We start from the raw sequence: 273,897 nt of genomic DNA, 5'->3' as shown, positions 1-273,897 counted from the left end.
GGTGCGCGAGTCTGAGTGCGCTCCGGCCAGGATTCAAGGACGGATTGTCGGGGACAGCAGTCGTCCCGGCGGAGCTCGGGTTCTAGGCGGCCATCCTTGTTGGCGCCTGTCCACGCCCCCTAGGTTGGATTTATTAAAGCTTAGTTCCAGGTTACGTTTATTAGAAGAAGATAGGAAGATGGAAATTAGACCCCACCAGGAGCAGCCTCCCTGCCACTCAGCCTGCCTCACTCCACAAACAAGCCAGGCACTCAATCATTCCATGAGGTCATCCAACATTCTAACACTCATACTAACTGAGCAGCAGGGAAGACACATCTAGAGAAATGAAAGACACAAGTCAATTATAACAGTGTCACACCCCAAACACCTAATCAGAGCTGGGCCCTTGCATGCAAATGCATAGTGGAACATTGACAGTGGATTCAGGTTGAAACACCGATTTTTATACTGCTTTAAAAATTACAAATATCCTCCTAGAAAATACAAAGTTTTGGGGACTCACTAACAACGGGTCACCAATCGCTGATTGTGTAATTTTGAGCCCTAAATCAAATGTTCCTTACACTTGAAACAATCTTAAGAATCTCGGGGTTTAGTACAACAACCACGAAGCATAAAACTCCATATGCCTAAAATGAGCACCTCTAATTCATAACTAAAATGGAGTATTTCTTGTCACGTTTTAAGCAAACGTTTGCTCCAATATCTCTATCCCATTTTTAGGTCGAGCCTAGACAACGCTTGCGCTGTCAGGTGATCTGTTGTAGGTACTTTGGGGATCTGACTCCTCCCCCACTTTGGATTGGCTTTTGTATGTGAGTCTGCGAATGCTCTGCAGTGAGAAGAGATCCGGGGAGCGAAGGTGGGAACAAAGACTAGAAATACAAGGAATATGTAAACTGTTCATTGAAAAAACATCCCGAAATTACTGCTATACAATGGAAAACCTGCCATAGAACATCAATGGACTCGTATTTTTCCATTCACCTGGAAAGCATGAGAATTTACAGTGAAGTTTCCATTTTCTAGATCACTTAACTGCACTTCCTGAGCTGCTTATGGCCTTTCGAGGGTGGTGTGACACCACCGGGCTTGAACATTTGCTAGAAACATTATAAATGACAAACCCCAGAAGGAGGGGCAATGCTTTCCATTTTTTGGTTCTTGAGAGACAACATGCAATTTGAATGATTCTTTTTCGAAACACACTTTAATCTATTTGTCTTTTGATGCTGACTGATTCTCTGAGGATTTGCAAATAATTTCTTTTTGGGCTTATGGCTCTGTGCTACATTCAATAGCAGATGGACTGAGCTTTACCTTGTCGAACCAGAACTGAACTTTTCGATTATCTCTCTTTAGCTGATGGACAATGCCCTTAGAGACTTCTTTCCCATCTCTGGATTAGAGTAGTTTGTTTCTGTTAGATTCTAAGAATTATCCATCTAAACCTCTGTCTTCTGAAGCTTGACTTTCTTGCATAAATGCTAAAGGCCTTAAATAAAACAATTGTTTTCTTGACTGAAATACTGAAAAGATTATTAAATATTATGAGTCTTGGATCTCTAATAAAATAACTTGAACTAAGTTTGGTCTGTGACTTTTTTATTTGTTTGAATGTTACTTCATTGAACTGTGCAAATATCGGGAGACTGGAAAGGGTCTGAAAGAGAAGATGTTGACATGACTTGAAAGCTTCTAGGGAGTCACCCCTCTTACTCTCCATAAAAGGATTGTTATTAAGACTAGTAGATGCAGTGTAGTTCACTCTAATCGTAGGAGGGACCAGTGCGGTTGGAGTAATGAGAATAAGATGTATTTCCTAGTATGTGTCTGTACTAAAGGCCTGATTTACAAAAGTCATCTGAGACAAAATCATAACTTTACGACTTTCGGTATTCACAAAGGGCATTTAGCAGTAGTAAAGTTAGGATTTTTGGTTTTGGTTTTAAGACAAAATCCTAAGACAAAATCCTAACTTTACTTCTCCTAAAATGCCTTTTGTGAATGCCGAAAGTCGTAATGTAAGGATTTTGTCTCAGATTACTTTTGTGAATCAGGCCCAATATGATAATATAGGGAGTGGAAGAAAGATGAGAATATAAAACGCTTCAGAAAATCCAAAATTACCACTCACTAGGGAATTACAGAGGTGCTAAAGGGCTTGCCAAATGGGGATCAATTGACCAGATATCTTGTTTGGAGAAAGAGCCCTGGCACTTGGGACCTGGTTAGCAGGAACCCAGTGCAGTTCAGTCAAGGTTGCATCAAACACCGGGCAAAAAGAAATTGGACTACTGCAACAAAACCCCAGTTTCCTACAGTTGTTAACATAGAAATTTGAATTGTTCTATATATTCCCTAGTCTGATTTTGGCTATGAGTTACCTCCACCTGATAAATCTGTTTATGATATTGTAGAAAGACTGCTCAAAATTGATACTCAATATTAATTTAATATTACGAGTCAAAATTGCAGTTTTTTTTATTTTGATTAATCTTGAATTTAACTGCTAAGGTAAATCATTTGCCTATCTACAAACTATGTGTAGAAAAGTGTGTCTATTGGTTTGTTGTTTATTGATTGTTCTCCTAAATAAGATTTCTTTAATAGTTGTTTTGTTTTTAAACCCTTAATTTTCATCTCAGATGAAACACTAGTTAATATTAGCAAATGGTCTGCTCAATGTCTCTTTACATTTCATCAATTTTAGCATGTCTAATACTTTTCTTTGTTGCAAAATAATTGATAATGTGATCCCTCATAGCATCTTTAAACATGTCTTAAATAAAAGCGGGCCTTGGTGTACGACTATTTATCTAAAAAAACCTTAATAAAATGAATAATTTTCTGTTTGCGTAGTTCATCCTCCAATATTATTTTGCTGAAATTGCATCCAGAGATATGCAAATGTGGCAGCTTTATTCTACTTCTATATAGGTAGCAGAATGATCAGAGAAACCATTGGCTATAATTTGAATTGTTTTGCATTTTACAGTTTGCAAGACTGAGGAAAAAACTAAGCATCTTTTAGGGAAACCCAAAAATTGCTTCAGTGTAGGAATAGCAAAACACACAAGGTGATGGTCCGAATGTTGCACATTAGCAAAACATTCACCCCCAGTCACAGACCTGGGTTTAATCCATCGTTATTTTGCTCACCACACCACCCCAGTTCAGACAAGGCTAGACGCAAATCAGTCTTGACCCTGTGCCTCATTGGAACAGTCCAGCCCGAACTGAAGCCATGTGTTCCCTGGACCGGAATCAAGCATCCTAGGACCCACACATCAACTCAGTGTCCTCTTTCTTTGCTCACAATCCAGAAACAGTTAAGACAATTCAAGCCATACAACTCTGTAGAATCCTTTGGATATGAGTCCTGCTGAGGTATGACAACCTCCTCTTATGATCCATAACAAGACCCAACAGGGGTCAAACTCAAAAGCTCCAAGCAACCGGATGCCAGAAATCCCTCAACGATACCTTCACCGTCTACTGTAGACCCGCACCTCACCAAAGCAAGCTTGTATAGATCAATACTATCCACTCCATAGATACTTCACTTGTCTTCTGGACCTGGGAAGAAAAAAAGAGATACTGTATGTGAGAAAGTGCCTTCTTACTTGCATGGTATGCCCCCACTTATTGCTGATGTTCTTTGACTGAGTGTGCCCTGGGCTCCTGCTAATCAGGTTCCCAGGGCCTATGTTCCTTCCCTAAAACTACATTGAAGGCTAAACATTAATTTGCATTTCTGGCCACATGTAAGCCCCTGGTAAATGATACCACAGGTACCCAGGGCACTATGGCCAGAGAAGGCTTCTAAGGGATGCAGCACTTATTGTGCCACCCTTGGAGGCTCTGTACCCTGACACACACACACTGCCTTTGCAGGCCTCATGTCTTGGTGCTGAACAAAGTCAAGAGTCGACATAGCACACATGTGCCATGCCCACAAACCACTGCCCTGGCAAACATCAGTCACCCCTCTATCTGGGTGCCCTTTGCCTGTGGTGAGGATACAGGTGCATGAGCCCTGTACCCCTACAGTGCCCAAGTCCATTCCTGGGCACTGTAAGTACAGTGCTGCCATTAAAAGTATATGGTGCTGGAAGTTTGTCATTACGAACTTCACAACACCATATTGGCTACACTGAAGACGGGGAAGTTTGGTATCAAACTTCTCAGCACATTAAACCCACACTGATGCCAGTGTGGTATTTAATGTAAAATGCACAACAGAGGGCATCTTAAAAATGCCCCCTGAAACTCGACTAACTTCTAGTGACCTGACTGAGTGGCTGCCACCACCAGACATGTTTCTGGACCCCTGGGTCGAGAGCTGCTGCTCTCGTGGGCCTGAAACAACACACATCCCTGGACGGGGTGTCAAGCCTCCTCCCACCGGATGGGCAGGGTTCATGAAGGAGAAGCTTCAAGGGTATGCTGCCTTTGTGAGCCTCTCCAGACCATTTGCTGCTTTCAGCAACTGGTCCCCACTGGTTCTAGTCCCCACTTAGGGCGGGAGAACCGGTGGAAAAAACAAGTGAGGAAGAGTGGTGTGCCCACCTCTACCAACTCCACCCCTCAGATGGGGGAGGCGAGGTGAAGCACAACCTTGAGTTTCTGCCATTTTGAGGATGAGGGGACCCAGCCAACCATGGACAGGCTCCTGCCCCCCTCCCACTGGAGAGTGGCAGAATAGGGGATGTACCCACCCAGGAGAAGGGACCAATTGGTCCCTGCCCTTTATCTACCTGTAACACCCCTAAATGTAGTATTTAGGGGGCACCCTGAACATTCCTTCCTCAGATCCAGCAACAACAAGAAAAGAAGATAGGAAGAAGGACAAAGAGCCGTGCAGAGCTAGCAAGAGGACAACGCCCACTGACTTGGCCCCAGCCCTACAGGCCTGTCTCCCCTTCAACCTGCTCCTGCAAAATCCCGGTGTGTCCTGCAGCCAGCAACCTCAAAAACCCCAGTGGACCTGCCTGCCTTCACCTCAAAGACTGAATCTCCCGTTAACACCAGACTTGTTTGAACTGCAGCTTCCGGTGCCAGCGAATCCAGCCGCTCTGTATCCACCGAACCAGGCCTGAGCTCGAGTGATCCCCCGCGATCCTGACCCGAGATCCGGTGACCCCTGCCCTGCCTCAAGCCTCCAGACAATGCCTGCAGCCTCAATCCAAAGGACCGCCCCCTACCGTGACCAGAGCGGGTATGAAAATCCGACATCCCAAGGCACCCCTGCACCCGATGCCCCACGGCCTTGTTTGCCCATACCAACTGTGCCTAACCAACCCAAGACATCCCAAATTACCCCTCAAAGTGCTGTCACACCTGGAAGATCCTCATCCCGAGCCTGCAGTGTTTCTTTGTCCCGGAGGTTCTCCATTGGAGACAACAGGGCACCCGACCTCAAAACAGCACCCTGCACCCGGCAGCCCTGGCACCGCTGGGGGTGCACCTTTGGTGCTACTTTGGTCCCCAACTTGCCCTGAGCTAAACCCAACAGCTTGGCTACCACAACCTTTTGGCCTGCTTGCCAGCAGCCACCAATCGGAGACAACCTATCATCCTTTGGATAAAATTGGGCCTCAACACTCTGCACCCGGCCGCCCTAGTGCCGCTGAGGGTACAACAACAGTACATCACTGACCTTGGGAGACCTCTCAGTCTATACCCAGAACCTTAACTCCCACAGTTGTTTACTTACCTGCAAACCGATAACCTGTTGTTCCTCCATAGGAAAACATTGACAATTTTCCCCCCAAAAACGCCTGTGTGGAGTTTTGAAAATTAAAGATATTCTTAAAAAATCGTACAAATAACCAAAACATGTTTTCTCACCTGTTTGCAGGACATGTCCCAGTGCTGAATCTAGGCATCCAGTACTGAGTTAGAAAAAGTAATGTAAAAATAACTTACCTGCACTTTGTCGAAGAAGCCTTTTCATTTCAATGTACAGCTCAAAAAAGTTTCTAAATGTGGAGTTTTAAAATTTGAAAATATTCTTTAAAAATCGCTTCAATAACAAAAATGCACTTACTCACCTGTTTCCAGGATATGTCCCAGTGCTGAATCTAGGAATCCAGCACTGAGTTAGAAAAAGTAACGTAAAAGTAACTTACCTGCGATTTATTGAAAAAGCCTATTCATTCCAATGTACTGCATTTGTTAAGTGTTGCATACTACTGCTCCCCTGTAAATCAAACAAAGTACAATTTCGATTGCATTTTCAAACTGTTCTATATCCAGTAACTTATTACTGAAAAGTATTTAATGCTTAACTGTGCCAGGCTTGCTTGGTTCTAAAAATAAACAACAGTATATATTTATACAAAAACAATTGGCCTAGAGTTCAGTTCTTGAGTGTGTGAATTAATTTGCTGAGTGAGTGTGTACATCAAATGCTTAACACTGTCCTCTGATACTGCCTTACTGCTCGACAAAGCTACCACTATTAGAGAGTAAGGTTATATCTAACTTTAACCTCTGCCTACCTCTGGGGACACTTGGACTCTACACAAACTATACCTCATTTTGGTGTAGTATACATAGAGCTAGTTTCTTACACGGCAACACTGATCTCGTCACCCGTGTCAGAAATAAGTACTATTACCTACAAAAGGGTGGGAAAACAATAAGAAATTGATTTATTACATCAATAAATTGCTAAACATTTTAATGTGGATGGAATAATCCTCGCCTCCGTGTCCTTAACAGAATTGAAAATTCTTGTCAAAAATGTTTGCACATTTTTAATTCTATGTCAGGACCGGAGGCTCCGAATATGCTTGTTTAAAGCTTAGCCACCACAACAGAAGCCACATCAACAATAGGTTTACAATAGAATGTTTTGAACGTAGACTCTGTCACCCAGTCTGTTGATTTCATGTTGTCAGTAAGAGTGGTGCCCAAAGCAAAAGACAGAGAAACTATGAGTCCCCAAGCCGAATGGGCCCCAAATTTGGAGCTATCAATGCTCTGTAAGTTTTTTTTAAATGTTTTTATCCTTTATTAGTGTGCCTCTGTGTGGTTTGAGAGACCAAACACCAAGAGAAGCAGGAATGTATATTGCCTACTGTCTCTAGTTCATCATCTGTGGAGGCTATAAAAGACAAAACTGTAAACATCAGAGAAATCCTGGGGGCTGGTAAAAGAAATCGAAGGACAACCTAACGAATCAATTACTGAAAGAAGCACATTAAAACTGGCTAATTGGTGAGTGAGGCTGACCATAATCCCCTTACCCTATGTGTATGTTCTGTATTGTGTAGGAAGTGGGGTGTGTAGTGGTGGCAATAGTTCTTTCCATAAGATTTGTTATTTTTTTTGCTTGATTGTGTCTCCCAGGTTTTTGCTCACACCTTTTGTAATTAACTCATTTTTAATTGCCTGCAGTCTTTGTCTCCATCTTACCCATTGCTCCACTTTCCTCAGACCTGAGCACTTCTCAATGGGCACCGAGGCAGCCACATGACCATAAAACAAAGGACATGGGTTGAAGGCTCACTACTTACTAAATAGTCCATCTGGGACCTGCAGTGTAAGTCATAGCAGCTGACTAATGTAAACTGTTTGCACTCTATCTCTGACTCATCTTTCCTCTATCAGGCTGTTAAGCACTGAGCACCAAGATAAGAGTACCACTGAAGTCACTCACACACAACACCAAAATGCTTCCAATAAATACCTTATTGTAGGTACAACGCCCTTCCAATCACAACCCCCATAGTGTAGCATGCTATCCGTCTGTCTGATAATCTGATGGCTAGGGCGGTCGACCTCGAATCTGGGGAACCTGGTTTGAGTCTTGGCATTGACGCTGAACATCCTGGGATTCTGGGCGAATCACTTAATCTCCCTGTGACTAACAAAAATGATTGTGTCCTCATGTAACACAACTGGTGCTATGTAAGGCACCCTGATACCAGATACCATGTCATGTTTACGCTACATAAAACTCCGTTAAAAAAAACAATCCACTTCAGCCCTCCTGCTCTGGAACTGAGGTATGAAACTCTATAAATACAATTACAAACTAATGTTTAACAAAAAGTTTAATAATTATTGGCTTCATCTCATGGAAATGTACCAAGTCCTAAAAAGTGAACATGCTTTTGACAAGGGAAAAGCACGAATGATCATGCAATTTTGACAAGTCTTTTGACAAGGCTTTTGACAAGTCCACAACACAAGATGCATCATATGCCTTCTTTGTAGGCTTTCATGTCCTACAATAGGGATCTTCAGGTTTTTCTAGAGCTGTGCAAAATTATAACTAGGAGTCATTTACCACACCTAAATGGGTGGTGTAAAATATCTCACTCCAACATCACTGGTGACATTTTGTACGTAAAATTAGCAAACACGTCATTTCCTTCACGTGACTTCGGGTTCAGAATACCAAGCTGCCTTCGAAGTCCAAGTGAGGGGTAATTTTGAGCTTCAAGCCCAAAGTGCCGAGGGCAGGTTCCCGCAGGCTTCCCGAAGACCTGTCCTGCCTGCTTGAGTGAAGAAGTTCTGGCCGGGCCCTGGGTCAGAGCTCCAGCGGGCCTGGGGTGGAAAACCATGGCCCTGGGCTCCCTTACTCGGCCTCTCCTGGCACTTCGAGCCCACGATGTAGTCCCATAGGTTTAGGAAGGGCATCCTTTGTTGGTTGTGAGAAAAACCTCTGACCAGGGCCCTAGTCCTAGTTCCGTGAGGCCTCCTCGCAGTCCTATGCCTGAGGTCCAGCCTGGACCTGTGGCTAATCCAAGGTCAATGGAAACTGATTCTTAAAACATGGTCTGACGACATCGCCATCCTTCAAGCCCAGCCATTTGCTCGCTCATGCCAGCAGAATGAATGGTGTGCTCAGATTGCCCGGCTGTCTTAGAAGTCCCAATGAGACTGGGCTCCAGGCGGTCAGTCATATTTTCCTCTGTCATTCAGTGTGCATGATTAGGTTTCCTTTGCATTATTAGGGGTAAGGTTCTAGGGACCCCCTCGTCATTCGGGGGTTCTCCCCCAGTGGTACAAGGGCCCAAGCCAGACTAACCAGAGTAGATGGGGTCCAGTGGTGGTAGTCCAGGATGCCACCTGGTGGTCTGGGCACCTGTCAGTTACACTTCTCCACCCAGAACATTTGCACAACAGATAGGAGCGACCGCTCCATGGGGTGTCCTGGTTGCCCAGGGTAGCATCCCATGTCCCGCTCAAACAGCGCCTTGGCCCATCTCTCCTCTCTGCTATTGTAGAGCAGGTTGGGCATTCTGGTGCCCATGACCGCCCTGCCCCCCACTAGGCCCCATTAGGCAAGCATCCGCTCCCACAGGAGGCTCCCGAGGCATGAGAAGGTAGTTCCATGATGGGTATTCAGCTCATCCCATCTAACAGGCATGGCTAGCTGGTTGACCTTGTCAGTAGCTTATGCTTGTCTCAAAGATTTAGCCCTGCACATGAAAGAGCAGACAGCCAGTACAGAAATGGCTGCTTTGATTGTTTAATCTGTTACTTAGATAACTGTGGTAATTCTGTAGCCAATGCATGTCGACAAGCACTGACCTCCTGGTATGCATGCATTTATCTGACCAATACCAATTTGAGTTGTGTTGGTGACTCTAGATGACCTTGAGATGATCGCACGACCCCATGATGGTGATGATACATCTGGATTTACACCCTATCAACTTTAGATGTCACTGTATGTGCCTACCATGGTGCCCACAAGCAACAGGGAATCCAGGGTTGATTCCAGAGAAGGAGACTGAAAAATGGCTACTACATCCAAGAATGGCATAAGGCACGCAAATTACAATTTTTCGGTGGTGGTGACTAAAAATAACAATACAGGACGGTTTCGAAACATTGCATTTGGTATTTTGGTATTTGGAGGGGTATTTGTAAAGCGCGGCGTTCGCTCCGGAAGGAGCATCATGGCGCTGTGAATCCTTGAGCCCAAATCGCAGAGTGGTGGGAGGGGGGAGCTAGATGGCGGATTTAGTCCAGTCGTCAGGGAGATTAAAAATCCAAGTTTTGAGGAGCTTCCTAAAGGGTTTCTCAAGAGTCTGAAGTCTGAGATGTCTTGGCATGCTATTCCAGGCTTTGATGGCCAGGGTGCTAAGGGTTTTACCTCCTTTAGACTTCAGATTGAATTTGGTGGAGGTCATAAGGTTTTCTTGTGAGGATCGAAGGGAGCGACTAGGATTAAAGTGAGGGAACCGTCTGGTAAGGTAAGCAGGACCTGTATTGTTGAAGGCTCGAAAAGCAACAATGAGGATTTTAAAGAGTATTCTCTTGTGCAAAGGGAGCCAATGCAGGGTCTTGAGGGCTGTGGAGATTGATGATTTGCGTGGGAGTTTTAGAACAAGGCGAGCCGCAGTGTGTAAAACACTTTGAAGTTTCGAGATAGTTGACTTTTTAGTCCCTGCCAGAAGACCGTTACAGTAGTCCACTCGGGAGAGTATGAGGGCCACTGTGACTGCCTTTCTAGAATCAAGGGGGAGGACATCAAAGAACTTTCTCAAAGATTTTATTATGCCGAAGCATTTGCCTGCTACGGACGTGACATGATGATCGAAAGAGAGGTCAGAATCAAAAATGACCCCGAGATTTCTAGCAGAGGTGACTGTCTGAGGGGGGGCTACAGAGTTGTCGGGCCACCATAGGGCAGGGCAGAACGAGGTGTTCTTTCCAATGGGGAGGATCTCAGTTTTATTTGAGTTGCAGCGAAGATGGTTAGCATCCATCCATTGGAATACTGCCGTTAGACAGTGTTTGAGATTGAGCTCTGTTTTATTAGAGTTATTGTCTAGGGGGATGATCAACTGAGTATCATCAGCATAGGAAGTTACGGTTATGCCGAATGATTCTATCAAAGTAAGAAGTGGAATGAGATAAATGTTGAAGAGGAGGGGGCTTAGGATGGAACCTTGAGGGACTCCAGAAGACACCTTTTTCTCATTGGATTGGAAGGAGCCGAGGGTGACAGTTTGGGACCTATCGCTGAGGAAGGATCTGATCCATGATAAGGCTGTGCTAGTGATGCCGATATCAATAAGTCTGTTGATGAGGATGGAGTGGGATATGGTATCGAAGGCTGCCGTGAGGTCGAGAAGGATTAAAATAGCCTTCTTCCTTTGATCCTGTATGGATTTGATGGTGTCGGTCAGTTCGATTAGAGCGGTTTCAGTTGAATGATTGGACCGGAACCCAGATTGCTGGGGATGGAGTAAATTGTGGGAATCAAGAAAAGTCTTAAGTTCTTTGTGTACTAGCTGTTCTGTTATTTTACCCAAAGCAGGTAGAAGGGTGATGGGACGAAGGTTGGTCAAGTCTGTTGGGGATTTGTTAGCCTTTTTCATAAGTGGCTTAACCATGCCCTTTTTCCATACAGAAGGAACAGAACCGGAGCTGAGGGACAGGTTGATTAATTCGTTTATGATAGGGTTGACCTCGTTAATGATGAGGTGGAGAATCTTTGGGTGGCAGAGGTCAGAGGGAGAGCCAGATTTGCACGCAAGAATGGCTTCCCTGGTCTGAGTCAGTGTTACTGGAGTAAAGTTTTTGAGACTATTAGTAGTCAGGCACGGTTGGTCTGCGTAGGGGATTATGTGTGTTGGAGGGGGGGGGGAAGTCTTTTTGAATGGAAGTAATTTTATCCTCAAAGTAATCAGAAATCCTGTCACATAGCTCCTGGGATGGGGGGATTTCAGGCTGTAGAGCTTTGGGGTTGGTAAAGGTTTTTACAATTGTGAACAGGGTTTTTTGCTTTTGGCTGGCTTTGTTTATGGCGTTTACATAGTAGGTCTTTTTTGCCAATTTGATGGAAGAGAGATAGCTTTTCCTCTGCGAGATGTAAGTGCTACGGTCATCATTATTGTAGGTTCCGCGCCATTTGCGTTCCGCTTTCCTGCAAAGAAGATGTGCGGAGGCTAAATCAGGCGTGTACCAGGGAGCTTTAATTTTGTTTTTCTTCAATGTGCTACCCTGTTGATTGAGTGGGCATCGTTTAGTGATTTCTTCTGAGAGCCAGTTATGAAGACGAACTGCATCTCTATCGATGTTACCGGATAGAGAGGGGGTACTGGTTGGGGAAAAGGGATGAAGGATTAGGTTGTTCTGGACCGTTTTCCAATTTGTAGAGTGAGCATTGCCGGAAGTGCGTTTTTTGCTAGTAGGAGGGTGGCCGGTAGAAATGTGGAAGGGGATGAGGCAGTGATCTGTCCAAATCTGGGGGAGGGGGAACAGGGTGGTGATAAACGGGAAATTTGAACAGACACCATCCAGGGTGTGACCAAGCGAGTGGGTAGGCAACTTGACGCTTTGTTGTAAGTTAAAGATTTCGAGTGTCCGCAGGAAGTTGCTGGTCTGAGCGTCAGCAGAGGTCTCGAGATGCAAGTTAAAATCTCCTAGGAGGGTGAAGTGTGGGTAACGAAGTAGAAAGTGTCCTAGTGCATCGTTTAAAGAGTCAAGAAACTTGGCAGCATTTCCAGGAGGGCGGTAGATCAGGCCACCGGAGAGGGAGAGGGAGTGGCTGAGCTTAATGGAAAAGCCAAGTCCTTCTGTGTCGGTGAGGGGGTCAAGGCAGAAGGTGTGGCAGTTAAAGGTATTCCTCAGTATGATGGCAACACCTCCTCCTCTACCCTTCTGTCTGTCCTGTCGATGGATGGAGTAACCCTGAGGGAGGGCTATGGTTATGTCGGGGTTACAGTCTTCTGTGAGCCAGGTTTCAGTAATCATGAGACAATCGAGGTCATGGTCAGCAATGAGATCGTGAATGTCCTGACTATGTTTACACATCGATCGGGCATTTATCAGGCCACCTGTGAAGAAGGGACGTTGTTGTTTGGGGGGGGTAGGTGACTCAAAGTCGAATTTGAGAGACCAGCAGCATTTAATGCAGCTGAAGGAGCTGACTGCTGTAGACAGATCGATTTTGCAGGGGCAGCCAGGCCTACCTCGAAGTTGGCGAAGATCATTGGGAGCATACCTGGTACGAAGGGGAATCTGGGCAGGGATTCCCGCGCTGTGCGCGGTCTTAGCGCGGACGGGCGCAGACGGGCTTGCCTTAGGCGCGCCTTTGGCGCGCAAACGGCGCTCCTGCTGCGCTCGTCCGCTGCGCTTCCTGTGCATGCACATTGGTAAGGAGAGGGGGCGTGGCCAGCGCGCACGCCTGTGCTAATGGCGGCAGCTGGTAGAGGAAAGAGCGCGAGCAGCGATCAATTCGGCTGGGCGCTTAAGATTTTGCAAAAGGATGCGCGTGGGGACACAGGTAGGATAACAGTGACACCACACAGTTTTAAAAGCAGTAATATTTAAAAACAAGCAAATTTTGTAATATCAAAAGTGCAGGCAATGCTTTCAAAGTACCTCCAGCTCCCGGCTACTTTGCCTCAGGACTGGGAACAGATTCTGACGGGCGCTTGACAGTGAAGCTTTTTCTAGTCCAGGCGGGGGGCGTGGCCTAAGGGGGCGTGGCCAGCGCGCACGCCTGTGCTAATGGCGGCGGCTGGTAGAGGAAAGAGCGCGAGCAGCGATCAATTCGGCTGGGCGCTTAAGATTTTGCAAAAGGATGCGCGTGGGGACACAGGTAGGATAACAGTGACACCACACAGTTTTAAAAGCAGTAATATTTAAAAACAAGCAAATTTTGTAATATCAAAAGTGCAGGCAATGCTTTCAAAGTACCTCCAGCTCCCGGCTACTTTGCCTCAGGACTGGGAACAGATTCTGACGGGCGCTTGACAGTGAAGCTTTTTCTAGTCCAGGCGGGGGGCGTGGCCTAAGGGGGCGTGGCCAGCGCGCACGCCTGTGCTAATGGCGGCGGCTGGTAGAGGAAAGAGCGCGAGCAGCGATCAATTCGGCTGGGCGCTTAAGATTTTGCAAAAGGATGCGCTTGGGGACACAGGTAGGATAACAGTGACACCACACAGCTTTAAAAGCAGTAATATTTAAAAACAAGCACATTTTGTAATATCAAAAGTGCAGGCAATGCTTTCAAAGTACCTCCAGCTCCCGGCTACTTTGCCTCAGGACTGGGAACAGATTCTGACGGGCGCTTGACAGTGAAGCTTTTTCTAGTCCAGGCGGGGGGCGTGGCCTAAGGGGGCGTGGCCAGCGCGCACGCCTGTGCTAATGGCGGCGGCTGGTAGAGGAAAGAGCGCGAGCAGCGTTCAATTCGGCTGGGCGCTTAAGATTTTGCAAAAGGATGCGCGTGGGGACACAGGTAGGATAACAGTGACACCACACAGTTTTAAAAGCAGTAATATTTAAAAACAAGCAAATTTTGTAATATCAAAAGTGCAGGCAATGCTTTCAAAGTACCTCCAGCTCCCGGCTACTTTGCCTCAGGACTGGGAACAGATTCGGAATGAGTGAACTTCAAATTCTTTAACGAGGATCCAATCCTGGTGCACCCGCAATAATTCCAGATCCAGAAGAGTACATTGAAGATGCTCCAGTTAAAAAGCTTGTAGTTGGATCTTGAGATCGAACTGGCGAGCTTCCACCTGTCAAGCCCCTGACTCTCGATACCTCATGGATGCTCTTGACTAAGTGTCCAGGGGGCCCAAAGCATTTCAAGTAAGTCTGTCACCAGAATATTTCAGCTAGGAATAATGGAACAGGACTTTTGCTTTGTTTTGTTGTTTTTCAGAACTGCGGCTAAATATTAAGGTGGCAGGCCAAGGACATTCAAATTGCGCCACTAGGGATGAAATTCTCGGAGCAGCGCAACACAAACCAAGGCACGCATTAGGCTACAATGTTTACAGTTAATCAAGAATGGAAGCCGGGTGTTCAAAGACGATCAGATATTGTCATAGTTACAAACATAAACAATGTCAACTCGCGATCCAGCAGCTGCTCACCAAAGCTGGGGACTCTCAATGTGCAGGGGTCGAACCCTGGCTCTAGTGGATGGCAGATGGCTGATGTGCAGGTGGGTCAACCCTTTCTTATCACCAGGTACCTGGTGGACTGATCCTATGTGGCAAAGTTGGGATTTCAAGACTCAAGTTATATTAAGCAAGGGCTTTACAATGTCTCAGATGGACTTATTGAACATATGACCAATTTAGCCTTTGCAGACCACATAGTGGTGCTCATGTATACATGTGAAGACATCAGTACTAACTTGAAGTTCACTGAAAAATTTAGCCAAACAGCAGGCCTAAAACCTTATTTCAAAAAGACACATGCGTTGTTCATAACTCATCACAAAGACACAATCTAGTTGAGTGTCACAGATACCCCACGTTGAAATTTGATTCCCACACGGGTCATACCATACTAAAAACAGCTCAATAAATGAAGTTCTAAAAGATTAGGCAAAAAAAAACAGTCAGTCTACCACTCAACTCCACACAAAAGGTTGACATACTATGTCAACACCTGGTTTCTAAGCTATCATTCAAACTGGAAGTGGCAGGTACAGAAGCAAAGACTCTCATTGAACTAGACCAGACAATAAATAAATCTGTCTTATGCCCAGAACTATATTTCACATGTGAAGATCTGTTGTACGCAAAAAGATCAAATGGTGGCTGAGATATACAAACCTGTATACATCTATTGGAATCAACAAAGTGAAGAATAAGTTGTATCTCAGAGAAACACATAGCTCCCTCTTACATGTATGCAGGAGATATAATAAACAATAAAATAGATCACATTACCAAACTCACAATCTAAAACTATCAGACAGCAGATTCCTAGACTACTCTTTGCAATTATTAGCATCTTATAACTGGTGAAAAGAAGAATTTGAAAAATGGAGAAAATCCCCGTACAAGGAGATGGTATAAATATATCCAACCTCAAACTATTGGATTGCCAACCGCTTGAAACTGAAGGAAAACCCATATAGAGCTCCACTTATGCAGAGAGCAAATGTCATGTATGTCCTTAACCAAAGGAAATAAGAATTAGAATACACAAGATTCTGGAGCTACTCATTGATTGAGATAACACATAGAACTGATTAACATATAGCGAACCTCATTTAAAAGAATAGTTAAGGTGAACTAAGAAAACGTGATGCAGTGTTCACCAAAGATTGTACTGATCTGATGATTGATGTTTCAATCTGTTATGCAAATGTACAGAATTCCCTTGAACAAGCAGGTGAAAGTGAAGTCAATTATTACATTAGTACGTCTGTTAAGTGTAAGAAACTGGGTTTTTGTTGCAGTAGTCCTTCCACATTTTGCCTGGTACTTGATGCAACTTTGATTGAAGCGCACTGCGTTCCTGCTAACCAGGTCCCCAGTGCCAGTGTTGGTCCCCCAACTCAATACAACTGGTCTCTTGATCCCCAAGTGACCAGACCTTTAGCACCTCCGTAAGACCCTAGGACCAGATGTATCAAGGTTTTTTGCATTTGCAAATGGGCCGATTCACAGAATCGGCCTGTTTGCGAATGCAAAAAGGCATTTTGCAATTTATGTACTTTTTTGCATTCGCAATACAGGTAATCATAATGTTTTGCAATTACCTAAATTTTGAATGCATTTAAGGAATCACAATTTGCAATTCCCTAAATGCAATGCATTTAGCATTCACTAAATTCGAGTTTTCATTTAGGAATCGCAAATTACCATCAACTTTCTAACAACATTTGGTGCTTGCTGGTCATCTTAGCACTTGGCAGCTCTTTGTGCGCTTAGCGTGACAGTCCGGGAAGCGAGCGCTTCATTTTTAAACATTCCTGTTTGTTCTCTCATTATTTTACAGCCTCATTTCTTAGCCCCTGTTTTTAAATTATTAGCGCTTACCTGCACTGTAATTGTATTTACACCGCCGTTTGAGCGGGTCCTTAGTTGCTGCATTCCGCCGATTTCGCAGCCATCTTGGGGGAGGCTGGGACACTCCACGGGCGCCATTTTGGTTAGCGCTTCAGTGTCCCAGGCAGACTCACGAACCGCTACATAAGGCGGTCTTTTAGAGGTGAGTCGGCCTCTAACAACATTTGGCGCTTGCTGGTCATCTTAGCACTTGGCAGCTCTTCGTGCTCTTAGCGTGACACTCCGGGAAGCGAGCGCTTGATTTTTAAACATTCCTGTTTGTTCTCTCATTATTTTACAGCCTCATTTCTTAGCCCCTGTTTTTAAATTATTAGCGCTTACCTGCACTGTAATTGTATTTACACCGCTGTTTGAGCGGGTCCTTAGTTGCTGCATTCCGCCGATTTCGCAGCCATCTTGGGGGAGGCTGGGACACTCCACGGGCGCCATTTTGGTTAGCGCTTCAGTGTCCCAGGCAGACTCACGAACCGCTACATAAGGCGGTCTTTTAGAGGTGAGTCGGCCTCTAACAACATTTGGTGCTTGCTGGTCATCTTAGCACTTGGCAGCTCTTTGTGCGCTTAGCGTGACACTCCGGGAAGCGAGCGCTTCATTTTTAAACATTCCTGTTTGTTCTCTCATTATTTTACAGCCTCATTTCTTAGCCCCTGTTTTTAAATTATTAGCGCTTACCTGCACTGTAATTGTATTTACACCGCTGTTTGAGCGGGTCCTTAGTTGCTGCATTCCGCCGATTTCGCAGCCATCTTGGGGAGGCTGGGACACTCCACGGGCGCCATTTTGGTTAGCGCTTCAGTGTCCCGGGCTGACTCACGAACCGCTACATAAACCTGCAATGGAAACGCGCAGCGCTGACGCGCAGCGGGTGCGCCGGAATGGCGCCGGAGTCGCGCCAGAGTCCAGCCCGTCTGTGCCCGTCCGGGCCCAGGCGGGCTCAGGGCCAGGACCTATGTCAAATTCATCAGGGCCCAATATCATCTACACCCGCGATTATCTTTTGGCCATACGTCCTTCAAAAAAGACGACATGTAACTATACTTATAGGGGAGTAAAACCTTTCACCCACTGTGAGGTTTGCCGCTCGCCCCAGCCATCCATAGGAAAGAGCTCCCTGCAAATGGCTTTGCTGAATTGCAGATCTCTCCCGAGGCATTCTTTAGAGATTAATTTCCTCATACAGGATCATAATTTAGACATCCTGTTTTTAACTGAAACGTGGCTCACTTCGAGCTCAGGGGTGGACATTGTTCGAGCCCTTCCCCCTGGCTTTCTAATATACTCCCAGAACAGGCCAGTAGGTCGAGGAGGTGGCATCGCCATATTATATAGGGATTCATTTGTATGTAGGGCACAGAATAGCGGGGTGCGGGATTGAGAGAGCTGTCAGTTCTCTTTGCAGATTTCACCCACGGTCTCGGTGTCAGGTCTACTGGTGTATCGCCCACCAGGATGCACTGGAAATTTTATCAGCTCCCTTATGGAAACCGTCACGGTTTTGTCATCTACTAATACCAACTTTATGATGCTGGGAGACTTTAATCTCCACTTTAATGATCCAACGGACGTCTTAGCGACAGACTTACAATGTGATCTTAAGGCCTATGAAGTAGGCCTGATCAATTCTGGAGCAACACATAATAAGGGCCATTTGCTTGACCCGATTTTCTCTAATGTGCCCCTTTGTAAGGCCATGCCTCCCCACCCTCTCCCGTGGTCAGACCATTTCTTCGTTCCTTTTACTTGGCAAATGGAGGCCATGACTAGACCCCCTCCTCCTAGTGTTCGCACTCTGGAAAGAGCTTGGTCCAGATTCTCGGTCGAGAATTGGGTCCTTAAACTAGAATGCTCGCGCCCCTCTCTAGCCCCTGACCCGGTACTGGAAGATGCAAATTTCAGCAACTGGCTGACCAGCTCACTTGATTCTATCCTCCCTAAAAAAACAGCTCTAAAAAGGGAGAAGAGAATAGGCTCCGCTCCTTGGTACACGCCCGAGTTGAGAATCCTTTGGAAGGGCTGCAAGAAGCTGGAGCGCACATGGAGGAAGGAGTGGGGTGAATCTAATAGAATTGGATATCGCTCTGCGATAAGGGCATACAAATGCGCTCTAAGTCGTACTAAAGCACAATTCTTTGAGGAAAGAATAAAAAACTCCTCGAATTCCTCTAGGGAAACTTTCTTAGTGGTTAAGGAACTATTGAAAGTTCCCGAGCCCTCCGCAGCCCATGACAACCCAGGAGAGAAATGTAAAGACCTGGCAAACTATTTTTATACTAAAATAGAGAACATTCTAAGTGCCCTGCCCCAGATTGACCAGATAACAGAGGCTAGCAGAGAACCAGTCGGAGCCCTCGCACATCTGGAAGCCTTTAGACCAACAAAAGTGGAAGAGGTCCTTAAAGTGTTGGTCACTATTAAGAGCGGCTCTCCCAGTGATCCGGTCCCTATGAGGATCCTGAAACAGGTAGGAGCTACTATTGCCAAATCTGTCACCGACTTAATCAATGCTTCCTGTGCTTGTGGTCTGGTGCCACCGAGCTGGAAGGGAGCAGTTGTGAAAGCCCTCTTGAAAAAGCCTCACCTAGATCCATTGGATCTAGCGAATTATAGGCCTATTTCTCTGCTGCCTGGACTGAGCAAAATCGCGGAAAGGTTGGTGAATCTTCATCTATCACACTTTCTTGAGTCCAATGGCCTGCTGAGGAATTCGCAAACAGGCTTTCGGCCGGGTCAGGGCACCGACACCGCCCTTCTGGCAGTCGTTGAGGAAGCTAGAAGCATTCTGGATTCGGGAGGATCAGTGGCAGTGATCCTCCTGGATCTCAGTGCGGCTTTCGACACTGTCAACCATCAAGTGTTAATTCAACGGCTGTCAGATGTAGGGGTAACAGGAATGGCTCTGAAATGGCTTAAGTCATTTCTTAACGACCGGACTTACCAAGTATGGGAAGGCGGCGCGCGATCAGCGTCAATCCCCCTCCATTGTGGTGTGCCACAAAGCTCATCCCTAAGCCCCACATTGTTCAATGTGTATATGGCCCCCTTGGAGGATGTGGTAAATGTAAATGTAAATGTCATGGTACTTATAGAGCGCACTGTCACCAGACGGTCACCTTGCGGTGTCGCCTATTCGGCTTCCTGGCGCTGATACTCATACCGCTGTGGAACCCCTCCTGGCTTTCCCTATGAAATGTCCACTCCTGGGCACCCCCAGGGTGAAGCCAGGCATCCTTAGCGCTGTTGGGGCCGCTGTTGAGGCTAAGCAAGCTATTGCCCAGAGTTGCAGCGTGGAGCCCGTGATTAGAATAGGCACCGAGGCGAGAATTAACAGGTCCGAAGAAATTGAGCCCGAGACCCCGCCGAGGCGGGAATCGAACCCTGGTCCCTGGCCAGAACTCTGCATCAGGGTGTGCCGCTCTAACCATTGAGCCACACTCCTCCACTAATGGAGTTGGCCCATTTGGTATCAAAATCGTGAGCTACGCTGATGATACTCAGTTGGTGGTTGCCCTTTCCCAGATGGTGCAAAGTCCAGACACGCTGCACTCCTGCATGTCCCAAGTCTATACCTGGATGTGTCAATCGGCTTTGAAGCTAAATGGCTCAAAGACCGAAATAATGCTCTTAGGGCTCAAAGGAGCCTCACTTCCTCCGACTAGCTGGCCCAGCTGTTTGGGCGAGCTCCCGAATCCAAAGAAGGAGATCAAGAGTCTTGGAGTCTGGCTGGAGCAAGATCTCTCTTTTAGGACCCAGGCGAAAAAAAACGGCGGGAGTATGTTTCGGTCTTCTCTGCGCAGCTCTGAAAGTTCTGCCCCTCCTCCCACCGCAATCTAGAAAGCTGCTCATTCAGGGGTTGATCGTATCAAGATTAGATTATAACAATGCTATCTTTCTTGGTGCGCCTGAAGCAACGCTTAATAAACTCCAGCAGATTCAAAATGCTGCCGCCCGGCTTCTCAAAAGCACCCCAATGATGCGGTCAGCTAAACCTGCATTGAAGGCGCTGCATTGGCTCCCAGTGAGCGAAAGGGTCAAATTTAAGTCCCTCTGTATTGTGCATAAAAGTCTACAGGATAAGGGACCTCCCATCCTGAGGAATTTAGTCGTACCCTACAAAGCAAACAGAGCCTTACGCTCAGATCAAAAACATCTGCTTAGAACTCCCAAAGTCAAAAAGGCTCGAACGGGTGGGAGAAGATTCTCAGTGAATATAGCGATTCTCTGGAACTCACTCCCCCTGAGTCTACGCTCGGAGACTTGTCTTCTCCGGTTTCGTAAACCCCTTAAAACGCACCTTTTTCCCAACTAATGCCTTTGTTCACGCTTAACTGCCTCCTTTTCTTTGTTGCTCTGGAATAAGCGCCGGGATGCTTAAGGGTAACTAGCCGCTATATAAAACTCGAAATAAATAAAATTAAAATAAATAAACTTTCAGTTGATGGTAATTTGCGAATCCTTTGAAAAATGCACAAAAATGCATGTGGCGCACATGCATGCCCTTAGGACATGTGTGTGTTTGCCACATGCGCACACTTACTTTTTTGGGGAGTGCATCAGGGGGCCTTAGGCCCCCTAGCACCCTTGGATTTGCATCCGCAAATTGCGATTACCAATTTGGTAATAGCAAATTGCAAATGCATTCTTATTCATTCCTGTGAGCCTATAGGCCCATAGGAATGAATGGGAATTCATCCTCTAAGAGCGAATCGCAATTTGTGATTCACTATTAGGGAATGCTAAGGAGTCGCAAAATATTTTGTGATTCCAACATACATTGCATTTTGCATTTCCAAAAAAGTGAATCAGTAAAATTCGCTATTTCAGAATCGCAAAATGCTTTCTTGATACATCTGGCTCCATGAAAGTTGTACCTGTGGTCGGGGATAGGTACTAAAGAGGATGCCTAAAGGCTGCAGCATATCTTGTGCCACTCTAAGGGACCCAGCACCAAACTCATACAGACCACCACTGCACATTGAGTGACAAGATGCACAAAAAAATGAAAACATAACATGGCAAACACTTGTGTGCCATGTCCCCTAACACTGCATGTAATATTTGTAAATCAATGCTACATCAGGCCTTAACAGCCCTAAAGCAGGGTGCATTATATTAGATGTGAGGATATATCTGCATGAGCAGATATGCCCCTATGCTGGCCAGTTTAATTACTGACAATACAAGTGGACAGGGAATCCGTCTTAAGATATGGACTGGGCACTGGTGAAAATGAGTTTCCCAGCTACATAATAGCTTCACTTAAACCTATGGTGTGTGGTATTAAGCACTTTGTATTAATAAATGCATACTGATTCCAGTGATGGATTTATTAATATATTCACTCAAAGGGCACCTTACAGGTGCCCCCTGAACTCTACTAGCCTTGTAGTGAGCTGGCTGACTGGTCCAGTTCAGCCTGCCAGCACAGATGAGTTTCTGACCCCATAGGAGGTGAGAGCTCTGCTCTTAGAGGACAAAAAAATACCGGCTCTGGGGAGAGGTGTTACCTTCTCCTCCCCAGGAAGGCTAGTAAATCAACATATCAAGACAGGAGGCTTCAAAGGCCTCCTCAGCCTCTGATATGAGACCCAAGGTGTAGGAACCTGGCTTAGTACATGGTGCACACTTATTCAAGTGGTGCACCTTGCACCAATCCAAGCAACCATTATGGTGATTTTAGTGGTCTTTGATAACCATAGAAAGCTCTTAAAGTGGTAACTGTGGAGAGCAGCATTCGGTCTTATATTGAAGGAGTGTTCAGCAGCTTGTTTTACCAGTTAAATGTGTAGTGTAGTTTAGATGAAAATAAACCACACAGTGTTTAACACAAATACACAATATCACTATCACATTGGTATATCTCCTACATGGAGATATCAACACAATACACAAAAATACCTAAAAAGCAATCGGGTAAGTAGCACCAAATACAGGGGTCTGCAGGGGGAGACAAACCATACACTAAAAAAATGGAATGCAAACTGCAAAGGAGAACGGGACTTGGACCAGAAGACCCAGAGGAGCCAGGGATACAAGGACCCACCCAAGGCAAGTACCAAGGAACACCACGGAGGCTGTGTACAGAGTGGAAACACAGCAGAGTTCCCAATGGAAGCCAATGGAGAAGTCATAGTCTTGAAGAAGTAGGACCCTTCCTAGAGGACCCTGAAAAGATCCTTTAGAAGAAAGAAGGTTGGAGAGCCACCACACCTGTGGATGCCCAGGGAACCAGGTTACCTACACCAGGGAAGCCGGGTGCATAGGGGTGAAGTGACATCAGAACATGTCGCAGACAACAATGGAAGACTTCGAAAAAGATGCCTCTCAAGAAGATGGTGAAGGACTCCAGTGGAATCTGAGAGTGGATTCTAAAAGTGAAGAACCTGCAAGCAGAGTAGACGGAGTCTATGTCACTTGGAGGTGACCAAGAGGCACAGAGATGTAATGCCCACCGATGTCAGGAGGTACTGAAGAGTCAACAATGACATTGTCGCTCCAGCTGTGAGGACCAGGTGACAATGAGGAAGACCTGGAGCCATGCACGAGCTGTCCCATGTCTCATGTCTGTGACTAGGTAGTCGGTGCCTGGCGGGACCGCCAACTAGCCTTGGTAGCTGCAGCTGGCGTGGAAGAAGAAAAAGGAGCAATGTTGGGACCAGCAAGGTCCAAGGGACCAACAGGAGAAGAGTCAGAGGAGGCCCTGAGAAATCAGAAGGGCCCACTAAAGCAGTAGAAGACCCTCAGGAGGACCCACAGGCTAAAGAGGACCTTGAGCAGCTCACCAAAGATGAGGTACCACGGTGCAGAGGATGTGGTGAGGATGCTGATCTTGGAGGGAAGAGATGCTGGAGGCTGGGGCTTCGTGTTGCCTGCAGATCTCTTTAGTGCAGAGCCAACAAGCCTTAACAATGTCAAGTCAATGTAGTGTACAGGTGTTTGGTCCCAGCTGTTCTGACAAGTGATGGGAAACAGCGTCTACAACACTGTCTCCACAACGTGGTACCCTTACAACACGGTTGTTACAACAACTGCGTTGTTACCACATGTACCATTACATCGCAAGTCGTTTCAACGACTTGCTGTAGGGGGCGCGCTGTTGTTGGATTTGCAATCCAACACCTTCCCTGCTATTGCTCAAACTGGAGTAGGAATAGTAAACAATGCTATTCCTAAGTTCAGTGCGCCCCCTTCAGCAAGTTGTTGTGATGACTTGCGATGTACTGTTTTGCGCTGTAACACCGCCGCCGTTGTAACGACTGCATTGTTATGTATGTGATGTAATGTAATGTATGTGTCTTGTAAAGCGCACTGCTGCCCTGAGGCGTCATGGCGCTGTAGACCGCTGCGGAACCCGTCCTGGCTATCCCTGTGAGATGGTCCCTACTGGGTATCTCCAAGGTGAAACCAGGCATCCCCGGCGAATGTGGGGGGCCGTTGTAGAGATGAGGCAAGCTAATGCCCAGAGTTGCCGAGTGTGATCCCTGGTTAGAGTAGGCACCGAGGTGAGAATTATCGAGTCCGCTGACCCTGTTCCACGACCCTGCCGCATCGGGAATTGAACCCTGGTCCCGGGCCGTTCTCTGCTTCCGGGTCTGCCGCCTCTAACCAGTGAGCCACACCACTCCACTTATGGCACGCAATTTATTCGCATGCGTTGTAAGGAGACATATTCACAAGGGATTCTGGCCTCAAAATTGCAGAGAGGACAGTTCAGGCCTCGAGGGAGTTGCAGAACTACCAACTGTGTTACTGAGCCTCTGGAAGTACGGAGGACAACAGGAGCAGCAGACTGGTCAGGATTGTTGTGTTGCCTGCAGATGCAGAGGAGTGATTCCTTCACTCCAAGGGAACTTTATTTGGGTGTCCTTGATGCCCAGAGGCCTGTTGAAGAACCTGACAGAAGCACAGACACAGACAATGAAGAAGACTTGAATAACTGCGAGACCAGGAGCAGCAAGAGTCTTGCTTGGTGCAGTCTTGGATCCATTCGAAGTCCAACAAAGACCAAGGGTCCAGATGGTTGAAGAGCAATGTAGTTTCAGGGTTGATTACTGTACCATGACAAATCCAAGGACCCACCCATAGGTATGCCCTTAAGTACCCTGAGGAAAGGGTTAGAATAACTCGGGGGTCCCTCCCAGAGAAGGGGCTGGACAGAGGGAAAGATACTCTCAGGTCCTTTGTCCAGTTTCTTACCAGAGCAGGAGCCAAGGGCTCCCTGAACTGGCTCAAACTGGAGTATTCAAGGAGGGCACCAAATGTGCCCTTCAAAGCAGTCTGGTGGTGCTGGAAAGCGCTCCCACCCCAGCCCAATACACGAAGTCCTGTCTGGGAGAAGGTCATACCTCGCTCTGACTTAAAGCCTAGTGTTCTACCTTCCCCTGCTTGAGCTCAGCTCAGAAGCAGGAGATAAGAATCATGTCTGTGGTCAGCAGCAGCACTAGCTTGATTGCAGACCCTGGAAGGTTGTTACCGGGAGTAGAGGGTTATCCCTAAGGAGCAGCCCAGTACATGGGATCATACTTCCAACAATATTAGGTGTTGGGATATGATTCCATCATGCTTGATACCAAACCTGACCTGGTTCGGTGAAGCCACTATATAGTTAGACATCTCGTTATGACTGATGACCACTATATGTATTAAAATGGCTGACCACACTTACAAAGCCTGGAGAATTGACTCTGGGTTTTGTAAGCATGACCCGCTCATGCAGGGGCACTCTCACACTCATAACCATGCACCTTGCCCTCAGGACTAAAGAATCTGCCATAGGGGTGGCTTATAGGTTTTAAGAGCAGTGACCTCACACAGACTGCAATCGCAGGCCTGGAGTCACAGTTTAAGTGGACCCACATGGGTGGCATAATACATGCAGCAGCCCATGGGAGCATGCTGGTACACCTAGGCCCTGGTACTTGAGTACCATATACTGGGACTTATAAGGGTACACCATTAGCCAATTATGGAGGTACCAAATTACTTACTGTGTCAATGTAGGGGAGAGTTTTCATTTTCTAAGTGGGAATATCTTGAGAGTCCATCTGCATTTGCATGGCTACTCTCAGGTCTATATTCCATAGAAAAGTCCATCCCCTGTAGGAAAACGGACCACCTCAAAAGTTTGGGTTTTTTGTCATTCATTTGTTTAAGCCATAAGAGGGGCTTATGGTCTGTCTGAACAATGAAGTGAGTGTCAAACAGTTATGGCCTCAACTTCTTCAAGGCCCAGATCACAGCAAAGTCCTCCCTCTCAATATGTGACCAACCCTGGGGGTCAACCTTCTGCTTATAAAAACTTCTGGTGGACCTGGCTATGTGCATCAAGTGGTGACAATACTGCACCTACCACTATCTCGGAAGCATCTGCCTCGACAGTGAAGGTTTTGGAGTAATCCGGGCTTTGAAGAATTGGAGCATATCACATGGCTTGATTAAGGTCATCAACTACCTTCTGACGGCTAACTGTCCACAGAACCTTCTTAGGCATTTTTTGGGAGATGAGATCCTTAAGGAGTGTCCCTATGGATGCATAGCCCTTAATGAACCTCCTGTAGTACCCAGTCAGGCACAAGAAAGCTCTGACCTGAGTCTGGATAGTGGGAGCAATCCAGTCCATGATGGTCTGAATGTTGCTCTCCGGTGGGTGAACCTGGCCTCCACCCACAAGGTGGCCCAAGTACACAACTTTACTGTGCCCTATCTGGTACTTTGTGGCCTTTATAGTGAGACTTGCCTTCTGCAGGTCCTCGAGTACATTTCTGAGGTGGACTTGGTGATCTTCCAAGGTGGGGCTAATGGTAGCAATATCATCTAGATATGCAGCACTATCGGCTGCCAGACCTGTCAAGACTTTGTTCACCAGCCTCTTAAATGTGGCAGATGCATTCTTCAAGCCAAATAGCATCGCCATAAATTGATAATGCCCACTGGGGAGTAAAAATGCTGTTTTTCGCTTGGCATCCTGAGAGAGTCTGATTTGCCAGTAACCAACTGTCAGGTCAAATGTACTAAGAGACTTGGGAGGGGTCAGAGCATCAATCTGTTCATCTGCCTTGTGAATTGGAGCGGCATCAGTCCTAATGATTGCATTGAGGCCTCTATGATCTACATAAAACCTCATCTTTCTCTTACCATCCAGGGTGCGAGTTTTTGGCACAAGGACTACACGATAAGCCAGAGGGCTATCCGAAAGCTAATGGACACTTAATTCCAGCATCTTTTGGAACTCTGTCCTAATACAATCTCTGACATGGTCAGTCTGTTTGTAGAAGTTACTCTTCACAGGCAGACTGTCACCTGTGTCCACTTCATGGGTACAACAAGTTGATTTAACTGGGAGTCAGAGAAAGGAGATTAGGAAACTGATTAAGAACCTGCCTACAATCAACTTGCTTCTGGTCAGTGAGTCTGCCTGCCAAGGCTACGTCTTCAACTAATCAATCAACAGGGTCTTGTGAGAGGAGATCAGGGAGAGTGTCACTCTCTTCTGTCACTTTCTTCCCCCTGTCCCTCATCAGTGGCCATGAGCAAGCTCATGTCAACTCTGTCAATAAAAAGCTTTACAAGGTTCACATGAAGTCGCCCGTGGGGACTTCTTGGAGCACCTAGGTCAACCAAGTAAGTAACCTCACCTTTTTTCTAAAGTATAGTGTGGGGGCAACTCCACTTGTCCTGGAGAGCTACTGGGGCCACAGGCTCCAATTCTCACACTTTTTTGTATTGGCTGGTAAACAGTTAGTACAGCCTTTTGGTCAAGCCAAGGTTTCTGAAGCTCCTGGCTGGCATCAATGTTTTGCTGTCCTTTTTCAAATAGTCAGCCATACGAGAACGCAGGCCAAGTACATAGTCAACTATCTCCTGTTTAGGATGATTAAGAGGCTGCTCTCATCCCTCCTTAACCAGACACAATGACCCCTAACTGGATGTCCAAATAGAAGTTCAAATGGGCTGTACCCCTCCCCCTTCTGAGGAACCTCTCTGTAGGCAAAGTGAAGGAAGGTAAGTAAGAAATCTGATTTTTGCCTCTTCTTATCTGGGAGACCCATGATCATGCTCTTTAGGGTCTTGTTGAACCTTCCAACAGGCCCATTGCCCTGTGGATGATAGGGTGTGGTAAACTAATAGTTTACACCACACTCCTTCCACATAGTAGTGATGAAGCTAGACATGAAGTTGGTAGCTCGGTCTGGCAGGACCTTCTTAGGAAATCCTGCTCTGGAAAAAATTCCCAGGAGGACCCTAGCCACCACAGGAGCTGTAGTGGTTCTAAGGGGAATAGCTTCTGAATGCCTAGTGGCATGGTCTACCACCACTAGTATGTAACTATGTCCAGAGGCTGTTTTAGGCTTTAAGGGCCTCACAATGTATATCCCTACCCTCTCAAAGGGAACTCCAAACACTGGAAGTGGGATTAAGGGGGCCTTTGTAGTGCCACCTGACTTACTACTAGCTTGGGAGGAGACACAGTAGCAACACAACTCCTTGGTGTCTTCAGACTACAGTGGTGCAAGTGAAATTGAGGGAGTACTCTTTCCTAAGTCTTGATTTGACTAAGATGTCCTGCAAGAGGAATGTCATGTGCCAGGGTCAAAAGTAACCCCCTGAATTTCTGAGGTATGACCAACCTCCTGGTGGCACCAGGCCTGGGGTCTTCACTCTCAGGAAATAAGAGCCCATCTTCCCAATAAGTCCTATGGAACCCATTGACATTCCCTGCCTCCTCCACAGCTTGCAATCTGAGTTGTTCAAGAGAGGAGCAGGTTTTCTACTGCCTTCTCAAGTCTTCCCTGGAAGGTTCCCCTACCCCCGATAACTCTGCCGTGTCAGAGCAAAGTTCCTCTGGGACAGGTCTTTCATATAGGCTGAGGTCATCTCCCTAAGGAGACTGATCCTTACTGGGAGTCTGGGAGGAAGATAAATCCTTACCATTCTTGTTCCTTCTCTTGGGAGTTGGTTGGTCCATTCTTTCAGGATCCAGGGCTCCCTCTGTGCCTAGTCTCTTGGCTTAGCTGAGATTAACAACTGACAAGGATTGATCTGTCTTGACATTGCTGGCATTGGTCACTTGGTACACTTGTCCAAGGGGGACCTGTTCAGGGCACCCAATTTTCTCTGTCACCATAATTACACTGGCCCCTGTGTCCCGGTAAGCTACAGCTTCCCGACCGTTGATGAAAGGCTGCTGTCAGTACTTGTCCAATTTAGTAGGACTTACAAGTAAGGTGGGTCAATCCATGCCACCATCATAAACCAAAATATCCTGAGTGGGTGTCCTGACTAGGCCAGAACCCACTTCTGTACGTATGGTTAACCCTACTAATCCCTTGGGGACACTACTACCAATTGTGCTAGTGCTAGGGGCACTAGGTGCTCTAGGAGCACTAGTAGGATCCTTGGTGCCATACATAGAGCAATTGGCATGTTTTGCCCTATGGCTTTTTTCTTTACAGAGGTTTCTTGTTTAAAAGGAAGAGAGCACCAAGGTTTCTTGTTTGAAAGGAAGAGGTTTGGGACCCACCCACAGAGGAAGTCGTTTGGGGGCCTTGTGAAGACTCTTGCCTTTACCTTTCTCTCTACGCTTTTTCTTGGGCCTTAGAAGAATCTTGCTTCTTCTGGTCACCACCAACATGAGATGTCTGCTTCGCCCTGGTACAGACCTTCTTGTCTGTCCTCTTTCCCTATTAGTGGGGAGAGGTCAGATCCAAGTCCACCAGATACTGGTGAAGTTGCTGATTTTGACATTTATTGGGGATGCTTTTCCCCATCTATAAATTGTACAATCCTGCATAGTCATGTACATTAATTTCATGAAGCCAGCCTTCCAGGGCCTTGATAGCACTGTCCACAAAATCTACCCAGTTTTGAATGTACAATTGGGGGGGGGGGGTCGCACACCACTCACACACCAGTGGGATCGCCCCTAAGAACTGTGGTAAATGTAGTTTGTGTTCCGCGATGCATCATATTATTTCGATTCTCTGCTATCTTCGCTATCTTCGCCATCCCTGGACACATGTTTCGGGTATTTACCCCTCATCAGCAGGGATTAGGCCGTGTTCTGGGGTTGCCGGTGGCTGCCAAATATTACCAGGTTTAGTACCACTCAGGCGCGCAGGTGCGGGCTCCCAGGCCCGTCAGTCAACTGCTCGAGGGAGCTTTAACATTACAATTGGGGGTGGGGTCGCACACCACTCACACACCAGCAGGATCACCCCTAAGGACTGTGGTAAATGTAGTTCGTGTTCCGCGATGCATCTTCTTTCGATTCTCTGCTATCTTCGCTATCTTCGCCATCCCTGGACACGTGTTTCGGGGTATTTACCCCTCATCAGCAGGGATTAGGCCGTGTTCTGGGGTTGCCGGTGGCTGCCAAATATTACCAGGTTTAGTACCACTCAGGCGCGCAGGTGCGGGCTCCCAGGCTCGTCAGCCAACTGCTCGAGGGAGCTTTAACATTACAATTGGGGGTGGGGTCGCACACCACTCACACACCAGCGGGATCGCCCCTAAGGACTATGGTAAATGTAGGTCGTGTTCCGCAATGCATCTTCTTTCGATTCTCTGCTATCTTCGCTATCTTCGCCATCCCTGGACACGTGTTTCTGGGTATTTACCCCTCATCAGCAGGGATTAGACCGTGTTCTGGGGTTGCCATTTTGAATGTATGTATTCTGTGTGTCCCTAAACTTAACACTGTATTGCTCAGTGCCAACAAAGCGATACAAAAGGGGATGATGGACGGAGCATTTGAGCAAATCAAACACTCACCCCCAGTCAACTGATCTGGGTTTAATCCATCACCATTCTTTAGCTCACTCAGCCACCAAAGTTCAGACATGGCTGTATGCAAATCAGTCTGACCCTGAGCCTCATGGGAACAGTCCAGCCCGAACTGCCAAGCCATGTCTTCCCTGGACCGGAAACAAGCATCCTGGGACTGGTTTCGGATTCATAATCCTCATCAGCCAGGCTATCTTGAATCCATTGGCCAAGTGAGCAAGGGACTCACGTCTGAGCATACCCTGTCAACTTAGGGCGAACAAAGCGATACAAAAGGGGATGATGGACGGAGCATTTGAGCAAATCAAACACTCACCCCCAGTCAACTGATCTGGGTTTAATCCATCACCATTCTTTAGCTCACTAAGCCACCCCAGTTCAGACATGGCCATATGCAAATCAGTCTGACCCTGTGCCTCATGGGAACAGTCCAGCCCGAACTGCCAAGCCATGTCTTCCCTGGACCGGAAACAAGCATCCTGGGACCGGTTTCGGAATCATAATCCTCATCAGCCAGGCTATCTTGAATCCAGTGGCCAAGTGAGCAAGGGACTCACGTCTGAGCATACCCTGCGAACTTAGGGCGAACAAAGCGATACAAAAGGGGATGATGGAAGGAGCATTTGAGCAAATCAAACACTCACCCCCAGTCAACTGATCTGGGTGTAATCCATCACCATTCTTTAGTTCACTCAGCCACCCCAGTTCAGACATGGCCATCAGTGTCAACACCATACCCATCTATGAGAGCATTCTTCAACACTGTGTAAATATCTGCATCTCCCTCCCTAACAGTGAGAAGATTGTCTCTATTTTTGTTAGCAAAGGAGAGCCACAGGATAGCACTGCCCTTGAGGGGCTTTCTGTATCTTACAGGCCCTCTCTAAAGCAGTGATTCATTTATGGATGTCATCCCCCTTCTGGTAAGGAGGGACTATCCTGCTCAGGTTCCAAGTCTAAAAGGAGGGCTCCCTGACCCTAGGTTCACTAGTCCTGCCACCATTGGATCCTAATCCAAAATACTTCCTCTCCTTCTGCACTTTCAGGGTCTCCTAATCTAGGGTCAACTGTTCCTTCTTGACTCTCCCAAGCTCGAGCAGATGGTAGTCCCTCTCTAAGGAGTCCTCCCTTCTGTTTGAGATGGAGGTCCCTATGTAGTTTGAGAAGAGGTTGAATTCACAGAGGAGGGCCTGGACCTCCCATGAACTCTTTGTACCCTCCCAGCAGGAATAAAGGGGGATCTACCTCTAGGGCCTTTCTCTGTACCTTCTGTGCTATTCCCTGGGGGATTAGAGTTTACCAGTGAGGGGTCTTCAGACTCCTCCTGGTCAGGCTCAGAATTGGGTCTTTGGGGTGATACAGCCCTGACTCTTTTTCTGGAGCCCCACCACCCATACACACATGTCCTGCCTTTCTGACCTATCAGGATACTGAAGGTCATCCTGCAGGAGCAACTCTAAGAGCTGCAAATGCCCACCGTGATGTCAGACAGCCAGGGGCCGTCGATGCACCAAAAGGGTTAAAGACATGGTACTAGGTGTAGTGTAGTGTTGCAGCTACCTAACCTAGTGAAAACTAAACTCTCAAAGATTAGAGAAAGGGTTGTGCTAAGACCATTGACAACCAATCCAAAACGTTCACTAAAACTTACTGATAACAAAAAGTATTATATGTGCCTAGCTAGTGATGGTTTTCCAGGTAACCTTCACCTAGATTAAATGGTAAAACAGTGCAGGCTTGAATCCCACTGCTGGCACCAATGTAGGAGGCTGCCTCAATATATGATGCAGACTTATTCAAGTGGTGCACCTTGCACTAATCCAGGCAATACTTATGGTGGTTTTAGTGGTCTTTGATATCCGTAGAAAGCTCTCAAAGTGGTATCTGGGGAGAGAAGCCTTAAGGCTTATTTTGAGGGAGTGTTAAGCAGCTTGTTTTACCAGTTTAATCTGTAGTGTAGATTAGATGAATAGAAACTACACAGTGTTTAGCAAAAATAAGTCTATCTATTACAACACAATATCACTATCACACTGGTATATCTCCTACCCGGAAATATCAGCACAATACACAAAAAATACTTAACTTGTACCACGACAAATCAGAGGGCCCACCCACAGGTAAGCCCTTAAGTACCCTAGTGAAAAGGGTGCCTGCCCCCGACCCTGCATATCCAACTTTACTACGAAGGAGGCCTGGTCGAGGGTGAGTACCTTATCGATGGTTGCAGCTGCTAAGGGAGCCAGGACTAGGCGGGCGGCCGGGCCATCGAGGTCCAACTTTTATAGCATAGACATTGCTGGATCCTAGAGAGGAGCCCTGTTAAGACTCCCTTCCCGGTGAGAGCACTCTGCCAGTAACTGACATCGCCTACCTTGGGAGTCAACGCCAGCTGAGATGCTGACTGCCAAGTACAACTGTCGGAGGAGACCCAGGAGGGAATGGTGTGAGGGGGGCCTCCATGCTCTGTGAACCACTACAGAAGCCATGAAGTGAGAGATGTTGCCCGGTAGATATGACAAGAGGGTCACGTCCGTTAAGGACCTGCTTGCTAAGGCATGCAGTGAAGCAGGTAGATGGCATGAAGGACTCTGAACTCCATAAAGGAGGATTCTCAGATGAAGCCCGCACGGGATGAATCCCTGTGACTCGAGGTTTCATGGAAATCCTCTTCCTCACATTACGGGAAGATAAAGTGACCCTGAAACAGGAAGTAGCTAGCAACATTAAGGACATTAATGGAGAGGTGGGGCAACTAGGTCAACAAATTGATACGCTGGAGCAAGGAAATTACACTACAGAAGAGAAACTAGAAGCTTGGAGTCACCAAATCCTTGAAATTCAGGATCAAAATTCACACCTCAATTACCATCTAAAAGACTTGGGGAACAGGTTTAGAAGATCCAACATTCAAATAAAGGGGGTCCTTTTACAGACAGATGCTCTCCACCTGGAGGGATATGTCACCCGCCTCTTCTGCCGCATAGTCCCAGAATTGGCAGACAAACATCTTATTTAGGATTGCACCCACAGGGCTGGCCATCCCTCCGGGATGCCCAGGACCCCACATGATATCCCTACATGCCTGCATAACTATCATCAAAAAGAAATGATAATGGCTGCAGTGAGATACTAGCATGCAATTACTTTTGAAGGCGTACAACTATGGCTCTATAAAGAACTGTTGCATATCACACTTGGAGCAGGACCCTGAAACCAGTGACCAAAGTACTCCAGGAGAAGGGGATTCGCTATAGGTGGGGCCACCAATTTCACCTTATTTTAGTGTTGAATGGAGAAATACATGCAGTCCGTACACTTGGCGAGGTCTCTTCGATTTTTGGGTTGGAACAGGAGAAATCTGATCTTTAGTCAAAGCAGCATCAGCAGTCCCACTCTCGGCCACCTCATGCCACAAGAAGTTCCTGACACCGAGTCTGGAAGAAGGTCGGCAAACCGTCAGCTGCTGAGAGTCCAAGAGAGCACTCGGCCCTGCTACAGCACCTTACACAGAGGGAGCTCCGCCACAGATTGAGAAGGTATCCCGTCGCCTTTGAGGGAATACTACCTTTACAGACGTAAAACTAAAGCATTCCCTAGGTGGCATATCTACCAAAAAAACAACCAAACAAATGAACAAGGTATACTATAATCCATAAATCGTCACCTCCTACAATCAGAGATAATCATATGTCAAACACAATATGACCCCGAGTGCAAACGAGAACTTTGATGTAAATATCATGCCAATTATGTAAGTCATACAGCATAGCCACCAACGGGTTTGCTGGTTGTCAATAAACGTTCCGCATCCAGCAGACATTTACGTCTCAACACCTGGTGAGCTGAACAATGGGCTCTAAGAACCAAATTGCCTCGGAGATCTTAATTGGTCCAAAGGAAAATTGGTCCATAAAATTCCCTGACCGTGGTAGACCTTCAAGATAAATTCACAGTCTCCGTGAATATAAATCAGGACCAAATGAAAAACATTTGAACTATTCATTAAAGCAGGCTAGCTGACTAGCAGTAGCCCCACCCTCCAACAATCCTGTTTAGATGCGTACGGTTGGAGCACGGTGTCAGAACCCAAGACGCCCCTCAAACTACTGAACATGAGTGTACCAGATCCCACACACATTCCTAAACATAATTGAATACACCTTCTGTGCTATAGTGTCGGAGCCGAAATGCTTCTCAAGCCATGGGGGCATGAGTGTTTGAGACACCCCATGATTTATTATTCATAAATAAATTCATTTGCCCATATTGACGGACAAATGTACCTTTGGTATCACCGTATATGAAAAGTAGTGATGCCGCGCAAAGCTTACCAAAATGTACTTCACCGTTACAATGAATTGTGGATCAATACGCCCATTTCTTTATAGTATCTTCCTAGTCTCCATTGACTTGATCGATAACCAGTTAGTACAAACCATGGTCCTCCAATGGATCTTTTTGTTGAGCTACCAGGGACTAGAATACTTGGAAACGTGAACAATTATTCTATGATGACCGGGAATAAAATATTTGTTACCTCAAAATCAATTCAAGCCTTTCTCAACTACTTGTATAAATGCCTTAAAATAAGAAATATGACTAAAAGAACAAGATAAAATAAAGAAAGATAATTCATGGAATGTATTCATTTAATGCCTCGTATTGCATAGACAGGTCAAGATAATGCATTTCAATTTGGATTCAATAACACATTTCTATTACAGATAGCCTCACAAAACAAGCTACAGGTTATTATTAGTCAGCTGAAAAATGTTCTGTACAGAGAAACAAGATTATTCTAGAGGTTCAATTATTAATCATACAAACCAAAGCAAGGCTGATCGCTTCAAGTTTGTCCCAGGTAGATCTGGTCAATTCTGGTCTGCAACGTGTCACAATAGAAGTTAGATAACCTCTCTGTGAAAAGGCTATTTTCCTGAACAACTTAACCAGCTGGCAGAGTACAGGATTCGAGGTTGTAGTTTGATATAGTTCAGTTCATTAAAGTCTATACCACCTAGTGTAGGTGATATGGAGCATAGAAAAGTCAATCGAGATCAAAAGTCTGTCCGACAGCATGCCAGGCAGGAAAAGATAATGGCAGCCAGCTCCGTACTCCTCCTCCGATGGGGCAAATATTCCTCAAAATGTTCCTGGTCTACACCCCTTAACATACCAATTCCATCAGTCCATGGGGTTCTGATTGCTCTTTCACAGTGGGCTGTTGTGGGGTGATCAATGAATCACACAAATTCAGAGGAATTAAGTAATCCTTTTTGCATATTCCGTTAAGTTCAAGTGTATTACCATTTCGTCACTTTCACGGAAATGGGTGGTACCTTACTTTGCTCACAGTCAGTTTATTCTCAGGTGCCTTTCCCTGGGTTTTCAACAATATTGTTACATTTCTATCAAATATGCTTCTTAGCGAGAAGTGGGCCCGCTGTTAATCCATACAGAAAAGAAACTTCAAAGAAACTTCTCATAGAGCTTAGATGACTGTCACACATGATTTCATGTTAACGTAGGGAAATGAAAAGCATTTGAGGACTACATAAAAAACGAGCCGAATCACTACCGTTCAATATTACCACTTATCACACATTTACGAATACATTTTGACTTTCTTTATTATTTAAATTATAGTGTATCCTCTTCAGGAAGCATACATCAATATTAGGTACTACTAAAAGAAAATTTCTATAGGCATTATTTGTACTTTACCATTGTCAAGTATTTTTATTAACTATTCACTCTCAAATACATGTGTTACTTTATTAACGTTAGAGAACTTCAGGTTTGCACTATGTCACCTTTTCTCTAAATCAAGCAATTTTGCATTTCAAGAACTTCAATAGCTGGGGGGCATTGCCAAGCACTGGCAGAGGACGGCTGCTTAGTCCGCGAGCTCCGTCACCCATTTCAGCCCTCGACCATCTTGATCCACTATTCGTGGCACCCGAACGCAGCCCCTGATGCCCGATCGACAGCGGAGCCCATCCCGCTTGCTCCGGTGAGTGGTGTGTGCGAAATAAAGAAGTGCTCGCCATCCAAAGCCTGCGGCCTGCACAGGGTCCCAAGGCCGGGACCCACAGTGGCCGAACCTACCAAGTAAGGGATCAGGTCAACCCATTCTCGTCCGGCGGGGGCGCCGCAGATTGGGCTGCCGATGTAGTTTCTTGCCACTGGCGTCTCCCGAAAAAGCACTGAAGACCGCGGAAAGGATAAAAGCAGTGCAGGCACAGTGGCGCACTGGCGGGAGTGAAAGGCGTTTAGACTGCTGCAAGAAATGGAGCACCGGCCGCGGGACACAGGATGGCGGCGGCGTGACCCACATAGTTAGCCTCTCGCTCCATCTGCCCCAACCTTGCCGTCCCAGCACACCTGCACCCAGCTGCGGCCCGGAGCGCGACCTCAATCCGAGGCGGACGGCAGCTTGCATATTTGTGCCCCTGCAGCGGCACCGCATACAGGGGCGTTGCTGTGATCCAGATTCGTCAGTGGCACTGTGAGGGGCTCTCTCTGCAAGGACCACCGCGGGTGCTCACAGCCCCACAATCAAGGCACTGTTTAATCCAAGGACGCAACCTTTGGGCAGCAGTGCGCGCCAGTCGCAGAGCAGTTGGTAGTGACGTAGCGCCCCTGATTGTGGCAACCTCCCCTCCCCCTGCTTTGTCAACAGCAGACTCCTCCCTGCTCTTGTCCATTGAGGCCCGTAAAGAAGCCTGAACCGAGACCCACGGCAACAGATCTCCCAACAGGCAGCCCAGGTGTCCTGCTGCTCCACTGCGGGGGCGCTGAGATTGCACGACACTGCTGCGCTCCACACATAATGGAATTGCCTGAATGGCCGAATCGCAAAAACAACGTCAAAAGCAGCGATTGTGACCTCGTCGAGGTACACTAGCGGCATAACTTTGCACACTAATTTGAGGCCAATCGAAGTGTGCTAACTACGAATGGCTGATAGTGTCGACTCTGCCCCACTGGTGAGCTCTTTTTTTCCATCCTTACAGTCGTTTCCCCACTGACCCCTCCTCAACGGGGCTCGGGTGGTCCCCTACGCCTTTTCTTCTCGCTGGTGAGATCAAGAGTGGTTCAGTTTGCAACGGATGGGGCCAGGGTCCAGTGAGGCTCACCCTACGGGGTGTGAAGACGCCCCTTGGCTGGAACCCCTTTGTTTTCCTTACCAGCTGTGGCTTTAACCTTGCGGTGAATGATAAAGGGTGCAATCCTCATAGTTTCAATCTCGATAAGCCTATCCTTGTGCAGAACACTACCTCGCCCAGCCACCCCCGGTAACCTGGGTTCACTTGTGACACCTCGGCTACTATATTGTAGTGCACTAAGGGGTTGGGGGAGTACACTAAGGGGTCTGGGACCAGGGGACAGAAGCCAGTCCAAACCAACAAGCTGGATTGGTACACGGTGTCCAAAGACTTGCCGCGGGGCCGTCCATCTGAGGAAACTGCATAGGGAAGCCCTGGCGAGGAGAAGCATGGAGGCCATCACAGGTGTCAAGACCTCCCTGGACTCAGTGGCCATCGACATCAACCTTATCAGGGCCGACATGGGGAAACTTCATGAAAAGGTGAAGCAGGTGGAAATTACAACCACTAGCCTAGTGGGTGACGTCACACAGCTGCAAAGGGAGGTCCAGGAACTACAAGACTCCTGAAATCTCATGAACCTCAAGCTGGAAGACTACGAAGGCCGACTTTGCAGCAACAATCTCCGCATCATAGGAGTTCTGGAGAAATCAGAGGGGCAATCTCCAGACCTGTTCATTGAGGACCTTATCCTTAAACACCTGCAACCTTTTGGTAGAGCAAGCTTACAGGGTCCCGGGCCGCCGACCAAAGCCGGGCGCTCCCCCGCGGCCCATGCTGGCTCGTGTTCTAAACTACAGAGACAGAGATGTGATCCTCCAAAACTCCAGGGCCAGTGCTCCCCTCCGGTAGGAAAATGCCGATATATCCTTTTTTCCTGACTTCACGCAGAGGGTGCAGAAGCAGAGGACATCATTCCTGTCTGTTAAATGTGACCTGAGAGAGAGGGGCCTGAAATGCTCAATGCTGTTCCCAGCTCGCCTCCGAGTCAAGGCAAAGGGAAGAACGTTGTTTTTTGGTCGTCCTGGGGAGGTTGCAGACAGGATTTACTATCAAGGGACTAAAAACCCGATGGAACAAGGAACGGGGGCTAGGCGGACAGTGGACTGGCTTGAGGTGGAGTTTCGGACAATGGTCTCCTTTCTGAGAAGTAACGGGAACATTTGGTGCGCAACAGGTCGGGAAGAGGGGATAACTGTATTTTACTTAAAGGGGACTGCTGACATTTTTATAGTCTTACGTTAAATGTTCACCAAGGGTGTGAAAGTGATGTAGCATAGGGCAGGGCACGGAGCCCACTGCTTTCCTCCCCCTGTTTTTTCTTCCTTTGGATTTTTAGGGCGACAGGCACTCAGCAAGTTTTTTGATGGGCAGTTTTGAGCCCAGAGGGCAGGGCTGCGGGGTGTGGGGGTAGTTGGGTTGGGGTACTTTATTTAGTTGTTCTGTGGTTTTTTGGTTATTATTCACGCCATTATTTCAATAGTGCAGTCGGGGTCTGTAGCAGAGGCCGCTGCGGTGCTCAACACGCGGGTCAATGGGCGTACAGCGCAACAAGGAAGTTAAAATCTTACGCTGGAATGTTAACGGGTTGAGGGACAAAATCAGAGTATAGTATTGGAACAAATCAAGAGATTGACTCCGGACATAGTATTACTTCAGGAAATTCACTTCATTGGTAACACTTGTAAAGCGATGCATAGATGGGGCTACTCGATGGTTGCGCATGCAGGCTTTGCGTCCAATTCCAGAGGGGTGGGCATCATGCAAAAGAAGTCATTCCCCCTGGCACCTACGTCCGCCCATATGGATGCCCGTGGCAGATACATTGTTGTCACGGGCACTTGGGAGGGTCAAACCATAACTTTCATATCAGTATATGCACCTCCTGGGTTACAAGCCGCGACTTTTGCGGAACTGAGCACAGTGCTGCTAGCGCTACCGGAAGGGCACCTCGTGCTTCGCGGTGACTTCAACTCAATAATATCGGGCTCACTGGACAGACATCACCCTCGCCCAATCCCTCACTCAGCACACTCCTTCTCTAGCTTCTTGGAAGTGATGGGGCTGGTGGACGGTTGGAGGACGCACCACCCGACAAGATCCAGCACACATTCCACTCAGGTGCCCATAACAGCCTTTCTCGTTTGGACTATATAGTCGTCCCTGCCCCAGAGGTTACAGATAATTATGTTCCGAGTAAGTGGCAGAGTCAGGCTTTCACTTATGCCTGCGAGTGCAGAAGAGCCAGAGCCAGAGTTCTGTATTGAGAAATTAGACAAGATGGCAATGCTTGCCTACAGGATCATCCAGGTGGGATTGCAATTAGTGCATTCTGAACCGCTGCTGACATCCATGAAGGAAGAAGGAGGAGGGGTGGGTGACCTATCACCCACCCCCAGTGCAGCACAGCAGAGAAACCGGGCTCAGGAATGAGGGGATGAAGAGGTCATAGACAGGGCCGGACTGGGAACCAAAACCAGCCCTGGCAAAGTGCTCAGCCGGTCCCCCCTTCCCACCCCCAGGGGGGTTTTGGGTGCTGCCGAGCTCTTTCCCAGGGCCGGTTTTCGGACGATTTTGTTTCAGGGTCAATTTTGCAGCTATGCTGCAAAAACGGCCCTGTAACAAAAACAGCCCCCAGGGGCCCCAAACCGGCCCCCCACCCGTGCGGTGCACCAGGGATTCCCCGGTGCCCGCTACGGCCAGTCCGGCCTTGGTCATAGGTTAGAGCATTGAAGCCAGAATGAGCCATTTAGAGGTAAATTAAAGCAATCTCTACTAACACCAATTAGAAAACCAGAGTTTTGCAGAAAAGCATCTGCTTTCCCTGGCATTTCTTTTGTGGATATCTCGGGGCCTGAGGATGTTTTAGAGACAATCACAAATACCAACCCAGGGGTTGATTGCACACTGGGACTTGGTTAACACCACAAGCATGGACCAACAGAGAGGTGTGTGGCTGCGAACGCATTTGAGTGAGGTTATCAATTGTACAACTGGGAGTAATCTGGAGCCAACTGCCCCACTACAGCCCTTGAACAGGTGACTTGAAGGGGGCAGTTCTGCCATTGTTTCTCTTGGCCTGTGTATTACCAGGCTGTTAATAGATTGCCGCTCATAAAAGTTCCATCAAAATGCAAAGAAACTCTAACTTATTCAAACTCCAAACCACATGGCAAAATAAATTATAAATTAAATATATGAATTACAAATTAAATATAATAAAAACTGCATGGATGTTCTGGACAAGGTTGGTAACCATATGCATGACACAAAGGAAACCATACTTAAAACCAACGGAACAGCTTGAAGTATCACCTACGCAATATTTTAATATTCTATTTTAATTGTCAGGTCTTTCAAATAAATATTTTTCTTTTGTATTTTTTAATGTAGTATTTTTAAATGAAAAATAAAACATCAATCTTTTTCAAGGTTTTATGATTGAATTGACATAATTTGCTTTCTCTTTTAAATGTTCTCTAGTATTGAGCTTGGGTTTTAGCAGGATAATGAAACATTTAGGAAAGAAAATGCAGCCGAGAAGCCCGGCGCTCGAGGACTGGATGGTAAACACCACCACAGCCACCATGTACTTGCCTCGGGTGCTTGTGTATGCTGGGATAAAGGACAACCACACACTGACAGACACCAACAGGCTAAAAGTAATTAGCTTTGTCTCATTGAAACTGGCAGGCAAAGTTCTTGCTAGAAAGGCCACAATAAAGCTAACCATGGCAAGAAGTGCCATGTATCCCATCATGGAGTAGAAGAAAAAGGAGTGCCCTTCGTTGCACTGGAAGATGGTCTTGCCCTCATTAGCTTCTGTGTTCATTTCTGGGAATGGAGCGGACTTCAGTATCCAAACTGTACATATGATGACCTGGAGCATTGAGCAGAGACAGACAACTCCATTGGCTGTGTTGGGCCCCATCCACCTTCTCCAAGGGCTGTGGTGGCTGGTGGCATTGAAGGCCATGATCACCAGAATGGTTTTGGCTAGGACAGATGAGATACTGACAGAGAACACAACTCCAAAGAGGGTTTGTCTGACCATGCAGCTGAGGCTGGTGGGCTGACCGACAAACACCAAGGAGCAGAGAAAGCAGAGCATGAGTGCGTGGAGTAGGAGGAAGCTTGCCCGCGGTTGTTAGCTCTGAAGATGGGCGTCTCGCGGTACCAGAGCAAGGTGCACAAAATAGCAGTAGTGAGGAGTGTGAGGATAGTGGCTGTAGTGGCCAGCACCAGGCCCAGCGGCTCTTCGTACGAGAGGAATTCGATTACTCTGGGGGGACACATATCCCTCCTTTCATTGGGTCATTGATCTTCCGGGCATCGCTGACACTTGGCTGCATCTAAACAAGCGAAAGACATAATATCCTTAGGAAGCATGAAATGGTGACTTCTATAGTATGTGATGGAAAGATAACATATTGCTAGTACATTGCTCAGATGCATGTTCTTTTATAAACCATTGTCTAATTCCTGTTAAGAATTTTTACACTTGGATGTAGTGTTCTATGCAACTTTTTACAAGTGTCCAAAGGAAGCATCACAGGGTTATTAAGACAGTAAATCCTCTTAACATCACTGTTTTGAGGGCAACGGGTGTAATCATCAGAGTGGGTAGAGGGAGAAATGGTTTCCCACAAAACAGGACCTTGTACTTTAGAATAAGACTGTGCCACATAACGTGTACTTTGAGTTGGTCAACCACATTGCCTCTGACTGCTAGGGTACTAATGCACCTAGTGCTGTTACTTGAGAGTGTGAAGACTTACCTATGTTTTCCCTGTTTACCATATAAACCTCTTTCATGCTACTGGTGGGATCATTCAAATAAATTGCTTATGGGAATAATGTCCTACATGTTTGGGGTTTTGTTAAGCTTTTTTTTCTTCTTCAGTGACTGTTATTGTCACATGCATGTTATACATTGGAATCTTCACTGTGGTCAGTTATGCTCTAAAATAATGCATTTATTCAGTGGTTTTATCTAGTGCTCTTTCCACAATGTTGATATTAAGGGACATTCTAGTGAACAATGAGAGATACCTATATAAGCATAAAAAAGCAACAGATCATATGTCACCTTACCGGGCGATATGCAGAAAAACATATTGGAGAATAGTGACATGACTGTTGTATAATGAGGGAAAGGGAAAGATGAGAGAGGTCATACTCATTCATTCCCTTGAGCCTCCTGAGATTAGGAAGCTCGTACTCTTTCATTCATTTGGGCCTCCTGAGACGAGAGATCTTCTACTCCATCATAAATTGGGCCTCCTGAGATGAGAGAGCTTGTACTCCTTCATTCCCTTGGGCCTCCTGACATGAGAGAGATCATACTCCTTCATCATCTTGTACCTCCTGAGATAAGGGAGCTTGTGCACCTTCATTCTCTTGCACCTCCTCAGATGATGAGCTCACTTGTACTCCTTCATTCTCTTGCGCCTCCTGAGATGATGAGAGCTCGTATTCCTTAATTCTCTTTCGTCTCCAGAGGCGAGAGAGCTCATACTCCTTCATTCAATTGGGCCTCCTAAGATGAGAGAGCTCGTATTCCTTCATTCTCTTTCGTCTCCAGAGGCGAGAGAGATCCTACTCCTTCATTCTTTTGCACCTCCTGAGATGGAATAGCTCATACACCTTCATTCTCTTGCACCTCCTGAGATGGAATAGCTCATACACCTTCATTCTCTTGCACCTCCTGAGATGATGAGTGGGCTTGTACTCCTTCATTCTCTTGGGCCTCCTAAGATGAGAGAGGTTATACTCATACATTCCCTTGAGCCTCCTGAGATGAGAGAGCTTATACTCCTTCATTCCCTTGGGCTTCCTGAGATGAGAGAGCTTGTATGTCTTCATTCGCTTGCACCTCCTGAGATGAGAGAGCACGTACGCCATCATTCCCTTGGTCCTCCTGAGATGAGGGAGCTCATACTCCTTTATTCCCTTGGGATCCCTGAGATGAGAGATTTTGTACTCCTTCATTGTCTGAGATGAGAGGTCTCATACTCCTTCTTTCCCTTTGTCCTCCATAGCTGAGAGAGATCATACTCCTTCATTCCCTTGGGCCTCCTGACATGAGAGAGATCATACTCCTTCATTCTCTTGCACTTCCTGAGATAAGGGAGCTTGTGCACCTTCATTCTCTTGCACCTCCTCAGATGATGAGCTCACTTGCATTCCCTTGAGTCTCCTGAAATGAGAGACATTGTACTCCTTCATTATCTTGCGCCTCCTGAGATGATGAGCGAGCTTGTATTCCTTCATTTTCTTGCACCTCCTGAGACAAGAGAGCTCATACTCCTTCATTCAATTGGGCCTCCAGAGACGAGAGAGCTCATATTCCTTCATTCTCTTTTACCTCCAGAAACAAGAGAGCTTGTATTCCTTCATTCCCTTGGGACTCCTGAGATGAGAGATCTCATACTCTTTCATTCTCTTGGGCCTCCTGAGATGAGAGAGCTAATACGCCTTCATTCACTTGGGATTCCTGAGATGAAAGATTTTGTACTCCTTCATTGTCTGAGCTGAGAGGTCTCATACTCCTTCTTTCCCTTGAGCCTCCAGAACTGAGAGATCATACTACTTCATTCCCTTGAGCCTTTTGAGATGAGGAAGCTTGTACTCTTTTATTCACTTGGGACTACTGAGACGAGAGATTTTCTACTCCATCATTGAATTGGGCCTCCTGAGATGAGAGAGCTCATACTCCTTTATTAACTTGGGCCTCCTGAAATGAGTGAGCTCCTAGTCCTTCATTCTCCTGCACCTCCTCAGATGATGAGCTCACTCGTACTCCTTCATTCCGTTGAGTCTCCTGAAATGAGAGACCTTGTACTCCTTCATTCTCTTGCACCTCCTGAGACAAGAGACCTCATACTCCTTCATTCAATTGGGCCTCCTGAGATGCGAGAGTTTGTATTCCTTCATTCTCTTGGGCCTCCAGAGACGAGAGAGTTTGTACGCCTTCTTTCCCTTGGGCCTCCTCAGATGAGAGAGCTTATACTCCTTCATTTCCTTGGGACTCCTTAGATGACAAAGCTCGTACTCCTTCATTCTCTTGCACCTCCTGAGATAAAAGAGTTCATACACCCTCATTCTCTTCCGGCTCCCGAGATGATGAACGGGCTCGTATTCCTTCATTCTCTTGGACCTCCTGAGATGAGAGAGCTTATACTCTTTCATTCCCTTGGCATCCTGAGAAGAGAGAGCTAGTACTTCTTCATTCCCTAGGAACTCCTGGGATGAGTGAGCTTGTAGTCCTTTATTCTCTAGATGAAAGATCATACTCCTTCATTCCCTTGAGCCTCCTGAGATGAGGGCGCTTGTACTCTTTCCTTCACTTGGGCCGCCTGGCACAAGAGATCTTCTACTCCATCATTCTCTTGGGCCTCCTGGGATGAGAGAGCTCGTACTCCATCAATCTCTTGCACCAACTGAGACAAGAGAGCTTATACTCCTGCATTCTCTTGCACCACCTGAGACAAGAGAGCTCATGCTCCTTCATTCAAATGTGCCTCCTGAGATGAGAGAGCTTGTATTCCTTTATTCTCTTGCGCCTCCTGAGACGAGAGAGCTTGTGCTCCTACATTCCCTTGGGCCTCCTGAGATGACAAAGCTTATACTCTCTCATTCCCTTGACATTCTGAGATGAGAGAGCTGGTATTCTTTCATTCTCCTGAGAAGAGAGAGCTAGTACTTCTTCATTCCCTTGGAACTCCTGAGATGCGAGAGCTTGTAGTCCTTCATTCTCTGAGATTAGAGAGCTCGTTTTCCTTCATTCTCTTGGGCCTCCTGAGATGAGAGAGATCATACTCCTTCATTCTCTGGGCCTCCTGAGACGAGAGAGCTCAAACTCCTTCATTCTCTTGGGCCTCCTGAGATGAGAGAGATCATACTCCTTCATTCTCTTGGGCCTCCTGAGATGGGAGAGCTCATACTCCATTCTCTTGCGCCTCCTGAGAAAAGAGAGCTCATACTCCTTTATTACCTTGGGCCTCATGAGATGAGAGAGCTCGTACTCCTTCATTCCCTTGGGACTCGTGAGATGACAGAGCTCATACTCCTTCATTCCCTTGGGACTCCTGAGATGACATAGCTCGTACACCTTGATTCTGGTGCGCCTCCTGAGTTGATGAGCAGGCTCGTACTCCTTCATTGCCTTGGGCCTCCAGAGATGAGAGAGATCATACTCCTTGATTCTCTTGCGCCCCTGGGGATGATAGGACTCATTCTCCTTCATTCCCTCGGGCCTCCTAAGGTGGGAGAGCTCATACACCTTCATTCCCTTGGGCCTCCTGAGATGAGAGATCTTGTACTCCTTCATTCTCTTGAACCTCCTGGGATGAGAGAGCTCATACTCCTTCATTCCCTTGGGCCTCCTGAGATGAGAGATTCTTACTCCTGCATTCACTTAGGCTTTTAGGTCCTCCTGAGATGAGAGAGCTGTACTCCTTTTCTCTTACTCCTCCTGAGGAGAGAGAGCTCATGCTCCTGTATTCCCTCAGGCCCCCAAGATGAGAGAGTTCGTACTCCTTTATTCTCTTGCACCTCCTGAGATGAGGGAAAACCTGGTCTTGAACAGGTGAAATGAGGAGAAATGCTTTATTTCTCCTCACATTTGCTGATTCCATGTGTGCGGTGTTGTGTAGCACACATAGAAACAGCAAATTGCCTTTGATTGTTTATGTGCAGGAAGGTGATCCTTCATGCACATACCAATAAAAAAATAACTTTTTGCAGCTTCCATGTGTGCTGCATTTGGCAGCACACATAAAAGTTACACAACATCATTTAAAGATTGAAGGGACACCTTCCTTCACGTGTGTTTCCACTGTTATGTATCAAGCCGGAGTGCACATTGGTGCCAGCATGGACCACTGATCCTCTTTGATTGGCACTGATGATAATTAAAAGATGGAGATCATTTTTCATTCTCATTCATTTTCCATGGGAAGGAGTGACTGCCTATTTCGGGCATTCTATCTAACCATATAAAAGTATTCAAGCTAATCACTCTTGTTTCTGTAAAAGTAGAAAGCAGACAGACAGAATATAATTAATATCCCCTTTACACAGTTTAGAGACCACTTCTATTTGTTGTATACTCTGAATGTTGGTGTGATGTCATGATTGGTCTACTGGTATTAAGTCAAAATCCTTCTTCTTCCCAGTCTTCCTGCTTTGTCAAATGTCAGTTCATTTCCGGATTCGTGCTTTTATTCTCTTGCAGGTGAGTCTAAGGTGGAGACACATATTCCTGCATACACAGGCGGTGTTAAACTCACTGCATAAGGGAGTGTCTAGCACTTAACAGTGCTAAAGCACTGTAAATATTTGATTGAAATGGAACAGATCTCTTTTATACACTGTATAGAAAACTTTGGGAAGGAAAGCACATGGCTCCTACTGAGGTCAGTCTCCATCGGCTCAGCAGTGACCGTGAATATGATGTCACACGGTTAGAAATGGGGGTCTTTAGTTTCAGTGGCTTACACCCTGTCCAAGTAGGGACCCTCCCTTCTAGTCAGGGTACGGGAGTTACACACCCAAGATAACCCATGCTCACCCCATTGGTAGCTTGGCATAGGCAGTCAGGCCTATAGCAGAGGCCATGTGTAAACATTTGTACCTAAAACATACAGCAACTCAATGAAAACACTCAAAATGGAGACCACACCAGTTTAGAAAAATAACTAATCTTTATCTAATCCAAACAAGATCAAAACGAGAAAAATCCAACATACATAAGTATTAATATCACTTTTAAAGGTTTAAGCAAGTTTGTCCATAGAACTGAATGGATGCGTTGATTTTAGCACAAAGTACCTTTGATTTGTCAAAATCCAAGAAAAAAAACAGGCGCAGATGAGGGAAGCACCAAAAAACAAAAGTGATGCGTCGATTCTTAAGTCCCAGGGTAATAGAAGCATCAGTTTTACTGCACTTAAGAGAAGTGTTGCGTTGATTTCTTACTGCGAGGAGAAACGATAAGTCAAATTCCAAATTTGGCTCCTTACTGCGGGGCGATGTGCTGGAAACTTGGCTACCAGGCGCGATGCTTTGAAAAGGCAGATGTGCTGGGGTTGATACAGTGGTGGTGAAACAGAAGCTGCATTGATTCTTACAGCCTCTGTCAGGTGATGTGTCTTTTCCTTTAGCCGCACAGCAGAGCCTGCGTCGGAGTCAGAGCGGAGGTCTCGCATGTCAGAGACATGGTGCTCTCGACTTCGGCTGTGGTGATTTTTGAGCAGCTAACGGGTGATGCATTGATTTTTCAGCCACAGCGATGCGTTGGTTATTCAATCGCAAGGCAAGTTTGCGGTTGGAAAAACAGCGCTGAAAGGCGTGTGGATTTTCAGTCCTTGAAGCAGCAAAACGACTTCCAGGGGCCCAGAACTGGTATTGACACCAATTTGGCAGGTCACTTAGAACTCCCAGCAGAGGAGTTCACTGGAGCTGCAAGAGGCAAAGATTCACAAGCCCCTGGAGAATATTGAAAAGCAGGATTCCAGAAAGCAAAGTCCAGTTCTTTCACTGCTTACAGACAGAAACAGCAACTGCAAACCAACCCAGCAAAACAACACAGCATAGGGGCAGTACTCCGCCTGACAGCTGTTCAGCTCTTCTTCTGGTCAGAGTCCTCGGTCCAGAAGTGTTAAAAAAATGTTGTGTTACAGGTCCAATACTCATACCCCTTTCCACCTTTGAAGTAGTCATACTTCCAAGGCCTTCTTTGTAGTACAAAGACCCTGCATTGCCCTGTCCTGGCTCCAGACACACTACAGGGGGCAGACACAGCATTGTGTGAGGGCAGGCACAGCCCTCTTCATTTGTCAGTGTTAACTCCTGACACTACTCTAGTTCAGGAAGGCCCATCAGCCTGGTGATGGGCAATCAGGATATGCAGGGCACGCCTCAGCTACCTTTGTGTGATTGTCTAGAGTGAATGCACAAACAGCCCATCTGTCAGTCTAAACCAGACGGCAAAGGCGCAGAATGGTAAAACAAGAAAATGCCAACTTTCTAAAAGTACAGTGGTTCTGTCGGGTATGACCACAATATTGCTTCTCATTACAATTAAATTTACAAAGAACAGATTATATCAATCTACAGTTAAATGATCAAAGGAAAATTATTAGAACGGGACACATGGGAAAACAAAGATAAACAAACCACAAATGGATGTATGACGTTACAACGCATACATTTACATCGCGGTTTTTACAACGCAAGTCATTACATCGACTTGCGTTGGAGGGCGCTGGACTTAGGAGTAGTATAATTTACTATACCAACTCCTGTCTATGTACAGTAGGGAAGGTGTTGGATAGTAAATTATTACTATTCCTTGTCCTAGAGAGCCATCTAGCACAAGTCGTTGTCTCGACTTGCGTTGTGAAAACCGCAATGTAATAGCATTGCGATGTAATCTCCGCATTGTAAACAATGTTTCCCCCACAAGTGAATCTAGTTTGTTGGGTGGCAAGATATTTTAAAATAAATTTCATCATTTATAGTTTCACCCATATACATGTAATTCTTTGCAGAAAAAGAGGCTGCCAACACTGTGAAAGTTTTAAAGTGAATTGTGGAGAAGTGACATAGTGAAGTAAGTGACACAATCAGTGCATAGTATATACAAAGTCATTGAAAAGATTTGTACTCTACTGTCCTCACTCTACCGTCCTCACTCTACCACTCTACCGCCCTCACACCCTCACTCTACCGCCCTCACTCTACCACTCTACTACTCTACCGCCCACATTCTACCACTCTACCGCCCTTACTCTACAACCCTCACTCTACCACTCTACCGCCCTCACTCTACCATTCTACCGCCCTCACTCCACCGCTCTACCGACTGCTGGAATACCGAATCGGAACAATTGGGTATTTACCGATTCGGTAAATACCGAATCGGTAATGCCCATTCATTCCTATGGGTTTTGAAGCCCATAGGAATGAATGGGCATTACCGATTCGGTATTTACCGAATCGGTAAATACCGATTTTCACAAGGGTGCAGGGGGTGTCACTTGGACACCCTCTGGCCCCCCCAAAACAGGCTCGGGTGCCATGTGGCAGGCATACATGCCCTAAGGGCAGGTCTGCCTGTCATAGGGCATAGGTGTGCATGCACACATGTGCATGCACACCGGAATCGGTATTTTACCATCAAATTGGATTTGATGGTAAAATACCGATTCGGTAAGGCTTTTGGGACTCAGAAGAGTCCCACCTACATCTCAGATTTAACAAATCGGTAAAAATACCGATTCGGTATTTTACAGAATCGGTAAATTTACCGATTCTGTAAAAATAAGCCCCTACATACCATTTCTTCAATACCGGTCGGTAACGGCCGAAAATACTGATTTTCGGCCGTTACCGACCGATCTACATCTGGCCCTAAGTGATTTGCCCAGAATCACAGGGGGTTTTTGGCGTCGTTACAGAGACTCGAACCCAGATCCCCAGGTCCGAGGTCGAGCGCCTTAGCCATTAGGCCAACCCCTCTCCCAACTCTCACTCCCAACTCCCACTCCACCACTCTACCGCCCTCACGCCCTCACTCTACCACCCTCAATACTTCTAAGTCACGTAAATACAACACATATTGCATTACAAATGCTATAGGTGTCACATTTGCGAAAGTTAAAACTATTGGAATTGCAAATGACAGAGCTATTAATTTAGCTATTTTCAAAACCAACACATAAATACAAAATTTGTCATTTACAAGACCAATAGCTCAAACTTTCCTAATGCGAGACCTATTGCATTGCAAATGCTTGTTTTAAAAAAAATGGCACACGTTCTTTGCAGAAGGCATATTAACCCTCTGTGCTACAGTAGATAAGTCACACCTGCCACTGGACAAAACTCATCTCTCTCCAGCAGGTACATTAATCAATGGTGTTATCTTGAAACTTTTATTGTTGCTCGAAAACTGCTGATCCTACAAGGAGCTTTGCTGTGCTTTTAAAACTGCTGCCTGCGGACCCCCTGGGAATGTGTCACGGACCCCAGTTTGGGAAACACTGTGCTGGATGAATGGGAGCAGTGGGGCCTGAACCTGTTTCATGCATGGCATCTCCTTCAAGTTCGCCCAGGCAGGATATGCCCACCACATCTGTCTCTTTAAAAAAAGCCCTACTTTAATTGTCTGAGGCTGAACCAATAAACATCTGGGACTGTCACTGCTCCTTTAGAAAACAGTTGATGTCTTCAGCCGGGCAGTTTGTATTAAGAAGGCCCTGTAAGCATGTTCTGCTTGAAGGGCTCGGAAATAAAATATATTGTGTGTCTCAGGGAAGACATTAAACAGCCAGAACAATCTTCTGTTTGCATCAGAACAGTGCCAGTCAGCAGGCACATGTGTGCCCCTCAGGCTTCTAAAGAACAAGTGTTAAACAAAGCGACCAAGAAGAGACTGCGAGGGGAAAGAGAAACATAAAGAAACAGGGGAGACACACAGCGAGAGAAGAGAAATAAAGAGAGAAACTGAAGGGAAAGAGGAGAGACAGTGGAAAGGGATAGAACACAAAGCAAGCGAGAGAGAAGGCATTATTAAGGAGTCTCAAATAACTGCTTACTTCATGCAGAAGAAATGCACTTCATTTACCAACATCGTGTCAAGTTTTATTGAGATATGTAGCAGGGTTATCTAAACAAAATGTGCTGAGAATGACCTCATACAACCATGTATTTTGGTGCCCCCTACTGTTTTTTATTGTACCTCAGTGGTTCTTTGGGCCAGATGTAGATAATCAGCATTTACCGATTCTAAAATACCGAATTTTACCGATTCGGTATTTTAGTATCGGTAAATGCTAAGTAGGTATCCTTTCGTTAAATTTTACCGAATAAGGGTCATAGGAATGAATGGGAATTACCGAATCGATAAATACCGATTCGGTAAAAGGGGGAAAACATTGAAGGGTGGCAGGGTGTCACTTTGACACCCTGTTGCACCCCTCAATTGTGTATGGGTGCACATGTGGCACACATACATGCCCTAAGGGCATCTATGTCTGCCACATGACACTGAAATAATGTGCATGAATTTGATTTTTTGTTTTTTATCGTTATTTACCACCAACTTGTAGTTGGTGTTAAATAACGAATCCTAACATGGGATAAGCACTCATTTAAGTGCTCCCTACATTAAGAATTCGGTAATTTACCGAATTTACCGAATCGGTATTTAAGAATTCTGTAATTTACCAATTCCTTAAATTACCGATTCGGTAAATTACCGAATCCTTACATTAGGCCCCTACATCAAAAAAGCCTAATACCGGTCGGTAATGCCCGAAATTCGGTAATTTTGGCCGTTACCGACCGGTATTAGGCTTCCTAATTCTGGCCCTTTATCTTTTGACTTCAGTGGACCCCGCTGAATCACTGCTCAACTCTAGAAACAAGAACACGACAAATAAATACATAGATTATAGAATATGTTCTTTCGTTTACAAACAACAATTGGAATTTGAATTTTAATGGGAGGTTTTTGGGGGGGGGTTATTTTTAAAAGACAAAGATATATGCTATGTTCCACCATATTAGTTTGTAGTTTTTGCCAATAGTGCATCCTCTCTGTTTGTCAGAGCATGCTAGAGCTTCAATTGAGCCCACTGTTCATCCATACTACTTTCTGAAGAACCTTTGCTGTTTGTGCCAGTCAAGCCATAGAAACCAACTTAATTTTTAAACTCCAGTTTAACATTTTTCCACATTTACAGAGAATTTAAAAATGTTCAATTTTCAAATCAGCTTTCAGTCCAGGGAAGGCAATCTTTGTTGACACTCCCATAATGCCCTTCTTTTTAATGGATTTCATCAATAACAACCACCAACAGTGCCCCTCATCTCTTCGTAGCCACCCTCTCACATTTATTGAAATGTTTTATAACTCTACTCCTCCTAATATAGGGTGTCTGAGCACTTTACATCATACACACAAATTATATAGAGACAATCTTTCATACAAGTGTTTAAATCAGTGTATAAGAAATGAGGGCTACAAAGTGTTCGAGTCACATATCACCATGCTGGGGCCCTATTACAGAAGTGACCCGCTGCCACAGCAGGTGTTTGTGCACGCTTTGTGTGTCACCGGTGCACTTTGGTATTACAGAAGATGCTGCGGATGCCTGTGCGTACCCTTCTGTAATACAGATAGCGCTGACGCACATGTAGCACCAGTGCTATGTAAAGAGGGCGTGCCCTCAATTACAAGGGGGTGTGGCCCAATGAGGGAATCTCTTTGCCACTGTGCCCGCACCGTATTATGGACGCCGGTGCAGAGGCAAATCCCTGTAGGAGGTGCATAGAATGTGCACCACAAAAGGTGGCACACTTTCAGTGTGCCTCTGAAAGGGAGTCCTCACAAGGTATAATAGGGGGTCCCATAGACCCCCCACATATCCCCTAGCAGGCTGGTGTAGTCACTCACTGCATCCATCTGAAAGGGGATCTCAAATCCCTCTTTAATGTACAGGCAAGCTGCCACCTGCAGAGAGAAACACAGATTTGCTTTTAAAAAGCTGCTCTGTATTTCTCTTGAATGCACTGCCTGGGTGCAGCACAAGTCTGCAGCTGCCCCTAGGCAGCGCATTCTACATGACACGGCGCACTTTTCCTGTTTACACCCGGCACACCTGCTTAAAGGTGCACCCCGGGACAAACAGGAAAAGTGCTCCTTATCTAAAATAGGGCCCCTGGTAGGCATTGAATGTTTATTGTGCTTGGTCTGGAGTAACACAGAGTCAGAATATACAGAGTAACTCAGCTGTCTGAACTAATTAAACATTATTACTACACAAAGACACCTTTTTGTTTGAGGGATGGAAAATAACCAATGGGCCTCTGAAGTGTTGGCTTCCCAGCTTATTCACTGCTGTCATCATTTGGAATGGTATTATTAATGATGACACATTAGAATGTTGGGATCTGAGCTCTAGTCATTTGGGAGCCTGGGACTGAGCTGGAAGGTGACAGCTCCTGGTGGGATTTTACTTTACCTATTATCTTAATATTTATGAATTACCACCTTGTACCATCTTGCTCAATGAATACCATATTATTACAAGAACCTACGTGGATCTGATCATCATTTACATTACTACAGCCTCATTAAAAGTGTCCCTAGGTGCGACAAAACAGCGATGAGACAGTTTTCACCTCGCTCTCCTTGTGACATGATGGATGTGCTGTATGGAATGTACGGCGCTCCTTGTTGTAAGGAAAGACAGATACGTCCAGCAATGTGCGGGGGAGGCCTATCCTTAATGCACTGCGCCAACCTCATGACTGCCATGAGGCAGGCGTAAGGTTTTGACACAATGGCGTCCTAAAAGTGGCGCAGTGAAATCTTATAGATTTCAATGCACCAATTCTACAGGGCTTTTATGCAGGGGAACACCCACCCTGCATACATTATACCTGGTGCAGGTATAATGTGGCACAGGGGTTTACAAAGTGACGCATCTGCCTAGATGCCTCACTTTGTATATAGGGTGCAAAGGGGTGCATTCTTTACGCTGCCAAAAAGTGACACACCTTTGGCGTAAAAGTGTTGCAAGTGCTCCTAAATAATCCCCAATGTGTGTTCTAAGCCAATGCATTGAAGTTCGGGATGAAGTGTTTGATGCTGGTTACTGTGGTATATTAGAAGGATTGTATTTTATGCAAATATTAAAATGATGTATATTACAAATTCATTAACCCACTGGGTTATCTACATGAAATACAAATCTGTGATCTACATGTTAAATATTGTTTTTTGCAGCTGGCAAATGTACCATCTTTTTGTGGTAAATCACATCTTCCAAGAGTCAAAACTCAAACCTATCCAGCAATACAACAGTTTAATTTAAATTTGTATTATCACCTGATAATTGCAGGTCACGTGAAGCACTCTGCGGGGTGTGGCTGCACCACTGTATGGTATTACAAAGAGAACTGCTCCTGATCTTGGGGCCCAGCGTGACAGTACAACCCTAAAGCCGGCACTACTGATTACTTTTCTGAACAGTTGCAGACCACTTGGAAAGAAAGTCACAAAGCCCCAGGGGTCCGTTGACCACAGTTTAAGAATCTCTGTTCTATATCCTTGACCTCCCTCCTAGCTATTACAGAATCAGGAAATTACCTCCAGTAATTACCTCTAAATGTCCATTTGTATGCGGATAATGTTCTGATCTTAACCACACATAATATTAGGTTACAAAGGGGTCTTGATTACCTGTACGTCTATTCTCAACAACATTTTCTGAAAATAAATGAAACTAAAAGTAAATGTATGGAACATTTTTGATGGTTTTTAAGACAAAAGCCCACTGAGAAAGTAAATATAAACTATTAGGAAATGTTTTTTACTTATAATGTGTCCTGTCACCAACACATCCTATGTGTAGAAAGGAAAGTAAAGTCTCCTGGTGCAGGTTTAAGGGGAATGTATAAGGTAAGGGCCAGGAAACATTTGAGGGACGTCCTAAAAGAATACAAATATACCTAGGCTCATATATGGGACCATAAATGAATTACTATTAAAAAGCAATCCTTCTTTAATCACTCACCCATTCTTTTTCAGGACTTAGCCACCATTATGCTCCAGGAACACAAGACCTTTTGCCCTATTACGGAGGCCCTACGCTAGCGCAATATCTCCTACTCCTGGGGGCACCCCTTCCGCCTCATCTTCCAGCATGAAGGCAGGCTGTACCAACTTCATTCACTGTCAGAAGGAAGCAGATTGCTGGGGATTGATATCCAAGATGACACTGATGATGGTGCACACTCCGACCACGGATCCGGTGATGGTCGACCACAATGGAGACAACAAAGGCGAATATGTTGCACTACTCGGCCAGACCCCGTGGCAGTCAAGAGATAACAACAAGCCGCTCTTGAGGCCCTGCCAGAAACATTGGTCAAGACATCGACCATGTGATCGCGTTTGGTGAAAGCCGTGGACTCTTTCACTGTTGCCTTAGGTGGTTGGGGGATGGTGGGGCGGGGGTCTACAATAGTCACACAACAACCCAGTGGACTTTAATTCTGCTCATCTCTGTATGATGGACTGATGCCTCTCTCAAATGTTTGGTAGGTGCTTATTGTGCCTTTTTTTCTTTTTTCTTTTACATGGGCTTTCTATTCCTTCTTCCTCATTGCTTCTTACTGTCTCTCTTCTGTTTCTTCGGGTGGGGCCCTCGGTTCAAAGGGAGATTAGCCATTTATACGCTAGCGATGCTAGCATCAAAAGTGTGCCATCGCCGGCCCTCTGCTGGGCTCATGGCTTTCAGGCCCCCAGGTTCCATGGCATGTTTACGTCCACGACTTAGATGTCACTGTCCTCAATTAAATTATTATACATAATGTGAGAGGGCTTAATAACCCCATCAAATGCAGGTCAATCCTTTCCTATCTGGAGAGCACAGGCGGACATCTGCCTTTTACAAGAGACGCACCTTCTCCTTAAAGACTGTCACCGGCTTTCGGTCTCCTGCCTTTCTGACATAATTTTTCTCTTCTAGACTTACTAAGACAGCAGGGGTGGCTATCTTGGTTTCACGGGCCATTCAGTGGAAGGTGGTGCAAAAAGAGGCCGAGATAAAAGGCAGACTGCTTACTTACCAATTTACTATAGGGGGATACACACTGATTGTAGGATCTATGGTATACAACCTTTACAACGCAACTTTTACAACGCACTACCATTACAACGAAACTTTTACAACGCAACATCCATTACAACGCATGCATTTACAATGCAGTCATTACAACGCATGACACTACAACGCACACCACTACAATGCATACCGTTACAACGCAGTCATTACAACGCATACCATTACAACGCATAGCATTACAACACATTATACCCTTACACTATCCAACACTTACCCTACTATTGCACCCCCTGGAGTTAGAATAGTAATTTGTACCCCTACACTATCCAACACTTACCCTACTGTTGCACCCCCTGGAGTTAGAATAGTAATTTGTACCCCTACGCTATCCAACACTTACCCTACTGTTGCACCCCCTGGAGTTAGAATAGTAATTTGTACCCCTACACTATCCAACACTTACCCTACTGTTGCACCCCCTGGAGTTAGAATAGTAATTTGTACCCCTACGCTATCCAACACTTACCCTACTATTGCACCCCCTGGAGTTAGAATAGTAATTTGTACCCCTACACTATCCAACACTTACCCTACTATTGCACCCCCTGGAGTTAGAATAGTAATTTGTACCCCTACGCTATCCAACACTTACCCTACTGTTGCACCCCCTGGAGTTAGAATAGTAATTTTTACCCCTACACTATCCAACACTTACCCTACTGTTGCACCCCCTGGAGTTAGAATAGTAATTTTTACCCCTACACTATCCAACACTTACCTTACATGCAATGCAATGTAATGCGTTGTAATGGTATGCGTTGTAAATGTAGTATGCGTTGTAGTGGAATGCGTTGTAAAGGTAGTTTCAAAGAATTCGTTGTAATGGCATGCGTTGTAATGGTGTGCGTTGTTATGGATGTTGCGGTGTAAAAAATGCGTTGTAAAGGTAGGCGTTGTAAAAGTATACATTGTAACGTCATACATCCAGATCTATGTATGCACCTAATGAGGGTCAGGAACTCTTTTTACACAAGGCCCTCACTGAGGCTATGGCGACTCAGGAGCGACACATATTGATTGGGGGTGACCTGACCTTGGTGTTTGATAACAAACTAGACAGATTAGCGCAGTGCACAGCTCAGGTGAGTGCTCTCTCACGCTCGGGGCTCTCTTGGCTGAATGATCTCGGTCTGGTGGAAATGTGGAGACATCATCATCCGATGTTAAGAGAGTTCTCCGTTTATTCCAATGCCCATAAAACATACACCCAGTTAGATTATCTTTTAGGGTCAGTGGCACTCCGGGACATTACACTTTCCGCAGACATTTTAGTTGTGGCCTTCCCACCGACTCAGCGACCTGCTAGAAATCGGCCGGACACTGTTGCTCAGATACAGCACACACTTGTAGCCTACTTGTTACACATGACAATCCTGACACAACCCTGTCCGCTAGATGGAAAGCCCTCAAAATGGTTGTTAGAGGTAAAATAATTGCTATCTCAGCCATGGATAATGCAGAGCGTAAAAGGGAGGAGCTGACACAAAAAGTGTGGGAATGGGAGCAAATGCATCAGCGCACAGGGCCCCACACTTTTGGTGACAGTTGGCTGCAGCTTGGGTGCAATTAGCAGCCATCGACAGCGATAAAGCTAAATATGCTGCACTGCGTCTGCGTCATTCCTTCTACGTCGGGGGGTACAAATGTGGTTGACTACTAGCTCATAAGCTCAGGGAAGCTAGACAGCGAGAAGGAATTCAGGCGATTAAAGACCCCACGGGAGCTCTACGGTCGGACGACGCGACTATAGCCGAGACCTTCTGCACCTTTGATGTGCACCTCTATGATGAGCAGCCCCTGGAGAGGGCAGATATGAACACCTACCTGGCACAGGCTCACCTCCCTGCCCTGACCCCTGAGCAGGCAGCCCACATAGAGAGGGAGATACGACCGGAGGAAGTCACAGCGGTCATCGCCCATCTGAAGCTTGGCAAATCACTGGGCCGAACAGCTATACAGCAGCCTTCTACAAGCAATTTTGTCCCACTCTTGTCCCCCTAATCACTCTGCTTTTTAATTCCTTCGTGGAGCCTGGGGCGATCCCTCCTTCCATGTTGGAGGCAGCGATAAATGTCATCCGCAAACCAAGAAAGGACAAGATGAGCTGAGGGGCCTATCTCACTCTTAAATGTTGAACTAAAGATGTGCACCGGAATATTAGCAGCGCGGCTAGCACTTTATATGCCAGGCCTTATAGACCCGGATCAGGCTGGATTAATCCCCCAGAGACAAATGAGTGATGACACGAAGAGGGTTATGCACCTCATAGAAAAAGCCTCCCGCATACCAAGGGATTACATGCTCCTCACTATAGATGCGGAAAAGGCCTTCGATCAGGTCCACTGGCCCTACCCAGAACAAGCAATGACTTATTGGCATAGGGGAAAGGATACGGACACGCATTCTCAACTGCTACCGATCCCCCACGGCCACAGAGCGGGTCAATGGACATAAGTTCACCCCATTCTCCATCAATAGGGGCATGAGGCAGGGATGCCCCTTGTCGCCTCTACTATTTGCCCTTTTCATGGAACCAATGGCACAGAAAGCCAGAGACCATCCACAAATCACAGGCATCCGTTTTGGAGGGGACACGCACACTATAAGTCTTTACGCAAATGACATCCTGGTCACCCTGGCAGATCCTGTGACTGCTCTAGCAGCCTTCCTGGATGAATTGGACTCTTTTGCGAAGCCTCCTGGTTCAAGGTCAATCTCATGAAATCTACGGCAATGAACCTTTCACTGGTGCCTCAAGTACGAGAAGTTCTTCAGACTCGACATCCCCTGCAGTGATCTGACAAAGTCGTTCCTTAATTGGGCATCCAGCTGGCCCCGACCCTGCAGACCACGAGGATGATCAACTACTCCCAGCTCAACTCGCAAATACGCACTGATCTGCAGAGATGGAAGCACCATCCAATTTCGTGGTTAGGGCGTATTGCGGCTGTTAAGATGACGATCCTCCCCAAAATACTGTATCTTTTCCAGACGCTTCCCTTGCAGCCCCCTATGGGCTGGCTTACCTGGGTACAGTCGGAGCTATCCCTTTTCATCTGGCAGGGGCGTAAACCGAGGTTGAAGACGATGGTCAGCTATCTCCCACCTAAAGAAGGAGGTCTTGGGATCCCGGATCTCATGCTCTATTACAAAGCAACCCAGCTTCGACACCTGGTCGAATAGGGCAGGGCTGAGTCAGAGAAACACTGGCTCTTTCAGGACCGGGTGGTAACCGGTACATCTCTTATGAAAGTCCGCTTTCTCCGGAGATCTCAATGCCCACCTAACCTGTACGCCTCACATGCGACCCGCATCACTTTAGTGGTCTGGGATCAGACCAGTGAACGCCATAACCTGATGAATTTTCCATCCCCGCTCACATCTATTTTCAATAACCCGGACTTCAGCCCTGGAATGGGCTTGACGTCTCTCCGGCGGTAGAGAGAGGCTGGGTGTCGAGCCTTAGGGCTCCTATTTGACAAAGTAGATATAATTCCCTTCTCGCAGTTCTGAGCCGACAATGGCCTCCCAGAATCCGAACGGCTACATTACTTACAGGTGCGGCCCTGGGCTTCGCATCCTTATGACCGTGCACAGGCGAGCAGGCCACTCACCACTTACGAACAATGGCTCATCACACGCCCTTCTGAGAAGAAATTGACCTCAGACCTGTACAAGATGCTCTTGCCTCATTACACTCACACCTATCAGGCAGGCCGCGCATGTTGGGAGAGGGGCCTGGCACTGGGCTCTGCATCCTGATAACCGCGCGCAGGCAAGCAGGCCACTCACCACTTACAAACGATGGCTCATCACACGCCCTTCTGATAAGAAATTGACCTCGGACCTGTACAAGATGCTCTTGTCTCATTATGCTGACACCTATCATGCAGGCCACACACGTTGGGAGAGGGGCCTGGGCCGCAGTCTCAGTACAAGGGAGTGGGAGGGTGCATGCTTTAGGACACGCCACACAGCGAGTCATGTAGGCCTTATTGAAGCATTTACCAAGCTTGCAGTCTATTGGTACTCTATCCCGGAGAGGCTCCACCAAGCTGACCCTATGCAGAGTCCTGATTGTTGGAGGGAATGTAGGAAGAGGGGCACTCTGGTCCATCTCCAATGGGACTGTGAACACTTGCAGACTTAGTGGGTGCAAATCCTTGCCTCCCTGCATATGTTCTTCTAGGTGTCCCGTACATACTCACTTACCCCCTGAAATCTAGGAGAGGGAAGCAGATTGCAATAGCATTGGGCACTGCAATCCAGAATATACTGAAATACTGGAGATCCACCCGAATCCCAGCACATACAGGATGGCTCCAGTGACTGTGGCAAGTTTTGGGCATGGGAAAGATCTCCCTCACGTGGCCGGGAAGGGATCATCCTTTAGCGACCTCTGGCGGCCATTCTTGTCTCTAATGGCTAGGGATTTCAGGGAGCAGACCTGCCCAAGATATCTACGTCTCTTGCGCCTTAACGCACCGGAGCCCTCCACTTAGGCAGGGACGACCTCAAGAATGACACACTCCATAACGATACATAGAGGGCAGTGGACCAGGGGGAGGAGGGTGGGGGAGGTTTTTCTTTGAGGGTTCCCTTCTCTTTCTTTCTTGTAGGTGGGAGGGGGTGGGAGGTTTCAGTTAGTCATTGTTTGTTGCTGCATCACTGCAAAAGCTTGTATATACAGCAGAGGCTCTGCGTAGCCCATCTCGATGCATCCTTTTTTCCTTGCAGTATTTCAATAACAAGATTTAAACCATAAAAGCCTTAGAAATTCACTGAAAAAAACAAAGGCTAAAGTGACGTTATACTTAGGTGAATATGTCTGTGACAACATTAATGTTTCTAATCTAATTACACTTCACTCCAACCAATGCATTCTAGGTGGCCTCAACATATGGCTTGATAAGCTTAATATGACCCATCCTAGAACTATCATCACTTACCTAGTTTTTGCAAATCTAGAACTAATCACTTCACAAAAGGTTACTCCAGTCACGTGGTCAGATCACCACCTGCTAGCTTTCCAACACAAGACACCACAACTCTCCACACATAAGGACACCTTACCAGCAAGCACATACCTAGCTTGGAACAAACTGAATTAGGAGGGGCTAGAAACACACAACCAACATCCAACACGCACCAGAACACAATACATTCAGTTCAAACACTCTATTAGTTCCTGGAAGCTTTTGCTATCCTAATTCCACTAAGAAACAACAAAACATGCCAAAAGAAAACAAGCACCTGGGTGAATGCCGAACTATAAAAGATGAAACAAACAGCAAAGCTGCAATGCTCCTGGCTCAAAATAAACAACACTCAAGCCAAACTTTACCTACACAAACAAAACAGAATATGCAAGTCATCTATCAAAAAAGCTCAAAATAAAAGCTACTATTGAAACAGAATTCAGAATGCAAAATGCATAAACAATTAATTTTATCAAATTCTCACCATCTTTCGTAAACCTAAATGCACAAAAAAACATCCTACTTCCCGAGAATTTACAGACAAACTGGCAAATTATTAAACAACCAAAGCAGACATGTTTCTTTCCTATATAAACTAAAGAGAAAACAACCAGCAGTAGCCTTTTCCCTACCTCCCCCCCTTCAGGGGTAAGTTAACCAAGTCTCTAAATTCCATCATGCAGCTATCAGAAAATTAATTTATGGATCTTGTAAAAACAAGCAAGCAAGCCAGCAGCCCCTCTGGCCTATGTCCACCATAAATCTTTGATAGCATCCTATTAACAACCTCTGCTGCCACACCAGTCAGAACAATTATCAATCATTTCTTGACAGCAGGAGTTTTTCTCCAAAGATATAAAAAAAGACATGCATAAGCCCATTATTAAAGAAAACAAACCTGGACCCTAAGGGCCCAAAAAATACAGACCTAGTGCAAATGGACCAATCCTCAGCAAGCTAATAGAAAGAGCAGCATTTCCCCAGATGTCTCAATTTATTGAAGATAACACCATACTTTCCAACTTCCAAACAGGTTTCCGTCCAGGAAGAGGCACAGAAGTTGACCTAATCGCCATTTGGGATGAGCTTAAAAACACAGTAGACCATAACAGAGTCACTGCACCACCTCTCTTGGACCTTTCAGTGGCCTTCAACACAGTTTATTGTGACACTCTAATCAAAAGACTCCCTACTCCTCCTTTCTCATCCAGACCCTACATCATAAAAGCAGGGGTCGCTCAAGGCTCTATCATCTCACCCATGCTTTCCAACATCGACATGAACTAATTACCAGCAATTATCAATTAATTTCAGCTCTCCCGCTATTACTACAAAGATGGCACACAACATACTTCTTAAACTGGAAAACCCCAAAGACTTTGGAAACAAAAATCTTCACTTGCCTCTGATCCGTTGATCATTGGATGACATGGAACCATCTCAAAATTGAATGCTTCAGAAACTAAACCTCTCATCTGTGGCGACTGGAAAAATTATGGCCCATTCTCTGCCTGGCCTGATGATCTGGGACCACCTCTTAAAGTATCCACTGAGTAAGAAACCTTGGAATTACCATGGACAATGAATACCCAAGTGGATAATGTAGATTTTCATCAGCTTTTATGGACAGAAAATCTGGATTTTATTAAAGACACGGAGGCTAATATTATAAAATCCTCTTTATTGCGCCACCCACAGCAGCGTTTCCAAGAACATAGAACACAACAAAGTTCTTAGAACATAACAAAGAGCCAGAACCTCCATGACTCTTTCTTCTTTTTGTGCGCTGCATCAAAACAAACATAAATCCTTATTAAATCCACATTAAAACCCGAAAAGCACATAATCCAGATTTGAACAGAATCCATCTTCCTGCTTTATTGTTGGCCCGAGCTGAAAAAGAACAAACAACCATTACCAACAAGGGTAGGGAGAGGAGGGACAATATTAGCCTCCGTGTCTTTAATAAAATCCAGATTTTCTGTCCATCAAAGCTGATGAAAATCTACATTTTGTGTCAAGACCAGAGGCTAAGATTATGCAAGTTCAAAGCCTTTCCAATAACAACAAACCTGCATGCATCACAGGCTTGAAATGAAACTTCCTAAAAACAGAGTCATTAGACCAATCAGCACTTCTTAGAATATCATTTAACGCACCTCCTAGCATAAATGCTTTTGAAGCCGAAGCACCCCTCACTGAATGTGCACCAAATCTATTCACATCAACACCAGCATTCATCATCACCTCTTTCACCCATCTCGCCAAAGTTGGATTTGAAACAGCCTTGTGCAGTTTCCTATATGAAATTAACAGCTGTTTTTCATTTTCAGGATGAACAAATGAAATCCTCTTCTCATACTCTTTTAAACAACGCACAACTCACAAACGTTCATACCCATCAAAATAAGGGTTGAAAAATAAACACCTTCTGGATTAAAAATCCTTCTTCCCACATCTAATGCCCTTACATCAGAAACTCCCCTAAAAGAGAGCAAACACAATAACATTGTCAGTATCCCACCTAAAATTCTTAAATCTAAACCACTATTGCACCCCAAATTCTCCAAATATTCTAGGACTTTAGAAACATCCATGTACACGAACACCTGACCACCGGGGGCTTAGAAACTCTTACACTCCTCAGCAACCTGTTCACCAAAAGATTCTGACGTACAGAGACCCTATCAACCAACTTGTGCCCAGCAGCGATAGCTGATCTATGCAAATTGATAGCTCTGTACACTAAACCTTAGGCAAAAAAAGATGCCAAATAATTTACCACAAAAACTACATCCACTGAAACGAGATCGAAATTCCTCTCCAAACACCAGCGCAACCATTTCTGCCAAGCCAATCTATACATCTTCCTTATTCCTGGTGCCCAGTATTCTCTGATAAGCTGAGAAGCTTTGTTCAAAAGTCCTGGCACTTCCCAGACTCTCCTTTTCCATGCCATCAGACTCAACTGACCTGAAAGAAGTAATTTGTGATATTCCCCCAACGCTCCCTATTAGATATCTGGGAACGTCAGAAGAAGGATTGGACAATCGATCGACATTTCCAAAAGGATGGGATACCAGACCTGAGATTTCCAAAGGGGAGTAATCAGAACCACTGTTTCCTTCCACTTGCGCACAATCAAGCTCACCCTGGTTATCAAAACAAAAGGGGGAAAAGCATAAGGACGAAGACCCCTCCAATCCTGCCTGAAAGCATCCATCCCAGCTGAGTCCGGATCCGGACGCCAACAGAAAAACTTCTCCAGTTGAGTGTTCCACCTGTTCACAAACAGATCCTCATAACAAGGATCCCATAACTCCATTATCCTTGAAAACTCTGACCTGTGTAGAATCCATTAGCTGGAATCCGTTTAATTCCTTGAATACCAATCCGCCTGTACATTCTTCTGACCTGGTATATACTCCGCTTGAACAAATATATTCTGATTCAAGCAATAATCCAAAAAACACTCTCGCAAGATCCGCTAGATCCTTTGACTTCGGACCCCCTAACTTGTTCACATATCTCACCCCTGAGACATTGTCCATTCTTAACAATACTGAGCACTTTGCCTTGTCTTTCGTAAAATACTTTATAGCAAATGACCCTGCCAACAGTTCCAGGCAGGACCGTTTCTAGGTGTTTTGCCACTCTAGGCGAGAATTGAAAAATGCCACCCCTACCCCCCCACCCTCCCTTTTACTACCATCACTCTCTCCCCTTGTCTTAAGAAGCCACCTGCTGTTTATATTATAAAACAGTCTGGGCTCCAAAACTGCAGAAACGGCCCTGTAACAAAAACGGCCCCCAGGGGCCGAAAACCGGCCCCCACCAGTGCGGCACACCGGGGAATTGCCCGGTGCCTGCTATGCCCAGTCCGGCCCTGTGGACTGGAGTATCGTGGGTTCCTCTTGCTGATACAATAGCAGTGAAAGAAAGGAGGGGTATTGCAACCCCTGGGTACCAGAGATGCATTCACCCTCTGGAAAGATTCAGCTGTACAAGGATCTGTCATGACGCTGACACACAACCCTGCTTCATTTTTTATGCAAATTATACTGGTCTCTTTTCAGTAAGCTACTTGGGTCAATGCTTCTTTCTTAAGAAAGTACAATTCGATTCCCAATCACGATCCCAAGTAACAAAACAATAATCGACTCTTAACATAGCACAAAGGGGGCGTGGCCAGGCAACATGGCTGGCAGGACATGAGCTCCGCCAGCTCCCGTCCGACGGACCCGAAAATCCTGAAATTCATCCTGTCCAGGCATCTTTAGCGGACTAATTCGACTGCCGGAGATCCCCTTGCCCTGGAGACCCCCTGACTGGCGACTGGTTGCGACAGCACCCACGAATCCTGAGGAAGGGAGCGCTGTTGCGGAGGGGCCCGGCTGAGCATCTACCCGAGGCCGGGGATCGCGGCCTGGTGCGTAGGCGTGCAGTGGGAGTGTCCCCGCTGGGCTCCCTGGTGCCGGCCGTGTCTTTGTTTCGTCGCCGGAGCCTGCTGCCTCTTGAGGCTCTGCCGTTTCAGCGCTTGTGAAGCCCAGGAGGGCTCTCTGGGAGCACTCGGCACGGTCCGGGACCTGTCGGGAGACCTGAGGTGAGGCGACACCCGCCCCCTCGCCTGGTGGCTCCCGAGTGAACTGCGTGGTGCCCCCCTGCCCGGATCAATGCTCCTGGAGCCGGGACTTGGAAGCTTACGTGGAGCCCGGGGAGGAGTGGCCTTGTGTCCCCCCCGGTGGCCCTGAACTCTGGAGCTGAGACCCTGCGGGGCTGGGCCGCCATCTTGTCCGCGGCATAGCGGAGCCACGAACTGCCATGAGGCTTGTGTGCGGCGGGGGTTTGCGGACCCCGGCGGCGGCGTTGTGCTGCTCCCCCCCCCCGTGTGCGGGGGCCGAGTTGGGCCGTGGAAAAAGGAAGAAGAGGACTGACCTCCGGTGTCCCTGTCTCGACGCTTGGTGGAGCCGCTCCTCATCGCTGCTGCTGGGCCCCGGCCCCCCTGGAGTGTGCTGGTTCCCCTGGACCCCTCCGGCGGCCTGCTTGACCGCGCTCCGACTGCTCCTGAGACACTGTTTACTAGGCTGGTGGCCCTTGGGTGATTGACTGGAGGCCCGGTCTCCCCGCGGGGACTCAGCATTGTGGGCAGGACTCCCGGATCTCCGGGTGCCTGACGACCCTTACGTACACAGGAGTGGAGGACTGGTGGAGTGTTAGCCTCTCACGACACCCTTGATCCCTGCGTTGGCCGGCCGGACATGCACCTCGACGCTTGCTGGACGGAGGAGATGGGGAGCATCCTGTGTTCGCTCTCCTTGTGCCCCTGGATCTGCCCATTTCCTGACCGCTCCGAGGCTGAGTGGGTGGTCGACTTCACCTGCCCCCCGCGATAGCCGCTGCCCTGAGGGGGCGAGGGTGGTCATCATAGCCTTCGGCGCAGGTGTGTGGGCCTGCCTTGCTACGGCCTGGGGTCCCCTTGATCCTCGAGGAACTGCCTGGAGCCCTGGGGCGGGGAGACAGGGGGTACGAGGGGTTTCGGAGTCTCCAAGAGAGAGAGATTGGTGAGTCCTGAGGCCTCCGGCGATGCGTAAAGACAGGATGTCGAAGTCCACCCAGCCCAACACAATAACGCAATACACTACCCAGAGGCTGCCCTCACAAAGAATTACCCGTCAGACTGGCCAGGAGGAGGGTGAGGCGGGGCCGGCGGAACCATCCAGAGCTGAACTGTTGAAAGCTATAAAGGGCTCCCACACTGCGCTTGAGCGGCAGATCGAGACAGTTTCTATGTCAACCTCTTGCGCACGGACCTCCGTAAAGTGGCGGATAAGGTCTCAGACGCTGAGGGCAATATCACTCAACTGCAGGGTGAGGTGGCCTCCCTCAAGAAAACAGTAACGACCCTCACGGCTGCGACGCATGCCCTGGAACGGAGGGCGGAAGACGCGGAGGGTAGGGCACGCCGTAGTAACATCAGGGTCCTGGGTGTGCCGGAACGATTGGAGGCGGGCAACGCCGAACGTTATCTGGAAACTTGGATCCGGACCCACTTGTGCCCACAGGGACTGTCCAGTGTCTTTGTTATCGAGCGGGCGCACAGGGCCCTATTGCCGCCTCCGCGCCCGGGGGAACCCCCGAGAGCGCTTATCACCAAGATATTGAACTACAAGGACCGGGACTGTATACTGAGGGCGGCAAGGGAGACGGACAACCTCACTATTGAAAACAGCCGCATCTCCATATATCCGGACTACACCCAGCAGGTACAGGAGCAGCGGAAATCTTACCTGGCCGTGAAACAGAAGCTCCGGGAAATGAAGCTGCAGTATATGCTCTTGTACCCAGCTAAGCTCAAAGTACTCTCACAAGGTCGTGCGCATTTCTTCGAATCCCCGGCGGAGGTCTGGGAGTGGCTCGAGATACGCGGCGGTGATCTACCACCGGGAGAACGAGGAGGTCCCAGGGAGACGTGAGGCACCCGCCCTCAGCGACGGCGCCGCGGGAGACGACGGCGCCGGTCTGCCTCAATCGATCCTGCAGAGCCTAGAATCATGGTGGGTGAGGACGGCGTTCTCCTGTTGGGACCACCCGGGGGGGAGGGCGGGCCCGGAGTCTCTGGTCAGGTCTCTCCCTGGAGACACTTTGGTTCCGGACACTCTGCAGGATACGCTGCCCACCACAGACACCGAGGCACCGGTGGTTCCTGAGACCGGACTACCCGAGACAATGACGCTGCCGGTCCCATCCTGAGGTACTTGTAAATTCCACAATGCTCTCCTTGTGGTGGGAGGAACTTTGATGCCCTTGCTTATGTTTTGCGAGGCGGGTGGGATCCACGGTTTCCTAGGGCTGATGGGATGGAGCGGAGGACTTGCATCCAGTTGAGGGGAAATCTAGGGCGGGGTAACTGTATGCTCTGTTGTAGTATCTTGCCTAAGCTTTGCTATGTTAATCAGGGTCTAGCGGGGAGCTGGGAGGGGGGTGGGTGGGAAGTACCGGTTGGGTTGGTATGTGTGTGGGGGTTGTATGAAAGGATGGGGTGGCTGTGCACGTCCTGGCACTGGCAGGGGGAGGTCAAGGTAGCATGTTTTGTTGTTTTTACTGCCTGTTTGCTCGCGGGTGGGGGTGGTGGGGTGTGTACTGGGGGTATTGAAGGGTTTGGGGCTTTCAAAGGTTGGGTGGGGTGTTGGGGGATGATTGTTGTTGGCATCGAGGTACCGTTCAGGGTCACAAGCAGGGGAACCCGCTGGAATGCGCTTACTACCCCCGAAGGGCATCAACACAGGCCATGGGTTATAAATTGATGACATGGAACGTGCGGGGCCTCGGCACCTGTGCCAAACGACATAGGGTCCTGTCCTTCCTCCGCCGCCACGGAGTCGCCATCGCATGTCTGCAGGAAACGCATCTAACAGATGAGGGTGCTCCAAAACTGGCTAAAAAATAGAGAGGTCAGATGTTCCACTCCTCCTTCTCTACCTATGCTAGGGGGGTGTTGATCTGGGTGGCCCCCGGGGTACCCTTTGCAGTACAATATGTGGAGGCTGATATAGAGGGTAGGTACCTGCTACTGCGGGTGAAGCTAGATGGAAGGGATTTCTCGATCTTGAATTCCTACGCACCCAATGTTGATGACCCTGACTTCTCCCGGCTCCAGGATGTCCTGGTTTTGAAGCTTGATGCCCCCCTCCTTTGGTTTGGGGACTTTAACTGTGTGTTGGACTCAGAGATGGATAGGCATCCCCCCAGAGCCGGCACGAAACCTCGTATGACGGCGAACCTTCGGGTAGTAATGGCTAATCTGGGGCTTGTAGACGTATGGCGACAGCACCATCCCTCACAACAATTGTATACCTGCTACACTCCGACGCATAATACGCATAGCAGACTAGACAGGGTCCTCGCTACGAATAGGGACGTGTCCCTTTCCCTGATGGTCACCCACCAGGCCCGTTTTTTGTCAGACCATTCCCCGGTGACGTGCGTAGACCAGTGGCTTGCCCGGCCATCTCGTCCTCGGACTTAGAGGATGCCCGGGGATCTATCACAAGACCCGGTGGGTAAAGCCCATGTGGAGACGGCTCTTACTGATTATTTGGATTTGAACTGGGATGGGGCTGACTTGTCCTATGCGGTCAAATGGGATGCCATGAAAGCAGTGGTGCGAGGTACGTGCATGGGCCTGACCTATGGTGTCCGGAAGCAGTTGCTCCGTGACCTGGATAAGGCGGAAGACCGCCTACGAAACTGTCAGGCTCTTTCAGACCCAGACGACCCGGATTTGGAGTCGGAGAGGTCGGCCAGGGAGGAGGTCCAGGACATACTGACTAGACTACTCTGGGCCAGTATCGTCAGCGACTCCATCGCGAAGGGGATAAGGCTGGGAGACTACTAGCCTGGATTCTTAAGAGGGAATTCGCCCCGGAACGGATAGCTGCTCTACGCAACCCTGCGGGGAACCTCGTACATTCTGGGTATCCTGGGGGTTCTACGGGCCCATCTACAGGCAGTATATGCTGCGGACCCCTCGGTTACGGAGTCCGGTTCTCGGGCTTACCTTCAGGGGTTGCCCCTCCAGACTTTATCGGAGGAGGCGGCGAAGGAATTAGAGGTGCCCTTATCCCTACATGAGCTCAAGGTCGCGCTGGCCAGTCTGCCGCGGGCCAAGACCCCTGGTGGGGATGGGTTACCCCCGGAATTTTATCAGACACTTGAGCAGGCCCTAGCCCCCCGGCTCCTGCATGTCTATGGTGAGGCGCTGGAGAGTGCCGCCCTCCCACCCTCTATGAATCAGGGGGAGGTGTGCATGATTCTCAAACCCGGAGGCGACAGCTGCGACCCTGCGGCGTATCGGCCCATTACTCTCATTAACACGGACGCAAAACTTCTTACGAAAATGCTAGCGAATCGTCTGGCACCGCACATGGCGCATCTTGTGCATCAGGATCAATGCGGCTTCATTCCCGGTCGCAACACTGCGATGAACCTCCGTCGGTTGAACCATATTATACATGAAGTACGCGATAGACAGGACCCCCAGGTCCTGGTGTCCATAGATCTGGCCAAGGCATTCGACACGGTGGATTGGGGATATCTCCTGGAAGTGCTTCGAATGGTGGGTCTGGGCCCCATCTACTGTAATTGGATCCGGATCCTTTATGGGTCACCTCGAGCTCGAGTTCGCCTCGGCGCGGCCCGATCGGAGGACTGTCCCCTGGGCAGGGGCACGCGGCAGGGGTGCCCCCTCTCGCCGCTGCTCTTTGCCTTGGCAATTGAACCCTTGGCGGTCCTAGTGCGGATGGAAATGGCACGGTGGGGTGTCAGGGTGGGAGACACCGTCAATGTGGTCTCCCTATACGCGGATGATGCTCTATTTTACCTAACCTCCCCGACTGAGTCGCTGCCACTTTTGCTGCAGCTATTGGAATGCTTCAGCGCAGCCTCAGGTCTCCGGATTAATCCTGATAAATCCCTCATTTTCCCCTTGGCGGGATATGGCCCCGATCAGCGGGCGCACCTCCCACATCTGGGGTTGCGATGGGAACTGGAAGCCTTTCGATATTTGGGCGTTCAGGTGGCGCCGACGGATGACCAGTTGCTGGCCCGCAATGCCGGGCGCGTGGTGCGATCCCTTCAGCAGTCCATCTCGTTCTGGAACACACTCCCGCTTTCCCTCATGGGACGATTGGCGGTGGCTAAAATGGTGATGCTCCCGCGACTGCTGTACGTCCTACAGAATTCGCTGTGCCTGATCCCGACAAGCCTGTTTCGCACGCTTGACTCACTGCTTACGTCATTACTCTGGGCGGGTAAGCGCAGTAGAATTGCTTTGCGCACTATCGTCCGGAGTCGGGAGGAGGGAGGTCTGGAGGCTCCGAGATTTGACCTGTACTATTTCGCGGCACAGCTCTACCCAGCTGCGCGCTGGTTCTCCGGCACGGCTAACTGGGAATTGGCCCTCTTGGCGGGACGGGCTGATGAGGAGACCCTCCAGGCGGCACTGATGCAGGGACGGGGAGCGGACGGGTCTTTACCCTATGTGGTGAGACACGCTGCAACGATCTGGCAGCGGTTCAAAGAGAAAATACTGCGGCGAGCCCCTTTCCATAGGGAATTGCCTGTGTGGACTCTGGCGCCTGTGATGCGGATGGTAGAACACATGTCCTTCCGTTCCTGGAAGGAGGGGGGATGTGAAACGTTGGCGGACCTGTACCCGGATGACTCCTTTGTGACCCTCGAGGGGGCCACCGCAGCCTTTGGCCTGACGGAGAGACATTACCTACATTATCGGGGGCTGCAGGATATGGCGCGGGTGACCTGGCCGCAGTTCCCGGAGGCGCCTCCGATGTCACACACCCTTAACATCCTCCTTTCCTGTGGCAGGGGCCGACGGCTTACTGCATTGTTGTATGCCGCGATGCGGAAGGACTCAGATCCTCCGGTCTCCCCGGCTTGGGCTGCATGGGAGGCGGATCTCGGGGTCCCCCTGGAACCTGACCGGCGCAAACGAATCGGCACATTGACCCGTATGGTTTCGTGTAACGCACGGTTCAAGCTCATCCACTTCAATTTTATGCACCGCACTTATATGACCCCAGTGTCCTTACACCGCATCTCCAATGACCGACGAGACGACTGCCCTAGATGTGGACAGAGTGGGGCGGGTTTTTTCCATTTAGCCTGGGAGTGCCCCCCGGTAGCGACCTTCTGGGGACAGGTGGTTCGGCGCATCAGGCGAATTACGGGACTCCGGATCGCCTTGGATCCGCTACATTGTCTGTTGGCACTGGTGCCCAAGCCCAAAAAGAGTAAATTGTCCTATAAGCTGTTGCAGCTGCTATTGGTGCTCGCAAGACGCAGGGTGGCCATCACCTGGATGGGTAGTCGAGCCCCGGAGCTGACATCTTGGCTTAGAGACTTCAAGGAATGGTCCCTGGCGGAGGAAACACACATGCAACATACACGTAGAGATGAGAAACTGCAGGAGGACCTGTTAGCATGGCACATGATGTGTGCGGTGGGTTCTGTAGACAGTGATTCCGATGCCACCAGTGCCAAGCTGTTCACTCCACAGTAGTCGGCCTCCGGGGAGGATGTACACGGGAGTGGTGATGAAGGGATTGCTCCGAGCTAGTGTCGTCCTAATACCGCACGCATACCCTCTGTAAATAGGTGATTTACTTGCTATCCCTAATGGATCTGTGTTTGTTTTTTATATGATACCTGTGCCCGGATGGGCCCTGTCGACCAAACGGAATGTATATACCTGGGTTTCACTGATGCCGAGTTTGTGGGGGGAGGGGGGGTACGTTTTTCCATTCGTTCTAGTAAACAGAAAAGAGCATAGTGATGATGTTTTTCTTTATCTGGCTGTAATTACGGCATGTTTATTGATTTGTCATGAACCCGGAGCCCATGTCTTTGGTACCGAACTGCCGCCCAGCCTCCGGGAAGTGGGCTGAATGGCTGTGTCTGTTGAGAACTCACCGACTCCTTGCGTTACGGATGAGACATGTGCTGATCTGCTCAAATGTGTCTTTTTACATCACGCTCAAAATAAAGTATTTAAAAAAAAAAAAAAAAAACATAGCACAAACTGAAAGTTTTACACGCAGGTCTCTGCCGCAGGTACACTAATCCACTGAGCTGTCCAGTCCGCACTGGGCGGCCCTTTCTTTAGCTGTCTAAACATTGGAGGTGTTAAGTTGAAAGGTTTTGTACACAGACACTGAACCAAACATTGCATCAATATCAAAGCTAAGACGTCCAAGCACCCGGAAGTAGCCCTGTGCTGAACGCAGTGCTGTACAAAACTCACAATAAACAATCTTGGAGTAGAGCAGTCCATAGGTTTCTCTTATCTTACTTTAGTGAAAATTTATTAAGCTCAAACCCTTCAAAACTACTTCCTTCTAGGCACTTTGTCACACCGAAATATCTTGTCAGTTCAATTCCACGCGATAGGGGGTCCGATGCCAAATGGTGCAGTTTTCTATTCTGCAGTGTGGGAAACTAGTTTCATAGTTTTGCAGGGTGTCTGCCAAGTCTGCATAGCTTGGCTATGGATGAGAGGGGGAGGGGGACATCTAGACTTCTGCATGACACTTGTAAACAAGAGACACCGAGATCCACAGCTGCCCTCAAAAAAAGTTTGTCACTGTATTCCAACCTGTTCCCTAATCCCTCACTTCCTCCCACATACTCTCCTAACCCATCACGGCACTGTCGCACATTACTCAAGTCACACTCAGCACCCCAAGTCCCCTAGAAGACCCTCACCACCACCCCCTATATGCTCACACTTCAGGTTTTCACTCTTCACATTTCCCTTAGCGCCTTGCTGATCCACCTCCTTTCTGGGTTCTCTAAGCGCCCACAGCTGACATCCTAGACCCCTCACTGCACCCCACTTCAGCTCCTCCATATCCTGTCAGCACCCCTCACCTGTCCACACACACTCTCCCACACCCCTCACATGCACTCCTCCACTACACTCCTGCATCCCTTCTGGACAATCGTTCTGCACCCCCACACCACACTGCACCCCCCTCCTGGGGAACTGCAGCCCCGCTGCCAACCTGAAACTGACCTGAGGCCTGTGCTGTGAGTCTTCTGGGGAGGGGGGCAGAGGGGGGGGGAGATGTAGTACGGCTGGATAATGTACTCGAGACCTGCGCTGTGTCTTCTGGGGGAGATGTAGCACTGCAGGATAATGCACCTGAGACCAGTGCTGTGAGTCTTCGGGGGGGAGGGAGGGTGTAGCAGGAAGGATGAGACACATGAGGCCTGTGCTGTGAGTCTTCTGGTGGAGGGAGGGTGTAGCACGGAAGGATAATGCACCTGAGGCCTGTGCTGTGAGTCTTCTGGGGGAGATGTAGCATGGCAGGATAATGCACAGTGGAGGAGTGTGGCTCACTGATTAGAGCGGCAGACCCTGATGCAGAGGTCTGGCCCGGGACCAGGGTTCAATTCCCATCGCGGCAGGGTCTTGAGCTCAAATGTCCGCGGACCCGATAATTCTCGGCACAGTGCCTACTCTAATCATGGGGTCCCAGGCTGCAACTCTGGGCAATAGCTTGCTTAGTCTCCACACTGGCCCTAATCGCTAAGGATGCCTGGCTTCACCAGGGGGGTGCCCAGGAGTTGGGCGCCTCACAGGAACAGGCCAGGACGGGTCCCTCAGCGGTTTAGTCAGCGCGGGGACACACTGGTAAGTGTAACCATGCGCTTTATAAGCTTCAGAATTACAATTACATGAACAGAGAGACTTCCTACTGGAGGGAGGATTCCTCGGGCAGGCCTGGGGAGTCTCCAGAAAGTGCTATATAAGCAAGAAAGGGGGAAAAAAGCAGCGTGTCAGGGAGGGTTTGTCACAAGCTTTTGAGGAGGAAAGAGCCGCCCCTCCGCCTCCCTTCCCTATCCGAGACCTGCCAAGTCCGGCTACTAAGGCAGGCGCCACCACCTCTGAAAAAACGCCCAAAAGACGCAGACCTCTGGAAAAAATGCAAGCGGGCTAAACAATATAAGGCAAAAGTTTATTCAGGGCATGCACTTCACCACCACATGTGTGGGCGACGAGCACAGGGAGCTCGTTGTTCCAGGTCAGGTGTGCGATTCCACTAAGGGGATTCCCAAACTCATGTTTTTTGCCGCCCTTCCCCTTTTGCCGCCCTAGGCGGCCGCCTAGTCTTGCCTAATGGTAGAAACGGCCCTGGTTCCAGGCAATTTATGTGCAACTCTCTTTCCTCTACAGTGCACATACCTCCTGTCGAAGTTGCACCACAACGAGCTCCCCAACCAGATAAACTTGCATCTGACTCTGTAATCAATTCCGGATTCGATCCGAAAATTGTTTTCCCATTCCATGCCTCCATATTCTTTAGCCACCAATTGAGTTCTGATCTTACCCCGCAAGAAAGAGTAATCTCCTGAGAATATTTCATTCCACTCCTTAAGTGACTGCTCTTCAAACTTTGAAGTGCACGATAATTCAAGGGTTCTGGAAAAAAGCTTGAATAGTTGATGACAACAGACACAACAATCATCGCTAACATTCTCAATGAGATAACATCTAATGACAAAACCCTTCAAAGTTCTTTCCTCGTCTTCTTTATCTTGTCCAAAGGTAACCTCAGCTGACCCTGAATAGTGTCTATCAAGAACCCTAAAAACTGTGTTTCCTGACTTGGGGACACACAAGACTTGTCCCAGTTCACCACAAACCCAAAACTCTCCAAAAGATCCACAGCTAGTTTCGTGTGATCTTCCACTCTCCTCTTCTCCTGATCCATAATCAAGATGTTGTCTAAGTAAATAATCACTCGTATCCCCCTCGCTCTCAAGAAGGCAATGACTGGACGCAGCATTTTGGTGAAGCACCATGGGGCCGATGAGAGCCCGAAGGGGAGACAAACAAACTTCCATAACTTTCCTCCCCATCTGAACCTCAGAAATCTCTGGTGTTCTGACCAAATTGGTATCGTAAGATACGCGTCTTTTAGATCCAGCCGAGTCATCCAATCCCCTGTCTGAAGTGCATCTCTCAACATATGCATACCCTCCATCTTGAAATGATGGTACTCTACCCAATCGTTCAGATTTTTTAAGTTTATCACGGATCTCATACCTTTCCCTTTCTTTTCCACTTAGAAAATATTGCTTACAAAAAACATCAGTTTCCACATTCTTTCTCTTCCTACTCACTTTTCCAGTCTTCTTTAATAATACTGGTCCTTCACCTGCGGACCAAAAGTGCTCATCCTGTGATGGATGACCACCACCTCCTCTCAACTCATCTAATTTCTTCTCAAATGTTGTATCTAGATCAGAGGCAAACTTGCTCAACATTAAAGAGATCCTTTCTTCCATGCCCTTACTGGCCTGATAACATACGCTTTCCTCAGACATTGGCAATATAATTAAATTATCACATGAAATAAAACTCCTAAACAGCCAGAGACAAAACCTCCCTCACAAAACCAAAATATCTGTCAAACAACTAGATGTACCCCACACACAAACTAATTCTTCAAAACTACCTGAAGTCAGCAATATCAAACACTGTCAAAGACTGCTCCTACAGTAAATAATAATTATAAATTCATTATTTCCGACTTAAACTCTTAAATCACCTCCGATTATAAGATATATGCTCCAACATCAAAAATCGCTTTCACTAGAGTTCTGTCAGTTTCCAGATGACAGACGGCGTCTTGTTCCAATCTCACATGTCATAGAGACGCTCGAGTACACAGGCTCGTAATTAGCGTGCACAGACGTGTAAATAACCTGTCTTTGGACCAAATTCCCTGCCTGACTCAAAATGGCAGCCATGCATTGTGATGCGTGTCTCGCGTCGGACCATCACAACGGTAAGCTCGCATATTGAAAATTAAATACCGACCCTCAACGACTATTTAGTAAAACTACTAATTCATAAATACACTTTTTTTAAATCACTCAGCGCTAAAGGTGCGGTCTTTTTACAAGGATTCACCCGTCAAATCCGACACATATAAATGCTCTTTCTAAAAAAATAACGTCAGCCTGCTCAAATTTGAGTCACATCCCTGAACCCTTCATCGCGTACATATGCTACCGCACATCAAAGAACATACATACAAGACAAACACTCTACTCAAAACATTCTTCTTTGTTAAACATTAAAATGTGATTATACGATCTAAAGTCATTTATGCATCAGAAAAACGACCTACACAGAAATACTAAGCATTTCATACAATAGACATTCATGAGTTTAGAAACAGGCAACTAACCGACAATAATCACTTATACAAAAACACATATTATTCAATCGTAAAGAGAGCAAAGGCATGCAAGACTTATCTCATGGGCAGCAGCAAAAAAGAAGGAAGAATCATGGAGGTTCTGGCTCTTTGTTATGTTCTAAGAACTTTGTTTTGTTCTATGTTCTTAAAAATTCTGCTGTGTGTGGCACAATAAAGAGGATTGCATAATCTTAGCCTCCGGTCTTGCCATATAATTAGTAAGATAAAGCTTCATTACTATGAAAACTCTTCGACTCATCTTCCCCCACCTAGGATTTTCACACAAGCTACAAATTGCTACCTCTCTTGTACTGTCTAAACTTGATTACACCAATGGCCTTGACCATAGATCACCTCTATCAACCATGAAAAGAGTACAATGAATTCAAAACTCTGCTGTCAGGCTACTCCTACTTATAAAGTCACAAGCCCACATCTCTCCTGCTTTAAGGACCCTACATGGTTACCGGTTACCAGAAGACACACTTTCAAGCTGCTTTGTATCATCCACAAAGCAATACATGGAATAGGACCACTTTTCACCAGAAATAAAATTCTAAAAATGCTTACAACAAAGAAACCTTTGTACCAGATGGGCACCCAGCCTAAATATTCCAGTATACAAGAAAGAAAACATGAGTAGAGTATCTTTCTCTGTTGAAGCAACTATACTGTGGAATTTAGTACCCCCAAACATAAGATCCACAGGTAACCATCTTATCTTCAGAAGATTACACCTGAGTAGTGGAGAGGGGCTGCCTGCAGCGCTGTGACAGCGCTGCTGGAGGAAGAATCTGAGCAAACTGCACACCACATCCTGTATGGCGAGGACGCCCTGGGGTGTGGACAAACAGAGAGATCCCCACATGGATGGTAAAAACTAAACCTATGACATCCCCCGCCTGAATATTGGTGCATAGCAGAGGGAGGCATTCACCTGGGAGAATGGGGATAGAAAACATCTCAGTTGGCAGCTGCCGAGACTCCACTTCAATCCTCTGGAGAGGCTGGAAGTAGAGAGCTCTGGTACTATCTCTAGTGGATCGAGCCTTAAGGGGCAAACTGTAGTATACTTGAGGAGGGCCCACAGACTGGTGTCCTATAGAGGCACAGGCATACTAAGAATTCATTCTGAGTAGGTCCCTGGTGCTACCTGCTGTCACCTGTCATACAGGTGGGATATGAGAGCTCTTTGGGCTGCACCAAGCCTATTAAGGGACCTAACCAAGGCCAGCAGCAGGGAGTACCTAACCGTACTCCTGGCTGGGCCGTCTTCATAAATTGGCAGACAAGGTTAAACCTAATGTCACTGCTTTGGAGGAAGTTGAACGGACAATCCGGGGCTAGCAAGATAAAGTCGCTGAACTCCTCTGGCGGGTGGACCTTTTGGATTGCCGTGCAGAGGTTGCAGAGGGCAGGAACCACCATAACAACATCAGAATAGCTCACTTGCCAGATAAGGTGGAAGGAATGGACATGGTGACCTTTCTGGAGGTGTGCTGGCCAAGGAGGATGTCCCCAGGGACGCTCACCATTGTGTGCACTAGAAAGGGTGACTAGGGTACCTGTGAAGCCGCCACCTCCAGCTGCCCCTCCATGGCTAGTGGTTGCTCATCTGCTGCACTTCAGAGATAGGGACCAAATTTTGCAAAATGCCAAAGAGTTCAGGAATTTCCACATAGACAATGCATCGGAGGCCATCTACCCACACTACACGATACTGGTCCAGCAGAGAATAGCCTCATTTATGGCTGCCAAAAAGGAGCTGCAAGAAACTGGAGTTAGTCACATGTTACTATTTATGACACGCCTCAAAGTTATAGTGGACAACCTTGCTTCCTTCTTCGAGGAGTACCTGGTAGAGTGGGACTGGCTGGAGGCATAGAAGGGGGTAAACCCACCCAATGCAAAACACCACCACTGAAGACGAAGAGAAGGCCTCACCAGAGTGCGCCCAAAAAAGGCCAACATGGAGAAGGAAAGAGTGGGCATACTAGATGCGAAATCCTCACTCAAAGTGTCCCCCCTCAGTGCTTAATTTGAAAAATATGAAGTGCAGGTGCTGAAATGTTTGTCGGAGGCCAAATCTACTTTGTTCTGTCTCCACCCACTTCCTCCACTGGCCCCACCCACTTACTATATTAACTCCACCCACATCTTCAACTGGCACTGCTAAAAGTCAGATGTAATATATACCTGATCCGAATTTCAGCAAGGGAGCCTTCCTCATTTAAATGTTTTGATAGGAGGTTCCCCTGCCCTGTGAACATTTTGAAAAAGATAAATTCAAAAGTGCATTTAAAGCCCAATTTTGGAATAAATTAGCTTAGAGTCTAGGAGTTCTAAGGTACAACTTTTACATAGCTCAGGTGTCAAAGTAAACCAACATTTTGTGAAAACATTCTAAACAGATAAACTGAAAAAAATCATGCAATATACCTGAATGAGTCTGTCATGGCACTGCCAGTGGCCGAAGGGGTATGTGGTTATTCAGTAAAGTATTCTGTTAGAGAAACAATTAAAAAAAGAGGATTACCAAATGGGCTTGTTACTATAACTTAGTCCCCTGGAGCTATATGTGCATTTATTAGACATTCAGAATAGTTAAAAAAACATGGTACTATGCAGTTCTGTATCACACAGACAGGACACCAATTACAAAAGAGGGACATATTCAAAATATAATAATTAAAGATTTGTATCTTTCCATTAAGCTCAGAAAAATGTAATCTAAACCAAAAAGTCCTAGAGCTACCTAGGGCAAAGGAATAGGTAATGGGTGGGCAGATTGAATTTGACCATCTTTCAAGTAAGTCATACCTATTAGTGCAAAATGGCCATAGTGCCATACAAAATATAAACATATAAAGACAAAATAACGAAAAATAAAGTATATAAATACAAATAAATATGTTCTAAAATGAAAAACGAGAAAGCAAGTTAAGTCTTATAAAAACAAAATAAATTATATAAAATAGAATAAATATAACATCCAAACAGAGAAGAGACAACTATAACAAAATATTTAAAAAATTGACACTGTCAACAAATAAATGGAAATAAATAACCTATATAAACTACTACACAACAATATTTAAATCTCCAAAAAACACAGTAAAGCCTAACTTTTTTTAAACATTGCAATGACACATGTTTTGTCAGTTGGACTGGGCTAGCATCTATTTTTCTAGAAAAGCACACAAACAGTCTAAATCACTTGTGCATTCCAAGTCCTCCTCTTTCCTTGCTTTACTCCTAGTGTCATCAGCTGCTCTTCGTCCTTTTGCAAGCCATGACTGAACATAGGGGATTGGATTGAATCTCTTAACCCCTTCGCTGCGGCGGCTATTCCGCAGCAGCGCTAAGGGGGCGGGGCAACGGCGCGGCGGTCCCGTGCTCATGACGGAACCGCTCCGTCACGGCACGCGGGTGAGCTGTGCTTGTGACGGAACGGTTCCGTCACGGCCCTGCCCGCTCAATAGAACGCGCCGCGCAGGCGCAAAATCAGAGCCGCGCAGGCGCGGCGGCGGGGGCCGTGACGGAACCGTTCCGTCACCAGCACAGCCCACCCGAGGCTCGTGACAGAACGGTTCCGTCACGAGCATGGGAGGGGTTAAATGGTGGACCAACAAGATTTTAAAACATTAAAGAAGATATTGTTTCAGTCAGCAATGATGCTCTTGTAGATGTGCATATAAGATTCATTTGAGAAAAGCCCCGCTCTTATTCTGCAGTACTGATAGCAATAGTGTGCAAGGCCATCAAAAGCTCCTTTAACTGCCTTTTAATTTCTTTTCCTCTAGATTCCTTATACTCTCTGTACGCACGTATGGTTTCTCGACTGGCAATGTTGAATCTTTTACACAGAGACTCAATATCACTTTCACCATAAAGAACAGGTAGCTCATCAGGCCATTACTGTTTTTTATAAAACTTTCACTACGCTAATCAGTGTATCATACTCAGCCTTTTGTCAGCAGAATTAGTACCTCCTGTAGACAACAAATGATGTCTTAGATTGTCTGCAAGGCTACGAAAAAACGGTTCCTGTTCAATGATTTTGTCAGTGGTCTTTCCTTTGTGCAGCATCACACCCTGGAATATATGTTCTTCCATTGCCTTTTTACACTGTGAGAAATGGTTCCCATACCTGTCTACCATTGCCTCAAACACTGCTATTTGCTGACAAATAGCCAGATGAGCATCAATGATGGTAGAATCACGTTTCTGTAACTCGAGTGATAACTCTGATAACTCCTGAAGAGCATCATACATGAGGCCAAGATTAGCAACAAACTGGATAGATGATGATCGCCTTCCTAGGTCTGTGTACATATTTTGATTGGAACTGTCACGGGAACCATCATCAGCTGCACTAGTAAAATGCTTGTAGAGAGCAGGATAAACATTCCAAACAGCCTCTACTGTTCTAAAGCTTGATGAAACCCAACGAGTATCTAACACTCTACCAATTCTGCAAAGCTGAATGTCAAGAGCTTCTGCACACTCCTTTAGCTCCAAACCGTTTTTAACTGATGTGGCAAACAGAGAATATAGCTTATCAAGTAAGTTTTTGAAGTGATTTGTAACACCATTATCTTTCATGGCATCATGAACGGCAAGTTCCAGGCGATGTGCTGAGCAGTGCCAGGCTACAATATTGGGAGAAATGTTTTCTTGCAACCTCTTTACAACACCACTGTGATGGCCAAACATTACTGAAGCTCCTTCACAGGCAACTGAAACCAGGCATTTGGAGACAAAGTCCTCACTTATATTAACAGGATCTTTTTTTAGAGCAGACAGTAAACTGCTTACTATGCCGTCAGCTGACAAATCACTCAGATCAATGAGGTGAACAAAATCATTAGCTGGGGAGTTCATGCCAGGTAGCTGCATGCTGCATTCGCATGTACACAATTAAAGACCTTTTCCTACGCAGTGGCTTCATCTAGTAAAAGACTTACTTTTGGGGAAAGTTTAATAATATTTGCAAATATCTTCCTCTTCATTTCTGAGGATATGTGGCATTGTATGTTTGAGCAAGCTACATTGGAGTGCAAAATTCGACCCACATACAGTCCATTTAACTGGTGGCAGTCTATCTCTGTTTCAAAACCATACACTGGCCTGTTCCGCTTTTCTTCCTTATAAGCTAAACTGAATATTCTGGCTGTTGCTGACATTTGTAAACATTGCATTTTTGCAGTTACTTGCAATAAAGGATCTTTTTTTGCATTTTCTAAGATTTTTAAAGTTGCAACATGAGCCTTGCTTTGTGCATGTTCTCCAATCTTTTCCTCAATGATTTCTGCTGTTGTTCTATATTGGTGCCATATGCCTTCACAGTAGACTCAGTCCATTCTTTGGACAATTTCATTCCCCTGGATTTCTCAGCACCAAGATCACAGACTTGGCGACACACAGAACAGCCAAGGTTAGGGCCTCTAACAATTAACCATGGATGCTTGCGTCGGAAATATATTTTTTGGTCATGTTTCCAACCTTTAGGAAGAATGCCTTTCCTAAAAACTCTCTCTGAATGTGGTTTCAGTGAGAATGTGTCAAATTGTTTGCTAGTGCTTGGTGTTTCCTCTGTCTCAGCAGCAATCTCCACAGCATGATGCTGCTGCATGATGCTGCTGCTGCTCTCTGAGAGGACTATCTTGTGTCTTTTCTTTTGTAGGGGTGATAACGCTGCTGCTAGTAGTGGTGTCACTCTCACTCTCTAGTGGTGTCTCTAGTGCTTTCGCTTGCACTTCATCTTCCTTGTTGTTCCCTTCATCCACTGGAAGTACATGGTCTTTTTTACCTAGTTTATTAGTAAGCTCCTCATCATCTTTGGGCTTAAATTTTGTGAAGTAGATTGAAATCTTCTTCTGCCCAGTGTGTGACATTCTAGGGAAGCAAAGTGAAAGAAAACACGCTAGACAAGTGCGAAGTGTGATGTCAATTCATCTCAGTTACATGCACAATTAATATTTTTGGAGAGTTTACTCCAAAGACATTTCTGCATCTGCACATATATTACAATCTATGACTGATTACAAGTATAATCCAAATGGATCCTACTTTGCCCACCCAAATTCTGACCTTTTCCAATTCATACGCCTGCCTGCCTTGCAGCGCTCACTGGAAAGAGACACAAAGTAATTCAAGTTTGCCTCACTTTTAAGCTTTGGCTTCCTGTAGTAATACAACAAAAGCAGGGTGAGGTGGAAGTGTGCATAGTTAGTTACATACTGTGATTCACAAAAAGTATTCATTAATTGACACTCGGGCCAGAATAGGAACCCAAAGCAGCCCTGGCAAGTTTTGTTAGACCAGCCCCCATACAGTGCATAGTTTTCCCTGGACCGGAAACAAGCATCCTGGGAACGGTTCTGGGTGTCACCCCTCATCAGCTAGGCTAGCTTGTAATCCAGTGGCAAATTGAGCAAGGCACCTATGTCTGGGCATACCCTGCCAACTTAGGGCGAACAAAGCAAGCACAAGGAAATGATGGACGGAGCACTGAGACTTTTCAGACACTCACCCCAAGTCACAGATCTTGGTTGACTTCGATATTCTTACTAAATGGGTTATAACTAAATACCTTTCTCCAGCCTTGTAGGTGACCCAATATGTGCACGGCTAGAGAACAACAAAGAAAATGGAAAAGCAAGGAGTAATAGCACACATCAATAACTATTGTGGGTGTCTTGGGGGCTATGTGATAGGCTGTTGATGTCACATGAGGGACTGTTGGGTACATCAACTCGCACAACAACATGGATTGCATGGCGATTTGGCCGCACACCCCGCCCACGAAGCCCATGCCGTCAGCACCTTTGAGTGGATGAAAATGAAGAGGAACCCTCCCAAGAAAAACACGGCGGCCGAGTACGGGCTCTTCAGCCCCGCCGGCACCATGCGCACAAACTTTAGCACCAAGCAGCTGACCGAGCTGGAGAAGGAGTTCCACTTCAACAAGTACCTGACCCGGGCCAGGCGCATCGAGATCGCCAACTCCCCGCAGCTGAACGACACTCAGGTCAAGATCTGGTTCCCTACCTATGCCGAATTCATGGGCCCTCACGAAGATCCCAGAGAGGATCCACAGCACCATCACCATCCTGCTCACACCACATAGGAGGCACTTTTGACAACTAAGGCAAGTTTCTTTTTTCCTCCACCTTGGCTGCCTTGCATTTTGATAACTCGAACTTCAGTTGGTGACTTTTATTTTCTTTTTTACTTTCACTTTATTTATTTTACTGGCCCTGTATGTATTTAAATGCTATGGACTCCACAACATAGTTGTTTAATTTAAAATGGCCGCTTGCTGGTGTGTTCCCACTACCCTATGACTACTGAAAAAAGACCATAGACCCTACAATCACTAAACAGAGTAATAGGACTCACCAATGCTGGACACTACTATATATCCGGGCAACAAGTCATACTAAGGATTCGGCCATCTTGGAATGTCCTCATTACATTGCATTAGACTAATCTCTCACATAGGTACCCAAAGACTAGACTTTTTGACCACCTCCTGATCCTCACTCTATTCTGGCGGAGTCCGAAATGCATACATGACCGACTCCCGGTGGAGCTGCTCCGACAGCTATAGGGGAGACTGGCTCTGGCACACCGCTATGGTCGTCACCTACCCAGCCGGACTTTGGACATTTGTCTCGTTTTCTTCCCCGCTGCTGTCTCCTCCTGTGGTTTACCAGCTTTCCCCGTTCTTCCTGATCTTGATTTTCATGTTCATCTGTTTTTTTGGAACCTTATGTAAAGCCGTTGAGACGACATGGCCATTGCCCGGTGGAGCCGCTTGGTTCGGCTATAGAGGAGTCTGGCGCCCACGGCCATCACCTACCCAGCCGGACATTGGTGCATGGCACTCCTCGTCCTTTCGCTGCTGTCTCTTTATATCTTCCTCCGAGGACCTCCTCTCTCTCTCTCAGAATCCCTTTTCTTGTCCCCATCTTCCTTCTCACCCTCTCCTCTGATCCTGACCCGCCATCTTGTTCCGTCTTTTGTCCGTTCCTTTCTCCCTGCTCCCACTCATTCCCACGTTTCCCTTCTCTTCTCCCCCTTTTCCCTGACCCCTATTTTCCCTCGCTCCCATTGCACCTTAATATCTTTTGTTTTTGTATCTGTATAACCTTGTATTTCCTCTTCCTCGCAATGATCTTTCATGTAAATTTTGTAACGTTTGTAATATGCTAAATGCTAAATTCCTCATGTAACTTGTAACTGGTGTAATTCTATAATTTTGTGGAGATTTATGTAAAAAAGTTGAGACGACATGGTCGATGCCCGGTGGAGCCGCTTGGTTCGGCTATAGAGGAGTCTGGCGCCCGCGGCCGTCACCTACCCAGCCGGACATCGGTGCATTGCACTCCTCGTCCTTTCGCTGCTGTCTCTTTATATCTTCCTCCGATGACCTCCTCTCCCTCTCTCAGAACCCCTTTGCTTGTCCCCATCTTCCTTCTCACCCTCTCCTATGATCCTGACCTGCCGTCTTGTTCCGTCCTTTGTCAGTTCCTTTCTCCCTACTCCCACTCATTCCCACGTTTCCCTTCTCCCTCTTTTCCCTTACCCCTTTTTTCCCTCGCTCCCATTGCTCCTTAATATCTTCTGTTTTTGTAATGATCTAATTATTAGATGCATTTGTATAACCTTATTTTTCCTCTTCCTCGCAACGATCTTTCATTTAAATTTTGTAATGTTTGTAATATGCTAAATGCTAAATTCCTCATGTAAAGCGCTCTGATACCTCCGGGTCTAGCAGCGCTATATAAAACTCTTAAAATAAATAAATAAAATAAATATGTCATGTCGTGGGGTAACACACCCATTTATTTGGTAACAATACCTAATTTACACTTTGTATTCCTTTATTTTTGCAAAATTTGGAGAACTTTCTCATTTCAATCGAATCAAACATGTGATTGATGGTTTCTCTGTTTGGATTTTGCTCTTGTTTTTCAGATGAAATGGAGGACCCATTTCTCTGTAAACCCCCAGGCCATCTCTCACTCATACAGGTTCCTGAAATGTGGGGGCCAGTATTTACTTTTTCATTTTCACTTTTAGAAGATGACAACCTTTGGTCCTGAAGAATGCCCCTGAACCTCTTTTGGGGTAATTAGAAGGCAAACACAATGTGACCTATTTTAGGGGTATATTAGCTGATAACCCCTAGTCCTCTCTTTCTTTTTAAATCCTGTCTTAGGAATCCGCAGAATAAAACACATTGGCATCCCAGATACAGTTTTAACCCTTTTTTTTCTTTGCACTCCGGCCCTCACCATGCATATCCTTGGTCCATTCCATAAAACACCTCAGCTCCTCTTCTATCCCAGAAGAGTTGAAACCCACACCAGTGACCTTGTGGCCCTGGTATGAGGAGGGAACCCTATGAGCAAGCATGTCACCCTCGGGTGAGTGAGGGTTCCTGTCCTGAGAGAGGTCTCCTCCCATGCAATAGAGCACTTTTTGGCCCAGTTCCTTCATTACATTATAACCAGGGAGCTTTCCTTTCTATCTCCCCCTTCCTCCTCTCCCCCCCTTTTTTCACGATTTGTGAGACGTACTTCTAGTGAGTTCACATTCAGACAGGGATTTATAAGGTCTACCACATAGGGCCTCTCCCTTTGATTCCTAGAGTGTATTAAAAAATGTGGAGGAAGATACTGACATCTACTAGTAGTGGCAGCTCATCTAACTACCTATTGAACCGAAAATGTGAAAAAAGTTCAGAAACCTACCTAAACGAGATCTACCCCGCCATTTACTAGATCTCTGTATATAAAATTTCAGCTGGCTATTTCGCACTTGCATCTTTCACCTGAAAATGGAGGCCCCACACAGAGAGTAGCGCAACCTGGCAAGCCTGTGGACAGTTGCTTATCTACTTTTTTTGCCCAGTATATACCAGACAAAGAAACTAGTGGATTGCACCCTTATGCAGACTTCTTGGAACACGGTTCCACAAATAACCCTTGCGGATTTGCAGGTCAGACACTGTCTTGTGTGGTCTTTTCTAAAGTCAATTTTTATAAGCAGTCTGGCCTGTTCGTGCCAGGGCAATTACTCAAACACACAAATTCGAACATTGAGTACAGTCATCAAAGTTAAGAAACTTTGAATTTTAGAACAAAATGGGGTTTTTACTCAGTTTTGCTCTTAAAATCGTGTTTTAAATTTGGTCTTACGCATACATTTTAACTAATCTAAAATTTTACATTGTGATCTTTGTACTTGGAAAATGTTTATCTTGTATTCACTTGACTGATATCACAATCTGCTTTCTATTTTGTATTGTTTTTATGGTAGCTGAACGAAATAAAGCATTTAAACTGAAATGGACTGAATAAAAGAAACATTTCATTTGAAGGGTTAAACATCAATTGCAGGGCCTCAGATGTTGTCCGCAAAGAAAATGTAAAACAAAAGGGGTCTTAACAACTGACACCATCACGACAACAAAGCGGGGCAAACAAATATAACGTTTTTAAATATAACATGGGGATATATATCAACAAGCATTTTCAGCTTGAAGCCCGATTACGTACATACGCGACCACGCGCAATGAGAAATATGACTGCCCGCGTTGAGAAATCTTGTTGGGAGGTGGATTTTCCTCGCTTGCGCTCGCCAACTTGATGTTGGCGAACGAGAGCAAGGAAAAAATCTCTGCTCCGCTACTTAATGCAGAGTGTGGAAAACTCTGCAAACTCCACGAGCGGAGCAGAGTTCGCCGCCCAATCTTAGTTATAAGAGGCATGAATAGGGTTTGCTAGGTGTTGATGAGTTCCCATTGCAAATGATAAAGCTCCCCACTACACCTTGCTTCTACATGCTGCCTAAGGTCTACAAGCACAAAACAGACCCCCGGGCAGACCAATCATATTGCCTAATTAAAGGTTACTGGACGATATGTCAGTATATTCGAATTTCATCCTGTGTTCTTATGTCCTCAGCCTTCCGGCTTATTGTAGGGATAGCACTGATATCCTGACTAATATACAGATTATTCCCTGGAAGCCGAGTTATATCTTGGTAACAATCGACTTAGCATCCCTGTACACATGCATTGATCATGATTTGGGTATTCAGGCCTGCAGGTATTTCTTCAGAGATAAACCCATTGTCATGTATGATCATTCCGCCGGGACGCCACTTTGCTGTGGCAGCTGTGCGCTTTACAAATTATTATATTATAACATTCCATGATGCTTCTCAGCATGTTAAGGTTTTGCCTACAGAATGATATCTTTCTCTTTAAAGATCAGTGGCTAAAGCAATTTTCCAGGAGTGCCATTGGATGTTGCTATGCTCCCAGTTATGCAGTTGTTTTCATAGGGTGGTGGGCGGTCCAATACATTTGTTGGCTCTTATGTTCACTTGGATGACACATAAAATAATTATGGAATACATAGGCATTTTGGTCACATTAAAGGAGGGTACTATCTGCACAAGCCTTTTCAGGAAAGGCACAATTGGGAACTGCATTAAACATGCCCGTAGACATCACCCACTCAGCTTCAAATCGAGCAACCCTAAGGGGAAATGCTGAGAGCTAAAAGGAACAAACAGTACTCTTGAGGCGTTTGACGCAGAGCAGATGAGAATGATAGTAAAATCCAGGTCAAGTGGGTTAAGATAATCAGGACAGCCTACACGACACTCCTACACCTTCTAATACTTTTATGGTAGTACCTTAAAAGATATATATGGTGTACTGGGCAACTACTACTGGAAATGTCTTTTTGTTATAAGTTGTAGTTGGTTTCTCTCTTCTACAGTTTTGGAAATGTTAGAGATGGAAGTGGCCCTGTAATTTACACTTATATTAGAGTGGTGATCACTGCTCTCACTTACAATCTGAACGTAATCCTGTACAAAGTGTAGATGACTGTGTGCAAAGTAATGAGCAATGAGACTACACCTCAGGGTGCCTGTATACTTATGAAACATGCACTGATAATTAAACATGTGATAGTACCTGTTGGACTTGGCCCTTTTTGCAGGGTCATCCCTGAACTTTTTGCCTTCCTCCTGTATTTTGCCTTACCTGTTTTTGTTGGTTTTATGACCTGGGCACTTTGCCACTGCTGATCAGTGCTAAAGTGCATATACTCTCCCTATGGTAAATTGATGTATGGATTAGTGACTCCATGATTGGCTGGTTTGGTTTACTTGTCAGACCTTAGTACAGTGCACTGTGTGTGCCCAGGGCTTGTAAATCAAATGCTGCTGGTGGACTTGCTGCACTGGTTGTGCCACCCACAGAAGCAGCCTTAAAGTGTATCTCAGGACTGCCATTGCAGAGCCTGTGTGCAGTCTGGTACTGCCCTGTTGACTGGCAAGTGCACCCACTTACCAGCCCCTAAACCTTCCCTTTTCTGCATATTAGTCACCCCTATGGTAGGGCCATGAGCAGGGTGCATTGTAGGTAAAAGGTCGGGCATGGCCTGATATGTGTGGCATGTCCTGATAGTGAATTACAGCCATTTTCATTTTTCACTATGGTAAGGCTACCTTTCTCCATAGGCCAGAATGGGCCATTTGATTATAACATTTATAATCCATACTGACTCAGGGAACTAGGTAGAAATTCGAGTTTAGTATGCCTGAACTCAGAATGGTAAAATACATCTTTTAGTGAAGTTGGTTTTAACATTCTGTTTTTGAAAATACCACCTTTAGAAAGTAGGTATTTTCTTGCCTAACTAGCCAAGCTTGCCTCTGCTAGGTTGTGTATTCCTTGTCTGGAGTTTGAGTGACAGGGACTGGGGTATTCCAGAAGACCGGGTGAGTCAGCACAGGGCTGAATAGAGCTATCTGCATGTAGATGGGTGGTAGGAGTTGCACCTGGATCTGAATAGGGCTGGGCCAGCATTCCACAATGCTGGCTCCACCTCCTGTGGTGGGTCTGATATCCCTAGCCCACAATGTCAAAGGAAAGAAGGTGCTCCAGGGATGACCAGAACCGGTTTGGTCTAGGTACAGTCACTCTCTGCCTTCAGAGAACAAAAAGAATAGTAGTATAATTATTGGGGCCCAGACCCCAGGACTTTAGATCACTTTTGGGAAACAAGAAGAACCTTTGCTGAGGAGAGGAACCAGAGAAACTGAACTGATACGGAGACTATCCCTAAGCTGAGTGCTGTTTGGGGGATTGGACTGCAGTGGTTGCCTGACTGCCAAAGAAAGGAGAAAGGACTTTGTGCTACTTTCAAATCAACTTGTAAAGGATCTCCAAGGGCTTGAGCTAGAGCTTACCTCTGCTGAAGTCTCAGGGACAACAGATTTCACCAACCAGCTCCCCTGCCTTCCCTTGCTGGGATTTGAAGTGCCTGCTGTTGAGCTGTGCCTTCTGAGAGACTGCATGTCGCTGGGAGCTTGACGTATGACTCAAGACGAAGAAGCGTGTCGCTGCTGCAGTCGTTGTCGTCATATCACCGTAGAAGATTGTCGCTGTCGCAGAGAAGCATATCGCCGCTGCCGCTGTCCCCACCGCATCTCCCGAAGTGCCTCGTATCACCAGAGAAGTGTGTCGCCGTCGCAGCAGACTCCGTCACATCACTGGAGAAGAGTGTCGCTGCTGCAGCCAAAGTTGTTGCATCGCTAAGAAAGTGTGCTGCCACTGTCGTTACGCATCAATGAGGAGCCCGCATCCTTGGAGAAGAGTGTCGCCATTGCAGCAGACTCCACCTCACCAGAGAAGCGCAATGCAGGGCCTGTCGCGGCTCAGAAGATTCATTGAGTCGCCGCACAGCCGTCGGGCGTGCGTGCATCGTTGTCGCATCAAGAAGAAGATGCCATTTTGTTTCATTGCACCAGATCTTCATCGCATCACGACACTGCTGGTCACATTGCCACGGAAGCGCAGTAAGAAACCGACGCATCACCTCCCCACGCCGAGAAGGACCGACGCATCACCATCCCCTACGCAACCGTAGGGAACCAATACATCACCGTTCTTGTTTGTAAGGAACTGACACATCACCTTCCCTGCAACTCTTTCGTTGTATAGCGTTACGCATCCAAAGGTACATTGAACAATAAGTGTTGCATTTACCATCTTAAAAGAACCAAGCTATTTCTAACATTTTAAAGTACAGTGGTGTGGATTTTTATTGTTTATGGTCTTGTGTTAAATCTATATAAAGAATACTTATTTTAATATACAATCTGTGTGGTGTCCATCTGTAGTGTTGTCACTGGATTACTGTATGTGTTCACAAATGCATTACACGCTGCCTCTGAGATAAGCCTGCCTGCTCGTGCCAAGCTACCAAGGGGGTGAGCAGGGGTTATTTTAGGAGTGTACCCCCTTACCCTGATTAGATGCAACGGTCCCTATTTGGTCAAAGGTACCTACCTCTGCCAACTAGAGACCCCCAAATCTAACAGTACCCAATTGCATATGCTGTTTTACCTTCATGTCTTTGATCTTTTGGAAAAAAAACTATTATGAATTTTTTTAAGTATGCCAAGGACACCAATGGTGCATATACGTGTGTTTGTAAATATGTATACTTTGATTATATGCATGTATTCAGACATGTGAATCTCTTTGTACAAATGCACATATTACTTTTTAATAAAAATATATATACTCATTCATATTCATGCTTAAGAAATGTATATATTAGTAATGGAACAAAAATATACACACTCCTTATATAAATGCTTAAATTGTCTGTAGATCATTACATAAATAACATAAGTATTTGAGTACATGCTTATGGATTTCTATTATGATCACTCATATGACATATTTATGAAGCAGTCCCAGGAACCGTTGTGACATGATTACAAATACGGGTTGACCCAATAAGTACAAGGACCTGGGTAGTTAAAGTTGCAAAAGAGAGGGGTCCTAGTACATGTAGTTTCAAAAGGACAAAAACAATCTAATTACTCATAAACAAAGAATAATCTACAAAACTTGATATGAGAGATTTTGTTTAATCACATCCTCATGTATAAAGGTATATGTACAATCAAGTCTTAAAAGCGTTAATTGACAATGTGCCCAGAGGAAGAGAGGGGAAAAGGGGTGGGTGACAGGTTTATGAGGGTTTAGAGTGAGGTGAGAAAGTTTCAAAGGGAAATGTGATCACACAACTCAATAGTTGACATCACATAGGCATTCTTTTGCCAAATCAATGGGAAAAAATCTTTTAATGAACCTATCCCATTCAATCAAACACAGTATTAATAATGCTGTTGTTTCACGGGTAGGTGATGGCGTGAAAGTCAACGTTTCGATCCCCTGGTTCTGTAGGTGTAGTTCCACCTTACTGTGGGGTCTTCATCAGGACTAGAACTTGGAGTACGTTGGGGTGGGGGGGGGCACCTAAAGTTAATGAGAGAAAAGGGTAAGCTAACGGAGTGACACTCAGAAGACACAGGAACAATTAATGAAACTAATAATTACCCAATATGCCTCCAGATGTCTGGGGCTGGAGTGTGTAGATAAGGCGTAGGGCCCGTAGGCTCCTAAGTGTAGAGAGCATTGTGACACCTGCAAGGTAGGGTGTCAGAATGGCAATTAACTTTGCCTAGGAATTGGCCAGGAGGTATGGCCAGAATAATTGTCATACAATATTCAAAATTGTCAAGGGACTTGCTTGACATGCGTCTATTTAGGTAAAGAAGCTAAATACAGTGCACGACATCCATAGTCATGTGGGTGAATCTGGCCCATTCAAACGTGAAATGAGCCTAAAAACACTATACATTACACAGTAAAAGTAAGAAAGGCTGGGGTGTTGGGAAACATCCAACTATCAGTAGTCAAAAAGGGCGAGTTACACATGATTAAAAGCCATTGTGATCTACATATGGCCAAGGGGCAGTGCCGGGGTGTTAAAAAAGCAGTGCCGGGATGTTTAAAAGGGGCTGACAACCAAGGCAAAAGGCCAACATTGTAAATACCTTGTCTCCGTGTAGTGGAAGCCAAAAATTGGTAGGGGAATGAACCGGGCAGAAAGCTCTCCGGTCTTCTTTTTACAGAGTCTGTGGAAAATCAGTTAAATGGGGTCTCTAGGCCGTAAATTATAAGTACAACTAAAGAGGTTAAGGGCCCCGTGTCTGGGGTGACTGATCCCGCTTACCGCTACTCGCTCCATATAACATCCTTCCTCCCGCGTTCGTCAGAAGAAGTGAAAAACGGGCCAGGACACATGTTGTTTTAAACGCGTGTGCGTGGGACGTGCATGCAGCCGCTGGATGCTGCTCCCGCGTCATCCCTGTCTCCCGGTGCGGAGACAAGGAAAAAAGACTATTAGCGGGGAGTGGTCTTTGAAAAGGGACAAGTAGACACGCAAGATTGTCTTACAAAAGTTGTCACTATCTGCGGCTTCAGCTAGCCAGGGCAAGTGAGGAGGAATAATAAGGTGTTGTTTATACGATGTATCTAGCATAAAAATAGTGCTGTCATCCTGTAAATTAAAGGTCTGTTGGCTACATAAGTTAATACATATTCTGGAACCATAGATGGGTTACAGACCCAGAGAGATAACCTGTGATTTACAACGATTGACAAGTTGCATAACAGATCACAGTTAGTCCGGGCATAATTGCATCATTCAAAACTTACATAAAGGGTGGGCTGTCACCGTGCTGCGGTGGAAATACAATGGCAGAACCCAATAATTAGTAGACAGTCTTGTAACAATGTGTGAGCCCGGTATTGCCATGGTGGTTAGATTACAGTTTCCTTGGCCAATGCTGGGCAAAAAGGTGAAACATCACATTCATGTGTGTATAGAAGTTATAGCATAAGCATACAGAAATATAAAAAGAGATACCTGGTCTGAGACTGCATCTTAGTGAGACAGGCTATCATCTTGTTCGCTCAGGCCATTGTTGATAGCATCAAACCTAGTCATCCACTTGCTTTCCCTAAAATTCAAGATGGATTCCAAGTTGCCTCCCATAGGGCCTAGGCAGACTTTTTCTAGGACAACCTACTGTAGCTCATCAGGTGCATGATTGGCAGATATGAAATGTTCCAGCAATGGTGCGCCCTGGACTTGACACCTTATTCTACTGCAATGCTGCAGAGTTCTAGCCTTAGTCTTTTGCTGTGTTTGTCCAACGTAAATCAGCCCACATGGTCAGGTGATGCAATAAATTACGTTGTTAGAGTTACAGTTAGTCATGGATCTAAGGTCTATATGTGAATTGTTTGGTCTGTACAGTCATTTGACAAGCTTTACATTGTCTGCATCTAAAATGTCCTATTGTCATGGGCAGATTCCACAAGCTTTGTAGTGTAGGAGGTTCAGGGTTCCCCAAAAAGGAGCTAACAACATGGTCGCTAATACTTTGAGCTTTTTTGAAGGAATGCATCGGGGGCGACCATTGGTTGATGTCATCAGCGATCAAGGACCAATGTTTATTCACAGTCTTCCGTATAGAGTTACTCTGTGTGCAGAACGTGGTAACGCAGATCATTCTGTCCATTGTCCCCTCCGCTTTCTGTTGTGTTGTGAGTAGTTCCTCCCGTGGGCTGTACCATGCTCTTTTGTGTGCTTGTTTAATGAGTCTTCGTGGGTTGCCCCTCTCCCGGAGTCTTATACTCAAATCCTCCAACTCTCTGAAGTAATCATCTCTTCTGGTGCAGTTGCGGCGAATTCGCAAGAATTCGCCCACTGGTAGGTTGTACAAAGACGAGATCTTCAGACAACTTGGAGATGGGGTTAGCTACAGAAAACTACGCAAGGATCCTTCTAAGGATTTGGCATTGGAGATTCTCAACTTAACCAAGGATGGCAGAGACCAAGGCTTCTTGAGTGTACAGGAGTTCCGCTACCCATGAAGACTCATTAAACAAGTACAAAAAAGAGCATGATACATCCCGCAGGAGGAACTACTCACAACACAACAGAAAGCGGACGGGACAATGGACAGAATGATCTGCGTTACCACGTTCTGCTCACAGAGCAACACTATACGGAAGACTGTGAATAAACATTGGTCCTTGATCGCTGATGACATCAACCAATAGTCGCCCCCGATGCATTCCTTCAAGAAAAGCTAAAAGTATTAGGGACCATGTTGTTAGCTCCTTTTTGGTGAACTCTGAACCTCCTACACTACAAAGCTTGTGGAATCTGCCCATGACAAAAGGACATTTTAGATGCGGACAATGTAAAGCTTGTCAAATGACTGTACAGACCAAACAATTCACATATAGACAACACAAGATTGACCTTAGATTCATGACTAACTGTAACTCTAACAACGTAATTTATTGAATCACCTGCCCATGTGGGCTGATTTACGTTGGACAAACACAGCAAAAGATTAAGGCTAGAATTCTGCAGCATTGCAGTAGAATATGGTGCCAATTCCAGGGCGTACCATTGGTGGGAACATTTCATATCTGCCAATCATGCGCCTGATGAGCTACAGTGGGTTGTCCTAGAAAAAGTCTGCCTAGGCCCTAGGGGAGGCAACTTGGAATCCATCTTGAATTTTAGGGAAAGCAAGTGGATGACTAGGTTTGATGCTATCAACAATGGCCTGAGCGAACAAGATGATAGCCTGTCTCACTAAGATGCAGTCTCAGACCAGGTATCTCTTTTTATATTTCTGTATGCTTATGCTATAACTTCTATACACACATGAATGTGATGCTTCACCTTTTTGCCCAGCATTGGCCAAGGAAACTGTAATCTAACCACCATGGCAATACCGGGCTCACACATTGTTACAAGACTGTCTACTAATTATTGGGTGCTGCCATTGTATTTCCACCGCAGCACGGTGACAGCCCACCCTTTATGTAAGTTTTGAATGATGCAATTATGCCCGGACTAACTGTGATCTGTTATGCAACTATAATGAGTTTTGGTATATGATTGCATCCATTGGTTTGTACTAATCTGTAGTTACTATTTGACCTATTGTACTCTGATAAAGCAAAAGGCAACACATGCTGTCCTTCGAGATTGCCAACTTGTCAATCGTTGTAAATCACAGGTTATCTCTCTGGGTCTGTAACCCATCTATGGTTCCAGAATATGTATTAACTTATGTAGCCAACAGACCTTTCATTTACAGGATGACAGCACTATTTTTATGCTAGATACATCGTATAAACAACACCTTATTATTCCTCCTCACTTGCCCTGGCTAGCTGAAGCCGCAGATAGTGACAACTTTTGTAAGACAATCTCGCGTGTCAACTTGTCCCTTTTCAAAGACCACTCCCCGCTAGTAGTCTTTTTTCCTTGTCTCCGCACCGGGAGACAGGGATGACGCGGGAGCAGCATCCAGCGGCTGCATGCACGTCCCACGCACACGCGTTTAAAACAACATGTGTCCTGGCCCGTTTTTCACTTCTTCTGACGAACGCGGGAGGAAGGATGTTATACGGAGCGAGTAGCGGTAAGCGGGATCAGTCACCCCAGACATGGGGCCCTTAACCTCTTTAGTTGTACTTATAATTTACGGCCTAGAGACCCCATTTAACTGATTTTCCACAGACTCTGTAAAAAGAAGACCGGAGAGCTTTCTGCCCGGTTCATTCCCCTACCAATTATTGGCTTCCACTACACGGAGACAAGGTATTTACAATGTTGGCCTTTTGCCTTGGTTGTCAGCCCCTTTTAAACATCCCGGCACAGCTTTTTTAACACCCCGGCACTGCCCCTTGGCCATAAGTATATCACAATGGCTTTTAATCATGTGTAACTCGCCCTTTTTGACTACTGATAGTTGGATGTTTCCCAACACCCCAGCCTTTCTTACTTTTACTGTGTAATGTATAGTGTTTTTAGGCTCATTTCACGTTTGAATGCGTCAAATTCACCCACATGACTATGGATGTTGTGCACTGTATTTAGCTTCTTTACCTAAATAGACGCATGTCGAGCAAGTCCCTTGACAATTTTGAATATTGTATGACAATTATTCTGGCCATACCTCCTGGCCAATTCCTAGGCGAAGTTAATTACCATTCTGACACCTTACCTTGCAGGTGTCACAACGCTCTCCACACTTAGGAGCCTACGGGCCCTACGCCTTATCTACACACTCCAGCCCCAGACATCTGGAGGCATATTGGGTAATTATTAGTTTCATTAATTGTTCCTGTGTCTTCTGAGTGTCACTCCGTTAGCTTACCCTTTCCTCTCATGAACTTTAGGTGCCCCCCCCACCCCAACGTACTCCAAGTTCAAGTCCTGATGAAGACCCCACAGTAAGGTGGAACTACACCTACAGAACCAGGGGTTCGAAACGTTGACTTTTACGCCATCACCTACCCGTGAAACAACAGCATTATTAATACTGTGTTTGATTGTATGGGATAGGTTCATGAAAAAAAAAAATTCCCATTGATTTGGCAAAAGAATTCCTATGTGATGTCAACTATTGAGTGGTGTGACCACATTTCCCTTTGAAACTTTTTCACCTCACTCTAAACCCTCACGAACCTCTCACCGACCCCTTTTCCCCTCTCTTCCTCTTGGCACATTGTCAATGTACGCTTTTAAGACTTGATTGTACATATACCTGTATACATGAGGATGTGATTAAACAACATCTCACATATAACGTTTTGTAGATTATTCTTTGAGTAATTACATTGTTTTTGTCCTTTTGAAACTACATGTACTAGGACCCCTCTCTTTAGGAACCATTGTGATGGCAGTTCCTGTCAATGTATTTCGATGTTTGGTACAGTGCTCTCTCAGCAGGATGGATTCCCAAAAAGAAATCCCAAAACTGGATTTTCTTTCTGGAAAAAAAATAATAATTCCCCTCTCCATTTACCAGTTTTCAGATCCCCTTAGCAAGTTTTTCAGGCAGTGACGGGCAGTGAAAGCTGACCATTAACTCCACCCATCTAAATTAGGTGGGAGCATTTCCATGCCAGCGTCCAACGGCCCGTACTCCAGAGGGCTGTCGTTGAGGGTCGATCACAGCGGAGACAGAGTAGTCTCTGCTGTGGTTAAACTATGGTCTGCCCACATGATAATTTTAACGGTGTAGGACAGTCTTGGCGGTATGTATACTACGTCGCTGTTGATAGAAGTATACATACCTCTGAGATATAAATCAGGCTCCAAATATTGGAGAATGAAGGTAGCTCAGAGGGATTGCCTCAAAACTTCAAAAATAACACTTCTCAACTATTCTAAAAATAAATATATATAAAAGGGGTCACTTCATAAAGTCTTTCTCCCAAAATATGTTAAAAAACTCACAGTGTTAAAAGGATTGAGGATAAAAGGGAAGGGTAAATGTGTTAAATTTGCTAATGAAGTGCTATTGAAACAGCAAGGAGTTAAACAGGGCTGTTCTGTTGTTGCTTTCTTGACTACTGAGAACCGGGGTGGTATGGCCAGTGCCATACGACAAGCCAAGGGTAGCAGTTGCTTTCCCTGGCAGGCCTGTTGAATGGTCATGCTAACCTGCAGTAGCTTTCGTCTGTCTTTAACAGCGCGAATCAGTGACACTGTTTGGTGTCATGGAAGATGGGCGTTCTTCAATTTCTGCGGTCTAGATGGCTGCACTAGTTCCAAATTTGTGTTAAAGTATGTTCTGTGAGGACACCATGTGCATGGCAAACCTGACACTTTTTGCATCCTTTCTACATGTCTACTCCTCCAACCCCCCAGGGAGCAGAATAACACTGCTATTGTGAGCATAGAGGTGCCTATTATTAAGACTATACTTAACCGCCTGCTGATCATGGCACTCTGGGGAGATAACTTTATGATGAATGAAGTAACACTCATTTCCCGGCACCCAGGAGCAGGAGATCAGCTGCTCCTAAAGGACACTATAAGAGACAAGGTATCTTCGGGTCGCAAGACTGAATTTTGTTAAGCAGAGGGATCTCCCTGGGACTGTCCACCAGCATTATGGTACTGGAGCAGGAAGGAAGGACCCACGCAAGCAAGATGGGCAGAATGAAGTGTGATAGCATCAATACACCTTAGAAGCGCAGATTCACAGGACACATAATTATCCTACCTGTGTGAAGGATCAGCGCTGCCTTCACTGAAGGAGATCTACATAGTGCTGGGGCAGAAGGTTCCACCGACAAATTTAATTAAATTTGTTACGGTATGTCATGTCATGTTAGTGGTATGTTATGCTATATGCTGCTATATTCTGTTGTGCTGTGACATCCTGTATTATGTTGGGTTCTGTTAGATTGTGTAACACTGAGTAACACCACGCCATATTGTGTATTAATGTACTGCAGGATATTATTCACACATTGATAACCCATCTCTTTGATTAGTCGTACCTGCTCATTTCAGGGGGGTGGTTGGGGATGGAGTTAGAAAGGAACATTTTAAGCTCCCACAAAAGTTAGAATGGTAGTGCATTGTGGGTAGACCCCCCCCTTTAGTGTCTAGCTTTGTGCTGGTGGGTGTGGTTGGTGAGGGTATTGGGGTGTAAGGGTGTTGTGTGGCGTTTAGAGCTCCGATTGAATTTTACCAAATCATTCCCTTATATAAGTACAATTCACATTGCCCTTATAAAGGCATAGAAATCATTCCCGTATTTAGGCATAGCCCATGCTAACCAAATACAGGCATGGCTACTTCCACCCGTACCACACTTCACAACGATTTCTTGGAAAATAGGCTTAAGCAGTTAGGAACCTTCCCCTTGCTTGAATATTGATTCATCCTAGAACTCATGTACTTTGCAAAGAACAACTACTCCCTAGGGGTTCTTTCCTGACATTATTATGCCCGACTTTACATCAATCTATGGCATTCCTAAATACCTTCAAGGTATAAATATACCTTCACTTGCTATGGCAAACTACGGTGGTTCCGAGCAGTTCGACTATCTAATTGCCCGACGCAGCTCGCTAAAGCAAGTGCCGAAGGAAGCCGACCCTCCAGCTGATCTAGAGGCTGTCCTTCTCTCGCCGAGAATCCAGATCCGGTGTTTCCAAGCTCCCCTTGTAGGGTGTTGGGAAATCGAGTCCTGAGACAGAGATACCAGACCTCTTTCATTCCAAACCAAGGTATGGAGCTGATTAGAACCTAGAGAAACCTTTCGTAGATTCTTGGCAAAAAACAACTAAATCTATGCTACACAATACTTACTTCTTCCCGTGAACTAGACTTAGGTTAGGTACATTGGGGTAGGCGTATTTAGAAGCACCAGTTGAGTATTTTTAGTCACTGTTATTTATGTATGTATGTATTTGTATATGGCTTAGAAACCATACAATGCTTTTACAGTATTATTTTATAATACTATTCTCGCTGTACACATTATACTTTTCAGTCTACTTGACGATTGTAGCAGTTCACTTCTCTTGTATGAGAAAGAAGACTGTTCAATAAACCTTTTTATTGAAAACACCCATCTCTCTATTTCTCTACAAGCTCTGTTGAAAAGAAGAATGCACGATTGACTAAGTGAAATACTTATCTATTGTTTCCGGGACTCTAGAGATATATTTCTTATTCTTGGGAAACAAATTTGTCATGTTTATGCAGTTGGCAGAAACTAATCCCTTCTTGTGAATTCGAGAAAGTTTCTAGTGACCTCTGAGCTAGCTGGCACTCACTATTAAGTTTAGTATATTCGATAGAGACCTAGTCGACCTAAGTCCTACGTCTAATCCATAGGATATATTATTCTAATGCGCAGAGCCTACTGGAATAAAGGAACTACACTACATGGCGCCCAACGTTTGGTAAGGCACTAATTTAACGATAGATACTAAAGTAACTCAGTCGTGCTTTTCTCAGAGACCCCTTTTTCCCATAAAATACTCCAATAGACGTCTGGAGTGGGTAAAGGGATAAAATATCCACCATAGCTGAGTAGGACAAAAATCCTATGCATTCGTTTTTGGTTGTTTCAACGTTGAAGGATACAGTGTTATTGTGCACCTTATCTTTGTTTCCTTGAAACTTGCTCTGCAAACTTTCATTATACAAAAATGACCGAAGACGAAAACACCGCAACGGGTGGAGCTACAGGCAGCAATGCCATACAAGCTTTAAACTTTACAGGTTTCCAAGAGACTGACGAGGATGCTATAATCATCCCAAAAACTTTAGGGAAAGCCATTACTATGAAAGTTATAAGAAATGGCCTATCACAAGAGGTGGTAGGGTAGTTTTTGTGATACAGGCACATGAATATCATCAGACAGAGATATTCTATTCATGGATAGTCTTCCCTGAAGCAAATCCAGTATCAAAATTGTTTCACTTCTACAAAGAAGATGAAGCTCCAGAGGAATACATTCCTTTCGAGGATGTTGAAATTCCACTAACATACCAAGAGCATGCGCTCTGGTTTAAAGGCGCCCTAAAACACACACATCACATTACCAGGCTCAGTGAACTAGGTAGACCAGGAGCAACATGGCAGGTATTAGCCAGCTTTACACCTCATCCTGCCATTGGAAGGATGTCAGATGAGGAACTACTAGTTCAATTAAAAGAGCAAATTAATATCCACAGACAATTGGTTCAAAATGTAATGCGGACCTTTACTGTCCAAACACAAATAAGGATTCCGCAACACACCCCTTACCAGGGGAACATGAATAAAATTACACAGCAGACTATACAATCAGTCATTGGTAAAAAAAACTCGCAAAAGGGGAACAAATTCCATTCTGGATAGCTCACAAAATTACTCATATCAAGGCAGTATTTCCAGATACTACCCCTCATGAGAAACACAGGATTCTAACAATCTGTTCGCCAATGGGGATTGCACCACACCTGGAGGACTGTGACACTTGGGGTACAGTCTTTGCTGCAATCGACACCAAAACACATGTTGTTCCATTTATGGCGGTAATACCAGATGTCCTGAAACAGATTCAAGATTTATACGGGGCAGAGTCTGCTTTAAATCTAGGTATGAAATTACTGAATTATTTCAAACAGGTCTCAACAATAATATTAGCTAATATTAAAGGTGAAGCACTACACTACAGGGGAATAGAATTACTGAAAAGGTTTTTCGCAAGGTGACCTTAAGGTGACCTTCAGGAATGAAATGGTTACAAACAGTATTTAAATCTGTGTCCCACCCTCAGCAGGGACCAGTCAAGGCCATCTATGCGAGGAACATGATTTTTTCTGTTGTTTCAGAATACCACTCAGTGTCACTTTTTTTGCACTGTATCCAGTTGGTACTTCACTAGTACGGACCAGTAGAGCTTTGGCACAGTCCAGCATGTAGTCAAAAAGGATGTATGTGCAAACTGCAGAGGTAGACACTGCTCTAGGTCAGTGGTTCTTAACCTGTGATCCAGGAACCCCGGGGGCTCCACGAACCCTTCTTAGGGGTCCGCAACTGCTTAGAAAAATGTAATAATATTAACAGATCAATATAGTCTATATAAATAAGAAAGCAAATTTTAAAATGTAAACTATTCAAACATTGTCTAAATGTGACGGAATTTGAAATTTGAGGCTAAAACTAAAGTTTGCATCCTCAGATTCATTTGTGGGAGCAGTGCAAATGAATTGGACAAAACATAGTATGCCCGATGCCTGGCTTCAATTGATTTTTGTGTATTATTAAAATCATGGAAATTGCTTAGCCTGGTCGCCACTTCCAATAATGAATCAGTGTGGGTCCCTGGACTCCAACAATGATTTAGTGGGGGTCCCCGAGTTCCAGTATTATGTGGGGTTCCAAAGAAGTTGTAAGGTTAGGAACCATTAATCAGTCTAAAAGGTTCGAACCTGCAGTTCTCTTTTATACGCCCAGCAAAATTCAATGTCCATTCGAATGGGAGACATAGTCAATGACCCCAAGGACCACCACTCTTTCCTGGATGAAAGGGAGGGTCTCTAGATGGACGCCCGTCCTACGACTTCCACCAAGCTCAGATCATGAATCCTGACTGCGGCCATTACCCAAATCCATATCCTTTACAACTCGCTCACCTAGGTGTAGGGAGTTTTCCTTTACTCCCCTGGTGGACATGGCGGATCTGCTCTTACTCCCTCTGCTCATCTTGAGATCTCATGGGGGCCACCATTGTATTATTAAAAGCGCGCAGGGTGTATACTGTTCTCCTGGTTTGGGTGTATTTCATCATCTGTTCAGACAATCAATATGGTCACCCTAAATATAACTCATCGCCACCAGCTACCTTCTCTGCACATTGCTTAATACAAAAGGACTTGCGCTACCTTTTTCCACAGTCCTTCCAGATTCAACTTATAGCCTGGATCTCACAAGCCTCTACATGACTCTCTCCCACTGGGTTTCCCTTGCCAGACCGGTCTGGTCACTAGGCATCCATGCCTATCAGAGTCTGTTGCTCTTCAACCAGATATCACTGTTCACTTCCCTATTGTCACTTACTAATTCCACACACTTGTGACCGATTTTTGGTGCCGACGGAACCCGTCTTCGTGTATGTGCTGCAGAATACTCCCCGAACAGAACATTCTTAGCTAAAATTGCTCGATTTAAGATAAAACTAGTTCTTTGCATTCTGCACTGCCACCGATCCGATACATTGTGCATGGTTAAACGCGGAACTACTACACCTGTGTACAGTGTATCCAGTAAAGAGGTACTGAGAAGCGAAAGACAGTTAATACTGTCAATAGACCAGAATGGGTTATCTAACAAGTGTGATACGTCCAACATGTGATTGTACGATTATTAAAGCAGAAATCAATAAAAAAGTTTTATAAAATGTGCAGATCCCTACAAAATATTAATAAATTCCCCTAATGATTTGGTACCTGCAAAAATGATGGCCCCCTTGAGTACCCTGCTAGGACCTCAAATCCAAACAGTTATAAATCACTCCCTCAGAGAAGGGCATGTGCCAGTGGAATGGAAAGAAGCAGTGGTCAACCCAATCCAAAAGAGTGCCGCACTTCCATGGACGGACCTTTCCAATCTTCGACCCATCTCCCTTTTGCCTTATCTCAGCAAATTGACCGAGAAGCATGTGAATACTCACCTGTCAAATTACATCGAGGCAGCGGAGGGCCTGGACCACTCTCAATCTGGTTTCAGGCCCAATCACAGCACCGAATCAGCCCTCCTCTCAGTGACTGATAACATCAGGATGTCACTTGATGGAGGGGGCTCAATGATTCTGGTGCTGTTAGATCTATCCGCTGCCTTCGACACAGTGTCACATGAACTCCTTCTCGGCCGATTGAGAGATGTGGGCATAGGAGTTGTGGCTATGTCGTGGTTGGAAAGCTTTCTTTCGGGTCGCTCACAAGGTGTCAAGTTAGGCTCCCACTCTCTCACCCTCAGGGAGCTTACCAAGGGAGTGCCACAGGGCTCATGCCTAAGCCCTACGCTTTTTAACGTGTATGTGGCCCCCTTGGCAAACATTATAAGATCATATGGGTTCACCCCGGTGTCATACGCTGATGACACCCAGCTTCTATTTCCTTTCCACACTCTCACACCCGCAATCCAAAAATCATTTGCGGATGGAATGAGAGCAGTGGCACACTGGACTGCACAGAACTACCTTCAATGCAACGTGACCAAAACTGAGGTCATGTTGTTTGGGGGGGCAACTCTAATGTGGTCCCCCGATTGGTGGCCCTTGGAGTTGGGACCTGTCCCGAATCCGAAACAAACAGTCAAAAATCTTGGTATTCGGCTGGATCAGGCGCTCCTACTTAAGGAACACACTACCCAAGTCACAGGTGCATGTTTCCGTGTGGTTGGGCTGCTTCGACGTGTTTTTCCATATCTGCCAGACAACCACAGGAAAACGCTTGTTCAGACCTTAATAATAAGTAGGATGGACTACTGCAATGGCCTATACATATCGGCCAATGAGGACCAACTGAAGAAATTACAAGTAGTCCAAAACACTGCAGCGAGGCTAGTTCTTAATGCTCCCCCCAGAACTCCCTCTCGTCCCCTTCTTCACCAACTCCACTGGTTACCAGTAAAGCAGCGTGTTAAATTTAAGATATGTTGTACTATACATAAATGCCTGTTTGGCACTGGTCCCAGATATTTAAAGGAAAAATGTGTTCCTTATACCCCTGGACGTACTTTACGTTCCAGTAGCCACCAACTGCTTCAGGTCCCAAGGTTCAGAAGAGCCAGACAGGGAGTTCGGGCCCTCTCTTACAAAGGACCTGTCCTCTGGAACTCCCTACCACCTGTGCTGAAACAAATCACCAGCCTTGAATCCTTCAGAAAAATCTAAAAACTTATCTCTTCACCCTGCCTTAGGTAAAATCTCCCTTATAATACAGCAAAAAATAAACATAAAACTTGATAGAGACTACCAGTGGAAGCACAAGCGCAGAGATATCCCTTCGGGAATTGAATCAGGCGCTTTATAAGGCTATAGATAAATAAATAAATAAATAAATACCTAACTGTGCTCAAATAAAAAGGTCTGGACTGACGCCAGACCTAAAAGCAGTGCAGCTGTGATCACGAAAGTCATGGGTGCGAAACTACAGCCATTTGGTAGGGAGGGGTGAGGGGAGGGAACAGACCACAAACCCAGTGATGTGTAAAAAAGGCCACTTTATTAAAACAGGTGCACATCACATAATAAAATCCGTGGCAAACGCCTTACAAAACTAAACCTCACTAACCAACCAAATACCTGACCCCCGCCCCCCCCCCTAAAATGTTCTTGAACCCGCCCCCACCCGCACATTATAACATTACAAAATCACACATCAATGCAACAAAATATATAACCCCCAAATTCCAACCTTCCGTCAAACAACTTCCCCTGTCTTTCTTTATCACTGTCAAACCCCCAAACCTGCGTAACTCAGATGTAACATAACTTGCCTACCCATTCCCTGTTGATAACCCAACTCCAACAATAACCAAAAATTCTTTTAACCCTGTCAAAAATTCAATCAACCCGACACTGTACCTGTTCCAAGCGACAAACAAAGCCATTTCCCTGCGCACCTGTCCCAGCAAAAACCGTCCATAAACTACCTTTTATCCTGTTGAAAAAACCCCAAAGGAAAGTGAGGGAGGGAGAGAGGGGGCCCAAATCACAAACTACGCCTAAGCTCCCAGCCACCAGGTCACCAAACCTAAAATGGTGGCTGGGAGCAGGACCAACCTCTTTATGGTTGGGCTCCTTTGGGCTACATTTGAGCTATGAATTTATAAAGCCCAAAACAAAATGTCCAGCCTGGGCCTGACATCCACCCTATCCCCCTCCCCCGCATCTCCCAAACCGCCCGGAGGGGGGGACATCCCTGTCCCCCTTCTCAGCATGAGTCAGTTTTTATTCGCCGGCTCAGATGGGGGTTCTAAGTGATGGGTAAGCAATGTTATCAAACATCATCAGTGGCGCTTTCATGTTATCAAGGCCCACCACTGCTGTGCACTCTTGCTGTGCCTTCAGCAGCACGGCTTTGACACCTCCTGCACTTCAGAACCTCACGCCAGACTGCTATCCAACGGCCATTCTCGCAGTCACAGGTCACCTGTGCGGGCGCAACGTCATTGGCTTCTGGAAGAACAGTGCGTCAAGTGTACAATTCTATGCCTGTTTATAGGGCAACTCAATGAGCAGGCAAACAACTTCTCCCTTAGAGGGCATGTAGAACTATGTGCTCATCCGAGCAATATCTTCTGCAAGCTGAAAAGTAAATTAAAAAAAACAGGAAAGTAAACCTGGCTTCTGGGACACAGGCACAAGATCTATGGAGCTCCCTACGACTGTCCTTCCAGTAACCCAGACACTGCCAGTCCTAGTAGAAAAGGTTTAAATCTTTAGTTTTTCCAGTAGTCTGTTAATCCCGCCCTGTGTGTTTTGTGCAGTCTCTGACCACTCGCTCTAGCGTCACAAGGCACATAGGAATATATTAAATTAACTAAATTAAGAAGTGCTGTGTGACAGTCAGCAAGAGTAAAGACACCCTTGGACTGCTGATTGGACACTGAAAAGTGCGAGGCTGTGTGTGGTCTAGGGTGTACTCCCAGGAGTATAGGGCAGGGATTGGGTGTACTTCCAGGAGTAGAGATCAAAGTCAGGGGTGTACTCACAGGAATAGAGGGCAAGGTTTGGGGTGTACTCCCAGGAGTAGAGATCAAGGCCTAGGGGTGTACTCCCAGGAGTAGAAGGCAAGGTCTGGGCTGTACCTCCAGCAGTAGAGTGCAAAGTCTGGGGTGTACTTCCAGGAGTAGAGGGTAATGTTTGGGGTGTACTCCCAGGAGTAAAGGGCAAGGTCTGGGATGTGCATCCAGGATTAGAGGGCAAGGTCCAGGGTGTACTCCCAAGAGTAGAAAGCAAGGTCTGGGGTGTATTCCCTGGAGTAGAGGGCAAGGTCTGGGCTGTACCTCCAGCAGAAGAGGGCGAGGTCTGGGGTGTAGTTCCAGGTGTAGAGGGCAAGGTCTAAGGGTGTACTTCCAGGAGTAGAGGGCAAGGTCTGTGGAGTACTCCCATGAGTAGAGGGCAAGGTCTACAGTGTACCTCCAGGAGTAGAGGGCAAGATCTAGGATGTACTTCTAGGAGTAGAGGGCAAGGTCTGGGGTATACTTCCAGGAGTATAGGGCAAGGTCTAGGGTGTTCTCCCAGGAGTAGAGGGCAAGATCTAGGGGTGTACTTCCATGAGTAGAGGGCATGATCCAGGGTTTACTTCAAGGAGTGGAGGGCAAGGTCCGAGGTGTACTACCAGGAGTAGAGGGTAAGGTCTAGGGTGTAATACCAGGAGTAGAGGGTAAGGTCTAGGGTGTACTCCCAAGAGTAGAAGGCAAGGTCTGGGGTGTATTCCCTGGAGTAGAGGGCAAGGTCTGGACTGTACCTTCAGCAGTAGAGGGCAAGGTCTGGGATGTGCTTCCATGATTAGAGGTCAAGGTCTGGGGTGTACTTCCCGGAGTAGAGGGCAAGGACTAGGTTGTACTTCCAGGAGTAGAGGGCAAGGTCTGTAGAATACTCCCAGGATTAGAGAGCAAGGTATAGGTGTACTTCCAGGAGTAGAGGGCAGGGTCTGTGGAATACTATCAGGAGTAGAGGGCAAGGTCTACGGTGTACTTCCAGGAGTACAGGGCAGGGATTGGGGTGTACTTACAGGAGTAGAGGTCAAGGTCTAAGGGTGCACTCCCAGTTGTAGAGGGCAAGGTCTAGGTTGTACTTCTAGGAGTAGAGGGCAAGGTCTGTGGGGTACTCCCAGGAATAGAGGGCAAGGTCTAGGTGTACTTCCAGGAATAGAGGGCAAGGTCTGTGGAGTACTCACAGAAGTACAGAGCAAGGTCTAGGGTGTTCTCCCAGGAGTAGCGGGCATTATCTAAGGGTGTACTTCCAGGAGTAGAGGGCAAGGTTCAGGGTGTACTTACAGGAGTAGAGGGCAAGGTCTGAGGTGTACTACCAGGAATAGAGGGTAATGTCTAGGGTGTACTCCCAAGAGTAGAAGGCAAGGTCTGGGGTGTATTCCCTGGAGTAGAGGGCAAGGCCTGGACTGTACCTCCAGCAGTTGAGGGCAAGGTCTGGGGTGTACTCCCAGGAGTAAAGGGCAAGGACTAGGGTGTACTTCCAGGAGTAGAGGGCAAGGTCTTAGGAATACTCCCAGGAGTAGAGAGCAAGGTCTATGGTGTACTTCCAGGAGTAGAGGGCAGGGTCTTTGGAATACTCCCAGGAGTAGAGAGCAAGGTCTATGGTGTACTTCCAGAAGTAGAGGGCAGGGTCTGTGGAGTACTACCAGGAGTAGAGGGCAAGGTCTATGGTGTACTTCCAGGAGTACAGGGCAGGGATTGGGGTGCACTTCCAGGAGTAGAGATCAAGGTCTAGGGGTGTACTTCCAGGAGTAGAGGGCAAGGTTTGGGGTGTGCTCCCAGGAGTAGAGATCAAGGCCTAGTGGTGTACTCCCAGGACTAGACGACAAGACCTGGGCTCTACTACCGCAAGTAGAGATCAAGGCCTAGGGGTGTACTCCCAGGAGTAGAGGGCAAGGTCTGGACTGTACCTCCAGCAGTAGAGGGCAAGGTCTGGGGTGTACTCCCAGGAGTAAAGGGCAAGGACTAGGGTGTACTTCCAGGAGTAGAGGGAAAGGTCTTAGAAATACTCCCAGGAGTAGAGAGCAAGGTCTATGGTGTACTTACAGGAGTAGAGGGCAGGTTCTTTGGAATACTCCCAGGAGTAGAGAGCAAGGTCTATGGTGTACTTCCAGGAGTAGAGGGCAGGGTCTGTGGAGTACTACCAGTAGTAGAGGGCAAGGTCTATGGTGTACTTCCAGGAGTACAGGGCAGGGATTGGGGTGCACTTCCAGGAGTAGAGATCAAGGTCTGGGGGTGTACTTCCAGGAGTAGATGGCAAGGTTTGGGGTGTGCTCCCAGGAGTAGAGATCAAGGCCTAGTGGTGTACTCCCAGGACTAGACGACAAGACCTGGGCTCTACTCCCGCAAGTAGAGATCAAGGCCTAGGGGTGTACTCCCAGGAGTAGAGGGCAAGGTCTGGGGTGTACTCCCAGAAGTAGAGGTCAAGGTCTAAGGTGTAATCTCATGAATAGAGGGCATGGCCTGGGGTGTACTCCCAGGAGTAGAGGGCAAGGTCTAGGGTGTTCTCCCAGGAGTAGAGGGCAAGATCAAGGGGTGTACTTCTAGGAGTAGAGGACAAGGTCTACAGTGTAATTCCAGGAGTAGAGGGCAAGATCTAGGATGTACTTCCAGGAGTAGAGGGCAAGGTCTGGGGGTGTACTCCCAGGAGTAGAGGGCAAGGTCTGGGGTGTACTCCCAGAAGTAGAGGTAAAGGTCTAGGGTGTACTCCCATGAATAGAGGGCATGGCCTGCCGTGTACTCCCAGGAGTAGAGGGCAAGGTCTAGGGTGTTCTCCCAGGAGTAGAGGGCAAGATCTAGGGGTGTACTTCTAGCAGTAGAGGACTAGGTCCAGGGTGTACTTCCAGGAGTAGAGGGCAAGGTCTGAGGTGTACTACCAGGAATAGAGGGTAAGGTCTAGGGTGTACGCCCATAAGTAGAAGGCAAGGTCTGGGGTGTATTCCCTGGAGTAGAGGGCAAGGTCTGGACTATACCTCCAGCAGTGGAGGGCAAGGTTTGGGGTGTAGTTCCAGGAGCAGAGGGCAAGGTCTGGGGTGTACTTTCAGGAATAGAGGGCTATGTCTGGGGTGTACTTACAGGAGTAAAGGGCAAGGTCAAGGGTATACTTCCAGGAGTAGAGGGCAAGGTCTGTGGAGTACTCCCATGAGTAGAGGGCAAGGTCTACAGTGTACTTCCAGGAGTAGAGGGCAAGATCTAGGACGTACTTTCAGGAGTAGAGGGCAAGGTCTGTGGGATACTCCCATGAGTAGAGGGCAAGGTCTACAGTGTTCTCCCAGGATTAGAGGGCAAGATCTAGGGGTGTACGTCTAGGAGTAGATGACAAGGTCCAGGGTGTACTTCCAGGAGTAGAGGGCAAGGTCCGAGGTGTACTACCAGGAGTAGAGGGTAAGGTCTAGGGTGTACTCCCAAGAGTAGAAAGCCTAGTCTGGGGTGTATTCCCTGCAGTAGAGGGCAAGGTCTGGGCTGTACCTCCAGCAGTAGAGGGCAAGGTCTGGGGTGTATCTCCAGGAGCAAAGGGCAAGGTATGGGGTGTACTTCCATGAGTAGAGGGCTATGTCTGGGGTGTACTTACAGGAGTAAAGGGCAAGGTCCAGGGTGTACTTCCAGGAGTAGAGGGCAAGGTCCGAGGTGTACTACCAGGAGTAGAGGACTATGTCTGGGGTGTACTCACGGAGTAAAGGGCAAGTTCTGGGATGTGCTCCCAGGATTAGATGGCAAGGTCTGGGGTGTACTTCCAGGAGTTGAGGGCAAGGTCTAAGGGTGTACTCCCAAATGTAGAGGGCAAGGTCTAGGGTGTACTTCCAGGAGTAGAGGGCAAGGTCTGTGGAGTACTCCCATGAGTAGAGGGCAAGGTCTACAGTGTACCTCCAAGAGTAGAGGGCAAGATCTAGGATGTACTTCTAGGAGCAGAGGACAAGGTCTGGGGTATACTTCCAGGAGTAGAGGACAAGGTCCAGGGTTTACTTCCAGGAGTAGAGGGCAAGGTCCGAGGTGTACTACCAGGAGTAGAGGGTAAGGTCTAGGGTGTACTCCCAACAGTAGAAGGCAAGGTCTGGGGTGTATTCCCTGGAGGAGAGGGCAAGGTCTGGACTGTACCTCCAGCAGTAGAGGGCAAGGTCTGGGGTGTACTTCCAGGAGCAGAGGGCAATGTCTGGGGTGTACTCCCAGGAGTAAATGGGAAGGTCTGGGATGTGCTTCCAGGATTAGAGGGCAAGGTCTGGGTGTACTTCCTGGAGGAGAGGGCAAGGACTAGGGTGTACTCCCAGGAGTAGAGAGCAAGGTATAGGGTGTACTTCCAGGAGTACAGGGCAGGGATTGGGGTGTACTTCCAGGAGTAGAGGTCAAGGTCTAAGAGTGTGCTCCCAGTTGTAGAGGGCAAGGTTTAGGGTGTACTTCTAGGAGTAGAGGGCAAGGTCTGTGGAGTACTCCCAGGAGTAGAGGGCAAAGTCTAAGGTGTACTCCCAGGAGTAGAGGGCAAGGTCTGTGGAGTACTCCCAGGAGTAGAGGGCAGGATCTAAGGGTGTAATTCCAGGAGTAGAGGGCAAGGTCCAGGGTGTACTTCCAGGAGTAGAGGGCAAGGCCTGAGGTGTACTACCAGGAGTAGAGGGTAAGGTCTAGGGTGTACTCCCAAGAGTAGAAGGCAAGGTCTGGGGTGTATTCCCTGGAGTAGAGGGCAAGGTCTGGACTGTACCTTCAGCAGTAGAGGGCAAGGTCTAGGGTGTACTCCCAGGAGTAAAGGGCAAGGACTAGGGTGTACTTCCAGGAGTAGAGGGCAAGGTCTTTGGAATACACCCAGGAGTAGAGAGCAAGGTCTATGGTGTACTTCCAGGAGTAGAGGTCAGGGTATGTGGAGTACTACCAGGAGTAGAGGGCAAGGTCTATGCTGTACTTCCAGGAGTACAGGGCAGGGATTGGGGTGCACTTCCAGGAGTAGAGATCAAGGTCTGGGGGTTTACTCCGAGGAGTAGAAAGCACGGTTTGGGGTGTACTCCCAGGAGTAGAGGGAAGGGTCAGGGGCGTACTCCCAGAAGTAGAGATCAAGGCCTAGTGGTGTACTCCCAGGAGTAGACGACAGGACCTAGGGTGTACTCCTGCAAGTAGAGATCAAGGCCTAGGGGTGTACTCCCAGGAGTAGAGGACAAGGTCTGGAGTGTACTACCAGGAGTAGACATCAAGGTCTAGGGGTGTACTCCCAGGAGTAGAGGGCAAGGTCTGGGGTGTACTCCCAGGAGTAGAGGTCAAGGTCTAGGTATTACTCCCATGAATAGAGGGCATGGCCTCGGGTGTACTCTTAGGAGTAGAGGGCAAGGTCTAGGGGGTTCTCCCAGGAGTAGAGGGCAAGATCTAGGGGTGTACTTCTAGGAGTAGAGGATAAGGTCGAGGGTGTACTTGAAGGAGTAGAGGACAAGGTCTGAGGTGTACTACCAGGAATAGAGGGTAAGGTCTGGGGTGTATTCCCTGGAGTAGAGGGCAAGGTTTGAACTGTACCTCCAGCAGTAGAGGGCAAGGTCTGGTGTGTACTCACAGGAGTACAGTGCAAGTTCTGGGATGTGCTCCCAGGATTCGATGGCAAGGTCTGGGGTGTACTTCCAGGAGTTGAGGGCAAGGTCTAAGGGTGTACTCCCAAATGTAGAGGGCAAGGTCTAGGGTGTACTTTCAGGAGTAGAGGGCAAGGTCTGGGGTATACTTCCAGGAGTAGAGGGCAAGGTCTAGGGTGTTCTCCCAGGAGTAGAGGGCAAGATCTAGGGGTGTAGTTCCAGGAGTAGAGGGCAAGGTCCAGGGTGTACTTCCAGGAGTAGAGGGCAAGGTCCGAGGTGTACTACCAGGAGTAGAGGGTAAGGTCTAGAGTGTACTCCCAAGAGTAGAAGGCAAGGTCTGGGGTGTACTTCCAGGAATAGAGGGCCAGGTCTAAGGGTGTACTCCTAGTTGTAGAGGGCAAGGTCTAGGGTGTACTACCAGAAGTAGAGGGCAAGGTCTGTGGGGTTCTCCCATGACTAGAGGGCAAGGTCTACAGTGTACTTCCAGGAGTAGAGGGCAAGATCTAGGATGTACTTCCAGGAGTAGAGGGCAAGGTCTGGGGTATACTTCCAGGAGTAGACGGAAATATCTAGGGTGTTCTCCCAGGAGTAGAGGGCAAGATCTAGGGGTGTACTTCCAGGAGTAGAGGGCAAGGTCCAGGGTGTACTTCCAGGAGTAGAGGGCAAGGTCCGAGGTGTACTACCAGGAGTAGAGGGTAAGGTCTAGGGTGTACTCCCAAGAGTAGAAGGCAAGGTCTGGGGTATATTCCCTGCAGTAGAGGGCAAGGTCTGGATTGTACCTTCAGCAGTAGAGGGCAAGGTCTGGGGTGTACTTCAAGGAGCAGAGGGCAATGTCTGGGGTGTACTCCCAGGAGTAAATGGCAAGGTCTGGGATGTGCTTCCAGGATTAGAGGGCAAGGTCTGGGTCTACTCCCAGGAGTAGAGAGCAAGGTCTTGGGTGTACTTCCAGGAATAGAGGGCAGGGTCTGTGGAGTACTACCAGGAGTAGAGGGCAAGGTCTACGGTGCACTTCCAGGAGTACAGGGCAGGGATTGGGGTGTACTTCCTGGAGTAGACGTCAAGGTCTAAGGGTATACTCCCAGTCGTAGAGGGCAAGGTCTAGGATGTACCTCCAGGAGTAGAGGGCAAGATCTGTGGAGTACTCCTAGGAGTAGAGGGCAAGGTCTACGGTGTACTTCCAGGTTAGAGGGCAAGGTCTACGGTGTACTTCCAGGAGTAGAGGGCAAGGTCTGGGGTGTACTTCCAGGAGTAGAGGGCAAGGTCCAGGGTGTACTTCCAAGAGTAGAGGGCAAGGTCTGAGGTGTACTACCAGGAGTAGAGGGTAAGGTCCAGGGTGTACTCCCAAGAATAGAAGGCAAGGTTCGGGGTGTATTCCCTGGAGTAGAGGGCAAGGTTTGGACTGTACCTCCAGCAGTAGAGGGCAAGGTCTGGGATGTGCTTCAAGGATTAGAGGGCAATGTCTGGGGTATACTTCCAGGAGTAGAGGGCAAGGACTAGGGTGTACTTCCAGGAGGAGAGGGCAAGGTCTTTGGAATACTCCCAGGAGTAGAGAGCAAGGTCTAGGGTGTACTTCCAGGAGTAGAGGCAGGGTCTGTGGAGTACTAGCAGGAGTAGAGGGCAAGGTCTACGGTGTACTTCCAGGAGTACAGGGCAGGGATTGGGGTATACTTCCAGGAGTAGAGATCAAGGTCTGGGGGTGTACTCCCAGGAGTAGAGGGCAAGGTTTGGGGTGTACTCCCAGGAGTAGAGGGCAGTGTCTGGGGTGCACTCCCGGAAGTAGATATCAAGGCCCAGGGGTGTACACTCAGGAGTAGAGGGCAGGGTCTGGGGTGTACTCCCAGACGTAGAGATCAAGGCCTAGGGGTGTACTCCCAGGAGTAGAGGGAAGGGTCTGGGGTGTATTCACGGAGGTAGAGATCAAGGCCTTTGGGTGTACTCCCAGGAGTAGAGAGCAAGGACTGGGGTGTTTTATCAGGAGTAGAGGGCAAGATCTAGGGGTGTACTTACAGGAGTAGAGATCCAGGCTTAGGGGTGTACTCCCAGGAGTAGAGGGCAAGGTCTGGGGTGTACTCCCAGAAGTAGAGGTCAAGGTCTGGGGTGTACTCCCAGGAAACGAGTGTATGGTCTGGGGTGTACTCCCAGGAGTAGTGGGCAAGGTCCGCGGTGTACTCCCAGTAGTAGAGATACTGGTCTGAGGTGTACTTCCAGGAGTAAAGGGCAAGGTCCGCGGTGTACTCACAGGAGTAGAGGGCAAGGTATGGCGTGTACTCCCACGAGTAGAGGGCACACTCTTGGGTGTACTCCCGGAAGTAGAGATAAAGGCCTAGGGGTGTACTCCTAGGAGTAGAGGGCAAAGTCTGGGGTGTACTACCAGGAGTAGAGGGCAGGATTTAAGGGTGTACTTCCAGGAGTAGAGATGACGGACTAGGGGTGTACTCCCATGTGGTAGATGCCAATGTTTGGGCTGTACTTCCTGCAGTAGAGGGCAAGGTCTAGGGGTGTAGTCCCTGGAGTAGCGATCAAGGCAAAGGGGTGAATTCCAAGGAGCAGAGGGCAAGGTCTGGGGTGTCTCCCAAGAGTAAAGGTCAAGGTCTGGGGTGTACTCCCAGGAATAGAGGGCATGGACTGGGGTGTACTCCCAGGAGTAAAGGGCAAGGTCTGGGATTTACTCCCAGTAGTAGAGATACAGGTCTGGGGTGTACTTCCAGGAGTATAGGGCAAGGTCCGGGTGTACTCCCAGGAGTAGAGGGTAAGGTCTAGAGTGTACTCCCAAGAGTAGAAGGCTAGGTCTGGGGTGTATTCCATGGAGTAGAGGGGCAAGGTCTGGGGTGTACTTCCAGCAGAAGAGGGCAAGATATGGGGTGTACTTCCAAGATTAGAGGGCAAGGTCTAGGGGTGTACTCCCAGGAGTAGAGGGCAAGGTCTAGGGGTTTACTCACTGGAATAGACAGCAGAATACTAGACACTGTAATTAGCACAGTCTGTGAGGATGTATGTGATCTAGTGGTGTACTCCCAGGAGTAGAGGTCAATGTCTGGAGTGTTCTTCCAGGAGTTGAGGGCAAGTGTAGTGTGTAGTTCCAGGAGCAGAGGGCAAGGTCTGGGGTGTACTTCCAGGAGTAGAGGGCTATAAGGTGTAGGGTGTACCCCCAGGAGTAGAGGGCACAATACTGAACATTAGAGTGAAAATCAAGTTTTCACAATGAGTCGTGACAGGTGTTGTGAGAGGAGTGGTAGGAAAAAAGGCTTGGTAAATTCTTTCAAAAAGTGCTCTAATGCTGGAAAATACAAAAGCTGGTAAGTAGCGTCACAGGGTGGAGAACGGAAGGGTAACCTACAAGGCCATGTATGGTTCAGATGCAGAGGACAAGGAGGGCAGGGACAGACTAGGTAAGATTCAGACCTTTTAGCTGTCTCAGGGTTCACTTGAGCAGACCCTTAAAAAATATGAGGCTGGCTAACAGTGCTAAGCTGTTAAGTAAGTCTTTGTTGTATTTAACCAGCATTATGTGCCAAGGCAAGCTCTATTCTAAAAGCCTGGCACTTCAGTGCCTGTCCCCTTCGTGCACCCAGCCCACTTAAATTAATCTCCATGGAGCACTGGTATTACTGAACTCCTCAAGCAGCATTATCCAAAGCCAGCTCTAACAAGCAATGGCAATGCAATCGGTTGTGACATTTGTGTGGAGAAAAGATAATACTAAGCCTGATAAAACATTGCCCAGACATGACATAGGCAGCAGCTGCAACAATCCAACCTTCCCTCTTACACACCATTTATAGTATGTGCAGAAGCAAAGCAAGCTTCACACACTCATACACACACAAACCACACCACACACACAAAGATAAATTACAGCAGGTGCAGAAGCAATGCAAGCTTCTCACACACACAAACACACACCAATTATAGCATGGGAGAAGTTTTTAGCTACTTGTTTTGGGTTGAGTGTAATGTTGGAGAGGCATGAGCTGAGAGCGTTGTTCCACTGGTACGCTTGCTGTGAAAAGCATGTGTTAAAGACAATAGGCTTTTGTGGATGATTCTTATTACATTGTGCTAGAACCTATAAGCAGGTACTAGGCATAATTGAAGTTCACAGATTATTGTAGTGGGCCAGGGTTTGGGTGTTCGTGACGTACCCATACAAACTGTGGGGATAGATGATGTAAATGTAAATGTAAATGTAGTATACTTGTAAAGCGCACAGCTGCCCCAGCAACGGGGCGTCCCGGCGCTGTATAACTCTGGGGAACCCGTCCTGGCTTTCCCTGTGGGATGGTCCCTTGCTGGGAGTCCCCAAGGTGGAGCCAGGCATCCCCGGAATTGGTGGGGCTGTTGTGGAGATTAGGCAAGCTAATGCCCAGAGTTGCCGAGTGGAACCCCTGATTAGAGTAAGCACCGAAGCGAGAATTATCGAGTCCGCTGACCAAGGTCCACGACCCTGCCGCGTCGGGAATTGAACCCTGGTCCCGGGCTGACTTCTGCTCTCAGGCCTGCCGCCTCTAACCAGTGAGCCACACTACTCCACTACTGTGCACTGTGATAATCCTTATAAGGCTCTCTTAGGGGATAGTATGTTGCTTTGCTGGCTGTAGTTTTTTTTACATTTCTACTTTTATGACTGAGTGCCAGATGGTTGCTCTATGGAAATCTGACGCTCAGTACAATGGCCTTAACCCCTTGCAGGCTCGTGATGGCCACCAGCCGTCACACGTCACGGTGGGCGTTTCCAGAGGACGGCCGGGGGCCGTCCGAATCCCGCCCACTAATTAAAATGCCCGCACAGCGTGAAGATTCGTGCCTCATGCAAGGGGTTAAATTGATTATGGTAACATGCCAATGATGAAGACTATAGGCCTGATTGTTTATTGTGACAATTCATGAGAAAGCAATAAGCCTGACATATTTATTGTGAACAGCATATGTTAAGTCCATAGGATGTGGCCTTACTGCTAGAGCGATCGACCTCAAAGCTGGGGACACAGGTTTGAGCCTTGGCAAAGACGCTCAACATCCTGTGATTCTGGGCAAATCACTTAATCTCCCCGTGGCTATCAAAAAGGAATGTGTCTGTATGTAACGAAACTGGTGCTTGTGTACTTGATATATTCGGGTTGAGTTCACGCTATATAAAACTAAAAAATTGGCATGTATGGGTGGATGTTCTTACTCGTATTAAAAGCCAGCAGATAGCTTTTTTTATTACATGGAAACTCACAGATTGCTTTAGGAGGCAAGGGTTTTGATGTTGGTTACTCCCTCTGACAAACCATGAGTATAGAAGATTTGCACTGGGAGAATCCTTGTTTAGACCTGGTAGGAGAGATACTATTTTGTCAACTGTAACTATGTACACATTTTCCAATTTTATGACTGTGTGCCTGATGGTTGCCTTGTGAGAAAGCTTATGCTCTGTGCAGTAGGCCTGAGCTGGTTATATTGAAAAGCCTAGGATAACAGCTGAAGAGTTGATTGGTACACAGGGAAATGTTATGCCAGATGCCGTAGGTATGGCCTGTTTGTTATAAAACGTTCTGGCAAAGGCAGTATGCCTGGGTTATTTATTGTGCAAAGCATATGGGAAAGCCAGTAGGCCTCTAACACTGGATTGTTGTCACATTTTGTTACAGGCTGTAGAAAGGTACCTGGTTACATGTAATCTCACAGATTACCTTCATATTGAAGGGTTATGGTGTTGGTGACCCACTCTGACAAACCCTGGAAGTCGAATTTTACTGTGATGATTCTTGTTAGGCCCTTTTAAGGGGTCCGTAAATAGTTTTGACATCTTCAATTTCATACATATTTGTTTTGTATTGTTTTATAAATGTATGCCTGTTGGCTGCTAGCTTCTGTGCACTTCTGTAGCTTGGGTTGTATATAGTATCAAGCCATTGGTGAAGGGTAGATGTTTGATCAGTTCACTGGGAAACCAAATGCCAGATTCCTTAGTTGTAATCTATTTATCATGAAAAGTTATGACAAACAAAGTAGGCCTTATTTACTGATTGTGAAAAGCATGTGTCAAAGGGAGTCAGCTTTTAAGTGTGGATTGTTACTACACTATGCTAAAGCGTGGAGTCTGGCATTTTGTTACATGGAATCTCACAGATTGCATGTTGTAGACTAGTGTTTTGGTGCTGGTGACCAACATGAAGCCGTGTGGATAGACAATTTGCACTACAGTAATAATTACTCGGCTCTATTAGTAAGGTTTTTTTTTTACAACTTTATTCTGTACAAAATTGTAATTTTATTTTGGTATACCTGATGGTTGCATTGTTGGAAGGCTTATGAACCAACACAGTATGCCTGAGTTTCTTACGGTAATACGCCAATGATAAAGGTTATAGGCTTGATTTTTTTATAGTGAAAAGTTAATAAAGGCAGTATGCCTGACTTATTGATTGTGAAAAGCATTTGTTAAAGTCAATAGGCCTTTTATAAAATATTGTTACTACTTTGTATTAAAGCTTACATATAGTTATTTATTTACATGGATTCTCACAGATTACGATAGTAAGCAAACATTTTGGTGCAGGTTACCCTCTGTGACAAACTCTGGGTATAGAAGGTTTGTAATGTTAGAATTATCGTTAGGCCCTCTTATGAGAGATAGCTTTTTCTTTTAACAAGTGTCATTTTATATGTTATATCATTTGAGGATTGTATGCCTGATGGCTACCTTGTGGGAAAGCGTATGCTTGCTGCAGGAGGCCTCAGTTGGTTATAGTGATAAGTCATTGATAGCAGCTACTGATCGTATTGGTTCACTAGGAAAAACATTTTCTATTACCAGAGGTCTGATCTGTTTGTTATGATAAACATATTAGGCGCTGACATATTGATTGTGACAAGCATTCTTTTTTGCTGACATTAGGATTCTGTGCACTTTACCGCTGCTAACCAGTGTTAAAGTGCTTGTACTGTCTCCCTCAAACAAGGTAAAATTGGCCTAAACCTAATTGGCACATTTAATTTACTCATAAGCCCTTAGCATATGGTACTACATGTATTCTGGACCACTAAATAAAATACTACTAATGGGCCGGCAGCACTCGTGCCACCCACTAAAGATATCCTTGTAAAACATGTCTCAGGTCTGCCACTGTTGACTGTAGCGTAGTTTTAAAATGCAATTTGGACTTGGCACAATAAACCTTTTGCCAGGCTTAAACCTTTCCTTTTAATATATATGTTAGCCATCAAATAGAACCTAAAAGTGCATAGGGCAGAGTGCATTGTATTTAAAAATAGGACATGTGGGTTTACATGTTTTAAATGTTCTTAGAGTGAAAAACTCCTAAAGTCATTTTTCACTGTTTTAAGGTCTATCTCTCCCTTTGACTAACATGGTTACCTTATTACATGTAATACGTGATGACTTTGGATTGGGATGAGATGGAGATATGCTGTTTGCACTCAAATTAATTGTGATTTAAAATTCTATTTAATGGTCAAGTCAGATTTTAATTGACAGTACTTAAAATGTCACTTTTATATAAAGTTGACATTTTCTTGTCCCAACCATTTCTGCTTGCTGTTGGTGTCCTGGGTCACATGACTGTGGATAACTCCACTGTTGGAGTGTGTGTATTGCTTCCAGAAAGTGACACAAATGTAATTTAGTTATGGGCTGGGTGGGCAATTCTGGCAGGATGACTGCAGAGGGCCTGAACACAGCCCTCATTACACTTCAAAGGGCTTTGCCTCCTGCACAAAGAAAGAAACCATTTGTCTCCCCCAGACAGTTTCTGAACATGACAGGGGAAGAGCTTTCCAAAACCAGATGTGGGGTAAGACACAGAGTCTCCCCACACAAAGGCTGGCGCCAGGTATACATATTGGACCTCTGGAGCCACACTTCAGAACACTGCTGGACCTATGGACATTACAGAAGAAGGAATGCCCTACCACAAAAGGACTGCTCTGCGGCTTCAGGACCACCCTGCTATCTGAGAAAGAAGACTGGACCTGCTTACATTCATCTTAGCCTGACCTGAGTGACTCTAATGCCCTGTGTGAGCTACAGGGACACTCAAGATCCAGAGGCGTCCCTGCAACCGCCCGCTGACCTGATGCAACTGGACCTGCCTGAGCCCTGCTGGCCTCTTTTTGAGTGAGTCCCTAGTCCCCAAGAGGTGCCTCTACAGGCCCTGGACCCTTGGTTGGCATCAGAGTATACTTTTCTGCACACTCTGATGCTAGGGCTTGTTCTCTCCAAGACTCTACCGCCCACTGTGGCCACCAATGCAGAGCTCCAGTGAAACCTGCTCTACAGCGACCACCAGTGACAACCGGCAACTCCAGAGCTGCTCTTTGCGCTACAGCAACAACCATCCGCGATGCTCGACCAGTGCAACGCCTGGCTTGCTCTTGGTGCTACATTGATGACCAAATCGACGTGTGTACAATCACCTCAAATTAGTGTCCTTCAGTATCAGGGCTTGTTGACCAGTGCATTCGTTTTGAATTATCATCCTCAATAATTCCCCTTTCATTTATGTGCTTCTCCTCTTTTTATTTTATTGTTTCTTACAACAATAACACAGCTCTTTAGGTAGTACTATCGGGTTGCTGAAACTCATTTCATATGCACGGAGTTTCATTCCAGGTGGCCAATTGCTCTAAATCAGAAGATCATTATGGAATGCGGTTGTCCAAAGTGTGTCATTGTTTTACCATTCCAGGAAGCCCAACATGTTGGTTCTAAATGGGGCAGCCATGCGTGAGCTTTAGAACAATGATAGACTATTTACAATATCTTTCCAAGCATTGTTTAGTTTTGTGCAGTTAGTTTGTTATTGCAAACATTTGCTGCATGTTTAAAAGGGTCTAAGTGGGGGTAATGCCTCCCAGACCATTGATCAAATAGCGATATACACAAGGAATGCAAATGTTGTTTCTTCAATTGTCTTTAATTGGGCCTGTTATTTGCAATCTGTCTCCCAGGGTATACAGTCTAATATATCACACCTGTTTGAAGGTTTGTTTGTGTGCTTTTATCATGCAATAAATCACAAATCTTTTTCTTTTTCTTAAATCCTAGCATTTTTTCTTTGTTTCTTTTTAATTAAGTTGGGAGACAGATAGCAAATAACAGGCCAAATTAAAGAAAATTGAAGGAACAACATTTGGATTCCTTGTGTATATCGCTATTTGATTCAAACGGATTCATGAATGCAAAGATGAGTGGCAGAGTGCGTGTATGATGACGCATCGTGTGTTTACACCCGTCAGTGGCACAAAAGGCGCTTTCATTCATAACCCAGATATACTAGCATTGCCAATGATTGCTTTAACCACTGAGATTGTTCTTCACTAGCTATGCCTGATGTTTATAACCCTTGCAGGGTGTCTTTTGCATCATGTTGGAGAACCTCTAGCAGGCAGACCACATCTGTAATTGATAAACATCCTTAAGAAATGTTTTTTCTTTTGTTAACACACCAACATATTATTGCAAAACAAACACATCACATAACAACACACGGCACCAAAATACAATACAACACAAAAAAATAGAAAACAACTAACTCCAATAACATATATAAAAACTAATCACTCACAACAAAGAAACTTGATATTGCAATGGAATGCAAAAACATAATACAATACAGTAACACCAATAGACCACATACTAAGCTACAACATTAACATCACCATAGACCAACTTAACAACTTAGCATAACAACACTTAAACAGAACACACTCTGAAGAGCCGAACATTAAAACACAATTCACAGCACAAACAAAAACAACATAAAGCAACACAATACTAACAAAAATAACAACACAATAAAAAGACAACAGAGCGCAATACATTAGTACAATAAATACAGAAACACAAAATATATTAGTGCAACAACACAGCAATTCAATAAGACAGCACAACTCAGTAGAAACGCGCAAACACAACACATAAAAATATCAATGCAAAGCCATGCACCGCAAGACCAAAATACCACAACTCAAAAACACAACTCGCTCTCCAAAACAACTGCACAACATAATTACATTGTTATTTGTTCACTTAACAGTTGCATGCCATTGTGTAAATACGTGTAATAAAGAACTCCAAGTGTGGTGTGGTCATTTACGTGCTCCAGAACTGGGGAGGATGCTATAACTGGCAACAAGTAGGGTATACGTGCCCAGAAAGAACATGATTGCTCTCCCTGAGGGTTTGCTGTGATCCAGAAAACTCTTTGGCGTGCCACGTGCACCTTGAGGAACTGCCGACGGCAGGCGCATGTGAAATCAAAGCACTGCTATAGTTACCATGAAGTCCTCGGAGAAGGTAAAGGCACCACAGAAGATCACGGCCATAAACCAGGCCGGAAGTAGACTGGTAAGACCAAAATAAGAGATAGTGTGCCACAGCGTAACATAGAGCGATCATTCACACAAAGCAGAAATGTTAAAGGCAGAGACAACTAGGTACAAGAAAACACTAAATGCATAGATGGCAAGGCAAAAGAAAGTGCTAAAGGCAGCAACAAAGCAATGACGAATGTGTCCTAGACACAAAACCGTTACCACCACAAAAGAAGATGTCGGCATACCTCAGCAGTTCAGGAGTGACAACTCAGATGCAAGCGCCCAGCCGATGTTTACAAAAGATGCCGGTGCGAGTGAGCAGCGGTCGTCGTTGAAGTGGCAATGGCTCTCAAAGTCAGTAAGTTCCAACACTGGTTATGTTGAAGCCACATTCTTGAAGCCTCCACCACCATTTTGATTCCACCAAAAAGCAGAATATTGGTGTCAGATGGACTGCATTGATATAAACATTTGGGGGCATATTATCAAGCACGGCGTTAAAATTATTGCCGTTTTAGCGGCAGAAACCTGCTGCTAAATCGGCGATAATGAGCTTGATAATATGCCATTGAGAATTCTAATAGAAGCCCATGTTGACACCAGAACATAGGCTTCTATTGGAATGCTCAAGGGCATATTATCAAGCCCGTTATTGCAGCTTTAGCTGCAGTTTTCTGCCGCTAAAACGTTGATAATATTAATGCCGTTTCATGATAATATGCCCATTGAAGACTTCATAGATGCTCTAGAAGAAGCAGATGACAAAAAGTACATCAAAAACTTGAAAAACCTTGTTAGTGATGGAGTGAAAGAAGTGATAAAGAAAAGGCCACAAGCTGATGTAGTATCTTACCGTCAAATCAAAGAAACATTAGAAGCCAGGTTAAATCCAGTGCCGAATGCCGACTATGAAAGGTACATTTTCAACCAGGCAACATGGCACACTGATAAAACAATGGATGAGTTTGTCAAAAGACTTGATGTCCTCACCAAGTGCTGCAAATTCAGTGAATTCAATGACGAAGAAGTCATATGTCTTTGAGCTTCGATTGTTGCCTCTCCGATCGTTCAGGTGACGCATGCTGAGGGAGACACTCAGTCTAAAAAATGTACTCATGGCTGCAAGAGCTGAGGAACATGCAGATTGGCAGGCCACTGAAATGGAGGCCGGAACAGCCCTGAAATAATCAACTTTAATCATGAAAGGTAAGCAGAAACACAAAGCCGGACCCAAAACACAATTTTCCTGAAGAAAATGAAATTGTGTTTCCAATGAGGATTCTCGTTTCCATATGAAGATAAATGTCCTGCCATTGGACAGATATGTAAAGTATGTGGGAATAAAAACCATTTTATAATGGTCTGCAAAACTAGGTGTGTCATTCTTAGAAGAGAAATGGATGCTAGAAAGTTTCGGAAGCAATCTAGCCACACCCACAAGTCAAAACGACAACATCACTGGGGACAAGTAGAGACTAAATGAAATCATTCACCATCAAAATCCTTCTCCCAAGGATCTTCAACGTCAGTATTGAGTGACAGCAAGGAAGATGGTTGTGCTATGGTAATATCAACTGCAGAACGTCAATCAAATGTAGGTTTGGCTGTTTGCAAAGAAGAATGAAGTTCAAAGAAAGATCGCCACATCAAGCGGCCCAACTTATTTGGGTGTTGTCCCAAGATTACGCTAAAGGTGAATGGCTGCCCGACAACATTTATTATAGATAATGGTGCATCAATGAACATCATGAAGGTAGAACAGTACAATGAACTGTCACCAGTGCCATGTCTAACACCATCCAAAACCGAGGTGTACTTATGGGCTGGCTGCTTCCATGCCATTGAAGTCAAGGGTCATTCATGGTGGCCATGAAGCATAAAAAAAACTACTGTGCACACGCCAATTCATTTTCTACCAGGTAGTTCATATAGTGCTTGTCTCTTCGGTTTCATCAGTGCTGCTGACATGGGACTGATATCCATCAACTACAATTTCAGTGCACACTGAAATCGTGGGTCAATTTCCGACTTTGTTTAATGGAATAGGAAAACTCAGGACAATGAATATGCAACTTCACCTTAATTAGGACATTTGTCCTGTTGCTCAGTGACATAGTTGAATTGCTTTTAATTTATAGAAGGCAGTTGAGAAAGAACTAGAGATGCTGCTAAAGCATGACATCATTGTGTTCTCTACTGCTCCGCGCCATGGGATTTACCCATCGTGGTAGTGTCCAAAAAGGACAGGTGGGGGTGCCATGTGCATTTGTGTTGATTTGAGTCAGGGCAATAAAGCAATCGAGAGAGAAAGACATCCAACTCAGAACATAGGAGATATGATTGCACAGCTAAATTGTGCCAAAGCTTTCTCCTTTCTTGATAAGAATAAAGGATATCATCAACTCAAGCTGGAAGAGAACTGTAGGTATATTACTACTTTTTCAACTCATGCTGGTCTGTGTAGATATAAAAAAAGTAGCTTTCGTGTGTCGTTGGCTGCACAAATCTTTCAGGAAGTCATTCACCGAGTAATTCAACCTGCCACTCATGCTATTAACTACAGTAATGACATATTAATCTTTGGAGCCACAAGAAAGGTACATGACAAAGCTCTAACACAAGTATGCTGTTTGTCCGCTGATGCAGGTCTCACTTTAAACACTGAGAAGTGTGAGTTTTGCAAAGCCAAACTCAAATTCTTTGGCATATCTTCTATGAAGGTGGAATGACTCTTGACCCTGAAACGATGAGTGTTATCACCCACTTGTCCGCGCACAATGTGATCATGCTACAATCCTTCTCAGGCATGGTGAGCTATTGCTCCAGGTACATTTGTGACTTTGCTACAGCGAGTGACCCATTGAGAGATCTAACAAAAAAAATTCTGATCCAGAGGTCCTCGGAATGTGATCGAATTTTCAAGAAAATCAAGAACGCAGTTGAAATGCAACTGACATGACTTATTTTGATCCAAAGTTACATACTGAAATCATAGTTGAGACAAGCCTGGTGGGTTTGGGGGCAATCCTTGATCAACCACATGGGCACCCAAGTGCACAGAGACATATTGTGGCCTACACCAGAAGGAGTCTGTCTCACACTAAACATACCTATTCTCAGACTGAAAAAGAGAGCTTGGCTGCGGTGTGGCATTGTAAATATGTTCATATGTTTCTGTATGGAAAGCAGTTCACCCTTGTCAATCACCACCAGGCGTTACTCATCATTTTCGAAAATCCCAAAACCAAGATGCCTCCTTGCATCGAAAGGTGGGAGTTGTGAGTGCAAGAGTGTTACTACACTATTGTGCATAATCTGGTGAAGGAGAAAAACCTTGCTGATTACTGTGCAGTAGGGCTTGTTTAGAGCAGTGAGAGCCTGGCTTCTGTTCAGTGAGAGGCTGATCTCTGTACACTGGGGCTTGTTTAGAGCAGCGAGAGCCTGGCTTCTGTTCATTGAGAGGCTGGTGTCTGTGCAGTGGGGCTGGTTTCACTGCAGTGAGAGGCTGGCTTCTGTACACTGAGAGGCAGGTCTCTGTGCAGTGCAGCTGGTTTCAGTGCAGTGAGTGCCTGGCTTCTGTCCAGTGAGAGGCTTGTCTCTGTGCAGTGGGGCTGGTTTCAGTGCAGTGAAAGTCTGACTTATTTAGTAAGAGCCAGGCATAAATTAGATCACCCATCAATAATAAAAAGGCCTTGGTATGGGTGTCAGTCTGTGCTCTGTGCATCTGTGACCTACTTGGCATGTCCTTTTCTTTTATCCATAGGTGGCCAGCAGAAGGGATTGACTTTCCATGGCTAAGGATGAGCCTGACCAGCTCTCTCATTCTTCTCCTTATCTCAGCAGTCGGAGAGGCATCGATCCACCCTGGGTGTGCCCTGCACAGCGAGACCTTGGAAGGGGTCTCTAGGGATGGAGACATTATTATCGGAGGATCATTTGTCGTTCACTCCAGCTTTCGCTTTCTTCAACCTTCCTTCCAAGATGTCCCAGAAAGGATCTCCTGTGAGGGGTGAGAAACAGTTCTACATGCTGTAAAGTGTATTCAGGGATAGAAAATCATTAGAGTATAGTGCTAAGCATGTGAGGGTCATGTCCTCATCACTATTACATGACTTAGGAAGAGACAAAGCTGCCCTACTGAGAAAAGTAAGAACACATTTATTAAATCTACAAACTATGTCGCTGATCTCAAGTGGCAGCTAACATTTTACGCTGGACTATTATTTCCACCAAGGAGTTCCCAAAGCAACTGAGCCTGGGACCCACATCTGGGCATACCTGGTGCACTTAGGGTGTCAAATGCAAAAACAAGAAGGTGATGTATAGAATACTTGAATTAATCTCAGCCATTGGTAATCGCTCGTGCCACATCCACTTCCATTGTTTTGTTGCCCACCCTGCCACCCAGACGTTGGACCTGGACTCACTGTGCCACCGGAGCCAAGCTATACTCGGCTGAAGGGCCCTAACTAGGGGAAACCAGTCCTCAGTTGCTTGTATTCAGATTCAAGGAGGGCCTGGCTTGGCACTTCGGGCTGGACTGTTCCCCTGAGAAGCAGGGTCAAGACTGATTTGCATATGGCTGGGTCCAAACTGAGGTGGCTTGGTGGGCAAAGAAGAATGGATTGGGACTTTTAATTTATATTGCAGCACTTTACCTTTAGTGATACAGTCGGTAACAAAGACAGCCGTCAAAGCAAGTTTATTTTTTTTCACAGAGTAGTAAGGTGGCCGGTAGGGTCTTTATCGGAACAGAGCAGCCCTTGTTGGTGGAAAAGGTTTAATGCTCCTTCCCCTTTCCAGCAGTGAGCAGTCATCAAGCCCTTCCAAGTGATCATCCCAGTTAGAATCTCCTATAAGGCTTTGGCCTGCCTGGACTGCAGCAGGCTGACCAGGAGGCACTGTTTCTCCACTCTTGCTTTTTCTCCTGTCGCCCAAGCTGAAGGAGGGTTGTCATGCGTCCCAATTTTTGGAGGGCATTACTTACATCGCTTAATTTGTTAGACTTATTCCTTTATAGGATTGGGGTGTTGTACTGTGGGAGTTGCAGAAGTACTCAAACTATGTGCTTCTGTGTTCCAGGTTCTGTTTCCTTAACCCAGTGGACTCTCTAGAGTGCTCCTTGCATCTGACTGGCCTCAGGAGAGCTACTCCTGGGTTGCTTCACCAATAAACTTATATTTAACCAGCCTAGAATTGGCTTGCTCAATTGTACTTGAAAACTACATAAGGACATTAAGTTGTCCTGACTGCTCCTTTCAAATATAAATCATCCTTTCTCTTCCTACATGCCTTCAAATAAATGCTTTCAAAGAAAACAATCTCCAAGGTAACGTGCAATTATTGAATCATTCTCATAGCAAATGGGCCTTATTACATATAGGGCGCACTGACCCTATTTGCGCCCGACGCAACCTTTAAACAGATGTGCTGGGCAAAAACAATGACTGAGTGCCCCATTAAAATTAGGGCTCCCAGTTTTCCGTTTTTACTGATTTTTGCAGATAAATACAGAGAGAAAACTATTTATTTTCATGTTTGTATTTATTTTTAAATACAGAAAACTACGGAAATAGGTCTTCTTTGGATTTTTTTTTATTTTGTTAATCGTGAGTGCCAGGTCAGCAGGTGTACAGATTGAGGGGTAGGAGAGATGAAAAAAAGACAAGAGATTTCCTAATTAAGCCTAATTTAGTGCAGATCTACAGTTATTTATGCTATTCAACAATGCAAGTGTTTTTAGATAACGCTATTACACTGTGTACTTCAGGAGAACTCTATCGCCCAATTCCGGGCAGGAATACTTCTGTTTATCGTGCCCCACCCATTTATGCTACCGTGTGGCGACCGTGAATCGATTTTAGTTTCTTACTACATTCGTTTAGGAAGGCAACTCCGGCCTGCTACAGTTGTGTTCCTCATATATACTGAGTTGAGACGTCTACGTTCATCCGTAACCACTGTTTCGAGCATGTTTGCGCATTTCCAAAGCGGTCAACTTCTACGCATTTTCAAAATTTCGCCAGAGACATTCTTGAAGCAACAGTACATCATCAATGACATTTAGAATTGGTTATATTGTGCAATAGACGGCTACCTGATGAAGGCGTGTATGCCGAAACGCACGTTGTAGACATCTGCCGCACTGCCTGAATTAACGCCTCGTCTATCATTTTAATTTGTATATATTTATGCTGACCGTCAAAATTTACTTCATGAAATGATCAATGTGAATTATATATGCATCCTTAAATTATGTAATGAGATATGAAATATAAACTTTATACATAAAAATAAATCATTAAATATATCATTATATGATCTCCAAGAGAATACATTGTTGTTATAGGGTGCCTTCGGAAGAGACCTATATATTCTACACATAAGAGAGGTATTCTTATCTAAAGTTGTGGTAGATATCCTTTTCTAGCTATAATTTCCTTAAATTAGCTTATTTCCCTATGTTATAGCTAGCTGTAATTAAAGGGGTCCCTTGTTTCCTAAACACTCAGGGGCTGTACTAACAGTGCGCCACCTTGTTGTGCGGCAGCACTCTCAGTATTAAAGAAGGGGCTGCACAAGCATCTAAGGCACCTTCTTAATACCATAGTTTGCAGGTGTTGCACAAAGTGTGCACACACACTTTTTCTGTGCATAAAGTATATATTGTTACACTTCATTATTGCTCGTGGCAGTATGATATGCTTTACTCATTCCTCTGTTTTTACAGGTTCCAAATCAGGTACTACAGGGATGTATTAGGCATGATGTTTGCAATAGAAGAAATTAATCGGACTCCGAACATGCTACCCAATATGACTCTTGGCTTCAGAGTATATGATTCCTGCATGTCAGAGGCCAGAGCCCTCATGGGAACATTGCGTCTGCTCTCAGGGGTGGAGAGTACAGTGCCTGGTTACGACTGCTGGCCTCATCAGTCACTGGCTGGGATTGTGGGAGAGTTGGTATCAGCTTTATCCCTTCCCATGGCCCGAATGCTGGGGATTTTACATGTACCTCAGGTAACTGTGCCCATTTGTTTACAGTAGTTTACAGTGTTATATGGAATGTCAGCTAAGGTTTTTCCTCATTTGACTATGAATTTCAAGCACCACTTGTCTCATTATTTTCAGAATTAACCCTCTCATTGATCTCCTTATAAATAGGCCTAGATCCAGGAATGCTTTGCTTGCAAAAACATAGGAGCTATTTTGATATATAACAAATGTATCTGCATTTACCACTGTTCTGGGTGTTCTTTGTGTAAATACCTCTAATAAGGGGTGGTGCAAGTGGTGCAAAAGGTGTGATGTGCATACTTATTGAAGAAACCCATGAAATAGGAATTGGACAGGTTAGTATGAGAGGAAGTTATTGACATATTCAGCCCTTGGATTGGCTACCTTCAGAGCTTTTTGGCATAAAGACGGCAGAGATGCTTTGCATGTGTGAAAACCTGAGATATCTCAGTCTGGACTTATAGGCATTCTCTTCCAAACATCACAGCAAATGTGGCCACTCAGGGGAAGGCTAAAATGAATTTCAAATTTCCTCTACAAATGATCAGGTGGAACAGAATGAGGAGTAATGTAATTAGGAGTGTACAGATGCAATACAAACATTCATCTTGCATAAAGAAAGCCTGTGAGCAAGAAGACCAGAATTAGCTTCAAGTGTTTCTGTCTTTGGAGTATTACTCTAAATTTGTTTGGGATTATGCAATTAAAGTCATCCTTTTGTGACCTACAATGAAGAAGAGGGATGTAATTAGAAAATGAGATTATACCAAGCCTCCATGAAAAGCTTTAATGTAGCAAAGATGAAGCTCCACCAAATGAAGACTGATCCCAAACATCTCCATCCCACTTTCTTAACAATAAGATGATAGCTATCAATTGTATAAGACATAGAGACACATGTACATCATAAAATAAACAAATGTATCCATGACCTGCTCCAAATGTTAGATCGATATACTGATACTTGTTTTACTTCTATGTTAAAATATCAAATATGGGCGTGGCTTAGAAGCCGAACATGGCGGACGCGTCTCTCTTGAGCTCCGCAGTTCACTCCTGTAAAGGGCCAGAATCCTTCATTATCCTAGACCCAATCCACGATTCTTGGGGGCCCGTGCTGCGGTCCCCGCTGTGCCGCTGCTGGTGGAGTTTGGCGGCGGTGGAGGGCCAGGAACACCGTGACCGGGCTCCCATTCTGCAGTGGCCAGTCCCGCGACGAAGGGGTGTGCGGCCAAGTCCGCTGCTGCCGTGGATCCCCCTCGTCGGGGGGCAGCGACGGCAAGGTCGATGGATCCGGTGCCGTCCCTGACCTGAGGGTGTTGAGGCATCGCCCCATGCTGATCAAGCGGAGGTGCGGAGGGTCAAGGTAACGGACATTGTGCCATTGAGGCGCCCCTCCCCCATCTTCATCACTACAGATGCCGGTGGGCCTGCGCGGTGCAGGGGGCCCAGCGAGGTTCGACCTGGACCCTGTGTAGGCTGCCGCTTGGTGCGTTGCAGAGTCTGCAGGTTGGTTTGCAGCTGTGGGGGCCCCTTACCTGCGATTGCCAGCCTGTTCAGAGCCGCGGGGCCGGGAAGAGATGCCGCGATCTCTGTCCGGGACCCCCGGGCTGAGGACGCTGTTGCTGTGGGGGAGTGGCTGCCAGGAATCCTGGGGTGAGTAGGCCGGGGTCCACCGTGCTTTTGGCCCGGGACGTGCAGCGCCCGTAGTGTCTGCCTCATGGCGAGAGCTCGGCCGGGAGGCTGGGAACCCAGCGAGTGCCTGGTTCACGGCGCGGGAGGGTGGTTGGGCTGTGCCATTGGTGCTTGGCCCCCTCCTTGCACCCGGAGCCGCCATGAACGTCTAAGCAGCTCAGGTGTCCTGCCCTGCACACTGTGGTGTTGCCATAGCCAGGATCCGGTGTGGGCACATGTCATTGTGTGGGGACTGTATCTGGCTACCGGCTGTTGATCAGCGCTGCTGCCCTTGATGTGGACCCTTGGTGGCGAACCGACCAGGTGAGGACTCCCCCGGCTAGGTATCCCTGATTGCCAAGGGCAAAGATCGGCAGGGGGCGTGGGCCCCCAAGCAGCATACGATTGACCGCTACACCACCACAAACCCTCCCGGGGGAGAATCCACGGAGGACCTTCTCCTCGGACACGGCAATGCTGCACATCAATCGCAGACTGCTCTTGAGGCTCAGATTGGAGCCGTGGGGTCAGAGCTGTCTTTTCTCCGCCAAGATCTGCGAAGGCTGGCGACTGCTTCACTGAGGCGGAGACCAGTGTTTCTCTGTGGAGGACTCTGTATCTGCACTCCAGCAAAAGGTGGATAAACTGACTAAGCACATGCAGACCTGGCGGCCTGGGTTGAAGATGCGGAAGGACGGGCCCACCGCAATAACATATGTTTGATGGGCTTCCTGGAGGGCTGTGAGGGGTCATCTATGGACACCTTCATCTCGGAGTGGCTCAGGGTGCTGCTTCCCCCGGAAGACATGTCCCCCTGCTTCGTGGTTGAGAGGGCCAACCGCGCCTTGACAAAGAAGCCACCACCGTGAGGAGCGGCCGAGACCAGTGATCACCTGGCTCCTTAACTATGCAGACCGTGACGCCATTCTCCGGTATGTCCGGCTACATAAGGACAAAATGATTTTTCAGTCACATCCCATCATGTTTTCCCCGATTATACTAAGCTGGTGCAGCAACAACGCCAGTCCTTTGTGGCAGCCAAGAGACGGCTGCGTGAACTAAACTTATCCTACACATTGCTGTTCCCGGCCCGGAGGAAAGTGATGTATAAGGCAAAAATGTTTTTCTTCAACACCCCAGAGGAGGTCTTTGTATGGACAGATGAGCGTAGGGTCCTCAAACCGCACTCGCTGCCCCCGTTGGACTCGGACTCCTCCCAGGGCTCGTATTGGAGTGGTCGCCAGGGCAGAGACGCGACATCAAGAAGCAACAGATCTGGCTCCAATTGGCATGCCCAGGAACCATCGGGCACGGGGGACTGATGTAGAATGGGGCACATTGGTCATATCTGCTTCCTGTTCACTTCCGGGGTGGGACACGATTTTTAGCAGTGGACTTACTGGCTTGCGTGTGTGTTAAGGGTTGGGGTCTCCGCTACCAGCCCTGGCGGGAACTGACATAGCACGCCCGAACATTTGGAAAATGTTAGGTGAAGTTGGGAGGGGGGATCTATTGGAGGAAGCGCTTGGGTCATCCTGTTGAAGATCTGGGCGGTCTGGGCCACGTACCGAGGCATTGATCTATCACTCTTCCTGGGACCAGATTGACAGGCTAGTAGTAAGCAACTCACCTGTTTAATGCAATAGTGTTGCGAGTGGGCAAGGAGCATGTTTGCATAATGTTGCTTTATGATATGTCCGTAGGGTGTGTGGTGCGTGGTTGGGGGAGGGGGTTCTGGTCTGATGTTTTGCAGACCCTCATTGGGGTTGATATTTGGTGCCAAGAATTTCTGAAATATACCTGTTACATGTATAATGCTTGCTGGGCTTTGCTCATTTGGCACTTTTGAAAAATCAATACAAAATCAAATATGGGAGGCCAATGATTATAGTTTGACAAAAAAATGCCAACCTACCTGCTTCCTACTCAAGTAGACAATCTATGCATTCAAACAAAACTGCCATTTGTAATTTTTATTTGCAATTTTCATTTATAGCATTTGATTATTATATTTTCCTTTTAGTTTTTTTGTACATTCTCAACTTCATTATATATTTTTTCTGTGTGTGACTGATGTTTATTTGTAACTATGTTTCATAAAATCTTTACTGAATTTCAGAATTATAGATATATTGCATCCAAGCCATCTAAATAGACATGTCAGTGAAAGCATGCACATGCAAAGTTTAATACTTTATATCAATCCATCAGCTTGGACATTTTAGGAATTTATTAAGAAAGTGTACATAGATACTTTATTTACAATCGTCAGCCTTTGGTAACATTGATGAAAGTATCCACTAACATATTAAGAATGATTAACATTTTCTATATATAAATTATAGCCACAAATCCTCAGTATCTGTCACATAAAAACTTTAAACATTGAACAAATGTTTGAAAATGGAAAGCTGAAAATTTAATGAGTAAATGGTACTAGAATGAGAGATTTTGATGAACTGAAAAATGAAAAAAGGAATCAAAAGGTTTTAGCTCTCCTTGCAGTTGTTTTATCCATACGTTGAAGTTTTGACTTGTGTGTTATTGGATATTATTGTTACTAATGTGAAGACCTCTGGGCGCTGTCAAGGCATAAAAAAGTGCAAACCCACAACTGCATAATGAATGGCACTGTGGGCTTCCTTGGACAAATACTGTTTTTTAAAGAGGTGTCCTAAGTTTTCCTCTCTTCTATAGATTAGTCATGGAGCCACGCTTTCAGCTTTGAGCGACAAGCTTCAATTTCCCTCATTTTTGCGCACAGTGCCAAGCAACAAATTCCAAAACATTGCTTTGCCTCAGCTGATCAGGAGTTTCCAATGGTTCTGGGTGGGAATGGTGGTGGTGGACAATGATGTCGGAGAGCAGGGTGGTCAAGCGATACGGCAAGGAATCGAGACGAATGGGGGTTGTGTGATGTTTGTGGCTAAGATCCACTTGAGTTACACCAAGAATAAGGTCCTTCAAGTGGTGGAAGTCATCAAGCAGCATTCGATCGAAGTAATCGTCATCCACAGCCCAGAGGTGCACGTCACAGCTTTAATGAATGCTCTTTATGAACACCACGTCACAGGGAAGGTGTTTGTTGCTTCTGCTTCATTCGGGATCACTCCAGGACTGTTCACCAGACAGGCATGGGAATTGCTGAATGGGACAGTAGGCCTGATACCCAACACAGGCCAAATGCCAGGTTTCTGGGACTTCCTCAGCCACCTTCACCCATCCACATCTTTAGGGGAAACATTTATAAAGCTCTTTTGGGAAAAGGCATTTATTTGCAAATGGGTGCAGTCCCAAGGAAATTTCACAGCACCAGGGGATTTCAGTCCTGATGCAAGACCTTGCTCTGGTAAAGAGACATTAGAAAAGGTGGCCAGAGATCTATTTGAACTAAATGATCTGAGTTATACTCAGCATGCATACCTTGCAGTCCATGTCTATGCCACTGCACTGAATGAACTTATTTTATGCAAGCCAGGCAATGGGCCTTTTGTGAATGGAACATGTGCCAACTCCAGTGACATTCAGCCATGGCAGGTAAGTGTGAAACTACTTCCTGAAACATATGGTATTCAACAAAATTCTGTGGAATGACCCAGTTACTTACTAGTAATTTTCATTACTCTGACTCCAGAAAACAACACACAATGCTGCTATTTAAACCCTAGACCTCTTGGGAGGGAAGGTGAGGAATGAGGACTCTGAAGAGGAAGAACTGTATTCAGAGTAATGAAGATTGCCAGTAAGTAACCAAGTCATTACCTTCTCCCGCATCTTCCTCATTCAATTCCTTACTGGTGGAGTGCATACCCAAGCAGAAGCCAAACAGCCAAGACACACAAATTAATTCTAGTGAATTTATTGTTTCAATAGCTGGTAAAGTTACACTAATTCTAGTACCTTTACCCCAATGTCTTAAGAGGAACTTCCTCCCACCTGAAGTCTGTAATGAGTCATAAATAAGTGTGGGGGGTAGAAAAACTTGACCGTTGCAACAATGCAGGGTTTGGCTGTCCTATGGGGGAATCAGGCAGAGCCCGATGGGCTTCTCTAACTGAGCAGTGTGTGGGCAGTTTGGTAGCAGGTTGTGGACTTATTTTATGGCCAGGTGGGCCAGTTTTGATTTCCCTGATATTACCACAGACATTGCCTGCTGTAAACGGTTGTATGACATTACAATGCATGCTTTTACACTGCATGCTGTTGCAACACAATTTTCACCCAGACTTACTGTCAGGGGTGTACTGCAGTTTGGAATAGCATAATTTACTATTCCAACTCCAGTCTGTGCAACAGTAAGGAAAGTGTTGGAGTTAAATCCAACACCTTATACCCCCCACAGCAACCAATTTTCGTTGTAATGCCATGCGGAGTAAAAGCATGCGTTGTAATGCATGTGTTATAACGGTTGTTTCCTGCCGTAAACACAAGTGCATGAACTATCCCATACTTTGCAAATTAATCATACAGCGTCTATTTACAAGCTCAAAACTGGCCTGGTTTGGAAATGTGGTCCAGATTTTTAGCTATCTGGTTTGCTAATGGGATCCACTTTTATTTTGATGCCGGGGCATGTTTTTGTGTCCAAGTCCGACACTCCGCAAATGTCTTTCATTGATGCCTCTTTGAAAAGGCCTCATGAAGTAGATAGTCCACGAGTGGATATTCCTTGAATCGCTCCTATCAGATCTTCTGACTCATAAGTTAAGATAATGATTGCTTCTAATCATTTATTCTGCTTATAAGTCAATGCTTTAATTCTTGCCCAGACAGCCCACTGGTAACAACCTTTCTTGAATGAAGCTGTTTGAGTAACATGAATATAGAGTGTTCAATGTATATCCAGTGCATGCACTTTTATCTCCTCCAGAGGTACATTCATGGGGATGAAAAGAAGGGAGCACAAGATCAAGATTGACATGAAATAAAGACAGGATTTTAGGTAAAGAGAAGATGGATCAGGTCTTAGAATCACCTTATCTGGAAAGAAACTAACAAAAATGATCAGTGTGTGATAAGGCATCAAACTCTCCAATCGTATGACAAAAGAAATAGCTATCAAAAATAACTTCTCTGTCTCTAGGGGTTAAAAAAAAGAGAAATAGGGACTCTAACAACTAAGGGGTCAACCCAAGAGGGTACAGGAGAATGAGAAACTGGTGTCTTTAGTGAATAACTTTGAAGTAATCTGTTTAGCAAATTGTCCATACATATGCATTTTGTACCTATAAAGTCTTGGATTAATACCCACTGACTCCTAAGTGTGAACACCACCAAGCCCAGGAGGAAACCATCCCTCAAAACACCTAGCACTTTTCAATCAATCAATCAATCAGCGAATTTGTATAGCACGCTACTCACCCGCTAGGGTCTCAAGGCGCTGGGGGGAGGGGGAGTTGCTACTGCTCGAACAGCCAGGTCTTGAGTTGTTTTCTGAAGGAGAGATGACCCTGGGTCCGCCGTAGGTGGGTGGGGAGGGAGTTCCATGTCTTGGCCGCCAGGTAGGAGAAGGATCTTCCTTTTTTTTTTTTGAAAACTGACCTGTACACCGGGTTATGTGTATGTTTCTTATACTCTATCACACATTGCAAAAAAATATAGATTGAAATGCCGTGATGTGTGTGTTTATAAAACTTCTATTTAATGATTGTTTTTTGCTTTTTCCACACTTTTTATAACATTTTTTTTATTATATATCACTTTTTTTATATATATAAATAACAGTTAGTATACTTATTTTACAATTCATGTAAATTTCTCAGCATCGATATATATCTGATTACAGTGATTTACCATACATATAATAATCCATAAATCAACAACTGATTATCATTGCCCATTACAAAACTAGATCCAACGCGTTTCGGCGACTGGCCTTCATCAGGAGTTTTGTATTCTCATTTGTCGATTTGATACTAAAATAGTAGAAAACACTCAATTAATTATACTCAGCACTAGAACAATCTATAATATGCAGCATGTGACAGTAGTTCTATCTATATTATACTAGTTCTTTTCTAATCTGATTATGAGCACTCTCTCCTAACACCGAAAGCTCTTTACCCTAGACAATTACAAGCTCTAACTATACATGTTTCTATCTACAAATATACAAGCATTATATACATTTAAATATCTACATACATACAGTTTATATTTACATTCAAAGATAAATGTGATTCCATTTCTTTCTATATTGTCTTATGTTCCATATTTCAATTTTTATGCCAAACATGAGTATTCAATACATGTTGAGTATGAATTTAAATGACTGCAGATTGGTAACCAAGGGCTCACACAGGCTACTAGTAACTGGCTTAAAAGTACTAAATTGATGTGTGTCCTACCTTTAGAATCTACGGGGCATTCTGTACTTGATACATATGTGCAGTATCTGGGTGAGGACACGGAGTAAGTTCTTGAACAGGTTTAAAATCTGTTGTGAAAAATATTGAAACGAAGGCTCAATGGTCATAATAATCTACCTATGATTCCAAAACCCACTGATTTAAAGCTATAATACCTGTGATCTGGTCTCTTCTAATGGCGGTATGATTCTCCAAATGTGCGTTGAGTAAAACAATTTATTGTGTGGCACTCCCCAGAACTTGGGTACTGACGAAATATAAATAATTCTACCAAAGAATAAAAATAAAACAAGATATAAGCACATGTGAAAGCCGTAGGATACTACCAACTAAGGCAGGAGTATAAAATCAAAAGTCACCTACTTTTAACTTTCTTGTGTGGATATTACGGTTCAGGCAGGCTACTTAACATCTTTGATTGGCACAAGAGCGAATGCTACAACAAGGGCAAATTTTAAACAGAGTATAAGATTACTATCATTCCTCGCAGAGGTAGCTATTTTAATATTACGATTATACCAGTGAATATACCTGCTGAAAGTCGGCAGTTGGTTGTGCTCACTGCTCAAAATTAGGAGTGGAGTACAAGGATTGTGCTAGATGGTGAGGTGAAGCCCGAAAGCACTGATGTAATCCTGTCTGTAAAAACCAGCAAGAAATGAAGAAAAGGAATATTTTAAATTCCACTACTATTTCTGTTACAAGTCACAGTATTATCTCAGTAGCCAGCGAATCTAAGTGACTAATGCAAAGTTTACGACATTTTAAACCGGCATCTAAATGTACGCCATTAATGGCTGACGGCTGTAGCCTGACGACATCTGCATGATTGTGGGTGATACCTGACCTAATCTAACGGACTGGGCTGGTAGAGTCCTCACTTACTTTCTATAGAACCGATGCGGAGTTCCGTCATACCCGAACTGCTGCACCGGAACCAGGGCGTATGTAGGATATTTAAACTACTCGATCCCGCTGTCATGTGACGCTTCAAAACGAGTCTCGCGGTATTCGAGACAGCGGAACGGGGAGTCCAGTCGGGACATTTAGACCGGAGTTGGCCGCCATCTTGGAGTGTAGTTACAACTATTCATATATTAAAACCCTGGTCAGAATACTATTGCCTGAGATAAGAAAGAATTTTTATACTAGTGTTCGGAAAAAGATAAACACAAAGCCTATTAAATACTTACTCACTCGGTGGAATGTGAATATAGAATGACCCGAGGGCAACAATGGATATATCAGTGTGTGGGAGCTGCTTAATCTGTGGCACCTAATGCAAAAGAATTCTATCGCACGAAATCGCAAACGGATATAGTCAAAGGCTCACCAAGCGTGGAGAATTGTTTACAACCAACAAGGTGTGACATATGGTGTAAAGAGAGCCGCCATATTGAAGAGGTACAGAACCTGCCGGGATGACTAATATGCATACAGCTTTATATATAAAAAAGGCAATATATCACCTGTGGGAACACTTAATTTGCAATCTGCAGACACTAGAGAGGGAGAAGAGAAGAAAAGGATATGAACAACAACACAGAATAATTATACAAATATATGGGAAATATGCAGCGCCCACCTTTAGTATAGACAAAATCATAGTAAATATCTCATAGATCTTTCAAAACTAATTGAAACATGCATCTGCAAGCATTATTTATTTCCTCTCAACATTTGCATTTTGATTTATTGCCAAAACATGGACTATAGTTTCTCTCACAGTTAACTCTTATATCAAGAACACAGGTACACAGATATATTTATTTATGTGTGTCTTATAGCAGTGCTTGTTCCCATGGGATTTCCGCATTTAACCCATTGGTTGCTGTTCCAAGCAGGAAAATCCAATAAACTTCCCGCATCTTGCGGACTTTCTCCAAGTCTAAACCAGTCTTTACTTGAACTCTTTCCAGAATATACCAAGACATGCTATCTGAGGTATGGTTATATTCTAGATAGTGTGAGACCATGGGAGCAGTTAATTTCTTCGTTCGTATAGCGGATCTATGCTCTGTCAGTCTCATATTGATCGCTCTACCAGTTTGGCCCACATAGCCTAATTGACAGGGACAGATAATGAGATAAATCACATTGCTAGTCCTACAATTATTGAGATCCCTCGGTTTTACCTGTTGTTTATTAAATATAAGACTAGGACCTTGCAAAACTGTTTGACACGATTTACAGTTACTACAACCATACGTGCCTGTCACTGGTTGCATATTTAAAGAGATCTGATGTTCATTTGTGTTAGGTGGCAACATTCTGGATCTTACTATGTGGTCTTTCAAAGACTTGTTCCTCTTATAGGCAAAGATGGGTTTAGGCAATTGCTCTGTCTTAGAGAGGTTCACATTTAATATATGCCAGTTTGCGTACATTATTTGTCTTATTCTGTTGTTAAGGACCGAGTGTTTAGTTATGAAAATCAAATTGGGGACTACTTTGGTGGTTTTAGGTTCAAGGAGACATTGTCGATCAAAAAAGCGAGCCCGCTTATACGAATCTCTTATGATTTTATTCGGGTACCCACGTGCAAGGAATTTGGCCTTCATCATTGTGGATTTTACATCATAATCAAGGATGCTCGTGCAGTTGCGTCTGAGACGCAAAAATTCACCAAAAGGTACACTATTCTTTTGCACAGTAGGATGGTAACTGTCGTAGTGCAGAAGGGTGTTCCCTGCCGTTGGCTTTACAAAAAGATCAACGGCAAGGGCCCCCTCCTGGTGCTTGATGACGACATCCAAATACTCCACTTGTTCCCTGTCTACATGTTTGGTGAACTTAATGTTTTCATCACATTCATTTATCCATAGAAAAATTCCTCCAGAATGTCTTCATTCTCTACCCAGATAAAAAAGACGTCATCTATGTATCTGGACCAGTTGGTCACAGATTCACAGAACGGCGCTATTTCATTGAATATGTATATATCCTCAAATCGGGACATATATATATTAGCTATGGTAGGGGCGCAAGAAGCGCCCATACTGACTCCTTGCTGTTGTTTGTAGATGTTACCATGAAATTCAAAGATGTTATCAGTTAGCACGATCTTAAGGCATTCCAGAATGAAAATCGATGGACAAGAAATTTGATATTTTTGGATAAACCAATGAGTGGCCTCTAGTGCACCTAAGATGGGAATGTTACTATAGAGAGCCTCTATGTCCATAGTGACTAGTATTTGGGAGGTGTTACAGAATTTGATATTTTCCACTAGGTTGATTATTTGTCTAGTGTCTTGCACATATCCTGGGATTCGGGCAATATGTGGGCATAAAATGGCATCGATATACTTTGCTAAGGGTTCAGTTATGGAGCCAATAGTTGTAACTATTGGCCTCAAAGGTGGATCTTTGGTATCTTTATGAACCTTTGGGATGCCGTATATGCTGGCCAGTTTCGGGTTGTCTATATTCAGGTATTGCCATTCCTTATTGCAAATTTCCCCCTCTCTGAGTGTTTTGTCTGTCAACTTTTTTATCTTGGCTCTAGTTTTGGCAGTAGTGTCTTTGGTTATACGGGTGTAGAAACGGGAGTCATTCAACATCTCTTCCTCCAGTGGTTGTTCTTCGAATTTGTGGGACGGTGGCGAGGGCGAGGCTGGCGGAACGGAGCTGGCAGGTGGGTGTGTAGAATGTCAGGTGGCTGTTGAGGTATTTGGGGCCCATGTCGTGGAGAGCCTTGTGTGCGTGGGTGAGGAGTCTGAACGTGATCCTCTTGCTGACGGGGAGCCAGTGCAGGTCTCTCAGATGGGCAGAGATGTGGCTAGCCCGGGGGATGTCCAGGATGAGTCATGCTGAATCGGTCTGCATGCGTTGGAGTCTTTTCTGGAGTTTGGCTGTGGTGCCAGCGTAGAGGGTGTTCCCGTAGTCCAGTCGGCTGGTGACGAGGGCCTGGGTGACCGTCTTCCTGGTTTCGGTGGGGATCCATCGGAAGATCTTACGGAGCATGCACAGGGTGTTTAAACAAGATGACGAGACGGCATTGACGTTTTTGGTCATCGTTAGGGAGGAGTCCAGGATGAAGCCCAGGTTGCGTGCATTGTCCGTTGGCTTGGGGGCGCTGCCCAGGACAGGGGGCCACCAGGAGTCGTCCCAGCTGAGGGGGATGGTCCCAGGATGAGGACTTCCGTCTTGTCTGAGTGTAGTTTCAGACGGCTGAGCTTCATCCGTTCTGCGACGTCATTCATTCCTTCCTGGAGGCTTGCTCTGGCGGTGGTGGGGCCGTTGATGAGGGAGAGGATCAGCTGGGTATCGTCGGCGTTGGAGATGATGTTTAAGTTGTGTTGGCGTGCGATGGCTGCGAAGGGGCTCATGTAGACGTTGAAGAGGGTGGGGCTGAACGAGGAGCCTTGCGGGACGCCACAGATGACTTCGGTGGCCGCGGATCGGAACGGGGGAGGCGGATTCTCTGGGTTCTTCCGGTGAGGAACGAGATGATCCACTCCAGGGCCGTTCCTTGGATTCTGGTGTTGCTGAGGTGCTGTATTAGGGTGCGGTGTCATACGGTATCGAAGGCTGCTGAGAGGTCCAGGAGGATGAGGGCAGCTGTTTCCCCGTTGTCGAGCGGGGACCTGATGTCATCGGTGGCTGCGATGAGGGCGGTCTCGGTGCTGTGGTTTGCTCGGAAACCGGACTGTGAGGGGTCGAGGGATCCGTTTGCCTCGAGGAAGGCGGAGAGTTGTTTGTTGACGGTCTTCTCAATGACTTTGGCAGGAAACGGGAGGAGCGAGATGGGGCGGAAGTTCTTGAGGTCCGTGGGGTCCGCGGTGGGTTTCTTTAGGAGGGCGCTGAGCTCGGCATGTTTCCAGCTCTCCGGGAAGGTGGCGGATGTGAAGGAGCTGTTAATGATGTTCCGGAGTTGGGGTGCGATGATGGAGTCGGCTTTGTTGAAGATGTGGTGTGGACAGGGGTCGGTCGGGGAGCCGGAGTGAATAGTGTTCATCGTGCGGGTGGTGTCTTCGGTGCTGACCGGGGTCAAGGTGCAGAGGGTGGTGGTGGGGGGCGCTGGTTCGGTGGTTGGGAGCGTGGTTTGTGCACCGAAGCTGTTGTGGATGTCGGCGATCTTGCAGTGAAAGAACGAGGCGAGTGAGTCGCAGAGGTCTTGCGAGCGTGTGAAGTCGTTGTTGCAGGCGCTGGGGTTGGAGAGCTTGTGATGGATCACAAGAGACAGGAAGAACATTGCACTATTTTAAGAAGGACGTCGAGTGCCGGTGGCAATGCTTTAAAATTGTTGGATGCATGTAGTGCTGAATCTCTGATGCTGCTACTTCCAAACAGCCTTGAAATCTGACATTTAACCTCTCAAGTTCCAAACCCTTAAGTGTTGTCTCGCCAATGTAGCTTGATCCAGTGATGGAACTCTCAATGGAGAGGACTAAGTTGGAAACAATCAAGGAGAGGGTATCGATAGCCAGCAAGAGGCTACTATCAACACCCATACAAGATCATCCTGAATCTAATCTTCTGAATGACTCTTGGGATGAGAAGAATCAGAGGGAAGGCATACAAAATCCTCAAGGCCATAATATTGCTAGAGCATCCAATGCCTAAGTTTAATTGGAAGGGAAAAGAATTGGGGGAGAAGATAATTCTCGTCTTGCGCAAAAAGGTCTAACCAAGGTACTCTGAATTTCTGAGTTATCATCTTGAAAACCTCAGATGAAGACACTTGAAAGTTGAGTTTGAGATAGAATGACTCAGCCCATTTATCAAAGAGTTCAGTTTTTCTGGCAGGTTTATTGTGCTGAGATAAGACCGAGTGCCCTCTGCCCAGCTTTCTATCTCCTATGTAAACCAGTACAACTCCCGAGATCCTGTTGCCTTTTGTTGATTTGTCCAGGATCTGGCTACCATACTGTTTGTTCTGACCTAGACTGCGTGACCCTTCAAGATCTGTGAGATATGAGCCAGAGCTAATAGTAATGCCCTTAATTCTTTACTGTTTTAAGACCTGGATATCTCATGAGTTCGATTGTTCCTGGGCCTCCCATTATTATAAGGTTTCTTTCTAACCTGTCCCACTTGCATCTGTGGCTTCTACCTTAGGGAGCAGAGGCTGAAAGGGAAAACCTTTGGTCATATTTTCTGCATTGAGCCACCACTCAAGAGAGGGTGAAGTTTGATAAGTTGCAGGAACCAGATACTCACTTGTGAAATGGGGTTCCAATGCTCTAGCACGTGTCTTGTCAAGGGATACTTGTGGAAACAAGCCCACAGGACCAAGGATACTATGGAGGCCATACCTCCCTGGACTATTAACCCTTCACTGCTGTCACTGTTTCCTTGGGTAGGATACCCTGCAGATTGGAAATAAGTTTTACCCTTCTGTACTCCTGTAAGAACACTCTTCCCACTTCTGAATTGAATATCGCTCCAATGAACTGGATTTATTGTACCAAGATGAGATGTGATTTAGACTGGTTCATCAGAAATCTTTGCTGTTCCCGGATCTTGATCACTATTGCCACTCTTCCAATGTCTTAGAAAACAAAAGAAGACAATCAACCAATTGTCGAGCTAAGGGAAGAGTGACATTCCTAAAGAATGTAATCTACCTACCACTGGGGCAAAGAGTTTTGTAAATATTCTTGGTGCTGTTGCAAAACGAAATGGAAGGAGCTTGATTTTGGTAATAGTTGTCTTGAATACAGAATCCGAGGAACTTCTGAGATGATTTGCGCATTAACACATGCAGATAGGCATCTAACAGGTCTATTGATGCCATAAATTCTCATTTCCTCAGGAATGGAAAGATGTTTGTCAAACTTGTCATTTTTAATATTGGTATGGAATAAACATATTGATGTTTTTTGACTCTACAATTGGTCTAAACCCCCTGACAACTTCTGTACCAGACAGATTATTGAAAAGCAACAAGTCCTGTTCTGATACCAGGGCACTGCTATTATTGCTGCCTAGTTCAAGAGAGCTTGAAGTCCTTCTAATAATGCTGATCATCTTACAGAGTCACAAGGCACTGGGGTACAAAGAACCATTTCCTGAGAATCTTGGTCAAATTTCACTAAATATCCTGAAGAGACATTCTCCAAGGGCCATTTTTCTGAAATGTGTTGTTCCCAGCTGCTCCGACCCCTAACTAGTCTGTGGACATCCTTTGCCTAGTAAGGCTTTTAGGGAAGCTAGAGGAAGTGCAGGCGGGGTTAACTGGGACCAGGATTTAGCTGAGAGAGAGGTCCCCTGGATAGAACCGCTTATTCCTGAAAGGGCTGTGTAATCACTCTGGATTTTGAAGCAGGTCTAAAAGCCGTCTTGTAAAGAGTTCCTTTGCCCATGAAGGCTGAATGTACTGGCTGCAACAAATTACGATTTTCTGCTGATTAGTTCCTCAACTTGAGGGTCAAAAAACCTGCCTCCGGTAAAGGGCAGAGGCAGCAACAATGCTTTATTGGAGGTGGACACTTTCCAAGCACGCTCTCATAAATGCATTCTTCCAGCTATTACTGCTCCAGAAGATAATGCTGTTGCATTCAGCAGGTCAAAAGAAAGATCTAAAAGAAACAATGGCAAAGGTTGATGACAAATACAAACCATTTTGCATTTGTCACCCTAACCCATAAAAAGTTTTTAGCAAAGACTGGATCGTGTAGCATAAGTGCTTGATTTTACCGCAAAGTCTGAATCTGCATATGACATTTTAATTGCCGCTTCCACCTTCTTATCTACCACCTAGGGGAACATTACCTGTTCTGAAATTATAATCCCTTGGGAGAAGAGACCCGCCATTAGGGAGCCCACTTTAAAAAGTTCTGTAAGGGATTACTGCTAACCAAGAAGCTGGATAAACAACTGAAAATAAACATCCTTCCACTGTGTTGACAACACTTTCCTTATTGCTGCATTGCTAGAAATTGGGTTTTTGGTTTGCAGAGTGATGCATCCTGTCCAAACAACAACTGCAATCCTTGTCAGGGTAAGTCAGATACACATCATAATTTAAGCTGTGCTCACCCTCTGGAAGCTTGGCACAGAGAATGGCAAGCTTAACTTAAGAGGCAATGTGTAAAATATTAAGGCAACACTTCAAAGAGTAACCCAGTGAAAACACCTCAAAAAGACTCCACACCAGCTTAGAAATATAGATTATATTTTAATAAATAAAACAAGACAAAAACAGCAAACATCCAAAAACTAGAAGTTGAGGTATTCATTTTTAAAGATTAAAAGTGAATAGCATTTGGAAGCAATAAGCGTCTATGGGGTTAGCTGGTTGTGCCGGACCGGGCAAAGTCAAGCGTTCAAGTCGACTGTGATCAGGGTCGTACTGGCTGTAGCGGGCATCAGGTATTTCCCTGGTGGGCCGCCAGCGTGGGGGGCGGTTTTGGGTCCCTGGGGGGAAATTTTTGTTACAGGAACATTTTTGCAGCATAGCTGCAATATCGGCCCCTATAACAAAATCAGCTGAAACTGTCCCCGGCAAACAGCTCGGCCGCTCCCCCAACCACCAAGGGGGCCAGCCGAGCACTTTGCCAGGGTCAGTTTTGGTTCCCAGTCCAGCCCTGTTGGAGGGTGAGCCGGATACAGGAGTGCCACAAAGGTCTGCTGAGCAAAAGTAGCCTGATCTAGGTTGGAAACAGCAAGGTGTGGGGTGCAGCTGAGCAATACTTTGGTTTTCTTCATGCAGTGATGATGATGCAATGGTTCTGAAGATGAAGCGCCAGTTGCGAGATGCATTGGTTCTGAAGCTGATGTGCCGGGTTTCTCTATACAGTTGTGGGGATGCGTTGATCGTCTCTCTCTGCATTGCCGCCAATGCAGTGGTTCTGATGCGTCGTTCCGATGGCAATGCGCTGGTTCTAAGTGCGATGCACTGGTTCTGTTCCTGCACTGGTTCTGTTCCTGCAACATCGTTGATGCATTGATTCTGCTCTTGCAACAGAGCATGAATTGGTTCCGGTGGAGCAAACACCTAAAGCCACTTCCCTGAGTCTTAAAGTAGTAGGAGTGCCAGCATGCCCTTGTAGATCACTCTGGGTTCAAGTAAGGTAGTCCGGTTCTTCCCCAAGCAGGGCAGGAGGAGGCAGGTAGCAGGGCAGCACAGCAGAAAATCAGTTTTTCCAGAGCAACAGCCCAGCAGAGTGTCAGTCCATGGTGCAGCACAGCAGTCCTTCTTCCCCGTAGAGTTGTTCACAGGTCAAGTACTGTCTGATTTGATGGTGAGCTAGTTATTTTACATGGAGGTGACTTCAAAGAGGGGCTCTGAAGTGTACAGAGGTCCTCCCTCCCAGCTCTGGCTTTAGACTTACTATGGGTGGTTTGAAGCTGTTTGTGTGGGGACAGGACACTGCCTATTCAGTTATAAGTGTCAGCTCCTCCCATCCATATTGCCCAGGATGACCCATAAGGATGTGGACGGCCACTCAGGTACACCTAAGCTCTTTTTGTGGGTGGCTGGCTAGAAGGAATGCACAAAGTCCAGCTGAAATTACTATTCCCACTCTAGAGAATGCAACAGTAGGGAAAGTGTTGGATAGCGAAAGGGTTAAAATTACTATTCCCACTCCAGTGAGTGCAATAGTACAGAAAGTGTTGGATAGAGTAGGGGTAAAAATTAGTATTCCCACTCCAGAGAGTGCAACAGTAGTGAAAGTGTTGGATAGCGTAGGGGTTAAAATTACTATTCCAACTCCAGAGAGTGCAGCAATAGGGAAAGTGTTGGATAGCATAGGGGTAAACATTACTATTCCCACTCCAGAGAGTGCAACAGTAGGGAAAGTGTTGGATAGCGTAGGGGTAAAAATTACTATTCCAACTCCAGAGAGTACAACAGTATAGAAAGTGTTGTATCGCGTAGGGGTTAAAAATACATACTGATCACTTACATATTTTTTAATTAAATAATGATGTATTCATAAATTAACAATAAATTAATTATAAATACCAATAAATTAAAATTAATAATTACTTTATTAACATTAAATTGCTTCCCACCCTATTCCCCAATACACATACAACCCAATCCACATCAAATGTAGCACAATTGATATAATTATCAATTAATACAAATTAATTACCAATTAATAATTCATTAACAATAAATTAATTATCAATACCAATAATTATGAATAAATAATTACTTAAATATAAATAATTGCTTCCCACCCTATTCCCCTATAAACCAACAACCTGCTCCAATAAAAAAATCAATATAAGTATCAATTAATAAAAATAATGACCAACTAATAAACAATACATTGCTTATCAATACCAAAAAATAAACATTATTAATTAATTTATTATAATTAGTTTGCTTTCTTCCTTATTGCCCTATAAACCCACAACCCGCTCTAATAAAAAAATTAATAAAATGTATATAATGTAAATTATCAATACCAATAAAACATTTTTTACTTAATTACAATTAAATTAGTTCCCACCCTATTCCCCTATAAACTCACAACCCCCTGCAGATCTAAAATGCAAAATTTAATTAAAAATAATTAATAATTACTAAAAATTTATAAATAATTTACTTTAATTACTTCCCACCCTATTCCCCTATAAACCCACAACCCGGTACGGTACTAATACACATAATTTACTTTAAAAAAAATTACTAACTTCTAAACAATTAATACATATATTTAAAAAAAATACAAAACATAACAAAACACGTGGAACACATATATATAAAATACATACTAACATACTTAAACTAACATAAACATCAACATTATTAACATCAATATTTTTGCTATCGATATTACTAACTTCGATATTAAAAAAAACTATATTTCTTACCTTCAGGTCAATATTCTGGTCACTGATATTCTTGATGCCGATATTCTGTCCCTACGATATTTAAACTCGATATTAATGTAGGTTGAAATAAAAAACTTAATATTTTGTCTGTGCACCCTACCTAAACATACTTTCTAAAGCTTTAATGTATACTCACGTATCTCTTATGTTAGCCTGCCATCCTCTAATTACTGCATTTCATCTCCTGAACTCTTTCAACTATCATAAATTCTGTTAAAAAAATGGAAGTGTGGAACTAAGTTTAACATTCCTCTGACAGAAAGGGATTGAAATACGTCTGTATCTTGCTCACAAGCCAGGTAATGCAAGGCTGCCACGCTTTCCTTTGTGCGCTCTTTCTGTGACTCTGCTCTCGTAAGTGGGAGTGGCTGTGTCGGACAATGTCTCCTGTGACTTGTTTTGATTATTTGCACTCTCCGCCCCATGAAGGTCGTCCACCTATCAGCTGAGAGGGAGTAGGTCAAATCAACCAAACAGTCCTGGAGTCTAGCTGCAAGGCATTATGGGACATGAGTCTGTAATGAAAAAACATGTCAGCAAGTCAGCAGGACGGTCTCAACCTGCTGTGGTGTCCAAAGAATCATGAGAAAGATTGCACATTACCTTTCGTTTGAAGCCCGAAAACAGGTCACGGTGGCTTTTATTTCTTCAAGGTTGGACTATTGCAATGCACTATATTTAGGCATAAACACAAGGCTGGTCCAATGCCTTCAAATAGTGCAGAATGTGGCAGCCAGGTTCGTGGTTGATGCCCCTAGGCGCTCCTCTGGATCCTCAATCAGGAGAGATCTGCATTGGCTTCCAATGCAGGCCAGGATTAATTCTAAAGTCCTGTGCCTCACTCACTGTGCTTTGCATGGGTTTGGAGCTGAAGATATTAGGTCCCTTGTGTCCCTCTACGCCCCTGGTAGGGTCCTCCGCTCTGCCAGTAAGAATCTTCTCTCTTTTCCCCGAGTCGCTAAAGCCAGATGGGGAGGGAGGGCCTTCTTCTCCCTCGCCCCGAGACTGTGGAACATGCTTCCAGCTGAGCTCAAGGATCAAACATCCCATTGGCTCTTCCACAAAGCATTTAAGACCTGGCTCTTCTCTGAAGCCTACTTGTAGCTGCCGCACCTCTTTTTATCTCATACAGCTGTACCATCTTATGCGCCTTGATGCCTATGGGCTAAGTTGCGCTCTACAAATCCTCCCTCACTCACTCACATGTAGCAATTGGAAGAAAATGCAGGAATTTTAGATGTAATGATTCTTGAACTTAGCGTGGGGTGGAAAGAAGGAGGAGGCTATTACTATGGGCATGTGATGCACTCAACCTGGAATCTACACCATTCTAATATTTCTGGAAGGAATCCTGTAAGAGTTGGGCCTGGTCATCTGGGATTTATCGTAATTTGTGCAGCTCATTCAACTCTTAGGGCACCATTAGGATGGGAGTCGGACTTTGTCTAAAGTGAAAAGGGACCGCCTGCCATAAGTGCGGGGGTCCCGTGGGGGTGATTAGGATGTGCCTACCACACTGGCAGGTGCATCCAGCATTTTCAACATTGCGGCGGGCTGTGCTTTCAGCACCGCCTGTCGCAATCCCAAAAATGCATTTTGTGCATTTGCACAGCACCGCGCCTGCCGCATTGTGCATGCAAATGCAGCGGGCACCATAGTTATCCTCCATGTGCAGCCCCCACCCCCAAACTACCTGGGGGCCCGCAACGGGCACCTATTGTGAAGCCTGCATGCCTTTCCCGCAACGGAAAGGCAGCTCTTCACCTGCATACTAATATCGATGGCGGTCACCGCCACCATATTAAACCCTTTTCCGCCCGGTCGACTTGTCGACAGGCGGAAAAGTGGCGAATGGTCTTCCCGTCCGCTGCGATAACCCCCACCATACTAATATGGCGGGGGGAAATGGGTGGCGGGCGGGGAATGATATAGGGTGGATTGCCACCGCAATGTGGGAGGTGGCGATCCACCCTAAATCCTAATGGACCCCTAAGTCCATCTAATACTGTATTCAATCGTAAAACGAGATGGGCTTCTTTTTTATGAGTAGTCTATCCAAATCACCACCCCTTGAGCCCTTGCCTCCTTATTTAGGACTTGTGTTGTGTGATTCTCTAGTTCACTTCCTGATTGATCTTCCTGATGTATCATGTATTGGAAGGGCAATTGACTGAGTATACTAAATATTTAGTTTTGCAATAAGAAAAAAGTCAGTGTCCCGCGATCTGATGTCTTTATAAGGAAATTCATTGCCTTCAATGCAGCATGCACATGTATTGCATAACCTTCTATGGAAGTCAGGTTCCACAACTGTCTCAAACTGCTTTTCAATGATGGCGGTGGTGTAAATGCTCATACCACTTGGATTCCTACGCTGCAATCTTTTTTGTTTAAATCTTTTTTTATTGAGTTACAAATAACAAACATAGGACAAGAGGACAATACAATAATTCGAGGGGGTCCCCCGGTTTCCGATGTCCACCCCTCCCTCCCGCCGGGGGCAAGTCTAACCGTTGCGTAATAGAATGTGTCCTTGATTGCGAGTGAGGGCCCCGGCTGAATGTGCAATGTCCTGAAACAATCCCAACAACAACCACCATTCCCCGTTTCACCACCCACTTCCCTCGTCCCTCCCACTTTCCCCCTCCCCGGTGTGGTAGGTAAGCTTCTGCTAGTCATTCAGAGGCGTGTAGAAAATATGAGATTCAGGCAGGGGTCTCTGCATCCTTCCTAAAGTCGTCTGGTAGTCGGAGCACCCTGAGGTATTTCGGGCACATGATTTCACCAAATTCATCTGATAGGAGAGAGACCAGGGGTTGCCATGTGTCTAGGAATGTGTCTCCGTTTCAAAGTGTTTATCGATATCATTTAACACCCTTTCCCAGTATTCCCGCACCTCTGTACATTCCCATAGTATATGAGTAAGTGTCCCAGTGTGGCCACAACCCCTCCAACATGTCGGGTCCCTGCGTGGATTGCTCTGATGCAGTCGTGAAGGTGTAAGGTGCCAGTAGTATGCGATTTTCACCGCTGATTCCCTGCTAGCTACATTCCGGGCAGTGTGGTGAGCCCTGAAGTATATGTCCTGCCATTCTTTGTCCGTGAAAGAGCGTTCCAATTCCCGTTCCCATCGATTTTGACCCGCAGACCGTGCTACAGGGGGGGGTGGGCTGAGCATCTTGTAGATGTCTGAGATCGCCTGTTTATCTGTTGTTTTTGTGTGTAGCCACTTCTCATAGGTTGTAAGACGTCTGCTAACGTGAGGCAGCACGTCTCTCGCTGTAAGCCAATGTCTGATCTGAAAGTATTGAAAGCGATGGATCTGTGGGAGCATATAGTAATCTTGTAAGGTGTGCATTTGCAAAAAGCCCTCAGGATCAAACAGGTGGCCGGCCGCCTTGCATTCCGATTCCCAACATTGCGGAAATGACCCAGGGATCATTCCCGATGGAAAGGCTGGATTATCAAATAGAGGTGTCATCGGGGAAGGAAAGGTAGTGAGGCCGCTCGGGACCGCCACTTTGTCCCATACCTGCATCACTGTTCTCGTGATGGGCAGTTTTTTTAAAGGAACGAAGGCCTGTCTGTACGTGTCAAGAATGGGACCTTCCACAATGACATCTGGCCCATAGCGCGGTCTTGAAATAACCATCTTTTTTCCGATTCGGGTCCGCTCCACTCTAATAGATATCGGAGCTGCGTTGCTTGGAAATAACGGAGTAAGTCAGGGACCCCTAGGCGGCCCTCCGACATAGCTCGCGTGTTCAGGTCTCTACGCAGTCGCGGGCGTTTGCCGGCCCAAACAAACTGTCTTATGCTATCCGGCAGTTTTTTGAGCACGCCCAATGGAGGAGTTACTGGAATGGTCTGGAACAGATATAAGACTTTCGGCAGGAAAGTCATTTTGATTGCCGCCACCCGTCCCAACCAGGAGAGTGGTTGCCGGCGCCACCTTGCCAAGTCGTTTTGCAAATCAGCAAGTAGAGTCGTGTAGTTTTGCTCGACTGTCTGGGTCGTGCTTGGTGTTAGGGAAATGCCTAGGTAGGGCAGCGACATCTGGGACAGAAGCCCTCCGTACCGTCGTACGCCTTGTGCCTTCGCGCGTGCATTCCGCCCCAGGGGCAAGATCAGAGATTTCTCGATATGTTCATCTTGAACCCCAATATTCTCCCGAAGTCTTCCAATTCTGTGAGGAAGGCCGGCACCGATGTCGAAGGGTCCTCTAGAGCAGTAAGGACGTCGTCTGCGTATAGACTTATGGTCTGCGGTTCTCCGCAAAACCGAACCCCCATAATGGTCTGCTTGTCTCGGACCCTTTGCGCTAGTGGCTCGATGTATAATGCAAATAGTAGGGGCGAGAGTGGACACCCCTGTCTGGTGCCCCTTTGAATATCCAATGGTCTTAAACGCACCCCGTTGATGCTTATCGTGGCTCTTGGGGCCGCGTAACAACTAGCGACCCACGTGCGAAATCGGTCGCCCAACCCGTACCTTGCCAGAACTGCGTCGAGGTATCCCCAGTCCACCCTGTCGAACGCCTTTTCGGCATCCACCGACAGGAGGACAGCGTCAGAGTCATTAAAATGGGCTTTGTCAATGAAGTGGAGCAGGCGCTTGGTGTTGTCCGCGCATTGCCTTTTCGGGATAAAGCCTGCTTGGTCCGGTTCAATGATGCCCGGCAAACAAGGGCCCAGGCGCGCTGCTCGCACGCCGGTGAATAGCTTCAGGTCAAGGTTGAGCAACGAGATGGGCCTGTAAGCCTTGCATTGGGACGGGTCCTTGCCCGGCTTGGTGAGGACCACGATGTCAGCCTCCAGCATGTCCTTGGGGATGGAGCCCCTGCCTTGCAAGGAATTAAATAGCCTGGTCAATATTGGCGCTAGCAAGGGACAGAAAGCTTTGCCGAGAAGCCATCAGGGCCCGGGGCCTTCAGTGGCTTGAGGCGCGTGATCGCGGAAATGACCTCGTCCATCCTGATGGGCGCATCGAGAGAATCTCTAGTAGCTTCGTTGAGAGGTGTGATTGCCATCTCGTTGAGATATGATTCAGCCGTTATTTTGCCCGGTAGGTGGTTCCGCCGCGTACAAAGAGGCATAGAACGCCCGGAAGGCCTCCGCTATCTGGTCGTCCTCTTGAGCGATATGCCCCTCTCCGGTTTGGATGGAGGAGACTTTTGCGTGCAGGGTCTTAGCTTTGAGGCTGATCGCCAACAAGCGCCCCGTTTTATCGCCGCCTACATAGTAAGTGTGGCGCAGTCGCAAGGCTGCGTATTCCGCCCTGTCTAGGTCTGAGCTTGCGATTTGGGCCCTAACCATTTTGAGTTGGCGCCATATCAGGGGAGCCCCCGTACGACTGTGAGCCTGCTCACATTCAAGTGCTCGGCTGGACAGGGATTGCCGCTTGTCCCTTCTCTCTTTGGCTTCCGCGGCGGCTACAGCGATTAATTCCCCTCTCACTACCGCTTTAAGCGCTCCCCATACCGCGGCAAGGGCGACTTCTGGGGTATCGTTCACCTGTAGATACTCAGTAAGGCGGTCATGGAGTTGTTGTTTTACTCCCTTATGTTGGAGGAGAGCTTCATTGAGACGCCATCTACCTTTCCGTTTCGCGATTTTAGGCACTCGTAGGTGTGTCATGAGTGCATCGTGGTCGGACAGTGCTGCCGGGAGAACCTCTATGTCATGTACCAGGGGAGTTGTGTCAGTGTTTCGAAAAAGTGGTCAATTCGGGCGTAGGTGTGGTGCACGTGGGAGTAAAAGGTGTAGCCCTGGGTAATGGGGTGATGTGTTCTCCATAGGTTTGTAAATCCCATGTCTGATAGCCACTGGCTCCCCTCCACTGAGATTGCTCCTGTGAACCTGTGGCAATGGCCTGACCTGTCGACATTGGGGTCCATTACTAGATTCGTGTCCCCGCCCACCAGCACTGATTTCGTATTAGGTTTAAAGGCGTCTGCCAGGGCCCCTTTGAGAAACGGTTCTTGTTTGGAATTTGGAGCATAAAGTGAGCCCACGATCATTGCCAGCCCGCCAATCTGAATGTTATAGGCCAGGAATCTCCCTTTAATTTCGGCCACCTTATCTCCAACTTTCCCTGTGAAATGACGTGCCACCAGGAGGGCCACCCCCGCCTTTTTCTCTAGTGTTGAGGAATAGTATTGGAGCGGGAAGGCCTTAGATCGCATCCTGTGCCAGTCCTTGGGTAGCAAATGAGTTTCCTGGAGTAGGCACACTTCTGCGCCGGAGTTTTCTAAATAAGACAGGATAGCTCTACATTTAACGGGGTTGTTAAGCCCCCTTACATTCAAGGTGAGGACCTTCAACGTGGAGTCCGCCATGGTTGGGACCTGTAAGGACTGCAATGTGTGCCAGAGGTACACCGACCTCCCGGACCTGTATACTCTACCTCTAGTGAACCACACCGGGAGGTTTCCTGAGTCTCTATAACTAACCTCCCTTGAACATCGTCCCCCCATGCCCCCTTCCCGCCCAACCAACTTCACCAACTCGCCCCCTCCCAACCCTCCTCCCCCATCGCTATCATTAGTCCCCCAACTCCCACACCCACCCCGCAAAATTCTCCCAAACACTCCCCTGTAACTCTTCCCGTAGTCTCGGGCCTATCGGGACACAGTCCAGGTCCGTAGAGTGTCAAAGTAGATGAGGACATGGCGGCGGCCGACTCGTCGGCCCCCCGACCCCATCCCCCCCGATGAGGCACCTGCATGAGGGCAAACCCTTGTTCAGGAGCACCTTACTGTTTAGCCGCTGTGTTGTCCGCCACCTCTTGCACCGCCGCCTCTCGTTCTTGGTCCGCCACCTGGGGGTCCGGTTTTCGAAAGGAGTTAGGGGAACGTCGTCTGCGCACCGTCTGCCAACTGTCCCTGGACCGTCTCACAGGCTCCTCCGATAATCGGTGTGGGGAAGTCCCCCTGGAGTCAGTCCCCTCCGGCAGGTCAATGTCCAGCACCGTGCACGGGTCCCGAAGGGATTTGAGCTGATGAAGTGACCCCTTCCATTTGAAGATAAGGTGGAATGGGTGGCCCCATGTGTAAGGTACTCCTTTGTCTCTGAGGAAGTCTGTAGCTACCTTGAAGGCTCTCCGTTTCTGTAGGGTGATGGCAGAGAGATCCTGGAAGAGGGCCACTGGGTCTCCTCGGAAGGTGATCGGTTGTCGCGCTCGGACCTCCCTCAAGATGCGCTCCTTCAGGGAGAAGTCCGGGAGAAAGGCCAGTATATCTGAGGGGGGGCCCCTGCACGGCGCGCAGGGGCGACCCTGTGTGCGCGGTCAATACGAATGTCGAATTCACCTGGTTCCCCAATAATCTCCCGGAAGAGCTCCTGCAAGTAGGTGACGATGCTATTCCCTTCCGATTTCAGTGGAACTCCCCGGACCCGTATGTTGTTCCTTCTAGAACGATTCTCGAGGTCCTCCGAGTGTGCTTGGAGATCCACCTGTTGGTCCTGGAGGCGGAGGATTTCCTGTTGTAGCCGTTCCACTTCCATGCTGCGGGTCTGGTCTGCGTCTTCCACCGCCGCCACGCGCTCCCCCAGCCCGTCCATATCCCTGCGCAGTTCCCGTTGCTCACCCGCCAGCTCTTGCTTCAGGGTCTGGAAGTCGTCCCTCAGGGTGTTGAAAAGGGAGGCCAGAAAGGCCTTTGTGATGGGAGCGGAGTCGTCTTCCGGGCTCGCGGCGGTAACCGGCGTCTTAGGGGGCGACTGCGCCGGGGCTTTCTCTGCTTTCGGACATTTTTGTGGAGCATGTCCAATATGTTGCGGTTACCTTTGCGTCCTGCGGTGGCCATGTTGTCGGCGCTGTGGAGTCGACGGCGGTCAAGGGTTCTCCCGGCAGGTTGTGAGCTGCGCCCCTACCAGTGTAGAAGCAAGTTCCAATTTTCGCTGTGTTCCGGTGTAGGAGCCCGGGATCGTGGAGTCCCCTCCGGTCGACAATGTAGGGTGGCGTGGGCCCCTCTCGTACAGCAGCTCCTTCCTCTCCGTGGGGGAGTGTTGCTGTGTGTGATGTGGCCTCTAGTGCAGTCCCCAGTCCCCTAGGCCCTTCGCTGCGGCGGCTTAGTGGGTGCGATCGCTGGAGTTGACCCCTGTCCTGTGGGCAACCAGAGTATTCTGTTACCGGCTGGCTTTTGGTGACTCGGGTTCAGGGCCCGGTACGGGCATTAGGGCCACACTCTTCACCCCTCGGCCACGGGGTCGTCTTTCCATCTGCCAGGCGCAAGTACACCACGGCCTGGCCCGCCTTGCCTTCTGTGTAGAACTCGGCCATTTTCCCCTGCCTCTGCTCTGGGCAGCACGCCTGCCTCGGGGGGCCTCCTCCTGCCAGACTGTGCCCCTCGCTCTGCTTTGATTACTGTGGTATCGCACTTGCCGCTTTGTTCAGTATCTGTGCTAGACTGTGCTAGACTGCGCCCCGATCTCGCCCTGCATTGTTGTTGTTGTTGTTTGGTGCCATTTTGTGCCCCAGCCCGGCTCTCCTCCCCGCTCCCTGCCGCTGCTCGCCCACGGCCCCACCCCCGCTCGCTACAGTATCCACAGCCGATCCCCTCCCCACTCGCCACCCCGCTCCCGCCTCCCAGCTGCTCCTCCCTCGCTCCGCCCCCTCCATCATCCATTCATGGCAGTGCAATTTACGCGCAGTGTTCACGTGCAGCGGACGCGTCCTATGCGCGCCGAAGGCACCGCCAAAGGTAAGCCCGTCTACGCCCGTCCGCGCCTGGACCGCGCCCAGCGCCAGACCCCCTGGCCCCCGCAAAAACCACTCCACCCGCCTAACATACGACGCCGCCACCCTCTCTGCTCTCAACACCAGCCGACTCCCCAACTGCCACCAAGCCGCCCCAGGACGCACCCATGGACCCTTCACCTGCCAATCCTGCAAGTTCTGCTGCATCAAGAACCAATCTACAACCACAAACGCCAAACAGAGCTCAAACAACAACCACCTGAAGTGCATCCTGCTCAACACTCGCTCGGTCCACAGACACGCCATCGAACTATGGAACCTACTCGACACCACAACACCGGACGTCGCCTTTCTTACAGAAGCCTGGATGAAAGCCTCATCAGCGCCCGACATCGCCATACTCATCCCTGACGGTTACAAGATCATCCATAGGGACCGCATCAACCAAACAGGAGAAGGCATCACCATCGTCCACAAGAACACCATCCGCATCATGACCAGCTCAGACAACCCTCTCTCAGCCGCCGAACACCTTCACTTCCAGATACACACCGACCCCAAGACCACACTTAGAGGCACCCTCATCTACAGACCACCAGGACCCCGCACACAATTCTGCGAAGACATCACTGACTTTATCAGCCCACACGCCCTCCCCTCCGAGGACTACATTCTCCTAGGGGACCACAACTTCCACTTAGAAAAGAACAACGATAGCAACACCACCACCCTTCTGGACAACCTCGCCAATCTCGGACTCAAACAACTGGTAAACACCCCCACCCACTACGCCGGACACACGCTCGACCCAATCTTCTCCTCCAGCAAGCACATCTCCTTCAATCACGCATCAGGACTCCACTGGACGGATCACAGCTGCGTCCACTTCAACTTCAGAAAGACCACGACCCGCCACCACACACAGCAAGTCCCCCGCAGAAACTGGAACAAAATTACAACCGACCAGCTCACCACATCGCTAAACCAAAACCCTCCCGCCAGATCATCGGACCCAAATGAAGCAGCCATCAATCTCGCACAATGGATCACCCACTGCGCTGACGAATTGGCACCCTTGAAAAAACATCACAACAAGCCAGGAAGCAAAAAAGCCTCCTGGTTCAATGACGACCTCAAGCACTCCAAAAAGAACTGCCGCACCCTGGAGAAAGCCTGGCGAGGAAACCCAACCACAGACAACATTACCGCCCTCAAGAATGCCACTCGCAAACACCACCAGCAGATCCGATCCACCAAGAAATCAGCATTCAAGGATCGACTCGACAACCATGCCCACAACAGCAAGGAACTCTTCAGCATCGTTAAAGAGCTTACCAATCCCAACGCCGACACCAACGACATCACTCCCTCTCAAGACCTCTGCGACTCTCTAGCCTCGTTCTTCCACAGCAAGATCGCTGACATACACAACAGCTTCGGCGACCAGTGCACTCCCTCTACCACCGAACTGAAGCCCACCACCACCCTTTGCGCATGGAACCCGATCAGCACTGAAGACACCATCCGCTTGATGAACTCCATCCACTCCGGATCACCAACCGACCTATGCCCTCACCACATCTTCAACAAGGCCGACTCCATCATCGCACCCCAACTCCGGAATATCATCAACTGCTCCCTCAACACCGCTACATTCCCAGAAAGCTGGAAACATGCCGAACTCAGTGCCCTCCTGAAGAAACATACAGCAGACCCCACTGAACTTAAGAACTACCACCCCATCTCGCTCCTCCCATTCCCTGCCAAAGTCATAGAGAAGACCGTCAATAGTCAACTCGCTGCCTTCCTCGAGTCTAACGGCTCCCTCGACCCCTCACAGTCAGGCTTCCGAGCCAAACACAGCACCGAGACCGCCCTCATCGCAGCCACAGACGACATCCGAACACTACTCGACAACGGGGAAACAGCTGCCCTCATCCTCCTGGACCTTTCCGCAGCGTTTGACACAGTCTGTCATAGCACCCTTGTACAACGCCTTAGCAACGTCGGGATACAAGAAAAAGCATTGGATTGAATCATCTCGTTCCTTGCCGGAAGAACCCAGAGAGTCCGCCTCCCCCCCTTCAGTTCAGAGTCCACCGAAGTCATCTGCGGCGTACCACAAGGATCATCGCTCAGCCCCACCCTCTTCAACGTCTACATGAGCCCCCTCGCATCTATCGCACGCCAGCACAACCTCAACATCATCTCCTACGCTGACGACACACAGCTGATCCTCTCCCTCACCAAAGACCCAAATAAAGAATGAAAGACGTAGCCGAATGGATGAAGAACAGCCGCTTAAAACTGAATTCTGACAAGACGGAAGTCCTCATCCTAGGATCATCCCCCTCTGCATGGGACCACTCATGGTGGCCACCGGCCCTAGGCAGCGCACCAAAACCAACGGACCATGCTCGCAACCTGGGATTCATTCTAGACTCCTCCCTCTCGATGACCAGACAAGTCAACGCCGTCTCATCATCATGCTTTAACACCTTACGCATGCTCTGAAAGATCTTCCGATGGATCCCCACCGAAACAAGAAAGTCGGTCACCCATGCACTTGTCACAAGCCGACTGGACTACGGAAACACCCTCTATGCCGGAACCACAGCCAAATTACAGAAAAAACTCCAACGCATTCAGAACGCCTCCGCCCGACTCATCCTAGACATACCCCGCCACAATCACATATCCGGTCACTGAGAGACCTTCACTGGCTCCCCGTCAGCAAGAGAATAACGTTCCGCCTTGTCACCCACGCACACAAGGCCCTCTACGACCTAGGACCCAGATACCTCAACACGCGCCTGACCTTTTACACCCTCACCCGCCAACTACGTTCGTCCAATCAAGCCCTCGCCGCTATTCCACCCATCCGAAGAACCACCATGGGAGGAAGATCATTCTCCTACTTAGCGACCAAAACCAGGAATTCTCTCCCCACCCACCTCCGCCTTACACAGAACCACCTTTCCTTCAGAAAACAACTCAAAACTTGGCTATTTGATAAGTAGCGATCACCCCTCCCTCAAGCACCTTGAGACCCTCTGGGTGACTAGTGCGCTATACAAATGTTGACTTGACTTGACTTGACCCCCACTCGGGGCCTTGGTCCCTGACACCCGCTCGCCCGCCAGTCCCGGGCGTAAGAAACAGGGCCCAGTCGCTGCCCTCCGCAGAGGGGGCCTCTGGCGCAGTCCCAGTACCTTGCAGCTTATTGCCGCGGTGGTCCAGTGTGGCCTGATGCTGGCACTGTCTCCCTTCTTGTGGGCACTGGCGAGTCCCGGCACCGGTCCGCCTCCGGCGTTCTAGGCATAGGGCCTGGCGCAAGCAAGGGGACACACATCTCACCTTCCGGCTTCAGGGATGTCTCTGCACAGTCAGATGCGGGCTCACAGCAGCTCGGCTGGGTGGGCTTCCAAGCCGGTCACGGCACTCCTCGCTGCCCCGCCGCCGGCTCACCCTCCGCTCCTCGTCTCCCCACTAGCTGTTGTGCCGGTTATAGGGGTACTGCTTCGGTGCCCACACCTTGAGCCTCGGTCCCCGAGGTCCGTTTGGTCGCCCGCTCCGGGTGTGAAAGTCAGGGCCCGGTCGCTGCCCCTCACGGACCAGGCCTGAAGTCAGGGGCTCAATTAGTGCCTGCCTGGCCTCCACCGCCTGGCCTCCACCGGTCGCTGCCGTGATCCAGCTGGACCGCGCCCCCTCCGTTTGGAGCCGCGTTCGCTCAGTCTCCGCTCCGTGGGTCTCCCCCGGCAGTTCGCTGCTCTCGGCCTCTGTGTGCGGGTCGATGTACCCGCCGCGTCGGGCTCTGAGGCTCGGAGAACGTCCTAGGCGCCGGATTCACGCCTTCACCTTCCCGCGGCCCCGCGCTCGGGAGGGCCGGAACCGGGCTACCTCGTCTCTCGTCGGCGGTGTCCTCCAAATCTGCCCGCCGACAGCGCCGGAGTCAGCGCTGCACCTTTGGCGCTGGTATTTGTGAGGAAATTAGGGTATTGCCCGCTATTGAAAGGGCAGTAAGGGGTTTAGGGCCGGGGAGCCTCGGAAAGCACGTCCAGTCAGGCTGCCATCTTGGCCACACCCCGGCCGCCATCTTGGCCACGCTCCTGCAATCTTTTTTTAAGGCAAATAAAGGTCTCTCAAATGATTTGTCCAACTTAGATATCAAGTGGCAGTTTTGTAAAACTATTTTCTTGATGTTGTTATTCTGTGTACAGAAAGTTGATACACATACCAATCCCTCTGATGTCTTTTTTTGCGTTTTGGTCAACAATGCCTCTCGTGTGGTGCACCATGCTCTCTTCATTGAGTTTTTCAAACGTTTCTTAGGACAACCGCTTTCTTTTAGTCCACTTAGTTAATTATGAGCAGTGTGAAAACATTCCTTGTTTCTGAATCATTCAGTCATATTCTTAAAAACTGCCCATAGGGACAAATTATGTCAGAGACTGCAAAGATGGTGGCTCAAATAATGCAATGCTTTGTTTTGGTCGGTTTGTTTAATGTGTAATGTGGTTTTTAACTTCCTATTCTGCACAATTACCTCAGCATCCAAAAATGTTATATTTTGACAATTATTGTTGAGGGTGAATTTGCTATCATTTGGCCTGTGGTTTAACTAATTAAAGAACTAGTCCTAAGAGTCTCCTGAACCTGTCCAGATACAAAAAATATAGTTGATATATCTCAACCATTTGGAGATATGTTGGACAAAAGGGTTGTTCTCGTAGATGAACTGTTTCTCAAACTGCGTCATGTAAAGTACTGCCAATTCTGGAGCTAAGGGACAACCAATTTCAGTCCCTTTTACTTGGACAAAGAATTAATCGCCAAATTTAAAGTTGTTTGTTTCTGAAGGCAAACCGAGCTAACTCCATGACGAAGTCAGTGGGAACTTGGTGGGGCCTTAGTCTATTCTCCGGATTCATCTCAATAGCTTCTAATCCTTCTTCTTAAGGTATCTGGGTGTAAAACAACAACACAGCCAATGGGACCAATATCTGCTTGCTGGTATTGAAGACCAGATCTTCAATTTTATTGATGAAGTCAGTGGTGTCTCTCAGGTATGATGGAACTTGTTGCAGGAAAGGCTTTAAAAAGACATCTACATATTTGGTGAAGGGCTCTAATACTGAGTCACAGCGTCGAGACTATGGGACGTCCTGGTGGCGTCTGTTCATTTTTGTGTAGTTTAAGAAGTGAATAAAGACAAGGTACCCTGGGATACTTTTTGCCTAAAGATTCACAATCGTTTGGTCTGACCAAACCGTTTTCAAAAGTCTGTGTAGTGTAGTTCCTATAGTCCCAATAGGCTCTGCGCATTGGAATAATATCTTCAGTAGTGTAGACGTAGGACTGAGGTTAACTAGGTCTCTACTGACTATATTAGACTTTAGTTTTTTGCCAGCTAGCTCAGAGTTCACTAGAAACTTTCTCGAATAAGCGAGGAGGAGTTTAACCTCCCTGGATAGACAAGAAGGGATTTACTGCCTGATTCATGAACCGAAAATTGGCTCGCAAAGGGGTAGATTCTGAGAATCTGGCCCTTTGCGAGCGCAATTGGGATTCATCATCCCAAATGCAATAATCGCTAATATAGAATTCGCTATTGTGCGAGGAATTGCATTTAAGGAATCCCTTTTGAGATTCCTTAAATGCAATTCATCAACCAATTTTAAATTGCGAATTCGTTATATTTGGCCGCTATTTACCACGAAGTCTGACTTTGTGGTAAATAGCGAAAAAATAGATTAAAGCACTTTAGTGCATTTTTTTCTTTTGCATGTTACACACACACATGTCCTTTGGACATGTGTGTGCGCAACACCTGTGTAATGTTGCATTCCAGGGGTGCTACAGGGTGTCCTTTGGATACCCCTGCACCCTTGAAATCGCATCCTTATTTGCGATTAGCTAATTGCTAATCGCAAATAAGGAATAACTCCCCATTCATTCCTATGGGCCTGTAGGCACATAGGAATGCATGGGGAGTTATTCCTTATTTGCGATTAGCAATTTGCTAATCGCAAATAAGGAACATGTAGGAATCGCAATATATTTTGCAATTCCTACATGAATCCTGTTTTGCCAGTCCTTAATAGCGATTCCTTATGAATCGCTATTAGGGGCTCGCAAAACGGGAGAATGATGAATCAGGCTGTTAGTTTCTGACAACCATAAAACATGACAACTTTGCTCTCCCTGAATAAGAGTATATCTCTAGAGTCGTGTGAAAACAAAAGACAGCTATTTCACTCAGTCAAAAAGTGCGTACTTAGTTTCACCAGATTGCAGAGAAAAAGAGAGACGGGCGTTTACAATAAAAGGTGTTATTTATTGAGCAGTCTCTTTCCTCATACAAGAGAAATGAATTGCTACGATTGCAATACTTATAGTTAAGTAAAGTGCATACAGTAAAAGCAGGATTATGAAATAATACTGTAAAAGCATTGATATGGTTTCTTAGCCATATGATACTTTAAAATGGATAAAATAGATACATACATATATACATTGACTAATCGTACTCAACTGGTGCTTCTAACTATGCCTACCCCGGTGTACCTGACCTAAGCCTAATACGTGGGAAGGAGTAAGTAGCAGTTTAAGTTAAGTTTGTTTTGCCAAGGATCTGACTCAAGAATTCTCTGTAAGGGTTTAGTCAGTTCAGTACCTGGGTATTAGAAGGCAGGAGGGCTGGTATCTCACTCTCGGGACTCGGTATCCCAGTCACCCGGAAGGGTAAGCTGGAAACGCCGGAGGCTGGATTTCTCGGCAAGAGAAAAGACAGCGTCTTTCTCAGCGCGTCAAAAGGGAGGGGCAGCGTCCGTGGGCTCTCGCATCAGCTGGGCTCTCAGGCAAGTAGTAGCTGCTCCAGATTCATCACCACTGTGTGTTTGCTTAAGGCAACGTTGGTATATTTATACCTGAAAGGTGCCGGGTTTGACGTAAGGTTGGACATAAGACGTCAATAAAAGATGTCACTAAGAACTGGTCGTTCTTACAGTGTTTTACATGAGTTCTTGGATGAAATCAAAACAACGGCAGCGGGGATTTCCCAGGTTGCTGGAGGCTTGGATTTGTTTAAGAACTCGGTGTGCTTTCTAGGGGGCTGGAGGAATAGACTTGCTTAATGTGACAGCATGCGCTATGACTGAATTATGAAAGGGGTTTCTATGCCGTTGTAGGGATATTATTGATTTATAACCACACAAGGGCAAAGAATAGGAATATCGATTCAGGTACCTAGATAAAAACACTACACCCACTCCACGAATTCATGTCCATAATTACTAAACTAAGCAATAGTAAACATATCTAACGGTGCATGTGTGTACCGATCCACCCCAAAATACATTTTTTGCATCTGAAATGGCATATGCGAAATACATGAAAAATGACTATAGGTACAGTATTTCAAGCAGAGTAATCATTCATAAAATAGGATGCATATATATCAGTGGAATGATTTTGCGAAAATTACACACGAAACGGCTCTTAATACAGAAAAGAAAAGTGCGAGACCATTTCATCACCTATAAATACAGTTATTTGTAAATATGCTAGAGGCTGAGGTAATATATTGTCTCTAGAGTTCCTAAAAATAGAAGCTCTGTTCTCTAAGAATAGTTCTACTTTAAGCAGAGGATGAGTGCCAAAAAAAGTAAATATTTTGGAATCGGGGAAAAAAATAAGTTTTTCAGGGGAAGAAGCCAAAACAGTTCCAAATATTTTCCAGAAGCTTTTGTTTTTCAAAGCTGAAGGCTAAATTCAGAGTTCAGGGAACGCTGAGTGCTCGTTTGCTTAAAAGTTATTCTTTTTGTTCAGGGGAGAACATCATTTCAGACTATCAAAAAAGAAGTTTACCGCTTCAGGTGAAAGTTCGACCAAGTTGGAAAATGCTGCAACTGTGCAGTCGTGAGAATGATTGCTATCATCGATGTATTGATCAGCATTGCTCACAGAAGGTCGTACCTGGTTGATGCTGCTCTCATCTTGCACTTCACTACCCTTTAATCGCAGTGGTGAAGTCTCAACGAATGCCGTCATCAGGATGGGTAACCGCTGGGGACAACACGATGCATGAGCCGTTACAGGACTTAGCAAAGTATCTGTATCCAATGGTACTTCTGATTGTAGTGTAAGACAGACATCCAACACGCATTCTTCTCCGCATAGCATACATCTTAGTACAGGTAAGATACAGTTCTGCCAGATGGGTCTGAATGAAAGAAACCAGGTCATATTTAGATCTCTTAGCCGGGCTAATCCAAGGACTTTAGTTATGCGGTCCCGATAGCGTATAGCTAGGATCGTTTCTTCCATTGTTGCTGGAGTCTTGTTTGTGACATGGCTTGCCATAACGAAGCAGGAGTATCTAAAATAAAATGCCTGCTACGAGTCCCATCAGGAGTGGAAGGCCGCCAAGGATTGAATGGACAAAATTAGGAAAGATGCCCAGGACTGCTTTGAAAGGTGTCAACAGTCCCGAAAAAATTGTCTTAAATACACTCGGGATACCATTCGTATCTGAAATGTTTAAGATTTGGTTTAGCATTTCTGCAAAATGTAAGGGGCAATTTGTTGATAATAGTGCATGTATCTCTGTCGTTGTCCTTGCAACCTGGGGATCATACGTTTCTTTTGATGACGTCAACGGCACAGGCGTCTGTAGAAGAACAGACTTCATTCTGCCTAAAGTATCAATTCGAATAGAAGAGATTTTCAAACTGGGCCAAATTTTTCCCTCCCTGTCTGGAGTGTCGTTTGGATACAATACTTGCATACAACAAGTGACCATGGACGAAACGCTTACAAGATAAGCTTTTCCTGGCATCAAGCCACAACATCTGTGGTCCACAATTAGAATGTAGCTCCCGTTCAAAAGCCGTCTAAAGAATGGCTCTATTCAAGTTGCAGGTGTGCCAAGCTGGTGACATGAAAGGTTATTTGAAGTCCCCTCACAGGCCCCATGTAGATTTATACCCTGACACAGAAGTGTACCACTTAGTGACTTTTCACAATTATCACCACTAAGAAATACATTCTGTCCTTTTTCACTATAACATGTGTGTGTGTAAGGTAATTTCCATGATGACTTAATGTATCCTTTACCCAACCTTTCATACTGGCCTGCCTGTATATACTTTTGGCAGTATCGAAATTGGAAAGTTGTTATCGGAATAGTTATGATTCCGTGTATTATCCATTCGATGACAGGTCGTTCTGACATTGTCAATGGTAATCTCTCAAGTTTTTCAATGCTCAGAATTGTATACTCTGCTCCTTTTTGTGCCAAGCTGATTTGTATATCAGTAATGTTAAATATAGAGAACAGTGATGTTGTGTTGATTAAACGCCAAGGCACGTAGCCTGAACTCAGATTTTGTAACGTCTAGCCAAGCTGTACAATAGAACGCAATTGGGACTGACCATGTTGTAACATTAGTAAGTCCTGCTCTATTATATCGATTGCAGATGATACAATACTGTCCAGTGAATATATTCTGGAAGACAGAGTCATTAACCCATTGTCCACAACAGAAAGAGATTTTTCCAAATAATACAGTCAATTTCCCGTAATTTCTCTGCTGTTTCAATTTGAGTTTCTTTCCAAGCTTCGTTATAAGCTGCATATATAGAGGCCGCTATGAAACGTTTTTGATGCTGTTTGCATGGTCCCATAATGAAATCACGCAAGTCAGCACCTTCTTTAAGTAAAGTTAAGTGTTGCTTAATTTCTGCCAGTGTGGATGTCTGTAGCCATTCAAGGCAGAGTTTTCCTACACTGTATGTTGTAACTATCCCTGGATGTTGTCTCTGGGAGTATCTAGGGTCTGGCCTGGTCAATTTGAACCCCTGTATTTTGTTCAGGAATCTATCTTGACAGTTATTTGTGTCTGTGGGCCAGATCAACCATTTTTTCCAATCAGGATGTGTTCTGTTTTGGTTTAAAATATGGGATATGTCTATCTCAACATCTGTAGTGCTATTACTGTCAGGTGTTGGCTTTGGAATAGACGGTTTGTATAAGTCTTTAATTTTGGCTAGGCCAAGGTTGTTTGTTGAATTGTGTCATTCAAAAATATAATTATTTCTGGGATCATGCAGGCTCTGAATAATGATTCTATTCCTTGGACTTGCCAATCTTTGGTACCCCAGATGGTTTTTGTTTCAATGTTATTTTTCTAAAAATCAAAACCAAATGTATTAATTTTTTCAAAAAAATGTTTCTGAATAGATTAATTTTGTATTTGTCAGCATGGTTTTCATTCCTGTCTTATTTAACAGTTTGAAATAAAACGTTTCTGCTTCACTTGTGTTAAACCCTGAGAAGTATGGGAATTTCTCATTAAATGTTTTTGAACTACCTTTTGGTGGAGTTGCACAATGTTCCCATTGATTATAATTTAAAACATTTCTAGGTTGAGCCGATTTATGCAAATAATGGTTAGCATAGTGATTGTAGCAGTACATCTGTTCATAATTTGATGAACCCTGTAAATAATCCTGTTCTGTAAATTTTGCTGACATAACTAAGTCTGACATCATATCATTAATACTTTCAAAGTCCCAATCATCAGAGAATGTGCTTGGTTTTACAAAGTCACTTAATGAAACCTTAAATTGATGAGGATACTTCAAGAGCTCGACCGGGCCAAATATTTCGTAATCTGTTTTGTCCCATGCTACCCCACCGTGTATCGGATTGGCTGTGAAGTTTACTGAAGAAAGTTCTCTTTTCTCGATGTGTGAAGACTTGTGTGGTTTTAGGACCAGGTTGATATTCTGGCTTGCTGTTTCCATTGTAATATATTTTCCCTCAATGAAGTGTCCCAAGCATAGCACCATGATGAGCCAAAGCAGGAGGAAAAGTACACCTAGCACCACCCAAAATTCAATCCATGGGGAAATCAGATAGGTTTCTTGTAGTTGATGAAAGAGTTCTTTAGTTTTGTCTTTAAAAGTTTTTGTTGTTGTTGGCTGTTCCTCAGGTTTGCTCGGATCCTCGGAAAAGTCATCGAAATTGATGAAGTAGCCAGATGCAGTTCTGTCAATTGTTGGAATTGCTTCTGGATTTTTCTTTGTTTCATTAGCATAGTCTGTGGCTACATCGTTGTAGACAGGTGTTTCTTGACGAATTGTAGCAATTTGGGTTTTAAGAGGCATAAGTTCCATGGCTTTGTTGCATAGTCCTCGTTGATTCACTGTAGGTTTATCAAATGTGATTAGTCTCTCAGTTTGAACCTCTTGATTTGCAGCAAACTTTGGTGTTCTGCTATTTCTTGGGAGTCCACTTGGCCTACTACTTATTATTGGCCACATGATTGTGGTTTAACCAGGTCGATGGATACAACTCGGTTCTCCTTTTTACCAGCAAGGGGCGGTAGTACAACTGATCTTGTTCCGTTGACAGCTAAGACAGGTACTGCTTTTCTGTAAGAAGGCCCAAATTCCTTCTTCACTGCGATTTTCTCTCTGGCCAGATTCCCAATCTTTGGAATCCAGACAGGCCTTGCTGGGACAGGTGGTTTCTCTTCAGTAGCTGTTGGCTGTTGTTTCAACTTTATGTTGCTCAGGTCTTTTCTTGTTTCATTTAAGTCCTGTAAAATAGCCAAACGATCTTTGATATCAAAGGATTTTCCTTCTACCACTGAAGTCTGACTATCGAGGTCCTGGATATGCATGGTAGTCCGGAACAATAGTTCGTACGGACTGAAACCTTTTAGAGAATTTCTTGGCAGATTGTTAAGACTACGTTGGACACTTATTAAATGTTTGACCCACCCAACCCCCGAACCTAATACCTTTGCCGTTATAGATTGCTTTATGTCTCGGTTTTTTCTTTCCACCATCCCGTTTCCCTCAGGAAGGAAGTGATAAGATTACCGCAATGCAATGCCCATGCTGGTCATGGCCTCCTTATAAGCTCGAGAGCTAAAAGCAGGATCTTGGTCAGAATGTAGCATGCCAATTGCGTCTATGCCGCTATAGACTCGCAAATCTTTTATAACAGTTCAGACGTCAGCCGAGAGCTGGGGTCTACATTTTAAGTGAAACTAGTCTCTTTATGTTAATTTGACGCATTATTCCTACTGGCTTTTGCATATAGATAGCATTGTCCTATCTAAGCGAAGGGCCATGGCAATACACTGGCCGGTTCGCCACTGCGATCTCTGTTGCAGTCTTATCTTATCTTATCTTATCTTAAGGGAGACTTATATGGCGCTCTGTCACCATAGGTTTCCTGGCGCTGGCTTGTGCTGAGAGATGTGGAGGAGGGGAGCTAGCCGGACTGTGTGAAGAGATGGGTTTTAAGACATTTTCTAAATTCCAGCAGAGACATGGAAGATTTGAGCAGTAACAGCAGCTGGTTCCAAAGTTTGGGAGCTAGATGGGCACATCTGCAGCCACCATATTTTTTTAGTTTGATTGGAACTGCAGTCAGAAGTTGACGATGGGAGGACCGTAGGTTACGTGCTGGGCGGTAAGGAGTCACTAGGGATCTTAGGAAGGCGGGAGACGTACCAGTCACAGCTTTGTAGGTCAGGCAGCCGATCTTAAACGCGGCTCTCTGTTCGACCGGCAGCCAGTGGAGTTTGCGAAGCAATGGTTTTGCAGACTGCCACTTCGGGATCTTATAGGCTAGTCCGGCTGCCTGGTTCTGCACAATTTGCAGCCTATGAAGCAGATATTTCGGTAGGCCGTCTGGGCAGTTTATTGCGAATTTGTGATGTTGTAGGCTCATTCCTGGCCACCAGTATATTGATTGTAATTCTTTCAGAGATTCCTTAATCTTAAGGTGTCTTAGACCCTTACCCATATGTGTGTCTGCTATTAACAATACTCTCCTGTTCGTGTTTGGAATTACCCTATCCCCAACTCCAGGGATTTGAGCAAAAGGAACGGAGTTTGCATCGATTATGTATGTATAATTGAGTGGATAGTTGACGGGTAGCGCTGCACAGTCGCCTTTTGATGACGTTTTTACCGCCAGCATCGTTCCCCGTCTATGTATTTTCCTGAACGCTTTTTTGTAGCTACGGAAGCCGGCTTAGTTGCTTCCGCTGTGGCTGTCTCAGCCAATGAATTCCCTGTAACGTGAACGCCATCACGTTCATGACTCAATTAATGTATCACGTGAGTCTTTGGTAGTTCTTTCTGTAAAAGAACTACTTGTTCCCAAAGCGATTTTTGCTTTATTGTGGCACCTGTGTCATCTTTGTAACCGTTTTGAACCCAAGTCGTTATTGTATGATTTGACGCAGTAATGCGAATCGCACACTATTAGTGTCGGGAATTCGCGATCGGCATTATCTAGCGCCATTTTTAACGCTATTACTGCAGTTTGTTGATCTGAATTGTTTTCTACAGAGTGTGATTTTGTTACCAGAGGTTTCAATTTACCTCCGCGCCACACGTTTTTAACCATCTCGCATGTGGCGTTATAGGCTTGTTTTCCCCAAACTGAGGGTTGTGCATATCCGTCTGTATATATTACACAGGCGTACTGTTGTATGGGCAGAATGTCGATTGGCAGAGGATATTCTGTTTCATATTCTAGATTTTTTAATCTTTTCATGTTTGGGCCAAAATAGTATTTCACTTTGTCTGTAGCAAGAGAATTTTCCCATTGTATCCATTTTGGATTTAATGCCACGGTAGTTAAATTACATGGGCTTGTTAATGCCTCAAAGGCTGATTCTGCTGTTATAACAGTAATCCGTCTGCCTTCGGCTTGGTCTCTTTCTTTTGCTACAGCTGTTTGAACCGCATGTACAATGTTTTCCTTAATACTGAATGTTTTTTCAGCTTCTGTGTACAAATGTGATTTGTATGCTATTGGTACCGTTTCTCCCTCATTAGAGGTTAGGTATGTGAATCCGCATCTTCCTGGGATGACCCGGATCACAAGGTTGCATGTGTTATCGCGTGTTTGCAATTTTGTTTTAGCTAACATGTCTGTTTGCAATGATTTCAAAATTTCTGTGTGTTTTTGAGTCCAATTGATTGTTTTAAAATCCGGTTTTATTAGTTCATAGAGAGGTTTAACCCTCTCTGCATAATTTAGAATGTAAGTTCTTCTGAAATTCAGGAAACCTAGAATTGATTGTAAGTTTTTCAGCGTTCTTGGTGCTTGGATTACAGCACATTTCTCTAAGAAATTGTCTGCCAGGCTTTTGCCTTCACTTGATAATTCATATCCTAAAAACAGGACAGTTAGATGGGCAATTCGTGACTTTTTAAAGTTGAATTTGTAACCCTCTGCTGTGAACCCAAGTATTATGGTGTTCACTCTTTTCAAGTGAGTATCCAAGTCATCATCTGTTAGATAGATGTCATCGACATAAGATAATGCCTCATCATCATACATTTGTAGTAACTCTGTTACTTTTGCTGAGAATAATTCTGGGCTGTTCTTGAACCCCTGTGGGAGTCGACAGAATTTTTTCTGCGAGCCCATTATTGAGAAAGCGGTCAAATACCTGCTTTCAGGTGCTATGTTTTGACAAAAGAATCCATTAGAGATGTCTAATGTTGTTTTGTATTTTTTGCGCACGATGTTATTCATTAGTGCTGTACTATGAGAGTTTTGTACTGCAAAAGTTTTGCAACATGAGTTTAGATGTCTGTAGTCCAAAACTAGACGATATGAATTGTCTGGCTTGGAGACAGGAAACAAAGGATTGTTCATTTGTGAGGTGCAAGTTTCAATCACCCCCTGGTATTCAAGTTGATCTAAGATCTCCCTGACCTGTTTTTTAGCTTCTTGCTTAATTGGGTACTGCCTCTGTGCAGTTGGTTGACATTTTAACTGGATTTTGTGAGGAGCAGAGTCCTCATCCCATCCAACATGGTTTTTATACACTGCAGGTGCTTGGGCTACTGCCCACTTTCTTGCAAGTGTATATTTTTTATGAATTGGAAGTGATTTGAGAAGGCAGGCATAATCATTTCTTCGCCATGAGGGCACTCTCTGACAAACTCCGGTGGCCAGTCTTTTTCAGCTAAAAGGATGTCATAGCCTTTAGAGAGGTTATCCTAAAATAGACCCCTTATTTTCCTATTCTTATCTCCCTCTATACGTAATGTTATTTCGTATATTTTATGAGGTTTGCTAACTCTGGTATCTGCAGTTTCCACCTGAATGTATTCATTTGTGTCCACTGTCTCCAGATGATTCATCAGGATCTTGCGAGCTATGCTCACTTCTGCTGCGCTGTCTAGCATTGTCTGAGTCCACTCTCTGTTTTTCAGCTGTGTCCTCAGGATCCTCGGCATGTTTGATTATTTTAATACTAGCTACCTTCTTTTTTGGAAATTGTAATTTTTTACTTTGATGAGCAGGTTCCTTATCTTTGGACTTGACGTGCTCTTCCCTGTGTTCTGACCGTCCTCTTCTTTCCAATTTCTGCGAGGAAGTCTGAAAAGATCGAGAGGGACATGTATCAATATCTTGATATCTATCAGGTTTCTTCAAATTATCCCTATTTCTAAGGTTGTATTTTTTCTCAAAGGGCTCCCTCTGGGGAGACTTGTGTCCTTGGTCCGGAGATCTTTCTCTCTGCCGAGGAGACCTTCCTCTGGACTGGAATCTTTTTTCTTTGGGAGTGGATTGTTTATTTCCATCCCAGCTCTTTTTTGGAGTGTTTAGATTATTTGTAATGAATAGCTTTTCAGGATTTTCAGTTAGTTGGGGTTTTACTGGTTTCCCACCCAAACTATCTCTTCCTAGCTCTTCATGGGATTTTTCTATGATTCTGGCAAGTTCAAATGGTTTTTCTGCTATATCTGTTTCTTTCAATTTCTGGCGGATCGCCACAGATGCTGCTTCCCCTTTTATGTTGGCTAATAATATAGCCGAGACCTGCTTGAAGACTTTTAGTAATTTCATACCCAGAGTTAAAGCAGGTTCTGGACCGTATTCATTTTGAATCTGTCTTAGCACATCTGGTATTACCGCCATGGACGGAACACCATGTGTTTTTGTGTAAATGGAAGCAAAGACTGTGCCCCAAGTGTCACAGTCCTCCACATGTGGTGCGATCCCCATTGGAAGGCAGATAGTCAGGATTCTGTATCAGGAATCTGGTATTACCGCCATGGACGGAACACCATGTGTTTTTGTGTAAATGGAAGCAAAGACTGTGCCCCAAGTGTCACAGTCCTCCACATGTGGTGCGATCCCCATTGGAAGGCAGATAGTCAGGATTCTGTGTTTCTCAGTAGGGGTAGTATCCAGAAATACCGCCTCTATTTGAGTGATTTTTTGTGCTAACCAGAATGGAATTTGTTCCCGTTTTATGGGTACTTTACCCAGACATGACTGTATGTTCTGTTGTGTAATTTTATTTGTGTTCCCCTGATGAGGGGTCAGCTGTGGAATGTTAATAGCTGGTTGAACTGTTGAAGTCCGCATTACATATTGGACTAATTGTCTATGTATTTTAATTAGTACTTTTAGTTGGACTAGAAGTTCTGGTATCGACATTTTTTCGCTGTCTGGATTTGGTGTATAGCTGGCTAGAACCGGCCATGTTGCTCCTGGTCTACCTAGTGGATCGAGCCTGGTGATGTGATTATTATGTTTTAGGGCGCCTTTAAACCAGAGCAGGTGCTCTTGGTATTTTAATGGGATTTCCACCTCCTCGAAAGGAGTGTACTCTTCCGGAGGTTCCTCTATTTTGTAATAGTGGAACTCACGTGTGACAGCGTTTGCTGCTGGAAAGTTTATCCATGAATAGAATACCTCTGTCTGCCGATATTCATGTGCCTCAATTACGAATATGACTGTACCACCTCTCGATGTTAGTCCATTTTCTATACGTTTAATAGTTATAGTTTTTCTTATGTTGACTGGGATGAGTATTGCATCCGGGTCAGTCTGCAGCAGACTTGTGTCATCCGCTAGGAGTTGAGCTGCTATTCTAGCTGCCTCCCTATCTTCTTCACCGTCTGACATTTTACTGACAGGAAGTTTTTTGTTGCAGATCAAGTTTCAAGGAAACAAAGATTAGGTGCACAATATTTTGGAACACTGTATCCTTCAACGTTGAATAAACCACAAACTATACATAGAAATCTCTTCCTACTAAGTTCCGGCGGATTTTAACCTTTGACCCACTCCAGACGTCTTTGGAGTATTTACGGGAAAAAAGGGTCTGTGTGAAAAAGCACGACTGAGTTACTCTAACGTCTTGCGTTAGATTTATCGCCTTACCAAACGTTGGGCGCCATGTAGTGTAGTTCCTATAGTCCCAATAGGCTCTGCGCATTGGAATAATATCTTCAGTAGTGTAGACGTAGGACTGAGGTTAACTAGGTCTCTACTGACTATATTAGACTTTCTCGAATAAGCGAGGAGGAGTATAACCTCCCTGGATAGACAAGAAGGAATTTAGTTTCTGACAACCATAAAACATGACAACTTTGCTCTACCTGAATAAGAGTATATCTCTAGAGTCGTGTGAAAACAAAAGACAGCTATTTCACTCAGTCAATAAGTGCGTACTTAGTTTCACCAGATTGCAGAGAAAAAGAGAGACGGGCGTTTTCAATAAAAGGTGTTATTTATTGAGCAGTCTCTTTCCTCATACAAGAGAAATGAATTGCTACGATTGCAATACTTATAGTTAAGTAAAGTGCATACAGTAAAAGCAGGATTATGAAATAATACTGTAAAAGCATTGATATGGTTTCTTAGCCATATGATACTTTAAAATGGATAAAATAGATACATACATATATACATTGACTAATCGTACTCAACTGGTGCTTCTAACTATGCCTACCCCGGTGTACCTGACCTAATCCTAATACGTTGGAAGGAGTAAGTAAGTAGCAGTTTAAGTTAAGTTTGTTTTGCCAAGGATCTGACTCAAGAATTCTCTGTAAGGGTTTAGTCAGTTCAGTACCTGGGTATTAGAAGGCAGGAGGGCTGGTATCTCACTCTCGGGACTCGGTATCCCAGGCACCCGAAAGGGTAAGCTGGAAACACCGGAGGCTGGATTTCTCGGCAAGAGAAAAGACAGCGTCTTTCTCAGCGCGTCAAAAGGGAGGGGCAGCGTCACTAAGATGTCACTAAGAACTGGTCGTTCTTACAGTGTTTTACATGAGTTCTTGGATGAAATCAAAACAACGGCAGCTGGGATTTCCCAGGTTGCTGGAGGCTTGGATTTGTTTAAGAACTCGGTGTGCTTTCTAGGGGGCTGGAGGAATAGGCTTGCTTAATGTGACAGCATGCGCTATGACTGAATTATGAAAGGGGTTTCTATGCCGTTGTAGGGATATTATTGATTTATAACCACACAAGGGCAAAGAATAGGAATATCGATTCAGGTACCTAGATAAAAACACTACACCCACTCCACGAATTCATGTCCATAATTACTAAACTAAGCAATAGTAAACATATCTAACGGTGCATGTGTGTACCGATCCACCCCAAAATACATTTTTTGCATCTGAAACAGCAGAAAATAAAATGGTAATGAAACTGATTTTAAACCAGTTTTACTATCATTTTATTTTAATCCCCTGGACTCGCCCCCAGGACTCTGACGAGTCTTGGGGGTGGGTCCAGGGTGGGAGTGGTTGTCACTCCCTTCACAGCTCATGAGTTGTTTGGCCAGCCGTCAAAGGCTTGCAAAACCCTTCATGCGCAGTGAAGCTCTATCCAGTCCCAGTTGAGTTGCATGGGCTGGAGGGAGCAGGCATAGTCTCCCAGTCAGCCTCGGAGGGCGAGTTGCCGGAGCTCCAGACAATCTCGAAGCTGCTATCATGAGCCCAGGAACAGAAGAACAAGGAGATTTGCAGGAGACAGCGGCAAGGTAAGTGTATTTTCTCTTTTGCCCCCCAAACCCTCTCTCCAGTGGCCCGGCCCACCCCCCCCAAATTAGCTGGGGAATGCCGCCACTGAACCTTACCGTAACATTTTTGATTGTGGCCTTGTCTTTCACCCTCTTTTTTGGAGTCCTCAGCAGACCAAATAACAATAGCGCTTGTTGAACTACAAACACATAAGTCAATAGTGATTAAACAGGCAGACAAGGGAGGCGCAATTACATGGGAATTCAAGTATTGAGTTCAATGGCAACTCCCCACCTTGTGGGGCATCTGCACAAGTGACTGTGATAAGTGGGTCATCCTTCAACTCAGCTGGTCCCAGGGCAATTCCAAGCTTCTTCACTATTTAAATGGGTTCAGCCTCTAATTGTGCATTCACTCCCCGCAAAGATTCACATAATCTCCTGATATCCTGTGGGTGATTTGATTACGGTGATGGCGCTAACTGGCAGTACACAATTATTAATGTCTGCAAGACCAATTGGTGCGGTTCGAAAGGGTAGGGAGAATCACCACACTCCCCATATTTGATCAGAGATCAATGTCAAGTAAGTCTGGTATCCAAAGCACATGCTCATATACATAAAACAATTATGTTAGTAATTTTGATCACAATATTCAAAATAAATTACACAATTGTCCTTCAATGTTCTGTTTTCTTCAATTTAATTTTTTTGTTCTTTAGCGTCAGAGCCAAGACGTGTTTTGTTGCTGTTGGTGTGAACCCGTGACTTCATCAGAGCTCTCTTGCTATCAAAATCAAGTCAAATCTTGTGTCCGGTTATACTTCCATTCTGGTCCATCAATAGCTTATGTCAAAATAATACCCATCCGTATGGGTCAGAATCAAGTCAAATCTTGTGTTCGGTTACACTTCTGTCCCTGGTCATTAATAGTTTAGATCATAGTATCACCCTTCTGTATGGGTCAGTCGTTTAAGGGCTCCCAAAATACTGGAGTTCCCACAGCTTTACATGCAGTGTCAATGTATTCCCCACCGTGTCCGGTAAGAGGAGTCAGCTACATCCTATAGCTTGGGGCAATAGAACACGGACAATAGTCCACTACTGCAGGGACACTTGCCATTCCTATGCCTTGCTGAACCCAGTTGGATTCCTCTGTCTATACTCTCTGGGCCCTCTGAGCTAACCGATTGGTAATACTTCTTCTTACCTGTGGATCCCATCCGTGTAGCACCTAACCTTAACTTGTTCACAGATGCATCCCAGTGGGTAGACAGTACCACCATAGTCAACAATGTGATGTGGCCCATTCCACGCCTTGGGTCTGCCTTCTGTCCTCAACCCAAGGAAGACTCTTTCCACAAAGACAGCAACCAGCAGAGGCCACAGAGAGCTGTCAGTGTTGAAAACCAGGCCCCAGGTCATTTAGGGGCCTATGTCCTCTGTTGCTTCTCAGAGTGGAGAGCAGTAGTCTGAGGTGTCTTGTACGCTTTTCCTACTCCACCTCCCACCAGTTCAGGGATGTCATCCTGAAACTGACCCTCCATCTGGGCCTCTGTACCCTCCTTTTGGGAGCAGTACCCCAGAAAACCTACCTGTTAGGGCGCCTGTTTCCCCCCCCACATGTTCTCCTGACACGGGGGGCTACTTATTCCCTATGATGTAGTCAATGGGTATCTAGAGACTAACTATGACCCTCCTCTGGGCTACCTCCCCAACCCACTTAAGGGTCACCAGAGTCATAGGCAGGTTAGAATCCTGCCCCTGGGTCTGAGTCACCCTATACACCAGGCCACTGTACTGTTTTGGGGAGACTAGCCTTTCCACAACCATGGTCTGGCTAGCCCTGATATCCCACAGAGCAGTGACTGGGACCCCATTCACTTTCACCTGGTGGAAGAAACAACTCCAACCCTCAGGGATCACCTGCTCACCCTCGGAGCCTATCTCCCAGTTGAGGGAGATCAGGGCATGGTCGATGACCTGCCCCTGGGGACTATTTTCCCTTGAGGCCACATTGGCCCCTACCAAAAGGTTCCCACCAGTGGGTGGTTGCTTTCAACAGACAGAGTCCCCCTGCTTGTATCCTAGTTGAGAACAACCAAAGCAGCGGGTTTGGAAGTGGGGCACCCTAGGCGACAGTCCACCAGAATATCCCTCCTTCTCAGAAGAGACATGGGAACCCTTTGCTTCCCCCTTAATATGAGACTTGTCTATGTCTCCCTTGACCTCCCAATCACTCTGTTTGGAGGAACCTGAACCACCCTTCTTGAGATTGCCCCAAGGTACTTTTTTGGGACACTATGGTGTTGATACAGATGTCTGCCTCCTAAGCAAGTTTCCTGGGATCAGTCAGCATGCTATCTACCAGGTGTTGACACAGTTCTGCAAAACAGATATCAAGCAGGTGCTCCCTCAAAATTAGGTTGTAGAGCCCTTTATAATCTTCTGCCTTGCTGCCTCTCAGCCAGCCCTTCAGTGCCTTGCTAACATAATCTAAGAAATACACTCATGTCTGTGATGAGATCGTGTGGCTGCCACTAAATCTTTGCCTATATTTCTCATGGGTCAGACCAAACTTGCTCACTACAATGACCTTTATTGCCATGAAATGTGTCTGGTCCCTCACCTCCAATGTTAAGAGTGTATTCCTCCCCACTGTAGGCATGTACCTCCATAACCCACACCCCCAGGACTCCTCTTGGACCTTGTGCACTCCTAAAGCCACTTCATAGTCTGCAAAACATTTATCTAGGCCAACCCCTACCACATGACTGAGCACCAAGTCTTTTGGTATGTGAACCCTTACTTCACCAGTGGACACTGTAGTATTGTTGCTATCATTACTGACAAACTATAGTGCTTTGATGTCCATCTCTCTGAGACTTAGCTCATGGGCCAGTTTCCTCTCCTCCAGAGTTAGCCTCCTAGTCCCAGCCAGAGCCTGCTCCTTATCCAACATATCTAGCTCAAACTTAAATTTTTTCTCTCCCTACTCCTGTCCTCCAGCTCCTCTGGGTTCAGGTTATTTGATGAAATGCTGCTCCCTGCTCTAAGCACAACCACTATTTCTGACTGGATCTTACCCTCCCACTCCACAGGCAGTCCCAGATCCGCCTCAGAATCCAGGATCAGCTCTTCATCCTCATAAATTTCCTGCTGCTTCTCTTCTGGGGTCACAGCCCCTGAATTGTGGGCCTCTTTCCATGTTCTCAGTGTTTCTTGCAGCTCAGCCTTTCTGGTGAAGCCTTTAGTGGACAGGTCAATCCCCTTACTAAAATCTTTGAGCTGGACCACAGTGTAGGTCTTCAGCTTGGGCATCTCAAAATCCATCTTTGCAGGTGCAGATGCTGCTTCTCCAGAAGGAGACATGGTTTACCAAAAAATCCTAAAGCCAGTTAGGAAGAATTTAAAAGGTTTCAAATTGGTCTTAATTATAGAATTGTAGTGTGCACTAAGCCATTGCATGGCAATGCATAAACACAAGTCCTATACCACCACTGACACCAATGTTAGAAATTGAATCTCTAGTTCGCAGAGGTATGCACCCCGTCCAAGTAGGGACCACAATCGTAGTCATAGTACTCCAGTCCCACACTATAAATTATCCTGTGGGCACCCTCTGGTAGCTTGGCACTGAGCAGGCAGGCAGTACTAACTAAGGAGGCAACGTGTAAACTATTTAGGCAATGCAACACACAGTAACACAATGAAAAAACCACAAAAAGACTCCATGTTATAAAAATAGACAATGATGTTATAAATAAATCACGACAAAAATAACAATAATCCAATAAGTAGAAGTGCAGATATAAACTTTTAAATAATAAAAATGTCTGTAGTGCTTAGAAGCAATAGTAGTTAATGAGGGGTTATCTGGTTGAGCTAGACCGGGGCAAAGTCAAGAGATCAGGATGACTACAATGAAGTGTGGGCTGGACACAGGAGCCACGCAGACCTGAAGAACACAGTGCCTTGATTCCAGTCGCAACAGCGATATGTGGGGTGCTGATAAGTGATGTGTCAATGTCGATCTGCAGTCAAGGTGATGCATCTATTTTCTTCACGCAGTAGTGGCGATGCATCGATTCCGAAGATGATGAGCTGAGCCGAGAAGCATTGGTTTAAAAGACGATGTGCCGGGTCCTCCACGCAGTCGAGTAGATTTGTCAATTCTCCCACACTGCACAATGTGCTAGTTCCGATGGATTGGTTCTTTAGGCGATGCATTGGTTCTGACTGGGATGCACCATTTCTGCTCCCGCAACAGGGTTGATGCACCAGTTCTGCCACATGCAGACTGGAGATACATTGTTTTCTCTGGAGCAAGTATATGAGTTCACTGCCAATGGACCAGGCACAGGAAAAGGTGAGAGACTTTAATATCCCTGAGTCTCAAGCAAAAGGAGGTAAGCCAAAAAGACCTAGGAGATCACTCTGGTCTCCAAGCAGAGTCCAGCTCTCTCTCTGCACTGTCAGTGAGTTGGAGGTAGCATGGCAACACAGCAGAAAAAGCAGTTCTTCCAGAGCATCAGTCTAGCAGAGTGACACTCCATATAGCAGCACAGTAGTTCTTCTAACAGAGGTTCTTTAGAGGTCCAAAAGTGTCTGAATTGGTGGGGTCAGAGGCCTAATACTAATACCCAGTTGTGCCTTTGAAGTGGGGGGATTTCAAAGAAGGGTTTTTTAAGTACACAGAGGTCCTTTCTTTTCAGCCCTGGCTCCAGGCTCATTACAGGGGTCTAATCAATCCTTTGTATGGGGACAGGACTCTGCCTATTTAAGTTAAAGGGTCCGCTCCTCCCTTCCATCCTGCCTAGGATAAGCCACTAGGTTGCAGATGGGTAGTCAGACACACCTAACATTCCTTTCTGTGTGACTGTCAAAAATAGTAATGTAAAACCGAACTTTACCAGAAAGAGGATTTGTCATTGCCTTTCAAAAGATATAAAAGATGACCGAAATATTCCTTTCCAATCCAGAATTACATCTTAAAAGTGTAATAAGGAATTCCTAATGTTATGCTATAAGAGGAGTAGGCCTCACAGTAGTGTAAACATTTTTGGGGTGTTTTTAACTAAAAGGACATGTAAGCCTTAAAAGTACATGTCCTACCTTTTACTTACTCAGGACTCTTCCCTATGGGCTACCTAGGGCCTACCTTAGGGGTGACTTATGTGCAAGAAAAGGGGAGGTTAAGGCTTGGCAAGGGGTTTTAAATGCCAAGTCGACATGGCAGTAAAACTGCACACAGAGGCTCTGCAGTGACAGGCCTGAGAAATGTGGAAAGGGCTGCTTGGGTCTGTGGCACAATCAGTGCGGCAGGCCCACTAGTAGCATTTAATGTACACGCCCTGGGCGCAGGTAGTGCACTCTACTAGGGACAGATAAAAGAACTATCCAAATTGTGGCTAAACCAATGTAACCATGTTTAGGGGAGAAGCACATGTACTTTTTGCAGCACTGGTCAGCAGTAGTACAGTGCTCAAAGTCCTACGGTCAATTATAATAATCAGCAAAAGGAGTAGGTAAGCAAGCAAAACCTTTGGGGTGAACCTTCATTAAAGGCTATTTTTCAATGGTCCTTCTCTGGCATCTGAAATAAGGTTGCTTGCAGGTGAGAGTGTGTTTATGTGAGAGAAATCTTGTGTGAATATGTGTGTATGTGTACGGATGTATGTGTGAGTGAAAATGAAGGTCAAAGTGCCGGTGATGTCACTTTTGCTACCCCTGGCATTTTGATTAATTGACGTCCATTGTGGTAATTGTGTCATGTTTCACTTCTGTCCCTGTGCTCTTCACACATACAGGTTCTTCATTATGTGAAAAGTGTCAACTTTACAACTAATACTGGTGAGAATGTATCATTTGATGAGAATGGCGACCTCTCGGCTGCATACAGTATTATAAATGTGCAGGTGAAGAATAACACCTTCGGCTTCATAAATGTAGGCAGCTTTGATAATATGGCTCCAGAGGGTCAAAAGGTTGTCGTCAATGCTGGCGCCATTGTGTGGAACACAAGAGACTCCCAGGTCAGGCCCACAATTTAACGGTCTTATTTGTAGTTTATGTATTGTTGTTTCTGTTGCTGTATTTGCATAGTAATATTCTTGCTGATGAGGTACATACAGCACTGGTACAAGGGTTTTCAGGTAATATGATGATTATAGACAAATCTCTGGAATAAAAAGATGCACCTCAATAGTACAGAGGCAGGATGCAGGGAGTGGACTCAGAAATAGTCTCTGTGTGGTCTAATGACCAGGAACATGGTTTCTGGTACCATATTATAAATGTAAGTGTGACCTAATTTTGAATGTAAAGTATTATGTAAACTCGAGTAATAAGAGTAACCAATTCAATCGTCACAAAAGATAAAGACTAGATTCAGAATATGGTGAAAAGAAGCACTACAATGTATGGATACATGTTCTGTCACAAATCATACTGTAGACAAAATGACCATCACTTTCTTTTTTCTCCACCCAAACAACACAGCCTGACCACCTACCATCTTATCTCTCATGGTCACATGCCCCCAAAACCAGCAAATTCTCATCCTCAACCATCTGTGTCAACCTTCCCTACACCCCCTATACACTGGCTGTGCCCAAACACAAGCACTACCTTCCAGCAGCATACGTATTCCTATCTCACCCCTCTCATTCCAAAACACTGCCAAATGACAAGTTCACAGAATAATTTTGGAAAGGTCCCCTGAAAGAGTCACACATTTTTGGCTCCAGAGAGGTATCACTGTGGGACATCCCCACCAGGGCTATCTCCAATCTGCCCCTTTATATCTTTTTGTAAACCTATTTCCAGGGCAGAGGACTCAGGCCCTATGTCATAAAATGGCTACCTACACACCTTTGGTGATGTGGTGGCAGAAATCAAATCTTATCTCTTAGAGACAGCCCTAAACGCACTCACGGAGGACATCCAGATACTGTTGGACCACAGAGAAACAGCAGCCCTCATCCTTCTTGACCTCTCAGCAGCCTTCAACACCATATCCCACCACACACTGCTAAACAGACTCCACCAGATCGGAATCAGAGGAGCAGCCCACAAGTGGATCACATCCAACCTCTCAAGAAGAACGCGGAAGGTCTTCCTCTCGCTCTACTCCTCACTCCCTAAGAAACATCACCTGCAGTGTACCTCAAGCCTCATCTCTCAGTCCAACCCTCTTTAACATGTACATAACACCCCTGGCAAACATCATCAAGAGTCACAGACTCAACATCATCTCCTATGCTGATTGCACCCAACTCATCCACTCCCTGACTAACGACCCAACCACCACCAAGGACAAGCTCCAAAGATGCATGAAAGATATGGCCGCCTGGATGAACAACAACTGTCTCAAACTCAACACCGACAAGACAGAAGTACTCATCTTCAGGAAAGACAAGAAAACCCTCTAGAACCACAAATGGTGTCCATCCGAGCTGAGTCAAACCCCCAATCCCAGCTAACATGCCCGCAACCTTGGCATCATTGTCAACTGCCAGCTTTCCATGAAGAAACAGGTCAGTGCCGTCTCCTCTGCTTGCTTCCTCACCCTCCGAATGTTCAGGAAGGTCTTCAGATTGCTCCCACCCAAAACCAGGTGACCAGTCACACAAGCTCTCATCACCACTAGACTAGACTACGGGCAACTCTCTACATTGGAACAACTGCCTAACTCATGACGAAACTCCAGATTATCCAGAACACCTCAGCCAGGCTCATCCTTGACCTCTTGAGACAGACCAACATTAACCCTTACCTCAGGAAACTCCACTGGCACAAAGAAATGCCAATTCATGCTGCTCACTCACACTTACACTACACAACGAAGGACTGTAGTACCTCAACACTCAAATGAACTTCTACCAACCTACCTGGAAACTCAGCTTGAATCCCTCTTCCTAGCAGCCACACATGCATCTGCACGACAAACAGCAGAGGCTGCTCCTTCTCACACCTGGCGACTGAGACCTGGAACAACCTCCCCCTGCACCTCAGAGCCTCACCATGGCTCTAGCAGCTCAGGAAGGACCTCAAGATTTGGATGTTCAACCAAAAGGAGAACCGGCAGCTCATTCTCCCAGCAAATCAAGATCCTCAAGGGTGATGCAGCCGCGCTCTACAAATCCGATTGATTGATTGATCTCTAGACCTGTCAGCTCTGTGGATCCTTGTTGGCGTGAAATATTTAATGTTTTTAACCTTAATCTCTCAAAAACTACTGAATGGAATTTTCACCAAATCACAAAAAGCACGCTTTCTCGACCAAGATCTTTCTTTCTGCCAAATTTGTTGAAATTCCGTTCAGCCTTCCTGGTGGGGCCCGATGATGAAGCATGTCACCAACTAGGTTGGCGAGTGAGGGCTTTCTAAAGAATCATACTGGCTCTTCTCCTGAGAAGGCACACTCTTTCGTTGTTTTGACTGTATGAGCTGGGGGACCAAGAGTACTCCTTAGATTCCCTCTCTCTCCCGTTGATATTTGAAATTCTATTTGGCCATTTTGGCTGTAGCTACGCCTAATTTTCCTATAGAAAAATGAATGGGGAAAGTGTGTTTTAGGACTCCTGTTTTCTTGCCACCCACTTGACGGATCAGCACAAAATTTTCCAGAAAGTAGTTGAGGTGGATGAACATTTTTTAAAAAAGTTTCTTGAAGATTCGACAAACAGTGAGAAAGTTATCAGCAAACCAAAAAATGCTGTGAGAGTTTTAAACATACTGCAACATCCAATCCTACTTTGAAAGTTAGATGTTATTGATTTTAAAAATTGGGCCATTTTGGAAAGGGCTCCAGTACTGTGCAGATGACTGAAGAGGATGCATCAGAGGATGATGAGTCGTTACCGCTGAGTGGGTGAGAGTTAGGAAATAGTGAATCTATTAAAGTAATAAAGGGCAAGTCTTGCACATTGATGAATCTTATAACCTTCCAAAGTGCAAGGTAAAAAAATCACAGGAGTTGATGTTTATATGTGGGCGGATTGAGTTCATGATATGCACTAACTGATAGGAATACTTGAATGTGTTTTTCGGTAATTCATAAAAAAAAGACTAATGCAAATCTAGTAGTATGTTGTGGAAAATAATTGACCCTTTTAGTGTTTTAATGCTCCCATAGAGTTTAATGGAAAATCAACTGTTGAAAAACTATATGTGGTGAAAAAGGGTAGGGGAGAGGAGTTGGCCTACGGCTATGGTGGTCGACCTCGAATCTGGGGAACTGGGTTTAAGTCTCGGCAATGACGCTGAACATCCTGTTATTCTGGGCAAATCACTTAATCTCCCTGTGCCTAACAAAAATGAATGTGTCCTCATGTAATGCAACTGGTGCTATGTAAGCGCCCTGATACACGATTCGGGTCAAGTTTGCGCTATATAAAACTCTGTAAAAAAAATAAAAAAAAATAAAGGGTAAGCAAAAGAAGTTAGGTATGACTTTAAATTCTAATCTCCCAGATCAAGTTGTTGTTATGAGTGTAGGAAAAATTGACAAATGGAGAGATGAACTCCTTGAAGTATTCCAGGATACGTTCAGAAAATGTAAAAGGGATTTCGCATTGCATTATTCTTAAGCAAGGAGCTAGACCTAGGCTCCAGAAGGTGGGATTGGTTCCTTTGTCCATGAGGAAAGTATTGATAACCGAACTGGAGAAACTTAGGGGCAAATTATCAAGAACGGCGTTACAATTACCGCCGGTTTAGCAGCTGAAAACTGCCGCTAAAGTGGAGATAATGGGCTTGATAATATGCCCTGGAGAATTCCAATAGAAGCCCGTGTTCACACCAGAACATGGACTTCTATTGTAATTCTCAAGAGCATATTATCAAGACCATTATCGCTGCTTTAGCTGCAATTTTCAGCCTCTAAACCGGTGATAATTTTTAACGCTGTTCTTGATAATATGCTCCTCAGTGTTGAGAGTGTAAATGTATCTACAGAAGCCTTGGAATGGCTTACATTGGTTGTTTTAATGTGTAAACAGAAATTAAAAGTGTACACTTGTGTCGATTCAAGTGACTTACACAACTGTATTTGGCTAGACTGGCACCCATTACGGAATATAAATCAGATACGTAGGGGCCCATTATGATGTCGGGCGGATTGCCCCCGTCAGGCTGGCGGTGGCCACCGCCAGCCTGGCGGGGGCAATCCGCCCGACATCCTCACTCCTTTTCCCCCGCCATATTAGTATGGCGGGCGACCTTCGCGAACGGAAAGACTGTCTGCCGCTTTTCCGCCCCAGTCGCCCTGCGACCGGGGCGGAAAAGGAGTAATATGGTGGCGGTGTCTATAAGACACCGCCAGCCATATTATGATGAGCATTTTCCAATGCCTTTCTGTGGCGGCAATGCCGCCACGGAAAGGCATGCGGAGACTCACAGCGGGGACCCGTTGTGGGCCCCCTGGGAGTCCGGGGGGTGAAGGGTGCACATGGGGGATGCCTATGGTACCCACCCCGCATTTCAAAGTGCAACATGGCAGGCACCGCGCGGTGCCTGTCATGTTGTGCTTTGAAATGCACAACGTGGATTTTTACCATTGCGATGGGCAGCGCTTTCTGCACCGCCCGCTGCAATGGTAAAAATACAGGAAGTACCCGCCACTGTGGCGGGCGCATCCTAATTGTCAAGGCTTGACCGCCGCACCTATGGTGGGCGGTCCCGTTTTGCACTGGGATGGCAGGCGGACTAAGTCCACCCGCCATCCTAATGGACCCCTAAGTACTCTCGGGGAATGCAGATGTTTTTCACTGTGAGACCTGTCCAGAGCATACCATCAAATTGTAATAAATCCTGATAGCAGACATTATTTCTACCACCACTAGGAGCATTTAGATATCCCTCGTATGTCCTTTGGTTTGGCATGAGCCTCTCTCGTTTTTCAGAGGGTGATACAGAAATTGTTATCTGGTATAAAATGCGTTACTGTATTCCAAGATGACATACTGAGTGTGCGCTTAGCCTAATTGTTATTAAAGAGCAATTGAAGGCATTTCTGTGTCTGGGGAAGTAATATGCTACGTGTTTGAGTCATTTCCCTGATGTTACTAAACTAATGAGATTACTTCTGAGAAAGGGTGAAATATTAGTGGAATGAAGAATGTGAGAGCTCTTTTACCTATGTTAAAGAAGGCATAGCTAAACTCCTATTTTAAGTTTGTATCATATGAGTTAAAAGACGGTTTTCGTGAAGGATGCACGTGCATGTCACCTAGGTGCAGTTTTGATGCAATACATGCAGGAAGAGAACACGTTCTAGCATTTTAATTGAGAACAATGAAAGGTGCAGAGAATAGTTATTCTGTGATTGAAAAAGAGGAATTGGCATGTTGGTTGGAGATGCAATATTTTAGAAACTATTTATGGTGAACAAAATTTGAACTAAGAACTGACCACAAGCCATTGGTAGATATTTTCACAACCATCAGTGGAGTGAATGCCCCTGCTGTTATAGCTGTGTCGTTATTTAGATCCCAAGAATATTCTTTTGAGATGAAATATGTATTAGGAACGAGAAACGTCAAAGATGATTGTCTATCACATTTACAAATACCTTCAGGGGATGATTGTGAAACTGATGGATGGTAACTCATTTCGAAATGTTGGTGGGTGGCGCGATTGCTACAGAAGAATGGAAGGTGGCTTGGGTAGTAATGAAAGTCTGTTGAAGGTAAAACTAAATTTGGCAGGTGGCTGGTAGGGGGAATGAATTAGTGATAAATCACTTAGAAAATACAAGTTAGTTTATTCAGTGTTGTCAATGTAGATGAAATTTTGTACAGAGAGAAACTGGTGATACTAGAGTCTATTGACTGAATTGGTGCATGAAGGACATGGTGGCATATTGTCCATGAAATGTAAAGCACATGTGAATTTTTGGTGGCCAGATATGGATTGGGATATAACAAGGTATGTGAGAAATTGCTTATTTTGCAAAGATCTCCTTTATTGCCACAGCTCAGCAGCAACAATTGAATAGAACTTAGTGAACATTCTGAAGAGATGAAGAGTCCCTCTATGACCAGGTATCTTCCTTCTTTGTTGCTGCTGCTCAGAAAGATAGTACTGCCTCTTCAAGCTTAGTACTTTTACCTATGACTTTATATTTCTAACGCTATCTGGTGTACTTTTAAGCCTTTATCGTATTGGTATGCTTTACATGATATTTTAGAGACTTGTAATTTCTTGATGTGCTTGTTGAAGGCTAAATGATGTGTTTTTTAGATCCCCCTGTCTTCACCAATGACAACCCTATTGTATTTCTCTTCCTAACTTGTGACAAGGTTATTGTCTCTCCTCCTAACTTGTATTTCAACTCTAATACCCTTTTTTGGGGTTAAATCTTCATACCGCATTGCAGCTTCCATTCGGTTTGATTTTAAATCGGAACAACTTCCCTCGCGATCCCTCGCGCATGCCTCGCGTGAGTCACTGCCTATGGTGCTGACCCCGCATACTTAACAATCATAATGATCGCAATCTTTTTTCCACAACTTTAGAAGGGCTCCTACCTTCACGCAACACTGGGGATCCACACGTCCGTACCCCCATATCGATCCCAATGATCAAAACGGCACACTCGCGTCTGTACTCATGACGCGTGCATTAGAAGAAAGGCCATTAACGACCGTTCACGCACGCTCGACTGCGTGCGCGACGGCCATTTTAACTCTTTGGGCATATGTTGTTCTATCCTATGCGGAGACATTTTAGCAGCTTGGGCATTGGTTTTTTTCAACTGCAGATTTTCAATGCGATCATAGCGTTGCTATTGCAGTCAGCTGTTCACCGACTCAAATTGATCAATGACCCTCCCCTCACGATCGAAATCCTTTTTTCGCATCCAAACCGGCAAATTAATCAGTAGGTTTGCGCTTTTTTACTAGTGGGCTACTATTACCTTTAAAAAAAAAAAGAGGAAGAGAAGTTATTAATATACTCACATGTCTACAATTCCATCTCAACCATGGAACAAAAGTTTGAGGAACTTGTCAATAAGGCTTTGGAAAAAGCCTTGGGGTCTATTGACGAAACAATTAGTAAAAAGTTGGAATTCATGTCCAACCTATCTTCTATCCCCTCCACAAGTAAACTTAACAGGACATCTAAAGCCACTAAAAAAAGGTCTATTGGTGGAAGTCAAGCTAAGAAGGGCACAAAGTAGCCCAAAACCTCCACTTCTACACGCCTTCGGGACGGAGAAAAGAATGGTGCCTCGGGCACCCCAGATGGGCAAGATAAAGCCCAGAGCTTCCCGTCCACATTAACAGCGATGAAAGTTGTGAGGAAGAGATTGAGCTGTCGTGCTCCTCTGGCTTTAATACTGACGTCAAGGAACTGGGAGCTTGGAAGAGGCTTCTAAGGCCTCGGGGTCCAATAGCATTCTTGTGGACCCATTTGGGGACGAAATGTTCGACCCTCTCCTAATTAAACACCCTTTGTCCCCAGAATGGACCCCTTCCCAACACATTGTAGACTACCTCTCCTTCTGGCTAAGAAAGGAGATACCCCAAGAAGTCAGATCTAGGCTTAGGTCCGAATGCCCACGCCCCTCACTGCCTAACAAAATTGCAATGACCCCGGAATTAGATCCCAAAGTTGTGGCCTTCATAACCAAAAATAACAGGGACCCCAGGAAAGGGGGATTAAAATCCTGTCAAGACCGCCTTCTTGACGTGATAGGCCCACTCACCAAAGTTTTCGAAATGACCGAATCAGCCTATGTGGGGAATAATCAAATTGATGTTAAGGAACTCAGAGAATGGGTGCAAAGAGCCATATGCCTTATTGGCAACACTAATACTGCCATTTCCACGGAGAGAAGAAAGGGAGTACTGTTAAAAATAGACCTCAAACGTATAGAATTAGCCAAGAAAGATGGAGGCGCAGATTCTTAAGGCCTCCTCTTTGGCGAAGATTTTATCAAAGAAATGGCTAAATATGTGAGCGCATTTAGCCCAATCCAAAAATCACAAAAAGAAATTAAAAAAGTGTTCCAAGATAGAGTTTTTACCAGGGCCGGGAGATTGCGGGGTCATTTTCCCGGCCGCGGAGCACAATCCTCAAGACCCTTCATCGCCCGTGGTGGAAGATTTTCAAACTACGGCTCACATCAGTTCTACCCACAGAGACAAAGGAACCACAGACGTCCCTTCAGAGGTGAACGAAGACAACGCTCATTTTCAACAGGTAGTAATCTTGAAAGACCCTTCAGGTACCCTCCAAAGGTGGGAGGGAGACTACGCCAATTCGCTGGGAATAGGAACTTGGTTACTCAGGACAGTTGGGTCTTACATACAGTAAGGGTTTACAAAATAGACTTTACGGGTGTCCCCTTCCAGACACGATGCCCTCGCGAGATCACAATCTCACACAAGGACAGGGACCTAGTCTCCCAAGAAGTAGAAGAATTATTGAAGAAAGGGGCAATAATCGAGGCAAAGACATCGGGATTCATCAGCAATGTTTTCCTGGTGGAAAAGAAAAACAAAGAACAGAGACCTGTAATAAACTTGAAAGACTTAAACCATTGGGTAGTCTACCAACACTTCAAAATGGAGGGTATTCACCTCCTAAGAGACATTTTAAGAAGAGGGGACTGGCTCACGAGGTTAGACTTGAAAGACGCTTATTTGACAATACCGATCTGGGAACCCCATCAAAGATTCCTTCAATTCACTTGGCAAGGAAAACTTTACCAATTTTGCAGTCTCCCCTTCGGACTATCGTCCGCCCCTTGGTGCTTCACCAAGGTATTACGTCCTGTGACCGCTTGGCTCAGGGAAAAAGGCGTAAGATTAATCACATATCTCGACGATATCCTTATAATGGCCCATTCGAAAGAGACTGCATCTCTTCATACCGACCTCACAATCCGAATCCTAGAACACCTAGGCTTTATCATAAACACGAAAAAGTCTTGTACAATACCCAGCCAACAAACACAGTTTTTAGGCTTCACGGTAGATACACTGAAAGCAGAACTGAAATTACCTGCCGAAAAGGTGGGGAAAGTGAGGAAGGAACTAAGAAAGGCACTCGTGAAAAAGACCTTCCCACTAAGAACCCTAGCGAGAATAGTGGGCCTCTTGTCCTCAACGATCCAAGCTATCTTCCAGGGACCCCTCCGTTATCGAGCACTTCAGAGACTAAAAGCGGGTGCTCTAAGATCGAACCATTCATACTCCCAAATGATATCTCTAGACCAGGAGTCGAAGACAGAACTCCTCTGGTGGCTGAAGAATGCGGAGGCATGGAATGGCAGACCGTCCTGCTCCTCGCAGAAGCGGCCGCTCCCCTCACCTCCCCCTCCTGCTGGTATCACTGGTATTGTGCAGCGCTCGAGAACGGTGGTCATTTGGACTCCTGGCACTTTAATTTCAATTGATTCTGTTCAGCGCTCGTGTCCTGTGCTCAGTTGTACTCCAGGCGCTATTCTTAGAATTGACTGTGCAGCGCTCGTGACCTGTGCGCTTTAGTGCCTCTGCAAGTGCTTTAATTAATTATTTCACGCAGCGCTCAATAACGCTACTTGCCTCGCATTTGTTTCTGCTAGCGCTTTTATTGTTGTGCACCTCGAGATTGCTGTCGGAGCTTTGCTGATCTGTTTGTTTACTGTGTTTACTGTGCGGCCATTTTGTTTGGACCCCTTGCAGACCCTCCCTGCACCTAGACCCCGCCTCCCAGCTGACCCTCCCACCCACAGAGGTAGAGCCTGTGCTTGCCCTCGTGTGCAGCTGGGACCGTCCTGCTCCTCGCAGAAGCGGCCGCTCCCCTCACCTCCCCCTCCTGCTGGTATCACTGGTATTGTGCAGCGCTCGAGAACGGTGGTCATTTGGACTCCTGGCACTTTAATTTCAATTGATTCTGTTCAGCGCTCGTGTCCTGTGCTCAGTTGTACTCCAGGCGCTATTCTTAGAATTGACTGTGCAGCGCTCGTGACCTGTGCGCTTTAGTGCCTCTGCAAGTGCTTTAATTAATTATTTCACGCAGCGCTCAATAACGCTACTTGCCTCGCATTTGTTTCTGCTAGCGCTTTTATTGTTGTGCACCTCGAGATTGCTGTCGGAGCTTTGCTGATCTGTTTGTTTACTGTGTTTACTGTGCAGCCATTTTGTTTGGACCCCTTGCAGACCCTCCCTGCACCTAGACCCCGCCTCCCAGCTGACCCTCCCACCCACAGAGGTAGAGCCTGTGCTTGCCCTCGTGTGCAGCTGTGACCGTCCTGCTCCTCGCAGAAGCGGCCGCCCCCCTCACCTCCCCCTCCTGCTGGTATCACTGGTATTGTGCAGCGCTCGAGAACGGTGGTCATTTGGACTCCTGGCACTTTAATTTCAATTGATTCTGTTCAGCGCTCGTGTCCTGTGCTCAGTTGTACTCCAGGCGCTATTCTTAGAATTGACTGTGCAGCGCTCGTGACCTGTGCGCTTTAGTGCCTCTGCAAGTGCTTTAATTAATTATTTCACGCAGCGCTCAATAACGCTACTTGCCTCGCATTTGTTTCTGCTAGCGCTTTTATTGTTGTGCACCTCGAGATTGCTGTCGGAGCTTTGCTGATCTGTTTGTTTACTGTGTTTACTGTGCAGCCATTTAGTTTGGACCCCTTGCAGACCCTCCCTGCACCTAGACCCCGCCTCCCAGCTGACCCTCCCACGCTCCGCCCCCCTCCACTCCCCATTTATGTCTGATGTCCCAACGCGCAGCGTCCACGCGCTACGGCCACGCCGAAGGTGCGCCAAAGGTAAGCCCGTCTACGCCCGTCCGCGCCTGGACCGCGCCCAGCGCCAGACCCCCTGGTCCACGTACCACCCACCTCCCCCGCATTACTTACGGCGCCGCCACCCTCCTAGCCCTTAACCCCGGCCGACTCCCCCACTGCGTCCAAGCCACTCCTGGACACATCCATGGTCCCTTTTCCTGCAAATCCTGCAAGTTCGACGGCAGCAAGATCAACTCCACATCCACGGACACAAAACAGATATCTGACCCCAACCACCTAAAATGCATCCTGCTCAACACCCGCTCAGTCCACAGACACGCCATCGAACTTTGGAATCTTCTAGACACCATCTCTCCTGACGTCGCCTTCTTGACAGAAACATGGATGAACGCCTCCTCAGCCCCTGACATCACCATTGCCATCCCGGAAGGATACAAGATCATCCGTAAGGACCGCACCGACCAAACAGGAGGAGGCATCGCTATCGTCCATAAGAACTCCATCCGCATCTCTACCAGCTCAGACGTCAACCTCGCTAGCGCCGAACACCTTCACTTCCAGATCCACACCGACCCCAAGACCACACTCAGAGGCACTCTCCTCTACAGACCTCCAGGACCCCGAGCAAAATTCAGCGACGTTATCACTGACTTCATCACCCCACACGCCCTCCCCTCCGAGGAATACATCCTACTGGGAGACCTCAACTTTCATTTGGAAAAGAGCAACGACAGCAACACCACCTCCCTTCGGGACAATCTCGCCAACCTCGGACTCAAACAACTTGTCTCTACGCCTACCCACATCGCAGGTCACACACTCGACCCCATCTTCACCTCCAGCAAACATGTCTCCTTCAGTCACACCACTACCCTCCAGTGGACGGACCACAGCTGCGTCCACTTTACCTACAACAAGACCCCTACCAACAACCATCCTCAACCCACTCTGCGTAGAAACTGGAACAAAATCACCATCGACCACATCTCCTCATCGCTTCTTCAAAACCCCCCTGCCCACTCCTCACACCCCGACCAAGCAGCGATTAACCTCACCCAATGGCTATCCAACAGCGCCAACATCCTAGCACCGCCGAAAAAACGCCAAATCAAACTTGGCAGCAAAAACGCTTCCTGGTTCAACGATGATCTTAAGAAATCGAAGAAACTCTGTCGCTCCCTCGAGAAGGCCTGGAAAAAAGACTCAAACACCAGCACCAGGAACGCCTTCAAAAACGCCACCCGCATACACCACCAACTAATCCGATCTGCTAAGAAAGCCGCTTTCCAAGACCGACTAGACAACAACGCCCACAACAGCAAGGAACTATTCAACATCATCAAAGAATTCACCAACCCCTCAGCCAACTCCAATGATATCACCCCCTCTCAAGCTCTCTGCGACTCCCTAGCCTCGTTCTTCCACAACAAAATCGCAGACATCCACAACAGCTTCGACAACCAATCCGGAGACCATCCCACCCAATCTTCTGCCGTACCTTCACCCCCCTTGAACATCCTTAACGACTGGAACCCAATCTCCACCGAGGACACCATCCGACTGATGAACTCCATCCACTCAGGATCCCCCACAGACCCGTGCCCTCACCACATCTTCAACAAAGCTGACTCCATCATAGCACCACACCTCCGAGATGTCATCAACTGCTCCCTCAACTCCGCCACCTTCCCGGAAAGCTGGAAACACGCCGAACTCAGCGCCCTTCTGAAAAAACCCACAGCGGACCCCACCGAACTCAAAAACTACCGCCCCATCTCGCTCCTTCCATACCCGGCCAAAGTCATCGAGAAAGCCGTCAATAACCAGCTCGCCGCCTTCCTCGAAACCAACAAATCCCTCGACTCCTCACAGTCCGGCTTCCGAGCCAAACACAGCACGGAGACCGCCCTCATCGCAGCAACAGACGACATTCGTACTCTACTGGACAATGGAGACACAGTCGCCCTCATCCTCCTAGACCTATCAGCAGCCTTCGACACAGTCTGCCATAGCACTCTTCTACAGCGCCTCAAAAACATCAGGATCCAAGGAAAAGCACTGGAATGGATCACCTCATTCCTCACCGGAAGAACCCAGAGAGTCCGCCTCCCACCATTCAAATCCGAGGCTAATGAAGTCATCTGCGGCGTACCCCAAGGTTCCTCACTCAGCCCCACCCTCTTCAACGTATACATGAGCCCCCTCGCGACCATCGCTCGCCAACACAACCTCAACATCATCTCCTACGCAGATGACACCCAACTGATCCTCTCACTCACCAAAGACCCAAACACCGCCAAAACCAACCTACATGAAGGTATGAAAGAAGTAGCAGAGTGGATGAAGCACAGCCGTCTGAAACTGAACTCAGACAAAACAGAAGTCCTTATCTTAGGCACCTCCCCCTCCGCTTGGGACGACTCTTGGTGGCCAGAGGCCCTTGGAAAAGCACCCATCCCGACGGACCACGCACGGAACCTGGGCATCATCCTGGACTCCTCACTCTCTATGAACAGACAAGTCAACGCAGTCTCATCTTCATGCTTCAACATCCTCCGCATGCTCAAAAAAACATTTCGCTGGATCCCCACCGAAACCAGAAAAACAGTCACCCATGCACTGGTTACAAGTCGCCTGGACTACGGAAACATCCTATACGCCGGTATCACCGCAAAACTCCAGAAAAAACTCCAACGCATCCAGAACGCATCAGCCAGACTCATACTAGACATCCCGCGTAAAGACCATATCTCTAGCCACCTGAAAAACCTCCACTGGCTCCCCGTCAATAAGAGGATTACTTTCCGCCTCCTAACCCACGCTCACAAAGCACTCTACGAACTCGGACCCGAATGCCTCAACACACGACTTTCCTTCTACACCCCCCCTCGCCAGCTACGATCTTCCAACCAAGCCCTTGCGACCATTCCTCGCATCAATAAAACCACCATGGGAGGTAGATCCTTCTCCTACCTCGCAGCTAAAACATGGAACTCACTCCCCACTCACCTACGTCTCACTCAGAACCACCTAGCATTCAGAAAGCAACTTAAAACCTGGATATTCGATAAGTAATTCCCATCCCTTCCTCAAGCGCCTTGAGACCCTCTGGGTATGTAGCGCGCTATATAAATTTCTGACTTGACTTGACTTGACTTTTTGGGGAGGAACCGGATCTAATAATAGAATCAGATGCGAGCTTGGAAGGAAGGGGGGCGAGATGTGGGAGTTACTCAACAGGTGGACGTTGGACCACCCAAGAGAAGAGGTTGCATATCAACTGCTTAGAATTACTGCCAGGTACATTTGCAATTCGCTGTGTTACACCGAAAACAGCGAAATGCTGTGTGACAATATGGATGGACAATGTGTCAGCTGTCTGCTATGTCAACAAATTAGGCAGACCACACTCCACGTGCCTGACGGACCTGGCGAAGGGATTCTGGGAATATTGTTTGAATAAAGGAATTTCGGTTATAGCAGAACATATTCCAGGGTTAAGCAATGGTGTGGCAGACTGGTTCTCCAGGAATTTCAGGGACTCGACTAACTGGAGGCTAGGCAGATGAACTTTTTTGACTATCCAATCAATATGGGGTCCTTTCAGGAGAGACCTTTTTGCAGACCGCCTGAACACCCAGCTGAAAGAATTCTTCAGTTGGACACCGGGCACCCACGCTCAGAGAGTAGATGCCTTCCTCCAAGATTGGAGGGGCTTGAAACCCTATACCTTCCCGCCCTTTGCATTGCTTCCCCGACTTCTTCTTCACGCTCGACGCTACAGCGAGAATATAACTGTAATAACTCCCCTTTGAGATCACAAGCCTGGTTCCCGGTCGCTCTAGAGATGAGCATAGACTTTTCAATCCTAATACCCTCGTTCAGGGAGATACTCTTGGGTCCAGGCGGAGACATTCATCCCCTCGTAGATCAGGGTCTTCTAGTTCTGACGGCATGGAGGATTTCAGGAGACAATGGCAAATCCCAGGGCTTTCGCCAAATGTTTTCAGACTCATCTCTGAGTCATGGGCCCCAGGTACAAGGAAGGCATATCGACTGGCGTGGAACAAATGGGTTCGCTGGTGTCTTCAACGGGGTCATGATCCAGTTTCAGTTAATTTAGTTCATGCTATTAACTACCTATCTGAGCTATTTACTTCAGGACTCTCTTATAGAACCGTCAATGTCTACAGATCTGCAATTTCTGCAGGGCACTGTCTTGTTGGTGGTCTCTCTGTTGGGCAGAGCTTGCTAACTAAAAAGATTATGAGAAGCATGAGAGTTCTTAATCCTCCAATCGCTAAATATTCCGCCCTTTGGGATGTTACACTGGTACTTCGAACTTTATCCTCCTGGGGAGAGAATTATTCTCTCTCCTTGAAACATATCTCTTTTAAACTCACTGTTTTACTATGCCTGGTATCTTTCAGAAGAACCTCCGACGTCAAAGCATTAGATATTTCTAACAGATCCTTTCAACCAGAGGGTGTATGTTTCTATCTTAAGAGAAGAATCAAAACTATGTCCTCTTCTTTTTTTTACCCCTTCTTTCCTCAGAATGAAAGACTCTGCGTAGTTAAATGTCTGAAAGAGTATGAGAGGAGGACTGTTAATCTGAGATTGAACAAGACTCAATTACTAATTTCCTATAGATTTCCCCATAAGGGAGTTTCCTCCCCAACCCTGGCAAGGTGGGTGAAGGGAGTTATGTGTGAAAGCGGTGTGGACACCTTTATCTTTGGAGCTCATTCCCTCAGGGGCGCATCAGCTTCCAAAGCCTACTTCCTTGGTGGGGGATTACAAGATATTCTAAGGCGGCAGACTGGTCAAGTGATAGTATGTTTAAGACTTGTTATTTTAGGCCAGTCTCTAATGTGATTGATAATGTTCTTAATTCACTTTGAACTTGCATAATATGGCCTCCATGTCGTGCCATAAAATTTAGATTTTTCACAGCCTGCTGGGCAGAAAATCTGGATTTTATTAAGGACACAGAGGCTAATATTATCCCACCACTTTTGTTGTATATTTTGGAACCCACCCTATTGCTGATACAAATATTACGAATTTGTGTTCCTATGCCATATGCCTTATTGGCAACACTAATACTGCCATTTCCACGGAGAGAAGAAAGGGAGTACTGTTAAAAATAGACCCCAAACGTATAGAATTAGCCAAGAAAGATGGAGGCGCAGATTCTTAAGGCCTCCTCTTTGGCGAAGATTTTATCAAAGAAATGGCTAAATATGTGAGCGCATTTAGCCCAATCCAAAAATCACAAAAATAAATTAAAAAAGTATTCCAAGATAGAGTTTTTACCAGGGCCGGGAGATTGCGGGGTCATTTTCCCGGCCGCGGAGCACAATCCTCAAGACCCTTCATCGCCCGTGGTGGAAGATTTTCAAACTACGGCTCACATCAGTTCTACCCACAGAGACAAAGGAACCACAGACGTCCCTTCAGAGGTGAACGAAGACAACGCTCATTTTCAACAGGTAGGAATCTTGAAAGACCCTTTCTTTCAGAATAAGAATTGTCATCCCCCTGGACTGGGATTTGGGAAACCTTCTTCGTTTGGTGTCATGTTTTACTTCGAGTTGAATTTGTTTCTTCGCAGCCTATCACATAAGGAAGATACCTGGTCATAGAGGGACTCTTCATCTCTTCAGAATGTTCAATAAGTTCTATTCAATTGTTGCTGCTGAACTGTGGCAATAAAGGAGATTTGCATAATATTAGCCTCCGTGTCCTTAATAAAATCCAGATTTTCTGCCCAGCAGGCTGTGAAAAATCTAAATTATGTATGAGGAAATACAGGGCCTTCTGAGGCCCCGCTGATTCTCGTGGATTCCTGTTTTCCTGTATGGTGCAGGCTGCGGTGGGATTCAGTTCACCAGCATTCTCTGCAGTGCGGGAGGCAGGGTCAGCCTTTCCGATGCCGAAAAGTCATGGTGACACTCCCGCAGCACAGGACACGCGCGGGCGTGCCCATCTACACCCGCCCACGGCCGATCGAGGCTGGGCTGGCCCACCCTTGTGGTTCCACGGTAGGAGGAGCACCAAAAGTCTGGGGACTTCGTAAGAAACTGTACAATTTCTACAGTGGATTTCTTTCAAGGACACAAACAGAAGTTTGTGACCTGTACTGCCTATGAAGTTTTCACCTTTTGTATTACTCAAGCCCAGTGCAACTTGGATGTTTTCTATAGGTAACATTTTTATTATGACAAATTTATTACATCATGCACAAAGCACTTAAAATACACAATAGGATGTTAAAGTTTGTAGTTTTAAGCAGTTTTATGGAGGTTTTTATTCATGCTGTCTTTTATTTGGAAATTGGGCAAGATTATTTTAGTCAATGATTGTTAGTTATGGATGATATTGATATATATATACTTTGATAGTTGGGATAAAACTTAATAAAGTCATAAAGTCATGATGATGATGATGATGATGAAAGGACACAAACAATTTTTACTTGTATCATTATCAATGTATCAGAGTAAACCTTGTGCTGGCCACTAATCCTACTAGGATGGGGAAACTCAAGACAATGGCTTTTTACAGCAGGCTGTCGGGGTTTTAAACAAAGAAATAGAATTGGCTGAACGAAGGATGTCTCTTTTTTCACCCGTACCCCCCAACATGGTTGCAGTTCAAGAGCAGATGGAGGGAGGGTCCAAGGTGTCGCTGGTGGCACTCCCAGTAGTTCCCCTATCCACCAATGGTTGTGTTTAACTGTCCCGCCTGCCACCATCAAACTGGAATGGAGCGCAAGAGTGGGGATGAAAGTTTAATACCCAAAGGTGGAAAAAGGAAAAGGGTAGAGCTCGGAACAATATCTAAGAAACAACCTTTGGTCGACCAAAAGCATATGCAAAGTCCGGCCCAGGCCAGAAATACTTGAGCTAATCACCAGAGAGAAGAAAGGATTCAACCCCTTTTGGAAGAGTTCTAACCAAGGATAACAAATCTCCTACCATGTATCCTAAAGCCTATATTGTTCCACTTCAGGAAAATAGAAGAACAGCTCTCATCCCTAGTGGAAATGACTAAAGAAGGGCATCGAATAGACCCACCCCCCTCCCCGAGAGAACCTGGTCACCCAATTGCTACTGAAGCTCGAGTTCTAGGTTTGCCTCTGCAGCTGTTGGGCATCCCTCTCAAGACCATGTACATGGACCTGACCCTGGCACTGTTAGGTGTGCCCGCAAACAAAGGAAACAGGATGCCAGGATGAGGTGAAAGTCAGATTCTCTTCAGTTTGGCAGAGATAGATCTTCCTGGTGTTCAAAAATGTACCACATTGTCAGCAGACTGCCCTTAAGCTTCAGTTTCTAAGCGCCCCTGATCGTTTTCATTTACCAATGGGGTGTTCTCCTTACGCAAAGGTTTTAGTGGGAACCCCTCCCTTAGTAGAAGGCACTCAGGAAACTTGACAAAGTCTTATTAATAAAGTTGCTTATTGGTGCAGGAGGAATGTAGATTGTGAATCTGCCTTTATCGATAAAATGAGCAAGGCCTGTACAGTAGATTGAATTGGCCTCACAGTGAAATCTGCAGAGGGAGACTCTATAGTTTTAAGTACCCAGAGTGTGCAGGTATTTTGCTGTCCAGTTTGAATGTTGTTAATCCAAATCTCATCAAAATAAGGGCTCGCTCATTAGGGTACTTTTATCCACCTCCATATGGTTATCCTCTCAACATTCAGTGTAACCGAATGAATAGATTCCCACAAAATATTTCCTCCATTGTGAACTTTGCCCATCGCAACCAATTTGAACCTGTACCGGGGCTCCTGAAAATAATTGACTCCCAAACGAGAGTAGTCAATTAGAGGTATTCAACCAACGGGAGTTTGCTATTACAACGTCCTTTTTAGCTCCATCCAAGTGTACTACAAATAAAGAAAGTAATGGATGTTGAGTGTGAGCGAGGTTCCCAGTACCTTTCATGGAACATTGCAGGGTTTCAGGATAACATAACATAACCTGGGTATTTGTAAAGCGCACGTTCACCTGGAGGTATCTTGGCACTGAATAGCAGATGTTTCTTGTTACCCAGCGGTACTCATTTTATTGAGGTCAAATGGATGAAAGGGTGAGTGGACCCGCCAGGATTTGAACCTTTGACCATGAGGACGAACACAGGCCCCTGCAGTGGAGGCATTAGTCCACTGAGCCACCAGACCCAGCTACAGGATACATTGAACAATGAAGATTGGCTGGCATAAATCCAAAACTATGACACTGTTTGCGGTCAGTAAACATGGACTGAAGATCCCATCACTATCAATGCATATAAATCATACCATTCCCAAGTTATCCCATCGTCTACTGAGAGGGGAAAAGAGGGTTTGCCTATTTTTGTTTCATGTGGCATTAAAAATTTTACTGTGAATATCTTTGCATCAAGACTGTGCTATCAAATTCTGAAACTACAAATAAAACACCTGTAAAATGTGATAGTAGAACATTTGTATTTTTAGTATTTTACTACACAACCAGTGGAGATTGTAAAAGAATTAGGGAGGCTATTGTCTGACTCTCTGGATAGACAATGGTATAGTGATAGTACAATCTTATAGTCAGGGGGTTTTAATAATACCACATGTCCTTATAGTAGGAACTGCATCTGTGAATTTTCAAACCTCCAGGGGAATGCTACAAATAGTTTTAAACATTCAGCCTATGGTGAATCCCTAAATCAGCTCTTTGTAACTCGTAATCTGATTTTTGCCTCGGATTACTGCCCTCAGGGAAATCTATGTCATCCTAAATTTACTGGTAGAGGCAGGGGGAGCACCCTAGACTTTGTGGTCTTAACAGATGACCTTGCAGATCAACTTTTGCAGTATGAGGTGTGCCCGCTTCTATTTAGTGATCATAACACTATTTCTTTACGTTTTGAGTTCAGCTTTTCAATAGAAATACCAGAAACTAATAAGACTCCTGCCAATTATTCAGCAAATAAAGGGGGTTGAATAAATTAGGGGAATATACATCAGGACAAGTTTTTTTAGTAATCTGACTAGTAAGGTTTTTAATGACATAATTTGCTGTCTCTCATTGGACATGGCTCTCGTTAGGCTTTTGGAAGGTTTTACTAAAATTAGTAAATTTGTGACGTCTGAGCTGGATACAACCAAGCCATTGAAAGAGCGCCCTCCTACTTCTTGGTTTAGTCCTAAATGTACAGAAGCTCTCAAAATCCTAAAACAAACTACTAATAAAGTTCTGCGAAATTTAGAGGACCTAGGGCAGGCAGGAAAAACTATAGGCTAACCCTAGAAAAGGGGAGATACAAGATCAGAACCCGGACCTAGGAGGACTCAGAAAAGCAGCTAGTTTAAGAAACACCATATTATTGTGGGAGGTTGTTACCCTTCCTTTTTTCACAGATATAGGGCTGGTTTAATCATTTCTCTACAGTTTTTAAGCTAGACCAAGACAAGGTCGCCCATGATAAGGTTATGAGGCCTGATCCCCCGCAAAAAAAGGAGGACTGGTTAGCTGATTTTATAAGTGTTCTCTCTGTTGTTGCAGCCGTCCAGACCGCAGCGAGTGGTAAGGCTGCAGGCCCTGATGAGGTTCCACTTGATATTTTTAAATACAACCTTGACTTGTGGACCCCTCTTTTAAGGAATATCTTGAGGGCAGCAGTTAAAGGCAATTTAATTGAGTACTAAAGTGAGACCATAATTATTAAAAATTTTAAAAAGGGTTTTCGGAATTTGCCTACTTGCTACTGCCAAATCTCACTAATACATAGTACAGCCAAGATTCTTGTGCTGATCATACTGGATAAATTCAGGGAGGATTGGGCAGAGATCCATTCCTTTTTTCACCTTTTCAATATGGTTTTAACCCTACTTTAGGGTCGGTAGAGCGGGCCCTTAATTTAAACCTTATCTGGAGGAAGTATGCCCTTCACATGGCATTTATGGACGTCTCCTATGGCTTTGATAAAGTTGACAGGAAGAAATTGTGGGTTTTAATGGGACAGGCTGGCGTGGATTCTTCCTTGTTGGACCTTGTTAAGCGTATGCACTGGGGCACAACTATTAAAGTGCATCATACACTTCTAGGGGACTTCTACAAAACCTAAATAGGTTGAGCAGAGGAATGAGGCAAGGATGCATCCTGGCTCCACTTTTGTTTTTATTTTTTATTAGACCCCTTTCTTTAGGGGCCTGTAGCAAAGACATCCTGCGTATTGGCTCTCGTGTAGTCCTGATTCTTTTATACGCAGATGATGCGGTTCTCTTGGGGTTAACTGCAAATGGCCTACAAAATCTTTAAATAGATATAACGATTTTATGAGTAAATTGAATCTTAAGGTAAATTATCAAAAAAACAATTAAAATGACCCGTGGCCCCAGACATGCAAAGACTTTAAGTCTGATTACGAGTTTGATGGTGCGGTGGCAGGACTGCACCACTGCCGCACTGCCAAACCTGCATGAGAACCTCCTGCAAAAAAATTCATTTTTTTGTCGTTAGCAGGTAATTTCATTGGCGTTCCAATGGTGGTGCCTTTAAAATAGCCTCCGCAATGCGAACACTAAAAAAGTTCCAGCACGGCATTGGCTGAAAGCACACAGGGGGGCACATGTTGTGCCCTCCTCTGTGCATCCACAAGGCGTGAGGCACACAAGGGCCCTGCAGGCCCCCCTTTCTTTTATCTCGGCCACTGTTTTCATGGAGTAAAGCCCTCCATGAAATCAAAGGTGGAGATGAAAGTCACAATATGCTTGGTGGGACCACAGCATCCTGCCAAGCATATAGGTGCCTCTTGACCGCCATGCAGCCGCCAGGTCACGGCAGTTCCCTGGCTGAGTAGGCAGTCACATGCTGGCACGACTACTAGGGTCATAGTGTGACGGTCATAAGACCACCACCGTGGCACCACCATGAGTCTGGCGGTCTTCGGACCGCCAGACTCGTAATTAGACCCTAAGTGATTGCATACAGGCCCATTTCCATAATGTTGGAGCTCCTTTAAGCACTGCAGCACTGTAGCTCAGATACTGCAAATACAGAGGAATCTCTATTTCTTCAAACATCAATATTGGTGAAATTCAAAACAAAACTGAATGAACAAAACTCCATTTATAACCAGTACAACTGCATAGTGCTGTGTCTGTAAAGCCCAGAGACCACATAAGGCTTCCTACCCCTAAGTGTTTTAATATTGGAGGAATACCAATAGAAAAGGTATCTTCTTTTAATTTTCTAGGCCTCTGAATCGACACTAATGAGATTTGGGAAAGATTAATTAGTCAGAGATCGCAAAATATGGGGTAGCCGTTGATACTCTTTTGAGGTTTGCAAAAAAATGGGGCACAAACCAATGAGGGAGATGATCCACTTGTACAAAAGTAAGTGCCTACCTCTTGCCTGTTATGTGGCAGGAGTGTGGGGTTATACAGTTCCAGGAAAGTTACAGATATTAGAAAACAAGTTTTTTTGTAGACTTTTAGCACTACCCAAATCTACCCCAAGTTCTATTACACATGCAGATTTAGGGATGTTTTTTTTGGGATGATTTTATTGGTATAGCCCCTTTATTATTATGAATTAAATTATGGAGCACCCCCCCGGGTCGACTTTTATAGAGCGGTTCCGAAGGACTATTTAAATCTTGATAACATGATTGTTATCCTATGGCTTGCTTATATTAAAAAAGTTTCTCGAAACCTAGGTCTCAGTTTTCTTTTCAATTCTCCAGAAGGCATAGGTCCCCAGACAAAAGGAAGGGTTAAAAAGATTTTTGCCTCGTATAGAGACGAGACCCGAATAGGAAAGTCAATAAAAGGTAGGGCCCAACTATTGATTATATGCACATTTTTAACGCCATGGAACAGAATCTTATTTTACCTGGTTTGGTAACCCCCAGCTCAGATTTCATGTGACAAGGCTAAGATTAAATGTAATTAATCATTTAGTTGCCTTTCCCCTGGCTGGTTCTTGGGTTGCCTTATGTTCAAAGTGTCCATGTGATGCTGCCGCTATTCAATGACTGTGCACTTTATGATGTTTTACACATTGTATCTCTCAATAAGGGCTCGATTTCTACACCTAATTCCTTTGCATAGGCATTTTATTTCATGAAAGAGGGATTAGGATATTTACAATCCTTGGCCTCCCCAGAAATGTGTTAAGTAGTACTCAGTTACTGCTTTGAAACTTAGGAAATACTATGCGACGTAAAATCTTTTTTTTGCTTAAAACGTAGAACCTTTGCCTTTGTGATTTTAGATTTTTAAAATCTTTTCTTGAGTGGATATTTTTGTATTATTGCTATTTGTTATGAATTTTGTATTTTGTGTGCTTTATGACCAGTGTCTGGTCGAGTAACAAGTTTCGACTGAATGTATGAGCAAGGGCATAACAATAAACTCAAGAGAAAGATGTGCCAATTTGGTGTTAGAGATAGAGAATATGTGAAATTGGGCATTAATGTGAGAAAGGGAGCCTAAATTTGCTGCTGAAAAAATAAGTATGGTATGTCATGTTATATTATGCTATGCTTTTCTAGGCTATGTTATGTTATGCAGATTTGTAGAATGCACTATGACCTGGGAGGGTACCCTGGTGCTGGGGAAACAGTGTGTTATTAGAAGGTGGAGAGAAATGGATAGTGAGAAGACTTGTTCATGATCACAGTGTGAAAGAAGGGGATGCTTATGTCAGCAGTGCTAGAGTTCAATTTGCCAATGTTTATGCTACTACAATTGGTGAAGACATAAAAAAAAACATATTCTCAATGAGAAAGAAGGTTGAAGGAATATGTTATGGTAATTCCGTTACATTACACATATGAACATTGTACAATATTATACTTTTGTTATATATAAGAAAGATACGTTGAATTCTGGGCAAATAGTAATGCCACTTTGATAGTAGAACATAGTGTAAGAATTCTGTTTAAGAATATTTTTATTGGAATGGAGAAACAACTGGACAGTTGAAGGAAAACACTGTAATAAATGTACTTTTACTTTTACAAGAAGTGTTCTTTCAATATGACCATACATTTGATAAAGATTGAGCAGAAATTCAAATGAGTCAATATATTTAATGAATCAGATACATAATGCACAGATCTTAGATTACAATATATACAAATCTGAAAATATTAGTGGATGTTGTGAAGTAATGTCTAGAAAGTTCAATTCTAATACAAATCTTTTCAACCTCAGATGCCCTGATTATGGTTTCAACAATATTTGGTTCAAGGAGATGAATCCTCAGTGTGGTGATCATGGCAGGAATATATAGATATTAAACCAATTTTTAAAGATTGATAGTCTGTTGTAGCAGCCCTTAGTGACATTGCAGGCTATATTGGGTCTTTTTATATTCACACAACTATTAGTAAGATATTTTCTGCCTTCTGCAGCTGGCACATTAACCTAACAAACTATCTGGCTCATGCTTCCAAAGCAGATAAATTATCTCACCGGGCAATATTTCACAACACACCAGTGTCCCTAGAAGGACTGTTGACCGGGCCAATGCCAGTCAAATGTAAATTGTATCTGACTTGTGATAAGCCTGCCCCAGCCCAATGGACAAAGCACTATGCCATTCTGGAATCTGGAGATTACCTGCTTAGACATTTCTGCTGAATGGTTGGTAGGTTTATGTAGTGACAACCACTTATGTATCAAGAATCAGGAAGGTCGTGAAAGTATTGGCTTACGAACAACATGACTCATGGTCCTGCACAATCATGCAAACTTTTCACACATCAAATACTTTTTTGGCATACCATATGTGAAAGGTGAGAAGGGATTACAGTTAATGGCCATTTAATTTCTGGCCTCTCAGCTGTGACTGTGAGCTAGTGTTGGTACGACCTTTCACATCAGCCCCTCACACACAACACTATGAGGTCCCTCAAGGGTCCATCCTATCCCCTCTGTTATTCAACTTCTATATAATCCCCTTAGGAAACATGCAAGTGGGTAGACTTCTTAGAAGCAGCCTCCCATCACCTTTTGTGTGTTTCATGGAGCAACCTAAGTGCATGGGTAACTGGCTGGAACCAAGCTGTACCTGGCTGATGAGCCCTTAATTCGGCTAAACCATTCCTGGGTTACATCTGTTCCGGTTCAGGAAGGACATGGCTTGGCGGGTCGAGCTGGACTGTTCCCACGATGAGCAGGTTTAAGACTGGTTGCATATGGCTGGGTCCAAACTGAGGTGGCATGGACAGCAAAATAATGATGGGTTGGAGTGCTACCCCAAGCTATTGCCAGTGGTTAGACTTACTGCAGGGACCCTCCCATCACCTTTTGTGTGTTTGCAAAACAACTACATCACTCCACGTCCCAACAACAGAACCCAAAAAGAGATAGTCCATCAAACTCAATATTCAGTTTACAATACACAGATTGGAAACAACCCAACCTGCAAAACAACTTCGATAGGCAGTTAAGTTAAGGAAGGCTGACCTATAGTTTGCGAGAAGCAGGAAGGCGATGCATCATCGCCAATCCGCGGGATTCGTATGCGATCCATCTTCCTTGAACGTTAGCCACTCATAAAGCTAAGAACAGGATCCTCCCTGTTAAGTTAATACACAGTCATTTGCTTTTTTCAGCACATGCCACATTGATGCGAATAAAGACAGAGGAATTCAACTGCTTCGTTCTCCAAGATACATACATGGTATGTGTTTGTTCCCACTTCACAATAGATCCACAACTGCAAAACAGTACACATGACACTGATAATCACGACAGTTTTCCATTTCATGTTTTTAATTCACCTGATGAAGGCGTTCCCATAAACATGCGCCATTTAGAAGGTCGAAACGCATTGGTTCTATCCGTAGAGAGGCTCTATACAAAACCAAGTATAAGCCAGGTCCCAAAATCGGACACAATAGAACCCATGAAATAGGGCTCTATCATTGAGTTCTGATTACCATCTTTGACCTCTCCTTTGGATTAAAGAGTAATTTATGTTGAGGACAGGAAAGTAGAACCAGTCTCCATTTTATTCCATTCTGATGTAACTTTTAGGATGTTACATGCATTTTAGATTCATTGTCAGGCAACAGCATGTTTGTTATATATATATCCTTTATTGAAAAATGCACTGTATGTTTAATTTTTACTGATTGCACTGTATATAATTGTTGAGCACAATTTGCAAATGTTTTTCTGTTTTTGATGTATAGAAAAGAAGGCAAGTGGGTCATGTTCTAGTTGGTCTCATGATAGGATTTAAGGTTTTGTAAAACAAATGAAAAAAGAGTAATGCAATATAAATGAATATAACCCAGGGATAATTAAAAATCTTTTGGGAAAAAGTGAATTCTTGATTTATGGTGTCAGAGGTACTTTGTTTTTTTCACATGTATCAGGATTCCAGCCTCTGATTTGTCCTAAACCGAATCATTCCCCTGCTTTTTACCCCATCTTCCTTGAGCAGCACTGAAGATGGTCAATGAGTCATCACCAGGTCAAATGTGCCATTTCCGATTGGTGCAACGGCGGCGTTGCATTATCATCAAATATTGCAGCACAGAAAAACTAAATTCCCTGGGCTAAGATCTGGATTGGCACCATTTGGCAGGGCAGAACTCACAGATGGCAGAGTTCAGTGGCTGTTGCAGGGTCACAAAAATTATTTGATATTTCTGAGACTTCAGAATAGGGGGCAAGCCAGCATGCCCTTGGAGACAGTCTGGGTTCAAGTGGGTTGGGTCCAGTCCTTTCCTCAGCAGGGCAGAGGGTAGCAGGGCAGCACATCAAAACAGAAAAGCAGTTCCTTAGAGAAATAGTCCAGCAGAGTGGCAGCCCTTGTAGCAGCAGAGCAGTCCTACTTCCTGGCAGAGTTCTTCTCATGTCCAGCAGTGTCTGGTTTGGAGGGGCGACTTTGAAGTGCACAGAGGTCCTTTCTTTCCAGCCGGCCTCCAGACTATTAGTAGGGGGGTAATCAGTCCCTTGTGCGAGGACAGGACACTGACTATTCAGCTATAAGTCTCAGCTTCTCCCTCCCGTCCTGCCCAGGAAGAGCCATCAGAATGTAGATGGGTACTCAGAAAACACTTAGCTTTCCTGTGTTTGTGGCTTTCTAGAGTGAAAGCACAAAGTGAAGCTGTCACCCACCATAGATATATATTGGAGACATGTTACAAGTATACAATGGTGTAAGAGCAGAGAAATTACCACTTTCTAAAAATAGCATTTCTAAAATAGGAATGTTACATCCAGCTTTACCATTAAAGAGGAGTTATCCTTACCATTCCAAAGGCATACAGCATGAGACAACTACTCCCTTCTAATCAGAAATTATAGATTAAAGTGTATTAAGGACTTCTCAATGTTAGCCTACTTGTATGGGTGGCACAATCAGTGCTGTAGGCCCACTAGTAGTATTTAATTTACAGGCCCCTGATATATTGTATACCACTTTAAAAGGGACTTATAAGTAAATAAAATATACCAATTGTGGATACACCAGTGTTGCCATGTTTAGGGGAGAAGCAAAGGCAGGTTACCACTGGTTTTGGATCTATTAAAATCTTTGTTCCCAGTAGACTTCAGAATGAAAAAGCAAAATGTACTTCCTACGGAATTTCATAACTGATGATATATTTTGATATATTTGTACTGTTCATTTACAAGTATTTAAATTGTGTTGTGTATTATAAAAAATGGCATCCTACAGTCATTCTTCATGTCCATCAGTGAAAATGATGGTAGCGCGTGATTGTGTGTTATCCCAGGGCGCTGTGATGGGTGATTTGTCTGTTGCATCCCAATGATGATAATTCCTGTTTAAAAATTGATGCTCCATTTAAAGAGAGGAGGGTCACATTTAAAAGTAGTTAAGGTCAAAGTACATTTGAACCCTTAGCTCTGTGCTTCTTTTGTATTCTCCTCAAAAGCATTGCCAAGTCAATCAGTGATTCTTGTACAACATCTTGTCCTTCAAAGGTGGAAGATGTATCCCAGGTTGGGGTAACCCAGCACAGTGTTCTTAGTGACTGTGATATTTCTGTGATATGTTTGAATGACATCCAATTAAATCAAAGTTTATCTTAGCCACCAATGCCTACTCAGAATTTAGAGGACTGTGACAGCCACCATCGAAATCTGAGTTTAGGAGAGTCTATTAACCAGCCATCAATTGAAAAATGAATTGATAACAATGGTATGGATCCATTTAGCCCTGTATCTCATTAGATTGGTCAATAATCTGATTCACAACCAACTCTAACTCCTAAAAAAATGAATCCTAGTGGGTCAGGTAAGTAGCTTATGGTGGCTGATCAAATAGATAATACATTAAACTCGGAAGATCTCTCATTCCTGGATAAATATGATGTGCCTACGGCATTGGAAGTAAGTTCTCCCAAACATCAAAATTCACTGGATATCAGAATATGGGGAAATCTGTTGTAGAGAATGGATGCAATAACAACATTGTTAAACGTCCACTCCAATAAGCTTGATATCCAGGTGGAGTTATTGAATACTTTAGCTGTGTATGTGGCTGGGATATTATACACTACATAATCTAACTAACTTGGTGATAAGAGCCCAATCTGATGTTATCAGCCAACTAATTAAATGTATTTGTTCACATATTTTAGATAATGTTTTAGAACCTCTGACTATGGTAGGATCCCTTATTGACAAAGTAAAAGAACTGGCCACACAACCAGAGGCAGAGTTACCTATGCCACCCCATATGGGCTCAGGGGTGAGGGTTGCTAGTGAAAGCCCGAAGTTCAAAAAAGCTCAGTGTTATGCTCTCTCATGCACTTCCAAAGTTCTACCTGTCAATACCAGGACGTTATAGGGAGATTTGTGGCTAGAAATATTAAAACAATGAAAGTCCCATTCTAATAGAAAATGTTAATATTGAGGGTAGTCAAGTCCTAAATTCTACCCCCTTTGTGAGGGTTCCATAGGTCAGCCTCCCTTAACAAAAAGGGCTAGAATTAGGTTGCGGAAGGCCCAGAATAAGGCTAAGAAGGCTTCAGATATATCGTCCTCTGATATTGAACCCAGCCATCCCATATCTGCAGGGGTCACGCAGGAAAATCAATCTTATAATGCCTTGAAACTAGTTTTCCATCCCTTACATGAATCCAGGGGAATACACGATAGTTTGAATCAGGGTACAACTCTAAAACGTATCTCAACAATTTCTGAATTATCATCCATTAATGATACCGCCCTTTTATCTGTTTAAATTTAGCCTGTGAATCCACTATTACAACCTGGTCTACCAATGGAATGCCAAACAAAATTCTTTGAATCCACTTTGTATTTTGTGGCGTGGGGTATTGAGATTAAGAAATTCATAGCCACAAAATATCCCTCGATATTGAAAGTAGTAGTCCCAAAAATTGCAAAAGAGAATGCAAAAAGTTGTTGCCATTACTTGGAGGTGCGTATGGGATAATGAATAACTCAGTTAACATCACAGGCATTTTAGTTACAAATTCGTGAAAAGGACTTTGAATTGTTATCTAAAAATAAAATGTCATATGAAAATTGGTGTGGCTGTCAGCAACCCTTACAAGTGTGTCCTCTGTTGGTGGACATTGAACTTTGCTTAACACCAGTTGAAATGATAAACAATTCAGAATATGCTCTTGGAATGTCCAAGGTTTAGCTCATTTGTTGGCCGACCCTGATACACTTTCCTTTTTAAAAGATTTTGAAATTCTGATGTTTCAGGAAACAGAAAACAAGATACTCCATTGCTTGGTTTTAATGAATCTAATCTCCCAACAATGCACACTAATAATCAAGGCTGCGCAAAGGTTTTTTTTTCATTTTATATTACAACAGAGTTGAGTGTAAAGGCAGAAGTAATCGACTTGTAGTTAGCATGCATACAAGATGTTTTATTACAGTTTGTTTTTTATATGATCATAATACTGAATGTCTATTTAAGTATGAGGAAAAGTAATAAGATGACTCAGTTGTTTACCGTGTGGGATATTGTAAAATCGTTAGTACTCCATTATCCAATGGCCTGTTTAATCATCTCTGGTGATTGTAATATATATTCGGCTGCATTACATCCCCAGTATGGCCAAGTAATTGTCCTGCTATGATGTGTGATACTCTGCAGCAGCTTGGCTTAATTTGCTAAATGAATCACCTTTGTGTAAATCAAGGGAAATTCCAACTTTTAAACAGTCAAAACATGGTTCAATTTTCAATGATACTATCGTATCAGATAAGCTGGGCCCAAACATTGTTGAATACAAGGTGATTTTAGGAGTCAATGGTTATTATGATCCTCAGATTTTAACTTTGTATCTGCCAATAAGCTATAATCATAAAGCCAATGAGCTACAACATACTGTTCATTCGTCATATAATTTAAAAAGCCTGGTGTGGCACTCGGAAAAGCAAACAAAAATACTGAAGTTTGCTGAACTTTGATCAATCACAGTGACCTAGGTTCGTTAGGAGGGAAAATGATGTTGACCAAGTGGAATTTGTCACTTTGTCGCTGTTGTAGAAATTTTATAGATGCAATCCATCAAAAGTGAATCCCCTGGAATCCACCCCTAATAAGTAGAATTCATTTAAGTTAATTAAATTGAACCAGTCATTTATTATATCTTTAATGAAGTTTTTAACCACCGATACTGGCCATCTTATCATTCTCTCAAAGATAAACAGACGTCACTGAGAAGATCATATAGATAGGAAGTCTGGTAGGTGATATCACAGTTATTAAATGTTATTATGTTAAATAATTTGGAGATGTCATTAATGAATTGGAAAGAGGAGGTAACAGGGCCTATAGTGTCAACATTAGGTAGGAGGTATCAGTGAGGTTTATTATTAACCTATACGACCCCAGTGTTGCTAACACAAGTTGCACAGACCTGAGTCACTATTATGTGAAATGTAGTAATTCACCTGCAGAGATAGGGAGCAGCCCAAATCTGATGCCATATTTGGATTTTTTAAGCAATAAAGAAATAGCTAACCTTTTGTGCCAGATTAGATCAAATAGGGCTCCTGGGCCAAATGGGCTCCCTATCGCTATATTACGTGCCAACTTTGACATGTGGGCCGAGGTTTTGACTTCTTTGTTCAATGAGGTATGAGCACTGAATATTGTTCCAGAGTTGTGGTAAGTAAGAATTGTACAGCGAATTTTTAAAAGCAAATGGTTTTGCTTCTGGATTATTTGGAAGATTGGAAAATATTACAGTGAATAATCCCAATTACCTAGTCGGCCTTTTATAAGGGCCAATTTACAATTACTAATTTACTGACCCCTACTTTATTGGCAGAGAGGCTGTTTAAAAAAAGAAAACGTACACATGGTACTATTATTATTATGGCAAAATCTTGTGGGATAGGGTATCCCCAAAAATAGTTTGATGCTACAATACTCTTATATACAAACGCTTGGGTTTAAAATAAGTTGGACGATGGTTTAGCTTGTCCAGGAAACTCTAAACTTGTAATGATCTTAAATAAAGCTGTGTACTTGCTCCCTGACTTTTTAATCTTTTTATGTCAGATTGGATGCAGCATTTTGAATCTGTCAATACTCACCCTTGCTAAACTTGCTAATGTCCATCTCTAATACATTCAATATGCTGACGACACTATTTTGTTGGGCCAAACTCTGATAGGTCTACAAAGATTATTTGCTGCATTTGATGATTACATTTTAGCTAATGGCTTGGAGCTGAATTTTAAGAAAAACTAAAATTATGGAAATTGGTCCAGTGAAATTTAATACTAGATCTTGGATAACGAGAGGTGGGCTAATCGAGGTTGTGTATACATATAAATATTTTGGCATTTTATTTGACAATAAAGTCTGGTTTACAAGCCATTTCAATGTCTTAATGGCAAAAAACATAATCTTTAATTTGTGCTTTTAAATCTTTATGTAAATCACTGAGAGATCAATCGTATGAACACCTTCTTAAAGTCTTGGGAGCCAAACTACCGCCAACTATTGCATATGGCTTGCCCATCACCAGGGGAAAAGAAGCTAAATTATTGGATTTAGTAGTAATTAAAACTTGTAAATCGGTCTTTGGAATTCCTAGGTTAATTGGTGAACCCGAAATTCATTTGGAGTTTGACCTCCAGAGACGCAAGTGTAATTTTTTTACTGTATGCACTTTTAATCTGATCCTAACTCACTAGCAATAACAGCTGGTGCAAAATAAACCACTCTATACTGGAGGTTGGAGATCCTACATTTTAGCATTTTTTCAGAGTTTGGGCTTGCAGTTAGGCTTCTCAGAATTGAATAGCTCCCACTGAATCTTAGGACACAGCCTTCAGAAGTGCTGTTCTGTAGGAAGTTAAAAAGTGGGGGCAGATTTACAAGCCCCTTGCAACACTTTTGTGCCGCAGTTGTGTCACTTTTGTGACGCAGCGGCAGCATAAACAATGTGCCACGGTCCGACACATTTAAAACATGGTGCATCTAGGGAGATGAATCTTGTTGTAAAGCCCTGCATCACATTATACCTGTGTCAGGTATAGTGTATGCAGGGTGGGCTTTCCGACGCAATAAAGCCTTGTAAAAGTGACGCAGTGAAATCTACAACATTTCACTGCTTCACTTCTACGACGCCACTGCGTCAAAACCTTACACCTGATTTAGGACGCCATAAGGAGTGATGCAGCACAATAGGTATAGGCCTTCCTGAACATTGCAGGAGTTGCGTTGTGCTTGCAACACGACTCCAGCAATGTGTGACCTTTGCGCCAACAGGTTTCGTGATGCATCTGTCAATCTTTGTAAATGCAACGCATCCATGGCGGCGCAAGGTTTTTTTTGCGTTACGCAAGTAAAGTTGCAAATCTGCCCCTTGGTTTTTTAGGCCATCAGTGTTGAAGTAGCGGAAGAGGATTTGCTTACTGACCAGGAGGAAGAATTCTTAGTGTAGGGACATTCCGCTGGACTAATCAGCTGCCTTATAAATTGCTAATCTTTATGAATTGCTAATCTTTAAACAGTTCCTAAATAAAAAGATTAAGACTAAGGGGCCCATTAGGATGGTGGGCGGATCGCCCCTGCCGGGCCAGCAGTAGCCACCGCTGGCATGGCGGGAGCGACCCACCCGCCATCCTTGCCTTGCCTGATTAACCCCACGCCATACTAGGATGGCTAGGGGGTCCACGGCGGACAGAAAGACCGTCCGCCGCTTTTCCGCCAGTCGACTCGTCGACCGGGAAGAAAAAGGGCATGATATAGTGGTGGTGTCTGCAAGACACCACCATCCATATTATCATGCAGGTGGTGTATCGCCTTTCCATGACGGATTTGCCGCCATGGAAAGGCATGCGGTTCTCGCCTTTGGGAGCCTGTTGCATGCCCCCATGGTGTTGGGGGGAGGGGGGTGCACATGGGGGCTACCTATGGTTCCCCCCTCATTGCAATGCACTACGTGGCAGGCACCACGTGGTGCCTGCCATTTAGTGCATTGCAATGCTGTGCACATACCTTCCACATTGCGGGTGGGTCTGCAGCCGTTAAATCCACCCGCAATGTAAAAGGCCTTGAATGTGCCCGCCAGTGTGGTGGGCGCATCCTAATGTGTATGGCGGGACTGCTGCAGCTTTGGCGGGCGGTCCCACGCTCCGTTACAGTGGTGGGTGGACTATGAGCGCCCGCCATCGTAATAGGCTCCATTGTCATTTATTGCGGATAAAGAAGCCTTAGCGGCAAAAAAATGTGCTTGCTCAGTGATTAATTCTAATCAGACTTTGCTAATCTAGCCCTATTTGACTACTTATTTTCCAGCATAAATGTGGGATACATTTTTTAAATTAATTCTTGGTGGGTACCCTACTAAGGATGGCACACCTAACTGGATACAACACTGGCCAACCAATGAATGTAGACAGCGTAGCTGGTCACATGAAACTTTAATGCATATCGTGTGTGCCTGCCCAAAACTGCTTAATGTATGTCATATATCATTAAGGCCCTCATTTCTTAAACTAGGGATGAGATCTGTTTGTCAGGCTCTCATTTATGCATATCATGGGTTTCTATTCCATTAATTAGTCAGAAGATAACGTTTCTAACAAGTTCTGAAAAAAGCTTGTATCTGTACCTTAGATTTGTTTGCTTATGCACTTCTGAAGGGGTTTTTATAGGATTAAAAAATAAAAGGGCACTTGTTTTTAAGCAGTAGGCACTTTGAAGTCTTACACAGTTGTGTGTAAGTTGTTGAAATTTACCGTACTGAATGTTTTTCTCAATATTTATATGCTTTTGTCCCAAGCAATGTATTTTATTGAATTTTTATGATTATATGAATTTGTACCGGTATACTTTTTATGTACATGTGCATTACATTCACAAAAAATTACCTAACAGCGGTGCAAGGGGCTTGCAAATATGCTCCTATGGACTTGCACATAAAATGTCATGTCTGCAGAATTCAGATTATGTGGCTGGGTTTGGCCAATCAGCTAACGAGATGTTAAATTCTTCTATCCGCATCCTGGATTAATGGCTAGACTGGTATTAGAAGATAACAGTGCCTAATTTGGAAAAATAAAATGCGCTAGGGCCCTAATCAGGAGGCCACTACAGCTTGTACCACACATTTCCCCTGCCATGCTGCCAATGATAGTAACAACACAACTACTAACCATCAACCTCCTACAAGTGTGACAATTCAGACTATTTAAGTCTCCCAAAGCTATAAGAATGGCTTTTTGTGGTAGGTTATAGTCAGTTTTAATGTATATTGAATTATTAATTCACTTTTTTTGTGGTCATCTCCAAATGAGCCAGACAGTGCCACCTTGTGACAGACTGTCTTGAGGGGCGGTGTTGACAATTAAGTGCTGGTGCCTAGCTCTGGAACCAACCAGCTCAAATTAAGTACTAAGAACACTTTACTAATAGATAATGGTGTCTCTATGCGTAAAGGTGCACTTTGTTCTACTTCACCTGCCATACAGCCGCTTCATACTGTTTAACTATGCTTTCTGTGTCCCCCTTGCATACAGGTCCCGCGCGCGATCTGCACAGAACACTGCCAGCCTGGGTACCGAAAAGCACCTCGCGAGGGGCAGCCAGTGTGCTGCTATGACTGTCTTCCTTGTTCCTTAGGAGAAATCGCCAATGAGAGCGGTGGGTGGCATGGAGCAGATGGCATGAAGGAAGCTTGGCTTCACCTGAACAGAGTCACTGGAGTTTCACACTCCAGGAACTTATAAGCTATTGCAAATTAATTTCACATGCATACAATCTTAAAAGCAATGGAGACCTAAAGACCAGACCAAGTTCTGCACAAAATATCACTTGTATGGCTTTATCATGCACACACTTAACACCACAATTTGATCCTTCATAACTGATTGCACTGATACCATTGGTACTACATTTTAATCTTGAGTAAGAGAGTGCATTCATTCAAAACACTATATGCTTTGTGTTCAGACAAAAAATCAAAAATAAAATATCGTCAGACAGGAATATTTAGTCTGAAATATCGTCAGACAGAAATATCATGTGCAACAATGTTGTTATCAAGAACATCGATTTTAAGGTAACTAATATCAATTTTAACAATATCAAAATCATTAATATAGTTTACAAGAATATCAACATCATATATATAGTTTATAAAAGTATTGTTAAGAAGATTTATTTTTTTATTATGGTTATGTATTTTATTATGTATTTTAATAGTATATTATACAATGCTTGCGTAATTGTTAGTAATGTTTTTATAGTAGGTTATTTAATTGTTAGTAGTTTCAGAAAAAAATGAATCTTTTTTAGTACTGTAGTGGGTTGTGGGGTTTATAGAGGTACAGGGTGGAAAGTATATTTGTTATGAATAATTAATAAATTAATTAAATTTTTTAATAATATTTTGCATTTATTTGATAGTTAATTGTATAATTACGTTATTTTAATTAGGTTTCAGGTGTGGGTTGTGTGTTTTTATGGGTATAGAGTGGGAAGTAACCTAATTTTAATTAATTAATAATTAATTGTTCATTATTAATAACAATTGAATAGATAATTACTTATGTAAATTGTGTAATACAATAATTTGGGGGTCTATTGTTGCTTTTGTATGGGTAAAAGGTGTGTAGGGAATTAATTATAATAATTAATAATCTTAATTTATAATAAATATTGAAATAATAAATAATTATGTAAAATATGATATTAGGATATTATGTACGTTATATATTAGGTGTGAGTTGTGGCATTTGTGGGAGTAAAGGGTGGAAAGTGAAACAAATATAATTAATTTTGATGGGTAATTATTAATAATTGTTTAAATGACAATTAATTCTGACAATTATGCAAATATTGATAAAGAGTGGGGAGGTAATTAAATATAAATATTTAATAATGGTTAATTACTATTAATATTTTAATAAATGGTCAATTATGTGACATGTGTAAATAATATCATTTAAAGCAATAATTTTAGATATGTGTTGTGTACTTTGTAGAAATATAGGAAAGATATTTAGGGGCACAATAGGATGGCGGGCGATTGCCCCCGCCGGACCGGCGGTAGCTGCCGCCGCATTTCCTCCGGTCGACTTTGCGACCGGCGGAAAAAGTGCTTTTACATGGTGGCGGTGTCTGCGAGACACCGCCAATCATATTACAATGAGGGCGGTCCTATGCTTTTCCATGGCGGCGTGGCTGCCGTGGAGATGCATGCGGTCTTTACTTTGGGGGCCCGTTGCAGGCTCCCATGGTGATGGGGAGGTGGGGGGTGCACGGTACCCCCTGCATTTGCATGCACAATGCGGCAGGCACCACGCGGTGCCTGCCGCTTTGTGCATGCAAATGCAAAACATGTATTTTTAACATTGCGGCGGGTGCTGGTGAAAGCACCGCCCGCCGCAATGTTAAAAATGCATGATGCGCCCACCAGTGTGGCGAGCGCATCATAATGTGAATGGCAGGACCGCTGCTCAGATCGCAGGCGGTCCCATTTTCCACGAGGATGGCGGGCGGGCATACTCCGCCCGCCATCCTAATGGGGGCCTTAGTTAGGTAATGATGAATTTAAAAATGGGTAAATATTGTTTTATAATTGTTATTCATTACTGTATGTGTTAACTGTGTTGTGATTTTTAAAAGTAAATAACATTTTATTTTGTGGTGAATATTACTTGGAGAATATAGGGGCCTATTATGATGGTGGTCGGAAAGCTTCTAACCTTCAGTCGGAGGCTTTCTGACCGCCATTGTTGCTTCCAAAATTTATGATCATCATCATCAGCCGGTTGGAATTTAAACCGACCGGTCATTCTGGCTGGCTTACGATGGACTCAAGGAGCCAGTCGGAGCGATTGGAACCAGGTCGTGACCCCAAAGGGTGGGCCTTTCCACCCTTGGGAATACGATGCACGGTTTCTGGCCAGGTCTCCATGGCGGCATGTCCGACATGGAAACCATGTTAGACAGCATGTTTGGAGGTCTCCAGCAGGGCCTCCTTTGGATCCTGTTGATCCTTGCACCCCGTGCCAGGCACCTTGATCTGCCTGACACGGGGTGCAGGTATGAACAGCATCTCCCATTTCTTTATGGGAGCATGTATTACGGCTGCTTTATGGCCATAATACATACTCCCATCGGGGAAATGTAGAAATGCAACCGAACAGTGTTTCGGTCGCATCCTAGTTAGGCAGTTGGGACAGATGACCAGAGGCCGAGGACCGAGACGGTGTCAGTCGGACTTAAGTCGACCCGACATTGTAATTAGGATCATAGTTTTGTATTTTTTTATAATAATATTTGTAGTTATTTATGATATGTATTAAACACTGTAAAACAATGATTTTTTATATTTACATATTTCAATTTTTTGTTATTTAGTTTGTTTCTAATGTTGCACTGACTGTAGTGGGAATAGTAAATTTTACCCCTCCTCACCCCAACACTTTCCCTACTCTTGCACTGACTGGAGTGGGAATACTCAATTTTACCCCTCCACAATCCAACCCTTTCCCTACTGTTGCACTGACTAGAGTGGGATTAGTACATTTTACTGCTCCACAATCCAACATTTTCCATAATGTTCCACTGTCTAGGATGGAAATAGTGAATTTTAAGCCCTCCCAAATCCAACACTTTCACTATTGTTGCATTGACTTGAGTGTTAATAGTAAATTTTACCCCTCTGCAATCCAACACTTTCCCTACTGTTGAACTGACTTGAATTAGACTGGTAAATGTTAACCCTCCTGAGTTCAAATTTTCCCTACTCTTGTATAAATTGTAGTGGGAATAATATATGTATTAATTAAAAAAAAATATTGGTACACTATATTGTTTAAATGTAAATGTTTGTGTTTTTGTTTATTTAAAATTATCATATTCATAATTATGAATGTTTCTAAAATGCAATATATTTTTAGTAAATTGTAATTTTTTATTTTTTTACCTGTATATTTGTATTTGTGATGGCGTTTCCGCTTCCGGGACATCAGCGCACTGGACAAAGAAGAGCGTAGCGGTTAGCAGACACAAGGAAAGAACTGCTTTGGGCTCCGCAAGACACCCAGGAGTTTTGATTTTTTTTTTACCAGGACTGAATGGTGCCTTTTTTTTGGAGTACATGCCAGTGTTTCAGGAGCTGTGGGGAACCGGCTAAAAAGAAGGCTATTTGCTGAACGGCTCTTACAATTGGCTATCAAGACAATTAAAATCGGCGGCCTCCAGGTCCCCAACGAGTAACAGAAGTTACTAACACAGATTAGTTTATAAGTAGACCAAGTGGGAGTCTGATTATAACCCCAAGTAATTCAGCACAGAAACCTAAGGCGATTAGATGGAAATGGCAAGGGGGTTGGAAATGGAACGGGGGAAGTGGAACTGTTGGATAAAAATACAAAGCAAGTTAAAGACACAGTCCAAATTGGAACTGATAAAGGTAGCGCCCTGAGAATAGACCTTCCTCCGGACTCATATCCATATGTAGTTGTTCTCTCTGGGGTCCCGAAGTTAGAGAATCACAAGACAGAAACCTACCATGAACTAAAAAACAAGGTAACCTTCTGGTTAAATAAAAATAGACCCCTCCGGCCAGGTCTCCATGGAGAAATTCTAAACGTGCGTAGAGTGAGCTGGGTGGGTCACAGAAGGAAGGAAATGGATGGGGACTGTATTATTGTCAATTTCAGGGACAGTAGGGTAGCTCAGTATATATGTGACTTTCATAACCAAAGAGAAAATGGAGGTATATATACTCTCGACCTAAGTTATTTTTATCCTTCTCGTCTCCCTGTCTGGCTGGGCACCATACCCCATGATAGATGGAGAGGATGTCCTAGGACTCCCTTCAAAAATCAGTTTAACATTCCAACCGCTAATCGCTTTAAAGTGTTTTCTGGGCTCAAATGTGTTGACTGACTGTGCAAAGATAATGGTAAAGTAAAAAATATGAAGAACTCAATAGAAGAGATCCAAGTGGTCAATGATAATATAGTGAGATCAAAGCCTCTTTCAGTCGATTTCGGAAAAGCACCGTGCCACCGAACCCTGGAATACTAGGTGAACTATTAAACAAAGATGTTGGAGTGTATAATTGCGATATATGTACCCAGTCTGCAGTCAATGGTTTGGAGACCGTATCAAATGAGGATCATAAGTTGAATAAGAGTAATTGGTCAATTAAGTCCCAGCATGTCGCAGGCCTAAAATCTAAGACAAGCAATCATATATGGGTAAATTTAATTGAAGAATATGACATAGTTTGTCTACAGGAGACCTGGGCAGCAGAAGCACATCACTTGTGCGGTTTTAAAACCATATTTTCGCCAGCTATAGGCTCTGTACATGGCAGAGCAAAAGGAGGGCTCTGCACTTATGTTCCTAACCTTTTTAAATGTGACAAAATAGTGATTCCACGGAATAATAGATTTTATCATGCGGTTAGGATACATATTAACAAAAAGTTGTGTTTGATCATCGTGAATTTTTATAATAATATTCCTTTGGATGACATGGAAGTAGTTTTAAACATGTTAAAAACAGATATTAACTCTTTGCGTGGGGGGAAAGCCAAAGAGACTGTAGTCGTTTGGGGTGGCAATTTCAATTGTCAATTATGTAAAAGAGGCAAACATTGGACTTGTGGCCTAGTGCTAGATAGGGAAACTGACCTATTACATTTTGACCACACTGTCTGTGGGGACCTGTTGAATGACATTATTTTCTCATGTGACTTTGGTTTCGCCAACAAAATGTGCCAACCCGAGATCCCATTCTCTCCCACATTTAATGGCAGAGGAACGTTCTCAATAATTGACTTCATATTGATATCTTCGAGCTACAGAGAGAATGTATCAAATTTCCAAACGTTGGATAATTCCCTAAGTGACCATTTCCCTATATGTGTTGAATTACAAAATTCTCATTTTTGTCTGGAACGTGATCGTATACATGGGCAGTATTTCGGTAATATTGCCTTAAAAAGACAAAATGGGTATTCGCTAAAATGTTTAAATGTAGTCCCAGAGGAATTCCTACGTCACATAATTAGGAAATGTGAAAACAGCTTCAATGTTTGCCTGAATGAGTCAGCTGAAAATTCGGAAATAATTACAAATTTTAAGACTTGTCATCCGCCTTCGATTTTGTTACTCATAGCAAGTTATGGCTGATCTTGGAACGTTTGGGGGTCGATGAAAACATAATTATATTCCTTAGGAATCTTTACCAAGGGGCAAAAGCCTCTGTAAGATATGGTAAGAATTGTGAGTGTACTAGGACATTTAAGATAGCTAGAGGTGTCCGGCAAGGATGTGTCCTTGCCCCTTTCTTATTTACCATCTATATCAACGATCTAGAAAGAACGTTACTGCATGGATGTCGGGATATGCCTTTGGCATCAAATTGTCCAATACCCGCATTATTATTATATGCAGACGATGCAGTATTGATGGCCCAAAACAGCTTGTATTTATTGTATCTTTAGTGGCCAAATCCCTGATTCTACAAAAATGGAAAACGGTTGATGCCCCAAGTAAAGCATAAGGAAAAACGTATTCCTAAAGAGCCACATTTCATAAACTTTGGAATGAAGAATCGGGACTGCACTTGGTTAAGAGACTTAAATGTGATTCATTTGGTTCCAAAATTTGGCGAGATAATTGTATTTAGAAATTGTAATGGGAATTTTAAGCTCTGGTGAAATGTCAATTATGAATTATACTAACGATTAGTATAATACCAGACCACATGAACCAAATAAAATCCACTTTTCACACTGGGTGGCCAAAGTTCACAACACTGTGACCTGTCCTGTGTTCAGGATTATTTGTTAATGTTTGCGCTTACGCAATATGTTGTGGGAGCTACGGGGCAGGGGGTCAACTTGTGTAGTGGTGCCAGGGTCATCTGCATGGAGCCTGTTGCTCCGACGAACGTCCTGTACAGGCGTGCTGGATCCACTCCTGCTTGTGGACTCCTCTGTGTCCCCGACACACGTGTTACCAGCAGTGGCTGTCTGCTGTGTCAGCAGTACCTCAATAGCAGAGGTTACTCTCCCCATGCCCCTGGACAAGTCACTGCAGCAGTGCACAATGTCAGTCTGCATGTTCACTGACCGGCGGCATAGCAGGGTGGTTGCATTTGCCAGACGGTTGATGGACTTATTCAGCTGCTTGAGTTTGTGCCTATTCCTGCGCCTTTCTGTCTGGTCACTCTCCAGCATGTCACAGAGGGAACTCACGCGCACACCCATTTCCCTCACCCCCTCTGCCATGGACTCCATTCCTTTTCCCATTGACTTCATTCCTAGGGCCATGGAGCATATCCCCCGATCAATGTTTGACATCCTGCTGTTCAGGATGCGCACCTGTCTGTGCACAGCCATGATCCCTTTGGCCTGCATGGGCTGGATCTTCACCATAGTGCTTTCCAAACCAGCAAAGACCCCCTGCACATCCTGCCCCTCGTCTCGCTCACGTGCCCTACTACCATGGACACTTGCACGCACAGATCCTGATGACCCCTGTTGCCCTGCGTTGCCAGCCAGTGGTGGAGTGCTAGGTGTGTGAACCTCCACATCTTCTTCATCAGAGCTTTCTAGGATCCTGAGTGGTGGAACATCCTGCCTCCTTGGCCTCACATGCACAGAGGACCCTGAGGTTGGTGTTTCCGTAGGCTGTGTCCCAAACAGCAGGGGTGACAGTGGCTGTGCTGTGGTGTCTTCCTCCAATGCTGTGGGTGCCTGTGCAGTGGAAGTGTCCTCAGGGACAGTGCTGGGTCCTGATGTGTCAGTAGGCTTCTCCCTCGCAGCCGTTGCTGGTGCACTCGCCTCCCCTTCCTGCGCTGCACTGCGCGATGACTCTCCTGTGGGCAGACATGGACAATGATCACCTGTGTGTCTTCATTACACACATTCCTATCACACAATTTCCTAAGCCTCAACTGCTCGTGTATGGGGAGAGTGGCATGGCATGCTGAATTCTGTGTTGGCTGCTTTGATGTATGTTCCTATGACTACGACTACCATGATGCATTGCTGGTGAGTACTGACATGTGTTCTGGATTGTGATTTAGTCGCCCACATTGGGGAAGGGGGCAGGGAATGGGTGGGGATTCATGTTCATGCATCTTACCTTTCTTTCTTGCAGCTCTGGCTGAGCTGTCAGCATCCCCAAACCCATGTATGCATTGCGGCTCCATGGTGGATTCCACCAGCTGCTCCAGTTCAGTGAGGTTTGGTGCACGGCTCTTCCCTCCACCTGTGGCTGAGGATTCTTTCCTCTGGGTTGCAATCTTCTTTTTGGTGGTGATCCTCAGATCATACCACCTTTTTTGATGTCTTCAATTTCACAATGTGTGACCCCTAGGGCATTTACTTTGCTCTGGATCGCCAGCCAGGTGTTTATTTTGACAGACTCTGCTAGTTGCAGGGACTGTCTCCCAAAAAGCTGGCTGTAATGCTGCACTACCTCCTCCACCAGCACCTGGAGCTCAGTTGTGCTGAATTTTAGCTTCCTTTTTCTGTCACCTCCACCCTTCTGGCCTTCCTGGGACTCCATGGTGATGCTCTGCTGGGCTCAGTGCAGCCTGCTCCTCTGTCTCCCCTCCAGCTCTCTAAACAGTTCTATAGCTCTGCACCTGCATGGGTGTGGCCACCTCCAGGTACTGGGGTGTGGTACTTGCATCTGATTGGTTGATTTCTCAGTTGCTTTGTTGTGGGGTGTGGTGGGTGTCCCTGATTGGTTCACTGGCTCACATGTCTTCTATTCGAATTTTCGAGATCGGATTTTACCGATTCGGTAAATACCAATTCGGTAATCTCTGATTCGGTAATCTCCGATTCGGTATCTCCCATTCATTCCTATGGGCCTGGAGGCCCATAGGGTTGAATGGGTGATACCGATTCGGAGATTGCCGATCCGGAGATTACCGAATCGGTATTTACCGAGTGTGGATTCCGATTGTTACCGATTCATAAATACCGATTCGGTATGAATCGGTATTTAAGAACTGGTAAAATGAACTTACCTACATCGGGCCCCTAGTGTTTAAGGACCCTTCCCAGTGGGTTATGAAGAAACCCTTTAGAACTTAGAAGGTTGGAGAGCCACCTCGCCCGTGGATACCAAAGTACCAGAGTTACCTATCCCAGGGAAGCCGGGTGCATAGGGTCAAAGTGGCGTCGGACACCGCCGTCGTTCCCAATGGGAGCCTTCAAAGAAATGCCACTGCTGGAAAGAAGAAAAGTGTCCGGTGGAACCCACAGGTGGATTCTTGAAGGAAGGAACCTGAAAGCAGAGGGGACAGAGTCTGGGTCACTCAGGAGTGACCAGGGGCTCAGTAGACGAATGCCCACCAATGTCAGGTGTTTCATGTTTGAAGTGGGAGACCTAGACTCTGCAGCCATGGGGACCAGGAGATGTTGAGGACAACTGGGGCCAGATACGAGCTGTCCCACAAAGGATGCCGAGTGCTGAGGGGTCGGTGTCCGGCAGGAGCACCAACAGGCCTTGGCAGCGGCAACTCACGAGGAAGGTCATGGTCTGGTCCAGCAAGGACCAGGAGACTCACCACAGCGAGGGGAGTCAGGGCAGGCCTGGAGCAAGGAGCGGAGCCGAAGAAAAGCAGCATTTTCCCTCAAATTGACCCAAAGGCTGAAGGCACGGGAGTCGCGAGGGGACCTCTAGCAGTTACACAAAACAACAGCTTGCAGGGCACAGAGTGCAAGGAGGCCAAAGTCCTTTGCATTTAATGTGTGCAGAGGTTGGGGCTATCGATAGCCCAATGCACTTAGTTGGGGAACACCAACAAGCATATCCACTTGCGATTGTACGCAGTGCACAGGGCTTTGGGTTATGTGGCCCCCACGAGGGATACTGGCCTCCAACTTGGTGAGAAGGCAGCTCAATCTCAAGGAACATAGGAACCTATTTCCTGTGTTGCTGGAGCCTTCATAGTCTGCAGGAACTCAGGATCAGCAGTTGCATTACGGTGCCTGCGAATGCAGGGTAGTGACTCCTTCACCCTGAGGGAGATATTTAAGTTGTCCTTGGTGCTCCACAGGTCCTACACAGAGCCTGTACGGTGCACGGGCACAGACAATGCTTTGGACAGAGAGGGAGACAAAGTCGGGCCCAGTTGAAAACCAGCCAAGTCCAGAGTGTCCAGACGGTCGAAGGTCAGTGGTTTCTTGATCAGAATCTTGTCCACGTCAAATCTGGGGCCCTACATCCAGGTAAGCCCTTTTCTACCTATGGGAGAGGGTTGGACAGATTCAGGGGACCCTCCCAGGGTAGGGTCAGAACAGTGGGGAGGACCAAGTGTGCCCCAGATGCAGACTTTCAGGCACTTTGGAAGTGCACCCACCTAGCCCCAGTACACTAAATCCTATCCGGGAGGTGGTCACATCTCCCTGTGACAGGATGCCTATTGGTCTGCCTTCCCCTGCTCGGGCTTGGCTCAGCAGCAGGAGGGCATAAATGTGTCTCTGGTCGGCTGCAACCATTTTGTGCTGCCCAGGTTGCGAAGGTTGGTACCTGAAAGACCAGTGACCCCACAAAGCTTGCTTTAGAATCATACCTCCCACATCAGTTACCGGTGTGGGAGGTATGATTCCAAGGTGTTTGATACCAAACACAACATGTTTTGTTGCAGCCATTTTCGAGATAGCATTTTACGCGAGCATATAATGCACCTCTACCTATATGTCTGGCTGTGTCACCGACAACCCGGGAGAATGGTCTCTGAAGGCTGCAGAGGGGCTCTGATCATGCAGGGACACCCTCTCACGTAAAACCCAGCACCTTGCCTTCAGGATTGTCAGGGCCTGCTAGAGGGGCAACTGATAGGTTTTAAATGTAGTGACCTATAGATATGGTAAACCTATATCTAAAGTAAGGGTTGCATTCACCAACTTAAACAGGCTGCAATGGCAGGCCTGTACTTCCATTTTGCATGGCCTCTCATGGGTCGCATAATACATGCTTCAGGCCATGGGAGACCTCTGGGTTACCTATGCCCTGGGTACATGTGTACCATAAACTAGGGACTGACAAGGGTACACCAGTATCCAATCTGGAGTGTACCTAAGTACATGCATAGCATTTTAAGGAGAAAGCAGATAGACTGGGGTCCTGATTAGCAGGATCCCAGTCAGACTGGTCAAAAACAGTGTAACATCAAGCAAAAAGTGGGTGCAAGCATAAGAAGCAGATCCTGCTTTCCTACACACGCCATGACACTACAGTTTTACCTTTCATAACTGACAGAATGCACTAATCACACTACATTTCAACTTGCATAAGAGGTTGCATGCACACCCTTGGCACTACAGTTCAAAGTAGCATAACTGACAATTCACTCATCAAACTGCATTCCAACTTATATAAGAGTTGGCATGCAAGCCCTAGACACTACAGTTTCACCTTGCATAACTGATAGAATGCACTCATCACACTACATTCCAACTTGCATAAGAAGTTGCATGCACTCCCTCGACACTACAGTTTCACTGTTCATTACTGACAGAATGCACTCATCACACTACATTCCAACTTGCATAAAAGGTTGCATGTATTCCCTTGAGACTACAGTTCAAATTTGCATATCTGATAGAATGCACTCCTCACACTACATTTCAACTTGTATTAGAGGTAGCATGCACGCCCTTGACACTACAGTTTGCACTTAGATAACTGATATAATGCACTCAACGCACTGCATTCCAACTTGTATAAGAGGTCGCATGAACTCCCTTGACACTACAGTTTAAACTAGGATAACTGACAGAATGCACTCATAACATTAGATTCCAACTTGCATAAGAGGTTGCATGCACGCCCTTGACACTACAGTTTCACCTTGCATAACTGACAGAATGCACTTATCACACTACTTTCCAACTTGCAGAAGAGGTCACATGCACGTCCTTGACACTACAGTTCAAACTTGGATAACCGAAATAATACACTCACAACACTGCATTCCAATTTGTATAAGAGGTTGGATGCACACCCTTGACACTACAGTTCAAACTAGGATAACTCACAGAATGCACTCATAACATTACATTCCAACTTGTATAACAGGTCGCATGCACACCCTTGACAATAAAGATCAAACTTGTATAACTGACAGAATGCACTTATCACAATACATTCCAACTTGCTTAAGATGTGGTATTCACACCTTTGACTCTACAATTTCACCTTGCATAACTGACAGAATGCACACATCACACTACATTCCAACTTGCAAAAGAGTTTGCATACATGCACTTGACACTACAGTTCAAATTTGTATAACTGACAGAATGCAATATCACACTACCTTCCAACTTGCGTAAGAGGTGGTATGCACACCCTTGACTACAGTTTCAACTTGCATAACAGACAGAATGCACTCATCACACTACATTCCAACTTGCATAAGAGGTTGTATGCATGCCCTTGACAATGTAGCTCAAACTTGTATTACTGACACAATGCACTCATCACACTGCATTCCATCTAACATAGGAGTTTGCATGCATGTCCTAGATACTACAGTTTTACCTTGCATAACTGATGGAATGCACTCATCACACTACATTCCAACTTGCATAAGAGGTTGGATGAATGCCCTTGACACTACAGTTCAAACTTGCATAACTATCGGAATACTCTCATCACACTACATTCGAACTTGTGTTAGAGGTGCTATGCTCACCCTTGACTCCCGTTTCACCTTGCATAACGGACAGAATGCACTCATCACGCTACTTTCCAACTTTCATAAGTGACTCAATGCATGCCCCAGACACTACAGTTTCACCTTGCATAACTGATGGAATGCACTCATCACACTACATTCCAACTTGCATAAGAGGTTGGATGAATGCCCTTGACACCACAGTTCAAACTTGCATAACCAACGGAATACTCTCATCACACTACATTCGAACTTGTGTAAGAGGTGCTATGCACACCCTTGACTCCAGTTTCACCTTGCATAACGGACAGACTGCACTCATCACACTACATTCCAACTTGCATAGGAGGTTGTATGGATGCCCTAGACACTGCAGCTCAAACGTGTCTAACTGGTAGAATGCACTCATCACACTGCATTCCAACCCACATAAGAGGTTGCATGCATGTCCTAGACACTACAGTTTAATCTTGCACAACTAACAGAATGCACTCATCACACTGCATTCCAACTTGCATAAGAGGTTGCATGCATGCCCTTGACACTACAGTTAAAACTTGCAAAACTGATGGAATGCATTCATCTCACTACATTCCAACTTGCATAGGAGGTTGTATGGATGCCCTAGACACTGCAGCTCAAACGTGTCTAACTGGTAGAATGCACTCATCACACTGCATTCCAACTCACATAAGAGGTTGCATGCATGTCCTAGACACTACAGTTTAATCTTGCACAACTAACAGAATGCACTCATCACACTGCATTCCAACTTGCATAAGAGGTTGCATGCATGCCCTTGACACTACAGTTAAAACTTGCAAAACTGATGGAATGCATTCATCTCACTACATTCCAACTTGCATAAGAGGTTGCTTGCATGCTCTTGACACTGCAGTTCAAACTTGGATAACTGACAGAATGCACTCATCACACTACATCCCAACTTGCATAAGAGGTTGCATGCATGCCCTTGACACTACCTTTTTTACCTTGCATAACTGACAGAATGCACTCATCACACTACATTACACCTTGTATAAGAGACCTTGTGCACAATGTAAGTGATTGCATCCAGGCCTATGTTCATCATGTTGGAGCTCCACGAAGCACTGTAGCTCTATCAGATGCTGCAAATACAGAGGAATCTCTATTTCTTCAAACAGCAATAATGATGAAAGTCAAAACAACACTGAATGAACAACACTCCAATTATAACCAGTACAACAGCATAGTGATGTGACTGTGGAGCCCTGAAACCACAAAATGCTTCCTACCTCACTCATTTACTGTAAGTGTTCAGCAGTGGGGACTATTTTTGTCTCGTCATCATCTGGATTTCTGGGACTGCAGTGACAACGCTCCCTTATAACATAACATAACATAACATGTGTATTTGTAAAGCGCACGTTCACCACTACGGGCATCTTGGCGCTGAATAACAGATGTTTGTTGTTACCCAACTCAATGGTACTCATTTTATCGACCTCAGATGGATGAAAGGCTGAGTGGACCTGCTGGGATTTGAACCTGTGACCATGAGGTCGAACACAGGCCCCTGCAGTAGACGCATTAGTCCACTGAGCCACCAGACCCGGCTTATTGTAAACACACAGCTCTGCGTTATTCTCCCACAATGATTACAACATGTAGATGCCTTGGAAACATCTAACAAACCCAACTCCCTGCTACCAAGCAGTAATTCACTCTACAGAAGAAGTGTAACACACACAAAGGTGCTGATTATGGTTTCAATTCTGACCAGCTGATTACGATACAGCCGGTTGGAACTGAAACCGGCAGGTCATTCCTGCTGGCTTCCGATGGGCTCAAGGGGCCCGTCGGCCAGCTGGAACCAGCCCTTAATCCAAATGGACTGCAGTTCACGCCGTCCAGAATATGATGCAAAGTTACCGGCAGGGTTTCATGCCAGCCTTTCCGACATGAAAACCCTGTCAGAAAGTATGTTTGGGGACCCCTAGCAGGGCCCCCTTTCTCTTGCTGCCTCTGTTCGGGCCGAGGGGGCACCTATGGTGCCCCTCTGTTAACCCCTGCACCTTGCGTCAGGTACATTGAGGATCCTGCAACGGGGTGAAGGGATTAACAAAATCTCCCATTCTTTATGGGAGCTTGTGCTACGGTCGGTTTCTGGCCGTAACACAAGCTCCCATAGGGAAATTGGAGAATGCAACTATAACATGCGGTCGCATCATAATTAGGCGATCAGGACCGCCGACCAGAGGTCAGTCGGTCTTGTTTCTGCCACCTTGTCAGTCGGAGGAAACTCCGACTGACATCGGAATCGGCCACAAAGACTTCTGCCAGACCACATTCGATAGAATGCCTTGCATACTTCAAACCCAAGTCAGCTATCACTTTGTTCAAAATAGCACTTTCCACCCTGGAACAACTACACAAGCGTACAATAGAACGAATTCAACAAAATAATGAAAACCTTCCAGCATAAACTCGTAGAGGCATATTTATGAGATTGTCACGCAGTGCAGTGGCGCAAGGCATCTTGCTGCACTGCGTGACAGTGAAGGGCAGGAATGTGCCGTATTTAAAAGAATAGGGTGCATTCCTGTATATTCCCTGCTCTGGCGCCGTTTTCGCAGCCTAGCGCCACTGCAGGCACTCTTGCACCACGGAGAAAGGGTCCCTGTGTTGTAGGCAGGATTTTTTTAAAACACAATTCCCTAAGGTATTGTCCTCTTTCTATGTGTGTTGCAGAATGCAGCACACATAGAAAGAGGAAAAAATTAGGAGAAATACAGATATTTTGCCTCAATATGCCTCACCTGGAGAGGCATAGGGTTTTTACGCATTCCCAGGTTTACCACTTCTGGTAAATATGATAATGAATCACAAATCAATGGATGTTGTGTTGGAATACCCATGCACCAACCATGGAATGCCTCCATGGGCAAAGTAAGGCAATGCAGCTATTTGTCCTGCGTTGCTTTATTTGAGACTAATGAAGCCACTCAGGGCCACACATGGTGGCTTTGAGTAGCTTCATGAATCTAATTTCTGAGTTGCGTTCCTCTTGCACCACATTGTGTGGTGCAAGAACAAAATAACGAGGCTCGCAAATATGCCCCCAATGTATAAACCCTCAATCAAGGTCAGACCTGGCACCTGGCATTGGGTGTTTCTTCAGGAAGCAGGAAGGGTGGGGGGCCAGTTTGGTACTAGATGCCAGTTTTGTAGCAGTGAAGCAGTTTTAAAAAAGATGCAGAGTTCCTTGTATATCCAACAGTGGTAATCTATATAAATAAAAATGTAAATGTTTGTTTGTTCAAAATCGCAAATCTCCGAAAGTTCTTCACCATTTGCTTTGAAATTTTGACATGGTTCGCGAATAAAGGACATTCAATAGAAGCTTGAAGAATTTGAAAATAGGCAAAGAAGAAACAATACCAGGGTGTTGGGGGTCCCAGAGGGGGTGGAGGCGTCCAACACCAGGTTGTATGTAATTGATTTCTTCAACGAAAGCTTTCCAGAGCTAATTGGGTGGAATTGGGCAACAGAGTTACAGAGGGCTCACCATATCCCATTTAAATTGCGAACACCACCAAAAGATGGTGATAAACCACGGGCTATATTAGTGTTCCTGGGGAACTTTATCCTATGCCAAGCTACAGTGGAAAGGCACTGGAGGTTGAGGCAACTCATCAAGACTTTTCAAGAAAAAAATATTCAAGCATATCTTGTCAACCCAGCCCAGCTTAAGATTATTAATCAAGGGAATACTCTTTACTTTGCATCAGAGATAAAAGCGAAGGAATATCTGGACTCTCTTGATAAATGAAGACGGAGGGGTTTAATAAACCACTGCTGTTTTGTGTGAAGTTGGGGGATGGGGAGGCTAAGGGGTGGGGTGGAGGTGAGATGGAGAGTGGGGGGAAAGGAGTTATAGGATAGGTTATTGTGGTGCTAGGAGTGCTACATAGAAGGTTCCTTTTTTTTGTTTTGTAGATGTTGCACTTGGAGCTTGGGGAAAAAAAGTAAAACTGCCCAGCCTCTAGCTCAGCGCACATCAAATGCACAGACCTAGGTCTGAGTGCCTCGCTGGGGTGGTTGGTGGGGGGATGGGTGAGGGAAAGCTGAGGGGGGTGTTCTTTACTTGGGTGGACGGGAGAAAATGGGGGAAAATCGAATTACCTGGTACGATAGTGTGTGCATATGGATTCAGGGAGTTTCTGGGAGCTAATTGAAGAAGTGGAAATTAATGATAGGTAAGAAACTACAAAGAAGTAATGGGGAAGCTTAAGGTTTGCTCCAATAATATTGGGGACCTGAATGATTGGGGTAAAAGACAAAGGATGGGTCATTTTGTTAGATCAAATCAATTGGATGTCGTCTGTCTTCAGGCGACCCATCTACCCTTGGCTAAAAAACATCTGCTTAATATTGGAGGTTATGATATATTGGCTTGCTCCTCACAAACATCTAATATCAGAGGAGTGGCTATACTGGCTAAGTCTAGTTTGGGGGGGCGAGACGTCATCCGGCAGACCCGCATGGTCGATAGGCATTGGCTGAATTTGAGCTGGGTTTTATACTATGTACGGTATATGGATCTAACCAGGATGACCCAAAAATGTTTGATAATTTGAAGGTAGAACTAGCAAATTGGCCAAGCCCCCTTTTAGTATGTGGCGATTTTAAAATCTCAGCTGATTTTACAGAAATAGGTATTAATACCTTGTATTTGGGCCGTAAGCCTAGGGTCTTTCGAGCGGTGAGCTCATTGATTAAATCTTATGGGCTATTGGATGTATGGGGAGCAAAAGAGCCGAAAAACCCGGGGTATACATACTTCTCATGCCCTTTAAAAAATATTCTAACCTCGGTTATTTCTTTATTTCAGTCATGGAGGTTAGTAGGGTAGAAATTAAAAAGTACCCGAAAGTCATATCCGATCATAACCCGCTAATCTTACACTATGATGTTGATACTATATCGAGGCCACCGTTAAGGTGGACTTTTGAGAGGAGACTGCTGGCAGACACTAAATTTAGGGAACACTTAAAGATTTGGGCTCAGCATTTTTTTTATATTAACCGGTATAGTACATCCCGTAATATGGTGTGGGATTCATTTAAAGCAGCCCTGAGAGAGGAGGTAATTAGCTATTCCACCAGGCTAAGGAAGGAGGCCAGGACTCAGAATGAGAACCTCTTGAGTCAACTAGCAGAGGCAGAGGAACTGCTTGTGAGGGATATAGTAGTGGGGTTTGAGGCGGCTGGGAGTCAGCAAAGAGTTCTAGTAATTAATGCTGAATTAAATAAACAGTTGGCTCATAAAGCAGCAGTCGAGTACCAAACATATAGGGGTAGGATGTATGAGACCGGGGAGCAGGCGGGTACATTCTTGGCCCTTAGGATTAGGCAGGAACGTAGCAGGAGTGTTATAAAAAATATTCGGGAGGGGGCTCAGGATTACTCAGATTCAGATCAGATCCGGAATGTTTTTAAAAACTTCTATCAGGCTCTATATGAAGAAGAGGTTAGAGCTGATATGCCCCACTTAATGAACGATCATTTAGGCCCTAAGCTGACGGAACAGGGTAGAATGGTGTTGGATGAAGATTTTTCAATGGAAGAAGTAGTTGTAGCACTTGATGGTCTGGCAATAGGGAAGGCCGTCGGACCGGATGGTATTCCATTGGAGCTATATAAGTGTCTACAGGAAGTTATAGTACCTATCCTGTTGGATTTATTTAACGGCATAATCTGTAATAAGGCCATCCCGGAATCTTGGAAAGAAACAAATATAGTTGTTTTTCATAAAAAAGGTAAGCCTAAGGAGGACCCCAGTGCATATTGTCCAATATCCCTCATGAATTCCGATACTAAGATCTACGCTAAGGTCTTGGCCAAAAGGATGGAACGGGTCACCGCAGGTCTGGTCTCCCTGTGGCAGCATGGGTTTATCCCAGGTCGAGGAACAACTGACCATGTAAGACGGGCCGTCGTGCCATTTGACGTGCATGCTGCCTCGGGGGGGGGGGGGATGGCGATGATCCTTCTGGATGCCGAAATGTGGAGGTATTCATGGGGGATATTGGAACGTTGGGGCTTTGGCCCCAAGATAATGGGAGCGGTAAAGGCTATGTATGTTGATCCCAGGGCCAGGATTCAGTTGTAATCTCCCGAGGGACATGTCAGGGCTGTCCCTGCTCCCCGATTCTTTTCACCCTATATAGATACATTGATACGTAGCATTATAAGGTGTGAGGCTATCAAGCCAGTAGTATGCAAGGGGCTTGAGACCAAACTATTGGCTTATGCTGATGATCTGGCTATAACTACTACAGATCTGGCAAAGGCCATGACAGCCCTCACACGGCTAGCTGTGGGATTCGGCAGTTATTCTAGATACCTCCTGAACGAGAGTAAAACTCAAGTGGTGTGCACCCACAAAGTGGAGAGACAGGATGGGAGGTTTGTTGACTCGGCAATCTATTTAGGGGTCAGGATTACACCTGTAATGAATTTAATTATTGAAGAAAACTTTGCCCCACTGGTGGCGTCTATTACACAGGAGTTAAAGCGCATAGATACTATTCAGTTATCTATAATAGGTCGAGCCAACGTAATTAAAATGACTATGCTCCCTAAAATGTTATACCTCTTTCGTTCGATTCCTCTTATGGTGGGTGAGCAGTGGATAAAAACTATAGAGTCAGTATTTTTGAACTTTATTTGGCAATACGGCAAAGTTAGAAGATCTATGAGATTTGTATCCCTTCCACAAGAAAGGGGAGGGTTAGCTATCCCCAATATAAGTATTTATCAATGGGCCTGTTTGTTGAGTCAGATGGGGGTATTATTTGATCCAGCTGTTAATTCGGCTGACTCCCCTTTTGGGAGTGGTAATCTTCCCTCTATCTTTGAAGTACTGGTTGGTGGAGAGGCGTACGGCCTCTTGCTACGTAGGACAGAGAGACAGTATTATAGTAAGATCCTGTATAAGATACTGGATGGAATTTGGACAGTATGGAAAGGTGTCCAAAAAATGTTGGGAATCCCGAAAATTAATTATTACAAGCCTCTCTGGAACTCCAGCATTTTTCTACAATTCAGTAGTGATAGGATGGGAATTGCTTGGGAACAACGGGGAGTCAAAAGAGTAGGGGATATTTTTAAAACAGATGTAGATAACCTGCTGAACTTTGATGATGTCCAATGCAAATTTGAAATACCCTCCAATCATGGATTTAAATTTCTCCAAATCTGCCATGCGCTTTCCGGTATTAGGCCGTGCATCCACCTAGGAGGGAGAATAAATATGATTGATTATCTATTAGGAGGTGGAACTAGAATTAAAATGATTTATAAAACATTCATTGAAAGGCTAGAAGATGATATGGACAAATGTGAGTCATCATGGATGAAGAAACTTGGGGATCCGGATTTAGATTTAGATAAAGCATTATTACTTGTGGGCAAACTGTTTCGATCCACGAATTTAAGAGCGCAACAATATAAGACTCTTTTTAATCTGTATTTTACTCCTGCTAAGCTATTTCAATGGGGTAAAAGAGAGGACGACAAGTGCCCAAGGTGTCAGGAAGGGCCAGCTAATCTTATCCACATGTTTTATCAATGTGGTACTGGGGTGTGGTACTTGCATCTGATTGGTTGATTTCTCAGTTGCTTTGTTGTGGGGTGTGGTGGGTGTCCCTGATTGGTTCACTGGCTCACATGTGTTCTATTCGAATTTTCGAGATCGGATTTTACCAATTCGGTAAATACCGATTCGGTAATCTCCGATTCGGTATCTCCCATTCATTCCTATGGGCTTGGAGGCCAATAGGGTTGAATGGGTGATACCGATTCGGAGATTGCCGATTCGGAGATTACCGAATCGGTATTTACCGAGTGTGGATTCCGATTGTTACCGATTCATAAATACCGATTCGGTATGAATCGGTATTTAAGAACTGGTAAAATGAACTTACCTACATCGGGCCCCTAGTGTTTAAGGACCCTTCCCAGTGGGTTATGAAGAAACCCTTTAGTACTTAGAAGGTTGGAGAGCCACCTCGCCCGTGGATACCAAAGTACCAGAGTTAACTATCCCAGGGAAGCCGGGTGCATAGGGTCAAAGTGGCGTCGGACACCGCCGTCGTTCCCAATGGGAGCCTTCAAAGAAATGCCACTGCTGGAAAGAAGAAAAGTGTCCGGTGGAACCCACAGGTGGATTCTTGAAGGAAGGAACCTGAAAGCAGAGGGGACAGAGTCTGGGTCACTCAGGAGTGACCAGGGGCTCAGTAGACGAATGCCCACCAATGTCAGGTGTTTCATGTTTGAAGTGGGAGACCTAGACTCTGCAGCCATGGGGACCAGGAGATGTTGAGGACAACTGGGGCCAGATACGAGCTGTCCCACAAAGGATGCCGAGTGCTGAGGGGTCGGTGTCCGGCAGGAGCACCAACAGGCCTTGGCAGCGGCAACTCACGAGGAAGGTCATGGTCTGGTCCAGCAAGGACCAGGAGACTCACCACAGCGAGGGGAGTCAGGGCAGGCCTGGAGCAAGGAGCGGAGCCGAAGAAAAGCAGCATTTTCCCTCAAATTGACCCAAAGGCTGAAGGCACGGAAGTCGCGAGGGGACCTCTAGCAGTTACACGAAACAACAGCTTGCAGGGCACAAAGTGCAAGGAGGCCAACGTCCGTTGTATTTAATGTGTGCAGAGGTTGGGGCTATCGATAGCCCAATGCACTTAGTTGGGGAACACCAACAAGCATATCCACTTGCGATTGTACGCAGTGCACAGGGCTTTGAGTTATGTGGCCCCCACGAGGGATACTGGCCTCAAACTTGGTGAGAAGGCAGCTCAATCTCAAGGAACATAGGAACCTATTTCCTGTGTTGCTGGAGCCTTCATAGTCTGCAGGAACTCAGGATCAGCAGTTGCATTACGGTGCCTGCGAATGCAGGGTAGTGACTCCTTCACCCTGAGGGAGATATTTAAGTTGTCCTTGGTGCTCCACAGGTCCTACACAGAGCCTGTATGGTGCACGGGCACAGACAATGCTTTGGACGGAGAGGGAGACAAAGTCGGGCCCAGTTGAAAACCAGCCAAGTCCAGAGTGTCCAGACGGTCGAAGGTCAGTGGTTTCTTGATCAGAATCTTGTCCATGTCAAATCTGGGGCCCTACATCCAGGTAAGCCCTTTTCTACCTATGGGAGAGGGTTGGACAGATTCAGGGGACCCTCCCAGGGTAGGGTCAGAACAGTGGGGAGGACCAAGTGTGCCCCAGATGCAGACTTTCAGGCACTTTGGAAGTGCACCCACCTAGCCCCAGTACACTAAATCCTATCCGGGAGGTGGTCACATCTCCCTGTGACAGGATGCCTATTGTCCTGCCTTCCCTTGCTCGGGCTTGGCTCAGCAGCAGGAGGGCAGAAATGTGTCTCTGGTCGGCTGCAACCATTTTGTGCTGCCCAGGTTGCGAAGGTTGGTACCTGAAAGACCAGTGACCCCACAAAGCTTGCTTTAGAATCATACCTCCCACATCAGTTACCGGTGTGGGAGGTATGATTCCAAGGTGTTTGATACCAAACACAACATGTTTTGTTGCAGCCATTTTCGAGATAGCATTTTACGTGAGCATATAATGCACCTCTACCTATATGTCTGGCTGTGTCACCGACAACCCGGGAGAATGGTCTCTGAAGGCTGCAGAGGGGCTCTGATCATGCAGGGACACCCTCTCATGTAAAACCCAGCACCTTGCCTTCAGGATTGTCAGGGCCTGCTAGAGGGGCAACTGATAGGTTTTAAATGTAGTGACCTATAGATATAGTAAACCTATATCTAAAGTAAGTGTTGCATTCACCAACTTAAACAGGCTGCAATGGCAGGCCTGTACTTCCATTTTGCATGGCCTCTCATGGGTCGCATAATACATGCTTCAGGCCATGGGAGACCTCTGGGTTACCTATGCCCTGGGTACATGTGTACCATAAACTAGGGACTGACAAGGGTACACCAGTATCCAATCTGGAGTGTACCTAAGTACATGCATAGCATTTTAAGGAGAAAGCAGATAGACTGGGGTCCTGATTAGCAGGATCCCAGTCAGACCGGTCAAAAACAGTGTAACATCAAGCAAAAAGTGGGTGCAAGCATAAGAAGCAGATCCTGCTTTCCTACACACGCCATGACACTACAGTTTTACCTTTCATAACTGACAGAATGCACTAATCACACTACATTTCAACTTGCATAAGAGGTTGCATGCACACCCTTGGCACTACAGTTCAAAGTAGCATAACTGACAATTCACTCATCAAACTGCATTCCAACTTATATAAGAGTTGGCATGCAAGCCCTAGACACTACAGTTTCACCTTGCATAACTGATAGAATGCACTCATCACACTACATTCCAACTTGCATAAGAAGTTGCATGCACTCCCTCGACACTACAGTTTCACTGTTCATTACTGACAAAATGCACTCATCACACTACATTCCAACTTGCATAAAAGGTTGCATGTATTCCCTTGAGACTACAGTTCAAATTTGCATATCTGATAGAATGCACTCCTCACACTACATTTCAACTTGTATTAGAGGTTGCATGCACACCCTTGACACTACAGTTTGCTCTTAGATAACTGATATAATGCACTCAACGCACTGCATTCCAACTTGTATAAGAGGTCGCATGAACTCCCTTGACACTACAGTTTAAACTAGGATAACTCACAGAATGCACTCATAACATTAGATTCCAACTTCCATAAGAGGTTGCATGCACGCCCTTGACACTACAGTTTCACCTTGCATAACTGACAGAGTGCACTTATCACACTACTTTCCAACTTGCAGAAGAGGTCACACGCACGTCCTTGACACTACAGTTCAAACTTGGATAACCGAAATATACACTCACAACACTGCATTCCAATTTGTATAAGAGGTTGGATGCAAACCCTTGACACTACAGTTCAAACTAGGATAACTCACAGAATGGACTAATAACATTACATTCTAACTTGTATAACAGGTCGCATGTACACCCTTGACAATAAAGATCAAACTTGTATAACTGACAGAATGCACTTATCACAATACATTCCAACTTGCTTAAGATGTGGTATTCACACCTTTGACTCTACAATTTCACCTTGCATAACTGACAGAATGCACACATCACACTACATTCCAACTTGCAAAAGAGTTTGCATACATGCACTTGACACTACAGTTCAAATTTGTATAACTGACAGAATGCAATATCACACTACCTTCCAACTTGCGTAAGAGGTGGTATGCACACCCTTGACTACAGTTTCAACTTGCATAACAGACAAAATGCACTCATCACACTACATTCCAACTTGCATAAGAGGTTGTATGCATGCCCTTGACAATGTTGCTCAAACTTGTATTACTGACACAATGCACTCATCACACTGCATTCCATCTACCATAAGAGTTTGCATGCATGTCCTAGATACTACAGTTTTACCTTGCATAACTGATGGAATGCACTCATCACACTACATTCCAACTTGCATAAGAGGTTGGATGAATGCCCTTGACACTACAGTTCAAACTTGCATAACTATCGGAATACTCTCATCACACTACATTCAAACTTGTGTTAGAGGTGCTATGCACACCCTTGACTCCAGTTTCACCTTGCATAACGGACAGAATGCACTCATCACAATACTTTCCAACTTTCATAAGTGACTCAATGCATGCCCCAGACACTACAGTTTCACCTTGCATAACTGATGGAATGCACTCATCACACTACATTCCAACTTGCATAAGAGGTTGGATGAATGCCCTTGACACTACAGTTCAAACTTGCACAACCAACGGAATACTCTCATTACACTACATTCGAACTTGTGTAAGAGGTGCTATGCACACCCTTGACTCCAGTTTCACCTTGCATAACGGACAGACTGCACTCATCACACTACATTCCAACTTGCATAGGAGGTTGTATGGATGCCCTAGACACTGCAGCTCAAACGTGTCTAACTGGTAGAATGCACTCATCACACTGCATTCCAACCCACATAAGAGGTTGCATGCATGTCCTAGACACTACAGTTTAATCTTGCACAACTAACAGAATGCACTCATCACACTGCATTCCAACTTGCATAAGAGGTTGCATGCATGCCCTTGACACTACAGTTAAAACTTGCAAAACTGATGGAATGCATTCATCTCACTACATTCCAACTTGCATAAGAGGTTGCTTGCATGCTCTTGACACTGCAGTTCAAACTTGGATAACTGACAGAATGCACTCATCACACTACATCCCAACTTGCATAAGAGGTTGCATGCATGCCCTTGACATTACCTTTTTTACCTTGCATAACTGACAGAATGCACTCATCACACTACATTACACCTTGCATAAGAGACCTTGTGCACAATGTAAGTGATTGCATCCAGGCCTATGTTCATCATGTTGGAGCTCCACGAAGCACTGTAGCTCTATCAGATGCTGCAAATACAGAGGAATCTCTATTTCTTCAAACAGCAATAATGATGAAAGTCAAAACAACACTGAATGAACAACACTCCAATTATAACCAGTACAACAGCATAGTGATGTGACTGTGGAGCCCTGAAACCACAAAATGCTTCCTACCTCACTCATTTACTGTAAGTGTTCAGCAGAGGGGACTATTTTTGTCTCGTCATCATCTGGATTTCTGGGACTGCAGTGACAACGCTCCCTTATAACATAACATAACATAACATGTGTATTTGTAAAGCGCACGTTCACCACTACGGGCATCTTGGCGCTGAATAACAGATGTTTGTTGTTACCCAACTCAATGGTACTCATTTTATCGACCTCAGATGGATGAAAGGCTGAGTGGACCTGCCGGGATTTGAACCTGTGACCATGAGGTCGAACACAGGCCCCTGCAGTAGACGCATTAGTCCACTGAGCCACCAGACCCGGCTTATTGTAAACACACAGCTCTGCGTTATTCTCCCACAATGATTACAACATGTAGATGCCTTGGAAACATCTAACAAACCCAACTCCCTGCTACCAAGCAGTAATTCACTCTACAGAAGAAGTGTAACACACACAAAGGTGCCGATTATGGTTTCAATTCTGACCAGCTGATTACGATACAGCCGGTTGGAACTGAAACCGGCAGGTCATTCCTGCTGGCTTCCGATAGGCTCAAGGGGCCCGTCGGCCAGCTGGAACCAGCCCTTAATCCAAATGGACTGCAGTTCACGCCGTCCAGAATATGATGCACAGTTACCGGCAGGGTTTCATGCCAGCCTTTCCGACATGAAAACCCTGTCAGAAAGTATGTTTGGGGACCCCTAGCAGGGCCCCCTTTCTCTTGCTGCCTCTGTTCGGGCCGAGGGGGCACCTATGGTGCCCCTCTGTTAACCCCTGCACCTTGCGTCAGGTACATTGAGGATCCTGCAACGGGGTGAAGGGATTAACAAAATCTCCCATTCTTTATGGGAGCTTGTGCTACGGTCGGTTTCTGGCCGTAACACAAGCTCCCATAGGGAAATGGGAGAATGCAACTATAACATGCGGTCGCATCATAATTAGGCGATCAGGACCGCCGACCAGAGGTCAGTCGGTCTTGTTTCTGCCACCTTGTCAGTCGGAGGAAACTCCGACTGACATCGGAATTGGCCACAAAGACTTCTGCCAGACCACATTCGATAGAATGCCTTGCATACTTCAAACCCAAGTCAGCTATCACTTTGTTCAAAATAGCACTTTCCACCCTGGAACAACTACACAAGCGTACAATGGAACGAATTCAACAAAATAATGAAAACCTTCCAGCATAAACTCGTAGAGGCATATTTATGAGATTGTCACGCAGTGCAGTGGCGCAAGGCATCTTGCTGCACTGCGTGACAGTGAAGGGCAGGAATGTGCCGTATTTAAAAGAATAGGGTGCATTCCTGTATATTCCCTGCTCTGGCGCCGTTTTCGCAGCCTAGCGCCACTGCAGGCACTCTTGCACCACGGAGAAAGGGTCCCTGTGTTGTAGGCAGGATTTTTTTTAAACACAATTCCCTAAGGTATTGTCCTCTTTCTATGTGTGTTGCAGAATGCAGCACACATAGAAAGAGGAAAAAATTAGGAGAAATACAGATATTTTGCCTCAATATGCCTCACCTGGAGAGGCATAGGGTTTTTACGCATTCCCAGGTTTACCACTTCTGGTAAATATGATAATGAATCACAAATCAATGGATGTTGTGTGGGAATACCCATGCACCAACCATGGAATGCCTCCATGGGCAAAGTAAGGCAATGCAGCTATTTGTCCTGCGTTGCTTTATTTTAGACTAATGAAGCCACTCAGGGCCACACATGGTGGCTTTGAGTAGCTTCATGAATCTAATTTCTGAGTTGCGTTCCTCTTGCACCACATTGTGTGGTGCAAGAACAAAATAACGAGGCTCGCAAATATGCCCCCAATGTATAAACCCTCAATCAAGGTCAGACCTGGCACCTGGCATTGGGTGTTTCTTCAGGAAGCTGGAAGGGTGGGGGGCCAGTCTGGTACTAGATGCCAGTTTTGTAGCAGTGAAGCAGTTTTAAAAAAGATGCAGAGTTCCTTGTATATCCAACAGTGGTAATCTATATAAATAAAAATGTAAATGTTTGTTTGTTCAAAATCGCAAATCTCCGAAAGTTCTTCACCATTTGCTTTGAAATTTTGACATGGTTCGCGAATAAAGCACATTCAATAGAAGCTTGAAGAATTTGAAAATAGGCAAAGAAGAAACAATACCAGGGTGTTGGGGGTCCCAGAGGGGGTGGAGGCGTCCAACACCAGGTTGTATGTAATTGATTTCTTCAACGAAAGCTTTCCAGAGCTAATTGGGTGGAATTGGGCAACAGAGATACAGAGGGCTCACCATATCCCATTTAAATTGCGAACACCACCAAAAGATGGTGATAAACCACGGGCTATATTAGTGTTCCTGGGGAACTTTATCCTATGCCAAGCTACAGTGGAAAGGCACTGGAGGTTGAGGCAACTCATCAAGACTTTTCAAGAAAAAAATATTCAAGCATATCTTGTCAACCCAGCCCAGCTTAAGATTATTAATCAAGGGAATACTCTTTACTTTGCATCAGAGATAAAAGCGAAGGAATATCTGGACTCTCTTGATAAATGAAGACGGAGGGGTTTAATAAACCACTGCTGTTTTGTGTGAAGTTGGGGGATGGGGAGGCTAAGGGGTGGGGTGGAGGTGAGATGGAGAGTGGGGGGAAAGGAGTAATAGGATAGTTTATTGTGGTGCTAGGAGTGCTACATAGAAGGTTCCTTTTTTTTTGTTTTGTAGATGTTGCACTTGGAGCTTGGGGAAAAAAAGTAAAACTGCCCAGCCTCTAGCTCAGAGCACATCAAATGCACAGACCTAGGTCTGAGTGCCTCGCTGGGGTGGTTGGTGGGGGGATGGGTGAGGGAAAGCTGAGGGGGGGTGTTCTTTACTTAAGTGGAGGGGAGAAAATGGGGGAAAATCGAATTACCTGGTACGATAGTGTGTGCATATGGATTCAGGGAGTTTCTGGGAGCTAATTGAAGAAGTGGAAATTAATGATAGGTAAGAAACTACAAAGAAGTAATGGGGAAGCTTAAGGTTTGCTCCAATAATATTGGGGACCTGAATGATTGGGGTAAAAGACAAAGGATGGGTCATTTTGTTAGATCAAATCAATTGGATGTCGTCTGTCTTCAGGCGACCCATCTACCCTTGGCTAAAAAACATCTGCTTAATATTGGAGGTTATGATATATTGGCTTGCTCCTCACAAACATCTAATATCAGAGGAGTGGCTATACTGGCTAAGTCTAGTTTGGGGGGGCGAGACGTCATCCGGCAGACCCGCATGGTCGATAGGCATTGGCTGAATTTGAGCTGGGTTTTATACTATGTACGGTATATGGATCTAACCAGGATGACCCAAAAATGTTTGATAATTTGAAGGTAGAACTAGCAAATTGGCCAAGCCCCCTTTTAGTATGTGGCGATTTTAACATCTCAGCTGATTTTACAGAAATAGGTATTAATACCTTGTATTTGGGCCGTAAGCCTAGGGTCTTTCGAGCGGTGAGCTCATTGATTAAATCTTATGGGCTATTGGATGTATGGGGAGCAAAAGAGCCGAAAAACCCGGGGTATACATACTTCTCATGCCCTTTAAAAAATATTCTAACCTCGGTTATTTCTTTATTTCAGTCATGGAGGTTAGTAGGGTAGAAATTAAAAAGTACCCGAAAGTCATATCCGATCATAACCCGCTAATCTTACACTACGATGTTGATACTATATCGAGGCCACCGTTAAGGTGGACTTTTGAGAGGAGACTGCTGGCAGACACTAAATTTAGGGAACACTTAAAGATTTGGGCTCAGCATTTTTTTTATATTAACCGGTATAGTACATCCCGTAATATGGTGTGGGATTCATTTAAAGCAGCCCTGAGAGAGGAGGTAATTAGCTATTCCACCAGGCTAAGGAAGGAGGCCAGGACTCAGAATGAGAACCTCTTGAGTCAACTAGCAGAGGCAGAGGAACTGCATGTGAGGGATATAGTAGTGGGGTTTGAGGCGGCTGGGAGTCAGCAAAGAGTTCTAGTAATTAATGCTGAATTAAATAAACAGTTGGCTCATAAAGCAGCAGTCGAGTATCAAACATATAGGGGTAGGATGTATGAGACCGGGGAGCAGGCGGGTACATTCTTGGCCCTTAGGATTAGGCAGGAACGTAGCAGGAGTGTTATAAAAAATATTCGGGAGGGGGCTCAGGATTACTCAGATTCAGATCAGATCCGGAATGTTTTTAAAAACTTCTATCAGGCTCTATATGAAGAAGAGGTTAGAGCTGATATGCCCCACTTAATGAACGATCATTTAGGCCCTAAGCTGACGGAACAGGGTAGAATGGTGTTGGATGAAGATTTTTCAATGGAAGAAGTAGTTGTAGCACTTGATGGTCTGGCAATAGGGAAGGCCGTCGGACCGGATGGTATTCCATTGGAGCTATATAAGTGTCTACAGGAAGTTATAGTACCTATCCTGTTGGATTTATTTAACGGCATAATCTGTAATAAGGCCATCCTGGAATCTTGGAAAGAAACAAATATAGTTGTTTTTCATAAAAAAGGTAAGCCTAAGGAGGACCCCAGTGCATATTGTCCAATATCCCTCATGAATTCCGATACTAAGATCTACGCTAAGGTCTTGGCCAAAAGGATGGGAGGAGTCATCGCAGGTCTGGTCTCCCTGTGGCAGCATGGGTTTATCCCAGGTCGAGGAACAACTGACCATGTAAGACGGGCCGTCGTGCCATTTGACGTGCATGCTGCCTCGGGGGGGGGGATGGCGATGATCCTTCTGGATGCCGAAATGTGGAGGTATTTATGGGGGATATTGGAACGTTGGGGCTTTGGCCCCAAGATAATGGGAGCGGTAAAGGCTATGTATGTTGATCCCAGGGCCAGGATTCAGTTTTAATCTCCCGAGGGACACGTCAGGGCTGTCCCTGCTCCCCGATTCTTTTCACCCTATATAGATACATTGATACGTAGCATTATAAGGTGTGAGGCTATCAAGCCAGTAGTATGCAAGGGGCTTGAGACCAAACTATTGGCTTATGCTGATGATCTGGCTATAACTACTACAGATCTGGCAAAGGCCATGACAGCCCTCACACGGCTAGCTGTGGGATTCGGCAGTTATTCTAGATACCTCCTGAACGAGAGTAAAACTCAAGTGGTGTGCACCCACAAAGTGGAGAGACAGGATGGGAGGTTTGTTGACTCGGCAATCTATTTAGGGGTCAGGATTACACCTGTAATGAATTTAATAATTGAAGAAAACTTTGCCCCACTGGTGGCGTCTATTACACAGGAGTTAAAGCGCATAGATACTATTCAGTTATCTATAATAGGTCGAGCCAACGTAATTAAAATGACTATGCTCCCTAAAATGTTATACCTCTTTCGTTCGATTCCTCTTATGGTGGGTGAGCAGTGGATAAAAACTATAGAGTCAGTATTTTTGAACTTTATTTGGCAATACGGCAAAGTTAGAAGATCTATGAGATTTGTATCCCTTCCACAAGAAAGGGGAGGGTTAGCTATCCCCAATATAAGATTTTATCACTGGGCCTGTTAGTTGAGTCAGATGGGGGTATTATTTGATCCAGCTGTTAATTCGGCTGACTCCCCTTTTGGGAGTGGTAATCTTCCCTCTATCTTTGAAGTACTGGTTGGTGGAGAGGCGTACGGCCTCTTGCTACGTAGGACAGAGAGACAGTATTATAGTAAGATCCTGTATAAGATACTGGATGGAATTTGGACAGTATGGAAAGGTGTCCAAAAAATGTTGGGAATCCCGAAAATTAATTATTACAAGCCTCTCTGGAACTCCAGCATTTTTCTACAATTCAGTAGTGATAGGATGGGAATTGCTTGGGAACAACGGGGAGTCAAAAGAGTAGGGGATATTTTTAAAACAGATGTAGATAACCTGCTGAACTTTGATGATGTCCAATGCAAATTTGAAATACCCTCCAATCATGGATTTAAATTTCTCCAAATCTGCCATGCGCTTTCCGGTATTAGGCCGTGCATCCACCTAGGAGGGAGAATAAATATGATTGATTATCTATTAGGAGGTGGAACTAGAATTAAAATGATTTATAAAACATTCATTGAAAGGCTAGAAGATGATATGGACAAATGTGAGTCATCATGGATGAAGAAACTTGGGGATCCGGATTTAGATTTAGATAAAGCATTATTACTTGTGGGCAAACTGTTTCGATCCACGAATTTAAGAGCGCAACAATATAAGACTCTTTTTAATCTGTATTTTACTCCTGCTAAGCTATTTCAATGGGGTAAAAGAGAGGACGACAAGTGCCCAAGGTGTCAGGAAGGGCCAGCTAATCTTATCCACATGTTTTATCAATGTGGTACTGGGGTGTGGTACTTGCATCTGATTGGTTGATTTCTCAGTTGCTTTGTTGTGGGGTGTGGTGGGTGTCCCTGATTGGTTCACTGGCTCACATGTCTTCTATTCGAATTTTTGAGATCGGATTTTACCAATTCGGTAAATACCGATTCGGTAATCTCCGATTCGGTATCTCCCATTCATTCCTATGGGCTTGGAGGCCCATAGGGTTGAATGGGTGATACCGATTCGGAGATTGCCGATTCGGAGATTACCGAATCGGTATTTACCGAGTGTGGATTCCGATTGTTACCGATTCATAAATACCGATTCGGTATGAATCGGTATTTAAGAACTGGTAAAATGAACTTACCTACATCGGGCCCCTAGTGTTTAAGGACCCTTCCCAGTGGGTTATGAAGAAACCCTTTAGTACTTAGAAGGTTGGAGAGCCACCTCGCCCGTGGATACCAAAGTACCAGAGTTACCTATCCCAGGGAAGCCGGGTGCATAGGGTAAAAGTGGGGTCGGACACCGCCGTCGTTCCCAATGGGAGCCTTCAAAGAAATGTCACTGCTGGAAAGAAGAAAAGTGTCAGGTGGAACCCACAGGTGGATTCTTGAAGGAAGGAACCTGAAAGCAGAGGGGACAGAGTCTGGGTCACTCAGGAGTGACCAGGGGCTCAGTAGACGAATGCCCACCAATGTCAGGTGTTTCATGTTTGAAGTGGGAGACCTAGACTCTGCAGCCATGGGGACCAGGAGATGTTGAGGACAACTGGGGCCAGATACGAGCTGTCCCACAAAGGATGCCGAGTGCTGAGGGGTCGGTGTCCGGCAGGAGCACCAACAGGCCTTGGCAGCGGCAACTCACGAGGAAGGTCATGGTCTGGTCCAGCAAGGACCAGGAGACTCACCACAGCGAGGGGAGTCAGGGCAGGCCTGGAGCAAGGAGCGGAGCCGAAGAAAAGCAGCATTTTCCCTCAAATTGACCCAAAGGCTGAAGGCACGGGAGTCGCGAGGGGACCTCTAGCAGTTACACAAAACAACAGCTTGCAGGGCACAAAGTGCAAGGAGGCCAAAGTCCGTTGTATTTAATGTGTGCAGAGGTTGGGGCTATCGATAGCCCAATGCACTTAGTTGGGGAACACCAACAAGCATATCCACTTGCGATTGTACGCAGTGCACAGGGCTTTGGGTTATGTGGCCCCCACGAGGGATACTGGCCTCAAACTTGGTGAGAAGGCAGCTCAATCTTAAGGAAAATAGGAACCTATTTCCTGTGTTGCTGGAGCCTTCATAGTCTGCAGGAACTCAGGATCAGCAGTTGCATTACGGTGCCTGCGAATGCAGGGTAGTGACTCCTTCACCCTGAGGGAGATATTTAAGTTGTCCTTGGTGCTCCACAGGTCCTACACAGAGCCTGTATGGTGCACGGGCACAGACAATGCTTTGGACGGAGAGGGAGACAAAGTCGGGCCCAGTTGAAAACCAGCCAAGTCCAGAGTGTCCAGACGGTCGAAGGTCAGTGGTTTCTTGATCAGAATCTTGTCCACGTCAAATCTGGGGCCCTACATCCAGGTAAGCCCTTTTCTACCTATGGGAGAGGGTTGGACAGATTCAGGGGACCCTCCCAGGGTAGGGTCAGAACAGTGGGGAGGACCAAGTGTGCCCCAGATGCAGACTTTCAGGCACTTTGGAAGTGCACCCACCTAGCCCCAGTACACTAAATCCTATCCGGGAGGTGGTCACATCTCCCTGTGACAGGATGCCTATTGTCCTGCCTTCCCTTGCTCGGGCTTGGCTCAGCAGCAGGAGGGCAGAAATGTGTCTCTGGTCGGCTGCAACCATTTTGTGCTGCCCAGGTTGCGAAGGTTGGTACCTGAAAGACCAGTGACCCCACAAAGCTTGCTTTAGAATCATACCTCCCACATCAGTTACCGGTGTGGGAGGTATGATTCCAAGGTGTTTGATACCAAACACAACATGTTTTGTTGCAGCCATTTTCGAGATAGCATTTTACGTGAGCATATAATGCACCTCTATCTATATGTCTGGCTGTGTCACCGACAACCCGGGAGAATGGTCTCTGAAGGCTGCAGAGGGGCTCTGATCATGCAGAGACACCCTCTCATGTAAAACCCAGCACCTTGCCTTCAGGATTATCAGGGCCTGCTAGAGGGGCAACTGATAGGTTTTAAATGTAGTGACCTATAGATATAGTAAACCTATATCTAAAGTAAGTGTTGCATTCACCAACTTAAACAGGCTGCAATGGCAGGCCTGTACTTCCATTTTGCATGGCCTCTCATGGGTCGCATAATACATGCTTCAGGCCATGGGAGACCTCTGGGTTACCTATGCCCTGGGTACATGTGTACCATAAACTAGGGACTGACAAGGGTACACCAGTATCCAATCTGGAGTGTACCTAAGTACATGCATAGCATTTTAAGGAGAAAGCAGATAGACTGGGGTCCTGATTAGCAGGATCCCAGTCAGACCGGTCAAAAACAGTGTAACATCAAGCAAAAAGTGGGTGCAAGCATAAGAAGCAGATCCTGCTTTCCTACACACGCCATGACACTACAGTTTTACCTTTCATAACTGACAGAATGCACTAATCACACTACATTTCAACTTGCATAAGAGGTTGCATGCACACCCTTGGCACTACAGTTCAAAGTAGCATAACTGACAATTCACTCATCAAACTGCATTCCAACTTATATAAGAGTTGGCATGCAAGCCCTAGACACTACAGTTTCACCTTGCATAACTGATAGAATGCACTCATCACACTACATTCCAACTTGCATAAGAAGTTGCATGCACTCCCTCGACACTACAGTTTCACTGTTCATTACTGACAGAATGCACTCATCACACTACATTCCAACTTGCATAAAAGGTTGCATGTATTCCCTTGAGACTACAGTTCAAATTTGCATATCTGATAGAATGCACTCCTCACACTACATTTCAACTTGTATTAGAGGTTGCATGCACACCCTTGACACTACAGTTTGCACTTAGATAACTGATATAATGCACTCAACGCACTGCATTCCAACTTGTATAAGAGGTCGCATGAACTCCCTTGACACTACAGTTTAAACTAGGATAACTCACAGAATGCACTCATAACATTAGATTCCAACTTCCATAAGAGGTTGCATGCACGCCCTTGACACTACAGTTTCACCTTGCATAACTGACAGAGTGCACTTATCACACTACTTTCCAACTTGCAGAAGAGGTCACACGCACGTCCTTGACACTACAGTTCAAACTTGGATAACCGAAATAATACACTCACAACACTGCATTCCAATTTGTATAAGAGGTTGGATGCAAACCCTTGACACTACAGTTCAAACTAGGATAACTCACAGAATGCACTCATAACATTACATTCCAACTTGTATAACAGGTCGCATGTACACCCTTGACAATAAAGATCAAACTTGTATAACTGACAGAATGCACTTATCACAATACATTCCAACTTGCTTAAGATGTGGTATTCACACCTTTGACTCTACAATTTCACCTTGCATAACTGACAGAATGCACACATCACACTACATTCCAACTTGCAAAAGAGTTTGCATACACTTGACACTACAGTTCAAATTTGTATAACTGACAGAATGCAATATCACACAACCTTCCAACTTGCGTAAGAGGTGGTATGCACACCCTTGACTACAGTTTCAACTTGCATAACAGACAAAATGCACTCATCACACTACATTCCAACTTGCATAAGAGGTTGTATGCATGCCCTTGACAATGTAGCTCAAACTTGTATTACTGACACAATGCACTCATCACACTGCATTCCATCTACAATAAGAGTTTGCATGCATGTCCTAGATACTACAGTTTTACCTTGCATAACTGATGGAATGCACTCATCACACTACATTCCAACTTGCATAAGAGGTTGGATGAATGCCCTTGACACTACAGTTCAAACTTGCATAACTATCGGAATACTCTCATCACACTACATTCAAACTTGTGTTAGAGGTGCTATGCACACCCTTGACTCCAGTTTCACCTTGCATAACGGACAGAATGCACTCATCACGCTACTTTCCAACTTTCATAAGTGACTCAATGCATGCCCCAGACACTACAGTTTCACCTTGCATAACTGATGGAATGCACTCATCACACTACATTCCAACTTGCATAAGAGGTTGGATGAATGCCCTTGACACTACAGTTCAAACTTGCACAACCAACGGAATACTCTCATTACACTACATTCGAACTTGTGTAAGAGGTGCTATGCACACCCTTGACTCCAGTTTCACCTTGCATAACGGACAGACTGCACTCATCACACTACATTCCAACTTGCATAGGAGGTTGTATGGATGCCCTAGACACTGCAGCTCAAACGTGTCTAACTGGTAGAATGCACTCATCACACTGCATTCCAACTCACATAAGAGGTTGCATGCATGTCCTAGACACTACAGTTTAATCTTGCACAACTAACAGAATGCACTCATCACACTGCATTCCAACTTGCATAAGAGGTTGCATGCATGCCCTTGACACTACAGTTAAAACTTGCAAAACTGATGGAATGCATTCATCTCACTACATTCCAACTTGCATAAGAGGTTGCTTGCATGCTCTTGACACTGCAGTTCAAACTTGGATAACTGACAGAATGCACTCATCACACTACATCCCAACTTGCATAAGAGGTTGCATGCATGCCCTTGACACTACCTTTTTCACCTTGCATAACTGACAGAATGCACTCATCACACTACATTACACCTTGTATAAGAGACCTTGTGCACAATGTAAGTGATTGCATCCAGGCCTATGTTCATCATGTTGGAGCTCCACGAAGCACTGTAGCTCTATCAGATGCTGCACATACAGAGGAATCTCTATTTCTTCAAACAGCAATAATGATGAAAGTCAAAACAACACTGAATGAACAACACTCCAATTATAACCATTACAACAGCATAGTGATGTGACTGTGGAGCCCTGAAACCACAAAATGCTTCCTACCTCACTCATTTACTGTAAGTGTTCAGCAGTGGGGACTATTTTTGTCTCGTCATCATCTGGATTTCTGGGACTGCAGTGACAACGCTCCCTTATTGTAAACAAACAGCTCTGCGTTATTCTCCCACAATGATTACAACATGTAGATGCCTTGGAAACATCTAACAAACCCAACTCCCTGCTACCAAGCAGTAATTCACTCTACAGAAGAAGTGTAACACACACAAAGGTGCCGATTATGGTTTCAATTCTGACCAGCTGATTACGATACAGCCGGTTGGAACTGAAACCGGCAGGTCATTCCTGCTGGCTTCCGATGGGCTCAAGGGGCCCGTCGGCCAGCTGGAACCAGCCCTTAATCCAAATGGACTGCAGTTCACGCCGTCCGGAATATGATGCACAGTTACCGGCAGGGTTTCATGCCAGCCTTTCCGACATGAAAACCCTGTCAGAAAGTATGTTTGGGGACCCCTAGCAGGGCCCCCTTTCTCTTGCTGCCTCTGTTCGGGCCGAGGGGGCACCTATGGTGCCCCTCTGTTAACCCCTGAACCTTGCGTCAGGTACATTGAGGATCCTGCAACGGGGTGAAGGGATTAACAAAATCTCCCATTCTTTATGGGAGCTTGTGCTACGGTCGGTTTCTGGCCGTAACACAAGCTCCCATAGGGAAATGGGAGAATGCAACTATAACATGCGGTCGCATCATAATTAGGCGATCAGGACCGCCGACCAGAGGTCAGTCGGTCTTGTTTCTGCCACCTTGTCAGTCGGAGGAAACTCCGACTGACATCGGAATTGGCCACAAAGACTTCTGCCAGACCACATTCGATAGAATGCCTTGCATACTTCAAACCCAAGTCAGCTACAACTTTGTTCAAAATAGCACTTTCCACCCTGGAACAACTACACAAGCGTACAATAGAACGAATTCAACAAAATAATGAAAACCTTCCAGCATAAACTCGTAGAGGCATATTTATGAGATTGTCACGCAGTGCAGTGGCGCAAGGCATCTTGCTGCACTGCGTGACAGTGAAGGGCAGGAATGTGCCGTATTTAAAAGAATAGGGTGCATTCCTGTATATTCCCTGCTCTGGCGCCGTTTTCGCAGCCTAGCGCCACTGCAGGCACTCTTGCACCACGGAGAAAGGGTCCCTGTGTTGTAGGCAGGATTTTTTTTAAACACAATTCCCTAAGGTATTGTCCTCTTTCTATGTGTGTTGCAGAATGCAGCACACATAGAAAGAGGAAAAAATTAGGAGAAATACAGATATTTTGCCTCAATATGCCTCACCTGGAGAGGCATAGGGTTTTTACGCATTCCCAGGTTTACCACTTCTGGTAAATATGATAATGAATCACAAATCCATGGATGTTGTGTGGGAATACCCATGCACCAACTATGGAATGCCTCCATGGGCAAAGTAAGGCAATGCAGCTATTTGTTCTGCGTTGCTTTATTTGAGACTTATGAAGCCACTCAGGGCCACACCTGGTGGCTTTGAGTAGCTTCCTAAATCTAATTTCTGAGTTGCGTTCCTCTTGCACCACATTGTGTGGTGCAAGAGCAAAATAACGAGGCCCGCAAATATATCCTCAATGTATAAACACTCAATCAAGGTCAGACCTGGCATTGGGTGTTTCTTCAGGAAGCAGGAAGGGTTGGGGGCCGGTTTGGTACTAGAGGCCAGTTTTGTGGCAGTGAAGCAGTTTAAAAAAAGATGCAGAGTACCTTGTAAATCCAATAGTGGCAATCTATATAAATAAAAATGTAAATGTTTGTTTGTTCAAAATTGTAAAACTCCGAAAGTTCTTCACCACTTACTTTGAAATTTTGACATGGTTCGCAAATAAAGGACATTCATTCAATAAAAGCTTGAAGAATTCGAAAATAGGCAAAGAAGAAACAATCTCAGGGTGTTGGGGGTCCCGGAGGGGGTGGAGGGGTCCGACACCAGGTTGTATGTAATTGATTTCTTCAACGAAAGCTTTCCAGAGCTAATTGGGTGGAATTGGGCAACAGAGATACAGAGGGCTCACCGTATCCTATTTAAATTGCGAACACCACCAAAAGATGGTGATAAACCACGAACTATATTAGTGTTCCTGGGGATCTTTATCCTACGCCAGGCCGGACTCTAAAAGAACTTGTAGAGGGGTATCATTTTTTGTACGACCTGATTTTAGCCAAGCTACAGTGGAAAGGCGCTGGAGGTTGAGGCAACTCATCAAGCCTTTTCAAGAAAAAAGTATTCAAGCATATCTTGTCAACCCAGCCCAGCTTAAGATTATTAATCAAGGGAATACTCTTTACTTTGCATCAGAGATAAAAGCGAAAGAATATCTGGACTCTCTTGATAAATGAAGACAGAGGGGTTTAATAAACACTGCTGTTTTGTGTGAAGTTTGAGGATGGGGAGGCTAAGGGGTGGGGTGGAGGTGAGATGGAGAGTGGGGGGGAGGATAGTTTATTGTGGTGCTAGGAGGGCTACATAGAGGTTTCCTTTTTTTTGTTTTGGATATGTTGCACTTGGAGCTTGGGGAAAAAACTGCCCAGCCTCTAGCTCAGCGCACATCAAATGCACAGACCTAGGTCTGAGCGCCTCGCTGGGGTGGTTGGTAGGGGGATGGGGGAGGGAAAGCCGAGGGGGGGTGTTCTTCACTTGGATGGAGGGGAGAAAAGGGGGAAAAATCGGATTACCTGGTACGATAGTGTGTGCATATGGATTCAGGGAGTTTCTGGGAGCTATTTGAAGAAGTGGAAATTAATTATAGTTAAGAAACTACAAAGAAGTAATGGGGAAGCTTAAGGTTTGCTCTATTAATATTGGGGGCTTGAATGATTGGGGTAAAAGACAAAGGATGGGTCATTTTGTTAGATCAAATCAATTGGATGTCGTCTGTCTTCACGAGACCCATCTACCCTGGGCTAAAAAACATCTGCTTAATATTGGAGGTTATGATATATTGGCTTGCTCCTCACAAACATTTAATATCAGAGGAGTGGCTATACTGGCTAAGTCTAGTTTGGGGGGCAAGACGTCATCTGGCAGACCCGCATGGTCGATGGGCAATGGCTGAATTTGAGCTGGGTTTTATACTGTGTACGGTATATGGATCTAACCAGGACGACCCCAAAATTTTTTATAATTTGGAGGTAGAACTAGCAAATTCGCCAAGCCCCCTTTTAGTATGTGGTGATTTTAACATCTCAGCTGATTTTACAGAAATAGGTATTAATACCTTATATTTGGGCCGTAAGCCTAGGGTCTTTCGAGCGGTGAGCTCATTGATTAAATCTTATGGGCTATTGGATGTATGGGGAGCAAAATAGCCGAAGAACCCGGGGTGTGCGTACTTCTCATGCCCTTTTAAAAAATATTCTAAGCTCGGTTATTTCTTTATTTCAGTTATGGAGGTTAGTAGGGTAGAAAATAAAAAGTACTCGAAAGTCATATCCGATCATAACCCGCTAATCTTACACTATGATGTTGATACTATATTGAGGCCACCGTTAAGGCGGACTTTTGAGAGGAGACTGCTAGCAGACACTAAATTTAGGGAACACTTAAAGATTTGGGCTCAGCATTTTTTTTATATTAACCGGTATAGTACATCCCGTAATATGGTGTGGAATTCATTTAAAGTAGCCCTGAGAGGGGAGGTAATTAGCTATTCCACCAGGCTAAGGAAGGAGGCCAGGACTCAGAATGAGAACCTCTTGAGTCAACTAGCAGAGGCAGAGGAACTGCATGTGAGGGATACAGTAGGGGGGTTTGAGGCGGACGGGAGTCAGCAGAAAGTTCTAGTAATTAATGCTGAATTAAATAAACAGTTGGCTCATACAGCAGCAGTCGAGTATCAAACATATAGGGGTAGGATGTATGAGACCGGGGAGCAGGCGGGTAGATTCTTGGCCCTTAGGATTAGGCAGGAACGTAGCAGGAATGTTATAAAAATATTCGGGAGGGGGCTCAGAATTACTCAGATCCAGATCAGATCAGGAATGTTTTTAAAAACTTCTATCAGGCTCTATATGAAGAAGAGGTTAGAGCTGATATGCCCCACTTGATGAACGATGATTTAGGCCCTAAGCTGACGGAACAGGAGAGAATGGCGTTGGATGAAGATTTTTCAATGGAAGAAGTAGTTGTAGCACTTGATGGTCTGGCAATAGGGAAGGCCGTAGGACCGGATGGTATTCCATTGGAGCTATATATATATATAGCTTTCCCACCATTCCGGCCTGATTGTCTTTAAGTTAACCAGCTTGTGGTAAGAACGCAAGCGCGGAGATACCCCTATGGGGGCGAATTCCTGCGCTATACAAGAAACAAAATAATAATAATAATATAAGTGTCTACAGGAAGTTATAGTACCTATTCTGTTGGATTTATTTAACAGCATAATCTGTAATAAGGCCATCCCGGAATCTTGGGAAGAAACAAATATAGTTGTTTTTCATAAAAAAGGTAAGCCTAAGGAGGACGCCAGTGCATATTGTCCAATATCCCTCATGAATTCCGATACTAAGATCTACGCTATGGTCTTGGCCAAAAGGATGGAACGGGTCATCGCAGGTCTGGGCTTCCTGTGGCAGCATGGGTTTATCCCAGGTCGAGGAACAACTGACCATGTAAGACGGGCCGTAGCGCTATTTGACGTGCATGCTGCCTCGGGGGGGCGGATGGCGATGATCCTTCTGGATGCCGAAAAGGCTTTTGACCGCGTAACGTGGAGGTATTTATGGGGGATTTTGGAACATAGGGGCTTTGGCCCCAAGATAATGGGAGCGGTAAAGGCTATGTATGTTGTTCCCAGGGCCAGGATTCAGTTTTAATCTCCCGAGGCACACGTCAGGGCTGTCCCTGCTCCCCGATTCTTTTCGCCCTATATATAGATACATTGATAGGTAGCATAATAAGGTGTGAGGCTATCAAGCCAGTAGTATGCAAGGGACTTGAGACCAAACTATTGGCTTATGCCAATGATCTGGCTATAACTACTACAGATCCGGCAAAGGCCATGACAGCCCTCACACGGCTAGCTGTGGGATTCGGCAGTTATTCTGGATACCTCCTGAACGAGAGTAAAACTCAAGTGGTGTGCACCCACAAAGTGGAGAGACAGGATGGGAGGTTTGTTGTCTCGGCAATCTATTTAGGGGTCAGGATTAACCCCGTAATGAATTTAATTATTGAAGAAAACTTTGCCCCGCTGGTGGCGTCTATTACACAGGAGTTAAAGCGCATAGATACTATTCAGTTATCTATAATAGGTCAAGCCAATGTAATTAAAATGACTATGCTCCCTAAAATGTTATACCTCTTTCGTTCGATTCCTCTTATGGTGGTTGAGCGGTGGATAAAAACTATAGAGTCAGTATTTCTGAACTTTATTTGGCAATACCGCAAAGTTAGAAGATCTATGAGATTTGTATCCCTTCCACAAGAAAGGGGAGGGTTAGCTATCCCCAATATAAGATTTTATCACTGGGCCTGTTTGTTGAGTCAGATGGGGGTATTATTTGATCCAGCTGTTAATTCAGCTGACTCCCCTTTTGGGAGTGGTAATCTTCCCTCTATCTTTGAACTACTGGTTGGTGGAGAGGCGTACGGCCTCTTGCTACGTAGTACAGAGAGACAGTATTATAGTAAGACCCAATATAAGATACTGGATGGAATTTGGACAGTATGGAAAGGTGTCCAAAAAATGTTGGGAATCCCGAAAATTAATTATTACAAGCCTCTCTGGAACTCCAGCATTTTTCTACAATACAGTAGTGAGAGAATGGGCATTGTTTGGGAACAACGGGGAGTCAAAAGAGTAGGGGAAATTTTTAAAACAGATGTAGATAACCTGCTGAGCTTTGATGATGTCCAATGCAAATTTGGAATACCCTCCAATCATGGATTTAAATTTCTCCAAATCTGCCATACGCTTTCCGGTATTAGGCCGCGCATCCACCCAGGAGGGAGAATAAATATGATTGATTATCTATTAGGAGGTGGAACTAGAATTAAAATGATTCATAAAACATTCATTGAAAGGCTAGAAGATGATATGGACAAATGTGAGTCATCATGGATGGAGAAACTTGGGGATCCGGATTTTGATTTAGATAAAGCATTATTACTTGCGGGCAAACTGTTTCAATCCACGAATTTAAGAGCGCAACAATATAAGACTCTTTTTAATCTGTATTTTACTCCTGCTAAGCTATTTCAATGGGGTAAAAGAGAGGACGACAAGTGCCCAAGGTGTCAGGGAGGGCAAGCTAATCTTATCCACATGTTTTATCAATGTGAAAAACTGAAGGGAATCTGTGCTGAGATTGAGAAGTTTTGGCAGGGGTTGCTAGGTATTGAGATCTGCCTATGCCCTACCTTATGATATCTGGCACTGATAGTAAATTAGCCCTTGAAATGATAAGGAGGCCTTTGTGTTCATATGTGTGGATGTCCTGCGTATTATATTGGTGGCAGGATGGAAGGATAGCTTAGCACCTACTTTTCAGATGTGGTTAGCAAGGCTTATGGGTATTCATAACATCGAGTCCTCTCTTTATACCCGGAGAGGCAAAAGGATGAGAGAGATGGGCCAGAGTATCTGGGCTCCGCTTAATATCTGGAGAGAATCCCATATTTAATTTACCCCATTGAACATATATGAACTTTTTCCCCTGATTTTATTACAGTAATTATATATGTGTATAATATGTATTTTTTTACTGTATTTGTTGTTGAATCTCTAGTGTCCTAATATGTCTATATCTATGTATCTATTTATTGATCATAGGAAGGTATTTTTTTTGGACTGTTCTGCATATTGTTTTGTACCAGGTACTAATAAAAATAAAAATATACACAATGTTGCATTCGAATATGCGTGTGTCGAATACGCGCATGTTTTTAATCGAAAGCCCGAACAGACACATAAAAATTTCAATGTTCGTTTGTTCAAAATCTTAAATCACCGAAAGTTCTTCACCGATTGCTTTGAAATTTTGACACAACGTTGGATTTGAATAAGCGCGTGTTTATATATACACAACGTTGGATATGAATACGGCGTGTCCAATACGCGTGTGTTTTTAATCGAAAGGCCGAACAGACCCTATCGATTTGGTTGCTGCACAACAACTAAATTATAATCCTGTGTGCTCTAGGAGTTTGCAACGGCGCTCAAGAGGTAATACACACTTATAATAGCTTACTACAATTTCTATTTACTTGGGTGCTTACAACATTTGGGGGAGGAAAACACCCTACTCCTCCCTGCGTAATCAAAATTGATTAGGCACACCTAAAAAATCATACAAATTGAAGCACTCCCACAATAATAGCTCCAATTAGCCAAATAATTTGAATGATCCAAGGACTTTTGAAGATTATCTTCTTTTATTCCAATTCCAATCCCAAACCAACGCGTATCGCCAAGGTCATAAAACACCTATCGGCTTCATCAGGGCTGGAAATAACACAAAGGTTTCTGTCTTAGCGATATATACAAGTGTTACAATTGCAAAAATTATATAGAGCCCCATTAGGCCCGTAGAGAAAACCTGTGCCATTTTGAATCCATTACTTAGTGAATACATGCACATCACTCCTATTTACACATGCTTAGTTTTGACAACATTATTTAAAACATATTAACGACAATACATTTTCATGTGAAGAACTTGATCCCAATATGTATCTCAGTGGTGTCACACAAGAGCCTATACATGTCCATGCATATTTGAAAGTGAACAGCCACCTGTGACATCAATTGCAACATTCCGCTTATACCCCAAAGGTTTTTTCTGATGTTAACTCTGACGATATTTTACCTTGTCTTCATATAAACAATCTTGTGCCTGAGGGGAGAAACATTTTCCTTACTCTTAAGTCTCGGCATGAAGGAAGACTGATCAACTACGCAACACGAATTAATGCTGCCTTTTTCAAAAACCAAAATTTCCTACCTCTATAAATTTCAGGGAGATCGCTCTCTCTATTCCCTATCGCTATAGTCCATTGGTTGGAGAAAAGCCTCTCTTCAGTATTCGCAATTCCTAAAGAATAATTAATGCCCCCATTTTAAAACTCATGTATTTTTATATATCTATCCATTTTTATGGTTTCCAAGCTTTCCAAACTAACGACAGAAATAGCCATTTATCAGTGCTCTGCTCTCACCTGCAGTTCTATTCGGTAAATCAATCCGATCCAGTTTCTCTTATTCCCAAATTGTCCAATTTATTCTTTCTTTAATCTTGCTTTATATCTGAAAATTAGATATCACAATTAAACTTCCACTTATCTTTACGTTGGCAACTACAACTGTTCCTAATATTTCCCACTCAAACTCATACCTTAGTCTGTAACTTCACTCCATTTATCTTCTTCCTTTCTCCACCCTTAGTCCTGCATCGCTCCCTGTTAAAATGAAAGGCGGCATAGCTTACTATTATTATTCCCAATGCTCAAAACCGCTTTATCTCTACATTATATCCTTCTATTATGGATACTCACCCTCCACGTTGTCTTGGCGTCCCGAGTACAGGCAACACCTTCACTACTTCCTGATTCCGTTATGTTCCTAAACTAAACATAAAAAGCGGACTTGCCGCTATTATTTTCCCGGTCGCCATCTTTGAGTGGGGACTTTGCCAGATAGTGCGTTTCCTGATACTTCTTGATTAACATCAAAAACAGACTCACCGTTTACGCTACCCAGGCCGCCATCTTAGAATAGAGTTAAACCAAAGTACTTAATCTTAAATGACAGATTTCCAAGACGCACAAAACATCTCCATTACAATTACAAGTACCACATTGTTTTTAACTCTTAATCTCCCAGGAAAAACTCCAACTCCCGGTCATAATTTAGGCCGTCCTCCACTGCCCGCAAGCGCATTATCCATCTTGCCTCCTGCCGCCTTAATTTCAGTTCTCTGTTTCCCCCTCGTTGATCTATGTACTATGGACTATAGCGATAAGGAATAGAGAGAGCGATCTCCCTGAAATTTATAGAGGTAGGAAATTTTGGTTTTTGGAAAAGGCAGCATTAATTCGTGTTGCGTAGTTGATCAGTCTTCCTTCATGCCGAGACTTAAGAGTAAGGAAAATGCTTCTCCCCTCAGGCAGGAGATTGTTTATATGAAGACAAGGTAAAATATTGTCAGAGTTAACATCAGAAAAAACCTTTGGGGTATAAGCGGAATGTTGCAATTGATGTCACAGGTGGCTGTTCACTTTCAAATATGCATGGACATGTATAGGCTCTTGTGTGACACCACTGAGATACATATTGGGATCAAGTTCTTCACATGAAAATGTATTGTCGTTAATATGTTTTAAATAATGTTGTCAAAACTAAGCATGTGTAAATAGGAGTGATGTGCATGTATTCACTAAGTAATGGATTCAAAATGGCACAGGTTTTCTCTACGGGCCTAATGGGGCTCTATATAATTTTTGCAATTGCAACACTTGTATATATCGCTAAGACAGAAACCTTTGTGTTATTTCCAGCCCTGATGAAGCCGATAGGTGTTTTATGACCTTGGCGAAACGCGTTGGTTTGGGATTGGAATTGGAATAAAAGAAGAGAATCTTCAAAAGTCCTTGGATCATTCAAATTATTTGGCTAATTGGAGCTATTATTGTGGGAGTGCTTCAATTTGTATGATTTTTTAGCTGCACAACAACTACAAGGGATGCATAGAGACAATAGTCTACATTTATTAGGATGGACAGTTAGGGGCCGATTCCGATTCGGTAAAATCCAGTCTGAATCGCCGTACGGATCATTTTTCCCGTACGAATCGTATCCCGAACCGTCCCCAGTACGTACGATGTAGTACGATGTGCACCCAATGCAGTTCTCCTTACGAATCGTACCAAGGACCATACGACTCAATAATCCGTACGGATCGCACTCGGAACACGCAGTATGCGATGTCCGTACGGATCGAAGCAGCTTTGTACGACCCAGCAAGTACGATTCGTATCGACAACACTCCGTACGACTCTTTTTTTTACGGGAGCTGAAAACGTCCAGAAAAGCAGATTTCGCCTCGTAATCCGTACGGAACGGACCCTCTGGGTATGGTGCGTACACCCCATGAATGCATGGGTATGGTGCGTCGGTGTACGGTGCGTACACCCCTGGATTTCAGGTGTACGGTGCGGTTGTCCCCGTGCGTACACCCCATGAATGTTGGCGTATGGTGCGTAGGGGTACAGTACGTACCCCCCAAGGCCGTAGGTGTACGGTGCATACACCCCATGCGTACACCCCTTGAGTTTAGGGGTACGGTGCATATGTGAATGTGTGGCTCTCCGTACAAATTGCCTATACGCGACGTGTTCCGTACGAATCACGTACACATTCCCCGGTCCGGATCGTACTTGGCGGGTCGTACGGCAGGTTTACGAATCGTACGGTTCACTGTGAGGGTCTATGTCGTACGGAGTTAGCCTTGTTTTTCGTACGGTTCGCACGGATTCTGACATATTTTTTACCTACAGATCGTACTACGCGATTCGCACGGATTTGTATGATTCGTACGGAAACAGCTACGAATACAAATCGTCGTACGGATTCGTTTCCCGATTCAGAATTGACCCCTTAGTGTCAGGATGGCAGACCGGGAAGTGGGTGGAGGTAGGGGGGAGGAGTTGGTTCACTTTGCAACATTAGCGCATATTTATATATACACAACATTGGATTCGAATACGCGCGTGTCCAATACGCACATATTTTTAATTAAAAGGCTGAACAGACCCTATCGATTTGCTTGCTGCGCAACAACTACAAGGGACGCATAGAGACAATAGTCACAAAAACATATTGTATACTGACAAGCATTGTGAAATTAAATATATTAGACACGTGCGCTTACTCTTTTCTTTCTCTTCCATTTAACCAGACTGAGCCACAGCAACGCATGGCCAGGTACAGCTAGTGCAACAATAAAAGTGGCAAGATAACTCTGGTGATTAATGTACATGCTGGAGAGAGATCTATCTGAGCTTTGTCTGGTAGCAGTTTTCACTCATCTAAGGTAGTGCAGAGGTTAATATGCCTGCTGAAAAGAGTGTGTACTATGTAGATCACAGAACAGTATTTTATGTGCATAGCTCAGTGGTTTACCACTTTTGTCACAGTGATCCTTTTGTTACTGTGCAGTACATAAATTACAGTTGTAATGTAGGTTAGAAAGTTATGTTTTTATCCCAGTCTTTCATTATCCTAATTTTGCTAAAAATGTTTTTTGGGGGTAGAAATAAATTCTTATTAGTAAAGTCAACTCTAACTACTGTATTACATTGTGAATCTTGAGTTTGTGCTTCTCCAGACCAAGCACGAGCGGTGAGAGGCATTGTTGGAGGGTGAATGTGAGGGAATCTTTGAAGAGCCCCAACAGAAAATGATGTTTTCAGGTGCATTGAAAGGTCATCATTTACTATGCTTTAAATTCTAATACAATTGAATATATAATGACAAATGTGTTGTAGAATGCACCATTTTTGCAAATTTTCCCAAATGTTCTTGGAGGGAGAACCCCCCAAACCCTCTTGTAGTTGTCAGGTTTGTTCATTGCACTCGCTCACATTGCATCATATGGGGGCTGGTCTAGGACACTTTTAAAACACAGGGACCAATATATAGATCCCGCCCTGAAACGGAAAAGAAGTGATTGCTCCCATTGTGTAAGATCAATAGATAAATACATAGGGGGTTCACCTATAAGTAAAGATCTGTAACAATTCAGAATTGTAGATGTGACTAGTTCGTTTTTCATCCTTAGGGCTTCAGTGTATTGCAAAAATGTTGCTTTCACCTTTAACTCGTCTGCTTTAGAAATACTACTTGGCTCAGTGAACAAAGAAGACAATCCCAGGGTTACTAGAGTGTCCCGAATATAAATCTACTGTAAAATAGAGAAAGCATTTTCAAGGTTGAGAGACTCAAGGATGATATCCTGCTTAGCATTTCTGCTAGAATAATCCAAATGCTGATCCACAACAGGAGAGGCACCAAGTGGACCGTGTCAGAAATAAATCCCTGGTTAGCTAGAAGTGTTAGGTGGTAAGTTCAGCAGATGACAAAGAAAACTATTTTTCTCTGCCTGTTGGGAGCGATTTTTTTTTAAACCACAAAACTGCACCATAGATAGAAGTGCAAATACACTGGGAGTTGTATACCTTCAATGCTGAGAAGACAGTCTTCCTAGTGCCTGGTCTAATAAGATTGCAGACCATACCTACAGTTCAACTGAGTTTGAGGCCAGAGTTGTTGAACTGGGAATGGCAAGACCCTGAAGACCTGAAGGTCAAGCACAGATAGCAGAAGTAATCAGCAATCGTAAGTGCATGCCCTTGTTGGTAATTTTATCTAATCTAATTTACAAGGCCTGCAGGACATGATATGCGATTAAGAGTAATTCGTTTTAGTCAAGATTTTGCAAAAAAAGAGCAAAACAGTCCACCAGCTGCCGCAGTGCATTAGGAGTAAGGGCTAAAAGGACTGCAATGTTGACATAGAGTAAGGAGTGCCTGCCATTCTACTTGAGTTGAAATTAAGTGAGCTGTCCCATTTATGTAGAGTATTAAAAGCAGAGGTGCCAGCATGCAGGGTATATAAACTATTCACCGAAGGGGTGACCACAATGTGGTCCTGTTAACTGAATCAAAAGCAGTGGACAGTTCCATAAATGCAAGATAGATGGGGCCACATCTAGCGTGATTACACTTATTAACAATCAGGGCTAGGTTTAGACACTGCTCATTTGTACCTAAATTTGGTCAGAATCCAAATTGAAAAGGAGAGAGAATGCCCTTATCACCAGCCCATTTGACTAAGCCAAAATCAAAATACACACAGATGATGGACGGAATGCAGAGCAAATCAAACATTCCCTCACAGTGAAGAGATCTGGGTTAAATGCATTGTTCTTTTGCTCACCATACCACCCCAGTTTAGACCCAGCCATGTGAAAATCAGTCTTGGGCCAGTTCCTCATGGGAACAGTCGAGCCTGAATTGCCAGGCCAGGTCCTCCTTGGCATGCAAAACAACGATGGATTTAACCCAGATCTTTAAATGGGTGTGAATGTTTGATTAATTCAGCATACCGTCCATCATCTTTTATTTTTGCATTTGCCACCCTCAGTAGAAAGGGTATGCCCAGACGTGGGTCCAATGCTTCCTACGCCACCAGATTGAAGCTAGTGTTATGATTTGCAATTTACCCCAATACAGGCCTGGGTAGTCACCTAAATTACTATGGAAACGTCAACCTGCCTATATAATCAGTAAACTGTACAAAAAGTTCTTTTTTATATATATATATATATTTTTCATGATTAGTATGCATAAAGTTGATCACAATTCATCTATATAAAGTTACTGACATAAATACATCAAACATGTAGAAATAAATAAGGTCCCACCCACACACATTCAAACCAGCATCCATTCAGGTAGTCAACCATTCAAGCATACCCAGACAAACCTATCAATAAAACACATTCAAGTCGCACATAGAACAATAAGGTAAATGGACAAGGCAGGTCCATCAATAAGCATATGACAGACTGTTGTGTGTTCTCTTGCTTTGAGATGATAGTTAAATCCAAACACACGCAGTAATTCAGCGCCAACGCGCATTTTGGTGCCTCACCCAGATGTGGGCTCCACCTTCATCAGGGTAACATGAATAGCATAGTGTGGAACACAGAGAAAGAACCTAATGGGGAATGGAAAAAGGAGGGAATAATGAAATAAACAACAATCAAAACAATAAGTTAATTCCTAAAACAGACACAGTTTCATAATTAGTTATAGAACAAAGTGGACTACGGGATGATAAAAAATAGAACATATTTAAAACCAATATGATCATTAGCCTCAGAAGGACATGTAAGTATTGATAGTTCATTTGTATAATCAGAGTTCAATAAATGAAGCGGAAGAGCCTGTACCAAAAGGCAAGATGTGGAGAGTAAGCTAGGTTCCACCACCATAACATAATGAAAGAGATGAGATAAAATTGTTGACCCAAGAAAAAGTTCACCCAAACTTTTAGTTATAGACTACAAAACACACAAACAATGTGGTATGCATATATCCAATATTGTGACTATCTATCGACTAACATACACCGACCAATCATGACTTACTTATGAATAGTCCAAAGAATGAGGGACACACAGACGGGAGCTGAAACCAGCTCAACAAAAGATATCTGTAGGAATGAGGACAGGCTGGGGTATCAGAAAAGGATAAATCAGAGAATCCCTGTAGAGCAGCATACTCGGTTGGTAGGGGGCCCCTTTCTTACTGGGTAGTCACCTAAGCTTTAACCTACATTCACCCTGCCATTGTACTACTTAACGCTTATGATGCTGACGTTTTACCTAGTTAGGTGCTGTATAAATGTTGTGTGGTTTTCCCCAAAAACTAGCCTCATTTATTATGCATGAGAGACCTGGGTCCCTGCTTGCTACCCAGGCCTCTGGCCTCACATCTTGGGGTTTTCCAGGATTCTGACCAGACCCACCAGGAGACTGACTCCTGGCTTTACATGAACGTGGTTCAGGGGAGACATGCTAAGTTTAGAAATTATGGGCCTCTTTTATTAGTTTTTTCGGAAGGGCTGTGCCTCAGGCCTTCCTGCAGGACTGACCTACGGCAAAAGAAAAGGTCAGCAATGCGTTGTATCTCTCAGATACAGCACATTCAGATATGGCACATTCAGACACGGCGCATTCCTGTCCTTTTCCCCTGCGCTGGCACACAATGGGCCATACGCCAATGCAGGCACCTTTGCATCATGATGCGAGGAGGCCTGCGTTGTGGGGATGACTATTATTGTGCAGAAAGGGAAACCTTCCTGCACAAAAACAATCAATAGAGGCTTTTTCCTCTTCTATGTGTGCCTCAGAGTTATGATTTCTTGTAAATCTTGGGCAGTGTTAAAAAGCCATGGATGTTGCTGGGAACACCCCCAGCAACACCCATCGCGTGCCCCTTTAACACAGAAAACTACATTAAAGGGAACAATATTTAAGAGGCAGGATTAAGCCAAAAAAAGTGGCTTCGTGCTGCCTGATAAATATGGATCAGGCTCCTGCGCCACCGGAAAGTGACGCACCGGCGTTGCAAGAGGCTTATAAATAAACCCCTCTATTTCTGGATTGTGGATCAGCAGAGCATGTTGGGACTCCAAAATAATGTAGTCTAGGGAATATGACCTTTCAGAATAAGATTGCACATAATTTAACTGGGAAGTTGCACCAGAATTATAAAGGAAATAAGTAACAAAAATGTAACCTATTGCAACCCCACTGCACTTGGGCAACAATCATAAACATAGAAGTACTGGACAAGTGCATCATTGATTTTAGAAGTTTAATATTAAGCGCGGAGATACCCTTCCGAGGATTGACTTCCTGCGCTATACAAGAATACAAATAAACAAATAAATATAGGTCGACTAGCTCCCAGATGTAGCAAGGGTCTCTACAAATAACTGTAGCAGGAGCATCTCCAGCACAAAATGTTATATATAGAACTCCATGGGGTTTGGAGATGGAGTAAATGTATCACAGAGAGCAGGGTGTGATGGGGGGAGGGCATGTATTTGGGACAGTGCTGGACAATGCAGTGCACAGCTAAGTGCAGAGACGTTTTAAGGCAGGGGCAACGTGGGCTCTGGCCCAGGGCCCCAGCCTTTCAGGACCCCCCTGCTAGAGCCAGCTGTGTTCTGCAGAGAGTTTTGCCATGGTGACCTTGAATATTTTTTAAACAGATTGTTTTAAATAGCGTTTTTCTATCATTTATGTTTAATGTGTGCAAGACTTTTACAGGCATTTTGCAGACAAAATGTGTTTATGTTTTATGCTACATCCATATAAAAAGTTTCTTTTAGATCAATACAGGACCTCCCATATGAGGAATGGAAGGGTGTCACGGAAATTATGGGAGTAATATTAGTGAGATGCTGCTGTGTTACAATAGTGAAAACACGCACCACAATCCCTTAATATTAGATGTAAACACATGTAGAATTTGGCCAAAGAGGGCATGAAACAGCAGAGACTGGATCATAAGTTCGAAGGGCCCCCAAAATACCTTTGGCTGAGGCACATGTCGCACATTACACTCTTCGTGACAATTTAGGTGATTATCATCCTGATTTTCTCTTCAATACCTTTGCTCTGCTAATAGCTATGTTATTAAGTTACTTTTCTTTTTCTTTCGAATTTCTGTTTTTATTTATTTTTTAGGCAGCACTTATTTTTCGGGTTTCTTTAATATCTTTTCTTAGGTCATTTGAGAAACTTCCTTTTGGCCTCTGTCACAATTTTTATTGTCTGTTTCCAATTTGTGTTAACTGTTTTCTGAAACCCATGTACATATTTTATTCTAGACATTTTTATGGAAATTCAGTGGACGCTCCTACCCTTGATATTCTGTCCTGACGATGACCCTTCATTTAGTAATGGGTTGAAAGGCCTTTGACGTTAAAGATGTGGCTCTAATTAATGAGGACACAACTGTTTTGCTGTGTGTTTCTGTTTTGCTTTGAACGCTGTTCTTGTTTTTTCCTCAGCCACTAATTGTTCGTTTACACCTGTCATTGTTTACATTTGTAACATTGTTTTTGTAACTGTGTGAGCGCCATTATTGTTGTGAATATGTGTTTTTGATACGCTTCCTTTGATAATATTAAAAAATCTTTATGAAATCTAAAAGAAACTATTTGTCCATGGTTATTGGGTGTTTTAATGGTTGGGTAGCACCTTTTTCTGATTTTATTTTTCTTTCTCTTACTTGGGGAGGTCTATTTTTCTTAGTCTGATTGTAAAATTGTTTTCATCCTTAGTGGTGTACTTGAACCATTGTTTGGGTTATAGTGTTAGCTAGCCCCTGTTTTAGGTTCTAGGGTTGCCCCTGTTGTTTGTAATTACTATGCACCCAGTCATATCACTATGCTAATTTGTGTTTTTTCTTCATATTGCCTTCTAAAGCAACGTATGTCCTGTTGCACTATAATAATTATATAGGTATCTCTAATTGTTCTCGTTGATGTGCCTTAACATCAATATTGTTGGAAAGAGCACTATATAAAACCGTTAAATACATTCATTATTTTAGAGCATAAGTGACCCCAGTGAAGAATACAATGTAAAACATGCAAGTGGCAATAACAGTTTGAGCAGTTTGAGAAAAAAAGCTCAACAAAATCCCAAACATTTAGGACATTATATTTGTAAGCCAATATCTTTGAATGATACCAACAGTAGCAAGAAAGTGTTTTTTAATGTGAACACAAAACATGAAATAGGTAAGACTTCACGCTCACAAATAACAGCTCTAGATACATTAGTACCCTAGCAGTTAGAGGCAACATGGATGCCCAACTCAAAGTGCACTTTATGTGGAAAAGTCTTGATCTAAAGGACAAGGCCCTCTTTAGGGTTTGAGTCATCTTTTGGGGGAAACTATTTCTCCCTCTACTCATCCTGCTGATTACACATCTTCACCCTCAAAACAGAGAAGTTTAGAGGATTGACTGTCTTAATAACCATGTGATGCTCCCTTGGGACACTTGTAAAAAGCTACATAGAGTACTGCATCTACATTTAAAGATTCATACCAGGCATTAGACTATGCTATATGAAAGAAGAGGCCTCGTCGCAATGTACTAGCAATAGGATAGCTTTCCATCCCACACTATAGGAGTCACCATTTCATAATGATTAAGGTTATCATGTCTTTCACTTGTTTAGATGCAGCTGAGTGTCAGCGATGCCCGGACGATCAATGGCCCAATGAGAGGAGGGATATGTGTGTCCCCAGAGTAATCGAATTCCTCTCCTACGAAGAGCCGCTGGGCCTGGTGTTGGCCATTACAGCCACTTTCCTCACACTCCTCACTACTGCTATTTTGTGCACCTTCCTCTGGTACCGCGAGACGCCCATCGTCAGAGCCAACAACCGCGGGCTCAGCTTCCTCCTACTCCTGGCCCTCATGCTCTGCTTTCTCTGCTCCATGGTTTTTATCGGTCAGCCCACCAGCCTCAGCTGCATGGTCCGACAAACCCTCTTTGGAGTAGTATTCTCTGTCAGTATCTCATCTGTCCTAGCCAAAACCATTCTGGTGGTCATGGCCTTCAAGGCTACAAGCCACCACAGCCCTTGGAGAAGGTGGCTGGGGCCCAACACAGCCAATGGAGTCGTCTGCCTCTGCTCAGTGCTCCAGGTCATCATATGCACTGTTTGGATCCTGAAGTCCCCTCCATTCCCAGAAATGAACACGGAAGCTAATGAGGGGAGGATCATCTTCCAGTGCAATGAAGGGCACTCCTTTTTCTTCTACTGCATGATGGGATACATGGCGCTTCTTGCCCTGGTTAGCTTTATTGTGGCCTTTCTAGCAAGAACTTTGCCTGCCAGTTTCAACGAGACAAAACTAATTACTTTTAGCATGCTGGTGTTTCTCAGTGTGTGGTTGTCCTTCATCCCAGCATACACCAGCACCCGAGGCAAGTACATGGTGGCTGTGGAGGTGTTTACCATCCAGTCCTCCAGCGCCGGGCTACTTGGCTGCATTTTCTTCCCAAAATGTTTCATTATCCTGCTAAAACCCAAGCTCAATTCTCGAGAACATTTAAAAGAGAAAGCAACTATGGCCATAAAATAATAAATCATTGAAAAAGATAGAGAGTTTCCTTTGAGGTCTTGAAATGTTTTCAGTAAAACCACATTTCATGGGCTGGGCTAAATCTCTGAAGTTTGCACAAGTGTTTTGGTTGTGTAACCAAACAGAATAAAAGGAAAAGTCTTCTAAATATAAAGTTTTCAGAGACGATTTTGTGGTGATCTTGGTATGATTACATCATAACCTCATGTCATGAGAATCTCAAATGTTATTTGTGGATTGCTAGTTTAGTAGTTCTATGTGAAACAGTTACTCTGGGACTGCTGCAGCTGTGGCTAATAAATATTCATCTTGAAGTATTCTTGTCTACTGGCACTTTCTACATTATACTTCATTACAATTTGGGGACGTTTTAGCCACAGCAAAGGATCCACGCAGTTAAGAAGCACGGCTTGCAACAAAAAAATCCAGAAGGAAAGAATAGTCTCTCAAGAAAAAGACTTCGTTTTCAATGAAGAAAAACAGACCTGTATACTTCCATTTATTTGCTCCTTTAAGCACAAGATTATTTCTTTAAAGACTCATACTTTCATCGTCTTTATTCAGACTACGATCTATGCTGCTTTAACGATCATTTTAATCAGAAAAGACTGTGCAACATCTGAAGTTGTGTGATTATTATATTAAATCACTTAATTTATGGCTTATAAGAGTGAAATATATTAAATAAGCCCAATGTGAAACAGCCATCACTCCATTCTTAATAAACAAATCCTACAGCAAATGCACGAAGCAGAGAGTAATTTAAAAGTCGTCTGTGAACTCTTCTGCAATGTTACAATTTGTTATTTGAAATCCGGAGCAAGACAGTAATTATATTTGGACAGAAACCTGTTTTTCAAAAGTGAAGATATTCTTTTGTGTGCGCATGTTTTTGGTTGAAAAATTAACAGATGCACACCGAGTGAAAGAATTTGAAAAAAAGGCAGTTATTAGCTTTGAAAAGAAGCATTTTTGGCTAAAGATAACATAATTACGGTGACTTTGAGTTATTGATTTAACATGCGGCAGATAATTGAATCAAACAGCTGATATTTTAAAAGTAAATATATCCATCTGTGCACGAGAAGCAAAGCGCGAGGCTGTGGTGAAGTTTGAAGTGCGGTTCGAAAGTAAACATAGCTCGCTGTGGGCTTCAAGCCAAGCGCGAGGTTAGACTGACTGCACTTCTAAAGTAAACTAATCCAGCCGTGCGCCTTCATTCAAGCGCGAGGTGGAAACTCTAAAACAAACAAACTCAACTGTGCGCGTCTAGTGAAGCGCGAAGAGGAAAACGAGTTTAAAAGCCTGCTGTCCGTGTATTCGTTTGAGTAAAATAAAAAGAAAACAGAACCTACAGTTTTACGAGTGTTAAGGGAAACCACTTTAAAGGAAATTGCTCACTCAGGCAAGTGCGAAAGTTTGAGTTTCTTCATTTCAAGGACACTAATTCCTCAGTCAGTCACGATCACTTCAGTTGTTGTGTAGAATACTAAAAGAGTGACAATTGAAGAAGGACTACAGGAAGTAGTCGATTTTCCTGATTAACATTTTGCAGAACAACTAGAACGCTCACTTTTACTGTAAAAGGAACATCAGGAAGTTATTTCTTTTTCTTCATTTTGCAAAAGTCTCCACCTAAGCAACTCATACAACTTGATCTAAAGAAAAATAGATTATTCAAGCAATTGCACATCCGTGATGTGCACTCGCAGACCCAAGTAACAGGATTTTGTTTTACAGATTTACTCTGCACATCCGTGATATGCACACGCACAGAAAGTTAAGTAATAAGGAAAAGCCACATTTCTTTAATGCATATCCGTGATATGCACACGTTTAAAGAAGTAACAATTCAATAGTAATCAATTATATGTTGTGTAGAA

The 273,897-nt window shown here is 45.2% G+C and overlaps 1 protein-coding gene across 1 annotated transcript; it reads left to right on the top strand.

Annotated features, from left to right (window-relative positions):
* The first annotated feature begins 123,752 nt into the window (after positions 1-123,752).
* Positions 123,753-272,014, top strand: LOC144762987 (extracellular calcium-sensing receptor-like). The gene is made up of 7 exons (XM_078648301.1): positions 123,753-123,949; positions 126,798-127,043; positions 129,765-130,056; positions 134,425-135,264; positions 182,211-182,435; positions 217,146-217,269; positions 271,101-272,014. Exons 1-7 carry the CDS (start codon positions 123,753-123,755, stop codon positions 272,012-272,014), a joined length of 2,838 nt encoding a protein of 945 aa, XP_078504427.1.
* The last annotated feature ends 1,883 nt before the right edge of the window (positions 272,015-273,897 follow it).

Source organism: Lissotriton helveticus, chromosome 6 (assembly GCF_964261635.1).
Source record: "Lissotriton helveticus chromosome 6, aLisHel1.1, whole genome shotgun sequence".
NCBI classification, from domain to species: domain Eukaryota; kingdom Metazoa; phylum Chordata; class Amphibia; order Caudata; family Salamandridae; genus Lissotriton; species Lissotriton helveticus.
Note: the sequence above shows the minus strand (reverse complement) of the source record. Positions and strands in the feature narration are given on the sequence as shown.

Bases quoted from the DNA above. Each gene is read 5' to 3' on its own strand.
- LOC144762987 (XM_078648301.1), top strand. From the start codon at position 123,753: ATGCCCATTGAAGACTTCATAGATGCTCTAGAAGAAGCAGATGACAAA. The intron at 123,950-126,797 runs GTACATTTTCAA...TTTTATCCATAG, and splicing joins CCGAATGCCGACTATGAAAG to GTGGCCAGCAGAAGGGATTG. The intron at 127,044-129,764 runs GTGAGAAACAGT...CTGTTTTTACAG, and splicing joins GAAAGGATCTCCTGTGAGGG to GTTCCAAATCAGGTACTACA.